Source organism: Bombus vosnesenskii, unplaced genomic scaffold (assembly GCF_011952255.1).
Source record: "Bombus vosnesenskii isolate JDL3184/JDL3185 unplaced genomic scaffold, Bvos_JDL3184-5_v1.1 scf7180000013285, whole genome shotgun sequence".
NCBI lineage: Eukaryota > Metazoa > Arthropoda > Insecta > Hymenoptera > Apidae > Bombus > Bombus vosnesenskii.
Genome location: NW_022882938.1, coordinates 2,402,446 through 2,632,275, shown reverse-complemented (window position 1 = coordinate 2,632,275; position 229,830 = coordinate 2,402,446). Strand labels below are relative to the sequence as shown.

Here is a 229,830-nt window from a genome sequence, read left to right as displayed (position 1 = left end):
TTGGCTTGTCTCGCAGATACTACCTTAGAATTCTTCCTCTACACGTATTATTACGCGTAGATACTCGTATTAATATATTTAATTAGATACTGAAATTTTGTTAAAAATGTAAGGTGTCCTAAGTCCTTTGAACTCTGTTGTAGCAAACATTTTGAAAAAAAAAACACTGCTAAAACCAATTGAAAAACGAATAAATCCAAAGATCCCAATATTATGAGTCAGAACATTCGAATAGATACTAAATTAGTCACTGGAATGTATGAAAATCTACAAACTATCGATCCGTTTAATTTTAAAACAAATGAAAGATTTATACACTTATGATGTGTGTAGATACTTCTGACAATTTTAGAGTTAAAAGTACCGAGGAGAATCATGAAGTCTTGAAACGACGTAAATCCAAGAGCGCACAGATTATTTCTGAGCTTTTCTCTGAACATCGTCGGGATGACATTCGAGATCCTGATCGCTGATTCTGTCGTATTTCCATTATGAACACATCCGACCGGCAGTGATGTCGATCTACGCGAAGATGAGGCCAACAAAGAGGCTAGGGAAGAACCTTAAGGGAGCTGTGAAAAAAAAACGATCTCGTGGAGAATTTTCTTCACGAACATCGAGGGGTTGTTGTATTACGGGCTGGGTTGAATCGACTACCCCTTCATGAGTCGTTTTAAAAGTCGTTCAGCGTATAGTCTTTCTACGAAATATTTACCTTACCATACGTACGCAAACAATTTCGAAGATATATCACGAAGAAGATATCTTCGATCGTTTTAAAGATCTGTATGTGGATGAATGGATATACTTCGTTTATTATACTATACGTATAATACACAGCGTTCTTAAAGAAATGTGTTTGAAATATGAATAAAAATGGTTATCACCATCGCTAATAGTACGAAAAATTCCTTTCGAAGCATTTTGAGTGATTTAATAAAGAAGTCTCGCAAACTTAGATTATACGTGAAATGAAATATTTGTCAGAGATAGAGGCTAACTGTATAGGTACAAAAGAAGACCGGTTCTGGGTAGTTTTTCTTTCGATCCTGCAAAATCCTTTTAAGAGCGAACTCACAGTATAAACGAGACTTTCTTCGCTGTTATTGATTTCTAGGCGGATAAAAACATAGCTTTCGCGACTCGATTAATTATTTCATCGTCGATGAAACGATTTTTATTTTTTCATACGAGAACACGCGTGAAACGCATTCGATACGCGGTAACGCTGTTTTCCCTTTCGCTTTATTTTTCAATTTATTCTGCGCTGATCCATAAATCATATTATCATTAAAACGGTTTTACGCGGTGAGGTTTTGATAAATTTCGTCCCGTAAATAAGAACCTATCGGTATAACAAATTTTTCAAGTGAAACCGTTGTTTCTCTCATTCTATCGGGCAACGCATATAATTATCACTTGTCCGATTATAGACAGGATATAACCATATATTATAAATTCTCCACTGATACTACACGAATCCAAGTAATGTTTCCATTAAGCTGTTTCGCGAACGATAAATGCATGTAGCGCAATCCTCTTATGAATCCTTCAATATTTATGATTCATTCACGCGTTGATTTCAGAAGTTTCGCAGTTCTACGCTGCGTGAATTTTTTCTCATTTGCTATATTTATTAATTTTTTTAATATTATATGATACAGAGATACACATTGAAATCAAATTGACCAATTCTATCGAAGTTTAGAAGAATTATTTTCTGACATTAACGTTGGCTAGTACTTAAAATTTTGATAATAAAATTAATCTCTTGGCATACGAATTAAGAAAACGAGATCCTAAGGATACAAACTTGAGATTCGTAGCACGATCGAATAGACGTTTACATAATTACGCAGACGATGTATTATGCTTATGGTGGAATATAAAAATCAGGGCACTGTTGCATAATAATTCACCGCAATATTGGTGAATTGAGAAGTTATAAGGTTGTAAACTCCCTTTCTAGAATTTTACAATTTTCAGTTAAATAGTTTTTATTATTTTCTGAAAAAATGGTTAGGAACTTTAAAGTGCAGAATAGCTAATGGCTTTAGCGTATAAAGTCAACTGATATTAGCCTATAATGACATACATATATTAGAGGCGTTAAGAAGCTTATATTTGTCTCTACGATGAACTTTAATACTCTCAAATTCGACGATTAATACAACAATTCCCATTATTGCCTTTCGGTAGTAACAGGAAAATATCGATTAACCATTGAGCAAGGACAAGCTGCCTTTTTTCTGCAGGAAAGGGATTAGCAAGTACTGAATAGCATTACAACATTCGTAAAGAACGAAAGAAAGCAAGAGAGAGACAGACAGACAGACAGAGGGAGAGAAAGAGAGAGAGAACGTACTGTATTTACTTTTGAAGTTGTAATATTCGATACGACCGATTTGGAACGGTGACCTACATTGATTTGCTGGAATATGACTACGGATCATAGCATGGATGGTCGTAGAAAGCGAAATTGTCAATGTAGGGATCCAATTCCTCCCAGTTGCTTTTGAGAGATCGGAGATGCCTGAGGGAGTTGAAATGATCGCAATCGAAATCACTATGGTTGGCAGAACGCGGACAACAGCAACAGGCGATTTCTGGCTTCGCAGAATGGATCCGTGCCTGCTTACGTATATACATGTATGCACATTGCTACCTGGAAAGCTGCACGATATGCGTCTGTGATGTATTGATTGGAAGCTGGGGCTACAGGTGGCTTTCTGGCGCTTGCGCCATGAGGGTATATGAATAAGCTCTCGTTTCCTTATTAAAATCCCCCATGAGCTTGCTGGAGTAATCATTACCCGAAGCCTGAGTTTGTATCTCTCGCCTCTACTCTCTCTCCCTTTTACTCTAGATTCCTCTACAGTTCTTGTCTATCGAATTCTATGGAGAATCGCTCAACGTTTTCAACATTTTCCATTTTTCTAAAGCAAAATTCGCAACCGTCAGCGAATTCTTCTAGCGAAGTTTATTTATTTCACTAGAGTGGTATATACATACATGAAACGACTCACGAAAGTATTTCAACACTCACTATAGGAAACTTCCCATCATTCATCGTTCGTGTATACTTTGTACGTATACTATGCATAGATCGTGAATTTTTATATATTTACGCGAAATTTAAAGGTAGAAAAATACACAGGTCATGGTATGCAAAAATATATAAAGTACAGAAAGCACTCGTACTCGTTATAATTTGTAACAGATGAAATAAATCTGTGTTTTAATTCTACTTTTACCTCCGTTCGTAGAAATATAAAGTTGCATAAATATTTTCAGTCCAGTCACTAGGAATTAGATTTTACTAAATCATCGACGAATTAATTTAAATATCCAATAGCTTAGCCTCGCCCAATGGTTTTGATTTCCTTTATTATTTCGATAAAAACTTCGTTAATCTCTGTTCATTGAAAGTTCACTATTAATGGAATACATATGTTCGTCTTTTGGCTTAATTCTTGTTACGAGATTGCTCCTTTTTCTCCGCTATTTCTCCTGTCTCTGTTTCAATGATTAAAAGCTTAGCGTCACCTGCGTTAAATTAGTTCGAGGTTACTCGTTACTTCGAGTTCTTCCGTTTTTATTATCCTCCATTCTAACTTACTTATCTCCTCCTCTTTTTCCTAACAACTATCAGCCAAGGATTTCGAATCACCAGCCACTTTTGTTTCATTTCTCCCGTATTTTTCTTTCCTCTGCACACTGCATTAGTATGATGAAATAATTTTGCTTTTCAGTCTCTCATTTTCTTTAGCTTAATCGTCACGAGAATTAAAAAAAAAAAGAAAAGAATATGTGTAACGAAGCTTCTTCGTAAAAGATTTTCGATATACGTACATTCTTGAAATTATTTAATGATTACTTGTGAAAGATACTTCCAGATATTAAAACAAACGATATTTCAATATTAATGAACTATTTCAATAATCTGAATAATCTGAAATATTGTAAACTCGAGCAAAATTAACAATAATTTTCACTGTGTCACGAAAGAAGTCAATAATCTGATGTATATATTGACGAATAACTCTTTCATTAAAATATTAACTCATAATATCCGTTTTGCCTTTATTCTTATCATTAAATGATGCAATTATAATTAATATTTATTCGTATTATTCGTATGTCCACTCCAAGTAATAATTTTATAATAGTATTCAAAATGTATCACCAGAAGCCAAACGAACTTTCTTATACAATTTAGTAATTTATCCAATGATGCAGTTTTTTCTGGATAAAATTATCTTTTGAAAATTATATCTTTGATAAGGATGTGTCTTATTTCGAGCAATATCGAATTAGACGGATCAATATGAAACGATCTTCTTTTTTTCTTTTCTCTTTTCGCGATTAAGCTCTTTATCCTTTTCCTTTTTTCACAATGGCAAGGTAAAGAAAAACATATTTTTGTTCATCTTGCTTCCTGTATTTTTCTCTTCTTATGTTACGTTACGTATATTTCGATGATCATCGGCAGCAGACACGCCGATTTTATCTTTAGCTAATGACAGACGCTCGTTCATTCTTCCTTTCTCTTCGCTCGCCCATTTTGTCTCCGTTTATTTTCTTTTTCTTCCTTTATTCTTTCATAGCAAGAAAAGCGTAGTTAGCGTTTTTGCTTCTTCGTACGTTCTGCTCCTATTGTAATGAGTATCGATTAGAATTATAATCGGTATTATGGTTCTTACGTCCGCTCATATTTCTTCTGTCAGTTGCCATTTAAAAAAGACAAAAGTTAACGTCGAATAAAAGCACGGTGTGCTCATAAAAATATGAATATCTATAAATATTCACGATATATATATATATATCGATTAAGAAATACAATAAAAGGAAAGTTAAGCCACCAAAAATTTGGCCTTTTTTATTACCTACGCGAAATTTCGAAATAAATCATAAACTCGAAAATGGATCAACCACCGAGAGATCAGACTGGCATAGTTGACATCGTCAGATGCAAAGCAGCAGTAACCATGACGTTTGGGTTGTCGAAAGGAGGAATCGTTTTGTGTTCCAAGCAGCCATCAATCTTCTTGGAGTGGCCGTTCACGAGGGAACAACCTTGTTTTTCCGTTGATATTCGCTTTTTTTGGGGGGCGCAGGTGGAACATCTGCTCTCGTAATGGAGCGTATCCTGTGACGCATGAAAGATTCAAGAGCGCCGCGAAGACGTTGCACCGGCTGTGTCCTGTACAACTTTTTAATTAGAGGACCGAATGGAGTGTTTATCAGGTCAGGACACTTTCTTACGCGTTTCCAAGACGATACGTTATAAACATTGCATGCAATTTGTCGAAGTTTCTTTATCACACTGTTTCAGGATATTGGGCGTCGATCTTTACGTTGTTTAATTATGTTTTTAAACATTTCAGGATTAAGTGTGTTCTTTTTTGCGGGTCTATGGAAAATGTCTCCCTTTGGCAATTATTAGTTCGTTGATCGATTTTTTATTAATTTATTATTAATCTGTTACCTGAGGCGTTTTTTAATTAAAAGTTTTCAGAACCAAGGGATTAAAAATTAATCGAGATAAATCGATTTCAAACAGATTGATCTGAATTTTTGCAAATGTAACATAATTATACTCCTAACAGGAAAAAAATACGTATAAAAAGTTATGCGATTCCTAACTAGAATAATCACTATCATCGAGAGATTCGGTATTTAACGACGAATAAACTTCTCTCTGCTGTTAAACGACAAAGTTAGACTACTATTATTTTTCATAAACCGGTGCTCTGAATATAATTCGAAATTACCATTTCTTGTTAATTAACTGTGAAATTAAATTGATGATGCTTTCAGCAGGTCGAAATCATGATTAACTAAATTCTCGCTACTATATCTCTCAATCCCGATATATGTGCCAGTATTTCTCCAGTTAGATTATAGTTATTCCCTAGAGAAGTTATAATTTAGATTATATATATAGAATATTATACATATAGAAGAGATTAATATTAACAACAATGGCTGTACGCATCAAATCCTTTAAACCTCAATTTCTTATCTTCGTTAAAACTTTCACCATTCTTTCATTTGTTACTCTGTTTTTATCCTCGAATTTTGAAGCGTCGAACACGTAGCCGTAATTTTTCAGCGAATCTTTGATGCTTTGTATCATATTCGTTTGCTATTCGACGATACGCGATTTTTCAGTGGCGACGCAGAGGGTAGAAGAAGGAGTTCATTTTATTCGTGTTTGAGACCGTACGAAATACATATCTAAGCGATATTGTTGCTGCGAGATATTTTACCTTTAACATTAAATATGATGAAGCAAGAAAGACAGTAGGAAATTTCGTGCACGACAACGTTTCTTAAGATATTTCAACCGAATACTTCAACGAAATACTACCCTTCGAAAATACGTTCGCGGGATAAAGAATACCGTACCTGCAGTTAAATTAAACTTGCATGAAGAAGTACTCGAGACTTGTTCTTTTCATCTTTGACATGTTGTACAACCCTTGGAAATATAAAGGAACAGATAAAAGCCCGAAAAAGAGTCTTCCTTTCCTCCGCAGGACTATTTATTTTTGAATCGAATTTTGTAGTTCTGTAACCATGTTGAAAACACTCAGATTTCTATTGGAGAAAGTATCTTTTGAGTAGAATAAAGCTAAAGAGAAAAGAAAGCGAGAAACGATGAGATCGATGATGTTTTCATGTTTTTAAATATTTCAGGTATTTAATCAGAGGAGATATATTATTACGTAAATAATAAAATTCGGATAAAATTATCTTCCAACATTGGATACTTCGATGTTTAAACAAACGTAAACATTTTTGCACTTAAGCATATTTTGTTGAGAAAACAATGTTGTTAATTTATAGTTAATTGAAATCCGTATTGTAAAGGTAATTTAAATATAATGTTAAGTAAGATAAAAAATTCGTATTTTCAAATAATTTAATATCGATTGACAATTCCTATTTTATCATAAATCATCTTGAAGTACGTCAGAAACAAAATGAAATAAAGGGATTATGTCATCAAATTAAAAAAATTAAAAAATCGTATCATTAAAAACGTACGATATATTTCTGTCGTACAAGTAAATCAGATATCTTCGCGAGGAATTATAGTTTCAGGGAAATTCTAGAAGCATGTACTTAGATTTTCCATAAACATTTCATTAGAAGTTGTACTCTTATCTTATCTTTCTGACGGATTTCCATCACGTACAAGGGTAGAAAGTTTCTTCGATTAAGGAAGTTATAGGTGGAATTTATAGGTAATAAGCCGACCGAATATCTAATGATATGCAGTTTTCATCGTTCCCAACCCATTGATCGATACGCATAGTACTATTATCCACGCCAGAATGTCTATTGTCTCCTTGTTCTTAAGTTTTATGAACATTCCCTCCACTTCTTTCTTGCTTTTCATTGTATCCAGCATTACATTTTCATTTTACATGTAACTTTCTTAAAAGTTATTTCAGTGAATCTGCAGTTTAAAAGAAGACACAAAAACCAAAAATTGAAAATTGAGATTCTGTCTTGAGCAGGCGAACAGTTTCTCGAGGATTCTTCATTTAATTATCAGAAAGGAAAAATAGATTAAGATCTGTATTCGGAGCAGAGAAATTTTGCCACAAAATATATATAACGTTACGATGTTATAATTATCTAGATGTATCTAGATGTAAAACTATAGAAAAATGGCTTCACTATTGAGTTCGTAGATCTTTGGATATGTTCTCGTCACAGACTGTGATATTTTTTCTATACAAAATAATACAATTATTGGCATCGTGGTTAAGTTTTTCGCCTTTATTCGTTGATGGCTCTATTACATACTAAAAATGGATTAGGTTCGGTTAGATTAGGTCATAATAGACTGACGATGATGTAGGAAGGCGTAAAATTTGTGCGTTACGTCTTACATTTTTATAATCATGCTTTCAAGTTGCATAAGAGTAATCGAAATAAAGAAGAATAAAATTTGTATGCTCATTGTGCAAAAGAATGAAAATCTGAAGATACACTAAGAACGAATAACAACATCACACTGAGATTATTAGAGTCCACACGCAGAAACAAAGGTTGGGAATAATAAATGTAAACACTGAATTATTGTCCAGAATAAGGTCAATATCGTATAAGAAAAACAACTTATATTAGACCAAATGTAACGTAACATATTTAATTTTCTTTCTCTCGTAACTTTTGATTATCACAGGCCTCGGACAAAGTGCATTTTACTCAGGACCCTTCTTATAACATACACAAAAATCAGCGAAATTAATGTAAAAGTCCTTTTTCTATAGTTTTATCGTATAAACGTTTATATGTAATTTTACATAATTGTATAATAGATGTATAATTATTATATCTATATATGCAATTATTACACGTAAATTATGTGTAATTAGAATAAAAATATTCTTTTTGTGTAGAAAGTAATTAATCTTTAACAAAAATTGTAATTATCAAGCAGGCTCTTAACTAATTTTCCTTGCTCATAGAGTGCTATTAATTTTCTCAAGTTATAGCAAATACAATGATATTTATGAAATAAACAATATACATTTTTAAAGAAAATTCTTCATTTAAAAAATGCAGATCTTTTTCTATATTCTATCCTGTTTCTAAATTGAACTGTATGTATTTGTCAGGTGAAAAAATAAATTTTGGGAAAAGCCAGTGTGTTAGGAGTCTTGAGTAGAGCGGTAAAATCGGACCGGGTACCCACGTAAAAGGGAAGACTTAGTGATGTTATTTCGGAGAAGAAGTAAGAATAAAAACATCCAGTAGTATCCCACGATCACGATGTTTCTTTTTATTGCAACCGGCTGAATAATTGACAGGTTCATTGATTTTTCTTCCCTTTACGAATCAACACATTCAACATGAAAGTTCTCGAACTCCTATAACTTTCCCCTTCGTTTACAGAAATAAAGGAAGTAGATTGTTACGTTTCATCAAGGTTTTATTACAAATCAAGCTTTTATTGACTACGTCTTTTAACCCCATGTATATTTAGTAAAAAGAATTATTTATTGTTGAAACATTTTTCAACCGAATTATCAGAAAGTATAGCAAAGCGCGAAACAAAAGAGAAGAACATCCCCAAGAAATATGCTTCTCTCTCACGAATCTTACTACGATCTTCCAATATTTTGTTTTGAAACTCTTCCGAAATCTTCATTCTCATAAAGATATTTATCAATTTTATTCTCATAGAAAAATAATTGTACAGTAGGAAACGATTTATTCTCAAAAGACACGCATATTTTTCACGAATCTTATTACGATCTTTCAATTGTTTTGACGCTGTCCCGAAAGAAATTTCGGGAAAAATGTAGCCAGGAAACTATAGATAGGAAACGTACGGTACTTTCAACGTATAAACCGTTTGCCATAAAAATCGACCAGATAATAAACGTTGCTTTCTTCGTGCGCGCAACGAAGTAACCCGAATTCTGCTTTATATTTTTCAGGAGTTCCCCGAAAGGATTCTTAAAGCGGAAACGCCCTTTAAAACCTGCGTTCCCATTCCTCACGGTCACTCGCCCAAATTTCACTACAATTCCCTTGAACATTGAGCAGCAAATCTGCGGAAATGTTCTTCCAACGCACGTATTTCTCTACGTCGCGTTGCCGCGCAAGATGTTACACGCCATCTTATACATGTAGTATGTCATGTTACCTTGTTTTGGGTATAGTATCTGGATTTATCAAATTCTAGCTTCGAGTAACTTTTTGGAATTCATTGGTTATCATAATTATTCAGAATTAAATAGAAGGGTGACAACAAGCCTTAAGAATTATCAATCTTGAAATATCTGTGGAAATTGACTTTAGAAATGAACTATTTCCTGGAATGAAATTGCCATTATTTTACCTAATAAGATTGTAATATTTAATAAAAATATTATGATTTAAAAACTGTCTTAATCCTTTCTCTAATAGTTAAGCGATATAAATTGAACAGTCTTTTATTAAAGATTCTTAAAAAATTAACTTTCTTTAATGTTCTACAATATATACTTTTAAAGTTATATTACTATTTCAATTATTAGATTTAACTATTCTATTTATATATTATATATATTCTGTACCCAATAATATGTAATGATATTATATATCTCACTGTATAAAGTGATGATTTCATTGGAAATATCATCTTGCAAATTTTTATTTGAAAATTTGAAGTATTCGTTTGTACGTAAATTCCAACAAATAATCTTTATTACATTCTGTATTAAAACACAAGTTCCACTCCAATGTTCAGAATGATTATTTTCATTTGAAAAATAAACTTGTAAACTGGGACATTTTTTGCCTTTCATCCTGCATTTAAAATAACTTCACGTTTGCAAAATTTATAACATAATATAATATATCCTTTGAATTATATTTACAAGAATATGAATTTCCATTCAACTCTAGTAAGTCAACAAAAAAAGAAAAAAAAAAAGATTCACCTATCCTCCACCATCGTTCAAACTAGGATCTATCCTTTTCACGAAACAACTTTCTCCTTAAATTCTACTTTATTTAGTTGTATTCATAAGTAAAAACTTAAAAAGTAAAACCATCCACCGTCGAGTCATAATATTAAACCCTAAACGAGTTAAAAAAGAAAATTGAGTATTCAAGCCGGCAGGTCTTTTGCGCTTTTTCTGCGCTCGAGAATATTTTGCGGAGTTGCACGTGTATGTTTGATCAAGTATATTCGCGATACGATCCCTTGACGTTCCTTCGGTTGTTCTGTCCCGCTATATCAGCCCCGAGAAAACCGCTGAGCGATCTTCCTTCTACTCGCCGCGTTTATCGTGTGTACACGTAAATGCAGAGGGGGTTGGAGAGGCACGTCTGCGCGATGCGCGTCGGGAGAGGAGAGAGCCTCATTCGCGACCGGTCCGACGTGCTTTTCCACCCTCGACGACAGTCCTGCCGCATCAACGAAACGTGCAACATAATCGTGAGTAAATCTCCTTCACCCTGGCTGATCACACATTCTCTCTCTGTCTTTCTGTGCCGTGTCCTTCGTCCACTCTTAAACCGGACTCACTGGGTACGTGATATTAACAGATTCATCCACGGTCTTTTTCCTCCACCTTTTTTTTTTCTTTCGTATTACGGGTAAGATAACAGTTGCAGATTATATAAAACGTAAAGTTATGTATTACACAATACGTGAATTTATATATTATTGATAAGTGAAAGATTCTTTGGACTAGATATGTATTTTCTTTGGTGTATAATAATGTAGAATTATATGTATACTTATCTATATACACGATAACTAAAGAGTTCATTAAAATATCGTGGGTCACAACAATTGTAAGATTTCTTTGACCCATATTTAAATTGCACATTCTTGTCAACTACAAGGTTCTTCGAACTGTAAATAAGTCTTCTTTGGAATATACATAATAACGTGAAATTATATAGTTGTTGGTAACCAAAGGATTCTTTAAGATTGTTTCGGTCATAACAAGTGCAAGATTTCTTTGATCCGTAATTAAATTCTTTTGGCTCAGCGATCTTGCTGTTATTGCTTTTGCAAAGATTGCCAGAGATAACAAAGAATTTTCTGAATCGAAATTAAATTGCACATTATTGATAAACATTCTTTGAACTTTTTATTAAATTACTGATAATATACTTTCGACTTCTTATACATTTCTTGATAATTATTTAAAGAAATTTCCAAATCTCTTGATTCATAATAACAATTGTAAGATTTCTGTAATTCATAACTATTACAAATTCTTTTAAGTCGCTAATATTACATATTACCACAGTTTTTGCTAAAGATAATCAGAGGACTTTGAGAATTTTTCGAGAAATCTTTAAGAAAATTCCAGTCGTGAGACATAGCAAATATTTGACGATGAATAAATTTCAAAAGTTCTTATCCTTGGAAGGATGCATGTGAAGCGTTCTTAAAATAGTTAATCGTCCGATTTCCTCGATTAAGGATCGAATTATTCACCGAGTGGTAGATCGGTTTAAGAGTTGATTCAGCGGCGCGGCTCTTCACACTTCGTCGTACGTTTTTCTGAATGTTTCCGCGGAGGATCTCGTGGAACGACGGGGGTGAAATCACGTTAAACCGCGTGGATAAACCATGGGCCACGGAATCAGGATTAATTCCTTCGCTATTCGACTATTCTTAGTCTTCTTTTTTTCTTGATATTGCTAAAACCTACATCGTGCAAAATTTCGAAGATCTCGAATGGATCTTATTTAAGATTTTTCGGATGTATCTTGAGAAACTAGCCAAAAATTGCATTTTAACCGCATGTCCTCTTTATTTTGAAGAATAGATGAAGCTTTATTTCCACTATATCGTCAGTTTGATAAAAGAGTGAACGCCTTTTAAAATTTCTGTATTTCTTTAATTAGATAAATTATAAAAATATAATTTATTTCAATTCAATTATGTAATAACTATACTGACTGACAATAATACGAGAAAATGCTATAGATATTAAACAAGAATGACGTAAAGTATATGGAGGAGATATGTATAAACAATACTTTATTGTAATGTATCTAAACAGAAAGTTTTACAAGAACATACAATTCAAAGAATATTAACTAGATTGTAAAATTATTTTCTATTTTAAATTAATCTCTTGAAGAATTTACTTTACGTAGTACCGTTACTCTTCTGGCAAATCAACCATATAATTTGATAAAAGATATTTTTATCTCTGAAAAAATATATATTTCGTTGGAGATTTAAACGATGTAATTTTTCTTATACATTACATAGTAGCATCGTAGTGAAACTTCTGTAGGTTCACGTTTTGATCGATTCCCTTCGTGCTATTATTAAATCATTTCGAGTAACCGGCTAATGATACGGAAGCACTTTCTCTTTTTATAAGCACCCGATAGCCGAGATTATAACTTTATATCGATCGTAATACATTTATTATCTCCCGGAACGAGAAAAGATCCATGATTTATTGAGATTTATACGAGAAATAAAATTAATCGAACTTTTAATATAATATAAACAACTGAACGTAATCACATAGAATGCAATACATTTTATAAGCTGTTGCTATTAATTTTGTAACAAATTAACTGACATTAATTGTTAATCAAAGAAAAGAGAGGAATACATTGAGAGAGTAAATGTCTCCATCGCTAAATCCATTTTTAACTTATATGTGTTTCTCATTGTCAATCTTAAATATTATCGCAACTTAATTACTTGACAATTTAAAATATTAAAAGTCCAAACACATGCACTATTTTTCTACTAAAAATTTGGGTCCCTTTATTATTAAAATTTCTCTTTGACAATCTAAATTCGCCTCTTGTAAGATAAATAATCCCAAATTTTTAATAACAGCGTATATCGTACAAACACAAAAATACAAAAATAAATAAAAAATATGTGCGCCATACCTGAAGACTTGTAAATTCAAAAAATCTTTGCCAGCCAAGCCGAATCCATCCATATGAAAAATTCTTCAATTTAACTTTTCTGTATTTCACCACTTTTTCACAATTTTTCAAAATTAATCCATACCGAGAACGTTTTCAGAGAGAAGTGCTTTCAAAGAGTTTTCGCGCGTGCGAAACGCGGAACGCGGAACGCGGCACGTTTAATCGAAAACGAATTTTTCAGCGAACGGAGGAGAATTTCCGCAATTATTCGAAATTAAGGTCCTCCAACATGGAACAGTTCTTTCGACGATATCGGGAAACGATGCTTTACCAACCATTCCCGTAGCTGTTTTTAAACGATCCGAGGAAACGCGGTTAGCAGAACGAGATTATAAACGACAGTGTCACCGTTTGATCCTTTGTTTGCTTTTGCACAATACAAAATGCAAACACTGCCTCGTGTGCCCAGCCCTCGTCTTCCACGAGATTTCTCGACCATGACATTCGCGGTTCGATTCAAGAACTGTTTGTATACAATTGTCTTCGAGGTTTCAAATTGCTTGAAACGTAGAATCCGCACAGGTGAAGATCACGTTCGTGTTATTTTTGTGTTGATTAAGATTGTGAGAAGTAACATGATATACCTAATATGTATGTAACTATTTACATGTAGCATGTCGTTTTTATGTGTTTGCGTTGAGATTTTGTTGCGTTAAATATTATTTTGTACGGTGAAATGCGTGTTTTGTACGACGAGGTTGTGGGATATTTCAATAAACAATTTAGAGACATTTGAGTTTATAGGTTATAACTATAGGTTCTAAATTAATTGAATATTATTGAAACACTTGCAAAATATTTCAATAAACAACTGAAACTTGGATTCGTAGATTATATAATAGAAGATTATTGAAACACTTAATGCCACGTGTTATTTGAGAGCGAAATTATGATAATATTTATAATGGCTGGAGCACTTCAGGTCAGGACTTGACACGACAGGACTAGTTATGATGTCATATTGGAGGAGAATAAGTGATCGCTGAGCCCTCTTGCGCGATAGATTACGAACTAACAATGTTAGTGAATTGGCAAGCGACAAGATGAAGGTTATATTTCTCTTTCATAATTTTGCAAATTTACGTCAAACCGGATAGTCGAATGAATGATTTACTTCGTTACTTCATTTTATATAATGGAGACTCTATTAATATTAATAATTCGTAACTTGTAACTTATAGACTTTTACTAATGATATATTTCAAGAGGGTTCCGCTCTTAGAGAAGTTGTAGCGGGTATCGTTCAATGATAAAAAATGTGAAAGTGTATCGTAGTGTGATTCAAGAATTTTTGTTTCAAAATACATAATTGGATCTGAGAAGAATGTTATTTAAATGTAAGTTTTTCAATAAGTTTATATTTTTTTAAATTGTTTTCCTTATATCGAAGTATTTTTCTAATTTTTGCTTTATTTTAACTTTCATCTTAAAAATTTTCTTTATTGAAACATCTCGACCGCACGGTAATTCAAAATATTATAAAACTAAATAAAATCGAACTTGAACGTCCTAGGAAAATTGTCGAAGCGCAATAATAAATCGATAAAGAAAATTTAGGGTGCAAAGCGTTTGCTTATACATGAAATTGCCATGTTGTTCGTTCATTCCTACTTCGTGCCTATTCATGCGTTGAAAAACTCTACTTCCCTAACCTTTCAGTTAACCTAAGTATAGTTTCATTACAACTTTTATTTAAATGATCGAATAAAAGCTGATTTTAATGTCATCAAATAGCTGTATCGTATTTCTAGTGAATTAACAAGTACTCGGAATAAAAATTTCAGAGAGATGACGATATAAACGAGTCAGTTTCATGAAATATTGTCGTCCAAAAATGTTGCTTTTTAGTGTAAATGTCACTCAAAAATATTGCTTTTTAATTTAACTATAATCTAAAAGTATTATTTACTAATATTATCCAAATTAATTTTGATTAAGTATAAAATTTAATTTTGCAATTTCAAATTTATCCAATTAGAATTAATCCGGAATAAAATAAATTATACACAAGAATCATAAACAAATTATCAGCTTCAAAAAAGAAATACATCGTCACTACATAGAGTTAATACTATAAAAAGTTACTTCTTACAATCTTATCATAAATTACCAATTTTTTAATATGAAAATTCTTATCTCAGAGTTATATGAAATTGTATTAATACTGGAAATTATTCTTTAGCGATATGAAATACAAATATTTTTTGAATTGAGCCTCGAAAAGTGTTTCCACACACACTTCTGTGCCTGGAAACTACTTTTTGCCAAGGTGTTGCGTACACGTGAATCGTGTGTTGTCCTGACAGCACTAACCGTCCCCTGCCCTTTTTTTTATGAATGTAAACCACAACAAACAACTGTGCACAAATACTACTTTATGTGTGTATATGTGTGACAATAACGTGCCCCGTAAAAGTTATAATCAATATATTCTATCCTTTTCAAGAGAAATCAAGGGAGTGAATTTCTCATTTAGGACATTTCAGGATCGTGTCGACGATCAGACATAACAGAGTTCTCAGTAAAAAATTCACGTTAGAAGCAATAGATCTCAATTAGATTCGTTTTTAGAAAGGAAGAAGATAGAGAAGAAATAAACATAGATAAAATAATAAGATCGTATAATTACACGCTAAATTTGATCGTCAATAGGCTTCACTAGCCTCTTCCATTTTCGTAACGTCGACAGAAATCGAACTGATGTAGCCTTCAATTAAAATTATTTCAATTAAAAAAAAATGAAAGTAGGTTAAATAGAAAAAGATCGTAGAATCACATCCTAAATTTTATTAATACAGCGAGTAGCAATAGGTTTCAGCAGCCTCTTCCACCTTTATAATGCCATCAGATATTTAATAGTCTTCAATTAAAATTATTTGAATTAATTTCTTAAAACGTAAATTTCTCCTCGATTTATTAATAGAAGCGATGAAAATAAATTTCCTTTACAGTAAAAGACAATCAACAATGCAAGTAGGTATAGTATAATATATTTTTTAGAAGGTACATAGATATTTTAGTTTGTAAAATATCGTAGCTAAAATCTATAAAGATCAATGGCTAAAATAATCAAATAAATCAGAAATAATTCATGTTCCCACATATCATAAACATGCGCATTAAGCGGATAAAAAAGGAATAAGAAATAGGTGAAATAAAAAGAATCTTATGCTCACATCACAGATTCTATCAACAACGCGTTTCGCCATTTCTTTCCACCTCTATAATGTAGTCAGAAATCAAACTAATAGCCTCCAGTTTTGCTCTTACTCTCAGGCCAGCCCACATAAACTCCGAATATAGGGTGCAGCGCTTTCTATCTGGTGGGACGAGCTAAATTCAACTTGTGAGAGCAAAGTTACGTCGTACGCAGGTATCGTAAACAGGTGCCCGTGCTCCATGAGTAGGTCTATTGTTCGCTGAAAAGCGGTCGAGAACACGCTTTGATTCTGAACATATTTCGCCACTGTTTTGTCGTTGCTTTCGTTTCTGTGACTTCGTTTCGTTCCTCCTCAGTGTTAAACAATGCAGGATTCCTAGTAGACGGTGGCAGGGTCGACGTTCAGGCCGACTTTTTCACTCATTGTTCCGGAGGGTGAAACACGTAACTGGGTCAAAGTTTTTCGATCGATCGGTCGAGTCCTTAAGTTCGACGCGTTGGCGGAGAAGAAGAAAGGTGGAGGAAAACCTGTTGGTTCCTTGTTCATTCAAGTATTCAAGGAATAATTTGCTAGATACTTGTCTTAGTTTCTTTGGTGAGACATTCCCTGTCACAGCGGATCAGTAAGATACAAAGGATGAACATTTTGGAATTTTTGCTTCATATTCATATTCGTGTGTCATACATTACACGAGTCTCTCAGAAGCTGAACTGGTCGATACCAATTTTTCTTAATTTCTTCATCTCATTACATGTTGTTTCGTCACATCAAATTTGATTTATCGTGTTTTGAAATACTATTATAATTGTTTCCTGATATGCGTGCATATGATTTCTTATCACAATTTCCCTACTTCAATTTAATGTCTGGAAGTGAATAGCTGCTTAATTCAATTGAGTTGACTTGCACCACGAATGTAATACACTGTCTCATTTGAGGCCACTTCATTGTTACAACTCTATCGTATCACAGGCCTAGGTTTTGTTGTTAGGAAACGACATTTATTTCATAAATTGAAAAATGTAGCCAATATTTGAATTTAGCATAGAGAAAGAGATGAAAAGTTGTACGAGGCAGTTCTCATTAAACGAGACTTTTCTTATTAAATCTTGATAATTTACTAATAGAGAAACGAATTATTGCATCGGAATAGAGAAATTCGTGCGAAGAATATCAAATACAAATGCTTACTATGAACATAAGGTTGACTTTAAGCGATTTGGCTCGTCTGAACAGGATTATTGAAACGAATACGTTCGCGAAAATTAGAATATGTCTGAGTCGTTGAAATTGTGCATGTCGGAAAAATTGTGGAGAGGATTCCGATCGAGCAATTTCGCGGGCAACCACGGAATGGAACTTTTTCCTTCCGGAGTAATCACGTAGCCTGTGATTGGAGACCTCGAATGCATATGGTAATTTGCCAGATCTCCTTTTGCCGCGGCTTCTTCCGTACGTCGATCGATCGCTTTTCGCCTCTTTTCCGCGAACGAAATCTGTTTTAAATCCGGCCCGATAAAAGCAACTCTGCGAGATGAAAACTAAGAGAGTCGTATGAATCCACGTCGACGACTTTATCTATCGTATAATTAGAGTAATTTTGACATGGAGTGTGATTAGTAGATTAATAGGTTTCTTCTTCTTCCCGATGATATAACGATTACTATACTGCGGATTTTTCTGTATTTAGTAGAAATTTAAACGCGTAAAAATGTATAGAATCTACATAATATGCAAGAATATATAAAATATTCAAAGTATAACACTTGGTAGAATACTTAGCAGGCGAAACAAATTTCTACTTAGGTTCTATCCCTTTTAATTATATTTATAAAAATCTGTTTCTTCGAATTGAGGGTATCAGACCATCTGTTTTTAGCGACAGTTTTTCTAAGAAGAATCGGAAGAATTTTTCGAAGCATTTACTACGGTCACGGTCACTTAAAGATACTGTGACCATTATTGCTTGATTCTGTCTGCTCCACTTATTTCACTGGAAAAAACCAAGACGATTCTTAATTCTTTGATAGTATAATAAAATAACGAAGAATTTAGAATGAAAGATTAAGAAAATAATTATTTCTTTATCAACGATTCACGTATTACCAATGATATCAATTATTATAATTTTACCTGAATTTCGATTTCTCGATAGAAAGAAAGGAGATGTTGCCTGGTGTTGTAACACTCGTCGTTAATTGGCTTCTTCAACGAACAATTGAAACAAATCGTGCAAGCATTAAAAGGTATATCGTTAATGATACACATCGTCGTTTGAGATTCAAAGTAGAGCTCGTTCTAATTAACGCGCCACTTGGTTACACCTTGTTCGATTCTACATGCACATAGAAATACTCTTACTCGCTTTAATAATAAAAATCGGATGGTGCTACCGTTTAAGATCGTTTTAATCGAGGAATTTAGTGGAAAACGGTGCTATAAGCGTAATTCTCACAAGGAAACGATATTCGAGGTTTGTATTTGTTTCGAAAATCTGCATACGAATTTCCAAATTCTCCTGAATATGTATACTGACGTATTTTGATATTTGGAAACATACAGATTTTTTTATCAAAATTTATCTTTATCCTTATCGGTTTTCAATTATCAATATCAAATTAAAGGTTTAATGATTTATATCATTATCTTGAATCTCTCATATAAGATTAAAGGTTTAATAATGTTTGCTGTTTACTATCAAATTTAATCTTTGGTAACAATAACAATTTAATAGCAAATGATCTAAGTAAGATTATTTTCCTTAAAATTCTTTTCTAAAATTATTACATTGTGTTCCTTTCGTGTTGGATCTCTAAATTTTCTATCCTCGTAGTATTGGATTCTTTCTGTTTTCAGCCGATTGCTACATCATCGTGTTTGAAAACTGCTGAAGCGACCAGAAATTAAGCAGAAACGCGATGAAATGCGATCGAAATGAGATTTCCTTCGTCCGAGATTCTTTCCCGTAGTCGATTTCATCGTCGACACGTCGTTAAGAATCATCTCCCACGTTCATTGGTCGATCGTTAATTTCTGTTGAGAACCCGATACTATCGTCGTTAAATCGCATTTCTGCCAGTAATTCACTTAACGATCTCCCATGGTACCGTTAATTAACGATGGTCAAAGTATCGAAAAAAAGGAGCAACCATGTTGAAATCGAATAACCAGCCAGATTGTATACCTCGTCTTTTTCACTTTCCAGCCGACTCGTGTTGTAACTTCGCAACTGTTAGCTATTAATCCCTTTATTGCTTTGCTTTTCCACTTAGTGCTTTAATGTGGAATATTCGTTTTATTTTTTGCTCAGCTTTCTCTTTCAATCTGTAGACTTCGTAGGAAATGATCGTGGCAATTTTTATACCAATGTTTACGGCTGTTGAACATATATTGGGTTGGTAACTAAATGATTGCGGATTTTGTCATTAGGTGGTATTGACAAAATCCGCAATCACTGAGTTGTCAACCCAATCGATGGATGTAAGTATCTTTCGCGATTAAAATACGAAAAATCCAATGTTATTTTTTGATAGGTTAGGAATAAGAGAATTCGTAAGGTCCACGTAATTTGTACACTTTGCCTTACGAGTTGTATTATTTTTGAAGTTGCAAATACAAAATAAACGCGTTACAATTGCGAAGATGAATTCATCGAGCATCTGAATGGATCCTTTTGATCGAGGCACAGATAATTCTTCCTTCACGTTAACATAATCTTGCCTCTTCAGACGCTCCTCTCGATATCTGCTTGCTCAATAACTTTATCATATTGTGATCGGTACAAAATTAAATAAGCACTTCTCTTCTACCAGACGATATTGAAGTTTTGTTTCGTTAAAAAATCGAATGAGATTTTAATTCTTGCTCCTCTCCCCCGTGGTATATAACGATTTTTCTCTTAATTCCTCTTGAAAGCCATTTCAATCATGGATGACCTCATTGGAAGAAATTATTTATTAACTCTGTTTCTTCTTTTTCATCTAGCTTACGATAGCAATGAAAGCAAATAAGAGCAGGAAATTTGTACGAAGATACGAATTTACATAGTCGATGGAAATTCGTGCTAAACGTTGAAGCGTGAAAGCTTTAATCTGCATCAAGATGAAGCATTTAATTATTATCGCTGGATCGAATAATCGACCTTGGTAACTCCTTTGAATATAAATCTGTTTGATGGTATTGCACATCTGTTTGATGGTATGGTACATCTTTAAGGCTAATTAGCTTGGGCGATTCGTGTGAGTGTATTTTGAAGTCGTGATTTGAATTTCTATTTAATGTTTTCGATTCTTTGTTATAAAGAAGATTGCCTTTTAAAAAAAATCTTAGGGACAATGTTTGTCTATAATTCTTAGATTTTATAGGTAATTAATCCAATTTTATGATGTCATACTCTTTTCATTCCAATTTTATGCTAATGTTATTCTTCTTTACGCTAATACCGTTCCTTTATATTGGAAAATAATATAATTATATCACCAACAAATCTATTCCAGGCTTCTACATATACAACAATTTGTTTATTCGATTTATCGAATCCAATTGATTGCGAACCGATCAAGCAATTTCATTTTCTAGTAGCAAAACATTCGTTCCACGTGACATGATTTAATTAATAACGCGACGCGGAATAACCTGTTCCAGTGGTCCTTAATTAGTCTTCGATGCTAATTCAACTAATTGGAGTTAATTGATATCTAGATCTGTTCGTCGATTAACTCTGATAATTTAGGGTCATCTGTTTCATTCGTAGAATATATGCATATAGGTGATAATTCTGTCCATCATCCTATTTTTGTCCCCTTAATATTCTATTATCTAATGTTTGCAAAAAGATGATATTAAAATGAGAACAAATTTTTCATGCATTTTCATAATTCTTTTTTCATCTCGAATTCATGCATTTGGACAATGTTTTCAATATTATATTAACGACTGATATATGTAGCAAATCAGTTATTTAAAAAAAATTACGTATACAAAATTATGTGCAAAAATAAGTATAAAAACCTTATATGTATATTTGTAAGATTTAAAAACATAAATTGTAAATTTTTAAACCATATAAATTCTTTTCACACATTCTCAAGTATAGTTTGAAGCAATCTGCGTTGCGTTTTATTTTGCAATAGTATCTGCAGTACGATAGACGTAAGAAGTTACGATAAATCTTCGTTCCACTTTCAGTTTACCTCTATTTCGTGTTCGAAACTTTCCAATTTTTTTTTTCTCTTTTGTTCGTCGTCGAAATTTGAGAATTCGGGAGCGTACACGTGGCGATGATTCGTGAGATGGGACAGACGCGTGTTTTATCGAGGAAAACGCGGCAGATTCAATTAGTTAGAGAGAACACGAGATGCTTTTACCGGCAAGAACGTTGATACCGCGGTTGGGAAACGCGATATCACTCGATCGATTAAATTCGAAACTAACAACACGATACAGTTTTGAAACGGTCTCCACTTTTGAAAGGTAGGAACTTTTTTCCCGAACTTTCCTCTTTTTCTCTTTTTCTCTTTCAATATAAACGCGACATTTTGTTAGAATGTGTAGATTCAATTTTGAATTTTGTATGAAAGGTTTAAAAATTTTGTAAATCTCATATTCTGTACATGAATATGAATTTTCACAGATGCGTGTTTCACGTAATATAAAGCAATAGGAATGTTGTGTTTTCTTATACGATTAATATTTTATCAGTGAATATTTAATAACGATTAAAGATTTCGTGAAATTCGTGATATATTAAATATAATACCAATTTCATACTTTCCATTGGCCGGAACTTTACAATTGGAACTTGAATAATGTATATAGCAGCACGTTTATTTTATTTGTTTTCAACTGCAGTATGTTCAATGAAATATACATTGTAACTAATTAATTTAAGCTTATTAAGTTACAGAAATATTTTCACAGTAGATAAATTCTTATTAAAATTCCAGGAAAATGCGATACAATTTGAAATTCAGTTTCTCTTATGTTACTTCTCATGGATATAGTAAAAATTCTCTTGAAATGAAAGAAACTTTCGTAATAGGCTATTTAACTTCGAACTTATGAAAAGAATGAATATCCTGAAAATAGGTTTTCATATTGCTTCTATTCTTCTACATATTTGTTAGTTCTAATCAAAGAGGAAATGCCATACATTTTAATCTTGCACATGCATTGTGTAACTCAACATTTGCACACGAGCTTTGTGAAAATTAAACTCTTTCTAGGTCTTGAATGTAAATTACATCTTTTCTACACTTTTGGTATTCATATTCTGTGATGAGTTTTTCTTGAGACTTTTTCATATTTCTTATAAAATATACAGAGTTGAATTTTTTAAAATTGTTAAAATCGTCCAATGTTATTTTCCATGAAACGATATTCCCAATTAATTGTTACACAAAATTTATAATACTTCCTAAACCATAAAAACGTAACATGAATCATAAATCATTTAAGTCTTGATTTACACCTCTATGATTTCTTTGCTCACTGGAATTTCTCGTTAGATTGTTAATAAAACGAAACTCCAGTCTTGCTTCAGCGATAAATGCTATATAGTTAAGGGTTAGCCTTTGTTCAGTTTTTGATTACTACAAATCCACCTTTGGATTTTTCCACTTTTATTTCTTCAGCGTTCGGTGTATTCCACGCACGAAGGCGATTAAAAACTGTGTGAGAAAAATACTTGTACTTCACAACCAAGATTTGTTTCATCTGGGTTAATTGCAACGAAAGTCGTGCGAAAGGGAAGGATTTTGTGTAATTATCCAGGCTTGGCTTTAACAAAGTGAATGAGGCAGCGTGTTTAATTTATAGTTAGTCGAAGTGTCTCGTTTAATTAAATTTTTAAGCAACCTACTTAATTGCACGCCAACTAACATCGAAATTACTTTGTCTCGATCGTTTCGTACTAATTACTATTCGATTAAATTTTTACACGCTGTTTGACGTGCGTTCTACTGTTGTTCTTCAATTTGAAAATTAATTGTAGCACGAGCAATTCAATTTTCTTTTTACTGGATGGAGAAGTCGTAAACAGAAACGTTATGTGCTACAAAATTGTTGGATTGTAAAGTGCTTACTATTGCATCCATTAAGGGCACTTAACTTGGTAAGGTGTGCCCTATAAAATTCAGGAAAATTGCGTAGAAGAGTTTAAGTTCGGGGGAAACTTTGCTGGAAGTTAAGAAAACACCGTTTTACACGAGAACCATATTTATGGGCACAAGCCATCGATTATGTGTTACTATTTTTATGTAGCCTCATATCTTTCACACGTTTCGATTCTAGCCGGGCGAAAATGGCACCCCCAATGCGAATTTTTACAAAAAAAAAAAAAAAAAAAAATGCCACTCGTTTGTCCACGATTTGATCACATTTGTTCAACCAAAATTTTTGTTCTTCCACCTTTCAAGAAAAGAGTGCTATCTTCATCCAGCTTTCAGTTCTTCGCTTCTTCTGCGATTGAGAGGAAACGATTCATGTATAGAATATTTCAAATTTTGAGGATTTATTTTTTTATTCTGCACGTTTTTTATAATCGTGGATTTTTACGAATTATTATCTTTTTTTTTTTTTTGAAAACTTTGCAACAAATCATTCTTACTATATTCGTTTATTAAATTAATTAGTGTTAGAATGAGAATTTAAAGGTGTATCAGCGATGCTTCGATTCTTATTTCTACGTCACTAAAATGTATGCTTGTTCAAATGACATGTTACTTGCTAATACTCGCATCTCTAATACTCCGTAGACATCTCAACGCAATTATTTCACGTAAAACGTCAATTAGCATATCCTCTCCACGACCTATTAATTCTCCATTTCTACTACCATACTTACTTATTTACTATTTCTGTAAACAAAATCCATTACCATCTCTCCCATCCAACTTCCACGAAAACTAACGTAATGCAAATAATTCAACGTAAATATTTACAAACGATGTTTCATTTCGTTATTTCCAATTTGGATTGAACGCAAGCTGAACCTAATCTAACTTAACCATAGATCAAATCCATCTCAGTTATGAACGCGATATTCTACGATCGTAGATGTAAAGATAACGATGCAGCACAGCGGTCACGATGCAAATCCGTTTCGCGATTCTCTAACGGTATCACTAGGTATATAATGAGCTTCGTCAGCGTTTTCGTTATCCGGTTTCGGAGGTGATTCAATCTTTGAATTTCTGATTAGCCGTTGCGATGCGACGAACGTTATCGGCCGCCGAAATTTCCAGCTCATTATAATTAAGATCAGACGTTTATTCATCGGGCTTATCACGCGTAGCAACGACACGTCTGGCTGGATGTGTAATCACATCCTCAGGGCTCGTTCCCTGCGTTTCAAACTGTTCCACTTCATTCCGCCTCCGTATTTATTGATTAAACTACTTGCATCTCACCGTTGTTTTCTTCAGGAGAAACGGAAACAGCTTCTGTTTAAACAGTCCGAAGATACATTTATCTCTGAGATTGTCCTTTCCTGACGTAGGTGGACGTAAGGTGGTTTTAACTGTTTGTAAATAGATTTCGACACGGAGTGCGCCAAGTGAAAATTTCATCCTCGAACTTCTTTTTCTTTTATCGTAAACGCGCGATCGATTATATGTCACGCACAAATAGATTCACGAAAATATTCGTAGACTCGTAGATACCTTTTATGAATATTCGTATCATGCGCGTTATACGAAACATTGTAACATTCCGTTGGCACTAATTGATGCGCAAGATACACAAAACCCTATTTCTGGTTGCCGATGAACAACAACGAATTAATTGATCTCTTGAATATTGATACCTCTACTTCGAGGTATCGGAGCGACGTACGCGTCATCCAAGTTAGGGAAAATCCAAAACAATACCCATCGCTTTCTCGCATCAGCTAAAGCCCGAGTTTTCACGAGCTCATAATGCGTCAGTTGCTTTTGAGGTGCAGGAGAAACTACGGATTCTTCGTTAATCCTAGAAAATCAGCTCTTCTGCCTACGAATAAATCTAAAACGAAATATAGTAAAAATGCGTATAAAAATCTAAAACTCAGAAATAGAGAAATCGCGTCCGCGTGACGAAGCCGGTTTAAAATTAACGCTTGGCAACGCCTTAACAATTTGAAAAATTTGAAATCAGAAAGAATTTCACTGTTTTTCCCTTTCTTCGTCAAAACGGAGTTTTTCTTTTTCTCTCTTTTCTTTTCCATTAATGAAGTTAAAGTTTCGCGAACGTTAAAAGTATATAATTCCTATATCTGATTCGTCCATCGTGATCAAACTTATCATCGGTTGATATATCGTCGCACTATCGATAAGCCATAGTTACTGTCTCAATCTCCGGGGAATCCTGACGTTGTTTCTGTTTCTTTCCAATCGACTACCACCTGTTGAGAGAGAGAAAACATGTCCACGGGGTTCTTTGCTCGAGCACTCGGTACGTAAGGTTATGGATGTGATGGTAAAATGATCCACCGAAGAAACGAGTATTTTCACTGATTTGTCAGAAGGATGGAATAAGACATATCTCTTATAAGATTATCTGTGACGTTGATTAAAGGTACGGGATAAATTGCATTGTAATTGGACACGCGATTTACATTTATTATGACATTGGAAGGAATATTATATTTGTAATTATTTAAAGTAGAATTTAATTATTCAAATTCATACGGCGTATGATTAAAGATTACATTTAGATTAGAGTTATCCAAACGTTACACGTTGCTATAACGAATTCAGATCTGCGCATCGTTGCAAAATTTTTTCATGAATAAAATTCGAATTGCCAACTCGGCACGTAATTTATTCACCTGGATGACTTTCGACTTGTAAAAATTATTCGTCTCTAAAATCTCCATTCTCCGTATAATCTGCATTTTTAATAATTAGCTTTCCAAATAATTCTACGAATAAAAATGTTCATTTCTGCAAATAATTGCTACAAATAATTAAATTCGTCAATTTTACGATTCCACGATTGCGATATTAATTTCGTCCTGGAAATTTATCGTGGAGCACAATATTATACGAGGCGGTTTGAATAAAAGATTTTCCCAACGAGCCCATTGAAAATATCCTGTCAAATGAAAAATTTGCCGACGTAAAAATGAATTAATTTTGCGAAGTATTATTTTTTCATAAGAAACAAGAGTCGTTCTATATGTTTTTTTAAATAGCGCATTATTCAGAATATGACAAGGAAAATATAATGTGCTATTTAAAAGATACAAAATGATATCCGCCTTCTACGAGAAGATAATACAAATTTTTAATATCAATTCTCTTTTATATCGGTAAATTCTTCGTTTGATACCAATGAGCTTTTGTTGGAAAAATTTCTTTGTTAAATTATCAGGACCAAAACCGCCTTGTACGTGAATGGATCGTCGTCAGTAAAGGCAATCAGCAGTTTGTTGCCATCGGTGGCTAATAAAATCTGCTAATAATATCCCCGAGGACCATCGAGATCGCGGACGTTGTTCGATCGTGCACGAGCTTCCTGTGAAAGAGGAAATCTCATCGATGAAACGGAAAAAGGCGATTGGAACCGATTTTTTACCGATACGCCAATCAACGAACACGCGAGAGCACTCTTTCTCGACAAAGACCAGGATTCACTGGAACTTCTACTCCGATATCGGAAGACTTACGCTTCTGTACAAGATTATGGCCCCGAGTAATGAATTTTCGCTGAATTCGTCCGTTCTTTGTAGCTTTTTCACTCCGGTCCTTTGATATTTACGATGAAATTTCATGACATTGCCATTTCTCCGGATTTTATGATACCAAAGAAGTTAACGAGAAATGTTTCCTCTGTGAAGTTGATATAACGAGTCTGATTTCTGTGAAATTATTTTTGTAACAATCTATTGCGAAGAGATAACGGAAGATATACGCGTTGTTGCAAATTTCCCCAATGAAATTGTCCATTTTGTGTGTTTTTGCGTCTATGTTCTTTATGGTTACGACCTTTTGAGATTAATTTTACACAGGACAGCAACTGTGAACTGTTTGATATTTGTTTCTTTGAGCGTTTATTTAATTTATCTTTAATTTTTTTTAGTGGGAAAGAGTGTGTTCTCTTGTTTGATATTAGTTTTCAACAATGAAGTTAAAATACGAAACAAATGAACTACGCATAAGTAATAAACGAAATTAAACGAGTAAGCGATTTGGTATCATTTTAGTCATTTTTTGACATTTTTTTTATGACGAAATCTAAGAATTTTTATATGAAGTTTATTTGAAATCAAGTCACTGAATCGATTTTATCTGTACGTTTAAATTTATATTTTGAATAAATTTTAGCCAGTTTTATTTTTCTTCAAATAAAAACCACTCCGATTAATTACTATTTAAATTTGTAACACAAATGTTTGCGCGCCAAGCTAATGCCTAACTGAGCGAAACACAATGTACACGACAGGAAATTAAAGGATGTAATCTGATAGATGTCCCATATTTGCAACTTGGCTGGTCAGAATGTATTTTTGAATATACTTTCGTGTAACACGCTTCGAGTTACATGTATTATATATTGTATTACTGATAAAACTTTCGCTGAATAATTATTGAAACAGGGTAGATTACTTTTCTAATTAACTTCTGAGCTTCGATTTCAGAGTTTTATCGAAACTTTCACATTAAATGCGTTGGATCAGATATTAACGTATCAGGTTGCCCGAAACTTTCTGTCGAGCGTTGTTTTTTTTATTTTTTTTTTTTTTTTGAAAGAAAAAAAATCAAATCGATTTAATCTAAATTTCTATTAATTAGTCTTTGATGCAGTATACATCGTTATTTATGATCATCTATCTAAAATTCTTCATTTATCCTACATTTTAATTATCTATGATTTATGGAAACCTCTAAATAAAATTATAAATACACGAGTAAAATTTGGTAACAGGACATTCTATAAATTTATATTATTAGAAGTAATGCATATTCACACCAGTGTTCTTCTCCAACTGATTCCAATTCAACGAAACAAAACTATGCACTTATATGGAAATGCACGCAAATCAGATACAGGTTAACAAGGGAATTGTTTCGATCTGCAATGAAGTGGTGCACGCGAGAAAAGGGTGTTCGCCTTTATTTACGATTAATGTCTTCTGAAAATTAGGATTAATAGCCTGTAGCGCTAATGCTTCCTATATAATTACTTCACACTCGCAACACTTTCTATTATTATTTTGCATTATTTCTGAACAAGTTTTGAAGAATAAAATATCAAATAAATATAAATCAATAAATATAATTTGCAATTGAGTTTGATTAAAAATCGAATGGAAAAAAATTGAATGATCTCACCGCTAATTTCATAATTACAACGATGTGTATCTGCAAATTAAAAATACCTCTTCTCTTAAACGCGAAATTGCATATCTTTTGTACATCGATTGATTCTTCCAAGTATTCTGCGTAAAATAGTGTTTGAATATTACATTATTGAAAGGATCAATATTTCGTGAGATATTTCAGATTTTTGATAAGTTGCGAGTTTACTGAAGATATTAGAATCCTTTTACCTTCGCATAGCAAGTATCTTGTAAACAATTTCTTTATATTTTTCGTAACAGTATTGATACGATAATTTATCTACTAATCATCAAAACATTACAATACACTATAATTTTGAAAATCGTCGAACATAATAATTCACTGTAGTGTACACGTTTTATAATATTCTTCTGAAGTGATTGCCAAATGACGAACGATTTTCTTTAATTGGTTGGAGATAAGCGTAATGTACATAATTTTACTCCGCTGTACAGTTTCTGTACTAGTTCCCCCTACTTTGGTAGCATCACATGTGTTAAAATCTTTCTCGCATTTTCGTACTGAAACTTGATTAAAATTGGAACAACATCGTTCTACAAATAATTGCTCTTCTCTGTACGAAAATGGAACGAAGAAATTCTATGGAAATAGATGTTGTCTATAAATTTCACGTAACGTAGTGGAGAGACGTCGTTGGCTTAGAGTAGATCGCATCGGCAAAGAATCCACAGCGTCGCCGCATAAAGAGAAGGAAATATCGGTTTTCGATAACGCGCCACGGAAATGAATTTGCGTTCTAATCGCTGTATCGAATTGGCTGGGACGCTTTGACAGCTTCCTCGCGAAAATTTTCCGCATGACTCCGTGGCTGGCCGCGAAACAGTTTGTCACGGGGCCAGCCACATTCGATTCAATCGAGTTTGTTATAGAGCGGAGCGAATGGTGGCCGCGTGGGAGCTAATTAACCGGTTGGACTTTACTTGGAAATTTGTTACGTTCTATATTTGCTTGATAGAACATAATTTATAATTGGAAATTTTGTGACACAGATCGTGAAATACAGAACTCATTTTATATATACGCGTTTTTACATTTTTGAATATATGTGTTACCATTTAGATAGCTTGGGCCAGGTAGAGTTTGATTTGTAAAATGTAAAATAAAACAATTGGTTAGGATCCAATCCTAAGTTCGTTTCAACGTTGCTTCAACATCGAAAGCCATTAGCAATGTTCCACTGTTCGTTTATATCTAAAACATTAATTAAAAAATTTAGCACAGTTTCCATTCTATCAAATTTAATTGAAGAGTTCTTGTTCCAAATTCTTTCTGATAAGCGTGTATATTTTACACAAGGTACAATGAATAAGATTTCTGTCGTAAGTAAGACATTAATTTCTTCTTTCTTCATCCACAAGCCTTTTATCGAAATTTCCACAAACTATTTCACAGAATTCTTCTGTTTCTAAATTCGATCGCAGCGTAGATCGCATATAGAGAGAGTCTTTTCCTTCGCAATGGGATTCTTGTAAATTATGACCGATGCCGGCTATTATAAGCCTGGAAAAATTGAACTTACTTACGGGAATACTATCCCCGTGAGATCTTGGTGACGATCGATCATACGATGCTACGATACCTTCTATTTATTTTTCAAAATCCTCCAACGAACATAAGTGAGGATGACACGTCGACTTTTTCATACGTATATTACAGGAACTCGAAGAAAGGGAGGTCACTGCTTGAACAGCCATCACGAAAACAGAGGCTTTAAGGAGTTTGATACAATTGATGTATTACGAAATATAAAATGTTTATATTAATAATCTCCTACATTCGTACCCTTATTTGCTTCTTTAAAGGGTTTCTTTTTTGTTTGAACGTGCGTTTGTTATTTTCAGAAAAGTCGTGTTGAATATTTCGTGTATTAGATTTGAAAACTCAAATGAAATTTCATGCTGAACTTCGCTTTTAATATTCAGAGGTAATGTACAATATGTAAATCTTGGGTTGCAAAGAGTTTTGTTTCACGGAATGTTAAATGAAATAATGAAATTATATTGAAGAATAACGATACAACTATTGTACTTCTATTCAATGCTGTTATTCCTAATTTTTGAGTCTCAGTTTTAATCCTGACTCTTGATTAATTTCCCAACTCAACTTTCGGCTTTCGGACAATTGAACTAATACTATCAACAAAGTTCTAAGCGTATAACAGGAACAAGTTTGATAATAAAATAAGAGCAGTTCTGCAAGTGGATTTACAAGTTTGTTGTTCTGTTTAACTTAAAATTGTGATATTATAGAGAAGTCGTTTTCGTACAACAATAGTTTATAATTTAGCATTTATTATTTGTCAATTCGCTAATATTATATCATTAATAAATGAAATAATCTCTGTTATTCCTGTCTATCCCTCCCTACACTATCTTCAAAAATATTTAAAAATTATTACTTGAATTATTTATTAACAGCTTTTAATTTCAAAGCTTCAAGTTTATTTTAACAATATTGGATTACTGTAATGTACAATTTCTACGTTACCATTGAAAAGAAGTTTCATTTGGGAGTTCTTCAGTCATCTCGAGGGAGGATTCCCGAATTCTCAGTTTTCTCAATAGGGTCAAGTACCACTACGTAAAATGTAATCGTCGAAACGGCACGGCAACGTTTCACATCGATGTCCATACGATCGGATTACTTTGCAAGCTTCGTGAAATGCGTATGTCGCACGACTTTTAGTATCGAGGGCATCGTTTGCGTCATACGTTAGTTGAAAAATGTTGTCGAATAGATTCGATTTACACAAATCGAAACCTGATCCACTCGCTATTTCATAATTTCTACTTGTGGGGAACATGTTCCTCATTTCTATAAAATTGTCGCTTCTACACGCATCTCGGAATTTATGCAAACTTGAGAAATCATTAGGAAATTATCGAAACGTTTAAGCATTATAATTTTATTTGGAACATTAGAGTACAAAAGATTCGGATTTTGGCTACCATTTTAGAGTTTTTACTTACTTTTACCAAAATAAGATATCTAATTATTTCGTATTAAGAATTGATAAGTTGCCAAGTAAATGGGGAAAGTTATATTTGGTAGGGAAAAGGATACGTTTCAGGTGAAATTATTTTGTAATACTTTTAAACGATAATTAAAGTTAGTGTGGAAATACAATGTTTACTTATAGTACAATCTAAAAGTTCGCGTAGATCGACACGTATCTAAGCATCATCCAAGGGTTATAGCGAATTTCTTTGCATGATAGTAACACTTATGGTCTTTCCTGAATTTTTCATTCCCTTCTTGCCTTCATTTTCTGTTTCCATGTAACAACGAAGGAGAACATTTGCTGTAATGGAGTTGCGCGTACAATAGTCGCATTGTGTAGGCTCTGCCAACTCTCCAACCTGTCGAGTCTTCCACTCCTTCGCTACTTCCGGTCTCTCATCCCCGTGTTCGAACACTTGGAGACTAGTCCGTTGTCTCGGCTAAATACAATATCGAACGACTTCAGCGAATCGACAGTCGCTGAATCGTGAATGTACTATGTCTATATGATGCAGGGAGTTGAAAGTTCGTTAAACCACAGATTTTCGCCTGTTTCAGTTGGATAGAAGGTCTCGTAACGTTGATCTTTTGTTATACAATTGTACATATATGTGAATAAAGGATATGCACTACTAGAAAAATTTATGCGAGTTAAAATTTATATAGATGTTAGCTTAGAATTTTTTGGTTGAAAACCTATCAAAATGGATGAAATTGCTACTGAGATTACTATGTGGATATAGAATATAAGGATTTAGAGAAATATGAGCTTAGATGAATTTAGAACTTGAAATCAGCTGGAACCAAACCTGTCGAATTTAAAAAATTTGAAACCAGTCTTAAAATATATGTAAAAGTTACAAGATACTTTTTGTAAATGCAGTGGATGATATAATGGATAAATAATAGATGAAATGATATATAATTGTTATACTTTTATATTTTCTTATACTTTTGTAATCTCCTGTGACATTACTATGTATATTTTAATATATTAAGTAAAATTACTATTGTATAATTGTACTAAATATTTTGTAAATTCTACATATATTGTTTCAAACTTTATCAATATAATCATAATAGTCGACTGCTAATAAAATTTCAAAACATTTTGTATAATACAAATAATACGTTCTCAAAAAGCGTCTGCAGGTAATTGAATACTTCGGTAAGCTTGTACATTAATACGTTTGAATCGCGCGCCCTTAGCGTTGTTCGTCCATCGATTTTAGGTTGGCACCACTGAGACGCCAGAAACTGCGCTGCGCAGTAACGCGTCCGAGGCTGAATTCGAACTTTGTTCCAAGCAAGCTTTTGTGCAATATTCTTTTCTTCTCAGTATATTTGCAGTGGAAATAATGAGTGAAGTACACATTACAGTGCCGCAACTGTCTGTGTGAAATTTCTTTCCTGTTCCATGTCGTCTTCTAAAAGTAAGTCATGCGAAATAACATTACCACCCTGGTTTCACTGGAAACCACTGGTTTCACGAACCAGAGATTTGTTTGACAAGATTAATTAGATGTAATATTACACTGTTCAGAAAGTTCATAGCGATATCTGTGAAAGATTTCAAAATAATGTGTTCTCATAGAATTCACAGTATATGAATAATTTACACGTATGTATTTTTGAATGACTATAATACAACCGCCTTTGAAAAGTTTTCGTTTTTTTTAGTAACGAATTATACTTCGAGTAGCTTTCATGAATCTCTAAAATATACAATATTTTACAATTGAATAAGATTTGTGAAGATCAGAATAAATATAGTACGATTATACTACATTCAGTGAATAAAATAGAATTTCCATTGGTGCCCCCATTATAAGTTTCTAACCAATTCTGAAATACTTCTTTTTAGTTGTCTTTATCATTTACATAATAATAAAATTGGTTCAAATATAGTAAGATCTAATACAGGGCATAGCAGTTATAAAAAATGCTCTAAACTTTCTGAACAAGCTAATATACATTACCAGTCATACATATATACATAATTTTTCTATCAGCAAATATGACATATATACATATATGTATTTTCTTTTTCTTATTATATTGGGTTATTTTCTGATAGAAAAATTTTAATGTTTTCCATTGTGTTTATTTTCTATTTATTTTATTTTGAATTTACTATTTTGTTTGTAAAATAAAATTTGATATATTTTTCCAATAAAGGTAACGAATATATATGTATCGCAATACTTATGACTGATAATATATTATAAAATAGATGACTATTACTAACATGATACAAAAATATGTAAAGATTACTGATATTCATATATGATACCGATATTATATCAATACTATACAAAGCTGGTATTATTCGAAACTTTGTTTTGTCCATCACTGTGCTTTATTCTATCAGAGCCTTTTCTTTAGCAACTTCTTAGAGAATTATTTTACCATAAATGCAGAAATCATGATGCACATAAATTGAAGATACGAAATCGTATCGTAAATCGAAAGCTTTTCACGATAAATAATAAATCGCAATTTGAAGTTCCATGCTTCGTTGTTCGCCTTACTTCCCTTTCATCAAGCATTTTACGGTCTTAATAAATTCCTCGCCGTTGAACGGAAAACTTTACCTATCAAATTATTTAAGATTCTGCACTTCTGTGCAAGCGTATTTACGGAGCAGTTTCAATTATTCATTTTGCGATTCGAAAGTTCGATGAAGAGCATTTCGATGTGCACTTACCAAATTATCCTGCGTTAAACATTTTGATTAATTTCTAACACCCACTTGGTATTTTCCAACGGGTCGAGCTTCGAAAAGAAGAATAAATAGAATTGTAAAGCAGACGACGAATAAATGAATAAGGAATTAAAATTACAAATATGAACATTTTACTTGATATTATAAGATTATTATTGCTATTAGCAGAACAAACTTTGACTTGTTATTTTTAATGCAAAAAAGGATTTATTCGAATAATACCCGATACTTTATACATGTTGTATATAAACTTATTCCCTGAAGATTAAAAGGACACCCTAGTATTTTCTCATTTCTACGACCTTTATTCCGCAACGCAACTTTTCCACCTCCCAGCCCCCAAATAATCCATCTTCAGATTTTTCCCCTCCTAACGATATTCACGCCAGAATTTTGCATATACGCCCCACATCTATTTTTACATTCAATGTCGCAAAGTTAGGGTGTATGTAGACATAAAACCCACTCGCAACGAAACACAGCCGGTGAATGCGTATCGATTTTGCAACTAACGCGCCTTCCAAGCTACTCGGCCCGTTCTCGATGAATTTTAAGGTTGACACCAACCTAACAGCGCACGAACGTCATCAGGTTAATATCGATATAGTTGCGTAGTTAGTATCGGCATTATTATATTAACTTTAAATGCATTAAACTGTAACATGTAAAATATTCGCTTAATTTTGTATCTGGCTCGTATCAAGAAGCGTATTACTTGATAATATGGTCATCATTATCGCGCATAATATGCAGAAATATATATACACGATATCTAAAGCAAAGTAATCGTAGCACGTACAAGGTGAAACAAATCTTTGTTAGATTCGATTCGTTTAAGTTTGTTCATAAAAATACAAATTTCGTTAATATCCGCCAACTACTAATCATCTTATAAGTTCTGCATGGACAATGAATTTCAATTTATAGAAATCGGTAATTCGATAATTAATTAATAATTCGATTTCTCCACCCGTTATCTACCATAGAATCGTAACTTTTCTCCTCATCTTTCATCCTTTCTTTCTTTCTCTTTCCTGGATGTCATTCGCTCGAGAGGGTGCATTGTTTCGATGATTATTCACGGCTGTTCACGTAACAGCGGCTGGAAGTTGAGAAAACATCGGTGATCCGTGCAGGAGCCGTTCGAGGCAAAAACGAACCGGTCGCGTTTTATTAGAACGATGAAAGGCCGTGACGCGTCCTTCACGCGTATTTTCATCGGCGGAGAATTAATCTTAAAATAGGCGTCGTGCTGCAACATCGACCAGCCTCTGGTCGGTTGATTAAATATGCACGATTATATAGGGTGATTTTTAAACGATTATCGGTACAGCAGGGGTGAACGTAGGGGAAGAAACGAGGGAACTGTGTTATGCTCTGTAATAAAATGAAACAAGTAAATTAGGTAGTTGTAAATTAGGTATATTGTAAATTGATTTCACAATTTAAGTTAATTCCTTTATCCAGATTTTAAGCAAATGGGTTAATAGGTTACTTTGAATTGAATCTTTGACCCGCAAATTATTGAAATGAATTGTTAAATTCATGAATTGCACAATTAGGTTACAATATATGGAACTTCGGATTTATACGAGGCGTACTTCAAACACACTTAAAAATATAATTTATATTTCATAAAGACTGTGCTTTAACGTTTTTAACCGATCAAAGCCCTCGCAGTTAAAGCTTAGTATAACTTTTAAACGTATGATCAGCGTTTGACTAATAAATCACGAGAAGCATATTAAACTGTAACTGTTTCCTGTGACGTTCCATGCCAAAGAATCTTGTTTAATAACAGAGAATGGAACCTCATACGGGAAAATGTCACCCCAGGGCAGAAATCAGTTGGTAAAAAGTCTGCGAATAGCGTTCCGTGGAAGATTTGTCTCTGGGAAAATCAACGTTGAGTAAACGATTCCGGTCGCTTTAGAACATTTTGATCATTAGAAAAGCAATAACTAGTGGTTAGGATAGTTAGAGAATATTATTTTGTACAATACTGTGGTAGTTACGCGAAGATTTACTAAGGAAAGTTGAGTACAAGTTGGTAAACTGGACTTCGATTAATTGAAATCTAAATTGTTCCTAATTTTAACCAACTGGGAGCTTGATTGCTTTTAGTCTTAATTAACTGGAAAATTCACTTTGACTTGGATTAACTGTAAATGTAAATGATTACATTTGATTGTTTCGCATTATTCACTAATTAGTAACTATAATTTTAAAAAATTGCCGTCGTTCCTGAAAATGCAGTTTCGGGAAAATTGCGTGAAGAGATTCTAACTGCAAAATGATGTATCCGTTTGATTTAATATGTTACACTTAATTTGTCAAGAAAAAAAAAAAGTGAAGCTGTAGCATGTTAAATGACTAAACTATATAACCTTTTGAAATAAATAATAATTCAGACTGTTGTATATAAGTATCTAAATTAATAGCAATTCATACCTAGCATAAAGTCTTTTTATAAAAAATTACAAATTTGTCATTTCGGGCACTCCATTAATTCACTTTCCACTGTGTTTCGAATAACCGATAATTTATTCAAAATTTCATTCCATCATTTCACTGAAGCTTCTCATAATACTCTCTTCAACATAAAATAAGCCGTCGATCAACCGAGATCGACGTGTGCGCAAGTGCAATGGATTTTCAGTGAGTAAGACGCACCCCCATAAGAGAACACCGCGCGTCTACCGGCGACCAAGCTTTATCATGGCGTTCTGAGTCGACCTACTTTCCTCCAGCCGCTGACCCAGTTTTAGCTTTACCCATCGTCGATCCGCTTTCGCCTGCTGCGTATGTATACTGTATATGTGTATATTGTATACGCGCGCAGCTATACAGGCATTCCCTGTTGCGCCCAGCTAGCCTGCCTATCGTCCGTAGTATACTGTATAGCATCGTACAATACAGAGAAGTGAAACGCGCCCTGCTACCCACTATGCACAGCCAGCCAACAGGTAGCTGCGCTGGTCCCCTGGCCCGTATAAATAGACACAGCCGGGATCATCCCTGGACAGACGCGGCTCCCATCCACTTTCCACCCTCTCTATGCTACTCTTCTCCGTGGTTTTCTCGTTCGTGTCTCTCTGCGGGAGATATATATGCTTTCTGTCTTTGTTTTTTCTTTTAGTTCGATTTTCCTTTGGTACTTGTTGAAAATATGGCAAGGTAGTGAAATGGCAGTTGGATATTGCTGATAGAACCCTATACAATAGTAACGATAAATAAATTGTGGATTTTTATGCAGTTTCATATTTTTATGAATATAACTGAAAAATAGGATCGAAAAAATGGGATTTGTTTCGTGTATTAAATATTACGATATTTATTTAATATAGATTGCGAACTTTTATGCATTTATAGAAAATTTGAAAGCGTAGATTTTTCTTTTCTTCTTCTTTTTGGACGTTTGTCAGTGTTCTTTTGTTCTTCGTTTCATTTTCGTTCAGTTGATGGTTTATTTTGTGGCTGCTTTAGAGATATTTGTATCTTTTCATAAAATTTATAGGACATCGGTTATCGATCGTAAAGAGATGCAGTGTTCGAGATAAAAGTAGTTTCGATTCCTTCGAAATAAAATGAAATTCTATGTGATCGGTTAAATGGTTGTAGTATTGTTATGGGATGATGAAATGGTAATTAAATAAATGTTGTTCTGACAATTATCTGTGATGAATTAATGCATTTGATTTGATCGTTGGAAACAAGAATTTTTTTTAGATTTCATTTATACAGCGAGTCAATGTCTCTCTGGTCAACCTGTGCTTGTACTTTATTTTAAATTAAACGTTAATTATATATTAAATTACACATTGAACATAAATTTACTGTTATATACCATTAAATTAAACTATATGAAATTTTTCTTGCGAAAGATTAATAATATTGTATTTTACAAATGTGTACGCATTGTGTTCCCAAAAGCTTTTCATTTTGAAAATATGATAAATTAGCTGCAACTAGCTGTAACTGTAATTGTAGCTGAAAACTGCTAACAGCCATTTCATGTCTAGAAGAAAAATTATATTTATATACGCAGAGGCAACTAGGCCAAACCATAATCTAAGAATAAAAGCCAGGAAGAAATTTCATTAGACAAAATGAGATGGAGTTGTATGGTTACGTGATACATACGTTTGCACTGGAGAGGTTTTAAGGATTTAAGTCCTCTTTTAGTTTTATAAATGAAATTATATGATTCATAATTTTGCAAAATTTAATGTATGGGAGACAAAGAACGCATAAATCTATTGTTTTATCCCTCTTCTTGTCTTTCATACAGATCTGTTAATTCATATCGATTTTCAAAAAATCAATTTAATCTTTTTATAATATTCTGTGCTAGTTATCATCAATTTACCATTAATTCATGTATTTTAATAAGTATATACATTTAAATTTATATTTTAAGTTCGACACTGCATTCCACTTCGTTCCATAAATATTAAAATTCCTAACTTTTTTTCATTCTAAAAGATCTGTCATCAGATTTCTTCCGAGTATCCTTTCCTTTTTCTTTTCTCTTTTACGTATCATTGCAACCGCGTCGTGTCTTCCCTTCATTTTTTCCACATCTTTTTCGATGGATTTCTCTTGGTCGTTCCTCAACTGATTGATGCATCGTTCGCGAGCAAAACCAGCGACTCTTCCGCTGCTGCTTCATTGCAGGTCACCCTAACGAATATCGACTCCAGTTTCTTCCCGTTTCCTTCTTTCATCCCTTCCTTCATTTTACATCCGCCTTCGCCTCGCTACCCATCGTTTACTCTATTTTTATCCGGTGCGTGTTTTCCTTCCGGAACCTCGACCCAGTAATGGCTTTAACCGGCTCGTAATGGGAATCGCTGACTGGTTGTCGTGCTACCGCTATGGTTGTCGACGTGATGTTTCATGTCATATTGTACAGTATCGATGGTTCGTCGATCCTGGATACGTTTTATGTCGAGCGATAAACGAATCTCTGCTAAATTACATGTATAGGGACTTGTATTATTATCCAGACAGTAAGGTTAGACATTATGTGAGTATCCTGAAAACCAAAGTGATCGACTCCACTGTTGGTAAATTTTTCAATTTCATTACGCAGATAACGTAATTGATGTTCAATGTTTAAGAAACAGATGATTTCTTTCACGAATCCAAAAAATGGCACGAATAACAGTGAATTCCAAAGTCAACGTAAAAAATAAAGTTGTAATATAACTTTCAATTCTCAATGGCTCATTCAGCTCACTGTTCGTTATTTAGAAAAGTATGTGTATCGAGTAAATAAAATGTTTCTACCAACTATAAAAAGATATTTGTTTCGATATATATGAAAAATTAAGGTTTGAACAAAATTATTTACTTATTTAAAATTGCGCAAATTAATCTAAGCATAGTTAAATAAAAAAAACATAGAAAATAATCTCGACCCAAATACTCGAAGTTCAGTATAACTAAAATCTCTGGTTTTCTTCAACATTTTCGTTCTTCGAAATTAATCACGCGAACGTCGAGATATGTCGTCCGATTCATCATGGTTACTATTGTTTCTCCGGTTTGATGAAAGGACGTGGAAAATTGCGGTGTTAGATCAATGCGAGTAACGCGTGAACACGCCATTTAATGAAACGGAGAACTGTTCGTGCAGGTTGAGGGGAGTTCTTTCTTATGGTAGGTACTGTGCTTGAGGATTAGCCCAATGACCTTGTCAAAGTTTTCTCTCTAAAACTGTTTACGACACGACAACGTGGCAAAACATTATCTGTAAAGCTCAGGACCTAATTCGCCGTCAGATAATGGTACATAAACGAAAGATCGAGCCATTTCTCGTGTATTTTGAACTGTGCGTGCGTTATGAAATTTTGTAGGACATTCTCAATTATACAAAGTTTCTAAAACTTTTACAATATCGTTAGTAGTTCTAGTTTCTAAATATACAACTTGGTGTATATTTTCTGAATTTTATATCGTATATATTTTGTAACTTTTAAATAAAATATCAAAATATGAGAAAGTGGTTTCAATTCTGTAAACGTCTTGCCATTAAATATTAGACATCTGTACACGATTCGAAGTTACTTCGATAAGAATTAAAACTCGAAGCAGTACATCAACGTATGACACATTGAAACGAAGAACGTTGCAAAACTTCTTAACAATCTGCACTTTTCTACCGTTTTAAATATAAGTCGGCAAAGACAATACGTCTCTCAAAAAGTCGAGGAAGGATTTACCGAGAAGTTAACTGTCGAATTAAAACTTTTGCATACGCCGTGTTCATGAATATTAAACTCTGTCTCCGGTGCCAAACTTCCATGGAATTCATGCGAAGTTTACATCGCTTCTTCAACATAGAAACTCCCCGCAGAGGAAGATTCAAAACCTTAAACTTTCACTAGTAAGACTAATTAATATAAACTCCCGATATCCTACCTTACTCGCTACCTTACCGCATTTTATTTTACTTTCTTTCTTTCTTCCCATACTTTGCCTTTCATCCATTTTATTGGCTCATTAAAAACTAAACGTACATAAAAGTTTTTATAAAATACACAGAATATAGAATATAGAGTATTATCGAGAAATGTAAGTAAAATATTTCAGATGTTGTTTTATCAATGTACAGATAATGCATCAAAATATATAAAATGATTTTTACGTAAGCTCGATAAAGAAAATCAGAGACGTAAAGAAAATTCTATGATTCAAGAAGAAAAATTCACCACACTACCATAAACGTTTCAATCTTTTCAAAAAGTTTTATTACTTGAATGTCACTTTATAAACTTCGGAATGTCTATATTTCAGTTTATCTCTTCGTTATTTTAATTTCTATTACACGAGAAAGTAATATATCGATACTACACCAAACATGTATAAATAGGTCTCGTGTATTTTAGCTTTTAACTTCATTTCCGGGAAAAATATTTTTAAAAGTGCAATAAAAGGCCCTGTAGTCTTTACCATTCGTGATCTGACGAAGGAAGATTGAACGATTAGCTGTAAGTGGTATGAGAACGTATGTAGTTAGGTGTGACAGCCGTTTGATAAAAATGTACTGCCCTTTAGACGAAGATTAATTACAGCTTCTGAGTTACGGATTAATGTCAGAAACAAGTAATATCGATTATTGATTAATTATGTAACAATTAGTTTAATGTAATCGTGTTGTATGACACCATATTGATCACTTAATCCTTTGAACTCGCGTGTTAATTCTACATCGATTTTCTTCACTATCGTCCCCATATCAAGCGTAGTATACGTGTGTTTTAGATAAGCATTCTTTTAATAAAAAAGAAAAAAAAAGAAAATAAGGGATGCAAAAGATTAATAAACTCCATTATGATGAATTTCTATAAACGTCTTCCCTTAGCCATTACAAGCACAAACGCCACGTTTCGAGGAATCTTAAACAAAATTTACTTGATTAAATTCTCCTTGGCACCCTTGCCGTTTCATTTGACGGATGAATTGTTCCTCAATGCCATTGTTCTTCTGCACCGTACTTTTTCAACCTCTCTCGTTTCTCCAGCGCTTCCATTTTGTACCCTTTATTGAACTTTGTTTCCCTGGCCAGTGGCTTTTCACATTTTGTCGTCGAGAAGCGAAATGTTTGTTCATTTCGCCTCACTATAGACGCGGCGAAAGTCGTTTCATTCATCGGTGGTTTTGCTTCGTTCGGTGACTGGCCAAGAATTTTATTGGTCAGTGTCGAAACCTTTGAAACAATATAATCATCGAATTGCGTGGAAAAAACAATCCCTTTGTAACGAATGAGCTTTCTTTGCCGACTAGCCATTTTGATGATTATCCACTTTGCTTTTGCTTTGTGATAGCGCAATAAGAGCTTTCAGCTGTGTTTGTAATAGCACTCGGATGGACTTGGTGACACGATTTCTTCTTCGTTTGGTGACTTTTCTTTTATGCTGACCAATCGTGTTTGATTCGTGTTTCTTGAGTTGGGTACTGACAATAGAAGGAGCGAAGAGTTTGTACATTTATAACGATTAAGAATACGTAGTTAAAGAGTTCCGGCGTTTCTGATTTAGCTTTCTAAATTGAGATTGCTTGAGAAAGAAGACGTAGATTTTATTATTATTAACATGAAAGATATAATTCGAGTAACAATTAACATTCATTTTATTAAAAGTATGTTAGACGTACAATATTTGGTAATTGTACAAAAGAAAAATCCGACATCAGTCATTTTTACACGATATAATTTGATAATTATAATTTTAATAAAAGTAGCAAATTCTATTACATTGGAAATAATACAAAAATGTTTAATTTTACGAACTCTATAATAATATTTTTTCAATAAAGTTTGTTATTTTCCTATGTGTTTGGATTATACTCTCGACTATAATCTTTTTTTTTTTTTTTGGATAAAATTTAAATTATCCTGCTACGTTTGACATCCTGAGTATCCTCTTTAATTCCTGACGATACTCAATTCTATTGAAAGACATTATTTAATGTTGCTTTACATAAACGAGTTTAAATACTTATATCTGGAAAGAGTGGAATACATAAGGTCTCTGAAAAAAAGCACTGTCATGAATAAAGAGAATATCCTTTGCCTTTTATTGCGATTCTTTTATTTCAACCTTTACCTCTACTTTCATCTCTCGCTGGAAAAAGGATTAGCATACGAGACACGTGGAAGATGGCAGAAATTTAAGAGACTTTTTACGCACGACGACATACAATATTCTAACGAGCTTTCAAGCATCCTTTTTGTTTCGTTTCGTTAAAACCTGCATGAAATGGTCTATTAAGTTCTCTGGTATTTCTCATCTTGATATTTACCTACTCAAACAAGGCAAAAAGAAGTGAGAAATCAAGAGTAGAATGAAAAGAGACAGGAGAGGTTTATTTTCTTTTGCGTAATACGTTAACCTGACTTACTATCGGGTCTGTTTGCACGTAGGACGTTTGAGAAACAGGTTGTATCGGTTTAGAATGGAATATTCCTTCTTCGAACTTCTCGTATTTATTTACGCCGCGAAACGAGCAGACGCGTGTTCAATAATTTCAGTTTACAGGAGAACTATTTCTCCGTGAAGGAGCAAGCGTTCACACCGCTTTCATTCCACTCGTTTAGCCAGCTTCTTTTTTTCGATTTTCATCGCGTTATTGCATCGCCAGCCAATTATTTTCATCTTCCATTGCCAAGTATTTTCATTTCTCTCCAGCGTTATCGACAATTTTTCCAAAAGTTATTCTCACTTTTCATTTTACTGTTCTCTGTTTTCGTTTTTATTCGGGTACTTTGTAATATGTAATATTTACGGATTGGCAGAAATATTAGTTTATCCGTCACTGGACTGCGGATTTTTATGCATTTACGGGCAAAGCACAAAAATACAAAATAAATAAGAAGAAATATATAAATATATCAACGATGTAATACTCGTTATAATAGTTAATAAATGAAACAGTTGTCAATCTAGTTTCATCTTTTTAATTTAATGATATTCATAGAAATATGAACTTGCATAAATATACGCAATCTACTCATCGTTATTATTCAGTGCGAGACAGAAACACGGTCGCTGAAAGCGCTTTCCAAGTCTGATCCTAGCGATCCACAACAAAGCGTTCTTCGCTTAATTATTCAACGATTCGTCTGCGGAGGAAACACTTAGTTTTAGTGGCATACTCAGAAACTGTTTTCCAACTGGTAGACCAGCGGCTACGCGTTTTCCTTTCTTTCAGATTGAGCCTTTTAATCCCTTTTTTAAAAAACCGGAACGTTTCAACCCCTGCGTAATGAGGTCTGTCGAAAGGAGGAGAACGAACGTTTGACGAGAGAAGGATAGAAGACGAGAGAAAGATCGTGGTGGTTTCTTCATGTTCAAAGGAAAACCACCGCTTGAAAGAGTTTCTTTTCCTCAAATTCCTTCGGCAGCTTACCAAGATATTTTTAATTGCCCTGTTCGTACCCCAGTAAATTGTTTGTAGCACAAGAATCGATCGATAGAGGAATATGCTATTTGCATTTTATAATAATTAATTGGTTTTTGATATCTTAATTACTTTTAGAGATATAGTTATCAGTAGATTGTGGTTTTCGATGGATTTATGGGAAGCTTATAGAAGGACATTTGTTATAATATTTAATAGGTAAAAGAAAGCTTTTACATTATATTTATAAAAGTACGAATTTGCATAAAAATCTGCGTTCTAGTTGTTAGTGTTACAATCAGTCGGTTGAAGTTTCGTTTGAGGACTGCATAATTTAGACCCTTTTATTTTCCTATTATGTTTTTTATTTTATTTTGTTACATTTTGTATCTCCATTTTACATTTTGCATCGAAAAGGTATTCTTCCAACGTTACTATGCTGACGTATAAAATATGCATCTAATAGGTAAAATATCAGTTACAAGTTCGCTAATAACCTTGGATCGTAGATTCTTTTCTTCTCTCTCTTTCTGTTTCGCCCCTTTATCAAAATTCATTTTATTCTTTAAAACAATTATCTTTTACTTCTATTTTTTAAATTAATCTCCCTTTTCCAATATTTAATCGTTTTTACTCGCTTACAAAAAGTTCTATCATACATCATACATACTATATTCTACAAAATGCCAACGTTGGATATTCTGTTCCGTACAACCTCACGTAGCTTGGTTTTTTTATAAAGAGCCTTGTAAAGCGTCAGGCATACGATTCCATTGTGATATTCCAGCGTGTACGTGCTTGCAGGGATTTGAACATTTAATCTACATGAAAAATAGGACGATTCATTCACGTGAATAGATCTTCAGAAGACATTCGAATCATTCGCGTATGTCTTTCTCATCGAGTGGAATTTAATCGAAATAGAACCAACATAGAACATGGAAATCGCTCGATAAATTATCATATCAAAGATTATATTATTACGAGTGTTGGTGTTCATGCACGTATATTTTTTTTTCACTTTGGAGACGATAAGATGAGAAACAAGGGCCATGCTGTCTCACCAGGGAAATACTGACATTTGTTTGCATATTTTTCGATACACCTGTTATGCTCGAGGCAAAATACAGCGAATTGTTATGTGAGCGTGAATTTATTTCCAGGAACATTATGAAACTTGTGGCTGATAAATTTGTTGGATAGTATCGTGCATGGTATTGTTTATTTGAGGATTGAAGGAATATTAAATATTATTGGATCGTTTAAAAGGTTTGTTTAAAACTCGGGAATAGTTTTACGATTTCTAACAGTAGATAAATTGATAGTAACTTAATATCGATCAGCAAAATCGCTTCCAATATTACCATTAGACTACAGATTTTTATTTCATATCCTTATTAACGTAACTAAGGAAATGTAACCTACATAAGGATCAATCTAACCATCGAATATTGTAAGAAATACTTCAATTTGAATACTCTTTATGATTTTGTATGTTACATGTATTTTGTATATATTTGCGAATTAAAATTTGTCATAAATGCATGAAAATCCACGGTCTAATTATCATTAATACCATTAATGAATATTATTATCATTAGATATTGAGTATTATTTAATTACCTATTCTTTATTTTATATATTAAAGGAACATAGAGAAAAGTATTAAATGAAATAAAAGTATTAATGAAAAAAGTCCCTCAGGTAATACATAATATTTTTGTAACAGAATATCGCATACTGCAGGTCGATCGAGTAATGGATAAACATTGTGGAAGCGACAAGCTCATCTGAAAATTGACTAGGCTTTCAGATAATTTAAATTGTAGATTTCAGTAGGAAAATGTTTAATATTTCATTATTATACATTCGAGTTCGTAGATATTTTACTTTTAAATTTTGACCCGGTTTGTTTGCATAATCGTAATGTTTCTTTTCTTTGATACCTTTCAATAATGCATTCTAAATATAAGAGTTTCACGCTGATATTTCTTTTGTAATACGATACATAAATTCGATATTTATAATACCTATATATCTATAGTGACAGACAAAGGTATTCGAATACCCGCAATAAAATTCTTACGTGAATATGTTTTTCTACTGCATCTTGTAACACGTATCAAAAACGTATGTTTATAATGTAAACAATATATGGGAAAATACAAAAATTTAAGAGAAGAAATTTTAAATTAACGATTGTGGTACACGTATCCTTCTTAACTGAAGACTTTGTAATTTACATAATTCCACGGAGACAAAAGTAGCTACCCTTGAAAAATTTCAGTTTTCTCCTCCCCGAAAGGAAGCTCCCTTAAGGTTTTCGAAGCTTCCCCTTTTCGTTACAAGGAATTGCCCTTCCAAATGACGTAACTACTCTTCTCCAGTTTTTAAAAAATTCCCTGATGGATACTCCAAGGTTTCCGTGTCCCTTAGGCGTATTCTACACTCCCCTTTTTTTATTAAAAAAGAGGAAAAAGAAGCGAAAGCAAGAAAGAAAAATAGAAACGAGTTGTTTTTAACATATTGGAAACTGCTGTTTCTTTCTTTAAGGCAAATCCTTTCAAAATTGAGTGGACTTTTTGTGTTCCTTTGGAAGGTTTGGAAGGTTTCCCCCTTCCCTTTTCAAGAGGAAATTCTCTTGGAGTATCGCGAGTTACGCAAACGGAGAATTTTCAAACAACTTGTGAATAACAATTTCGAAAGGAATTCGTTAATTTGACAACGTTTAAAACGAAGCTGTATATTATTATGCAATCTTTTGCTTTCAATCGAAGATCGCGGAGGAGGAACGTGGTAGGTTACATTTTTCATGTTTTACAGAGGAACAGTATTACAATTCAATATATTGCCAAGGAATTTTCTATTGTTAGTTTTTGCCTTTTATTTGGCTTTGATATTATCTAACATATGTATTTTTGCCACTTTCTTGAACATTTCAAAACACATTCAGAAAACATCGTGATATTTTATAGATTTATGAACTGTGTCTGAAAGGTTTGTATCTTCAGGTTTAAAATACTTTAAAAAGATCCTCCATGGATAAACATATTCTCATACGTTCCATGGATGAACTAGGTCGTTTATATCGATGTTCAATTTTTGTTATTCGCAAAAAGATGCGAAAAATGTCTAGGATACTTCTTGAAACTTTTACCATATACATTAATATGTAATATATGTCATGATATACATTATAAATTTCTATATAAAGGTTTGCAAGAAGTTTTTGGAAGAGAAATTCGTTTCACAGAGATTTATGAGCAAAATTTCGTTGTGCGTACAACGGCCGTCCATGAAAGTTTAACAATTCTTCCCCCCAACTATAAATATTAGGAATGTAGAAAGTTCTCTTCCACCCTTTGAATAGAATTGAAGCTAGAAAATCAACAAAAATGACCTTACTATATCTTCTTCCTGCAGTCTTCAATTTATACCAAGAAAATTAAAAAGAAGATTTTAACTAATTTTACTTTCAAAATTGAAAAAGGGGTATAGTAGAAGAAGGCGAGTGAAAATGCTTATTTTCGCTTTTTCCATCGTTTTAGATCACAACGCGTCGCATTGTTTTCTTTCAATTAGAAACAAGTTCGAACGTCGATTCGGGCAGTTTCGGGGAAAAAATTTCTACGCGAACGAACTTTCATTACAGCAATTAAATATTTGACGTCCAGTCTCTGTAATCGATATGTATTGTCGTTTTTGAGAATCGTTGACTCGGTCGAAAATGGCGCGTTTACTCGACTGAATTCGAAATTTTGCGTTCTGTGTTTCTGAATAATTTTCACGATACACGGCGCTTCATGTGGATTTTGTTGGGTTATAATTATGAAGAATAAATACGAGATGAAAACATTGTTCGTTAAAATTTTCCATGGTTCCGGTGCTTTTTCCTGTTGCTTCTTTTTTATCGAAACATTTTATACCTCTATAGAGAGATTACAGTACGTTCTATATATTAACAACAGGAAAAAGATTACAGAGTATACTATATTTGTTTACTTTTTACGTTATTCAAGTTTGATACGCTGCTGGTTTAAAGATTCATTAATTTTATTTTCATATGTTGGAATCGTGGGAGTTTTTAAAAATTCTATAAAGCACAGCGAGAGATATTTTGAAGCTATATAACCTTCGACAGAGAAAGATTTTTTAATGGAATTGGAAACTCCATGTTGCTATGAAACGTTCTCCCAAATTAATCAACTTTCAAAGTAATAATAAAGCGTTCACCACGGTGCAAAGACAAATTAATCGAGAAAATGTTACATGAAAGCTGAAGTAATTTGAAGTCAAATGCAACGCGCAAGGCAACGTTCAATTAAGAAAATGAATGGACCATATGTTGTTTATTTTCAAAGTCATTTCTGTAGTGTTATTCATAAAGCATATCTTGTAGTTCTTGCGTTAGTATACACCTTCGATTTCACGGTTCAAAAATCATTTTTGTCAGAGCGTGGGATTTAATTTTCGAAAATAAAATTTCTTCGTTTGTACATGGTGAAAGTTAAAGATACAAAAATCCCTGTTTCGAATTCGACGAGAAAGCTGTTGTCCGTATTTTGTTTTTTTTTTTCTATGAGCACAGAAATATGCTCTTGCATCTTCAAATGTTTTTTCACCCGTTTAATATGTTTCAACTTTCTTCAACAATATTTTTCAAATGTAAATCACAGGAAGAAAGCTTGAGGAATTTTGAAAGTAGTATCGTGACATAATATCAGTCGTTCGAAGACGACAACTGAAAGTGTACGAATATTTCTGTGACCCAACGTAGGATTAATTGACGCAGTTAAAGCTTCTGAACTGTAAAGCTTCGTACAAACTAATGTAACCGATCGTACTTTTCCTTTCATCCTTCAAACGTGTTGTGAAAGACATTTTATTGGAGAAAAACATTCTATTTGTCGGTGGCTGCGTTCTCGAGTAACCGCTTAAATCAACGAGAGAAAGAATCGAGCAACAAGTTGGAAGAATACCACGCCGTTTTCACTTACCATCGTGTATTTGGTACACCTTTTATTTGTGCAAAAGCCTGTTTCCAACGAGATATCGGTTGTTCGATGTCTGTTCGTGACAGGACGTCGATAACGCCGGAAATTATAGGGCTATCGACTAAGATCTTCGAAAAAAGGATGATGATTATCGTTAAATGAAGCAGAGGTAACAGTAATTGTCGGTGGGATAAAATAATATTTCATAGGTACTATAACATCGTATTCTAAGTTATTTTATTTGGTTATTTAGCTTAGTTTAGTTTATTATAGTTTTTAGCTTATTTAGTTATAGTCTTGTATAACGTGGATTTTAAGTTCGATGTATTATGTTATACATAAAAGATGTAGATATAGTTAGATTTCATTTGTTAGTACTGTGAAATTGGTTTGTTTGTCGACAAATGGAACTGTGTTGTATATTCAGCGAATAAGTGGAATTCTATTTATATTTATCGCTATCCTTTGAGATTTTAATGGAGTTTTGATTTTAACACTGAAAGGATTAAAAGTTTATATTCAGTTTTTAGAATTTAGAGGTACGTATATAGGTAGAAATCGTATTTGCATATATTCGATCGGTAGATAAAATTTTGTTACATGTATAGATCGCTACTTCTCAGATTCCGAAGAATTTGCCTTTGATTGCTTGATTATATTCAGCGAATATTGCAAACTAACATTTTTTTAAATGACTGTGTAATACCGTATTTCCATGGTTTGGTTGATTCTCAGGTTGAGTCTAGATATCTAGACTCGAGGGATGTTTAATCAGAAACCTTGGAAATCTAATCGAGATTTAAATTGAGTTTTAATAAAAAGAACCGTAGAAGGAAAAATGTAATTTTCTCTTCAGAGTCTAACCAATAACAAAGATAGCTGTAACCGAATCCTTTAGAAAATAAAAATTGAAGTAATAAAAATGAAACGTATAAAAATTTTACATTTTATGAATTTAATTATAAACTTAACAAAATCAGGAATGCTTTATTTTAATGGATAGATCCAAAAAAAAAAAAATTGGTCATTAATTGAATATCGAAATGACTGTGATTTTATTTAATTAAAACAAATTTAAATGCTAAAAAATGCCGTTGTCGCCTAAAATATATTACTTTAACAACGTCGTCGTTTCGAAAACAGATTCTTGATTGCGCTCGGCCAAGATTTACAACATTCTGAATAAATTACGAGTAAAATATACATTGGGAGAGTTGTTTGATAATAACAGTTGGAAAACGAAGAGAATGCTACATAATTTCTTGACGTGCTTCGAAAAATATTCGGAACGTTTATTTTTATTACCGTCGTTCATTATGATTACTTTTTTAAATAGTGAAATAATAAATTTCTTGCTTAATAAAATCATACTCGATATCAATAATATTTTACTGTTTGAAATAACCATTTGTATGCTCGTGTTATTCTAACTTAACATCTCACTCGGGTCCTCAAAGTTCATTGAAACAGACGTAAAAATGATTTAATTAATGGGTTTTAGATGTACTCTAATTACTTAGAAATATACTATATTTTTTACATTATTGCTCACAAGTATGTAAATATTTCCTTAAAATCGTGGTAACGCTGTATGAAATTTCCTGAATTTCTAGTTAATGACTAAGAGCAATGTTTACTACCTTTTTATGGCGTCAACAAATTATAAATTCCAATTCTGTAAAAGAAGTTAGTAATAAGACATATACTTTTTTATTTCTACATTCCTACAATTTGGTGTACTTTAAAATGACATATTGTTTTACAACGAATTTTGCATCGACTGTAATTTGATTAAAAACTCACTGGATTAATAACTTTATTATTATTATTTATTATTATTATTATTATTAACTTTTCACCTACGCACAAAGTTATTAAAAAAAAACGTTAAATGAATGTATTTTGCATCGTTTATTTTTTGTACAGCATTCAATCGTGTTCGTTTTTTTTAATTGAAATTCTTCGAAAACAGTTGCTCTTTTTTATCGTATTACATGAACCGAAATTCCAGATAAAATTTGCTCGTGCTTCAATAACGAATATTTAGTAGAAATCTAATAAATGCAGAATCAGCATCGCGCTGGATTCGTATCCGGTTAACGATATCAGGTGACTGTGTACTAATGAGAAGCATGTTCGTTAATTATCATACGGTTTCCATGGAAATCCTTTGTTCGCAGGATTTATTCGGAACTTTCTCGTTTCATGATGATGAGGTGCAATTCGATTCGATTTCTTGGTTTATAAGGTTGACCTATACTGATATATACCTAACTAATTGACAAAAAATCGTCCTTTATTTTTTTTTAGCATTTACATCTATCGTATGCCGTTCCAATTCAACTATTTCAGTTATTTTGTTTATTACAAGCAACTTGCTAAGTTCCATAAATTGCTCGCTGTTATAAATACAACATCAACAAAAAAGAAAGAAAACAAAGAGAAGGAAAAGATTTGTTGAGAAAAGAGAAAAAGAAACAAAGGTCGTTAACCGACAAAAAACAGATCCTTTTTTTTCTATTTATGTAGAGATTGACACTCTTACGTTGGAATGTTTTCGAAAGGGAGAAGAATAACGTGGCGATGCTTGTTTTGAATGTTGGTTAGTTGTCATGTGAAAGTAAAGAGAAATATTCGTAGGGGATGTTGGTTTTTAATTGAAAGTGATACTTTGATTCAACGTCGTCGGTAATTGAGAAAGAGCGAAATTGCAGTTGTGAAATAGAAATATAAAAAATTGTAATTGAATTACGTTGGATCTCTGAATATACAAAAAAATCTGTATTCTAAAAAAATTTCTGAGGTTTGCAAAGTTAAAGGTCTACCAAGCACTCGAATCTTTTTAGCGATATTAATAGTTATAGAATAATTCTTAATTTATCATGTTCCTCTTGTAACTTTCACGAATAATTTCTATAAATTCTCAAATCATTATCTTAAGTCGAACTTTGTAAAATTTTGATCGATTAATCGTTTCCTCGAAAAGTTAGGTCTTGTTAAAACCAGGATATATCGTAATACTTATGGACAAAAATATATTTTTAGCATTAAATGATCAAACTGTGGCAAATATGTTTAATTCTTGTATTTTTACCGAATAATCCTTCTATGTTTTCCTTTATCAAATGTAACCTTATCGTAAAGAAAGTTTGTACAAAATGAAGTTCCTTCAGAAGGATCCTTGAGCAAATGCAAAGACTGAGAGAGAAAGAGAGAGAGAGAGAGAAGAGGACGAGATAGACGGACATGCAATGTCGAACTCTCTCGAGGAAGTTTCAATTTCTTCGTACTCAACAGAGTCCTGTTGGGGCTTCTCAAATTTTCGAACCGTTCGCGTCTGGTCCCTCTGTTGCGGACAGCATCGTCACAGCGGTTGCGGTGCTCTCGTAAAGCCACTGGCTGGCCTCCTTTCCCTACCTCGTAACTTCTGAAGTTTCCAGTGAATTTACCCGTCGCATCGGTTGCTCCGATGTACCCTATTTAGGCGAGCTTCTCGGTAACGAACTGCGAAACGTGGTAACACTGATGATTTTCATAAATTCTGAACGTCGATCGAACGATATTTGGAACGATCCCTCCCTTGGTTTGATTAACCTCTGTTATGATCCTTGAACTTTCATGTCTCGATCGCATTTGTGGTTTAAAAGAGCGAAGATTTTTACGTTTTCAGAAAAACTTTAACGTAAAATTGAACAGAGAAATTACGAATAAAATTTTCAGAGAAAACTGATTCACAAGTTAATCATATATTATTATGTCAATTCTTACGATTAGTTATTATATAATTATAGTTACTTATATCAACTATACCTAATATGACAATTTCTCTAATTACGTCATCCGATAACGAAGATGTATATAATTCAACCAGTTCAAAGATCACTAATGAATTAAAAAAGCAATTAGAATAGTAAAACAATTAATTCGCAGCGCAAAACCTATTATTTCCACAGTTCTTCATCAAGTATCCTTAACTTGGTCAAGATATTTTCCAGCGAATAAAATTCCCTCTCCACTTGTCGTTACGGCAATTAAAATAAATCACCAAAATCCATCACGTTCCACTATAATTATCCAAAAGACCATTTCAATCTTCTTGTAGCTCGTTGAAATAAATCATCGTATCGGGTGATTCGAAATTCACCCGTTTTATGACCCAATTCGAGATATTCATTTATCCGAATTTTCGTAAACAGGAAACAGAGAAACGAAATGAGGTATAAGCGTAGGATGAAAGAAAGGTGAAAACGAACCGATCCGTTGAATTCAACTGCGTGTAAAAATGGGACCAGAAGGGATTGGAAGATCAGAGACGGATAATTGATTCAGTCACGGCTTGCCGATTTGCACCCTCCTTTTTGGCTGGGAATACAGCTACGGAAATTGCTGTTTTCCCTACCACTATCTCCGATTTTCAAATTAAACTGGCAACCAGGACCCATGATCCCTTTTCTCCTATCGATGGAAAGCTTCTTTTTCCAACCAATAGAATCGAGAGATATTGAACTGTGAAATTAATAAATCTTTTGTGTACACAAAGTATTTTGAGGTTTCCCATACAAATTTTACTCTGTTCAGTTTTATAGATAAAGGTAAGACTGAAATATTATGTTGCAAAATGTCTGCAAATAATTTATGAAGATTTTGACGACAAATGTATAAAACGTAACGTAAGCACTGTATCCAGTAATTTGAATACTTCACGTTTACTTAAAATATAAGTGTGTCATGTATAATTTTTCTTTCTCCATTATTTCAGAATAAAAGAAATATTTATCAGAAGCATACCTTGGCTTTGTTCCCTTTTCTCTATTGATATACATATGTATAATGTTACGTAAAATGTATTGCTTGTGAATATCTATAAATATGAAATTTATCATAGAATGAAACTTTTTCCACAGAAAAGAAGTGCATTTATATATGTAAGTATTCGAACGATAAAACCATCGAATATCGAACGCGTCAAATAGCTGGCTCCATGACGTAATAATTCATACGATCGCTAGTCCCTTGTTGCAACTTTGCGTACAATGTTTGTGTTAGCACGTAATATTTGTTTCTACCGAGATTTATTAGAACGTAGTAAATATAAAATGCACATGGTTGAACAAGTTTTGACAAATAACCGATGGAAAAGTAGGTCACAAAACTAGAATTGCGTACATCGGTTCGTGTTAGCTTTTCCAACTAAACTAAACTTTCGTTTAAACGTTCTTCGAATTTAAAAAATTCGATACGAATACGAAAGTTGCTTTCCTTTTTCTGAATGCAGCACGATCGATGTTTCATATCACCTTTCCGTGTTGAAAAGATGAACCGAGGCAAAGATACGATAAAATATTTTTTAATTAAATACGTAGGTGAACTACAATCGATGACAACAAAATATCGAGAAATCGATATTGGAGAGGGCGACGTAAAAGTATTAATGTAAATAAAAGTCTCGGTCATGGGTAAATATCGGATTAATGAAATTAGGACGAGGTTAGTTGAAGATGAATTTAATATCGACGTGATATCGAGAGAAATAAAAATAAATTGTCGACAGATATAAAAGTAATGTCGTTGGTTGAGGAGATCTCGGCTTCGATTAAATGCTGTTACATTACGTCGTGGATAAGTAACTAACTTTATTCTTCTTTGAGGCTCCACGTAAAATGATTGATTCGTAAATTCAATCAAATTTTTTATGATTTCAAAATAAAAAATCATTCATAAAATTAATTTTTACTTTTCTCTGAGATTTTTAAATAAGAACCGAACAAGATCTATATTTTTGCTCAAGATTGCGAAGTCAAGAAGAATTAATGAAACCAAGTGCATTTGTTTGTATTTAAAAATGCAAATCGAAAATAATTAATAAAATCAACGAAATCTCTTTCTCTTTAATGTTCATAAAATAAAAAATAACTCATAAATTTATAAAATCAATAAATTCTCGAAAACCATACCTCCAATAATAAAATTTTATATCATATCTTCGACTTTTTTTTTCGTGTAAAATCACCCGTGTAAAATCTGATTGTGCTCTTAATTATACCACGATATATATATATATATATATATATATATATATATATATATATATATATGCATTAAATCTAGCAGAAATACAATATTTTACGAACGATGAGGTATCGCGCTCTTATATAATACTTTTATTTATTCTTCGTTTCATTTATCGAGCGTCTTCGAGTATTGTTTGTCTTGGAAACGAGAACGTGCCCCCCTCGACACGTGGAAACCTAGATTCCACCAAGATTCCCTGCTGTTGTCAGTAAGGTTACGCTTCCGCTCTTTTTCGTAAGCCACGGCGAGTGGCGACTAATCGATAGAGCAAACTGTTGATTCTGACCCGGACGCGTCAGACACGATTCCAGATTTTGCGGGCCACGGGAACTATGCCGATCTTGGAAATCAGTTCTCGGTCAGCTCGCTGAAATTCGAGCATCAAACCGATCAATATGACGTTTGGCTGCAAGTTTCTTTCCAGATATTAAGTTATGACATATATAACTTGTCCCGATTTCGTTGTATCGATTATCTTAATCTCTTTCTTGCCGACAAATACTTTTATTCTTATAAACGTGCAATTGTGAACGTACACGAGTAAATAAGTGCAAGTGCAGATTTCTAGAAACACGTAAGAAATCTCGACGAGAAGGAAATAATTTTCTAAATCGTTCGTTTTCAATTCATCGTTATTTTATTACGTTGTCAAAGGATTAGATATAAAGCAATAGCATAATTATTTGAAATTATCCGTAATGTATCCTTTGAATCGTTTTTAATCGTATCTTTCTTCCTTCTGTGTGGTAATTCCTTCCTACATACTTCTTAGATATTTGTAAAAGAAACCTTAAAAGCTAAGCTTAAAACAGTAATTTAAATACAAGTAAAAGAGTAAATTAATCTTCAGATTTTTTAAATATGTGGAAAAATTTGTGATTTTCGGACGAGTAAAATATTATAAAATATTATCTTAATTCCGTCTACCCTTTTTTAAACTTTCGGCTGTTATTTTCACATTTTAGAGAAGCTACGAATGCTTGTTGCTGACGCAAAGCTCGTCTAAATCAATGTTTTACATGCTCGTGCCGCGCGTGCTGTAAACCTACAGCAGAATTCATAGATTACAGAGGGATTCATAGGAATTAGACAAAGCTTGTGTGTTCTCCAGCAACGTCTCTTGTTCATCGTTCGTGCAACTGCTTTCCCATCCACGTCACGGCATCTGTTATACATCTATCGTGGTCTCCGCAGTAGAGACAAGCATCTAGAATGTGAATGTGGCTATGAGAATCGTCTACAAAAGAATGTCTATGGATTACATGAATTAGGATTTGTATTTGAAAAAGAAATTTGGATTTTCAAATTTAATTTAAAATTCTATATTCCTTGTTATTTCTCTTGTCCATCTAACTTTATGTAATTTCTTATATCAACAAAATTGAGAAATTGATTAATCAGATAACGTAAGAATTTACATGAAGTTAAATGAACAAAAGAAATAGTAACGAACGTACCATGTTAATTGAATTTTGAAACCAGTCATTTGACCGGCTGTGGTAAGGTTCGTGTTAATAAAAGATTTTGATAAAAATGTGTACTATAAGATAAAGAAGAAAGGGAAAGACGTAACGTATTGGGTTCGATAAATCCATTTCCAAGATGAGACACCGAAGAAATCGCAGTAATATCAACACAGAGATTTCAAATATAAATCATTGATTCTTATGAAACTACGTATGAAGTAGTCTCCAAAGAATTATTGGAAACATATTTTGTAATCAATGTATTGATATTCTCATTGAAGAAATGACGATGGCCATTATAGCTGAGATGGAAAAATTGCAATTTGTAAAAAATACATTAAATTTCGATTGTAGAATCTTTGCACCATTGTGGTCCACGAATTTTACAAATAATCAAATATTTACATAATACCCAGGTTTGTTACATTATCGTGACAAAGCACACTGGTGGTCCTTCTGCAACTAAAATTCGACCAAACTATCCTAAAATCAGAGTTGGTCCGACAAGCCAGCTTGTCAAACGAGATCCGAAGTCACGTCACACTCTGTCCCCTTATTTTCCAATGAAATCCCGTGATACCATGATTTCGACGTGCGCTGCTCCTCCCTTTTCGTCGCGATTTCCCGTTTCATAACACCAATACGCCATTCCGGCCGCCTATTTATCTTTCCTCGCCTTCAATCTCGTCGCCCATGGCTTCCCTTTTATTCTTGGCCATACTTTCTCCTTTCTGTGTAAAATCCCGTTGAAAAAGCCACGCGTACTTCATGCCATGGGGCTAATATCGCGGGCCAACGCAACCCCCATGCGAAATCGATGGAGCTTAAGTCCCTGGACAACGAGGGGCTGACAGAGCGTTCCTTCGATCGTTAGCTGTCCCTTTTTCGGCTCTTTGTGTGACCTGTTTCGATTCGTTTCCGCGACTTGTGTATGTCTTGCAGATTATTTCCTTAGGCATAAGACAGGGGTCTATTGTCTGAATATATTTGGTTCTCACAATTGCGTTGATTGGAGGAGATGTTTGCGGAGATAGCGAAGGACCGGTTGGAATTTAATCATCGGAGTTTGGGTAATTGTGGAAGGTTTCAGGCTGTTTGGTTTCATTGGAAGATGATGAAGTGGATACATGGTTCTAAGGAAAGCTTAGTATATAATCCATTTGCTTAATTTTATATTTGAATATGTTATTTAAGTTCTGTTATATTTCTTGTTTATCGCTACATTAGCTGGTGAGGCATTAGTGATTACGTGTACTTAATATATATAAATGTTAAATAATATTTACATGCTTAGCTCTCTTGGCACAGCTATCTTAGTTATTTATTAAGTAATTATTTAATTATTTGTTAGCTAGCAAGTTGATACGGTTTGTATGCTTCTATAGACGGTGAAAAAAGTACATTTCTTCTAGAAACTTTGGAGCTTTTTTACATTATGTTCTATCAGTTAGAACTGATTGTATATTGTTGAGTATCTCTAAGTTACGTCTTTCCTCCTCGAATTTTAGTCCAGTAGCAATGTAGTTGTTCGATGGTGTTGTCGGTGTTGCAATATTTACCGGAGTACCAGGTTCTGTTTTTTTTTTTTTTGATAAGATGAGAATGTGTAATGTCGGAGCGATCTATCCTGAGTTTGACTTAGTCAAGTTTATTTAATTTTAAGGGTCGCTTTGATTTAAGAAAGATATGCGAGAAAGAAAGGACGAAGAAACGAAATTATATCGATACTATATACTTCGCCTAATTGTTGGGGATATTGGATTCAGGCAAATTATGAAATTGTTGAGGTCGTTTGATGTTTTGTTGTAAGATAGTAAGTTAAATACACGTTTATAAGGAAAATTTGATATGTGAATGAGTCGTGCAATTAGTTTTATTTCCAAGCTCTTTCTGTAAAGCGTCAAACTCTTATCAAAAGGAAAGGAGATTATTTAGATTGAATTTTCCTACATTGCAAATCCAACAGATCAATCCAATCATATCATTTTCTCTCACCCTATTCTTCATACTTCCATGAAACTAAACTTCCAAATCAATCAAATAAAACACGAATTTCAAAGTGTAAGACCCTTTCGAACTTTCTTCTCCTTTCTCTCTTATTATTTTTACCCCTGCAGAAAAGGGTAACTCCGCAATAATAATTCTATTACAAAGACTGGGAACCAAGTTCGATCCCTGTTCGACGTTTAAACGTCGTCGTTTCACGCTTTCGTCGCAAACTCGCTTTCGTAGTCTCTATGGAGCGAAGTTCGATTATTAGGTTACGTGCCGAAATTTCAGTGAAATTTCAAGCGAGGGAAAAATCATGGCCGGGACACGTCACGTTCCGTGGCGAATCTAGTTTTCGTCGACGTTTTCGTACGTCTCGAATCGGAGGTTCATCGATCGTAGACACGGAGACGACGAATGCAAAGCACGTGTCAAGGTAAAGTGGTAGTATCGGAGGGAAATCTTTTCTGAACGGCGTTCAAACGTGTGCCTTTTACCTTTGCCCGACTTTAAAGGGATCGTAGTTTTACTCACGATTTCATCTTGTTTCCTTTAATAGTGTAACTTTGTGGGATCGTGTAACTTTTGAAAAAGCCATTTTCTGCTATTCTCTGTGTCGAATCGTAGGTTCTCTGAATAGCGTAGTGACGTAGGAATTATAGAATATTAATAACGGGAAATGTAAAATATTGGAGTATTAATAAAAATATTTTTCAAATAGTAACATGAAGTATCGACGAAAGCATTAATACGCGAGAATGTAAAGTATAAATTTATAAAATTAATAAAAAAATTTTAATAGTTTCAATGTTTTGTGTATTAAAATTATTCTAATAGACAATTGACAATATTAAGAATTTTATGAAGAATTTCCGTAAGATGATAAAATTCAATATTTCGTTGGATGTTAAGTTATACATTAATACACTAAATTTTGTTTCGAGCTTGCGCGTTAAACTTTTCATTCAAATCACTAATGTCCCCATCACAATATTTAACAAATTTTTAAACATCCGTTATCGATCTCATATGCTACATTGATGTTTCTTGTTTCCGTTTTAACTGTTTTATTTGTGTGTGTACGAAAGAACTTTGGAAATAAACAGAAAATTATTTATATTCATTTTTCAGAGCTGCTTATGACGGACTTTGACACCATTTTTCTTCGACCGTCTTTTTTCTTCAAAACTAATTTAACATCTGGGTAACTTACCTTGTGAGTAAATTAATCGATAACTACATCGCGACTACTAATTATAGCCCTACGAAATCTTGATGTACTTCCTTTTCATGTCACTATATCGATATTACCATAAGCAAAACACCTTTCTTACACGTGTCTTAATAGCTGTTACAATTTCAGCTCCCTGAGTATAAACTGTACCCAACAGTAATTATACTCCTTTCGAGTACTAATTGAAACAGCTATGTTAGGATATAATCGTATAATGACTGTGTATATCTGCATCATGAAAATATGAAACTTTTGATGCACACCTTATTCTTTTAATTACTAAGTACGGCAACGACACTCGCTGGAAACATAACTGTTTTGCTTAATTATTAAATGTACAAGTTGATTCGGTGCCTTCATCACATGTAATTTGTAATTAGGCGGTTATTTACGCAATTAAACATATTATCAAAAGCAAAATAGCTTTCAATCTTCCAGATAGTCAGCGGTGTAGAATAACACAAAATATAATCAACAAAAGTATAATTTAAATACTTAAATAAAAGTATCAATTAAATAGAAACAGTTTAATAAATTCTATAATTGAATTCTTACAACGATAAGAGAAATTTTTAAATTTAGAACAGAGTTACGATGAATTGCATATAAAGGCATCCGATTGATTTGTACACTTAATAAAGCGTCCTGTTTATCAATTTTCATTTTCTAAGGTGTTACAAAATTTTTGGTGTTTTTATATATGTCCCACTTTATGCTTTATGTTACTTCATGTTACTAACTTTTTACGTGTGGAAAATTTTCGAAAAGGAACAGTGTCGATGATCGATTCACTGAAATAATATAATAAAATAAACGATATAAAATCGAAATGAACTTCGTTGACTAACGAATTTGATTTTCTACACTATTTTCAGTCTCGTATTTATTTATTGACAGGGATGGTGGACATTTTGAAATTGAGTATTCTATTCTTCTCTTGTACTACAGCCTGAAATCAATTACCATTCTTTTCATATTTCGTATCTTTCTTATAATTTTTTAATTAATCTTCAAACTATCTATAACATTTAATACCGTTTAATTTACAACATTTTTTCTAATTTACATATATACATAGAATATATCGAAGAAGTTTGTCTAGAAAAAATGATTGCTACTTGTTTAAATTTTTCTTACATTATAAAAGAGCTAGAAACTCGATAATTTCAAATTTTTCTTATTTTTATCACGTTCGATTATTTAATTTCTCCAGCAATTCATTATGGTAATATATCAAAAGCAGCTTCGATTATCCACGATAACAATATTCCTGTGTTGTCCCTTATTGTCCGAATAAAGATGCACGGAATGTAACCGTTAGCAGTAATGTTCCACTAATTTGGTTCGCGAATCACGTATAGGCCGCAGTTTACCATAATCGGGCGGAACTATTAATTGCACGGTATGCAGATGTTCCTGCCGACGAGCTTTGACGATCGACAAGATAACATCCGTGTAAATTATTGACGAGCTGCGGGAATACGCTAGAGGATTTACTTCTGCCGTGACTATTTGCATTCCTAATTAATAAATTTGAATTGTTTTGATAAAATGCCTCGTAGTGCCAGTGAAATAATTCATACGCGATGTTATTGTGTTTTCGTTAATTATTACAGAGCTAATTGAATACGAGAGCAGGAAAATTGGGAAAAATAATAGAGGATTGGAGTTGCAGATTGCGTTTCGAGAAGGTTGAGATAGCGTATATTAGGTTGAGTTTGATAATGTTCTACAATATCATTGAGGAAATGAAATGTAATGGTTCAATCGAACGTTACAATTAATATGAAATTTTAATGGAATCCTGCAATTAATTACAAACTTTAATAGACATTCATATTACATATTTTCTAATTAAATTAGTTTAGCAATTTCCTTCATTTCTATGCACCATCTTGTTGTATGAAAACAGTTTAGTAAGCGTATTTAAAAAAAGAGTATTTTCTTTCATAATTTCCTTCAACAAGATTATTGAGTATTTTGAAAAAAATACGCTACTTCTTTATTTATAATGACATTAAAGGACGTAAGTATTTGATATCAATGTATCAATTCAATGTGTAAAGGTATTATTTCAGACAAGAGATAGTGCGTCGATACTTTTAATTTTGTTCCTTTTAAAGAATAAGAAGGACGATATTTTTCCACCAATCTGATAATATTCAATATTTGCACATAGAAACATATTATTATTTGTATCGTATGTACGTGTGTGTAAACAAGAATGGTTGTGTAAATAGATTACTTTGTTAACGAAGATGGTGGGTATACGTATAAGAAGAAAGACAAGGTTTGTTCCAGTTTTCTCGTTAAATTGCTCTTCTTCCAACAATCAGTAGTATATGTTTGTCGCAGTATAGTCAAGTCGATGTTTATTGACTCTTAATAATCGATTGGCTATTATTGTGACGGAAAAGAAAAGGCGAATTGTATTAATCGAAGATTAAGAACATTTTTATGATACAATATTGTGTAACTATGAAATAATTTGATATAAATTAAAAATTACGTTATTGATGTTTTTAGTATAAAACATATGATATCGAATTGTTTACGCTTTGAGATACCGTAAAAGTAAATCGTAGGTGCAATTAATTAATCTAAGAGTTAGTTTACAAGTCCATTAAAACGGGGTTAAATACTTCTTAACATCGTAATGATCGAATCGTTTAATCAATCTGCTCTCGATTTTATCCTGTTTCTACGTAGTTGTACTGTGTTGTTATTAGAATTTATTAAAACAGTACAATCGCTGTAATTGCATGGGCCTGGTTTTGTCTTTTTTACGTTCATCTAGTTTTTAACGAAGATCTAACTGAGCGAGGTTCATAATAATGGAATAAAATCTCATTAAGCGTAGCAGTCAGAAGATGAGAGTTCTGTTAATTAACTGAAAAATTAGTTTAATTTAACCGATATTAACGAAGTCTAAAAAATGCACAAACTTTTTTCTATAGAACATTTTTCTATAGAACCATTTTTATATTTCATATTTTTAATTTTTCAAATATTATTCTCCTCTGTATCGTAGTATGAAACAGTATAATTGTAATTTTCCTGAAAATTTCCCTGGAATTTTTATAACTTATGATTGAAACTGTTAATGAATAATCGAATAATATTTTTCCGAAGATGTCTAGTCGATAGAGTTCCCGATAATGTAGAAGATAATAGCGAATAATATTTATTCAAACTTCGAACATATGTGTAACTGGTACAATATAATTTCCGATATTTGTTCGTAGTAATTGATAAAACATTTGTTCAACGATTTTATCTGAAAACTATAGACGTGGAAACCTCTTTCCTCCATTTCAAATTAGCGTTTTTATACAGACACTTTTCTTTAAATAATATTCATTTTCGACTTGATTTCATTTTAGCCATTTAAATCCTTTATCGAATATCGCGTTATCGTGTATTCATAATAAATTGACGTACATAGAAATTCATATTACCGTCTTATTTATTTATGAATTCGAGTAAATTGGGAGATCTTTTGATGAATTTATAATAACAGTTTCGAAGCTGAATCCATATAAAGCGATGTTGTAGTAAGGTGATTGCCTGTTTTAGCTATTCCAACACGAAACGTTGATTAATCTTACCATCTTCGAGTTCAATTCATTATTTCCAGATTATACCTCGTTTCTCATTTATTTTGTCGAATGTTCAGATTAGAGTGGATAAATACTTTTATTTTCCAGCTATGATAAATTGCCGTGACGTTAGGAAAGATCTCTCTTCTATATACTATTATTATCTACGATTCAACGAGAATTCAACCAGTCTCCGCACTTTCCAAGTTAAATCCACATAAATATTCATCCTCGTGACATTTTAATTACAAACGCGAATTATATTTATCGTTCGCGAATTTTTAATCAAATGATATTAGCTCGTTGCTGACTGTTTATTTCATGTACAAGTGTGTACATGTACGTGCCACTGATCTAATAATGAACAATAAAAAATTGAATATGTGTTAATATAGCTTTATTTATATACAGTTTAGTCTTCGATACGTATTTATATTTCATTCTAGATTTCGATTAAAGCTTCATTCATATATAATTTAACACATTCTCTCTGTTATCTGATACAATAAACACTATTACAATAACAATTTAGTTGCGAACGCTAGGAGATTTTCCAACAAATCGCATCATTTCGACGCGTCTGTTCGAAACATTATTCAACATAACACTCATCAATCTGCAAGCCCGTATCTTCACCTGTTCCTCCATTATTTTCCATGTTTTTGCTGCCGAGCAGCTTTCATAGAACACGACGACACTTTTTTCTCATCTGTTCGTCTCCTCGGAGACATTAATCAAAAAGCAAGAGGTTCGTTTGTTCACGTCGCTACGAAACAGCAAAACCTTCGATGAAGAAATGCCTCTCGTTTCACTTTTATTCCAACATTCTCGTCCCTCTTCGAATTTCTTACCTTCTCTTCTCTTCTCTGTTTGCTTCCACTCGGATTTACTGGCAAAACATCGCGACTAGGTTGACTGGAAGATACGGAACAAGGAATTCGCTGCAGCTCGCGAAAAACTGGATTTATCTCGATTGAAATTTTCCTTCGGAGGACCAAGAATTATTTTATTTCCGGTGTTCGTTGAACATTGCAAACACAGGTGGAAATCGTCAGTTTTGATCAAGCGTTGTCTTCTTATTATGTTTTCAAGTATGTTGGTCATGTTCTGATAAATTTCTGCGACATCTTAAAATTTCGATGACGTTTAAACGCAAACGAGTCAAGAGTTTTAAGTTCCAGGTGAATTTTTAGAATTGTACAAACTATAAAATTAGATCTCAATGGAAAATAACATTTCTTCATAACGATTTCTATCACGGTTTCATAGTCTTATTTTACATCTTCCTACGAGGTTATAAATTGATAAGAATGTTCCATTACTCGTTTGTTCGTTCCTAGTGTCTATTATAACTCCAAGAATTATCCATTTGAGAGGATTTTACCGTCAGATTGATTTTATTGTCAGTTCAGTTATTACCCTCTTTCGTATTACCGCCTGGCTCATTCTAATTGTAAGAACTTTATAGCATCTTCGTTTATGCAGAATTTACTGTTTCCAGCAATTCCACAGTTGTTCTTTTGCGTTACGATTCTTTTATGCGAAATAATTCCATTATGTAGTTTTCTCGCCGCCTATATTCTTCGAAATTGTCTTATTGTTACTTCCATCGATTAAATCCATTTTATCTTTCTCTCTACGGTGATTCTTTTGCTCGTTACCACGCGTAGAATATTTGTTGTTTACATCTTCTGCAATGTAAAAATATTCCTTTCGTTGTTTCTTTTTATGTTAGCGGAACTATTTTCAGACAAATGACGGTCGTAACTTGTTGCACGTACGACACGTAAAAATTGTCCTAAACTCTCCAGCAAGAACCGTCCCGATTGATGTATAAAGAAGTTCTCTCTCGGTTTGTTACTTTCTTCTCACAGGTTTTTTTTTCCATAGAACGATATATCTTTGTTAACATTGTGTGCGTTTTACACGACGCAGCTTCTTGCTTCTTGAATTGCATTTCAGTCGCGTGGAAAGTTACGTTGCTAGTGCTTGTGTGGATTGTATCGTTACTGCTCGTGTTAGTGAAAATCACGTACGAACATTGATGTTTTTTGCACGGTGGTGTGTCGACTATAAAAAATCCTTCTTAAAGGATCAACCTCTCGATGAGGTATACAAATGTTTTACTTTGTTCTACCTTAAACTATGCGAAAACTTATGAAACTTCCATTGTAGAAAAAAAAAAAAAAAACAAATTACATTAAGTAACCGGATCTAGACGTTTACGGTGAATTAATGACGGTTTTACCCTCTCGTATAAATCGTCTCATTCTCGAGCATCCACCAAGTTGGTTCAATGTTAGTGAGGAGTCGAGCTTCCACCGAGAAAGAATTCTGCTCACTAATAGGTACTAATAGGTACTCTGAGTTACGGATTTACGACATGTGACTAAATATTGAGGATACACAGCCCTAGTAATTTGTCTGGTCCGCAAACGTGTGGTTCCACGATCATAAACTAATTTCTAGATCTATTGTAATTTCTGACTCCCTGAGCAAAAGACTAAACCTAACAATAATATCTAGGTTTCAGATAGTTGTAAAAAAATGGATCATACGTAATAATATTTTACATATTATGTGCATTTCATGCATTTCTACATTTCCGATAAATTTTTCACAAATACATAAAAATCTGCAATCTGGTAATCACTTATTCACTTGCTTATTACAAACAAGACTTATTTAGCACAATTCGAACAACAGAGGAGTTAAATCTTGCAGTCTTCGATCGTTCCCATCTGAAACTCGCGTTGCAACTTCGTTCCTACCTCCAATTCCTTCTACGACCACATAACTCATCTACATCCCTACCATTTCTCATTTATAGTACTATCATTTATAAAATTCGGCACGATTTCGTCTACTCTATAGATATCCACGCTCCTGTCGTCTTTCATCTCGCCTGACAATTCTACCGTCAGTCTTTCTCAGCCATATAATCAATCCATTGTCTGAGCGAAGGCTTCAGAGGGTCGTGCTTGCTTCTTGCGTTCCAAAAACGTCGAGGTTCTACTCGATTCTCTTCTTCTGTTTAAAAGCTTGCTAGCTGTAAAAGCTTGGCGCGAAACGTGTTGGCTTATTCAACGACGAGGCGCGACACGCGTCAACGATTAACGAGATTTCACGTGCTGCTGAATCGACGTCTACGTTGCTAGCTGGCGAAGAGACAAAGGCACAGTATCGACGCGTACCTACATGTAATCGACAGACTGTTAAAATTTTCTTTGTGCCAGCTAAGCTGGGCGGTCTTTGTCGGCCACCCACACGTGACTGTTCGGTTGTTGCTCCGTTGCTAGGAAGCGTGTGTTCACGCGAGTGTACACTCTTCATGCCTCTCTTTCAACCCTAGAATGGCTTATCCGTGTTCCTTTTAGCTGGAACGCCTGTTGACCGACATTCTCGTTTTTATTGCGTCCCCTTATCGTTCGTTTTAGCTACTAGGTAAAAGTGTCGTATGAGCGAAGGTTCGAATAGCGTTGCGAGGAACATGTTTTCTTTTTTTTCCTTTTTTAATTGAAGCGCGATTTGATGCTGTGCATGTTCGTGTTCAGGTTGGAAATTGAAGCCGTCGTGGGATCCAAATTCTCGATATTGTAGTTCTGTTTGGGAATATTTTGAGATGTCGATATTCTATTTCGCGAGTTTCTTTCTGAAATTTAGATATCGATTTGATGGGATGCGATAGAAAATAATATTTGGAATGATAATCTAATCTAATCTAATCAATAATCTAATCGCGTTATATAAAAAACAATTTATTGATATCGATATCATATCATAGATATTAGTAAAAAGTAACTAAAAATTACACTGTTCTAAATTAGCTGGAGGTGTGTTGAAAGCGATTTGTCGCATGTACAGATTTCAGGGACATTTTTTGATTGCCAAATCGCGTGATGGATTAAGGTTCACGAAGTTTTAAAAGTTCTGGGTCTTGTGGAAAGTCTAATATTTAAATCTAGATCGTTGATATCGGCCAATTTTGAGTTAATTTATCAGAAAGTGTGCATGAATTTGACAAATATTTAAGAGATGTTGCTTCCTAGAAATTTATTTAATTAATCAAAAAATTAATTAAAAAGTATTATGAAGCATTAAGTATTAAAAGACTTCCTAAATTTCCAATTTTTTAATTAAACGTAATTTTTATTACCTAAAAATTAGTTTCATGGCGGAGAACGAATATAGCAAAAGATAAAATTTACTATGTCGAAGTCGTAATAGTCCTTTTTCGCGAAAGCCACGGAATTTTGACGTTCGTGTCGGTGAAATTCTTTAAGACGACACGTATGTGAAGTAAAAAGGGACGAATGGCATGGAAAATGGAAAACCCAAATAACACAGCCAGTGGTGAAAAAGATACGTAAAGCTCTTGATAAACTTAACAGGAGAGGATCATGAGTAAATCGAGCTGAAAATAACAGACAGTACTTCAAAGATGAATCTGAAGGGGATGTGTTGTCTCATAAATAGAATAAAACGTACGCATCAGGTTTTTTTTGTATTTTATTATAAATAGACAACTTTTATAAATCAGAACGAAAATAATTATTATTATATTGATAATTAAATCGTCGCATCATTTACAACAATGTTAGAAACTATACCATATCTTGGACAGCGATGCAAATATCTTCGAAAGATGAAAACCTTGTCTTGTCAAACGAATATTCGGATATCCATACGGGTATTCACCGTGACGTTTTTTTATGTATAATCGATACCTCACGCCGTCGAATTGCGAAAATCACAGACACGGATCTGTTTCTGGTTGTCGAAATCGAATCTTTTCAGTTATCGACAACTGTTCGGCAAGCGGCCAGCTTTTAATTGATAGCTTCCAATTCAGCGTTCTCTTTCTGTCTCTATTGTTCTTCCGTGACGGAGAAAAGAAAAAATGTCTGACAGGAAAGATCTCGAAAACATGCCAATTATGTTGCGTTGAAGAAAGAAGAAAGCGTTTTGTAAAAATTTCAATGATTTTATGGAATCTAAGAATATTAAAATAAATGTCAGCAGAATTTTATCGAAAGATATTAGAAAAGATATAGATATGTAAGATGTGCTCCCGTTAAAATTAAAAAAAAATAGTGACTACTTTAAGTAAATGAACATTTTATTCGCGATATTACCACTTTATGTTAATTGCAACCTTTTTCATCCAAAAACCGACTAATTTCAGTTAGCGAAAAGGTTTAGCGATTTTTTTGACGTTTTTCAAACGATTCTCATCTTAAAAAATCAAACAATTATTTATTTAAACAACGATAATCCACCATTCACTCGTAGGTGAATGAAATTTTCATGTTGAACTTTGTTTTCTGATCGCGGCTAAATCGCCCCACGAATTGAAGCAGACGTGGCTAATTAACGCAGAACCGCGGTTCATCGAAACACACGTCGACCTAATTCCTAACATCTTGTGTGCCTTACGCCCCGGATGCACGCATAAATTTCACAGCACGAATTACACGCATCTGAATAGTCTCAAAAGGAATTTCTGTTCTGTTCCTCGATCCTGTTCGTCGATTCGCGATACCAAAAGCGAAGATAACGAACGCGTGCGTACGTGTGCTGGATTATCACAAAGGTGATTGAAACGTAGTTTATGTACTTTGTACGATCCGCTAGGAAATTATTCAGATTCCACGAAACAAGCTCTCGTATCATCGTCGTCGCTTCGAGCAAACGTTGATACTTCCAGTTCCGAGTAATTTTCTAGCGTTAGGATTCTAAAGATTGAACATACATCGTGTGATGGAGTATACGCAGAATTATCTATAATTGAGTACACAATTCTTTTTTTCAATACGTACTATGTGTATATGTACACTATATGTAATATTTATTTTGAAAGTTTCATCTAAAAGTTTCTTTTTCAATAAATGTTTTGCAATGTAAATCGTGGGTTTTCGCGTCTCTCATGTGTAACGCTTAGAATATTCTGGTTTCTAAAATGTATACGCTGTATCATTCATATTACGTTTCGTTGGAGAGCTCACGTATTTCCGGATTGTAATTGAATTATACGCGCATCCACTCTTCGGTAAGTTCGCAATATGGTCGTGGGCGAAAACTCGCGGCGAACTATCCCATTTGTTGTAAAATTTACGAAGCCATAATAACCGTTTCCACCAAGTCGATATCGGATATCGGCGTCCGTACAACTAATTGAAATATTTGCCGATATTTGATCGAACGTTCAACGCGCGTCGCATCGAGTTTAAAAGTTTTGCGGTCGCGTCATCCGACCAGCGTTCCTTTATTGTACATGCGCCATATCGGCGACGTACTATTTGCTTGAAATATGAGTTGCTCAGAAGCCACGACGCTGATCAACTTGATAAATTAAAATGCACAGGGAAACGACGATAACGAGCATTATTTCATTAGAATTTTATTTGAAATTTACAATTATTCGCTGTCGTAAAACATTTTTCAAATGAAAAAATTGATAAAAGCGTATAAAAGATATATAATAATACATCTACTAATAAGTTTGTAAGTTATCAAGATAAAGTTTCTATCTTCTCGAGAGGTTAATAAAACTTTATCCAATTTTAAAGGAACGCTCGTTATTGTATTTATAGTTAAACTAATCGACTCCATCCAGATTAAAAAAAATTGATTTCTGAAAGATTAGTTAAAGAGACAATAGTCATATATATTCTGGTATACAGATCAAAAAACGTTTCCAGAACCGTAACTGATCAATTTGATTTCACGTACGAGTTCGTATATTATTATTTATTCTTAATTCCTTTCGTAATGGCTTCCGATATACATTCTATTTGCTTACGATATGTTTATGTATGCGAGTTCATATGTCTCAGTAATGTTATAATCCCTTGTCATACATTCTGCTCATAAATTGCATATTTATTACTTTGAAAAGTGGAGGATGAAAGAACAAGACACCTGATGCCGAAAAACGATAGGAACACGAAGTAAAATTAATTATCCTGAACGTAAAAACGGCTTAATACTGCCGTCTCTGACATTTATCCGATTCATCGTCGCCAGCAAACAGAGGAAATTAGGAAACAACAGAGGAAGCTTTAGAAAAAAACCCCGCATTCCAAGCGATTTTCAGCAACGAAACATCGCTCGTTTCGGATTTTATCCTCTTCCTTTATTCGATGAGAATTATCTTTTGCTCCATAATGCTCTAGCTTCTGGCGATGCTTTGAATCCTTTGAGCCTGCAGTCGTTCATTAAACGATCCGGTTTGATTAAAACTAAAACAACGAACCTGTGTCGCTCGTTCGCTGATTCGTTCCTTCCTCGAATTAAATTTGAAGAAACGAGAGAAACGCTTGAAACGGTGTACAACTTGAGATCTAAGCGATTGACTCGATTAGATTCGTCGATCTCGAAATCTCAATTATCTCGCTTCGCTGGATCAACAGGGTTAGAGACATTTGATACCGGGAATGAAACGAGGATTCTTGTAACTCGTTAAGTCAGGAATGGAGATAGCTTTATTGAGTAGGATTCGATAAGCTTTTCGTACGTAATAATTGAGAATGTTATTTGGCGAATCCTAGTCTCATTGGATTTAGACGTTGATACGTTAGGCGTAGGATGTATGTAAAGATTTGCATATTGGGGTTAGGTTGCGGTTATATAAATTATATTATTTCAAATAACAGGCCGAGTTTCTACAGTATTATTCCGATGGATTATGTGACAGATTATAAATATAAGTTTTAAGTAACAAATCAGTTACTTGAAAGTGGTTTAAAAAGTTCAGCCGATACTTCGTTGTCTGATTATTCATCGTTGTATATTTCATTTAAATTTACATGATTCCCTGCTGAATAATAATCATAATAGATACTTGGTGAAACAGGTTTTGTTATTACGTTCGCAAATCCCATTTCACTTGGTTTGTCCATTGAAGTAATCTCGTGTTTATAAAATATAAAAGGTCATATGCGACTGCGCTAGCATAAAGGATTACCAAGAACGTTCTAAAATATGCGACGTACGTGTTTCAAAAACTGAATCGCGAATATGGCACGGAACTTCCATACGAGACTTTTCCCTGTATAAATTTAATTTTCAAAATATATATAAGCTAATCGTACATAAGATCACGCAAACGCTTCAGAATTGTTTCAATGAAATGTTGAAGAGCACTATTGCTCAAATAATATATCACTTTATTTGGAGATATATCGTATTTTAAGAATAGATATGTAGATAATAAATATATGTAGCTGATAAGAATGCTTGGGTATTATTATCTCATTGAAGAATATTGGTTGAATTAGAACAATTAGGTAAAAGTTCTTTACTTGTTCGCGATATAAATAACGTCATTTTTTTTGCAAATGCGTAAGTTGATTTCAAAATAAATATAACAATTTAGATAAAACATGGTATACTTTTTATTCCAGGCTTTCATTTCGTACTTTTATTTCGAATGAAAATCGCAGTGGTGTGATACGAATATCAGCTTTGCCATTCGAAAAACATAATATTTCCTGGCATTTCTAAATGGCGGGAGTTAAAACGTAGACAAGAAAATTATTCTAAAAAATATTTCCACGTTAGTCCAATGGTATTTTCCTCTGGCATTTCTACATATAATTCACGAAATGGCGTATAACAGTGGCAACTCCCAATATAAAGATTAATGGCGTGAGGCAGGAAATCATGAATAGATGATTTTCAATAATCCTTTTATAGGACTTTCATGGGTGAAACGCGGTCGTGGAAGGATGTTCTTGAATATAGATGTTAGCAGGATCGATTCAGGCGCCTAATAGCTTCTACGAGTGTAAGCATCTCGAATTCTAAAGCTGATCCGACGGAATCGACTTCTTTGAGAGATTAGCAGAGTGACGAGAACTTTGTAATGAAGTTCAATGATACCCACGCGTGTTCTCCGTGAATTTGCCTCGAGTGATCTATAGAAAGTTTCGAGTATTCTGACAGAATGGACTTTGAAATGTTACAGAAGTCTGAGAACGATTATATTTATACATGTGCGTCGCGTGTGTACATCAGCTTCTAAACTATCAAAGATAATTCTGGTAATATCAACTTTTTATAAGAAGCATTTTATTATTATTACGTTATTGATATTAGTAATCATTATTATTTATTATTAGATTGCATATGATAAAATATATACATATATATATATAAAGTTACCAATGTAAATTTCTCATTATATATAGTAATTAGAGAGTGAAATAAATCAATACTCGACCCTCACTTGTATTCATGTTAGTTGTATCTATAAAAATACGATTTTGTATAAAGTGGAGTATTATAAATACATTATTGTTGGAATTCTTTCAACTACATACGATCCTAGTACACGTTCATTCGTTTTAAACTTTTAAGATATTATATTAATTGAAATTCCACTTCATTATGACAAATCCGGCACTTTAATTTAGAAATTTAAAACTGTTGCTTTAGATTTCGTGTTCCATTATTCTCTATCGAATACTTTTATGGCGAAGAGTTTAATGTTTCCTGTAGATATATGCAATAAAGAGAAATGACTTTCACTCGAGCTGCACTTTACTTTTAAGAGCTGTAAAAGGCAATTATCTTTAAAAGCCCATTATTTATTTATCCATACAAGAAAAGTAAGAAAAATTGCTTTACTGCTTTAATTAATTATTCATACAACTTTTAACACTGTATATTTACGTTAAATCTAATAAAACGGCAATAAAATGTTTTAGAGATTCTAATTGTATCTTGAAAATAATAAAACAACATGATCAATAAATATTGAAAAAAGAAAGAATGGAAACATTTTGGATCGTAGAACGAAGGCCTGGTAGTATTACTTTTTTACCATTATATTATCTTGTGCGATTTATAAACCATGTAATATTGGATAATATTAACGCAGTATAACGCGTGTAAAATACCAATAACCGCGTTCGGTTTGGTGATCCTCAGGAAGCGGTTTGGTGGTTTTAGAGTACGTGAAACCACTAATGAACGAGTTGTCGTTGATAATAATTTTTGCCTATCACGTCCTAAACCGTAACTCACTATAAAAAAAAAAAATATTAAAGATGAATATTCTCTCATCTACCTTCTTCTAAAGAATACATTTTATGAATAAAGTAATGAATTTTCAGTACAGTAGTATTAAGATACATTTACCTTACGATTCGCTTAATGTTTAGAAAGAAAAAATTAATTTACATAAATACATCTCTACTCACAAAGAAGTCTCGCTCATAAATCTATTCATGAATTGTACAACTTTTATACTAACAATATTTTCAATATTCAAAGACCACAGGAGAAGGACAAGGTAAACAACGTTCAAGTTTAATGATATTCGTAGAACTGCCCTCCTACTTGACTATGAAATTAGGTATCCATATATTCTTCCAGCCCAATAAAGACTTCAAAAATGACGATTGACTATTCACAAAATTTCACAGTAACATCGAAATTAAAATATCGACAAGAATAGACCTGTCCCGTGTTCCTTGCGTTCTCTTTAATTACTGTAACGCAAATTTACTTCGATATCTTTGCCACACGAAGTTAATCACCGATTCGATTCATGATCAAATCACTTTTCACGTGGCTTCGTTTTCACAATAAAGTTAGCACGATTCGTGATATACGAGCTAACTGTTGAACATTCGCTAGCCGAGCACTCGTTAACCCGGATCGAAAGGGAAGAGTGGGTCAGTTAATGCGGCCAGAAACTGGCCTTCGCGTGGCACGAACGTCTCCACGTGTTGGAAGTCAATTAGGAGCGGCCGGAAGTTGAGCTTGATCGTGGTACGAGGGATTTTCCGCAAGTCGACATGCCTTAGCCATAACTTGACTCACCCCCATCATGTTGTAAATTCAAAGGCAACTCGCCATGCCTTTGATGGTGTTCAGATATGGTGTTCAGAAACTAACTCACTAGCTTTTGTGCTTACGCGGATTGTTTGGCCGAATTGTTTGGTCGAATTGTTCGTCAAATTATGGAGATTCGGGCGATTGTGTTCTGTGCGAGAGAAAGGTGGATATTAGATTGTATTATTTCTGCCTGAGGACCTTTGACTGCAGATAATAATTGGTTGGTATAACCTGATTAATCGCATCGCTTTATATTATAATGGAAACAAGAAACGATGAAGGATATCAATTAGGCAAATGAGATTGGTTTTGATAAGGATATTTAATGTTAGAATGGTCGATCCTTAACGTGTTTCCAGTTATTTGAAAAGCGAATTAAAACGATGGGTAGACGACGAATTCTTATGCAGACTCATATTTTTAAAGACACTTTACAGAAGTTTGAGAATAATCATACATATAATGTAATATCAATTTCGAAGTAATTTAGTAATTAATAATATATATCAAAGAATCGAAAAATTACAAGTTATGGATTATGGGATTGTTTTTTATAATTTTACAATTTAATCAGCCGATTTGTAATTCGACAAATCCGTTTCATTATCGAACTTGTTGCTATTGTAGTAATATTCAATTGCATGCAAAAGCCCCAGGAAATTGAAAGCCCCTAAGAAATTTCTAGTTTGCAAATAATGAAATTCGTTGATACACGATATTTCTACGAATCAAATACCAATTACAAATTGTAATATCCATTACATACAATAATATAATACAATGAATTGCCGGGAAAATATTCTATATCGGCGGAAAGAATCCCGCGAACGGAAACACGAGCCCCTTTATACAGAAATTTCAAGTGAAGCATTAATATTTGTTCGAACACAATGAGAATCGCAATTTATTGTCATAAAATACACATAATGGGTAACATGGAAACAAACAAAGATAGACAGAGGGACAGATTACTCGTTTAATTTCAGTTATACTTTTCAGTATCTATGGTTAAAGAGCAGTTGAATCCAGAATATGAATAAAATATACCTGTGCATTGAAATGTTAACATGTACACGAGTTGTAATATTCAATTTTAAATGGTTCATCGATATAATCATCAATAAAGGACATCGACATGAAATCGATGAGACATCAGTTCATTGGAGCTAATATTGAACGGCTGAATGGCGAATTTAATTTCAATGGAACAGTTTTTAAATTTCTTTTTTGTCGTTTGTAAATAGAGGACAACGAAAGAATAAATCGATAAATGTTTCATTATCTTTGGTACTTCGGTTTTAAAATGTTTATTATGAAAATCAAGATACAATATACTTTACTATACGTATGATGTTATAGTAATGTTATTAGTAATGAAATACCTAAAATCAAAGAAATAATTTTTATCTTTTTAATTGTAACTTTTAAATACGTTTAAGCTATTTAAATGAATATTCTACGTAATAGATAGAGAAAATATTTTCCATCAATCTAAAATCTCACATCTAAAATTCATACTTTCCCCTTGTAGTTGTAAATATGTATCTTTTATGTATATATTTTACAAAACAAGGTTTCTATCATTTTTATGAGCTTGTATATGTATAATGTTTATGCGTAAACAGATTCAAATCGGATCTGGTTTCCACGAGTCATTAAAAAGATTTTGTTTATCTTCTCAAGATTCTTTTGTTTGTTGTCTTCTCAAGAAACAGTAATTTAATATAAATTTTGTCGACACATACCAAGGAAACGAAATAGCTGAGATAGAAACTTTTATATTCGTTCGTGTGAATATTCTGACGATATTTTTCCTCGGAAATTTTGTGCTCCACTTACTCGATATCGTCGAAACTTTCGTCGACAGCTAAATTATCTTCTACGTCCCGTATTTTATACGTCGTTCATTCCGAAATAAATCTTGGATCCTTACATCGACATTTGTTTATCGTTTAATATTTGATTTATCACTTTAAAATGAAATTCAGTTTCGGCTGATCCCGACTTTTCACTTGGTTACTTCATAAGTTCCAAACAGATTTAGAATTTCGTAATTAATTAATTAATTAACGAGCTGAATCAATATTAAATATCTCGCTAATTGTTCAGCTTCGAGACATCCTTACCAAGTTTTCAATATGGAATATTCAATTAGCAAAAGAAATAAATAAAGTTTGAATAATAATTGCGAGCACATGCATAACGTTTCATATTTAGAGAATATCAAATTGCATTAAATCGTAATTTAGCGTGTTGTGTCAAATTATCGTTATAACAATTAGACCGCAGATTTTTATACGTTTACGCGGAATTTAAAGATATCGGTGTGAACGCATAATTGATGATGATTAATGATATACAAAAATATATAAAACCCAACAACTAACTACGATACTTATTATAATTTTTAATGCATTAAACGAATATGTATGTTTAATTTCTATTTCTTTAATTATGTTCATAAAAATATAAATTTGCATAATAATAATCAGTCCAATAATAATGTTCTGGCTAGATATATTGAATTACGATTCTGAAATCGCAAACTTATCGCAACAACTTGGTTATACTGGCGATCAATGGAAATCATTGAGCCGTATAGGTAAGGAATCGAATCGCGTGGAACTGAAATTGACTGAGTTCGTAAATGGATTGGTTTGAATGTAAAAGCATTCATCCATTATATTCGATAAACAATGTCGTCTGGAAGTTCGATATTCACGGTGACGCTGGTAACAGCGTTCAAAGAATAGAATTGCGAGTATATAATTGTTTATGGTCTCCATGGCGGCCATCGATGCATTTAACTATGTCCGCAAAAACAGCCGATCAATTTCAACGCAGATCTAATTATGCCGTGACATAAGAGACTATTCGATGAAATTACCTTACTGATACGCGTGTACACGCGTGTTTATGGGCGTATAATGTGTTATATGGTGCATTGTCGAAGCGATCTAACGTAATTTATGGTCACGTACTCTATCATGTACTGTTAAGTGTTCTTATTTTGCTCTGAATTATAGTTGAAATTAAAAGAGAAAAAAGTTAGGGGTAAGCAAAGAACGAGAAGAATGTCCTTTTACAGTGAATTCTATTTGATGTTTGTTTCAAATCTGTAATATACACAAGTTATTAGTTTAATTTTTAGTTCTTAGATCAGTGTGTACAGGATAAAGATTTCATTTTTATATGTTGCTTGTTGCATTATAACTCTTATTTTTAACTCTTATTATTAACTATATTAACATTATAACTCTTATTATTAACTATATTAACATTATAACTCTTATTATTAACAGTGATTGGAGTTACACGATGTAATATAAATATAAGAATTTCTATAAAATGTACTTATCAGCATTAAATGTTTCAAAAAACTAAACAATGGAGATATTTAAAAAAAAAGGTTAACTTAATCAACAAATGCGATTTCAATCAGTTCTTCTTTGATATTCAGTGATTTGTTTTAGCCATAGATTCGATTGCTTAGCTTAATCATGTTCCTATTGTAGTTACACCAAGCCACGTTGTGTTATATTGGATATCAATGATGATAATTGGCAGGATTGATGACGAAGTACATAAAGTGTACAGAGTTGCCAGAGTAGGTACCTGTCGATCGATATAGTTTCCTGATGCTTTTATTCACTGTAGCAGTACCGTTCATATGTATGTTCGTATAAATTGTTCGACAGTACGTTCGTGTAATTAGTTCTATCTTTTTGGGGGATTTTCATGCATTTTAGGAAGCCAAGCTAAATGTAATACCGTTATGAAGTTTAAATTACCCTGATTCCAACATTGAGCCGCTTAATTTCTGAAATTCATTTTGTCTTATCGATTGTACTTTATAAAGAAAAATCAAATAGGAAGAGAATTTTACGTATTTTATAATTATTTTGTTACTGTACCTATGAACACCCGTATCCCATATTTTTCGACTACTTTATTGGGATACAAAATTAGAAGATATAGTTTGTTACAATAAAAAATTGAACAATAATAACGGTAGTAGTAATTTTGTGTAGAAATTTTCAAATTAATTTGAATTTATTAATTACTACGTCGTACTATAATATATTTATAGATAGGAACTGAATAAAAACAACCGTCTACATGTTCTATAGTTACTTTATACAAATTTTATACAAATTCTATAACTTACCTTAACACCTAATAATATTAAAAAATTACTATCTAACGAAAAAAAAATCGATAAAATTTCAATTATTTCATTTACAAATATACTAAACCATTGCAAAAATATTTATCAAACGACAATATTAATAACGAAACAAAATTACATCAGTACTTAACTAAAATTAACCTCATGTCGTTATTTCTGAAACGAAATCCTATCTATGAGAACTGAATCTCAGTGAATCAACATAATTGACCATCGTAACTCGCTCCATAATCCACGACTATGACTTCGTTTTCCGTATCAACACGAGTCGGCGCAAGCTAGGAAGTAAATCAATTTTCACGTGTGTGTTTCTCTGCTAGCGCGTCCACGGTTACCTCGGTAAACGAGTTGCCGGTCGTATAAACTTAATTGGCTCGTGGCGATCGCTTTGGTTGACGATATAATCGACAACGAACGTGGAAACGTGGAAAATATGGTTTCCTCGGACGAACCAGCGATACCAGGTCCGTTTAAGTATTCTTTGGCACTAGCAGGCGTTTATTGGGTTTTCTCGTTCAACGTAACTAGCATATTCTCAAATCGCGAGTATCCTGGAAAATCGCTCTAAAAAGTCTTAGCCGCAGAGAGTTACGCGTAAAGCCACATGAAGCGGATTTATTACACACTTGGTCGCTTGTGGTTGTGTCAACCAATGGGGACAAAGTGTAAAACGTTTTTGTAATATTATATGACGTTGTATCCTGTATATCGCCGTTAAAAAGCATCCGGATATTATTTTTGATGCGATGGCTTCGGAAGTTACAATAAGAATTTTTCGATGAAAAGACAGATCATAAATGATTTCGTTTCAGATTCGTACATCTCGTGTCTGGAACAGTTATTTGTTCGCGTTTATTCATATGCATTCGTGTTTTATAAAATCGTGAACATGTATTTATGAAACGATGAATTAATATAATATAGCGATCAGCAAATAATTAAAAATAATATTTTCATTTTCATAGTAATAAAAATGCGATGCCATTATCTATTTGTTATATATATAGCCTGCAATAAATACATAAATTTAGAATACGATTAATGGATCTTATATGAAGAAAATGTATAAATTACAATATTATGAATTGAAAATTATTTAATTACTTTGTAAGTCGTGTGCGTATATAAGTGGTATATATCTAATGTTAGAGGAGGTCAGCTTGATTATGGTTGATTAAGATATATGACACTGTACAATAGAGATGATGTTACATTTTTCACAAAACAATCACTAGCTTATCAAGGGTTAGGTTTCTCAATGCATCCATAAAATTCCACTTCTCGAAGCTCGATTTTGCCTGGTGGTAATGAACGATCGCTCAAAATTCTCGTTTCCGTAAAAACAACGATCAGATACGATAACCGAACAATAACCAGCCCTTATCACAATATTGATCATCTGTTATCAAACATCCCTATTCCTCAATGTATCTAATTCGCATGTACTTGCACGACATCTGCCACGCTACAAACTCGCGTAGAACGTAGAAACCCAAAGCAAACACGAAACTATAATTTCTCACAGCGACAACATCTCCAATTAAAATTTGTCATGCATACGGTGCAGAGTAACGCGAACAAAAGCGGTGAAAAACGAGATCCATTAACTCGTGACTTCGTGACTCGTTCTGGCGGGTAAAATCGCGAAAAGCACCGTCACAAATTACGAAACACGTTTCCAGGGTAAAAGTAATCTTTGTTCCGTGAATAAATAATATTCGTGTACGATAAAATCGGTTCTTTGTACGGGACAAATGGCCGGGTTGAAACAATGGAAAGTTGCCAGCGGTTTGAAACGCCGTGAAGCGGTTGGCAAGATGCGATGATTCCCGTTTCGAAAATGGAAATGGGACATCGAAATTGGGTACAGAGCTGCGTTAGCGTTCACCATGATCGGATTATGCGTGCGTGGGAACGACGTGAACACCAACGCAACGTGCACGAACGCGATGGACACTATGTAATTAACGCTTAATCGATTTGCATCGCTGGAATCACTCAACCGTGCATTTATTGGACGGTGTTGATTTTCTTCTTCTTTTTTAATCTTTTCTTGGATTTGCAATCTGTTCTTTTATTTTGAATTCTGTTATTCAAAATTCAATTATTATATTATTATATATTTTATTATATAATATAATTATTATAATTATATTATAAAATTTAAAAGAATTTTTATTGGTATGTATGATCTCTTGTTTAAATTTTAAGTTAATTACTATTAATAATTATTTTATATTATCAGTGTATAAGATATAATGTATATACCGAGTACACGCGTGAAGCATGGAATTATATTTTGTATTACATTTCAACACGTGGTAAAGGCCAACATTTTTCAGAAAAGATAACGTTTTCTTACCGTAGCTTTATTCTTTTATTAAGAAGAATTCCGAAAATTTCATGAAAAATCGTATTGCGTTATTTTAGCTTTATATTTGCGACAGAGTGGTAGAACGTGCTCGATGAAATTTTTAACGTTGCACATGTCACAGGTGGTTGGGTTCTGCTTGGCAATAATAAAGAAATGAGTCAGGTTTGTGTGGCTTGAAAAAATTGGTAGTTCTTTAATATTTAACTTTATCGTTGAGCCGTAAGTAACTTGACCAACGTTTTAACCAACGTCAGATTATTCTTGTACAATAATTTACCGAATAAAAGTGTTAGTAAATTTAGAAATTTTAAAATTGTCCGGAAAAAGGGACCTCGAGACAAAATGACGAATGGAATAAATTGCATTGGAAGTTTTAGTCGTAAGTTAAATAATTTTTAATATAGTTTTATAGTTTTAATAGATAGTTCCGCAATAAATTTTCGTGTTCTAATCTTTGAATACTACGTAGCCATGGAACGTTCGAATTGATTGTTACGATGGCTCTTACACAGTTTTTCATATAAATTCATAAATTTAATATATAGTTCCCCGATCAATTTTCGAGCAAATAAACGAGTAACTTACACACCGCGTCATTTCACTCGGCAAACACAAGCAAACGGCAAATAACAGGGCAGGTACATTTCGTCAAAATACAATTATTTACGCGCATTATGATAGCGGCCTGTTCGTAGAATTATCAATTGCGAGCTTCGTTAATGCAATATCTAATTGCAAATATTATTTCTGATGTAACGCAACACGTTTCCACGGATCATTTCCTCCCCTTCTATTTATTAATTGCACATCGTCTAGCAAAATTTCAAATACAACTGGCATCCATAACGCGAATTATTGTTCGCCTCTCTGTCATATATTGCTATCTGATATCAAACGATCGATTCATGCCAGCGTTGATTAACCGTTGGATGAATTTCGAATATTCGCGGTATGTTTCTATGCAGGTTTGAAACGCGAACTCAAAGGAAACACGGTTATACAAGTTGAAATTACATTTTAAAGATAGAACGTTGGAAACTTTTGTAGCTTTGATCATTGCCGTGGTAACGACTTAATAAGCTACGATTGTGAAGTTAGAATCTTGCTCAGTACAAGGTTTCCTTCTGGATAATTATTAATTAAATGTTTGTGCAAAAATTCATATTTTTATAATTATAGTTAAGGTAATTAGACTTTGGCAAACATTTGCTTTCTTTATTAAATATTATAACGAGCACTACGCTCTGGTATAATGTGCAAATATGTATAATATGCGTTATACACATTTTTGCATCTTCCAATTTCTCACAAATTTATAAAAAATTCGCAGTTTAGTTAAACGGATAGAATTAGGATAGATATGAAAAAAAAGATAGATATTCTAGTAGTTCTTTTATTTTTAGTTTCGATTCTCATTGTTTTTGTTAGTTTGTTCCTTTGATTTCTATTATCCTTTTATAAAAAATAGCCCACATCTTTTCCAATCGAAAGATTCTTAAAAGTAGAAATCTTTGAAGAAATATTCAACGAATGAAGCAACTGAGAATACTTAATGATCTTAGAGACGATAATAACCACATTAATAAACGACATTGTTCTACCTGATTTCACCATGAATTACTTTTCAAAATCCTTAAAATATATTTAACACGTAGAGAAATACTCACAAAGCTTCACTGCTCGGTATCCACTCCATAAATTTCCCGAGCATTCTGCCAAACGCTGGTCGCGCGTTCGTGCGCGTAACCGCTAAAAGTTTACATGCTCGTCGAGCTTCCTGGATCTCGTTCGAGTTCGCAGAGAGCAGCTCGTGTCTTCGAGCTAACGGACGTTGAAAAAGATCGTCGGTAAAAGCTCTCAGCTTCGTGGTCGCGAGCAAGCAGAACAAGCTGACGTTTACAGCTCGTGCTTCTCCCGCAGAAATCTTTTCTCATGTCGCCTGCAGCTGTAGCTTTTGCGGTTCTGTTTTTGGAAACGAAACGAACGTTTCAGAGGACGATCGATTTCACGGGAAAGCTGCAGTATTTAACAGAAACCGAACGGTGCAAGGTGTTTCTCTGTATTCTTTGTGACTTTTGAAAGTATCGTTGAAATTGAAAGAAACTTATTCGAAGGATACGGATCAGCTGGTTTCTCGATAAGAGTATGCAGAATTTGGAAAATATCAATAATTTCGTATAAAATGTCTGATTTCTAATCGAGAACGAACGTTCGTATCGCCTCTGGTATCGTTTTAAAAATATTCTAAATTGCGATACAAATTGTTATCATACGATTTGTGCTTTTTGAACGAACGATGCAAGGTGTTTCATGGATAGCGTTGTTTCTATTGTATAACATATTTGTGCGTACGTTGTATTTTTTATAGCGTTGTTTTTAAGGAAATACTTGAAATTGGACTAAGAATTGAAGTATATTCGAAAGGAATTGATCTATGAAGTAAAAGAAGAAATTACAGTCATGAAATTTTACGTAGACATCTCAGATAGAATTTTTCTTTATTTTCCTATATATGTATATAAATAATTTTAATGAAAAATCACCTTGTAAAGTACCTCAGTATCATTAAAATCGTCTAAAACGACGAATTGATTTCTATTTCAATTAAACGCCAAAATATTAATAGTCTTAATGAATATCATTTATTGAAGTTCGGACGAAAATGAAAAAGGACAAATGTTAAAACTTCGTAAACAATATAAACATTGCATTGACCTTTATCCGAGGTACAATATTTTCTACTGCCCGAATGTGTCAAAACTTGCGATTGAAAACACTGAAAACACAATTCGTCACGTCCTACGTTCTTTTTCCCATATTTTCACATTGACTTTCCGATGCGACGATTTTGTCATCGGTGACGTCCATTTTTGTCATCGGCGTTTTCAATAAAACGAATCTGTACGCTGTAATACGCGATCGTCAAGCTTGATCACGTATTTTTTTCCAAAACGAGACGCTTCTCGTCATCGACCGTGGCCACGTGTTGCGCTTTGCTTGCATACCGGACAAAGAGATTTGTGAGTTCGTGCATGTTCAACAAGCGCATGAAATTACCATTTATGAAATCTCGATCACCAATTGACAGACTAAATGGAATATATTAGGAAAGAAAGAGGACTTTTGGCTTTTGGCGAGACATTACGGTATCCGAACTATCATAAAAATGAGTTGATTAATCATCGTGATTTGTGGAGAATAAAGGAAATACGAATAGCGATAACAGAATGATCAAAGTAGAAGCATTATTTTTCTTCTTAATATTTTCATTTTTTGCTTGAAAATTTATCGAGAAATTATATCTTAGATTGTCCGAAAAATTTCTTTCGTTTTATAAGGAAATAATAAACGCACAATGTTTTTTGTTTTATATTAGTTTATTGAATTATGCACGAACATGATAATAGAAATATAACGAAATAGATCATGCCCGACTCAATAAAATAATGTAAAACAGAAATTGTTGTTCATCTATTATCATCTTATGAAACAAAAGAAACTTTTCGGACAACCTAATAATAGAAATTATATTTTAATGTCGCGATACAAAATTGTTGTGTACGTATATAATTACAATGTTACAAAATATGTTATCGTATATACATATTATATCCTATATAAAAATTGTATACAACGTGAAAAGTAATATAATGAATACTTTGTAATAATACATTTTGTATCAAACAACATTTTACATTACAATATTATGCAATACACATTATCAAATTATATTGTATTACACCTGCATAGTATACAAGCTTGTGAATATGATAAGGACATAAAAATTCTCCATGCTAATCGTTCAGATACTTTGTTACATACTATTTACTTCGTTACTTAAATACTTTGTTACTTGTTTTCGCTTTGTACGAAAGGAACGAACGAGTGTGACATATTAGAAAATTCTTGAAGAGTCAAAGGAAACTGCGGTGAGGACCGCAATGTCGTTGAATGTTAATCAAAGGGGACACAGAAACGACTCCTTCGTTCTCGTGCGTTTCGTATCCCTTCGGAGAGCAAACGAGGCTTGCAATAAACATCCGGTACGAACGATCGTCGAAGCGGAAACACACTTTGTGCTTTTATACGCGTTACGGTCATGGCCAACGAGCTCTTCGAACGGTATCGCGGCGTGTAATCGAGCTGGTGAATTATTCGAGCCTCGTGTCGTTGGCAGTAATCAAGGAAAGTGGCTTGGAAAATGCGAACGTTCGGTTTGAGCGGTCGTCCAGCCTAATTGAGTGTGAGCATCGATAGAAATTGACTGTCGGAAGAGTTCTTTGTTCTTTTGTTTATTCTACGTATGTATGGTATATATAGTTGCTTATAAATCTGTCTTATAGCTCCCTATATAACTTTTTTTATATCCTTAGAACACGAGAATACTCGATAATTTTCAGTCACTTTTCTTTCTTTTATTATCCAACTGTATGTGTTAATAATTAATATCTTCTTGAGAATTATATGTAAATACATTTAAATACATTTAAACGTTTAATATATAGTAAATTTGTGCGTTGTTTAAAAATTTTGCGGCATCAGGATGGTTAAAAATATCCTTGCAATATTGTATAAATTATGAATTTGAATATCCTAATTTCCATGATTATATTCATGAGTTTGATACACATCGATTAAATACGAACATAAGATAAGAAATGTAAAATGTTTCTTTTATTTATTTATATTTGAAGGAAGAAGGAAGAACGAGATAAGCCACGTGAGGTCAATGTTTCGCCTTGAACGAAACGTATGTCGGTTTCTGATATTATGCTATTCACTAGGGAAACGTCCTGAGTGTAGACATACCTTAAAACCATTAGGGGAAGCTGGGTCAAACGCGAGTATCATTTTAAGGGATAGAAATTGATGGAACGCATAAAATCACCGAGTTTAAATAGAGCTGTCTAAACAGACATATCCACATGTTTCGTTAAAGTATATCAACTGAACAGTATTTTTTTTTTTTTTTGTATAATTCAAGCGATATCGAATACACGTATTTCTGTAAAGGATATAGAATGAAATTAAAATTGGATGTAGAATACACGTGTTTCCGTAAAGGATAGAATTATTAAACAGGTGTCAAGACTGCCCTTCGACTTTCAGTTTATGTCTTTCGGCTATTCATGAAATTTCCAGAGTATAACATCGACCTCGAAGTTACTTTCCAGATTTTTAATTAACACTGATAATCAGGGAAGTGAGCTCGACATTCGAGTTATCTGGGTTTTAGACGTATTATTTTATTCATAGAATCTCACAGGATCTTTAGTACGTGGTTATATTTATACTATATATTTTTATGTCCATATTTACAAGAAATAAAATGTATCAATTTGTTTTTTGTAATCGGATATAATTCAAATCGAACCGATGTGATTTATTTTCGATAATTATCTGTTTTTAATTTAGAAAATAGTTCCATCGTATGCATGTAAATGACAAGTTGTTAGCTCGTTAAAGAACCTTCTTCTGCGAGCGCCCCGTTTAAAACGAAAATCAATTTTAGAGAACAAATGAAAGCGGAGGTAGAAAAATGTATGTTTTCAACGGATTTTGCTCCGGAGCAATGAAATAAATTGAGTATGGTCAGTGGAAAATAAGAGAACTTGAGTCGATCTTCTTTCAGTTGCATTCAATAATTACAAAAAACTTTTTCAATTGCGTTACGATTGAATAGAATCTCGATTGTCAGACGGGATTACGTTTCGTGGAAGAATTCACGGCATTGGTAATGATTTCTTTGACCAAAGAATTACAAGTTGAGACTATTTAAATGGGACTAAGGGGATTTTCTGGACTAACGAAAACAAAGTTCTTCTTCTGGAAGATTGTTATGTTCCTTCTCGCAAAGAGAGCTATTTTGTGCGTTAAACAAAATGTCTAAAAATGCTCTAGCATAAAGAAATAAAAATAGACACGAGAAAAGTTGGTAAAATTACATTTGCTATCATTTTATTTTAAAAGATTTTCTGAATCTTTACATTGGTTAATTACTATTTTAGTATCTAACATAAATACCGCCGGTCTATTTCTATTTTTTGAATAAATGAAAAATCAGTTCGTTGTTATTTAATATTTTATTGCAACTGAGTCACACGTATAATATTTTTCTTTAGTTTTTTTTATACGATATGAGCATATTCTCTTGTGGAAAAAAACTGTGACGTCTAGTACCTTGCTTAAAGCTACAATTCTTCTAATCATCAATTATTCAGTAGAAAGCAACTAGCTACTTCAAGCTATGATCTCGATTTCAAATAGTAAATGATCCCTTTTATCGTGATCTTTCTTCTAGTCTTGCCTCGATTCTTAAGATCGTTTTTCTCCCAACTACAGCAACATTACGTTATTACATGGAATACATGGGAATTACATTACATGGGATACTGCATTAGAGCTACAGATAGTCGACATGGAATTAACGAAACCTTCGTGAATTTCTCTGTCCAGAATTATTTCTTGATGTTAAAGCATGATATCTATTATATAATAGATAATGAATCTTGTAAATATCTAGCATTTTATTTAGTAAGAAGAAAAGCGAAGTAAATATTTAAGAATTTCAGGTTTTACAATCGTCCGAAGCTTTCGAGCTTTATCTGCTGGGAATTCTATCATAACGTTTCGTGACCACTGAAGCCCTGGCCTCATCAATATGTCATGTGAGGTGACATTGATAATGACGTGTGTCTGGTAGTTGGGAGTACATGTACTATACCTACTCATATCGCTTCATCATTTATCAGTAATCAGATATCTTAATAGTAGAGTAGAAAATAACACAAATTGTTTATTTTCTACTACAAAGATTATTTGCAGAACTATTATTAAATCTTTCGTAATAATGGTTCGTAGATATTAGGATATAAAAAATGGTGTGGTTGGCATTGTAATGATAGTAACAATTAGATCGTGGGAAATTTAATCCTTTCTATTCTTGATCTACGCAGATTGGATGATAAAAAGACAATTCCACTAAAAAATTTTATCATTTTTAACCGATTAAGCAAATGTTTAATTAAAGAGCATGATCATCAACAAGTACAATCAAAATGTATTTCTATATAAAACAAATAACTATTTAAACATAAAATTACACGAACATCTATCTAGCATTAATTATTCTTGCGGAGAACGTCGAATTTCCAGTAATAGCAGACCAAATAGACCATTCACGATACCGATTATCTTTATCGCGGTTGCCGCGTGGATAGTTCGCGACGAAATAATTAACAGCCGACGTCTGACGTTGGGTCGTCGGAAACACGAGGCGCATACACGCGGAACTGTGGTTCAGTTGATTTCTGCTACGTGTCTCTGGATCAATCTTCATGTTCTAGTGGCAATGTACGTAGCCGGAAGTTCACGAGGTACGCTATGGCCACCGTATTATCTTCATTGTCTCGATTGATGTGCTATCGGTTGATCAATGGGCGAAGCGCGTATAATAATATGATCTGCGTTATTGGTACACAATATACCAGTACAAGTGTGTACATAATGCAACCCGCGTATTAGTAGTACGCGGTACGGTAAGGCCACCGTATTTACCTCCATTGACACTCGCATTAGTTGGTCGTGCTCTCTTTACCATCGCTCCGATAACGAACTTCCGGGTAAATTTACACGGCCACGCTGATGCTGCGCAAGAGACCACGAGGTTGTTCCTCTCCATTGATTTATTGTCAGATGAATTACCTTTTTGGATAATTTTGGTCGGTTGGTTATGGTAATAGTTCCGCTTATGGTGATTTAACGTTGTTCAATATTGTAATATTTAACGTTATAATGTAATTATGCATTGTTTGAGATACAATGAATATTTAATATTTTGATATAAACGAAACGGCCGGTGAGTCACATTTTTTATTATCTTACAGGAAGACAGTCTCAAAGTTCAATAAAAATAGACTCCAATCAATCACATGTTATGTTGATTTTCCAGCTAGACATGTGTTTTTTTATCTTCTTAAAAATTCGAAATATTGCTCGTCATAATATCAAGCGATCGAGGATATTACGAACGATTTGACTGTATTGGGTTGTCTCATTAAAGGTGCGCGAGGATCACCAAATAAATCTCTCATGTATTTCTTTTCCTTGCTTTCATGTCCTTTTATCGCAACAGCTTGAAATAATCCTACGATACTGTTGTTATATTAGCCAGAAAAACTAATTATAGCGGAGCATGACAAATATAATACAGAAACTCCCTAATACACGTACAAAAAAATGCAATAATAATAAAAAACTCATTAAATTATTTTTAAACCTTCATGAAATCAATCGTTTCCTCTTATTTCAAGTAGTACAGCTCAATAATTTCATTTCCAATCCTCCTTCGTCCGGCATAAAATTCCTTTCTAATTCATTTCAAATCTGTATTTCTATTTCTTTGTCAAATTATGTACATGGATTCATAGACGAACCAATTCTTAGAGTTTTGCACACACACACGCACACATCCTGCAGATCTTCCGTTTCGTACGGATGAAAAATTAATCCACGCGTCTTTGCCAAGTTTCTACGTGCATTTGGAAATTTCGAGATGTCGCTACGCGAACAATCTCCTTTGATCACAGCAGAGTTCCTAAACGCATTCTAGGTCAACGGTACGCCATTACGCCACGGTAAATTAATATGAAATAGCACTCGCATTAATCACAAGAGGACAGTGCTAGCACGGAATCTGAGAATCTCTATCCAAGATCCAACCAATCTTCTGGCTTTACGTCAACCGCTCTTCCCGAGGAAGCTCGAGTTTCAATTAATTTCTGCTTTATTCACAACTTTATTCCCAGATAGATTTCGAGTTTAACACTTAAATCTGCTTGTGACGCGATGGGGGTCACCCGTGACAGGCGATATTAGAATTAATTGAAGTATTTAAATGAAAGAAACAGACATATTTGTTGTGTTTTTAATATATACTATCTACGTATAAAGTGTAGAATAAGTGTAGAAATATTTATATTTACACTTTGAATATTTATGCGATTATGGAAGATCAAAAGATATAAACACGTACAAACCGCGTTATACATTATATAACATATAAAATATCGAAATCAAAGTATATTTGTAATATTTGGCGACTGAAAAATCTTTGTTTAATTATTGGCAGACTGCGGATGTTTATTTAAATTTATATTTCTGCGAATTCGATCAAAGAAATGAAATCTAAACGGATATTTGTTTCACTTAACGTTGACTTTATCCCTTCACTACTTAGTTCTCGTTTTATTGAACGAAAACAAGGAACGTACGACGATATATTTTCCATTTTTACTCGAAAAGCTTTTATGAATAATTCATTTCCCTTTGAATAACTCGCGCGGGAAAGTTTTAAAAGGATGCTCGTTATCAGTTTGATCGATGAGAGGATTTCAATTAAACGTATTTCGTTTGTCGCGTTTATTGCATTGCGAGTTGATGATTTCTGACGAAATATTTATCGGATTATCATGTGGCCTAAGTTCGAAATATTTATATCGAGGCACCAGTATGTTTCTCAATGTCTTACCCATAATTTGATGGTAAATTTATGAGTTTATGTAACTTCAATAAAACTGAAAACTTACGGCCATTAGTACACATCAGATTATTCGGAAAGTTCAGAGTAAAATGTAAAAAATGTTTTTTTTTATTTTGTCGAAGTAATTGCTTCAAGAAAAACTCTACACCTTTGCTTCTATATATCCGTGACCTGGAGACAATTGTTACGAAGATAATAAAATTTAATGAAAAAATTCAAAATAAGGAGAGGTCCATATTATTGTGGTCTTGAATATAAATTTTGTTTTGGATTACAAGATCTAGAAACAAAAAAGTTATTATAAGTAGATTTCTATTGCTGTTTCTTGTAGTCTTTAGCTAGAGCTACACACCAAGGTTAACTGTTTGGTAATGTCTTTTGCTATAAATATATGAACGTGCTCCCTATCATACCTTCTTCTATTGTATTGTAACACTGTAAGCGTGAGGATTTGGATTAGCATGTACTATACCTGTACTTATACCTATACTTATTTCAATATATTTTTCCATTACAAATTCATCCACTCGTTCCTCTATCATTCAACCTCAACATATTTTATGTTTAACGTAAATGATATTTTTATATAAACGTGATATGTCTATAGAATTAGCATTTTATTGTATAATGTATGTAGTATCGTGGACGAAAGGCCTAAGAAATGTCGGGCGAACTATGAACAATGTCGCGAGAGCCGAGGCGCCGTCGGGCCCATCAATGTGTCATCGGTCTTTTCAAGTGCATAGTTTCGTGGAAAAGACCTACGTGACCCTGGCCACGAGCGCCTGCAGAACACGTGTGCGGTGGGCCTAGGAAAAAGACAACGGAATGCGGCAACGGCCAGAGCGAGTCGAAAAGCAGAGTGCGAGTCGAAAAGCAGAGTGCGAGTCGAGGAGCCGAGTGCGAGTCGAGCGGAGACAGAGGTTGCGAGTGGCGTTGCCGAGAGAGTGTGGATTGCGCTGTTTTCTGTGCGTTTGGCGTGAATAGTTCAGGTTGAACAACAATCGTCTTTTTCTGTCTGATTAACATCTCTATTGTCCACTCTTTGTAAACACATTATATCACGATATTACATGTATGTAATGTATGGTGATTCGTTGCCACTTATCGAGCAGACTTTTCAACTTTTCTAACAACGAATTTCTGAAATTAAATTTTATTATACCTAAATTGAAAAATATTGTACGAAGAGATCGAAGTTTCAAAGAAGATTCGAAGATTCCAGGGCAAATTCTAGAAATCAAACGATTGCTTTAATATGTTCTTTCTTAATTACTTCAATTAAATTAACGTCGTGATACAGGGCAGCGGAACGTTCGTAATCGAGATAGGAATTAATGCAGCGGAATACTCGATCCAGCAAGTTTAACATAGCCAACAACTTGCTAACGAGTGCTCCTCGATACAGTTTCATTTAATCGTGGAGTCGAAGGCTTGTACGCGAAGTTCATAGACTTCGTTGCTTATTACATCCTTTGTAAAATTTAATAGACCATTAAGTGCTAACGTTGTATTAACGCAACAGTTTTATTTATAAATTCGTTTCAATCCATTCGCGTTATTGAATTTTGTTTTTCAACATCCTGATGGCACAGAACGTCAAGAACTTTTTTAACACATTTTTTCATTACTTTTTCTTCCACCTACCACCAGATCTTACGATATTACAAGTTTTGAAGAAACTAAAGTATTTATATTATTATAATCAACCATTCTTCTTCATGTCGTTTTACTTTTTATTCATTTCGCGAGAAAAAATAAATCAAAAGTGAAAGATAAAATCGTCGTCCTCAAAATAAATAATCAATTCACATATAATGAAAAAATTTCAGATTCGATTTTGTCGAATTAGAATTAAAACGAAGCACCGTATAAAAAGATCTTGTTCTATACTTTCGGTTCATCTTTTCACGTAAAATCGCCCCTTGCTAATTGTTCCATTATCGCTGGAACAGCCTGTATTTCTTTAGCCATGTTTTACGCGGAATGTAAGTTTTTATTTACGTCTTCCGCGGAGAAAACGGGGCCTGAAACGCGAGGTCGAAAGAAATTTGCACGTAAATTGGAAAAAAACTGACGCGTAGCACTCGTTGAAAAAACATTTAGCGCCATTAAAAATATCTCGTGAACTAGAACTTTTTGAGCATTGGCGAAGGGGAGAGTCATTATAACTTAGTTAGTTGCACGATTTGGAACGAGGTTCTACGTAAACGAGTTTTTGATTTTGCGTTAACAAACGATCCATGAACTCGATGCTTTCCAACACGAAGTTTGACGATGATCGTGCAACAAGCATAAATATAAAATTCTAATTCCTTTCTCGTGAAAAATCTCGATATCAAAACATAATGCTTAGTGCTTTGACTGCTGCCATCGTCAATTAGCAATTCTAACTACCACGTTCTTTCCAGAAACACCACTTCAAAGTTTCTAAATAGGTATGTAAATGTATAGACGTCGTATGAATGTGTTCAGGTTCTCTTTAGCATTTTATTCCGCTCCGCTAGCCTTTGAAAAATGTCTACAGGAAATCATGCTTGTGCGCGTTAATCTTACTTGCTGTGAAATGGGAAAGATAAACGTAGGATTTCTTTATATTATTCGATAGCTAATTTGAAATCTATTTTTCTCATAAATTAAACAGAAAAGTCAATCAGTTGGGTCCAAAAAAAAAAAAAAAAAAAAAAAAAAAACTAAAATTGATAACAACTATTTTTTCACATTTAAAGGCTTAATCTTCCTTTAAACGTCCGCAATTCCCGCATAACAATACAATACGCATAACGAGAGTAAAACTCGGTCACGCGAACTCCCACATGGTATCACGTAATATTTCCATAATCTCGTTTTTCACTAGTCCCAGAAGAAACAACTTAATGGATGGAAATAGCCAGGATTTGAGCGGACCGTGTACGGTAATTTCTTAAATTAACGCGAGTCTAAGGTGCACGAGGCAATGACAGTTTGTCCTGGTTTGAAAGGTGACCACTGGGAACTAGGACTTACCATCCACGATCTCTTCTTCCTTATTGTATTCGTTCATTCCTACTGCAACATGCTCCGCCTCTTTTCCTTCTTCATCGGCCATTTACTGAAACCACTTTCATTTCGTGGCCTGATTAAGGACGAACGTATTCGATGCGCGTTTCCAACCGAGAATCGTGTTCCTTCTTTGCTTTCCTTTTCCCTGTTTCCTAGACGAGGACGTTCGAAAGTCTCGTGTGTCTGGCTTTCGTATGAATTGAAGGATGCCTGGAAGATGTGTGCATTATACGGGGTGTACCAGTAATCGCGGTACAATCGAGAGAATAAGGGTGATGTCTAAGCGTGGAAAAATATATCGACAACGCAGAATGAAATTTTGTCATACGACGCTCCGTTTCCGGGAAAATAGAGTTTTAACATTTGATTAATACTTGATTTGATTAATATTTGTACGTGAATTTGATTATCCAGCGGGCTACGAGTAGGAGAAAATAATTACTAGAAGGTTATTCTACGTACGAAAGTAAGTGAAAATGATAGACTAAAATAACGGTGAATATAAAGTAAATATATCGTAATTAAGTAATATATCGTAATTTAAGGCTTCAGATTTAGGAAAATAGAGTTTAAATATGTTTAGTTGAGAATTAATCTGGTACACGTGTGCTTGATGAAGGTTCTAATTTAACATTCCTATGAAACGAAGCATTTTATGAAAAAGTTTATTATTTTGTCGATTGTACCGCGATCACTGGACACCCTGTATAGTGAGATGAAATGTAGGAAGCTACTCCAGCGAGAGTGCAAAACGTATGTTTTCTTAGTGATGTGTCAGTGTTGCTTGATGCTTTGTAGGAGAAATAAAGGAAAGATTTAGAGTCTGGTTGGAATTCTAGGAGAGAATTTCCGGAGAATTCTGTTGTGTTCACGAATCGAATTTATTTGTAAAATCACTTCTTCGATTCTCAAAAATTCGAAATGAAATTGATACAGGATTTTTATAATGAGTTCAAATAGTAATTTCTCTTCATTATCGTGGAACTTTTGTTTAAAAGTTTAACGATAAGCATATTTTCTTAAAATTTACTTGAATCTCGAACTGGGTTCTTCAAATTAAACTAAATAAAAAATATCGAACGGTCTTAAAATTTTCTACATGTACTAAAAAATTGTATCGTAATAGTAATTTACAGGAATTTCTTTTTAAAGAAACTATAATTCTTGAATGAAAAATGACTCCTCGAATTTTAACACTTTTTTATTTTTTTATTTAAAGGATTTTATTTAAAGGATTGAAGAATTTTTAATGAACGAGCTTTTACGTTTCAAATATTCAAGTTAGCTGAATTGTCTTGCAAACATAACAAAAACCATATTTAATATAACCACAACAACCGCATAACAAAAATAGAAATTTACACAAAAATACATGATTTCTTTCACAATTTTCCTTTCAGTCAGTATTTTCTTTAACCAGTTACTATTTCACGATTCACTCGCAGCACTATCCTGCACACAAAGTTGAAATTGATCTTACGAACTTCTTTAACAAACTCATTCTCCAAACATTCAGTTTCCTCTGTTATATTTATACTTCTTTTATCTGTGGTTTTCACTCCGCAGAGAATCCAAGCTTTATTACGCAGCATTATTACCTTTCATAAAGATACAATTTAGCAGCGTGTTAATAGAATTTTATATCTGGTCCGTGTCTGATCTTCGATGAAGCCAGTTGAAAGAACTTTATTCTTTCTTTATCTTTTTCGCGCAGTTTCATAAGTCAGTTTATTCTGTCGTTGAACCGAAAGACAGTAGCTCTTGTACAAATTGTCCTTTCGACGTGATGACGCGATAAACCGGCAGAATTGGATTTAATAGTTACTCGAGCTTTTATAGCGTTCCTCCGATGGTACTTCTTTATGATCACTTTCCGAAAGTAGCTCGGTATTCCAGGTGGTCGAAGCTTTTGTGGAAAAAAGGACAGACAAGATCAGCGAGACTTGGACAAAGAATATTCTGAATACTTAGAGAAGTTGTTTAATGAAACGATTATGTCAGTGAAACTGTTCTTGCGTATAAATTGCTTTTTTAAATTAATAGAAATACTTTTCTTTTCTTCGTAAAAATGACTAAAGTAATCAACTTCAGAGAAATTTTATAGATTTTCTTTTCATAGGAATTTTATAGATTTACATGTAATGATGCATTTTTGCCGATTTAAATGATTTATTATAAAATACATTTTTTAGAATTCTTAATCGTCTATGTGCCTATTTTCTTACTTCATAATATTTTTTGATAAATTACTTGTAAAATGTCTGAATAAAAAATTCACGTTAAGTAAATTAAGATTTTCTCGAGAACTGAATATTTCCTGTAATATTTATTCCTTCTTTATTTTTATATTTAACACTTTGAGAACGTAGGTTATCAATAATTTCTATAATGCGTATACACGTACACGAGCGTAAAACAATTCTGCAAATTAATTTCGTTTCAGTTATTTCATCGAACCTTGATATTTTAATTCGACGTAATAAATTACGATCCATACTAATTTGGAGTGATTTTCTAATAAATTATTAGTTATTGATTCTTGTATGTATAATATAATGAAACGCAGTAATAATATTATATTCATGACCACGTATTGTAATTTAATTTTCAAATAATTCATTGTTTATTAACGATACGTTTTAACGTTTCGTACATACCGTAAATTTGAAGTTGTTTAAATTTCATATTTCGCAGATGTATATATTTTTCAAATAAAATCGTCCATTGTTAATTTTCAGATATCCAACAACTTCTTTTTTTTTTTAAGTAATTTTATTGTTTCAAATTTTTTTTACAAATTACAATTTATCATTCAAAGTCGCTACATTTTTGCGACATTTATGTTGCATGATAAATGTATTATACTTAGTATTTTCTAGTTCATAGAGTATCTCTGGGCACGTTTTAACAGTTAATATCATAAGTTTTCCCTTTGGTACCATTGCACAGAAAACTCTAGGTAACTTTAGACTAAAGTAACAAACGAAATATGGTAGTCAGATAACATGTAGAATGTTTGGATAATGCAGTATTCTACTCTACGTTAAAAAATTTAGTAAAATTAGAAAAATAAAATCTAATATATTCTATGTCTCGTTATAAAATTTATTACGATGGAATTGATAAAATGCGCATAAAATTTTACTTAGAACAATCAATCTCAGATTATTAATAATAATCTCATGTTTTATTATTATCTTTTTTACTTACACAATCCATCATATTTTTTTTTTTTTGCGTGTGATACAGTTTAAAGCAGGTTTTAGCTAACCCTCGTTAGTCATTTCTGTCAACTTTATACGTCACGATAAACATAAAAAATTATATATTCTTACCTTCTTCATTTTTTAAAAATTCAATAGAGCTTCAAGAACCAAACGAATTTTCGGTCCAGTTCTTTTTTTCTGTTTTTCATGAAATTCTCTCTCGAAAAAAATGTGCACAGGAAAACTACTCGAGTACTTTCCTCGAGCCAGCAGATTTCAACGTAGTAACGCTGTTTGTATTCGTTTTCGATGCGCTTTTCTCTCGCAAATAATAGCCGGGGACTCGCAACACGAACGTCAATGGAAGTGATATCGAGGTATAAAATGATTCGATCATTGTACGTCACATTTCTCCGTTTCACGGTGAACATTGTGTCTTACCGTATTTGTCCTCAATTTTTGTAATATATTCGCGTGTTGATTGAAAATGAATGCCCGAAAGTTGATTAACTCTAAGAATTATCGAACTGATTATTATAAAACGATTGATTCATAATATTTTTATAGATATATCAAAAATATAGTTTGTATCGTATTCTTTTGTAAATTTTGTGCACTTTGTACACATTTGCAGTGTTGTATTTTTCAATTTTCCCGCTTTATCAACATTTTTCTAATTGTTAAGTTAAAAATGCCGAACGCTTGATTTTCGATTATTGTCCTTTCGCCAATTTCAACAAAGTTTGCTCTACAAAGATTCTTTCGAGCAATAGACAAAGCTTGATTTTTAATAACGTTTCTATTGCTCATACATATCAATATCTACGACGTATTGACGTAACATAAATTTTCTTCCATTCAACCAAACACAAATGAAATTGAATTTTCCCAATTTAATTCGGAGCTTTAAATTCTCACAAAGGATACTTTTTCCCACGAATCGCACAGAATTTTTCCACTCGGAAGTCTATAGATTTACGATTCCAGATCGATTTCATATTAAGAACCAACAAGAGAAACAATATTTTACGCTCGAAAGGAACGACAGAATGATCGATGTGAACAAATCTAACGATTAAATCGTAATTCGTTTTCCCGTCAGAGAATGTTCCGCCTACGCTGCAGGCTGATTGTAAAAATCAAATTCTTCGATTCGAAAAATAACTATATTTTGCAGAAAGCTGTTCCGTAAACACGATCATCTGCCGACGTTGGCTACGATGAGAAAAAAACCAGATGAAAGTTTCTCGAAACGCGCGATGCCAATGGAAAAAAAAAATGAAAAACTATTGTGACAGTATTTGTTGAATCATGGTTTTATGTTGTCCTCTCGTCGCATATCCGTTTCACGAAACGACAATTGAAGTATTTATCGGTAAATCGTTCTTCCATATTACTTCTCGTCGTATTATTGATCTGCGGATTATTATGCATCGATGGGAAATTCGAAGGTGCAAAAATAAATGTAATTTATTAATTTTTACGGTCTTAGTAATTTTGTCAGATTCGATGATCGTTTGAGAGTAAAGTGGAACGAAAGAATCGGAAAATACGAGACATTTCGATTTATCGGAACAACTGGCAGGCTTTTTTGCTCGAGTATGGCAACGTAAAACGCGGAAAAATTTTTTCACGATCGAAAACCAGCTACAGTGTTTTATGGGCTTTTTTTCGGAGAGCGTGGAAATGGATGGAATCTGATGAACGTGAAATGAAAATTCTTTCGTGGGAGTATATTGGGAATCGAATTATAGCGTTTCCGAGCTTTGATAGCAACATGTTAACTTTCGTATATATAAACAGCTTTGATTTTATATAAACTTCAAAATATCTGTGAAATATAATTAGATTATAAATTATAACAGAATATAATTGGGCTTCTGTCAATTAAAATTCTGTAAAACATTTCCAATCGTTTTCATCCATATTCCTTCATTTCCTTCTTTATACGTAGTTTATCTTAATGAGTTTCTCCGTGAGCACAACAGGAATAATAGGCGGAACCTATAAATCACCGATAATTCAAAAACACTTGTGGAGAACGTTTATACGTGAAAAAGGTATCGAAAAACTACATTCACATTCCCTTCGAAATCCACGAAAAGCTTCTGGGTCATCAGATATAAAAATCCATTAAACTTTCGTCGCAATATTGATTTAGTAAAAAAAACCTAAATCCCTTGTAAATGTTGCGGATAAAATTGCAAAGTCTCCTATTTGCATATGACAATACGTATTATATGCAGCTTTCAACAAATAAATGACTAGTCAATTTTTAATCTCGAGCAGCCAACTCGAGCATTGTCTTACCTAAATCCAATATTTCTCATATCTGAGGACTAGACAACAAAAGGATTGTTTAATTAGTAAAAGTTTTTATTGACAAGACCTGTCAACACTTAGAGCATTACCAAAGAAACTTGTCAAAAATTCTACCGGGTTAAATGAATATTATATATTGATGGAATAATGTATTAGGATCATCATGTTAGAATCATTATGTTTGAATCATACTAGAAAATAGAAATCTACGATAGAATTTATTTAAAAATGTAAAAAATCACCAACATAGATATTTTAGTTTAGATGTTTGCAATTTTTTTCTTCCACTAGCTTCGCTTACTCCCTTTTCTCATTATTACACTTACATTGGTTGTGGTTAGGAACAATAATGACACTGCTCATGACAAATAGTCATTAGTATATCCAGGTTAATTTAACGTAAAAGAAATTACTATCTAAATTCGTGACATATTTATTTATAAATGCATCTTTTTTGTAAGAAGGAAATGCTTGTACATGTATAAAGTAGAGTATATATATATATCGATATATTTACTCTTTTAATGAGTAACAATTTTTGGTTTCGTTTACGGATTCTTTACTCGTCTCCAATTTTCAGATATCCTGCCAAAACAAACTGACAAAAAGCTATCCGGATGGAGGGCGCGTTAAGTGACTCTGTTCAAAGTTCCGCTGGCGCAGCACGTGCGGAAGTTAGTCACATCACCTTTGGAATCGAATCCTTGTACTTATTTTTCCCTGTTCCCGTTTTTGCTCTCTTTTTTCCACGATTCCCTTCCACGTGACACAATTTCGAGAGAAGCTTTTTCATTCCTGACAGTTTCAACTGCTTTCCCGCTCTTTTCTCTTTTCTTTCATTTTGCCCCCTCTGAACTAGATACACGAAAGCTCCGATGATGAAATTTGATTTACGCTTAGATCGTTTGATAACTGCCTCTTCGTTTCGCGTCGAATATTAGCTCCATCTGGGATTCAAGCCTCGATTGATTTTTGGCAAACAAATCCACTTATTTTAATCAGGTAAATTTATATAATTATATACTTTGAATTAAAATTATAGCTGCAAAAGTGCAACATAATTTGTCAGGATATCTAAATTAAAGAAAAACTAAATAAAATTATTATAACTGACTACATAAAAAATATTATATAATAATATAACATATTATATTATTATACAAATTATGTTCACTACGGTATTCAATAAGCGAAAGACACTATCGAATAGGTAAATTTGCATAATGAATTTGTAAATAAAATTTCGCATAAACATTTTCAATTTAATCATCAGAATACTCACCAACTTAATTAGAGACCACATATACCAAAATTACCATATTTCTCTTTGATCTCTTTCATAATAGCCAATCGAATATTCCAACCCATGTTATATTATCATTATTTATTTTCGAATATCGATCCATTCCATCATTCCATTATCATCCAATTTTTGCCCGGTGCGTACACTTTAATAAACAAATTCCACGAAACCACCAAATTTTTATTGTTTACCTTGAAGACTGACTTATCAGTCTCTCTTTCCTCTTTTTCTTTTCTCTTTTCCAAACGAGAAACATTTCATGCATAGTTTATCCGCCAAAGGATATTACATTGGTTTTAATTAAATAGTCACAAAGGGAAAACGATTTCGGCCGATTCTTTATACGAGTGAAAGCTCGACCGGCCTCGCACGTTATCATTTAACAGAGGTTGCTTTCATCGCCATTCACCTGCTGCCAAATTTGACTTTCAAATTCGAACCGGAAACCTCGTTCATCGGGCTGTTCTTCCTTTATCCGATTGATGGAAATTCCTCTTTACAGTCTTACTATGGTACTCGTTGACGCGTAACGTACGATCCTCGAAAACTTGCCACGGCTTGTTCATGAAAACGAAAATTTCTGTTCCGAACAACGAGCAGAAACGAATAACGTTCGAAAATACAGAATGTTCCGACATTTTCCAGTTAAACTTTGTCAGGATGTTTTATGGGTATAAATAAGAAAAAATTTTTATTCAAACATAGGCCATTGGAATTTTTGTTAAAGTAATTTATAATAAAGATTACAAAAAGTTGGTCACAACTGGACTGCGGATTTTTATGCATGTATGGGAAATTTAAAGTTGCAAGAATGTACGTAATATACAAAAATATAGAAATTATTCGAAGTGAAGTATCCGGCTGTTAAAACACGTAATGGGAGAAATAAATCTTCGTGTTAGTTCTGCTCCTGGTTAGTTACGTTAATAAAAGTATGAAATTGCATACAAATTCGCAGTTTAGTTGTGGCCAAAATAAGCAAAAATATGTAAAGAAGACAATACATATTTATTTATTCAGATTCACGTCATTATGTAAATATCTGGTCAATTGTTTGTATAAAAAAAGAAAAGAATTTTAATCTCAATTTGCTCGAAACACACTCATTTTGGTATCTGAATTTAATTGAAATATCTCGAAGCACATATAAAACGAACTTTCAACCGAATTTTGTTTCATTTCAACAAGAATTGCAGCATCGTAATGACGAAGCGTAAATTCATACTTAAAAGTAGCCATACATCTATATCAGTGTTGAAATGTTCTACCATTTGAATATTAATTACGAATTTCGTGTACGTCTGACAACAAAATCGTATATTGTTCGTTTAATTCTGCATGGAGAGATTTGATTTTCCAGAAATTCTTGCTTACGATTTGTCACACCATACAAAAAGTGATTTATGTAACTGGAACAACTCGTATCTCTTTTCTGATTGCAATTAGAAAAAAAAAAAAGAAATAGCAGAGGTGGAAAATGAATGGTTCAAGGAAGAGTACATTTCCATAACCATATTTCTTCACAAGTGCTATATGAGGATGTATATGCGTTGCAAAGAAATTATGCGCATTTTTTCGGCAACACCGGGAAATAAATATAGTGGAATATTTCATCGTCAGTTCGTGTATTTCTATAATAAATCAAGTTTGCGCAATTTCACTCGAACAAACGAGATTCCATACGCTACGGTCAAGTATTGTACATGCAAGTATACAAGCATTTAAATTGTCAGACGACGAAAAGAGTAGCCAAAAATAAATCCTTAATCTGCCTTAAATAGCTTCTCCCCTGTTTATTCACTTGCGCAGAACGATCTTTGATCACAGCACAACGTGCTCAACCCTTGCATAAGAACCTCTTGTATATTTTCAATTTCCTCTGCCCCCATTCCTTCCACCAATTCCTCTCCATTTCGTCTCACACCGCATCCAATAATACCTTCATTCTGTACTCGCGAACCTCGCCAGGCTACCAATGTCTTTGAGCACTTTATACGTTTCGCGGGATAATAATAAAGCCTGAATTCCGTTGATATTCAACATCCTATTTGCACCGTAAACGCAATGATAGAGCCAAGATTCCAACAGGCATTAGTGCCATTTTTCTATCTATGGCGATCTTCGTCAGCCACAGATCTCGTCGATAAATTATTCTCGAAGCGTATTCCGCGAACGTTCGGCGACTAACAATGGGATCACGTTCAGTATAGGTACCATTGAATTCCAGTTAAATTTCAATACGATAGTTTCAATTCGTGACATTTTAACGATTAAACTCAAAATATTTATACGCATCGATATATAAATGCTATTCGCTGCTCTTATTCTTTAGCTTTTTCATTATGTATCAGTCGTTTCATTCGCAACATAGTATATGTGCTTTTTAATATGAAACATTAAACGAGGTAAAATTTTGTTAGGAGTTTTCTAAATAGTGTAAACCTCTCTCTCTAAAAAAAAAAAAAAAAAAAAAAAAAAAAAAAAAAAAAAAAAAAAAAAAAAAAAACAGTACGTGTTCTAATACTTCATGGCCATGGTGTATCTTCGAATATAAAGTTCGTGCTTAGCAAATTCACAAAATGGATAATAAAGGATTTCTAAAGAATCCGTTTATAGAAAAGGATCCTATTTGTAGAAAAAAAATGTATGAAATACATATTTATATCGATACCTCTCATAGTAAAAAATAGCTAAAGGTTTTTAAAGTATTTACGAGTAATTAAAAATTTGATAGATAAATTCAAACTTAGTTGCAACATACTCGATCCCACTGTTACCCATGGCACTTTCGTTTAACCCGCTCGTTCTACTCCATTTCTTTCTTTACCTTCCTTTTTCTTTCTTGTTTTTTTCCCTGTTTTTCTTCCCCCTTTTTGCTGTGATCCATAGACATAAATTCACCGGTAGGAAGAAGGAAAACGATATTAGCGTTCCTTCCGCTCTAGGGAATTCCGAGAAACCCTCGTTTTCTTCCTTTCTCTTTCCGTCACTCTAGACTTCAGCTGCCAGTTTCCAGCCTCCCTTCTGTTTCCTCGGCCTATAACACAACGCACAACCCTCGTTGCTATGGGAATACCCTGTTCTTCGCTATTGTTCGGCTTTAGACCAACGATGCGTGTGATTCTCCCTTTTTACATTATTCTTCATTTTCTTCTTCTACGTTTTGTTTCTTTCTAGTTTTCACATTACATCAAAGTTTCTGGATATGTTGTTTTTTGCTTGCTCGTGGATTATTTAAAGGGAAGGGATTGATTCTTCGTTTTAGCCTGACCTATAGGTCGGTCGGTTTTGTATGTAATTGATAGATGATTATTGATTTTTGGTTGCTATTAACTGTGTAAAATAATCAAACATCATTAAATTTGTGGATCGTGCAATACAAGTTTGACTGTGTTATATTATATTTGTCTATATTATGTGAAATTACGTAATATATTTTATCAACTAACTCTTGTTATTAGAGATAGAAGTATTTAAATTAAAGTTAGTTATTAGAAACTGATAGATTCGAACGAATTTCGAATTAATTTAGTTCGCTTAATATGTTTGTTCATCATATAGGTAAATTTATAGACGGATTATGGTTGATTATGTACAATACACTGATTATATATGCTATGCGGTCGTATTGGATATTTTATGATAGTAGCTATAAGATTTTAAAGTCAAAATGGGAGAAAGGAAGGAAATAAGAAATGGAAATTATGTTTTTAAGAGACTAAAACCAATAAAAATTATTTTCATTGAGGTAGTCAAAGTAAGTAGTAAAAAATATTTACTGTTATGAAACAAGTATATTTCAACATCTACCAAATCATTAATCGGGGCGTGACCTAAAATATTTCCACGATATCGTGGCTTCCACTTTTATTTATCGACATATTCAACATCTCGTAATAAATTTTATTGTCCATTCAATTAAAAATTAATTTACCAATATTGTAGGAAATGTCGTACAATTAAATGTCATAACCAGTGTATGTATGTTATTTGGAATGAAAATTCCAATACCTAAAATTTTTATCTATTTTTGTTTCGTCCAATTTTATTTATTGACAACGTTCCGTTATTTCACAAAGGATTTAAATATAATCAAAAATTGATTCACAAATTCCGTGAATAATACGATATAACTACGTTATATAATATATATAACAATAGCTAGTACGTTTAATGAAAATTTGAATAATTAAATAACGAGCTTGCAAGGAACAGCATATTCATCTTTCACTTGTTACCTTATTTGCAAATTAATGTGTTTTATATTTATTTCAAACAATGAAAGGATAAAAAGTATAAAGATAAATCAAGCTTAAAGGGAACAACGTGACAAAGGCCAGCGTCTAATCCGATACGGTCTTAATCTACTTAGAGTGCAGGTATCCTCAGAAAGGTGGATAGATTGTTTTGTTTCGCTAGAAAATTTGCAAATCCTTAATCTTAAAGAAAATCAATCACTTTAACTTATTAAACAAGAAATTCTTATTTTATTACATAGAAATTTATTTTACTGTTAAAATATGAGGCCAATAAGGGAATAGGACATTTTTTTCTAAAAACATCTTAACATTAACGTCAATTAACTTACATTGAAAATGAACTATTTCATATTTCTCCTTTATTAAAATCGCATCAGAGAATTTTGTATATCGTATTTTTCATTGTACTCGTTTCGAACAATGGAAACGTCAATAACGCATCGAAACGAGAGGCTGGAAAGCATTTATCGCTTATTATTATGCTTTTTACATGTTTGAATTTTCTGGTGGTACTGTGACTTGGAAACAAGGCTACTCAAAGTAACTCATCACGATACTGATACATAAAGATATCCTTTAGTACTATATAGCGTGGCTGGATGTTGATATAGCGACGTATTACAGAGAAACGAGCGGATTTTCGTGGATTTTCAGTAGATTTTCGATAGAGTGAGCAGTAGTGCACACACGTAAATGAAAATTTATTGAGTGTACTGGAAGTGGAACACTGCCAGATGATTGGTTAATCCGCTTCGTGTCAATTGACGTCACGGCGAATGGAATCACCTGAATATTCGCCGCCCGCTAAAATTTTTGGACAAATGTACCAGAGACAATAACATCCTATCGCAGCATTTTACTTTGGAAGCTTGTTAATATCCTAACAAAAGAAACAATAATTTTTTCATATAAGAACATACTCACAGGAGACAATTTTTTTTTATTAAATAATTACATTTCCTTCTATACAAATGTTATTATATAGTTATTAATTCGGAAAAAGTTCATTTTATTCTTTGTGGAAATTAATTTCCATTGTGTTTACTATAACATAATCACAACTAATTTTGTATCATGTATAATAAACAATTTGTAACAATACCAATCTGTAAATATTATAAAATGTATTAATTTACTTTCTATTTACATCTAACATATATATGTAATAACTAGACTGCGGATTTTTATGTATTTAAGAGAAATTTGAAGATGGCAATGTTTAATAGGTAAAATAATATTCTACTTAAGTTCCATTTTTGAATTATATTCATATAAATATGAATTAGTGACGATTTAATAATAAAATAAATTTGCAAATTGTATAAGCAGATATTATACAAGTATGTTCATTAACTTTCATTTTAAATTATTTGTCTATATTCGCACCAACTTGTCAAGCTTAATTATCTTACGAGCAAGTCGACGAAATAATTCCGACATTAATAGAGATTTTGCGACAGAGTTGGCGTTCGTCGTCCATCAGAATTCCTTCGAATCCATGGATTTCATTGTTCTTCGCCTACACCTGCGAACGCTTATGCAATTGCGGCAAATTCATCTGGTCTTATTTCGTAACTATCTGAAACCTCACAGCACACGCGTCTAGCTAGTAAACAATTTAACGTACTTTGCTGGAATGTGCGGTAGAATGAAATTATACAACAACATGCTCCACGATTCTCGAAGGAGTTCCATTGAGAGTAACCGCGCGGACAGATTCATTTTCACGGTCATTTAGATCTCCTCTTAGAATACAATCAATCTTCTCTGAATAGTACTGTCACATACTAGTATACAAAATACTTTATGTAAGATGATACACTTAAATGAAAAGGTATTCTACATCGAGCGGAAATTTCAATAAAATAGATAAGAATGTCCTATGGAAAAGTGTTTTCGAGAAAAGAGTGTGAAATTCGAGTTCGTTGACTACATGAATCGAATAGGTGAATTTATTATTAGAGAATATTCGATAAAACACAGCGTGGTTATTGAGAAAAGATATCCTCAAAGGATTAATTCGGGAGGAAGTTTGATAATTCGAAGACAGAAGTCTGCTGGAATTACCTTGCTACTTTTTATGGTAATGACTCGATGAATAAAATGGTCGGCTGCTTGTGTCCTTATTTGTCGAAAATGATGGCCGGTCGTAAAAATAAAGTAGGCCGTAAAATAATTTCGAAAATGTTTTATTAGCTTTGTCCCTCGGATTTATGAGCCACTTGTGGCTCACCAGCTTTGTCCACATCGACTATTGTTTCGATAGATATGATCAAAAATTCATAAAATGTTACGCAAAAGAAACGAAAACACTTGAACAAGAAATTTTCTAACAACGTTGATGAATTGACAAGTTTGGCATCTCTAAAGCTTCATTTCTTAGATGATAAAATGCATGGAAATAATTCCAAAAATACAAAGATTCATAATGTCTCGTTGATAAACTTTTGTGGAGAGATTTACAAATATTCTTAAATTTCGAAATTGGGAGAAAACTTTGACGAAGGTAATTATCATGGCAGGAAAAATTTCAAATGACATTGCAACGTTCATATAAAATATTAGAACATAATTAATAATAAATAAATGTAAATGATTAATAAAATAGCACGATTCATAATTTTCCATTGAGGAAGCACCGAGGAAGTTTAATCTAATCTTTTTTTAAGAACAAACGAATCTGTACGAAACTCTTTTCTTCAAAGTTGCACGTTCAAGATACACTTTTTCCCGTAAAATAAAGCTCACTCACTCGGATGTTTTACTGTACGTTACCCAGTTTCTTGCGCGCGAAGGGGTTAATTTCATCTATTCGATCGTCAGACTGACCTCGAAAAAAACTCGCGAGGATCCTTCTGAAAATACCAGAAACTGCGTGCTGTTCTCGTTCTCTCTTGATCTATCTATCTCTGTAGATGAGTTTTTTCGAACGATGTTAGACGAGACACTTTCCAGATTACTTTCGAGGATGGATTTTATTAAGCCGTGGAGCTAGTCAGCGGAGATGCAAACAAGTCTTGCAATTTAGCAGAGAGAAAATATCCTGCTGTAACGGTTCCGCGGAAATATCGTTTATTTCTACAAAAATGCAATCAAGTAGTGTCCGTCGCGTCGGGAAACAAATTTTCACTACCTCGAAGAAATAGATTCTCGTTTTCTGAGGTCACTTTTAGAAGCTTCCATGTTTAACATTTTTTGATCGTTAACCATACCAATCGTATAATTATAAGAAAAATCAAAGCTTCAAAGGTATGTCTTATTCTAACAGAAAAAGAATTAAGCACATAATTCTTGTAAAAAATACACACAGATATTCGACGTAAGAAAACATAGAGAAAACTTTTCTCTCGTTAATTCTGATAAAAGAAAAGTATAGTAATTCTAAAGTATTCTAAGTATAAAATCTGATCGAAAACTAATTGACACCTCTCAGACTAGACAATATAATCAATGTTGGATGACGATAATACAATCAGTGTAGGATGACAGAATCATGACAAATTAGGCAATCGCTCGAGTTCATCACTTGTCGTTTATTTGTCAATTGAAAGAGATACGTGGTTTAAAAAATTGTAGCTCGACCGTAGCGATCGATCGTTCGATACCAAACAACGCGTTTGTGTAATGTTCAACGAATGGACGAACATCAGCAGCAGAATTAATGTCGTGCCGTGAAATGTCGAATATATTCATCGTCTGACACGTGGACGTTCCACCAGCTGTTAATGCAAACCGCTATACGATGTCATATCACGGCCAAATTATTGCAATCCGTGTCGTGTTTATTAAAAAGCTGTTTACAGCTTCCTGCCTACCAGTTCGTATAATTCGAGCAAAATTTCGCAAGTTGCGAATTAAAAATTTTTTAGTTGAATTATTGTATATAGACTAATGGATTTTTACACGATTATATAATTTTGGAAATATAATTAAAGAAGTGGAATTTCTATAAAAATTCTTTTGTGTATTAAATATCGTATGACAGTAAGTACCTTATTTTGCATATTTTTGTATATCTTCTTGTATCTTTATATTATCTGTATTTAGTAGAATTTTAGTGTTCGAAAGTTGTAATACATACGCTATGTAAGTCGCGGCTTTAACATTATCCTTAAAATAGGTGGACAGATCGTTTTCATTATTACCTTTGTTTAATATTGTGTGTATTTACATCTTAATATTCATTTGCCAACATTTATTTATTTTATTAAATCTTCGAAAGGTTGACGTAATTCGGTACTTTTAAAAAGCCCCTACAAAGCTATGCAAAAGCTATTTAAAAAAACTTTCAAATCTGTGTCCGATCAGCCCACATCCTATAATCCCACGTCTGACTTAAATATCATCGGCGTAAACATAGAAAATGAACGACGATATTGAACGATGCGAAATTTCGAGGTTCGTGCGCACGCTCGAGCGCATTCTTCCAACGAGATTGATTTTTAACTGATTTCAGACTAACTGAATTACGTTCACGCGTTAATTGCGTTTACCAAGGCCGGCGTAGGTTGGAATATGAAACGATGATCCGTAAAGGGAGCCGACCACGCGGATTCTCTTAAGGGAGAATCGTGAGTAGGGCAATTTTAAATCCGGTCGTATGCTAATTCGACCGGTCATCAACAAAAGGGGTGGGAAAAGGAAGCAGAATCTGAGGGGTAGATTAAAGCAGTTTCCTGAGTATAATTTGATAATTGGTTCTCGGGAATTTCAAATAAATTTTCGCAGTAGCGACTAACGCTTCTGGAAATTTCCAAACTCTGCAGGGTATAATGCAATAAATATTGTAAAACTGCGAGAATTATTTACATAGCACGGATTTCTGCAATCTGTTACTTGTCAAGAAATTATCACTACCTGTCATTAAATTATTATGTAGGAAAATTCGGATAACTTGTAAGATAAATTTTGCAAATTAAACGTTACTGGAAAACTTTGCCCTGAAACATTGGTTTGAATAAGAAAGTTTGTAAAGGTGTTACACGGTCGGTTTACAAAATGTTGAATACTCTTAGTGGGATCTTGGATGGAATTGTTGCAAGTTGTTGGCTGTATTATGATGTGAATTGGAAGTTTGGGATTACATTAGTGTTTCGTTCCATCTGTTGTTACTATTTAGTTTGCATTTCCTGTGTCTAAGATAATTTTTAACGACTACTAGCTTCTGAAACAAGTCGTTGTTTCAATGTAAAAGTTGATATCTCTTGTAAATGGGATCGTAGCTTAAATATATTCACAGGAATAAAAATTAAGCGGCAAGGATCCAAGTTTGAATTACTGAAGGTTGTGAATTATTTTAATTATAATCTTCTTTATAGACGAGAAGATGATCGTACGTATTAATTAATTTTACTTTTGAAATAATAAAGCTGCGGTACAGCTTTAAGAAAGGATAACAATTAATAATAATTTGTATACAGTTTATAGAACAGTTTATAGAATATTTGAATGTCCTAATAATATCTAGAATACTTTATTAAATAAATCACATTGTTCTTATTCATATTGTTCCTGTTGAAGTTCATATTATTTCAAACAATAAACTATAAGATAAGTAAAATGAGAGATGAAGCATTAGACAAATGCTATTACTAAAAAATGCTTAACCTTTATGTTGCCACGTAGAATAAATACATATAACATAATGAATTGCAGTATAATTTTGTATAATTAAAAAAAAATGTTTTCTATGTTTTATTAATTTGTATTTTTAACAATTTGAAGAATATGTTTGAAATTCGTACGAAAATTAAATCTAACTGTCTTCTGATTTATTTTACGAACTACTCTTTGTAAGAACAAACTAACATCAAATTATTTTTATACTGTGTTTTACATATTTAATGTCTTGCCTGCCTGATACACTTTGAAAAGCAAAGTACTACAAACCCCTATATTACAAGCAAAACATCGCCTTTTGTCTTGTCTCGAGGACTATTTTTAACTGTGGCTCGAGAGCCAGTGATTTATAGCCAGCTTGGTAGGGTGCATCTTGTCTAGAAGTTATTCTACCTTCCTGCTCCAAAGCCTTTCCAGTACAACAGCCTCCGATGATGCTTTTTTTTTTATGCTGGAACGAATAAATCAATTTTTTCAATTGCTATCAGCATTCACATTTCGCAAAGACGGGATAAACAGATTCTAATTTCAGTCTGTTTGAGTTTAACAAGTATGTTAGCAATTATCGTGGAACTTGTTTCAATCACAGAAACAACGAATCTTGCTTTATAATTATGATAATTAACCTTATTTCGTTAAAAGCTCGTTGCAGATATTACGCAATACTCTTTTAAAATAGGATGGGTTCCTTGGGTAAATTGTAGAGCACGTTGCAATATCAAACATAAAATTAGGAAATACAAAAGTATCTTACTTTTATTATTGATTCTTCGGACTATTTTTCATCGAATCCTATTCTTTATCGTCAGGAAATTTCTCAAGTTCCAGGGAAATGTAAAAAGGACAAAGGAAGATTTTTCAAAAATATTAAAGCCCTTTCTACCGCGTGAAACCAAAGCAAAATCTATGTATCGAATATTTTTGTCATCGACAACACATAGATTATTTTTAACAAAATTTTATCGTATTATTACAATTGTTAATAATAATTCAATTATTATACTATGTGTTCTTCATCAAATACATACATGAGAAAGATTATAATACAGGAATTCGTATTGCAAATCCTTCAAACAAAAGGATCTCTCTGAAAAAAGTATTATTCTTAATAAAATATTTCCAACACTCTTATCCTAACGCAAATTTGAAACTCATGAATTTTTTATGGAACACTTTACACACCAAACAGATTGTGGCATTAATATGGAAAACCAGTGGCTGGCTAAAAAACTGAGAAAAGGATTGATGGAAGGATAACGCAAAGCAACGAATAACTTCGAGTTAGAAACTTTGACGTGGTTGAGAAATTCACATGGCACGGTGTCCGCTATATTTTCATAAATCCTTAAAGTTTTTTGGTTTGCAGTGGCGAGGGTAGACGAGACTAAGCATGCAGTGGAATTCGTATTCATTTCAAAGTTCCGTTGACCTTGGGTAGAAAGTCCCACGACGAAACCCCAAGGTTACATAAATCGTCCTTTCTCTTCACTCCATGAGAATATTACACGACACCCTTGCGTCACTGCTTGCTGAATTATGAACGTTCTGAGTAAATTATAAATTCGAAAGATTAATAGAGGGTTTGGCCTAAGGAGATTTACACTGCCGTGTCAGCCAGTTGTTATGAATCACTTGCTTTAATCCTTTCGAGGTCTTTGTTTAACAATATGATATTAAATTCTGTAATAGGTTGGTCTGCTTCTAAGTGTTACATTTTCAAGGATATTAAAGAAACGTTACTTACAGTGGTTAAAATACTCGAACATTTACCATAAGAAACTTTTATGTCTACCTATATCGTATACCTACACTACATAAAATATCTTGAAATTATCAAGAACACGACTATCGTGATAAAATTGGCCTTTCAAGCCAATCTCAGAATGTGTATGGAAGTTGCAAGATACTTAGCATAAGCATATAACGATAGTAGTAGTAGATTGCGTTTTATAATTTTGGGAGAAAGTTTGTCTTTGTATTATTTGATAAAAAACGATGGAGGGGAATGCACATTATGAGTCGTTTATTGTGTTAGAATTAGGATCATCGATTATTTCTATTAGATTATCCTCAAACAAAATAGATAATATTCTTAACAATTGCGAAAATAAGAAGCTTTACATAAATCTGTAACAAAGAGAGTTTGATAGAAATGTATGCAATTGAAGTACCATAACTGTATTATACAAAGGTAGCAATTTCTTAGCATTTTATTTACTAATACAAATACCATGTTATTCGTCCATTATCTGTAGCTGTTCCATCGATGGTAATGGAACAGGTTTTCGAAACAAACAGGCTATTTATTTTAGAAAGTAGGTTTTCCAAATAAACAGGCTATTTATCGATGCTAGTGACGTGGTTTACGTGGGACACGAGGTGTCGCGGAGACTCATTACTTCTGTTCAACCATATTTCCATTGTAGGTTTCGAAGGACTTCGTGGAAAGAGGAGAAGAAAAACTATTTTTGTGTGTATGTATCTTTTGCAGGTCGGCCAGATCCTTGCCATGCGATGTCGTTGCAGAACCCCAGACTTCGACATTACAGGTCGAATCGTCAGACCAGATACAGAATTTAATACAGATTTGTTCTCGTTTTTGAGAATCGTTTTCTGACAGTTTTATTAATACGCTGATCGATACGAGGGCAGACACGCGCCTGTATTTTATATATTTCGCTCTTTCTCTATCTTTCTCTATCTTTCTCTTTCATTTCCTTTTCTTCTGTATAGTATTTTAATAATCGTGCACAGGATGCGGTGCAGATAGAATGATTTTTTCCAGGTACAATTAAGGGGAAAATCTGTAAACTGTATTTTAGACGAAAGTTGTGTCTAACGTCGTAGACTTGCATCGCATAAAAATATTATTCGATCTGACCTATGTTGTTATTTTCACTTAAAAAATTCATTTCAAAGATTATTCTTTCGTGAATGGTTCTGAGTAAAATGCACTTTGTCCGAGGCATGAAATTTTACAAATCGAAGGTTCTTAGCATTGAAAAATTCTCTTCCATATCAATGACAGTTTCGGCAATGAAATAAACGAAATTTTATAAATTATAGATCGTTTGATTTTTTTCTTCGACAAAGAAATTGTAAAATCGTAGGAAAGAAGTTGTGACTTGTCAATTTATTAATATTATTACTGGTATCGCTAGTTGTTTAATATTATTTTATATAATTGTTCAAAAAAAGGAAAACTCGATAAAATATCGGTAGAATATTCTTGGGAATTGTATAAAATGCTTGAGAGAATATCCCGTTTGCATGGAGATCGTGCAACATTTTCTAAATCCGATAACGTACTTACTTTAGCGGGCTTATAGAATGCTCACAGAATGGTTATGGCAAGCTTTGGTGCAAGTTAAAAGAGAACAATAGCAAAATGTGCTCAACTCCAGAATTCTATAAAACAGAAAACTTTGACGTAAAAGCAGTGTTTTCTTTGCTGTCCAAAGATTCTTTCAATTCCATTAAACTAAGAGCGCAAATAGAAAAATTCAATCTCCGTCTCGAAATAGTTCAATATCCACTTGAACGTATTCATACGATAACAAACGTTCAAAATTGCTAGAGTTCTTTTGTATAATTTTCCGATTAACGATATCAGTGACAATTCATGGATTATACATCTTTTTGTAACTCCATCAAAATTACCAGAAAATCAGATTACTTTCAACTATAATAACTTACTTGAAAAGCTACATTTGCTTTATTAGAAATCTTGTTGCTGTTACACGAAGAGATTTATTAATACTAATCATTTGTAATCCGTGATTATTAAAATTTCATCAATAATATTAGTTCAATTGTATCTGCAAGAGGATCTAGAGAATAAAACAAATCTATGAAGGTATAAATTTCCATGTTACGAATTTCCTCTGCAAACGTCACATTAAATTAGAAGGATTACGATATCTCCAATGACTAAAATACTTTCTACCAGTAATAACGAACTCCTCTTTTTATTTTCGATCATTTTGGTAACTTTTTAAGCCTTCAAATCTTCTTCTTACGATCACTGTAAACTTTCATAAATTAACTACAATATATAAAAATAAGATAAAATAGATCATTGTAATACGATTTTTGAAATGAATATATCTTTTTTTCTTAGTTAGAACTGCAAATTGAATCATACTCAGTAACCATTAGCTACTGTCTATTCTCGCCATTTTCAACACGATTTTCCTCAAAAACATATTACATATTTTCAACTTATTGTACCATTATGAATTGTTCTTTATCTGCTTAAAAATTTGTTCCTGTGCACGGACTAGATACAAGAGTACACATGTGCATAAAACGTCTACGATATATCTGGTTTCCGCTGCATCCACGCTTTTGGTATGACGCTGGCTGCGTGAACGCCAGCTCTGTAGTTACACATTTGCGTCATTGTACCTCCATATTGTTGGAGCGTTGCTCCATTTAGCGACCGTTTTCGTGGCACATCCGTAAACCGGGAGTATTTTTCAAAAGAAACGAGCAGGAGCGTGTCCCGCTGATTAAATCTGCTTTCAGACGCGCTCCTACTCGGATTTTTCGCTTTATGTTTATAACGTTGCTGTAAGTTACCACGTGACAAGTATCGTAGAAGTATTATTTGTTGATCAGTAAGTAAGAGTCGGTCGAGCAGGAAGTTGATGGAGATTAAAGATGAATATTCTAATTTTAGGAATTTTCAGAATTGTAAATTTTCTGCGAAACGAATGATTATGTTTGTAGTTTATTTTAATTTGTTCGTTGCAATAATGTTTTTATGTTTCTAAAATGAAAGACGGAAAAATTGCTTCAATTCCGTAGATCCATTTGAGTCTGTAAAGTTTAAAAAAGAAAAACGGATCTTCAGTTTTCCTATCCGTTTTCTGATATAACTTCTTTGAAAAACTTCGATGCAGGGATGTGAAAGTAAAAACTTCGCCTCTTGAAACGACCTCGTGTGTGTGCTGTTTCAAGAGCTTTTTTTCACGAAGCTACAACAGTTGAAAGATCGATAATTTTTCGGACAAAATTTAACGGTCCCCCGATTTTGCGGTGTATCGTATTTTATTTAAAATGTTTGAAATTTAATTTACATAAAATCCGAATAATATTCTATCTTAAGATCGTAGTATTCAACCCAAACAACTAATTACATTCAAAATGTAAAAAACGCAGACTGTTTCGTCAAATGCAGAAATTGAAATATACAAATGAAACATTAAACACGTTATCAACATTCTAAATTTCTACCGTTCGAATCATTAGTCTAAAAATCAATGAAAAAAAATTCCAATATCAAGGAAAAAACAAAAGAAACCCTTATCGATGTAAATTCCATCAACCTTCTGCGAGAACTTTCAGTAGTATCGTGAACGCAGTAGCTTGCTCGAAAAGTGAACTCGATTACGCTTCATCTTCGTTTCGTTCTCCTTTTCTGGTCGATAGAGACAGCGTCTCGCGACTTTTCAAGCATGAAAATGATCCTAGAAAGATCCACGTAGAGGGTAGCGAAGAAAACCACGATCTCGATCGAGTGTCACTTCACAAACGCTCTGTTGGCATGGCCTGGATTCACGTAAAACTCTATCGTTGAAACGTTGCACCCTTTCACATTCAGTTAATTCCGCCTACTCCCGACGAAATATCAGCGCTTATACGTGACATTTCGATTTCAGGACCATGACAGCGATCTGTTTCGTGTGTAACCTACCGATCCTGAGCCATCAGGTTGGTCTGGTATGGCAAGGAGGAAACGGCTGGGACGATCTAGTGCGGGAACAGGTGGAGGAATCTACTTTGCGGCAACGTCTTGGTGGGTATTCGTCCCGCTGTCACAAGTCATCTTAAGTTAATGTTTTCTTAAGTAACGTATTACGTTTGTTATTTTCGAAGATGGATTTATGGATTTTTTTTTTTTTTTTTTTTTTGAAAAGTAATTTCATTCCTTAAAATAAAAATGTGAGAAATCTATAACATTAAAACCCGCCGTTTGCGTCGTTAGATCCAAAAAATTCTCTATAGCAAACTTTGCATCACAATTCTTTCTTTCCCTAAAAAAAAAAAGGAGAACATACATTCATCATCGTACTTTCAAAAAAAAAAAAAAAAAAAAATAAACATAAAATACAAATACCTTATATATTTATTTGTCATCGTTCAGGAACCGGGAGACGCGACTCAGCGACACAGATCACGTCCATATCGCCGCCGAATGAGCCACAGGAATCCTCCACGACGAATCAGCGTCGTCGAAGATCCAGCTTGGCGCAGTTGACGGACATTTTGCGGGAATGGAGCGGCGGTGGCGCTTCCGCAAAGAGCGAACGTGGAAATAAATTGTATCGTCGCGAAACATTGGCCGATATCGCGAAATCTTTACCGTGGTCCAGGCAGACGACCACGGATGCAAGCCATTTGGAAAGACTGCGCAAGAGACGCGAAAGCTCAGTCGATAGCGGGATTAGAAGCCAGGCGTCGACGAAATCGAGGAAAGATTCGACGATCAGCGAACTTAAGAACGATATTGCCAGGCTGTGGGGGAAGAAAGAGACTCCACAGGCGCAACCACCTCCTACGGTTATTTCGCCTACTTATCGAGGTTAGTTGGACGAATGTTCCGTAATATTCACTTTACCATACCGACCAAGTCTCGAGTCCTTATATTTCGAGTCCTATTATTAGATTGTAGATTGTTAAACGTTTATAGAAAATTTGGAGATGTAAAATTTACAATGCATATAATACGCAGAAATATATCAAATATTTCAAATGGAATACTTATTATAACGTTTAGCGGATAAGACAAATGTTTACCTAGTTTCCATGTAATTATATTCAGAAAAATTTGAATGTTCATGAATATCCGCAATGTAGTAACTACGAAAACCACGGATTTTTCGTGAAATTAATTTTGTTCGTTCCTTTGTTTATTTTTATCGTGTAACTTTAATTCTGATCGAGCGATATTTCTGAATTTCGTATTCTATTGAATTCGAAAGAGCGAGATCCCAATCTGTTTTATAACGCCATATAGGTTCGACAGAACGAATGTATTATATGAATTTACAATTTTACTTCGATTAGGATGTAAGAATGTATACAAGTAAGGTAAAATTGATTTATGAAATTCCGTTTGTTTTATCGTCAGTCTTCTACTTTTGTATATAAGAATTTATCAGTTCTAGCGACTTGTACAATCTCACTAACTCGTAACATCGAATCAATTGTACAAAGGATGTTGAACAGATAGAGGAGATGTTGACAATTTGAAAAGAGAATATTATTATAAATAAATAGACATTAAGGTGATAGTTATACATTATACACGATATAGAATTAGGTTGCCGTTATATAAATTGATTATGTAACGTTGAAAGTTGATGCGTCTAAAATCGTACGTTATCAATATTATGAATAACCCAATTTCGCGGATCATGTTGTGTGCATTAATAGAATAACCAAATACTGATCCCAAAGTATTGGTTATTGCTCAATCACGCGATTATTTGATACGCGCGTACTATTTCCATAATGATATATAATATCAATTTAATATTATGAAATCAATTATAATCTCTATCGCTACAAAAAGGGAAAAAGTATTAGCTTGATGCAATTAATTACTGATGTACGATTCTTTACCAAATAATTTGCTAAGATAATACATTACTGAATTGACTTATCGTTTAATTTGTTGGTTCCACTGATCAAATAGAGATGTCGAACTTTTAATTTGTATAAGTTATTCGTGAAACTTTATTCGTTTTGCTGATCCTATTATACAAGAGAATTTATTAGTACTAATAATTTGTGAATTTTTATTCCCAACATTTCACTGATAATATTAATTCGAATACCAGATGTGTGCAATTGCGCTGGTATAAATAAATGATGTATAATAAAATAATAGTTTTTCAATTCATTAATAAATGAAAACAATAGAGTTCTTATAATATTAAAATCTTTATAGCAGATTGTTTCAAAACATAAAATTTTACCCAATATAAAATCCACGATAAAGCTATTTAATTTTAAAAACTCTTTTAATAGTCGAATAATTCAAATATTTTTCAGGCTCCAGTGATCCGAGAGGTTCTCGACGCGGTTCCGGTGAGAGTGGAAGAACCAAAAGCCAAGGAGAGCGAAAGCATACTTGCAGTCGTCACAGACGCAGGCAGTCGCAGCAATCACAGCAATCGGTGGACAGTAGTAGTGGCATGATGCCCACGAAATATTATAGAAGCGATCAAAGACCGAGCGCTTCCAGCACTGACAGCGCAGCCAGCAATGCTGTCAGGTACATGACGTCCACCTAACATTCGCATTCGACTCTCTGGTTTCGATTGTGACGCGTATACGCGAACTTGTCTCTGATGGGGGCAATTCTGGAGGAGGGAATTTAATTACCTTGTTGCTGATTCCGAATAATCTCCTGTAGAGTAAAGGAAACGGTTAGCTTTGAATGCTACTGACATGTTATGTACTTGAGTCAGGTTGATTTTAGATATATATTATTCTGAAAATAATTATTATATAACTGTAGTTTGCCTGAGGAACTGAAAGTTCATTATTAACAAGAAAATTGCAAGACAAATTCTTAGAGTATTTTTTTATCTTATAATACAAAGATATATTCTATTATACTATCGCATGTAATTGTAATGTATTCTAGTCTTTTTATAATATGCAGTATTTATATGAATCGAGTGAACTTGGACTGAAGTATTTATTCATAAATTCAAATAAATTCAATTTAATTTAAATAGCGCGATTAGTCTGAACGACTAGGTATCCACTTTCCATTTTGGTATCCATTAAAAGTCAAATTATTTACAAGAAATTTCGAGTGAAGTAATTTACACGAATATTTTTATGGATTGAAGAATTATTGTTGATGAATCTAAATTATTTCAATTCCAATAATTTGACTAATCTAAATGAAACTTAAACACACAAATTTCATAAATCTAATAAAGTAACGTTTTATAATCAGGGAACACTTGGAAGCGCGCAATTCCATGGATAAAAGCGACCGATCGAGCAGCATCGAAGGCAAGACACCCGTGACATCTAGTACCGAGTCGAAAACGTCGACCACTACCACAACAGTCTCGTCAACGATCGCTACAATAACGACCACGTCGGTTGCGTTAACCACGTCAACCTTAGATCCAAAGAACGCCACAGAGAGCAGAAATCTAACTCTCGATTCATCAATCACACCCCCCACTATCGTGATGTCATCAGTGACACCGCCAAGCGTTTCACCGACAGTTGGTAGTAACCTTCCGCTTCCCGGAACTTCCACTTCCGGTAGCTCCAGCCCTGTCGGTTCGCCAAATGTTAACACGCCAACGCATCCTTTGCTTAGCACTAGAAGAGACTCCACTACTCAGGTGAGGTATAGAAAAGTTTCGTTAACACGTAGGAAGGAAGTTTAAGAAAAATTTCTGAAATTTAGAATATTTTTATTAAGTCGTAACACAGAAATCAAATATCCGTTTTTGTTGTGCCATATTTTTAACTCTGTCTCCTTTTAATAAATATATTTATCTTTAGATATGTATCTTTATGTATTATTTTAGGTCTGATAATTTTGTCTTTAATAATTTAGAATTGTATCTTTTAACATTATTATGTATAAATATATCTTCTCTATAGTTCAGTAAAATTTTTGGATGTTTAAAAATTGGATATTACGTACATTACAACTTAATATCCTTGGTTTGTTTACTATTTATTTAATTATTTAGTAATCCAATCTTCTATATGAAATAATGACGTGTCAAATATGGATAATACTGTTAGAAATTGCAAACTAAAAATAAAATTCCATAGAATTCACAGATCGTTCAAAGTCGAACATTTCATATGTTACTACCTAATAATAGAGTATGCATTTATTAATCCTGTCGCATGCACAACATAATAACGTATGAAATATGTTCAATGCTGTCAGAAACCTCAAAACAAAATTATGTTTCAATCTTCCTTCTCTGACAGACGTATCCGTATTAAATGATACGTCACGTTAAATGAAATAATAGCAGACACGTCTAGTTAGACGCAAAGTAGAAATAGAAACTAGATATTGAAACATTCTATTATTAAATTATCGATCTGTTACAGTGCTATCAGAAGGGGAAGGAGCTTTCCCCAAACAAGGCGTCAAGATTAATACGACAATCGGCTGCTATAGACGAGTCGATGCCACCCGCACGGCATCGTCGCGGAAGTCAGCCAACTCTGTCACCGGATACTGACGAAGGAGGTACAATCATTAACATCAACCATTATCGACCACTTTCATCCTTCGCAAATGAAACTATCAATGTAACTTTAAATATAAATACACGTATCTATGTCCTAATTACAGTCTTTTAACACTACCTGTATCTCTCTCTTTGTGCACGATGTATCATTTAACCCTGCTGCATTCTTCCAATAATTCTCGACCTAACTGTACTTTTACAAAATATCTCAAGTTTCAAATAAGTATGAACAAATTCTTCTGTATATGCATGATTTCTCGTTTCAATTTTCTGTTCAACATTTTCCTAAAACATAACAAATCCTTTCTCAAATCTGTTTAATTAGGTTTCAAGATCGCACGTACAGTGATTCGCATTAATATTCGACCACCACAATGTGTTGTACTATACATTTCTTTGCAATGAATTATGTTAGGTAACGAGATTGCTACTCCTTGGTATATTAAGATAGATACTGTAGTTGATTAGTTTTTAATATATTAACATAAATATCGTAGTTGACAGAGAAATATATTTTACGTGTTTAACGTTCATATTTCTAAATAAAAAAGAAAAGGTAAATAATGCTTAAAATGTAATATTCGAATATTAATGTCGAAGGCCGAAAATATTATGAAGATTGAATTCTGTTATGTGTATTTATATTTTATATTTGTAAATATAGTGTTTGTTAAAATGAGAGCAAAATTGAAACATAAAACTTCACATCAGGGTTGTAAAAATCATATCGTCTTTCCTCCACTTCCTGCTGTCGATAACTTCCATGTTTATCTTGTTCCTATCGTATTATTCGAAAAATCTCGATCTTCTTCATCTTTCTTCCTTCCATTATTTCTTCAATTTATTCTTTCCTCTAACATAGTGTAAAATACAATATAATGTAAAATTGTATGAGGATTAATAATAGGAAAGAATTTTGTGGGGAATGTTTGAAGGTCGGAGAGCTCGTAAAGATTCGTTAAGTCCGGATTCTGCTTCATATCCTCGGCGTCGGGACTCGAGGAGCCATCTGAGTCCAGACCGGGCTGTCGATAAAAGGGATATCAGTCCTATCAGAGAGAGATCTCAGTTGACAAGGCAGTCAATGTCTATGGCTGGTCGGTCGCCGCCCAGGTACCTGCATTTTATCGATTCTCGGTGGCTGCTAGTAATGCGACTCTATCGATAGAGAACAGATTAGGAATTACAATTAGCAACGGAATTTAAAACGCGTCATTGGAAACTTTGCTACATTTTTGTGAAGATAAAATACTACACTGCTTTTTTTTTTGTTTTCAGTTTGATATGATACTTTGAATACCAGACTTAATTTAATGTATATAAATGTATTTTTGTCTTCTTAATTTATCTCTTTTTCCAAGTTAGAATAATACAATTGAATAGAAAAAATTTCTTTTATATTTTTCAATTGTTCCATGTCTTATTTTTCCCTGTGGTTTTTCTTATGCAATTAAGTCGAATATTTACATCTTATATCTTCAAATCGTTTTGTGATTTGTCTATGTTTTTAATATAAATTTAGTACGAATAAAAATTTTGCGTTGTAGGTCGCCAGATAGCTCCTCTTGTTCTTCGAGAGATCCGAGTCCTTGTGCTCGTGCACCGGGAGGTATACCACATGCTCCAATAGCTAGAAGGCAGTCGACAACAGACGAGATATTTATTGCTCGTGGCTTTCGACGACAGAGTACCACAGAAGAAACAATAAGATGTCGAAATTTTAGAAGACAGAGCTCTCAGAGCGAAAAAATGGTTAGTTTTTTATTAATTAATTAGCAAAATACTAAAGTTTCTTTTTTGTTTGGAAATTGAAGAATTGCTTTGCTTTAATTATTGTTGGATAATAATTCTTGTCTGCTAATACATATTCTTGATTTTTATTAGGTTCAAAGATATCAAGGACGAAGAGACAGTTCGACTCAAATCACTGACGGAACATTCGCTACGATGTCTGTCGAGACATCGAACACCTTTTTCGATAGCAGTACCCAGACTGGTGAGTCATAAATTTCATAATTGGGTAAATTGCAACACGTGAGAAGGTAACTTGAAACTTGTATCCTGAAATACGAAAAATATTTCTCTATATAAATCATATATAATAGAGTGATAATAAATGGTTTCTGTTGGCCAATATTATTTCAAATCTCCCGCTCCGCGTTAAGTAGTATCGTTTGTACATTGTCAGACGCAAACGTCCTTTAAAAGGTACCACTTATTACAAACGAAAATGTACAATTATTTTATCATAATATTTGTTGTTTCTAATGAAATCGTTACTTTATTTATATATCACAAATTCTTTATTTTCATATTTATTTCTCTCGATCAAGCGTATTTATTTAGGACTTAAATTAAATAATTTGAAGATTTTGCTAAACCTTTAATTATGTACGACATCAGTTTAATTAAAAATATATTAATTATCCTACTTTCTACGTCAATTTCATTGCAATATCAAAATATATCCATATTAGCGATAAAAGATTTCCAAAATAATTTATCAATTCGACTTAAATACTATTATTCTTATATTAATTACGCAATCTCGAAACTTCTGCTTTAGTATTGCTCGGTGAAATGACTAATCACACATATATTAAGAATCCTCTCAAATCTCAATCGATCGGCAAATTCACAAAGGTGCTATCAAAATTTAAATCTAAATCTCCTTTCTCATCTCCACATCTGGAGCTTCAACGTCCATCAGTTTTCCTCGCAACTCTATCCCAATGTTCGGAACCCATAGCGCTTATAAGGTTCACGAAAGATCCGCAGAAGATTCACGAAATCATCCACTAGCGCCAAAAAATCCGCTCGAATTTCGCGCCTTCGATATATCTCTGTAAAGCGGAATCGAGCGGCAGCATGCGCCTTAGCAACGGCGCGGCGTTCGCCGTGTCCAGCCGGCGTCGCGACGCCGTGCAGCGTCTCCGTGGACGCAAGCGTGGTGCCAGCTACTCTAGTTCCAATGGAGTGACACTGGGTGCATGACAGTCGACAACCAGCCGAAGAGGAAACCAGCCTCGATGAGCTGCTGCTTGTCGAGCGTGTGCGTGTACTTCTCGCGTCGAGACGTGTTTCCTGGTTTCATCCTAGTGTCCTGGACGCTCAAACACCATCGTTGTATCAACGGCATGCAAAAAGCTCTGTGACCCTTGTAACCATGCAATCCAACCGGACATAGTGATCGTGGATCGGCTTGTTGTCCAGATCGACGATCGAATAATTCAACATCCTTATACGCCTTCGAAGGATCAACATCTTCTGTGCCATCAAACTAACATCAAGGAAAAGGATGGATCAAGAATGATCGAGATTTTGCTGAATTATCTAGACACGAAGCTGTGTTTTCACTAAAAAGCATCGTGTGTTGACAAGCTCCTCTCAAGGGATCACCTGTTCATCTATACGCTGTGTTTACTTTAACGACGAGTCTATTCCGACGTGAATAAAATTGCATTCCTATTAGAAAAGATCTAATTTTGTCGGAGGATCCAGCTGTTCTATTGACCGGACGAGAGCTTCGATTTTCCATTAGAAGGATGGGTGGTGCCCTTCAAACGATGATCGAGGAATCTTTCGAGGGATCGATCGACTGATCAGATCCCTTAGAAGCGTGTCCAATCGCAGGACTTGCCCTGGATACCGTTGTCCTTGGCAAAGCTAATTTCAACTGACCCAGTACCTGACTAGTGACAGGACGCAACCACTTGTGGCGGTGTGTGGCGGATATCGCGTATCACGAACACTTAAAAGCCGGCTAGCGTACTTACATATGGCATTTGGTTCCTTTAAATACGTTTTTGGGGGGGATAGAAATAATTTCGAAGGACTGTTCGATGGTTAAAAGCAGATTCTCTGGTCAGTGGTGCGCGCGTTCGATGTTTGCTTGCGTTCGCGGTGTACTCGTGTGACATGTGACGCGAAGACAAGGTGTGCAACGAGTGTGATGGGAAAAAGGACTCGTCATAGTGAAAGAGGATTCCGTTTGGCCAGCGACGGGATGAGGTTGCCGCTTTTCGTCGAGTTGACGCTCCGTCGGAGGTAGGATCACTCGTCGTGTCATTGGACACGATGTATATATCATATTATTTACTATATCTTCGCTGTTCTTTAACTTTTATGCTGCGTAGTTCATTCGTTAAAGTATTTTTTGAAAGAATTGATTCTGGAGGATAGGAAAAAATTGATTGATTCCCAAGATATTTTTGCTTTTTTCCTATTTGCATCGGTGTATATACTAATGCTTATAAGTATTTGGACAAATTGGAAGAAAACGTGTCTTAACTGTCTCTTTAAGAAATCTATCACAAACAGTAGTACAATTAAACGCACGACTCAACGATGTACTCACCTGTTTTAGGTATCACAGTTTGATCTAATCACCATGGAATTTCAATTATATATTCTGTCGATACAAAAAAAACTATATATAACAATGATAATGTTATGATAATGTTGGGAACCTAAAGAAGAACCTATTTTTAATCTTATTTATTGTTTATAAACTAAGGATTTAAAAATGAGGGAGTTGTCCATGACCAACAAGGAAATTCGACAAAGTTTAATAATCATGACAAACTATATGTAATATTCTATTACGTATAACTGTAATGATCATGTATAATAAAATTAGTATAGACACGTTTTATCCGGACATTTTTTAGAGTAGATTTTTGTCAAATTCCATGTTAAAGAATAATAAATTTCAGCGATACTAGAACTATAGCCGAATTCTGCAGCGCAAAGGTTAAATTAATCACATCCATTTCTCGTGCACTAATTCTCCTAATTTAGTCAATTTGTACTAACAGTACATGAATGTTACTAACCTATATAAATTAAGGAGAAACTAATGGCTAAAAGCAATACTTACCATCTTCCTATAAGATTATCAAATAATAAATTTTAATTACTAATAATTACTCGCTCGTATATAAGCAATTCATCAATGTATTTACACGTTCTCATAAAAATCTTTAAATATTGGTAACTTAGTATGCAAGAGAAGTCCAATCTATATCTTAGGAACTAGATACTTTTCTAAGAGTATTCTATTATTTTAATTGAAAAATTTTATCGTTACTTGCTAATTTCATCTTTGTCCTATCTTTTGTAAATTCTATCACTATTGCAAACACCAATATTTCATTGAATATTTAGTCCTTCTAAAATCAGATTTGTCACGTTACAGTGATAAGTAATAATATAAAATGTATTCGTTATTTGTCAACACAAAATTCATAATTGTGTCGCTGTAACTAAATTACTGTATAAAATAGTGGTTACTATCAAAACTATACCTACGTTGAATAAGTGTGTGTTTATATGTCGATTCGACAAGAAGGTATTATAATATTGCTTTTGACCACTAATTTGGAATGGAAATTAATATTCATACATTTCAATAACATTCATATATTATTGACGTACAGTTAAAAAAAAAAGTACAGTGGCTGTAAAAGGTATTTTTACACATTATATATTACGTGGACCTTATTAATTACCTAATTAATTAGTACCTAAATGCCTCAACAAATACAACGGTGTACAAATGCTTTTCGTAGCCATTGTAAATCGTCTGAAGTGTTATAGACTAATGACTATAACATATATTTTTATTCCAATCTTAGTCTTTCGTTTCTTTTTCCTTTGTCAAGTAGTTTACATAGAAATGTCGATCGAATATTTATATCGGTGGTAAAACGTGCGGGGGAAATGCGTTTCGCGCGGCCGTTAAAAGAGCGGCGAGTATTTTCGTAGCACGGTTTTACGAGTCCCGTGATTAGCGGAGCGGAGAAACGCCGCTCGTTAGAATGCTTTCATTGTTGGAGCCACGTCAGAGGCTTCCTCCCGCGTGTTGAAAACACAACGCGTGCGTCCGTATGCATTATGAGTGGCGTGGAACAGCTTTCGCAACGCGACTTTTATGGAAATTTTGTGATCAGCGTTGACAGGACGTTTCCATGAATCTCGCGATGTTTCGTTCACGCTCAGCTTTGATTAAATTCGAGGGAATTTCTAATTGCGATGCCGGACTCGTTTCTCGTCAGGTTTTTAATCTTCGTCTGCGAGAAATGCATTTAACCAGAGATTCTGATAAAACTTCCAGTAAAATTGCATATTCAAGGAAATATCCTTGCTTAAGGATTTATGAGAAATAAACACGATTTCTAATTTTCAATTTCCAATTTTATATTAATCTTGGGATTTAACAACATTTTGAAACGTATCGGAGAAAGGAAGCTTCAACAGCTACATTCTTCTTAATGGGTTTCAAAAGATATTCAAACACTTGACTTCTATTTCTTAACGGAACTTCATATAGGTATAAATAATTCTATTTTATAAAATTATAGAAGTAAATAAATTCTATTTTACGTAGAATCATGGCAATAAATTGATTCTATTACATATAAAATTTACACATGTAAATTCTATGTTATTTGTACAAAAATTTCGATTAATCTCTATGCGAATTCTCATTATTAACAGAATTTCTATACAAAATTATAATTACCTACCTAAAGGAATTTCATTATACCATCCTTTACGCGATTCTTTCAAACATTTGTGCGATTTTTCATGTCATTGAATTGCAAAGAAACAGTCACCATTCCACATTATTAAATCTCTACACGAATGCTAATTTTTATCTTAACTTCTACATAAATTGTCTTCCTTTCATTGCACACTCATCTCCATCGTTCAATCCTTTCACAAAGAAAATTCCTTTACCCAATTTCTCCTTTTAAATGCCCACTCTACCATCCCTAAACTACTTATCGATTAACCACCAATCTGTAAAATATTCCAGCGATCTTTCGTTTCATTAAATCGTCACGAGTTGTTGTTACAATAACCGTTCGTATTTATCATCGCCCCTTTATTCATAGCAATGACAAAAGAAACTTCTGTTCGTTAACGAGAACGAGAAGACGTTTCACGCGAAATTTGCAACGAAAATGTAAGTTTCATGCGATTCGCGTCGTCGCCAGCCAGAAGGCCGTTCATTACGTGAAAAGAAGAAGAAGAAGTCGGAATAACTCCGGGCCGGAAGTCGTTACAACGCTTCTTCTGGCGCTCCCTGTTGCGCCAACCTCGAGTTTTCATTCCGTTTCGTGAATACGGCTCCCCTGTGATTATCGTCGAACAAGAAATTCTTGCTACGAAACGCTTTCGACGAAAGTTCGTCGGCTACCGCTTCGTTGTATTCCTTTCTATAGGGCTTTGACAATGAGTTTCTACCTTCGTGAATTTAATTACCGCGCTGGATCTCGCTGGGAACGTTGGACAATTGTCAGAGACGTAGAATCTCTCACTTTGTAACAAATGGAAATATTTGTCTGCTGGTTTGCTAACTTCAAGGACGGTCCACTTTGGTTGATGGCTCGTTTCGAAGATCGTCGATCGTATTTCTTTTTTATGTTTGAGAAATTTTGAGGATAACTTCAAATGCAATTAGAGATTTTAGCGGCGTCTAAAATTAGTATTAAAAAGAGTTTAAGATTTCAAGGATTCATATTCATCTAAAAAAAGGAAAAATACTGAATTAAATATAATCTTGATAATCTTATTAACATCTTATTAACAATATCGTGAAGTTATAAATCATATATAAACCTGCCGATGTAAATCAAAATGCTTGTTCACGCTTGTACATTTTATTTTCATACAAATCACAGATTGACGTACAATTTGAACCATTTTGCCTTGAACCTTGTATTGTACGATATGAATTTTTTAAATTATAATTTGCGAGATTCATAGTAAATTTCCAAATGATATTTTTCTCTTTTTTCTCCTTAATTAAGGTCAAAGGGAATAAATTGTGTTGCATTTGAATAATATACGAGTTAATATACGTGTTAAAAGGATTTATTTTACGAGCTAACGTTTTTGTACCATATTATTTTATGTTTAACGGGTATATGTAGATTTATGTGGACATTATATATTTAATATGTGTAGATTTATCTCGTTAATCCACGAAAAGTCAATTTCCGAAAATCCATCAATCGGATCCACACAAAGAATTCAGCCTTCACGCTACCTTTTAACGTTTTCTTATCGAATAAACACGGGCTGACTCTCCACGTGGCGCATCCAGCGCACTTCCATTATCACAGCGGTTCATCGTTATTCCTCGTGACACTCTTGTCTCGAAGCCAACCTCTCCTCCTGGTCCATCGTCGATCTTCCATTCCATTCCACGCACCAAATAGAAAGAACACGAGAAAGAAGGAAAGGAAGAGGAAAAAAAAGGAATTGGCCTTAATTCACGAGCCGCAGACTAATGCAATCCTCCGGTAGTTCGCGGCTCCATTTCGAAATTGCGTTAGGGTTTGCTTCCGCATTCTCGTGTTGAAGCTCAGAATAATAAGGTGAAACATACTCTCATCCGCCGTTCTCACTCTTCAGCCAATCCCATCGTTCCTCTTCCTTTCACGCGATAGACAATTTCTTTCTTTTGTATTATACTTCTCCTCGGTTTTATTTTTCTGGCCCTCGATGGAAGAATAGGGGAAAGAAAGTGTTGTGTTTTAACAAGTGACGGCCATAAGGCCGAAAAATTGTAGATATCATTTCTTTATATACATATATTCATGAAAATATGTTTTGCAGAAAATTGCACTGTTATTTTCCAACTGTGACCTTTCACGTGTGAATTATAAAGGTGCTGTCATACAGCGACGTATTTGTATTGAAAAGTTGAACGAAATTATTTTTGTATGTACTGCGACTACGAAAGGTATTTTCACGTGCCCTTGTTTTCCAGTGAAGCGTTTTCTCTACCAGGTTATATATTTTATTTTCATAATATCGAATTCTTGCGATCATATGACAACGCTAAATGACACGAAATTTAATATGCTTGGACCTAGTTTGTTAACCTATGTTGATCTATGGAAAAACACACAGGGTATGCTGGTGGTATAATCGGGCACGGGATGATTCTACGTTAGAGAAGTCGAAGACATAGAATAACATTTTTTCGTATAACGCTTCATTTCCGAGAGAATCGATTCTGAGAATTTGTCAAGTATATTTAAACTTGGCTATGTACCGACTATGAGTGAACAATCAACAGGAGGTTGCGCTACATGCGAAAAAATGTGAAATAAAGTTTTCCCATTTAAGGCCTCATTTTCAAGCAAATAAAGTTTGAATATGTTTAGTTTAAGAACTGGTCTACAGCACACACGTGATACATTTTGAAATTTATTTTTCTCGAAAACAAAACATCTTGAGAAAGATATTTATCCTACATTTTCGACTTATTTTCACCTGCAGTTTAACCTTCTGACGATTATTTGTTTCTATTCAGTTAATTGGCAAAGTTTAAGTATACTTTGCAATTTTTCAGTCTCGATTTTCTCGGAAACGATGCGTCACATAAACAAAATTTATTTTACATCTTCAATTTCTTCTTTTACGTAGAATTATTTCCCATCTGGTTGTATCGCTGGTTACTAGAAATCCTATTGTATTGTAAAATGTATTGTAAAATTTAGAGAGCAAAACAAATCCATATTTAAATTCCATTTCTTCATATGTCTTCATAAAAACATGAATTTGCATAAACATCCAAATCTAATTGCAATCGTAATCGTAACATAAGTTTTAAATTGTCAGACAAGCTTACGATATGTCACTTATCAACATTTAACGATGAAACAGGGGAAAGATACAAATCGAAAGAGGTAGAAGAACAAGAATATGATATCGAGGAAAAAAGTTAGAGGATAAAATGGGAAAAAGAAAGAAAAAGTCGTAGAGCTAGCAGGTCGATCGGTCGGTTCGTTTCCTTCTCTGGACCATTTGTAGTAGACTGGCGGAGTACAATGGCAGCATTAGATGGAAGACGATGGACCGCGATGGACGAAGGAAGAGAAATTGCGCCCGACGAATGGAAATTCAATCGAACGGCCTGATCGTATTATTCCCTAATCTAACCTCTTCCTCCTGCTGCTTGTCACGCCAGCTTGATGGGCTTTTAATCGAAAAATGTTAATCGACCGAAGGGTGGATGGACTTGCGAGTTTCTTCGTGTGTGTACTTTGACACGTTTGTTTAAGATTTAGATTAATTTCGAAGGTAGATTGGAAGATGTTTTGCGATTAGGCGATTTTATAGAGTTGGAAAGTTCAATGTTATTGTACGATTTGCTCTGATTAAAGTAAGAATTCAACAAGTAGAAGAAAAATATAAAATACGAAGCACTAAATGTCGTGTGATTGTTAGTTTTAAATAATATCTCGTGTATTTGTTAGAAATGATTCAATATCGTTATTCTTTTTTTTTTAACCAATAATCTAATTAAAAAATTCGAGATCAAACTACAGCTCTATTGAAGTCTTTTCGTAACTACTGTATTTATCTTTTATAATATAATCTGAATAATCCTGGAATTCTTGGAAACTAATACTCCTAATGGATGATTGCATATGATGGAAAATTTCCTTTTTAATTGAATTAATCATAATCCTTCGAATAATGATAAATGGCAAGATGCATAGGTCGACGACTAAAATATTGAGTCCTACTACTTGCCGACGTTGACTTTTACTACTTCGGTGGCGGTTCATCTTTATAGAATTTACGAATGGAAGTTATCACAAATACATGATATATTGATTACTCGGAATATACGTGATCAAAGTATAGTGGTTATGTACGATATTGATGTTTATTGTAATTTAAACGGAAGTTTCCTGAGGGAATGGTGAGAATAAAATGGTCGCGTAATGTATCGAGTTTTACTACTGAAAGACATGAAGTTTTACCTCTGTTCACATAAGTTGATCGATACCATGATTATGGGAATATTTATACAGAGTGTTTCTGTAATCGTGATACAACCGGAAAGAAGGAAATTTCTCATATAAAAGTAAGTAAAAAATATAGAATAAAACTTTTTCATGCAGAGCTCCGTTTTCTAGAAAATTGAGTTAGAATCCTTGATAAGTAGGTGTGCAACTAACCGCAGTCTTGCTTGGCGAATCCTATCCCATCTTCCATATCCTATATCTTACATCCCACATCTTATATCATGTATCCCACAATTAATCGTCTTCATATACTCTTTACATTCTGTACTCCACATTTCGTATCTCTAGCCCTTTCTAGTGTCTTTCATTCTAATTTCAACAGCGTGTATGTCCATTTCATATTTTATATTTCATATTTCCATATCCTTATCCTACAGCACATTTTCCATATGCCTTTTCCCACATCTTGTGCCCAATATTTATTGGACCATATCCTACACCCCGTGTATCCTACTCTATATTCCATATCCTACACCTTATTTCCTTTTTCGTTAAACCTATTTCCTATATCCTGTATCCTAAAACATTGTAAATTAGAAATAAGCAAAAACGAAACAACATATTTTTAAGCAGAAAAATAATTTTTTATCCGCGAAACGTAATATGCCTCCAAATTGCACAAAAAATTGTGCAGAAACTCCTATGAATGAAGACAAATGAAATTCGTTATCCCATAAAATGAGGCTCGTTATCCACGTTCAGAATAAAAGGGACATATGGATATCACTTTGTGAAATCGATATGTTCAAAAATGAATTTCTCTTTCATTTTTCGAACATGCAATATCTTGATACAGTATCTTTCGAAAAGAAGTAATTGTATAACATTGAAAGGGGTGTGAAAATCGGCTTGTAGAGAACTTTTGCAACTTATGAAATTACAAGATGAAAAGTGTAGCTAGGCTTTATTGAATAAAAGTATAGCATCGATATGAAACACGAAAATGAAACTTCTTGATCGAGCAAGAAGTTTTCGAAATAGAGTAACTAAAGTGAAGTTGATCGGTATCGATACTGAGTTATTACAAACTGTCAATTATTAAATTTTCATCCGGTTATCGATGAATCTTGCATCCGAAAATTTTATATTTAACATGTTTTTATTTTTACCGGTAAGTTTAATTTCGCCTATAAAATTCAAAGTCATTTCATATGTTGTCATGGAAAATCAATTTAAATTAAAATTCGAAATATTTCTTCAATTAAACTTTCATTCCTTTTACTCGTCATTTAAAAATTTGTATTTGCGCCATAAGAGTAATATAACGATTATTACAAAATTCAAAGAGAATTTGTAAAACTTTGAAGAAAGAATTAAAAGATATGAATTGTGAAGCAAAATCTCTATGAACAGACGAATATCGTTTCCATCGATTCGATGATTGGCAATAAGTGACTTCGTGGTGCTACGATTTCTTCTTTTTTCCCTTTTCTTCTTTCGTTCGCGAGAATCGTCAAGGAATTCTAGCCGTAATAACTGCCTGAGAAATAATTATCATTTTAACAGGACGTGACCGTAATCGCCAGCGTCCCGCGATTCCAGGAATTTCATTAGTTTCGATAAATTCAGTCCGTCTAGCCTCGATTGTCTTTCGTCATTAATTCCCGACAACGCAGCCGCATTCATTACTAATTCCTATCTAACACGCCAACTCAATTCGCCCACGATCGATCGATCGTCTGATCATCATTAGAAACGTTTTAATTGCCAAGCTCTTTGTTCCCCTTCTTTATTTTTCTTTAAGATTGCTACAAATTTCATGCATTTTTTCTTCATCTAGAAAATAAAATGGAAGACAATTTACTAACTCTAACGAAGATCATTTCTACTGTTGCATTATGTTGTAATGAAAGTTAAGTTTCACGTTATGAATTATTTTGTAACGATAAATGATTTGTGCCTGAAATACCGAATTTTTTAAGTGTCCACAAAATTAAATAATTCAGAATGGGCTGTGTATTTATATTAATTTTATGCATATTCGTGCGTTGGTGCATTTTAAATGCGAAATTGTATCTTCTCTTTGAACTGCACTACGAAGAAATATTAAGATGCTTATGTCTTAAAACTATTAATTTTAGGTCATTCTGAATACTTTGCATAGTCAATGCAAAAATGTAATTAATATAATGTAACAGTCTTATTTCACTTAATTAATACAGTAGAATATAATTACATAGTTATTATATAGTATAATATATTTTAATTAATATGTGTATAATACAGTTAATAAATCATTAAGATTACACAATTCTAATTTTCTTGAGTCACTGAATCGAATTGTACGGCGTATAATTCCATATGATCGAAGAATCGCGAAAATTAATTTTTAGGGTCTTTGTTAACTTTCGATCTTCCCAAGTTAATTCTTCTAAAGCCTAAATATTTCAACGACGTTGACCATTCTAGTTTTCTTTCTGTTCTGATGGAAAAATTCGAAACCTGTTGCGGTACGACCCCAAGAACTCTATTCTCCGCTGGCTTGCGCTCTTAACACGTTTTCCCTAGAGCAGAAAGTAATAGGGTTTCCTTATTCTTCGAGACGCAATTTGCGCCTTGGTAGAGCTCTATAAAGGCTTGTTTCTCGAGATTCATGGCCTTGACAAGTGTCCATCGTCCTTTCGAAACCATAATGAAATCGTAATGTATCTAGATATTCCAGGCTTTCATCGTTTCATTGTTATTATTAAATTACGTCTATAGACACTCGTATTTTCAATTCTTTAATTTTTTAATCTTTGATTATTCTTCGGCAATGAAGAAAACACAGATAAAGGAATGACCTACATTTTAATCATTGTATATATGTCATTGTGTACGTGTAAAAGAACCGTTAGCTACCGTGAATCAGATTTATAATTTCAATTATACTCACCTAACATAGTAATCTTCGACCTTTCCTATTTTTAATCAGCATCGTTAATCAGCAGACTGTAGATTTTTACGCGTCTACGAGAAACTTGATAGTGCAAAATTATAGCGCTGAATGCACGTAATACGGAAAGACATAAAATACCCAAATTATAGTACTTTTTGTAATACTTGCTATAATGGAATATGAATTTGCATAAAATTCTACGCTCTATTAATCGATAATTCAGTATGGTTCCTACGTGATATTTGAAGAATAAAGCTGGAGGAAGTGCGTGCGTTCGTTCGACGAGTTAGATGGGTTACTTAAAACTGTATGTGTACGTCGGTGTGCGAGGGAGTGACCGTACTTAAGGAACGAAATAGCGAGGGATGGTATGGTTTAGAAGATAGAGGAGAGAGGGTCTTCGAAGTTGAGTTGAGAAAAGAGAATCGAGCAGTGGAATCGTAGAGGCATGCTCGAAGTAGAGGAATTTAGTAGTCTTAGGGGGAGGAATTTAAAAAAAAAAAAAAAAGGAAGAAGAGACCGAGCCGAGGAGAATTTTTTGGAGGAAAGTTTCAAACGAAATTCGAGGAACAGCTTACGAGATAGGAAGTTCGAAAGGTCGTGGGAAGATAGAAGAAACGAAGATCAGAAGGAAAAATGATGGAAGGAGTTTCGGCGAATTTGAAGAAAAATTCCTGACATTTGTTAGGACTAAATTTACAGAGTGTTCGGCGAGAATTACATACTTGAAGCAATCGATAAGGAATATTTATAGCAGAGGCCTATAAAAATTCTTAACTTGCTATATTTATGAAGTTGATAACATCTAATTAAGTTTATTTTATAGGGGCAGTTTCTTTGGAAGTTGTAGTTATAGTTTCGGAGAAAATTCATATCAATTTATCAGAATTATCAGAGGCGTGCATCTTCTGTCGAAATGTTATTTGAACCGCAGATAAGCGAAATTGTTCTAATAGCAAAATTAAAAATGTTCAGCAAATAGGGTTAATAAAGTTTCTGCTGATGATTAACCAAATAGTTTACAATTATAAGTCACATGATATGGTTTGTTGAAAATGACCGTAATATACATATAGTTGACATAGAGACGTAATATGACAGGATGTATTAAATATTAACAATTGCATTTCGATGTTACAAATTGAATTCTCTTGGTTGATTTGTCACGTGCATTCTACGTATAGAAATAATGCTATTGCATGATGATAACCTAGTGGAAATAGAGAGAAGTTAAAAATCGACACAGTAAGTGTTTGGATGGTGAACGAAATTTAGTAGAAAGTGAGATTTTGAAGAGTTCTGTAAACTAGAGGAACGTAGGCAAAATTCAGGAAACGCGAGAAGAATGTGCGGATAAATTAAAGATTACTGATAACTAGTTTGATAGGCTGTTAAAAAATTTTAATTACTTCATTATCTTAATTATGTGCTGTTTAAGTTATTTATGGAAATTATTAATTTATGAGACTTTTAGAAATTTTTCATTATCTTGTTATATAAGTTATTTATTCTTTAAGTTACTTATAGGAATAATTTGGATACATAGAAGTTTGATAAGTTTCTTTGGTCATTTTAAATTATTTCATTACGTATTATTTTTTTCATAAGTTCGAATGATTAATTCCCTATTGTTGTAAACTTTAAGTTTCAATTACGTAATGGTTTTATAACGATCATTTGCTTGCCTCGGTTGTGTAACCAAACAAGCATTACATAAATGAAATATTTATGGAATGGTTATTTAAATAATATATCATTTTATTACAGTAAATTCATTTTGCAATAACCATGAGCTATTTATTTGAATATACAGATCATTTAATTACACAATTATCAAAGTAATAATTTGTTATTTTATATATGAATAAATATTTCCCAATCTCTCAAATAATTTTTGATCTTATCATATCAATATCATCAACTGAGTCAGAAATACAGGCATTTTTACAGTTTAGATGTCACCATCGTGCAATATTCAGGGACGATAGACAACCCTATCAGATAAAAATTAACCTACAACTGGAAAAGAAGAATTAGCTCTCAGTTGACGTATATGCACTTTTGACAAAGCGTAAGCAGTTTATCTTGTCAGATTTCTGTTTCTATTCTATTTCTACTTCTATTTCTATTATATTTTGATATTAAAAACTCGTATACTATCGAGCCTGGCTAATCGTACGACTATATCTTTTTAATATTTTTATTACTGACTATATTTTTCCCATCAAGAGTACGCTGTACAAATCATGCGAATTCGCGCGTAATCACCTTCCACGAATATTCTAATTGTCCCTTGCTTTCAGCCGAATTTCACCAATACGAGGGAAAATCTAGCCGTTTCCCTTTTCACGCCGATCGCGATCCCTCGATACTTCTTCCCTTTTTACTTTCTTTTCTTTACGAGCCACGACAGAGATCCCGCTTTTAGACGACCGAGCCAGATAAGCCGGATGCTTGTTGGCTCGCACGAGGAGAGAAGCGGAGGTTAAAGCGCCGATAAACCGGGCTTACCGCGGTGACGCGCGTGCTTTTGCCTCGTAACTTCTTTTTCTCCATTTTCTCGTTTGCCATTCTGCACGAAGAATCGCGACCAAGCCTTGTCCACGTCGCAATTTCTCTGTAACTTGTAGCTCGCTGTTAACAGATTTTTGTAGAACATTTTCTAGAACAAGAGGCTTCGGTACCGTGGTAATTGAAAAGAAATTTATTGCATAGGTCTGTCGTCTACAGACATGAATAAAAGAATCCTTAAAATTGTCACTTGTGAATGCATGAATATTATTTGATTATAACATACGAAACGCTCATTTGAATGCTTTAGTTTTTACGATACAATGTACATAACAACAAGTATATCATTTGCCTGCACTATATTTGCACTGTATTATTTAAGAAAATTGAACAAAAATATTTTTATCATTTTCCACGTGTACTTACATTTACCATAAATAAATTTTTACACAAAGCATTCTTTCACAATACTACCGGAATCAGCTCAAATATTATGGTGACTGTATGTTCACTATAATCCTAAAAATGAAACGTATATGTTCCTATAACGTTCCACTTATATTAATCTTTCTCTTACATTTACTTCACCTTCTTCCCTCTATTCCGGCAAACTAATAAACGCGGCAAACTAATAAATACCGCAACGCGTTGCCCTGAGATCCATAAACGAAAGGACGCGAATAATTTTGCAACAGCAATATTAAAATTGTCCTGGCTCGTCTCCCCACGGATCTTTCGTTGAATTACGCTTTATTATCCCTGGCGGGAATCATAATTAATCGGGCTTTATCGCGCGCCTTTTACAAGTTCCGAACTTTATCTCGTTTATCGCGTCGCGAATCAGCACGTGAAGTTCACTTCCTGTTTAGGAGAGCGTTAACCCTTCAACCAGCTACAGTGTTGATAATGTAGTGGTGTGTGACGTGTATTTCGTGTTTCTACGAAGATACGAGATTGTAGGCGTACGAAGAGACGAAGAGACAAGCTCGTGGGATACTTCATTTTGTTCTAATAGTCGTATCGATTAAACTTGGAGATTAGACTCGAGCTTCTCGGGAGCTCTGCATCAACAATTTCCTGTCCCAGCTAGCGCACTTCTTCCAGTTCGGGGCAAACGTTTCCCGTTTCGCGCGATTTCTTCTCGTCGATGATATAATTGGATTATTGGGAAATTGATCGTGATATCACGTTGAACAGATACCGTAATTTGCATAATTTGTGTATGTTTTCTTATGAAATGTATGCTGATACTTTGTGCGATATAATTGTTTTTATGGACGAGCGGTACGATCCGTTTTAATGAAATTTTTCATTTCATTTGACGTTTGTTATATTATATGTAAGTACCATTTGTGAGTATTTTTATACGCTGTTATGTAAGTACTGCCAATTAAAATGATAGATCTGTTCCATTTAATCTATGCTCCTTCTGCGTCCAATTAAAAATGATCATATCATATCTTATAAAGCGTATCTTTTTGTTTCAACGATAAGAAGGAAATGCTCTTATTATATCATTATAATCGGTTAAAATTGAGTTTCTGCTTGTTATGCCACGTTTTATAATACTTTGCGTTTTATTCATACCTTTAAATTGTTAATAGTTGATTAATTAACAATGATATTATTTAATAACGTGATAAACTAATTTCGCTTTCTCTTTACCTATAGATCTATATACGTACAAGTATTTTCCAAAAAATTGTTGTATATTCTAATTGTAGAATTTTTATATGTCTTATATTACAAATATTTATAATCTTCGTATTTCTAATTACTTTCTATCTGCTTGTTTATTACTCTATAGTTCGTGAAAACTTCTCGTAATCTGCCCAACTACTCACATTTCTAAGAAAGCTGAAAACGAGCTTCCTTAATTCATCCAAGCTTCTTATCTCTTACGCTGTTCCAAATTACGGTATAATGTAATAAAAATGTAAAACTTTGCCTCATTAGAAATCCATCATCCTTATCGCGTCGTACACGTATACAAAGACTGCGATCTAAAAAGAAAAGAATTTGTTTCGCACGAATGCAAAACTCTCGAAACTACCCTTTCGTCTAAATTTCTTACATTTGGCGCAATTATTCGAATTTCCAAGAGTGAGGAAATAAAATAGTATTAAACCGATTCCAATTAATCCACTTCTCGCGTCTAATCCATCCCACTAAGTACCTCGCATTTCCGTTACTCAGCGGCGAAAAGCTCTTTCAAAAGCTTAGCGAATCCCTTTGTCGTCTAAATCACATCCAGCTACTTATCAGTCGCGCAGCATTCGAAATTACCAAAGTGGCATAATAAAAATGTAAATTTCCGGTCATTGGCCTGTCAAAGATTCGCACTGAGAAGTATGAAACGTCTGAATTTACTCGCGTGATAACCTGCACGCGTGCGTGCGTGCAATTAGACTTCAGAGAGTCGGTCACGACAAACGCGTCTCGACGCCGGCGCCGCGGCGCCTTCCTTCTACCCGGCGATATCAACATTCCACGCTTGGCACGCGCTGGAATTCTTTATGGTCCCCACGGCAGCGGCACGAAAGAAAGAGAGGCCACACCCTTGGCGAGTGGTCGTTAAGTATAAAACACGAGGAAAAAGAGAAGAAAGAAGGCGATTTAGGGCATGAAAAAAAAAAGAACTTCCAAGATATCTTGCGACTACTAAGTTTTACGCTAAAGCTTCAGATTTATGTAATTTTTGTTTCGTTAAAGTAATTTCAACTTTTGTGATAACTAGACTGAGGATGTTCATGCGCTTTTGGGAAATTTAAAATTGCAACAATTCGCAGAATGCGTAATATTTAATATAAATATTTGAGATGGACAAAGTAGGATACTTTTTGTAATGTTTGGTACGTGAGAGAAAAGTTTTTATGTAGGTTCCGTTTCATAAAATATATTGGGAAACATTGAAAATATCGTATAAACATCCGCGGTACAGTGATTAGATTAATTCACAGTCGATTGTATGTTATACAATATCGAGTAAATTGGAGTTATAAATTCGATATAATTACAATTATAATATGTTATTTTATTATAAGCGTATATAGACTAATGAGAGACGAACAAACTGAACAGTCACAATTTTTTAAAAAATATAATCTTTAAAATCATATTTAAAGATGTATGCAAGTATCAGTGTGTATAGTAGGTTCAGAGTGTGAAATACTAAATAATTGCCGTTTTTCTTCGTAATATAATATTATTTTATCATGTACAATATTTTGAATAAAACGCGTGAATTATTTCTGCCTTTGAAAATTCTATCTGAAGTGATTGATTATTCAGCTTTCACCATGGCTTTATTGAAAAATAATTCATGATAAATGTAATAAACCAAAAAAAGCAATTGAATATGACTGAACAAAACAATATCTAACAGTAATTGTTTGTTAAAATAAGTGCAAGAAACTAGAAAAGAATTGTATGTAGATAGGACATACATATGTAAAATCGGTAAAGTCGGGGGATGAAATATTGGGCTATACTACTTGCTAATGTCGGCTTTTACTGCTATCGCTACAATGGAGATAAAAACTATAATACTTATGCAGAATATTCCAGTTTCTTTCCATGAAAGGATGTGAACGTCTCACGAGTAAAATTAAGAAATTGTACAAAAATATTAGATAAAATGTAAACATATTATATAAACATTGAACAAACATAAATTCCTAGGCGTCTTCTTAAAAAGTTAGAACAAAAATCTTATATCAATACCATTTATATTATATCCATCTTTTATAGCACTAATACTGTTTATGTTACTCTTTTGAATGCCACGTAATTTAATTTTAAAAAATTCGATCGAACATTTGAAATGTCTAAAAAGTATTGATTTTCCAAGCTGTTTCATTTTTAATAAATGATCCGTAATACTTTGAGAATATTATTTTATGGAAATAGCATTACACTTTACTGTATATAAAATATTATACTTTGTAGAAACATTTTCGAAATCAAAGTATTATTGTTTTTGTATTATAATAACAATAAAAAAAAATAGAACGAAATAGTAAATTTCCTTCCTCATAAGTGAACTATAGGACAATTTTGTTGAGAAAATTTGAATAAATTATAAATTATAAAAATCTAACGAATTCCAGAAAGTCGTGAGCGAAATTTAACTACTCTAACAGTTCTAAAAAATTGTAAACGGTGGTGGTTCTATTGATTTTGGACTAATCATTGGAAATTCGTTTCGCGGAAGGTTTCATTAATTTTATAAACTTTTTTCTTTCAGTGGAATAATTTCTTAGGGAGTTACGTTATCGACGAAGGAAGTTTTAGCTGAAAAGACTTAAATCAAAATGATTGGAGATATTTGGTGAATTTTAAACAGCAGGTCGCTCTACTTAATTTCTTTTCATCTCAATTCACGTTATTAACTTTCTCTCTTCCTGAATCTCCGGCGAGAAACTTCTTTCTCTAGTCTTAGTATTTATAAGAAAATTCACTTGCAAGTCCTATCTTTTCCTGGTGCTTTTGTCTAGGTATACTAAATTGTTTAATTTCTCTATTTAATCAGAATAATTTTATTCCATTTAATCAGTTCACATAATTGTAATTAGTAAAATCGTATCAACTTTAAACAATTGATCTCTTTGTTATCTCATTGTTTTCTACATGTTAAAACTAAATTGATCTAATAAATATAAATTCTTCTGTCATATCTATTAAATCAATCTAATATCATGATAAATAAAAGATCATATATACTAAATACAATAGAGTGTAAAATTGTCTATAAAATAATTGCCGAAGGGTTAAATCAACTAAGTATTGTTTTTATTGTTTCAAGAACCGTCGCCGCTGTACGACAACAATCACTACCATGAGGAATGCCTAAAATGTAATAGCTGTGGCCTGAATCTCACGGGACCCAACCAGAAACGGGCTAGGCGGTGAGTAGAAAATGTTAATACACGAAGAAAATTATAAAAATGTAGACGAACATATAATTAACACTTCCATGTTGCTTATCACGTCAATGCAGAAATTAAGCTATGAATTTATTATCCATCTCTTCCTTTTTTACATTGTTATTCCTTTTAAAGTTTCTACACAATTGTCGAATAAAATTATGAAAGTTGTTTAGTAGTTTAAAAATTGTAAATTAAAATTGTATCGCAACAATTGCCTGAGAATCCTAAAATTGTAAAAATCGTCGTTGTACGTAGTATACCATTATATAGATCGCGATTGTTATTTTAAGTTTATATGGAAAGGTAATTTTTATTTTGCAGGTGTTTCGTATATCAATTTTTCTAATAAAAACACTTGGATTCAGGTTGTCTATTTTCTAGCGGTTGGTCTAGGTTTAAAAGACCTCGGGATCGCTTCACTGCGGATTTTTCATCGTAAAACGCATTTCCACATGACGTGGAAAAACGTCATATCGTTGGAAATACGATTCGGTCGATCGGAATTGGAACGATCGTGATTCTCGAAATGCATCGCCGCATTTCTGGTGAACTGGATCGGGGAATCGATCCATAGAACGAAAATCGTATCGTATACGTTTTTATTGCATATAGGATAGAATAATTGAAGATATTCTACCACCTGAAAGAAATAAGAAATATGTAGTAATAATATAAAGAAATAAATCTATATGATAATAAATTTTTATCATATCTTTTTATCGCTTAATTGTAATAAATATAATGTATGTATTAGTATTAAAATATTCGGAATGGTTTAATACGACAACAGAGAACGTTTATGAATTGTGAATATTATATCGTTGAACGTGAAGTAATATCAAAGTATATAGCTGCAGAAGCTATTAAATTTATAGAATGAAAAGATGTATAGTGTTCGTTTTACCATACGTCCCGAGGGAAGAACAGTTATTTTTATTACACATCGACCTATAAATATATACAATTTAGTTGAGATACTGAAACAAATAGTTTACCAGCCGATATATCGTCAATATAGTAACGCAACATATAGTAATAAAAAATGTAGTATAAGATTGAGACGAAAAATAACAAGTATTAATAATAATTTTTTCATACTTTTGATACGTCATGAGAAATTGTTTAATTGTACAATAACAGGATAAGTTTCAATAGTTTTCCGCTATTTAATCAGCGCAGGAATAAAAAGTTATGACTCCATATAGAGACAAAAATATCAAACAATATGAGAATGAAATAGCAAGTGACACGTTTCTACATTTGATATGAAAATTCGAAAATTTACAGCTTTTTCTTCGAAACGTTCGACCCAGCAATCAATAAAAAATGTCAAAGCTTCAAAAATGTAGGAAACGTATACATAACCAGGATAAAATATTTCTGTCGAGGTTTCGACTTTTAAATCATATTTATAAAAATTCGCCGACTGTTAGCCAGCGTGAATATCTGTAGTCTACATATAAATCATAAAAACCCAAAGATCCTTAGCAAAATTGCAAAAGAAAACAGAATTTGTTCATTTGAAAATCATTGAGTAACGAACGACTTTCAATCTCCAAACAAGATTTCGTTAAAAATCTGCTTGAACAAATATTATATGCATAAACAGGTAAAGCGAAAGATGATATTGGAAATGAGGAAAAGATGTTCCATCAGCTCGTTATGCAGCATGTTCGACGTTCATTAATCAAAAACTGTGTTCTGTGTGGTATACACTTACCCAAACGACGCGAAGGATCATCAATTTCTTCTGTTCCGTAGGTTCAAGAACCAAATACTTTGCGATCTTCACTTCGCTGACGTGGCGCTGATGGAGTGCTCGGACTTCATGCAGCAGTTGCGCAGCTTCAAACCACAAAGTTTAGGCTGCGCAGTTGCCCGAAGAAAATCATCGACAACCTTAATCTTCCCCTTACCACCGCAAGCTTGCTCAGGTACGGTTCATTAATTTATGAATCTTCTACATACAATGTTCCACGGTATAAGGTGTTAAGCAAGAAATAAGGTGTTAAGCATCTCGTTTTAATTCGAGACGGTCGATTTCGATATCTAACAGCGAACGAAGCCACCAGCTTGTATGCAAAAGCGCATAATCCAAGACAAGGGAAACCACCTGTAGCATCGACTCATACATATGCACGCTGGTACAAGTTGGCGATCTCTTTCCTTCCTCTCCACTTATTTTCGTCGACTTTCTTACGATGTTAACTAGAAAAGACAAATTAATTCGTCAGCTTTGGCGAATACCATATTTTGGACTGTAAATATTTATTTCTATAAGCCTTTTTAATTAAGGACTTGTCACAAATCGCGTTTCCTTGATTGAACTGATTTTTAAATTTAATAAAATCTCAATAACATTGTAAGAGATAGACGAAAGATAATAAATATTCATGAATCGACTGTAATGTAACAAGAATTGAAGAAAGAGAAGGAATTATGGTTAGATATCGGTGCAGTTACAGTGTCTTGTTATTTTATAGAACTTTGGTTGAGTAAACATTCGGATTCGATTTATAAAAAGTTTACTTTAGACTGTAGTGTTAAAAAATATGTTAAAAATTGAAGTTTCTTACGATGGATAGATCATGGAATCATCGAGAAAGATATTTCATAAATTTAATATGTTTCGTAGCTGTTTTAATGAAGAGAGGTTGATTGCGAAAAGAAAAATTTTCTATCAAAGAGATTAATTTATAAAAGGCACAAAAATCATATTAAAACCTTATCACAGTAGTAAACATATTTCCATTTAATGGTACTGGAATATATCTCGACATATTTGAAGGAACGTGGAACGAATATACATGTTTTGCATCCTCGAATCATTTAAACAAATAAACATGTTTTGCAATATTGAGCCTCTTAATTCAACGAACGTGTTTCACATATTCAAGTTATTTGTTATTTCAAGGGACATGTTTGTCGTCGTGAGTGAAACAATCGTGTTATTTACTAATTCACAAAAGTAGAGATATTGTTCAGCTTTAGTTCGGTAGAAAATATTTGATAATGGTAAATATAATTCCACTTGAAGTTGCTTAAAAAGTTATTGTTTACGTATAATTTAATTATACACGATCTAAAAATTTTCAAATTTAATTTCAAACCTGCTAGCATTTACTAAAATATGTAATTCCAAAGTTTATTTCAAATAAAATTTATCGCAATCTAAATATACAATCAATACATTTCACATGGTACCAGTATATATTATATTTGTTATTAGATTTACACAATAATTGGTAAGGAATTTAAAAAAGAAATTTTTACTCAATTCCTGAAAATCTTCAATCTTTCAGCAATTTCAATCAACGCTTACAAAGAACGAGAATGGAATTTCGTTTCAAAAAATTTGCAATTTCAATATATTTCATGCATAAAAATACCCATTGTAACATGACAATAGTGTATAATTTGCATCTTTCAACGGTTGAATAACAATGTTTGATATATTCCATAACATATCGCCCAATGTAATTAAGTGTACAACAAAATGTAACGAAAATGGCGAATCCGTTTCATCAACGATTGTCTTTCGCTTTTGGGAAGCTTAATAAAAGGGATACTACTATAATTTGACAAAATTATGAATAATTTAATATTCTATACGTTTACACAACACAGTAAATATTTTACAAATTTATTTTCGTATATATAACTCAATCGTTATTTAATTTGATACACTGAAAGAAAATGACAACCGCAGCACCGTTCATGCACAAAATTAATAAAGTTCACTTAAATCCATGCAGATGCTACGTTAAAAATATTCCCTTGCAGTAACAAACATTCATTTTGCACGAATCATTCGACGAATCATATCGAATGCAAAAGGTCAAATAAATGTTTATACGGAATTTCTATTAACAACAACGTAACAACAGTTCTACTATTATAGAATTTACTAAAAAGCCAAAAAAATCGATGTAACATTAATGATGTAATTAAAACATGTATGAGACAGTATAGGTAAATTTGTCTAGTTTTATTAAAAATAATATTCACACGAGGTATAAAAGCATTGGAGTTTTCGCTTCGTCTCATTTTCAACATTGCTATTTTCGGTAGATGTAGATTTTAAAGGGCACCCAAGTAAAATGAAAATATTACGAGTAATTTAACACGAGATATAAAAAGATTTGGAGTTTCGTTGCATCTCGTTTTCAACGTTACTGTTTTCGATAAAAAAAAGGAAGATTCTGAAGGATAAGTAAAATAATATAATAATAAAAGTAAAATATAAGAAATATTATGAAATAAGATTCAACCGAGACATATTTCTACAAAGAGTTTCCAATTTCTATCTCATCTTATTCGTAACATTACTATTTCTGATGCAAGTAATAAGATTTTCAAACGTACTGCACTAAGGTATAAATATTCTATATAATTTCATAAGTATCAGGAGTGTTTCTATATCTCAATTTCACTCTGTCCTCTGCAATTGCTAAAACACCTACAAATACAACAAACATATAAGATACACATAAACCCGGAGATTGTAAGATTAAAAAGAAGAACGCGGCAAATACAAAGTTACAAACAAGAGAAAATTTTCAATCGATATTTGCCGCCAGAAAAAGCTTCCTCACATACAAACAGCCTCGATCCATCAAAAATTTCATTCGACATCGTGATAACACTACCTTCATTCTCCAAAAAACCAGCGAAAGAAGCTCGCCGAACCTTTCCGCCTAAACTCATCTTCGATCGAAAGAAACCGAGAGTTTTCGCAGGAATCAACCCTCGATCGTTATTTTATCACTTCGAAGGGGATCTCGCGATCCTGTAACCGTTAGAAACGAACGAAGAAGAAGCGGCAAGAGGAGCAGCATCGGAAGGAGTGAAAAACTGGAACGTGCTATCCCCCCGTCCCCTCTCAAGTATCGACGATCGAATTTACGAAGCACTACAGACCATTAGTTCCTGCTGAGAGAAAGCTGAGATTAAAGGAGTGGTAAGACGACCAGAAGACGGGGATGCACCGGGGCCGGTTCACTTTAAGTTCGAATACCAAGCCTGTCTATAAACAGTTTGGTGTTCTACCTTACAGTGAGTCGACTGCGGTATCGTCGACGTTCTATAGGAAAAAATAAGAGAGAAAGATAAAAAGAGAGAGAGAGAGAGAATGGGAAGGAAAAAGGGCGAATCGAAGAACGAGAAGCTGGCTGTTACGAAGGGGAAAACGCGTTATCGATGATACGTGTCTAAGTGGACGGATAGTCGACGTTGCACGTGGAAGGAGAAATCCCTGAAACAGGTCAGCCCCAGTAGCGAAGGTTCGATATAGGTCGGATTCGACTGTAAGAAGGACGGATCGGATTGCTTCCTTTAATGATTTCCTGGCCTCCATTTTCCTACTCGCGTTTCCACGTGGTTTGGAAAAATGTTCTGAAAGAGGGGGAGATCGTTTAGATCGATGAAGCTGTTGCTTCGTGATGGATGGAAAAGTTTCTATAGGCTTAATACGAATCGACGTTTTATTTGTGTGATACTTTAATAAAGATTTATTTGCGTACTATCATTGAAAAGAATATGGATATATCAGTCGGAAAAGGGATACTGTCTTCTAATTTTAGATTTTTCTTAGATTTTTGAACTAAATTGTCTACTTGTTTTGAGTAGTGTACGAATAAGTATGAAGTGTTTAGAAGGGAGTTAGGGTGTTCAGGTTAGAAAAGTTAGCGATATTTATAAGCTGTGTATAAAATACTTGAAGCATATTTTTCAGTTATAAACAATTTACCTTTATAATAGAAACGCTCTATTAACTATATTGTTAGAGTGAGAAACAGGAAGCATGAATGAAATAGAGGCGAATTTTCGTGAAATTAAATTGTAACTGGAAAAGTAAGCCTCAAACGACATTTCTTATTCCATAAATTACCACGGGATTATTATTCATTTCTTTACGTGCAACTCAAAAAATATCTGCAACTGAGACTCGAAACGTCCACTTCAAACTGTCGAAAGTTTGAACCCTATTTGATGTCAATGCTAAAAACTCCATTAAGGTTGAGCTTTAAAGCTTCGAGCATTCAAATTTTATACATCACTATAGATAGATAGTATAGATCACAGTAAGCAGATCGACTGTAAAAAGAGGTTGGATTCACTGAAACTTCTGCCGCGTTTCGAGTGTTGTCTCAAAAAAGGAGGGCAACAGACTGAACTGATAATAATATTGAGAAATGAAATTTGCGGAGAAAATGGATTTCGAAGCGTGTGAAGTATCATACTTGCGTGTTGCTGGAATGGTTTTCGGTTTACTTGAGATCTTGAGGAAAGTTACGCTGACGACGTTGAGATTGATTGAAATTTTTGTTATTAAAGAGAAATTTACTTTGGATTAATTTTCTACGACGTGAAATGATACTTTAATCTAAGAAATTATTGCAAAAATTGTTATGAATATTATTATATCATTCTAGATATTATCAATATTTTGTCATTCCTAAAATTAACATTACAATTTACCAAGATCCATATAATATTATTCATAAAATTAATATATACGTTTCTAAAAATGATTATCCCTCCCACAGTATTTAGTTTACTCGTCATGTAATAAAAAGGCAATTAAGTTAATCCCAATTTAATCCTAAAAATCCCCAAACGGATTCAACCACTTTACAAACCCCTTCGGCTCAAACTAAATCACATCATTAAGTAGAATATTAAATATTTCCATAGATGAGTTCTGCAACGAGTTTCCTCACAATCTGGTACCTACACCTGGCTACTGGATCGAGTGCTCTAGACAGCAAATCACTTCTGACACGATCTGGGACGAGAGCGAGAGCGGAGAAGCGACTGACACTGAATTGGCTGAGGTTCAACAAGAGTCGGATACCGACGAAGTGCCCAGGAAGAAGACCACGATCGAGGAACAATGGGAAAAGAATCAAGGATTCGAGCTGACCTCTGTCGAACAAGAGACCTATGAAAAATATTTCTACGGAACTGAACATTGGAATTATTTTGCCAACGACGAAGATCTTGGCCCGGTGATACTAAGTATCAAGCAGGAAACATTGAATAGCCGGGATCAATTCAGAATTCTCGTCAGAGCCATCAGTTACACTGTACACGGGCTAATTCCTGCGAGCTGTGTATTTGCTGACAGGTATTTGGCGATATTTTGTATTTTTTGGAAGCATTTGCGAATAGTTTGCGTAGTTTTAGATTTTTAATTTTTGGCGATATTTACATGACATATTTGTAGTTTTTCGGGTTTCGAAATTCCTGTTTTTAAAAGTCATTCGAAGCACTGGTTTCAGGTTTATCCTGAAAAAATGAGCTAGAAGGGCCGTGATAAGTTGAAACAAAGCGCAATATGTTATTACAAATACGATAAAAATTGCAAATATGTCATATTTTGTAATTGTTAACAGATGCAGTGTTGGATAAAACACTGAAAATATATAAAATAAAATGGAGAGTTTAAAAAGTAAATTATATGGAGAAACGGTAACCACAGTAATATAATGACATGGATTATAAATTATTAAAATTTGAAAAAAAGATAAGTTAAATATCATTGTTAAAATGGAATATGTAAGTGGTTTGATTTATCGTAGACTAGTGTAACCGAATAGATCATTGATATAAGAAAGATTATAAGGATCTAGAAGTCTTTTTAAATAATATCTTGAAAAGTAACTGGATAGGACAATCTGAAACATCATAAATATCGATTAAATATTTCACAAAAAATTGTCAATGTAACTGTAGAATTAATTGGAACCTCTTGAAAATCCCAACTGCAAAAGGAATATTAAATGAAGTAGAAATGAGACAGTTTGGAAAGTTCTATAACGGGAATTAGGCATCAAACAAGTAGTACAAGTCAAACATTTTGCTTACAAGCGTAATATAGACGTATCCAGTGGCACAGTTTAGAGACTAAACAGTGTAAGTAAGCAATAGTAATATCCTAACTCTCACAGGAGCCTTTAATACCGCCTAATTAGGTTAAACTACATGGTAGAATCAAGGTGAAATTAATTCTACTCTTCGAGCTACGTAGAAATAACAAACTAATAGAATACACAAGCTTCGACTTCGACAAATCCTTCTTTTATCAAAATTTATCGTAACTACGCTATTTGATTGATCAGAAACATAATCCCATTCTTTCACTAAAATTATAAACAATTGAATAATATTAACAAATTTTAATTGTTTTCGCTTCTTCCATTTTTCTTTTATTTTCTCTTCACATCATATCTGACGTGATTATAATAATATAAAAAAATAATTATAAAGTTATAAAAAATATTTTTGTCACGATGTTTTTGAAAACATTTCAGATTTATTTAAATATTTTCATATTTATAAAATATATGCATACAGGGTAAGATCGAAAGTATTATATATGTGGGTGAAAGGTGATTCCTGAAAATAGATTGAAAGTGTAAAATAAAATTTGATCATGCAAGGTTTAATTTTCATGAAAATAGATTTTTAGGTAGCCGGATAAAATAAAGTACGCTTGATAAAATTCTCCTTTATGCTTCTTCAGTTTAATAACTCATAAAAGTCGCGTAAGTGTTATATATAGAAACAATAAGCATTATAATGTCCTTCGACAAATCCTATTTTCACAAATATATTTTCTCGCAAAATCAAACTCGAGCAAAAAAATATTATTCTACGCTTTTAATTCAATTGCGCATACATGAATTACATATAACACTATACTCTTGAAGATATTTAAGATATATTACATTTGACCCAGCGCGAAAACCGCGAAATGTTGTTTGTAGTGTAAATAGCACTTAACTCTATCTCTACGAAGAGTACATGTACACTTTTAAAAATCATTTGCTAAAAGCGATATACATTCTGTGTAAACTGAAGTCATTTTTATTCATGATATAAAATACAAAAATAAACTTCTTTTCCCTTAAAATATTATAGAAAAGTAGAACAGCTTTGAAACTTTAATTTCGAATAATAATTGCAAGTAAAACGGACTAAAAGTAGTCACACTAAATTAAATTTGGTATAAGAAGAACATTCCCTGTATTTATTATGCTTGTCACCGTTTAGAATCTCTAAATTTTAGTAAAGCAACTTCCCGTCTATATTCCAAAAACCGCTTTCGACTCTTAACTTCACGTAACGAAAGAGTTAAATGTCGGTAGAATTCAATTAAAGACCATTCTTCTCGTAAAACGAACATTCACGAGTTTCTCATTTCTCACAGGTACAATCGCGAGGAAGTGGTCCGCAGCTTAGGCAAAGAGGTGAACGTGAATCCGCCATTAACGTTAGGTCAATTACCTGACACTCAGGATGAGCTGCTGAAGCTGGATCAGGTGTTCATAAAATCGGAGTTGAAAGTCGGCGTACTGTACGTTCAAGAGGACCAGCGTACCGAGGAGGAGATATTGGACAACCACCAGAATTCGCCGCTTTTCGACGAATTCCTACAAATTCTCGGTGATAAAATTCGTCTGAAGGGTTTCGATAAGTACAAGGGCGGCTTGGATACGATTCACGACCTGACTGGATTGTACTCTGTGTACACGAATTGGCGAGGCATCGAGATCATGTACCACGTGTCCACATTCCTACCTAATGAGAAGCACGACGTGCAAAGGGTAAAATAAATTTTTTGTCGTTGTTGACACGTTTACCACCGACAGCGTTTTAATCAATCTTTTCTTATCTTGCCTGAATTAAATAGCTAAATTGAAGGCTAATACATTAAACGGAATGTCTTGGCTCTAAATTTTATTATACATTATTTTACTATTTATTAGTTATTATTGGACTGCTTAGTTATTATTATTCGGAAGATTTGAAAATGTAAAATCGCATAAAATGTAATAATATGAGAAAACATATAAACTATGCAAAATATAATGACTTTTATAGTATTTGGTAAGTAAAACAATTTTCAATTCTTTCAACTTTTAGACAATTTTTTAACCGCGTATAAGATTGTAAGAAAACTACAAGAATACTCTGATGATAGAGTTCGCAAATATTACTGTGGCGTAATAACTAATTTTCCATATAGATGGAGGACAATCATAAGTAACAATAGATATTAGGTACATTGAAGACTAATTAAACCCGGCTTTGTAACACATATCGCGTTACACGCATAGCAAGGATTATAATTCCAATTCAATAAAGGCAGATAGCATTCAGAATTTTGGTTGAATGAAATTCTCAGTTTCAAGTCCTCAAATTGAGAATTATTCATTGTTTAATTATTGACTTATTTATTTATTTATTATTTATTTATTAATTATTTATTAATTATTTATTAATTATTTATTTATCTATTTATTATTGACTTATTGACGTAATTATCAATTTAGAACTATGTATAATATGTGATTCATGATGTATATGATACAATTTCTGTATATAACATTACGTATATATCAATATTATATTATTTGACATGATATTAAACTATGTGCAGTTAATACTTATTACTATGAAAGCAATCATAAACAACAGAAATATTCAAAATTCAACTTCAAAAGTAAATAGGAATTTTTAATTTTTCAGAAATAAAATAACATATTATTGTTAGAAAAAAGAGTTAATTGAAAGTTAATTAAAAAGAATTAGTTCAAACAATGCTGTTTTCATGAACTTTGATTGTATGAATAATAATAATTACAGGCTAATAGTTACTCTTATTATAATTATATTAAAAGAGATTGTATTGTTTAGGTACAAAAAAAACGACACATCGGTAACGACATAGTGTGTGTCGTGTTCTTGGAAGCAGACAAGACTCCGTTTAATCCAGCCTGTATGAAGTCCCATTTTCTCTACACGTTCATTCTAGTTCGAGTTAGTCCACGAATAAAAAGGAAAGTCACCAGATATGAAGTATCGGTTGCCACTAGGGACGAGGTTGGAGCATACAAACCCTATCTTTGGGAACAAAATGTTTTTAAAAAGGGTAATAATACATAATATATGAATCTTTAAATATTCTAATTGGACACACTGTGAGCTTAAATTCAACATTTGTTTGTTATATAACTTGTAATCAGAGTCTAAAAAATGAAAGACTTTTTATTATTCAACTAGAAAATTGATTAAAATTCTGTTATTAATTTGAAAATATATTCAAAGTTTATTAGAGAACATTTGTATTGTTGTGAAAAATGCAAGAATTATTTTAAAAGGAAAGAAGAGAATCGGGAAAAGATTAGAAAAGGAATAGTTTGATTTCAAAATGAACCATCTAAAACGCAAGGTAGTAACTTGGAAATAAAACTAGCTCTTACTACTTTGAAGAAAGTTATCGGTGAGATGTAAAAGCAAATTTAACGATCTCTCGATGCAACAGGTCCCATGTTCCGCGAGTGGTTATTGACGAAAATTGTGAACGGAGAGCGAGCAAGTTATTCTGCACCAAAATTCGCTAAGATGCAAGAAAGAACGAGAACTCAGATGTTGGAAGATATCGTGGCCAACTTGGCTAATCATGCAGAAACCGGGCAGATTCCGAAACCATACAGGTGAACGAACATGAACGACAACGACCACAAAGAAATTAATTATATTTTAATTAAAATATTTTATTGTATTTAAAAAGAATAAACGAATCAATGAGAACGAAATTTAATACTTTAGACGCGGTTCATGGAGACCAATTGGCCATATGAGACCATCTTCCCCACTTTTGGATTCTGTCAGAGATCAATTCGAAGATCACGATCAACTTGCCAAAGACTTCACTAAAGTATTTTTGAACAATGAAGAGAATACCACGTTAAATACGAACCTGTTTGATGTTTGTTTCCTGGTACATGGACCACAGAAGCAGAAAGTCCGATTCTTTGGCGTCAGAGCGATTTTGGCAGTTAGGAGCAGGTGATTAGTCAAAAAATTGATTTACGTTTTCGGGTAATTCAGAAAATAAAGAATAAAGAATGCAATCGTACTTCAATCTTGATGGAAGTGAACGTTAATTTTGTTAAAAATATCTTTAATATAGTATTATAATAATTATTAATTTCGTTAAAAATACTAGCAACAAAAAATTGAACTATGAACAAATTGACATTGGTAAGAAGTAAAAATTACTAACTTATTTGATTTCTTTAGAGTATTCCAAGAGATGTTGTATGGTATTCAAGCGGGTTTCGGAAGTCCACAAGTGCCGGTTGCTGAATTACTTGCCAGACCGGTACCAACCTTGTTGAGCCCACAGAAGCCACGAAGTTCTAACTTCCTTCAAGTTCCTGATGTCGAAAGTCCAAGGTTCGTATCTTGTGAATTATTTCTGTTAATCAGGATTATGCATTTTTTATCTTCAAGAGTCCAGTTTATATTCAATACGTGAATCAAAAAACATAAATAAAATCTATCATTGTTTGAGTGATTTCATGATATAATCCACGCAATATATGATGTATTAACCCATTCTTCGATAATGATAAAACGATTGTAATAGTTTATTTTTGTGTGATTGTAATAGTAACTTTTTTCATTTTATTATTAATATTTTTTATTTTATTATTCTTAATATTAATACGATGTTTCGTTTATAATCGTCTATATTGTATTTTGTGAATCAAAATAATGGCTTATTTTATTGTTCGTCAGTATTTTATTCGCAACTTCCTTTCCGTGTTAAAAATATTTAAAATATTATCTTCTCCCGTATCTCTTTAATTAGAATCCTTCTTGTAGCTGTAGTAATTAAAAATCTGAAATGAAGATTGCAGGAGAAGAACATGATGTAAGTATGATTCACATTTTTGTGTCTTGCTTAAAGGCGAATTTTTAAAGCAGAACTCGCACATTTAAAATAAAGCAAATCTTGTGAATTCATCGACCATCTTTATATTAAGTTCCTTTCTGAATGAATCACAAAAATCTAAAAAAAAGAAAGAAAAATGGATTTATAAAGTTTATTTCCTGGAATCTTCGAATATCAACCTAAAGAACTTGTCTTTTCAGTTAAAAAGCACTTATTACTTGCACGAGAACAAATGTGTGCCAATCTAAATGTAATCGTTCCTAGTTTCAAAAAATTTCATTTTTCAGTCCAATTAATTGCATAATTAGTCCGTAAAATGGGTTAATACAAATGAAGCGAAACAAGATGCATAAACGATATAACTGGATTTATTTAGCGATTAAAAAAGCCGGGAGATTAACGGTGAGAGATTGAACTTGCCTTTGGTGTCGTTGTCGAATGATAGTATATATACATATCTATATATTATATATTATATATCGTACATATTTAATCGTAATTATGTGTATTTTTTACGGCACTTCCATGTCTCCTATCCTCACACACACACACACATGAACACGTACACCTACAGAACATACACACAGCACCGCATGTTGATTATGAGTATTATTCACTTTCTTATTCGCTATATCTTTCTATTGTATTTGAATGATTAACTGTGTAGTATGTTTTACTATTCCGAAACCAATCGATAAAAGAATAAAGAACAAAAAAAAAAAAAAAAAAACAAAAGCACTGCAAGAGTAACTCGAAGTATCACACCAGTCACGCTAATTATTATTATATCTATCTTATTAGCTTCGGTCGAGATCGACGTATCGATTTTTCCCTTATTTTTTCCTTTATTTTATATCTTCCTGTGTTCTTGCGGCTGCTCTGTATGTCTTCTATCGAATTCTCGGTTCCTTTTTTTTCCAATCTAAACACTGACACTTTGTTTCCGAATTCTATTCGATTTGGTAATTTGGCTATCGGCATGCAGTGAACTTAAGTCGTCGTGTCTCGTGAACAATTTTTCTCCTCGAGTAACTGTAACAGCAAGCTCTGATTATCTCGCCTTTACTTCGGTATTTCTATATTCGCATTCACGTTTCCAATTTTTCCGATTTTGCGAACGAAGGAGACGAGCTTTCGTCGTTGTCTCGTATTGTTCGTTTTTTTCCTTATTGCTATTATTCGATGCATTCAGGAACTGTAAGATCTACTTGAAAAATCCGTCATCACCGATTTCCTTTTTATCGATTTCAATCTTCCTTTCTACTTTCCCTGCTGTCCTCTCTCCTTGATCAAAGATTCTTCTTCGAGAAGAATTTCCTCTCCGTACCCTGAGGTGCCGCTCTGCGGTTTCTGTGAGATACTGGCTCTGACTTGTTTAGACCTAAAAGCGTGCCCTCGTCACCGATGATGAAGCGAGCGTTCTCGAGGCTGGGCACGATCACGGCAGGCTGGGGACGGAGCATTAAGAAACACGGAAGCGGAAACACGCTGCAAAGCGAGGATCGGAAACGTTGGGCTAGTTCGCAGGATTGCAGCAGTACGTATATTATTGACTCTGTTAGACGACTAAATATCGTGCTTCGTTTATGGTTTTATACGTTTGGAAAGACTAACTGTAAGAAATATACTGTTAACGGTAAACGTAATTGGCGAAGTTGTAAAAGTTATTATCAGGTACTAAATTTTATGCATATTTCGAGAGACTAAACAACGATTTCAGACATGTAGGTGAAGAAAGATACGGAAGTCGATTTAGCCTATTCAGGATGATGTGATGTCAACGAAGAATTATTTTGATATATGCTTTTGTTGTATATTTAAAAAGTTTGTGTATAGGATAGCGCGTTTGAGAAATATTTATTATGATTCTAATATTTGAATGTCTGTATAGATATTAAATATTATAAATACCTAATTTAAGTAAATTTTATATTAATTAATTATATTGGCTCAAAGACTTGTTTAATCTAAGATACAAGGTAATACATGTTTCTATAAGACAGGTAGAGTTTTAATTGTTTAATTATGTCGTTACATTTCTTCCATCAATAATATACACGGTAAAATTAATTGTTAATAGATATAGAAGTATTAGATATGTATATCGGATGCGTAGAAATATTGGATTTGAATACGTGTATGTAAGAATTTTTGTTTCTGTGATTCATTGTAAATTTTCAATTCAAAATTTTAGATAAAGAGGCGAAGGAAAAGGAGAAGGCAGCTCAACAGTTGGCGGTACCCAGACTCAGCGTATGTGCGGATGCGCAGAAAGTTGATAGAGCAAAATTGGCACAAACGGAGGTAAATTTAATTAATTCGCAGTAACAATATTATTATTAATGATGTTCTATTACTGATATATTTAAACACTGACAAATACACTATTCGCGGTTATAACACAGTATGCTTATTTTTATTCCTGGCAAATGTTAATTTATTATATTTTCAATAACATTTCCTATTTTATCGTAAAACTTCTGTATCTAACTTTATTATACCATTCTCCTCTTGTTTCTTCAAGTTAATGATTTATTTACACATTATATTTGATACAGAATTTCTTCAACAGGTAAAGAAACCAACCACACGTTACACCAATGTCAATTGTTATCATTATATTCCAATCGTCCAATTTATTTTCAATTTATTTTTTCTTCCTCCGTATATTTTATTTATTCAATATTAATAATAAGATGCTCATCCTCTTACACTCTATATATCAGTATCAACATTCACCAATTAATATTTACAAGACTGTCTTTTCACACCTACCACACATGCAACACACATTCCATACAACACTCAAGAGAAACAAATAGAAAAGAAGTTACATACTTAAAATGTACTTTAACGTTAAAAAATTAAAAACGAAAAGAAGAAAAAAGCTACAAGATTTTTAAATGAAATCACTCTAAAGACAGAGAAAGATACGCCCTATAATCCACAATTTGTTTTAATTCGATGTCTCAATCCGTTTATGAGGTGCGAGGCTTCAAAGTATTGCGTATAGAACGTGCAGAAAGCTGAATGGCGATTGAAATTCTTAGAAACGTCGTGACCCACTTTTTTCCAAGAATTACGTATGTCGCGAGTAGTAGTAATAGTAGTAGTAGTAGTAGTAGTGGCGTAAAAAAAGCTGTGACTCAGCGTCCGTCACTGACCATTCGCACGTGCCACATGTGCGGTAGGTCAGCGAAGGCGTGCGAGTGAAAGAACCGAGTATGCGAATAAGATAGCAATAGCGAAATACTGGAAATTACGCTTTACTCTGAACGAGCATATCTTCGAAACGAGAAATCGTATCGAAATGAGACAAAAATCATTTTAAAGGATAAGATTTTAAGCTTCTAATAGTGTTAATTATAACAGTTTACTTCTGGTATGTACAGATATATTATATAATGAGGTTTGGAAGGAACTTTTCTTTATTAATTTGATATTAATGTTATCGGTATTCTTTGATATTACAAGTACATGTTTAACAATGATATGATAAGGCTGTGATTGGTGCTTCTATTGTGAAAATTATTGTGAAAATATTGTGAAAATTAAATGGAAGAAGAAATTGGAATTTTTTTAGAAGATGAATTCATCAAACTTAATAGAGAAGAGTAGGTATAATAATAGGATGAGTTGATAGAGGAGGAGAAATTAGCTTAATAGTGCAAAAAAGATTAGAATCTATATTTTCATTCACTGTAAAGTAACAAGAGATAGAAGTAAACAATACATTCCATATTTCTCAAGATATTTGTCTCTGGAGATTAGAATGGAACATCTTGCACAAATAACTTTTTTAAACTACATGATAGACTAAACGATAAAAGTTGCTCCAAATAAAAGGCAAACATCTCCATATATCGCTAATTTTTTTTTTTTTATCATATAGTTCAATATCATCGAATTCGACCCGAAGACGTTCAAGATTCTGCTCAACTACCTACAGACAGGTTCTTGTCCACTGACATGCAGCAACATACCAGGCCTGATCTGTGCAGCGGAGCACTATGATCTGCCAGAGCTTCTACAGGCGTGTTTCCATCACGCGAAACAATTTTTACGAATTGAAATTGTCTGCGTGATGCTGTGCGCGTTGGAAAACTACTGCTGGCGTTACACGTCTGCCTCGGAGCTAGTTAATATGATCCTCGCGTTCATCGAGACCAGAGCGTACCAGTTGTTCCAGAATCCTGATTTTCTCACATTAAGTGAGTCGATGGTTCAAATGATCATGTGCAGAGGTCTGGAAGTTGGCGAAATTAAGAAATTCGAGGCGATGCTCGAGTGGGCGAAGAATAGGATTAAAGACAAGAAATCGACCAAAGTAGACCCGAAAGTTGAGTTCAAGTGTATTATGGAGAGGCTCAGTAGAGACTTGAAGTTGTATAGAATAACGCCTCAAGAACTTATTAGGGTAAGTTTCATAGAAAATGTTTTTAACTCTTTCACAATGTAATACGAGAGAATCTTGAGCAAGCTATCGAACATGGTACTATAAGAAAAAATTCAAACTAACAACTATTTTTAAGTCTCTCTTTATAAGTAATTTAACAAATTCACATTAATAAAATATAATAATAAAACTAATTTCTTCAACGGATCTTTCAGATTGTCTTGCCATCCAAAGCAATCAGAAACGAGAGAATCCTGGAAACTCTGATGTACCAAGCAAACTCTGGCATCTACAGGAACGTCGACAGCTATTTGGAAGCTTACCAGAAAAAGGTGCAAAATCAGGAGAGTTTCGACTGTGGCATGTAAAAGACTATTGCACATTGTGTACCAATTCCAAGCATCCCTTAACCTTCACCCTTATAAAAATGGAAATAACAACTCGTACCTGAGGAGAGTAAACTCTAAATAGTAGTTCGCCAATAAATGAGGGTGATCTTTCCAAGATTTTAGTCAAGAATTGTGTCGATCATGAACTTTGCTAGTTACTCGTAGAACTGTTTCTTAATTAAAAGCGAGAAAAAATTCAATGATTAACATGCGTTAAAAACAACAATAAATTATCTGCGACATGTAATTATTTTTCTGGGAGATTCTCGAAATTGTTTCATCGAATAGTCAACTATTAACATGATCAAAATCACGCATAGAAAGTGTAGATGTTAATCGATGGAAATAATTTCACAAATTGGAAAAATTGAATAATGTGAAAAGTAGCGAATCTAAGTTGTGACAGATTTACGATCGCTTTTCTATTACAAAATCTTGTTTTAGAAAGAAACATCTTGTTCTAGGAAGAAGATTGAAATGCACGATCTATACAATAGGAAGGGAAGTAATTATTTTCCTGGAAAAATCGTCAGGAAAGTAATAGACTTCGATACTACGCAAAGGAAGCTTAAGATGAGAGAAAAAGGGATGAGAAAATGGATTGTGAAAGTTCGTTGATTAAACGAGAAGATGGACTCCTAGTTTCAGTCATTATCAATCAACGGGAAGCAAGGGAAAATGCACAAATTTCATATTGTATAAGAATAGGGCAAAGTGAAGGACGTTGAAAGTAACTTGGTGACGACATTGTTTCAAATGAAAAAGAAGACAGAATAAAATAGAAAGAAGGAAGATTCTTCAAAAAGAAGGGAAAGCGCCAGAGGTTGAAAGAAAGACGGCAATACCATGCCGATTATGACAATCTGTATCATAAAAAGAAAAATACAAACCAAAAAGAAAACTCGAAGACAGAGAAACGCTATTGATAATACGATATACATTATATAAACGTAACGATTAATTATTTGGTAAGCTTGAGTGAATTTAATTGTATGTATACATGCATAAACATGTGTGTGTATATATGTACGTATTAAGAGTGACATTAATGATAACAATAATACTAATAAATAATTATAAGAGAAATAATAATAGTAATAACAACAAGAAAAAGATAAATACATAAATAAATATGACGTTGATGTTGAGTGTGAAATATAAATGGAAATGAAGAATAAGGAGCAAACTGAAACAGCAAAAGTATTCGAAGTCTGTTCTGTTTTCTATCGTAGTTTTTGTATCTTCAATACTCTAAGGCAGATATTCTAAAATTCACAGGAACAGGCTAGGAAGGAAAGAAATATAAAAATAAACGATTGTCTTGACAAAGATTTCTCTTTTCTTTTTTTCTTTATTCTAAATATCGATGTAAAAGCAAAATTTCTTTTAGTATATACAAACCAAGGAATAAAATTTGGTGTGTCCATTAATTTATAGCTCTCGCACAGTATGTGATAATAAAAGATCCCATCATCAGTCATTTTTTCGTAAACAAAAATCGTTCGATAATTTAGCCTGGCCTGGTTCCCAAATTCCATTGACTGCATTTTCACGAGAAAAATCGAAAAGAGGAAAAAAAAAGAGAAAAAAGGAGAGTACACATACACACATGAACACGAAGAAAAAGAAGAAACAAACGCGTGGTTTTATAATACACGCGGAAGAGGCTGATTTTCGTCCCCCTGACTCTGTCCCCGTTTCGCTTTCGCTCTCGCTTCTCGATTGTCCTCGACGCAACTTCTCTCGTAGGTTCCAAGAAGAAGAGATATTTTTTACACACTCGTCGACGATTTAATGCCGTTTTCGATCCCTCCCTCGTGTGTATTCTGTTTGTTATACGCAAATGTAACGTCGAGACACAATTGTTTAAGAGACGGAGAAAAAGAACAAAAGAAAACTAACAAAAAAAAAAAGGAAAAATAAAAAGGGAAAAAGGTGCAAAAAAAAACATTCATCGATTCCCAGATATGGGGATCGTCCAACTGTTAAGTGTCTTATTGTTCAGGCAAGCGGCTGGACGAAAGTAGATCTTTTCTTCGCGTCGTCTCGCAGGTGAAACGAGACTATCGCTTGTAGAATACAAATCGACGCACCCTCGACACTGTAATCACATAAAATATGGTACACTTAAAATGACATAATGAAATGTGGATATGGATTCGATATGGATTTGAATTATTCGATCTAACACGTGGTAGAAAGATGGCCCTTTGTAATATTTTTACAGAATACTAGAGAAAACAAGAAGGTACAAATACCATATGTGACGTGCAGTGTACGAGCAGAGTCGTGAGACAGACTGTGTGTATGTGTGTGCGTATGTGTGTGTGTATGTATGTATATGTGAAAGAGAGTGTTAATAATTAAAATAAACTAACTAAATATGCAAACCGTACGTATAGCTGTAAAACAAGCTAAATAAAGAAAAGAATGAAAAAACGAGAAAAAAAAAGATACATATATGTACGTAAAGAAACACGTCTCGTAAACGTGAACGTTTTTAAAGAAAATCGTATGGATGATCCGTGGACGATCCCTGGACGATGATCTGTCGCGATTCGCGCGTTTACATTTGATCGCGGCAATTAGATTTCGCGATCTTGGCCGTAAAAATTAACGTGCTATCTATTGGACGTCATTAAATTCTTTCCGACAGTTACGAAAACAAAAATGTTATATGGAAATATAAAAATGCAAAGGAAGTTTGAAACTGATGAATCCTTTCTTTTCGATCAGTCGCTGAAAAACAGGTAGAAAAAATTAATTACGTAACATAAGGTGTAAGAAGAACGAAAATGATATGTGATCTTATTAAACTGAACTGTTCAGATAATTTTACGTTATTTATATTTTCTTACTAATTATAAATGAAACAAATCATCGCTTTCTACTAAATTTAAATAACAATTAAAACCGCAGACTTCTTTTGCGAAGTTATAGATTTGTCAATTCGCGGCAACATAACAAATTAATCAGACAAAATACGTTATTCATCGAAAATACGGATTATTGTGAGTTTAGCGATGATCTGGAATAACGTAGCGTCACGTAAGCGCTCCGTTTGCCAAATAAATGTAATACTACTATAAATGTCGCTATAAATGAATAATACCTATGTACCGTAATTTAGCATAAATCTCGGGCAGCTGTGTGATACTGCTTGATCCGTGATTTATCACTGATAGTCGTAAACGTTCTACTACGTGATATACAATTAATCGCTGGTCGATATACGTGAAACGTTATACATATATGTATATAATACGAGACTTGCAGTGCGTCGCTGGTCGATACAATTGGAACGCTGCATGTTAAGCCATACTCGACGTTCAAGAAAAGTGCAACAATTTGTGATTCATAGTTCTTTGTTCATTACGTGGAATAACGCGATTCACAGATCATTGTTAATGAAACGAACGTTAAAGAAAACATTCCATAGATAGCGTGTTAGTAATGTATATGATAGCGTATAGTAATGTGTCACATATTTCGAGATTTCGTGTAAATTATGACAAGATCATCGTCTAAACTTCTAAACGTCACTGTGCTCTCACGTTGTCGTTCATCTTCGTAAGTGCGAACTATGGCGGACTTTCTGCGACACGTTATGTCCACGAAAAATATAGAAATTTGAGAAATTTCATTTAACGTATTGAGTTGGATTATATAGATAAGAAATATAAGAAATTGTTGTTGAAGAGAATATTTGCAGAAACATTTGTGAAAGAACCGTGGACTGCGTGTCGTTGGAGATTCTGTGGCATATGTGTGTGTAAGCGTAGATGTTTAATGTGTGATCGGAGCGTAATTGATCGCAGCAATGATTCATTAATTGCTTCTGGTGGTTTGAGAAACACCAGAGGGCTCATTTGTCACGATGTGATGGAAACCTCGGGGCGTAATTGACGCAGACTCGCGAAAAAGCGGTCTAAACGTTCACGATATTTTATATGGAACACTTTTACGCTTACAATTTAATATATTCCTTTTCCAGTTCTTCTTATCGAATTTAAAGTAAAGAACGAAACTTTTTAAAACTAGAAATTTTCTCATTTTAGCCAGATACAAATTTACCTTGAAATCCACTATTATTTATATCATATTCTTACGACAAATAAACTTATAAAATTAAGTAGTTTATTGTTTAAAAAATTGGACACTATCTATCTAGGTAAGGAAAATTACAGCGAGTCAGCGGTAAGATTACGCTTCCGTATGCCCACAATTTCTGCGATCCGATATGCGTGCACTGATGTACAAAGCGAATAGTTTACCCGCGCTCGATGACAGTCCAGTTGCGTTGTTCCGATGCAAACCGCGAGATAAAGGCAGAAAAGAGAGGCGAGACCAGAAAATTAGGAAGACCAGAAACGGCAACAAAAATGGGAACGAAACAGGATACCTCGTAACAGGCTCGATAGACGAAGAGGAACTGATTAGCAAAAACAAAAGTATTTTCATCGAAAGCGATTCTGTCCAGCCATTGCCAACTACTGTTCAACTGTAGATGTATTCATACAAAAAAAAAAAAAAAAAAAATACAAAAAGAGAGAAGCAAAAGGGAAGAGAGGATTATCTTGGACAAAAGAGAAAAAAATACAAAGTATGAATGAAGGAAAAACTATATATATATATTCGTATATAAATATATATAATATATATACATATATGGCGTACACACACGCGCACACGTAACACATACACACACATGCACGATTAATGCAACACAGAAAGACGAGAATTATCGTGTGACAAAGATACCAAGAACCGCTACGTGGCCAGATCGCGGCGAGTATCGAATATGTCGCACTTTCAATTTGAATTTCAAGTATCTTGAAGAATTCTCGATTACGAGGCGCGTAATCGACAACGAAGATGGTTGTTGTTTGTAATGATACAACGCTTATCGAGTATCCTTACGCGAGAATATATCGTAACAAGGACTGCATGCCGCGACGCGGTGATATTTTATCCCTTTTGCACTTGAACAAGACTTCGCATCAAGATGGAATGGAAATCACAGATTTCCAGATGTAAGACTGTGTTTTTATATTATACATATCAATTTTATGACATTTTTTAAGACTCGAAAGGAAATTCTGTTGCAATTGCATACAGTTCCGCCAGTTTCACTAGCAGTGATATATTTTGTTTCTCATTTGAATTTATTTTGCGGGAGGTGAGAATGTTGTATCAGCTTCTACTCGAAGTTATCTATCCTAAGTTATAGAAAATGTTGTTTCGAGATAAATATCTTTAAGAATAACTTGTTTTCAAATTAACTATAATTTAATATAAGAAAGTAAAAAAGCCAACCGATTTAATAGATTTTTGAAGCCACATTAAGTTGTAGAATTTATATCTACGAATTTTGAATCGTATTGTATATTCTGCGAGAAGAACTTTTATATCGAAGATATCTTCTCTTGGAAATTCTTGTTACTCGTGGATTATATTTAATCACTACCAGAAATTCAAGAAAAATTAAAAGTCTTTTACGACAATGAGATGTATCAAGAACAAGGTTGAGAAGTATACAATTTGATACTATAAAATACAATCATATCGAAACGTTACATACCCCGTTTCTATTTTGTTGAATTTTGAATTTTGTTAAATGTTATTTAGAAAAAAGAAACATATAGAACATACGTAAATATCACTAGATAATTAAATAATGGATTACACAGGGTTAATTAAATTTTAATGCTTTCGTTTAATCTATCTTTTCCCGTACATACGTATAAACAAAGAATTTCAATATTTACAATACACGAAAGTGCAAAAGGGTTAAGTATTTCCCGACCACTATCAATGTTCTCATTGTCATCGTTCTAACGCTAATCACTGTTAAAAGATATTCACTGTCCATTTTTATCGACGACTCTCGTCGACATCGGACTCTCATTGTCATTGTTGTTGTTGTTATTGTTGTTATAAATCTATCCGCCAATTTCTACATCTATATACGATCACTGGTCCTGAACACTGAGTCGAACGAAGATTAACCGAGTGCTCGAGTACACGAAAATATCCTCAAAAGAATAATTTAAATACCTATCCGTCTGTTTAGAGATCTTTACTTTCCAAAAGAGTCACTAAATATCAAATATTAAATATCCCAACATTTTAAAATTATAATCATCCTAACAAATATTCAAATTACATGACTTCGATCTCGAAGTAACTATTTAATCCTTTCGCTACTGTAATTTCAAAATTGAAATCACTTTTAGTATAAAAGTCAAAGAATTAAAATGGCTTATTCCTGAAAGAAACTCTATTAAAAGAATTTTCATTTATGAGTGCATAGAGTAATGTGCTTTACAGATTTCTCTATCTATAATAATCATATAATCATAATATTTTCAAACGAAAAATTTATCTTCATTTACAATTTAATAACTGGTGGTATACGTACATAAAGCATTTGTAGCGAAAGGATTACACTAATCAATTGATCGATCAAACCAAGAAACACCGACAACCAATTCATAGTTTCTCATTTCTTTATTTCAATATTCCAATCGTGTTACATATTCGTCGAGTAGGTATTATTCAAACTCATATTTTCTTCCTCTCTTTTTTAAATTGTAATACTCACAATTTTACAGGTCCAGTAAAAATAGCGTTCTCGGGGTATCCGAGTCCTCGCCTAATGTTCATCAAGTGTTTCTCAAGTACCCGGATACTCTCGTTGTGTCTGCGGAACACGAATACAATCAACAGACACTGATAATGATTCGGTATGCGTGTTTTATGTATGCGTGTAATTATATATATATATATTATTATATATGTGTGTGTTTCATGAATGTGAAGAAGAAACAATGAAAAAAAAAAAAAGAGTTTCGTCATGCGTTTATGATCGGTATTATGCGTTTATCGTTCAGATAAGATATAATATATCTATAGAAAGTCGAGTCGGTATTTTAATATATCGTAAGAGGCTCAGATCGCTTCGACGCAAATTCGTCATTTTATTCGTTTCTAACAATCACCGGGAACGGTTTTCGTTTGTTCGCTAGGCTCGAATATTATAATACTGCTTCGTGGGCGAGTCAGCAATATCATTCGGATTCCTGTCCTCTGCATACCCGCAATTCGTCGTATCCAGACGTATCGCTGTGTTCGCGTTTATTTGCGGATATACTTCGTATTCTCGTGTGGAAGAGAAAAAAGGAAATCAATCATGTATCTTTTCGAGAATATATGAAAAATACATACACACACGAGCGCGCGTGCGCGCGTACACACACACACACATACACACACACGAGGATCCGAATAATATTTGCGGTCCTAAGTTCGTACTGTTCGCCTAGTTATATGCGTGTTGTAATACGTAGACATACATCGTGCACATTAACGTTCACAAGATCCCTCTCCTTTTTTTTCCATCCTATTGCTGACAATGCGCGAAAAACCTATTAGCAAATTTTTGTAAATTGGCGAATGTTCGGGACTCGCTGTGTGTCACGTTGTCGCGTGGTGTTACGAATACAAAGGCAACTGAAATTATGATAAAAAAGTTTATTGTATATGAAGCTACTGTGATGTTACTGTTGAATATAAAAAAAATATATATATACATAAAAAAGATGCTGTATTTAAAAATTGTACCTGGTGTGTGTTTTCTTATTTACACCTTCTTGCGATTCTGTGTATCTGTGTTAATTGTGGAATAATTATAGAAAGATGAGAAGGTGGAAACGAAAGAGATTGTAAAGTGAAAAAATTGGAACATACTTCCTTTTTCTACTTTTCTTTCGTTTCACCTGCTCTAACTAATGGCATCGATCGACGCTATCAAAAATACACACTTTCAGAGAAAAATACTTTTTATTTCGCAGTTCATAGGTAACTCTTCGTTTTGGTAGAATAATCTCGAATCGGATTCAGACGGATAATTTACGCTCGAGCGTTTTCAACTTGATCAAACACAGCCGTTTATAATACAATGAGGAATGAAAACTCGTGTGTTTTTGTTCAATGCGATGTGATTATGAATGAATCCGATTTCTTTAAATGGATCTCTATTTTTCTCCCACCTTTCCTATTATTTTTCATTTATTTATTTATTTGTTTTCTTAACGACAGATTATCGATTACCATCCGTCCGTAATACGAGCACACGCAAATTTGAATATCGCCTAATACTTGTTTTAAAGGTGTGTGCACAATTGTGCGAATATTCGTATGCATACAACTTTTGCATTGTACCAATCAGTTTCACTGAGTTTCAATATGGTCACATACGCGAGCTTCGTCGCTTTACTTGAAGCTTCGAAATACTATAATTACATATATATATTCTTTTGTTTTAAAACTAGATATCGCTTTCGTATTTTAGCAGTGAATGAGGTGCACATTATAAAAACAGATTTATTTACAATTCTACAAGAGCGATTTATATCCCTGTACAAGTCGTTGATTCGCAAATATGTATGCAAATGTTTTAAAAAATCCTAGTCACCATATTAAAACATTGCTTCTGACTCTAGATGTAAGCCAGTACATTATTTAACAGATACTTTTTTCTTATCACGTAAAATATTCGGTAAACATGGTTGTTCGGTATACTGCGTAACCGTGATACGCATGCAAACGTAAAAATTATTATTACTTCTGTGTTCTTTTTCGTTTTCATTTTGTCATTTTTAATCATTGCAGTCACGTGCAAAGCTTGACAGTCTTACTAAAAAACACAGACCATTATGGTCGGGTATATTATATACAGTTTTTGTATCTACACTGAATAAATGATACAATGGTCACGCTTTCAGGGGATTCTGAAAATCACTTAGAGATGAATTAACACAACATTATTGTTGATTTTGAATGTCACTTCACCATTTTGCCCTAACACTCCAGTCTTTTGGTGTCCAATGAAGACACTTAGGATCTATCCTGATTTGCCTCTTTTCCATTGCAGCTGCGTGTTGCTCGATAATCTCCCTGTGAATAAACATGTTTTGTCAGTGACATATTGGAAGAAATCCTCTGTATTTGCAAAGAAGCGAAATATCTATACAAACGGTCTGCACGACCCGTTTTTTTTTTTTCCTAACGACGCATTGACTATTTAGCCAATTACCTATTCAATGTAACAATATATTGTCCTTTGTAGTAATTAATGAGATTCAAGTTCTGAAGCGTCGATATCACATCTTCTTTCTTAATCGAGGTCAGCTCACATATTTCACTTATCGTAATCTGAGGCTTCTCATTTTCTACTAATGGCTTTATATTCAACAGAATATCCAATATGGTGTGTGCCCAGTAACTTCTATAAGACAGCAATCCCAAATCTGACAAAGGTTTTTCAGGTGAACCTGTTTTACCTTCGAATTTGGATAGCTCGTATGAGAATTCTATCAGTAATTTTCCATAGCCCCTTCTTTGATAGGGTGGTAGTGTAAGAATGCAAGCTACGTTATGATCCTCAGTCGATTCTTTCTCTTTTGAGAAATAACCAACTATATGGAATCCTCTACTGTCAAAATCTGTCATTACATAAAACAAGAAAGGATCCGTATCATAGTAAAGCGTTTTATGATCCAAAAATAATTTCGCTAGTAGACAAAGATTTTGTGCATAATTTTTGTTCTTTCGGCCGTCAATCTCAAAAAATGATATTGAGCCTTTTCTATATATCTCATTACCAGGCGGATGTCTCAAATTACATTTTGCTAAATGTCGCTCCAGACATTTTCGACTTTTTCTATACTTCAGGCAGAATTCACAGATATATATACACGGTAGGTTTACCATTTCTTGTGGATAAGGGCTAAAATACCAGGGTCTTATTCTGTGACGACCTAGTTCTATTAGTTCTACATTTTTCATTCTAGTAACTATATCATCGTGGTGATGCGCAACCAATGATCCAGTTGGCCTTGGACCAGGTGTCTGTGGTGGGCCATCCTGAGAATCCTCATTTTCTATAAATGTTGCCTTTCTCTTTCTAGACATTTTTTTTTGTAATGCGGCTTGTAAAACTGCAGAACCATTAACTGGTTCGTTACTAAGGCTGCTAGGACTAGGAGGTCTACTGGGTGCTTGTTTTTTGGGGGTTGCTGCACCAGTTCCTGGTGTGGTTCCATCTCGACGAGGGTATTGGACCTTCCGGGTGTCCAAACAATCTTCCGTAACCCATTCATCTAATCGTTTATTGACTAAAATATTGCACATTTAGTTAAATGGTTGTCTACGTACATACATACAACAGCTCTCTTCTTAATTCCCGTTATACTTACAATCTACATAGTGAACATAATAACACTTGACACCATGTACGTCTTTAACACTGATGATTTCAGCAAGAGCTGTGGATGACAAAAGGACAGTTTTGATAAACTCTCATTATTACACCTAAATAAATGGAGACATAATGCACTCCTGAAGAAACAATAAAAGACCGAATGTACACAATCTGTTACTCTCTGAGATACCTAAACATAACCTAAAAGTTGAAATAAACATAATGTATGGTAAATGAACGCCAATATTTTATTAAATACATTTCTTATATTCGGGATATGATTTTAACGACATTAATCAATAGAAATATCCATGTGTCTATGAAATGGTTCAATAATGCGAACCAATGACACGCTTTCTAAATGATCTTTATTGTATAAAACGTCATACATGATTTAGAGAAAAAGATCACGATTTTCTCAAAACAGATCATCATATGACTAAAGAACAAGAATGCAAATAGATATTTTACTCACGCCAATCATCCGTCCCGTGCATTCTGACTGGTAAACGACAGCCTTCCACCAATGAATTCTGAAAGTAAGGTTAAGACCTTATAACATTCAAATATTCGTAATTACCGACTTCACACTAAGAAAATATTAACGTTATCGTGTTTAGTAGATCGTAATATTTACCACTGAGTCGCATATTGTTTCGCGCTCGTCGTGTTCTTCAATCATTTTAATCACAATTGAAGAAACTTTCTACCGAATACGATTTTGTTTTGAAGTACTCACGACACTAGCGCGAGCGCTCCTCCATCGGCTTCGCACATAAGAAGAACTAAGTTCAAATTATTTCCCGCACTATCGAAACATTTCAATCGAAATATCTCCGTCGAATATCGAAATATTTATGATGCCCGCGAAATTCGTTCTAAACTCAAAGCACTACAAAATTAGTCGCTCTATTTATTTCATTACTTTTCATTAAAATAGTAACATGATATAATAGTGTATACAATAATAAAGAAATTATTATATAATTATTATGCACGTATCACTATGTAAAATTATAGTAGATATTAATATAAATTATAATATAAATTATTAATTTTTCAGAAAAACACTTCTAATAATACCATAATGTAGCACAGACAGCAATGTAGAATATATTAGCGTAGTCTGTTTTGACAAAAATTTAACTCTTATACTCTTTTGCTATCCCAACAAAGATGTCATATTAAATTTATATCCAAAATGTAAATACCTCAAGTTTTGACAAATTCAAAATTAGATACGAAAACTAAGGGGTGTAAAGTATAATTTATTAATATCTGAGAGGGAGGTAAAAGGGAAGTATAATGGAAACTCGTACTCGTGAGTGACATCAAATAAAATCCCCTTTAATAATATGATGGGTCGTCGAGGTGCATATGCGACGTAATTAAGTAAGAATAATTCAAAGGAAGATACGGAGGTGAGTAGCGGGGTTATAACGATACATCATGAAAGATGCTCGCACTTGCACGCAATTAATTTTGAAATGCATATCATTTGGAAACAGGTGAATTTAGAGTAACGCTGCACCGTTTCGCGCGTGTATTTCATACGAGTCTCTTTCGGCTGGCGTCTTCGTCGTTGCTTTTAAGGTTTGTAACGTAAAGCTATTTTAGTCACTCGAGACAATTTGAGGTGACATCTTATTCTACTCCGTCCGCTGTAAAATAGTAATATCTATACGTAGACACGGTAAGTTCCTTCCCACGTTCTCTGTCTATCCCTCTGAGGCATAAATTTCGTATAAAATATTCCCAGCATGAAAATATTCTCTTCCCTGGTGAAGTGACATCTTATTCTATTCAATTCAGCGCACAAAACAATCCAGCGCCCGCGAGATTACGTAAATACCCTTTCCGTGTATCCGGCCACTAATGCGAAGTCATACTTGAAACATCGTTGAAATTTCCGATGTTACTTACCAAGCCACCACCTTTATTTCGATGACGTTATTTATACCGACTAATTACGGGCAATAAAGTCGACGTCTGTGAGGCTAATCGGGTTTCAAATAGACTCTCACTCGTTGTTCCAATATGTAGTGTTAAGGAATTACAGAATTTTTATATTATAACCATTTTATTGCCTTCTTTTTTAAAAGAAAATTCTTAATACATAAAAATGGTCGGTGATTATATTCTTTTTTCATATGTCAAAAATGATAAATTAATATACCTTAATTATTAAAAAATTCATAATCCAAATTTTTCTTCAAATTCCTTGAAACATCCTGGATACTTAAATTATAACTTCTAATTCAACAACGTCCTTATATGTATACATTTTTCCAAAACCGAGTATCAGCATCTTATCTATAATCAATTTATATTTAAATTTCCATCCAATCACATCTCGTTGAAACATACTGTATACCTAAAATAGAAACTCTAAGGTATATTATTTAAAGCACAAACTACACAGGTACATTACCATTCGCAATTCTCAAGACACTCAGTAGATCAGTTTCAAAATTGAGCGAAAAAAGAAAATTAAGCACACAACAAAAACATCAAGAAATAATATTTTTTTGATAAAAAGAAAACGTATATATTACTGACATACTGACATATACATAACGACGTCATAATATAATAATAATTTTATTCAAACGTGCGTGTAATTTAAAATCAAATATTAAAATTTTATTAAAAGTAAAAAATGTCCTGAGACTTTGGAGCGGAGGTATATATATATATCTAAGCGATACGTATATACCAAAATTTTTATCTAATCTTTGTGAAATATTCTATACATCAAAAATATAACTTCTAATTTAACTTCACCCTTTATATCTATATACTCCTCTTGTTTCAAGTATCGACAAAAAGTATTAGAACCTTCGATTCCAGTTATCCCACTCCCACGTCTCTCGAGTCCCGTGAGAGTTTCGCGAAAAGAATAGCGAGTGTCGTTGAGTCGTTCATTTTTAGATAACAGTTTCATACTAAAATTACGACTGGTTCGATCGACCGTGTCGTATCGAGTGTTCACCGTCGGCTGCCTCCCGCAGCAGTCCTGCGAGAGCCCCACCCCAGGGGTGTACACACGTTCCTACGCCTATGTACTTCACCCTGGATACATATATGTACGCGCGAAATCTGCACCGGTTACATATATGTACCCCGTACACATAAGTGTACTCACATCGGGCATACATAAGGGTTGATAGTGCTCCGGCGAGCAAGCCACCCTTATATGCAGGGCGTGGCCAGAGTCCACCAATCAGAGGGCGGGGAATCCCCGAAAGACCAAATCGAACGAAGTAAAAATTTCAGCGGTCGCGTCAAACGCCGACGCCAAAGGGGATGAGCGCGGTTCATCCGGGCTTTACATTTTCGTTACTTATCCTTGCGTTCGCGATCTTCCAGTATCCGTGTATCTTTCCTCTTGGTTCGCTTTCTTACAAGTTTCATAGCCTATTCTAATGTGTATTAATTATTGTTAACAATTGATCGATGGTCGATTAAGAGCATAATGAAGCTTGAAACATGGGACGATTGAGAAAATAAGGTACATAAATTGGAATTAATTGCACTGTATAGAGTAATTACGATAGTTATAGGCAACGGTAATTATTATTAGAGCTATGATTTCTGATAACAGCGTTTATTATACTGTCAGTATTATTTACATTTTATTATCGATATCGCTAGTAACTGATAGTTATAACATATGATTTTACGGCTACTGTGTTTGTTAATTATTCCTAGAAATTCTTAGATATATTTGGAGAGAACATGATAAGTGGAAAATACGTGTCAAAATTACAACGTGGTTATGATGTGACAAAACTTCTTTTCGATGATTAACAAAATCGCAAGAGTGTTCGAACTATAATATAAATTATCGAAGTAACATCTGCAATTTATTGTCATTCCTTGTTCATTAAATACTCATAACCCGTTCCATTTTTCTACCACGACCTCAAAAACCAAAGGTGCCACACGATACCTCATCATCCATCAAAACACTCTACCATCTGTACGGATAAATGACATATTCCATTGCATTCCAATGCACGCCACGGAACTGAAAAACTACCCTCGATATACACGACGTAGGTAACTTGAAAGAGAAAGAAGGATATATCGTTAGCGGTAAGAAAGAAGAAAGAGAGAGAGAGAGTGAGTGAGAGAGAGGGAAAGAGAGAGAGAAGAGGTAGAGTAGCAGGGTCTGCGTTTAATAGCCGTAGTGTTACCTCGGAGGCCTTTTGCCATTAAGAATCCCGCAAGACCGTCCTCGCGGGCCTTCTCCGCCTTCCAGGCCGCGTTACCCCTTTCCGCAATTCCGACATATTACACGGTGCCCCGGCGGAGCGGATGTAATACGTGTTCGTAGCCGACTATAACTATACATTGCCTGTAGGTAGACCTCGGTACCACTAAAATCATTAGAAACACGTGCGCCATGCAGCGCGCAGAATCCTCGTCCCTTGCCATTAGAATGCTTAGACGGTGTTGTATCCGGAGATCAATATCAAAACAACGCCGCATGACCGCCCACTCTCACGGAAAATCCACCGGGGAGAGAGTCGACATGCTTCCTCGGAAACTCGTCTCCCGCACGATATCCGATATTTTGTGTTTCGTGTTGCGATACGATGCATCATTTCCTGGGAGACTGACTTTTTTTCTTTGATTGGAAAAGTTTTATTTTTATATATTTTTATTAAATCAAGGATAGTTATTGGACTAGGAAATTCAATTATTGGGTTTTTTGTGAGAATAGTTTCGTAGAAGTGGAGTTCGAGGATTGTTCATTCCGTATTTATTTTTGGTATGTTCGAATGATTGCGATGTCTATGGAAAAGCTATATTTTAGTGGAATTTAATTCTGAGTATTTATATATTTATTTGTTTTAACTTTAAAGAAAGAAAGAAAGAATTGATCTCCATGTAACTAAATTCTTCGACATTTTTGAGAAAGGTTCGTCGACCCCGTGAAAACTATATCGAGCATTGCTAAAACGAGAAGCAGTGTCTCGCTCAAAGACGTCGAAATGCTGTCATAAATGAGGAACGACATCCACCATCTTTAGCCTACGCGAACTCTTGGTTCGCGGTGGCGACCCGCGTAACGACTGACCTCTTCGCGGGAAACTTTTTCGCATACGCATGGTTTCACCCTCCTAGAGCAAACCGCGCGTTTACCTCAAAGGGGACAGAGTTCTCTGCTTCTCTAGTCTCGTTAATCGTGTCTGCACGCAGTCTGTATACGCGTAGTTCGCCAGAAACTAGCTGTTGTCCCGCTCGAAGATTAAACGAAGATAAAACCGACACGTACTTATCGTATCTAATAAATTAGTTTTTAATAAATCTAATAAACTAGTTTTTCTAATAGTTACCTTTGATCGTTTTCGTCAAAATTAAGAAAATATGATTTTCTTTATGGCTGTAGAAACATTGCATAGTATCTTCAATGTTTCTTTTTAAACTTATATATACTTTATTATAGATCAGATATTTTCTATTGGTTTTGCGTCAAGGAATTAGGATGAATAATCTAATATTGTAACACATGTTGTTTTTAGACTTCTATTCGGTATAGACATAGCTTCAATATCTAGAATCGCCTTTTTCTTGCAAAATCCATTCTTTCCCAAAGTAGATGAAACTATTGTTTCATGAATATTAGACATAGTTTTTGATAGAGTTCAAAGGTTTTCGAAATGTCTAACCTTGCATTGGAATTATCCAGCTTTGGCATAAGCGCAAACATTAGAATGTTATTTAAATTATTTAACCATATACTTCGAAACAAAGGCAAATATTAAATTTACATTGAATTTCTCTAACTTTCCACTTTTATTAAATATTTCACACCTCTCCGAATCACTAGTTTTTCATATACGTATCTTTACAGCTTACTTATCTGCCTTTACTCGTTCTCATTAAATTATTGAAAACCACGACAAAGGGAGAGGAGGGAGATGACGAAGAAGTTGAATGAGAACATGAAACGATGTCGAAAGAGGAGGCAGAGATAGGAGGAAGAAGGTCAGATAAGAAGAAGAAGAAGAAGGTCGACGTACTTTCCTCGTCGCGCTGCTTAAAATTCATAAGGCGCTCTGTTTACTTACTAAAGATACGCGACCCACCGCCTCCTTTCCACAGTCGTGCCACCCTGGAACGTCGCCGCGATGAGAGCCCGTGCTTTATCGCGGAAAATAAAATTATTGGTTGCACTTTTCTCGCGCTGACGGCTCGGCTCTTTTTATCCTCGACACGTGGCTTGACGGCAACGACGAATCGACACGACACGGCACGACACGACACGACACGGGTGTGCACACACTCGAAACCAGCCCGAGAGTTTTCTGCGGGCCGCGCGTTTTAAAAAGCGCCCCGCGGCTGTCGCCGACACGCTCGCCCGCCGAGAGCCTGCTCAAAGAGGCCGTTTGATATGCTGATATCGCGCAGTTTACCTTCGCAATCTCCATAACGTGCCGTTTCTTAGCCGCGGTTAGAAATGTAAATTCGAGAACGATCTCTCTCTCTCTCTTAGACCAGCCGGGCCTATTGCCCGTGAGTCGCTTGTTTTTAAATTCCCTCGATCACGAACTGCCAATGATTAACTCGTTTACGGAATGCTATACGCGACGCCGACTTTTCGATTAGCTTCGTGGAAGTTTTTTCTAGAGAAACTTCACTTTCGTTTCTTCTTATTTTTCTAATGTTTATATCTTATATTTCACCTTTTCGTATTCTTCTTTTTTTCGCTTAGCTATTTTTTATCTTTTTTGGACACAGTACAGGATAGATGTGTTTATTTATTAGTGTTTGCGTACCGGCTACATTCAATTATCTTAAATTAGGTAGCGGCAAATTTTATTTGAGATAAAGAAACATGATAGTAGTTTGATATAACGAATTATTGAAATTAGGTATATTATTATTTTCATTTTAGGAATAACGTAGGGAAAACGACTGTATCTCGTTAAGATCAAATGGTATTGAAGTAATAACAAATAGCTTGGATTTTAATGTTAATTTGAATTTTCTAAATGTTCGTAAAATCTTGGTTTATCAAATGATAGTGACATAACAAGTTTGGAGATATTTTTAGTGATTTTTAAAATAAATATTGTACAAGTGCTAATTATGTACTTGTATGAATACAGATAATGTGCATCTATGTGTGTGTGTGTGTGTGTGTGTATACAAATACATATATAACATATGTATACAAATGTATTCATGTAGAAATTTCCATTGAAATTTTAAATGTCCAATAAAAAGAAAATGCGAACAATATTAATAAAAAAGAAATATGAAGCACGAAAAACATCTCGAATAACCAGCATCCAATCAACATACATGTAGAACCAATCGACCAGAATCCAACCTACAACTTTAATCGCGACATGCGCCGGGATCTTTGTTAAATCATTCCCATTTCCCAATAAAACACGTTCGTCGTCGATTCGATAATAGGTAATCCTCGCCGGGTATCTGAGCTCCCTTACCACGATTTTAATATCAACCCCTGCCTCTCTGGAAACGAATTTCCCGACAACGGAGATAAAATTCAGCGACGGTGGAACGGGGGTCAATTAACGTGGCGGCAAAAAGGTGACCGACACCGGGTTGACGAAAGTGAAAACTCGCTGACACGATTTTCTCCGATTATCCGTGGCTCTACTTACATTTCTTAACAATGTATCTATACCTTTCACCTATGTGTTCATGGACACTAACATATTCAACATATATATACACATGTACACTGTATACACGCTTAAAACATTGAAAGCAAACTGTACGTGTATTTCACAACCGCCCCCGCGTTATAATCTCGTTGCTCGGGGCGACGTTGAATAAAGTACCCGCGGTGTGACGGTATAACGTGAGGCACCAACTATTAACTCATTAGTCGAAGTTCTTCGTATTATCGCATTCTCTTTGAGGCCGGCTCGGTATTCTCGCATTCGCGGATGGCTGGGGGCCGAACGCGGGCCGAACATCGTGGCCGAGGGGTGGAAACAGCGGGATGGAAATAGGACGCGACGCTAACAGAGAAACGAGAAGAGAAAGGAAGACACAGAGGGAGGGAGCAAGGGTACGGCAGGAAGGAACGAAGATGACGATGACGAGGGACACGAAAGCGATGTGGATAGGAGGGGAGGATCGGGAGGACCCGGAGAACGTTGGCAGAAATGGTGACGATGTCGACGCAGGGGTGGGTGGTTGGTTGGGCGAGAGAAAAGAGGTGGATGTGGGTGGTAAGGGTTGAGGCGAGAGAGCACGCAAGGGATGATAGGGCAAGGAGGAAAAGGACAGGGGCCAGGAGGCGGGTGTGGAACGATGGTAGAGGTAAGAGGCAGAGAGACCCGCTGGTAGTGTAGTGCTCGCAGAAAGGGTGGCTGGTAGCAGCTCGGGGGTGGTTGCACGCCCGGCATTGTTTCGAACAGGCGTGTACACGTACATACATCTATTTGGCACATAGATAAAGCATCTTAGAGACCGCCGTAGAAGGGAACCTAGTACGATGGGAAGAGAGAAGCCTGAGGACGAGGCACACAGGAGGAGGTTGAGGTGAACTGGAGAAGAAACTGGAGTACGGGCTGCTGCCTAGTACGATGGAAGAGAGGGTGGGAGAGGGTTAGAGAGCGAGACAGAAGAAGAGAACGGCAGAGAGAAGCAGCAGCAGCAGCACCACCAGTACCAGCCAGCCATCTTGCCACAAACTTGACTCGACCAATCAGCGTCGAGGCTGTGGTCACCGTTGTACCCTAGCTCCCTTCCTCCCTCGTATCTCTCTGTTCCTATGTTCTCTATGGTTCCTCAGCTCTGCTTCTCTCACCCTCTCGTCGCATGAGTCGACCTCTCTCTCTTATGGTCCGTAGTAACCCGGCAGCAGCACCTGCCAGCCAACCCTTTAATTCTAATCAATTTACTCTTGCGCGAGCCTCAACCCCTCGTGTATCCTCCTGAGCACGACTGAACCTCAACCGCGCGCTACCTCTCTTCCCGTATCACCCCCGCGACGTCCCACGTCGAGCTTCCATCCTCCCTTGTAGTTTCCACCTCATCCTCCTGCACCGACTTATTCGCGATCCCTCTCGAACGAACCCCTACTACATCTGATAACGGAAGTACGTTCGGCCGCACGGAACTCCTGCTAACCGGCTAAATAATTAGCGCGGGGAGATTAATTGCCGGGAGTTAAGTCGCGAGGCTGCCACGGTAACGACCCTCTTGTGACCGTGCTTGACGGTCGGTTGCTGATAATCCGCTGTAGATCCGAACCGGTGGATTGACCACGGTATGGAAATTGGGATCAAAGGATCAAGCGGAAAAATTGCTTTCTGCGATGAGTAAAAGCTGGATTGCTCGTATTTTATTCGATGGAACGGTTGTTAATTCTATGAAAGGATCATTTTAGAGTGTTTGAATGTTAGCAGGTTTTGGGAACGTGAAAGATTAAAAAAGAATATAATATCTACGTGATGTTAAGAACTACATAACCTTCGTAACGGTTTTAACCTTTTTTTATATGTTTCACAACCTGTTGCCTTATTCACGTGACACGAATAATAATTCAGATCTAACATGACGAGCGTAATAAATTACGGTGAACATATAACATAATTAATATTATACACAAAACGCTTTATTCGTAATCGGTACAATTAATATTACAACGTAAACAAAATTCTCTTAAATCGTCATACACTTCAACAAATCCAATGTTTCCCAACCCCTAAACCATCTACCACAAACTACCAAATCACACTGCTACCTATCAAGATCTATATCAAGATCTGAAATATAGCTTAAGATCATCAAGCAACAAGTTAACATTTCATATCTATCTCTCCGCAACAAACTCTCGTAACGAGAAACAATTCCATCGTGTCTCTTTCTTATTCGTTGCGATCTTGTTCGATCGAATCGAGTACCACTAGACACACTTCCCCCGGAAAGTCGAAAGCGCGGTAATATAAGTTTGAAAGAGTGTTCCTAGTGGTGGGAGGAGGATTAAGGAGATGAAAAACAATTTGATCGGCCTCGATTCAACGACGACGGTCAAAGTTTACGCTTGCACCGGTCCAAGGACTCCGGAGGCAGGACTTGCATAATTTACTTAATGGCTCGTAGACTAACGATGGAAGCTGCTGTTTAAGTGTTCATCGTGAACGTTCGCCTCTGCAACTTGCCAGTTTCTCCTTCCTACAGTGAAACCGCCATTGGACAAAAATTTATCTTAGTTACTTCGGCCCCGGTTTCTTTCGATGAATTATCGCTGCTGCGCGCGAAGTCGGTTCTAAAGACGCTTTCGTTTTCACTTAAGACGCTCTATACTCTTTTTTTCTTGCGAACCGTTCAACCCTAAAGAGCAACTTGTGGCCACCGCGAAATTAGAAGAATTAATGTGAGGATTTAACTACTTAATGATCACAGCAACGTTCATTTCATGATGTTTATAGTTATGTAAATGTTAAAAATGAAATGTTATTACGGAATCATTTTTAGTTTCATTTTAGTTTCATAAATTTGAAAGTGAAACATAGACATTATCGTTTTAAATTTATTTAAAGCTATATCGAATCACGTAGAAATTAGGACATTTATCATTATTTAATTCAAGTATAATTAAAAAATGGTAAAAGGTATAAGTGTATAGAAAATCTGAATATCATTTTCTTCGAGCATTTTAAAATACTTTCTGCGACTGAATTAGAAATGAGAAGTATGTAATTCTCTTCTTCTGACTTTGATAAATACTTGCCTCAAGTGGTTAATTATACGATGCCTTGAATCGAGTGTCTCATTTAATATTTATAAATATATCTTGCGTAAATACAACTAACAATGTGAAATAAGAAATAATTATCTTTTCCTACTTTCGATAAATTCGTCTCTGAATAATTTAAATACAAATATGATACATTTAAAGAAGCAATTATTAAATATAAATCCAATTTCATATACCCCAACAAAATAATTTCTATATGCCTAAAATCATCGTTAAAGTTCCAAGATTCGATCCTCAATGGTTAATAACGGTTGAGCATATTGCGTGACGTTGTATCAGCGATAAAATCGTCTGAAATAAATCGCGAACGTCGTTCTGATTACAGATCGTCCGTGGGATTGGCAGAGAGTAAGCGTGGCTTAACGACAGATCCGATCTACACGAGTGGAACAATCGGTCCTCTCCTCGATCGGTTCTTCTTCTCCTTTTTATGCGGACGTATTTCGATGTCTGATCGAGTACAGGGATTCTGGGCCGACGCGATGGGGAGAGAAATAGACGGGGAGGTCGATTTATTTATGTCGGTGATTGCGAGCCAGGGAGGCAAGGGCTTCCTTTGCATTAATACTAAGAGCCAACTGGAGGGTGGCTTCTGTGCCTGTCGTCCTGATAGGACGATATGTCGTGATCGACGGTAAAAATTGTTCTTTGTACAAATTCTCCTGTCAGCCTTTACCTTAAATCGAACCGGAGCGAGGGTTTCCTTTGACGAACATTACGTTTCCGCGTAATTATTTGACATATAAGTAGGTGGAACGTTCGATTACTATGCATTTGTTTCGTTTGATAATTTTTTCTTACGAAGAGTAAATTAATTTTATCAAGGAAACTTAAATAAATGGTATATTAAAGTTATTTTAATTTAAAAAAAGCTTGAGAGACGAAATTAGAGACATCTTGTTACCTTCCAATTGAGTTAAAATGAAAATTCCACGCGCAACAAGTTTCTCATTTTCCATATCGTGTGATTCTAAATTACTTCTTTATGCAACAAGTATTGACGCTGGTATTACCGACGACTAAAGTATATGACATTTCTATCAAAGAAATCAAAATAGAAGACACATCAAAGAGGATATAGTACAAAAGGTGAGTCAAATATATTTTGGAGAAAATCATTCAAATCTTTGAAAATATACATTTATAATGTACATTTATAAAGCTACAAAATGGCTATTTTAAGATGGTAATCGTAATGTCAGAAAAGGTGAAATTTGAATGAAAAATATTGTATAAAACTTGATATTAATTATATAATTATTTATAACTTTAATATAATAATTTCATTATATAATATAAAGAGAATTTAATTGCAACTGAAATATATAAATATATTATGAAATTATATACATATATAATTTTAATATATTAATTAATATATTATGGAACGGATAATTACTATATTAAAAACTAAGACTACTACTATAATATATAAATAATACTAGTATTCTTCTTGTTCGTGAGTTATTACAGAATTAAATATATCTCATTTTTCTTTAAGAACAAGTGGTTATCAGTCTTTTCTAACACGTTTTCAGACAAATACTTTAGTGACGATGAAAGAATATGGTACTTCCCGCGCACGCGTTTCCACGATTCATTATAATGAACAGCGCGTGTACACGAAACAAGTTTATTGCGCTGTAAGAGTTTCTAAGCACCAGTAGAACCGGAAAGGGGTTGTTCGAAGTCTTAAGTTCTTAATACCGTCACCTGTCGGCAAAAGTATTTCAATTTCACCTAAGTTGAAGTCGGCACGCGCGTTAAAAATTATATGGGTCAGGTTCAAAGGTGCTGATTTTTCATGGAAAACGAGTTCTGCCGCCATACAAGAAGAAAGTATAGTATTAAACCAGAAAGGAACAGAACTTCTTTATGTCACCTAACATAACGTATTAATGATGTAGTATTCGATATATCTTTTTCCTATTCGATATAACAGATTATTACAAATTTCATTATTTGTTGCTGTAACATTTAATAACACTTGAATAAATATTTTGTATCATTTAGTGAATATAATATTTATTGAATTTATATATTGAATTTATACTATCGATTATATTATCGATTGAAATTATTTTCATCATATCAGTTTATCTTTGATTAGATATAAAGAATGAAACAAAACAGCTAAGAAAGAAAAACACCTCAAAAATTAATTAAATCTACATCTGTAAACATATAATGTATAATCTACGAAATCTGTATCAAGAAAAAAGTGTTCTACCAAAGACTTATACATATTCACTTCTATAAAGCTAGCGTCTTAAAACAACCTAACAAAAAGCCACCCTAACCCATTCAAGCAGTGATCAATAACGTCAAAACAAGAGAGTCGTGCATTACCCGGAGACCGGGTGTTCGAAGGCAAAGAAGCCGCCGTAAATGAGGTTGGTCATTCGCAACTCTTAAAACGCAGGGCTCACCGTGTCCCGGGAAAAGTGGCTGGCCCGGCGGGAACTTTTTCAAGGTTTTTCGTCGGCACTTCTTGCCAGAAACAAACGAACGGAACGAGTCCACGAGAACGGAACAATGGAGAGGGCGAACTACGACAAAGCGACACGCTTTTAATTCCTGCAAAACTACTTAATAAGGCAAATGAACGCGTGCTTCTTTTCACCGTTCGACGATCCACGGCGAAGGGGGTGGCTGTGAAGGGCGAAGGGACGCTCATGGTAGGGTGCAACGAAGATTAAAAAAAGAGAGGAAAACGAGTGTCTACTTGGAAAGACGAAGTTGGATGATTTTTTTTCCAACCCTGTTTGGAAGGCGAGTCTCGCCGACTAACAGCGGCACAACGATCACCAACGACGACCACGGCGACGCCAACGACGACGTTGACGACGACGACGACGACGACGAGTCGAGTGGTTTTCAAGCTAATAAAAAAATTACCGCCGTCGCATGAAACCCGACGACGTATAAAACGTCGGTGAGCGCGACGATTCAACCCCTAGCATCGCGCCCACCCCCTGCTCACCGAATGGGGGAAGAAAAGCCACCGGGAATCGTCACCCTTTTGTTTTCTTTTTTTTTTTTTTTTACCTGACAGAGAGGGTAGAAGCTGGGAGAAAGAAAGAGGAGACGGACACGCAATTTGCTCTCGTTGATACTCGTGATTCGATTCTGAATAACGTGTCGATCTCTGTTCGCCAGGCTTTGCTAATGTGGCGGAGTTTCACATTTACCTGTACGTAAAGTTAACTGGGGGAAATTTGAGTTTTTTTGTTGGGAGGGTGGGTGTTGTGTAGGGAAGTTGTAGGAGTTGGGGATTGGAGGTGATTCTGAAAGGATGGTGATGATCTACTATGATGATTTATGATGTAATATATGGAAACTGATTTGACTAAATGGAATAGGTAATGGATTTTAGTTAACAATAATGTAGTTTTCGTTATATTTCATTTATGTACACTACGGTTTAGAAATGTTCACTCCTTGACGCGATACATTTTTATGATTCAAAAAATATAATAAATTTTTTATGACAATAATCACAGAACGCTATTTTATGAAAAATGGCAATCGACTGACTACTATTATTCTCAGTATTCTAGTTAAGAGAAAGTTTTATGAGAGTGATATGAACAGGTAAAAGGGTATACTATTGTCCAAAAGTATCTGATCACTTGCTTATTTATTTTCAAAATTGATCTTAAATTTAATCGTAATATATATTCTCTAGAAAAAATACATATGAAAAATGCATTTTGGATCATTAATAACTAGATCGTGGATATTTAAAATTCATATTTTTATGAATATAATTAAAAAGGTAAAGATAAAGGCTTAGTAGGAAACATTTTTCTTATTGAATGTTATAGAAAGTATTTCACTTTTTCATTGAAATTCGAACACAAAAGTCTGCTCAGCCTAGCAACTGCCAAAAATTGTATATCCTCGACGTAGTTTTCCCGATCCTCGTGACATAACACCGCGAATTAACGTTTATCAAAACCGCTGTCGTCTCTCTTGGCTAGAAAGAACCGAGAATTTCGCTGCCGGATTAACCCTCTTGACCGAGCGCGAGAACATGGCCAAAGAAACGTAGCGGGGAGTATTTTGCGGATTTAGCGAGGGGGTAGCCAAGAGGAAAGGAAACCGAACGGAGTTCTGGGGACAGGTAAATTCTAAGCCCGGAGGATTCTCTCTCCCTCTCTTCCTCTCTCTCTCTCTCTCTTTCTTTCTACATCCGTGGCTGCGCGCGCGCTGTGCCGTGAGTGCAGCCCGGTGCTAATTAAAATCAGACCACGTGTCTTTCCGAGCCATGGTCACGAAAAATAAACGGAAAAAGATCTTTTCAACGGTGCCTGGAACCCGTCGTTTCGCCCTCTCTTCACTTCTCCTCTGCACCCTCCGCTGCACCCTTCCTCTGTCTTCTTTCGATCTGAGTTTCCATCCTCGTTGCACCAGCGTTTCTTTCGCCCCTTATCACCAGGCTGCAGCGTGCCCCCATGCCGGCTTAATTATCGTCCAAGTGTTCTTTAAAGAGCGAATTACACGCTCGATGTTTACCGCAAGCTTGAAGCTTTTCATTCGTCCCGTTCCCTTTTCCCATCTTTTTCCAACCATTTCTGTTTCTCTCTGACTCTCTTCCTTCTTTCATCTTTCTCGATCACTCGTCTACTTATACCGTTCTCCGTCCCGTTTATTCGGAATACGACGAAGAAATAAAAACGAGGTCCTCCCGTTTCTTTTATGCTTCGAAGACTTCGCTCCTCTTCGTTCCTCTTCGATAATTTCTCATGCTTCCTCTCTCTCTCTCTCTTTCTCTGGATCACCAGAGATCACCGATTACGATTCTTCTCTTGCTACGGTTCTTTCTCTACACTCTACGTTTTCTCCTCTTTTTCTTTTTTCTTCTTCGTTCACTTAGAATTTCCCGGAGATTTGGCGTGGTCGAAAACACTCGAGCTATAAGGGAAGGGATGAAAACGAGCTTCTCGAGGACCTCAGTGGAAGGTGGGTGGAACGATCGGCAGGTGAAAAAGCCGGCGATTCCGTTCCACGAGATTTCGTCCCCGCTCGTTTTTCTTCCCCTTTATCGGGGAAATTTCTTGCCGCGTTCTCGCACCGCTTTGAGATACGCGATTTCCTCGGCCCGTTTTCCATCCCGACGTCGATTAACGAGTCGGCCATTGTCACGCCCTTCCAGACCGCTATTCTCTTGATTCTCTTTTACTTTATTTTCATCTTGTCTTCTACTTTTTTCATTTACTTTCTGGATTTGATTTCTTTTAGGAATTCCACCTCTCTGCTCCGTGCCGCGGAAAAACGCAGCGAAACGCGGTTAAAGTACACGCCAAGGGGAAGGAATTTGAAGCTCATTACCGCTCCTCTTTGCTGGATACGTCGCGAGGGGCGACTGGATGCGAGCTGAAATCTTTATAAGCGTGTTCGTTTCTTTCCCTATCTTCGTTTTAACTTGTTCCTCTAGCCTATTTCTCCTCCCTCTGCTTTCTTTGCCTTCATCTTTATCGTTTTCGAGGTTGGTCCTTCGTGATACCGACCGCGCGATAAATTCCTCGTGAATTTATCATAATGCCTTTTAACCGACCGCGACACTTAGCCCGCTTTTGGTACGCCTGGATTTACGACGTACTTGTACGTGACGATTATTCTGCCCGCTGGAAATCGCGCGGTTTCGAACGTTTACGCCGAATATTTGGGTTTCGATATGTCCCTTTGATTAACGTTTGCAGCATCGTGTCCTTATTGTGCATCTATACGAATTTGATGGTAGCCATATTTTTAATGATTCAGGGGGGTGGATACGCTAAGTCGAAGGTTTTGTTATATCAATTTTTAAAGTCTCTTTTTTTAATAAATAGTTTTATCTTCGTCAATGTATTAGTGTATCATGAGATTTCCCTTTTTCACATATTTATAAATGATAAATATCTTCATTCCTTTTAGGATCTAGTGAAATATGAATCATTCAGAATTGGGCATTTTATATGTTATAACCTAACAGATCTGTTTCAGATTCAATAAGAAATTTCTGTTTTCAACGTTATTTGTAAGATTTTTACATTTAAGAAATTATATTTAAGAAATTTGCGTTCTCTGGAAATATTTAGATTACTCATTTAATAATTCAACAATATCTAAAGTAAAATATATATTATAATACATATTGCATGAAATAAATATCTATATAGGTTTCTTTAATTACATTCATAAAAATATGAAATTCCATGAGTATCCCTAATCTAGCAATAACCATCCATACATTTGCATGTTATATATAAAAGGGTTAATTGTCAATTTCCTAGTTCACGTAACTAATTCCTCCTAAAGCAATCATAAAGCTCCTTTCAACCATATTCCATCATTCCCTACTACCGCCATTTCCACGAACCTCCGAAACAAAACGCATCGTCGATCGCATTTCCCTTCATCGAGGAGATAGAGGAGAGCCCTTTCGGAACGTTTACACGAATCCATCAACAAGCATCGGCGGCTACCGGTTTCGACGACTTCCGGCTGGCATATTTCCATCGGCCCCTGATATCAGCGCGGCAAAGGTAAAGAGAGAAAGACCGGCTGAACGAAAAGCCTTCAATCCCTGGAAGCAACGAATTGTCGTCGTCCCCCAACCCCGCCTTCTCGTACTTTCCACCCTTCAACCATTCGATTTTCCACTATTTCCCGATCGTCCGTTCTTCCCCCTCGTCTCGTCCATTTCCATCACTCTCCTCTGACGTTTATACTTTCGTGAACGGACCCGAGGGCTCCACCGGGACGAGTTAAGAGAAGAGGAGGGGGGGGGATGGTCTTGATCGAGGGTGAGCAAAGGCAGAAAAGGCGATACGCGGACGTGAAACGAGGAAAGAGAAAGGAAAAAGGAAGGATAAGACGGGTCGGAAGATGAAGAAGAGAGAGAAGAGGAAAGGACCAGCGAAGCGGGTGGTAACGGCCATCATCGGGGGTGAAGCAACCCTCCACAAGGATCTCTCTTCCTCTCGCTCCCTCTAGCTCTGATATATTGCCTCACCCGCAACCCTCACGCGCCCTAAACCATCCCTTATAGCCGCCATCTTGAAGGACTCCCAGCCACCCCCTTCCACAGTGCCCTTACCATCGCGTTCAACCCCCGCACACCTTCCTCCCCTACATACAGCCACCACCGAACCGCGGCCTGCACTCACCCTGCCCGCCCACGATCGAAAATCCCGTTAGACTTATACGGGCTTAGCCCGTCCATTTTGACGAGGGGGTACGTGCCAACTCTGCGAGCCAGCCACCCTATTTCCTCGCGCCTCTTGCGGAATTCCACGGGGTTTTTTTCCGTCTTGATACACCGAAGCTTTTCCAAATGCCGGTGGACGTGCCTGCTGGCCTTTAGAAGTTTTTACTTTCTCAGGAGCAGGTTGATCTTTTTTTTCTTATTGGGGATGGATAGGTTAACGACTAAGATATGGTGTCAATTAAGATTTTAGATTGTATATTTTTATATATGCATATTGTGATTCGCTTTTATGAAATATAAAATTCTTCCTTAAATTAATTTTCCTCAAATTGAACATTACTTTTTCAGAAACGAAGATCTGAGTACTAAAATTACACAATTCTAAGTTAAAGCTTCCGTTTCAAATTTTTGGATACTATAAAATACGTAATTATTTCAAAATGGCAATATATTTCAACAGTATGTTTCAAATTCAAAATTTGGTAGCTACAACTATTTTGCATGGTACACCAATTTCAAAGGAAATATAAAGCATAAAATTCACCGACATACCCCATCGCACAACTTACAAGACACCTAACATCACTCTTCGTTAAACCCAGACTTAGTTCCTCAACTTCGCCATGCTTCCTCCACCATCAGTTTCTGTAACAAAATCAAGCCTTTAAACTCTCCAAAAATTTCTCTCTAAAGATTGTAGGAATTTTTATTATATTTTATATAGTATATATTTTATTGTATCGTACGTGCGTTAAATAGCAAAATTAATTCATAGACACCAATTCTCTTATTGAATACTAACTTTTAAAAATACAAAAATAAATTTTACCACAATATCCTTACAATTCCCTGATATTCTCAAGTTCTAATAAAATATAAAATCATTCTGAATCTTCCTGTCGATAATTCTATAACCAAATCAAATACCACCCCAAATTAAACCAAGTATTTACGTGCTTATGAACCCTAATGATACACTAGAGATATCAAACCCCCAAGATTCGATCATTTGCAACAAACAATTACCCAAAAATAGCCATTTGCAATAAAAGATCATCGAAACTTAATCACCTGCATATATATAATGAACAATGTTCCAAAAAGGCGCCAAAGGCGAAAAAAAATCTACCAGTCGACTCTTCGCGTTCGATCAGCCACCAACGAAGACTCACCATTCTTTCCACGTCAGCCCTGCGGAACAAGAATTCGTGGTGTCTCTGTCGCAAAACGAGTAGATGTTTCCGGGTTACTCCGGGAATTCTGCAAGGGCTGGATGTCTGGTAAGGGGTGCTACGGCCTTATGACCGAACCGAAAGGCAACGAAGGCTGCGAAGGGAACACGAGGCTGCATTTTTCGAAGTACTCGCGTGCCCGCGGGATTCTCAGCCCCTTTTTCGGCGCACCAGTGACGACGGGGTACTTCGCATTCTGCTACATCATCGCAGGATTTGATTATGCAAAGCGGCGGCCCCCTTAGGCCGTTTGCACTTTCCTTCTTCTCTCTTTTTCTTCGTTCTCCTGGCCTCCTACCGCTGAGTCCTGGATCTAAGGTTCTTTTCTCTCCCCGGACACGTAGGCGGCGCATCAAGTCACACTGACTTTCACCGAACCGTCCCGTGGAACTTCACCTGCACAGGATTTTTATCGGGATTATTCCGGCCGTTTATGAAAATTGAAAATGCTCGTTGCCGCGGGATACTCGCCGCGATTATGTACCATCGTGTTTGCACGTCTCTTTTCGTAATTTTTTTGATTTATCTTCTTGTATCTTTCTGTTCTCTTTTTTTTTTTTTTGAGAAAGTTATGTAGGAAGTACAGCGTTTATAATATGAAGGTGAAAGGAAGGCGGTTTATTTTTGTTCTTTCATTTACTTTAACAGTGGATAAACATTCAATATTAAGCAGTAGATAATTGAGATGGGTCTACATAAAATTGTGAGGTAAATATTAGACCGTATAAGTAATATAATGTTTATAATATAAGTGTGAAATAAAAATGTATTATTTATTTTACTTGTGCGTTTTGTGTATATAAAATAGAATTTTTTATCATGTGGTGTTTACGTATTACATGCATATTATCATATCATACCTCAGGTATTTTACACTGTAAAATGCGTCGTACATAGTTCTATTGTGTTTATATTATCATTTATTATGCAGACATAACATCTTGGAGCGTGTTATGATAATTTCACAAAAACAGATAATTTATTTCATTATTATCAATTTACTATGCAGTTGAAAACCTGTTCAACAACGTACATGAATATTTTATTGATACTTTAGTGAATAATTGAGAATATTGATGGCATATATCAAGTTCAGATAATATATTTTACTCTGTATCCACATGAGACGTTGATTTATTCAAACATTGAAGAATCGTTCACTGTATATGCTTTATCAAAAAATTATTAAATTTTCTTTCTACATTTTCCAATTAATAACCCAGTGAATAATATCTTTCTCAAACTGTGCATTTAATACTTTGAATTAAATACGACTACTTGAGCTATTTAAGTTTTTCTCCAATATAAATACAGGATAATTTTCAAATACAAGATCAAATAATGAAAGAGAATTATCAATCGATAAGAATCGAGAGAAGTAGATACAATCAATCTGTCAAAGAACGTTATATTTATGAATGAAAACGGTTCCCTTTCACTTGCCTAACTTTCGCTGCAAAATCCGGAATAACGAGACGATAAGCGTTCGCCATGAGCACAGCACACGGAAACACTTTATCGGGGCAAATTTTCTTCAGCGGTATAAATCTTCTCGTCCGCTTGAGTTGCAACGAGCCACTGAACAATGTGTTGCCACGCCATCATTTCATTTAGCTGTAACGAGCGACTTTTCAAGGCAACCAAACGTGGATCTTCGATCAACATTCACGTCGCTTTATTTTTAGTACGTGAAAAATTTAAACAATATTGTGAAATTACGAATTATGAAAATTTTCATATTCTTTTATTCGAAACTGATTTATTCTGATAAATTTTGTGATCGATGTATGTATTTGCGTCGTATTTGACACGTTTTCATGGAAGTATTAAACGCTGTGAACGATGTACTAGAAATTTTACGGATTTTCACGAAGCAAATATCAGATTCGCGTTTCAATCGAACGGAAATTTAAAGATCCATTTTCAAAAATAAAGTTTTCTAATCTAAACCTAAGTTTTATAGCATACTCCAAGAAGTCTATTCAAGATCCGAATGTATATTGTAAAATCGTCTGTAGCGTGTACGAAGAGAAACCAAATAGCAAGAAATACGGTTATAATGTAGACATGTATTGGAATTGATGAAAATGGCAACCACGAAACACGTAACCGATGTACATAGATAGAGAAGAAGAGAATTATTATTATGATATTGAACTTGTGATTTATAGCCTAAAGTTTCAGACGAAATAATCATTCTTAAGCGTTTCGCTAATTTCCCAGTCTTTCAGGCTTACTTAAATTTTCATAAGTGTCCTGTTACTTCTGAACGTGGGTGTATATCCTGGCGATAATCGGCAAGTATCGGACCAGGCGTGTTCCCTCTTTTCCCGTTCCGTCTTTCCGCAACATAAAATCGATCGGATCCGCGGAAGGCAGCCGGTAAGCCTGGGGGCTTAGGTAGCTAGCTACCGTCGCCTTCGGATTTGAATACTGTCGATTCTCAATTGTTGCGGATCACGCGCGGCGGCGCAAGCGAGAAAAACGCTCTGAACACCGCCGCGTGCAACATGAGCGACAAAGGTGAGTATACCGAAACGAAAATAAAAAAAAAAGGAAAGAAAATATAAGAGAAACGTTCTTTCGGGAGGGAACCTAAAAAGGGAAAGAGAAAGGAGGAAAAAAGATGTATATAATTTGGGTCCCCGGGATGGCAGCTGCGTGGGTCCCGATATGCAAAAAAGGGGTTGCCGCACGGAATTAGAATATCCTCGCGGTCTCATTTGAATTTCAATCTCGCTACGCGGACAGTTTTCCTCTCGTTGCTTTTTACCCCCGGGGGCCGTTACCTATGTATCTGCCTGCACCACGGATTCTCAGGTAACCATCGGTCGAAGGGGTTGCTGTCGAACGCCACTGGAACACGGACGAGGAGAGGGAGAGGGAGAAAAAAAGGAGAGCACGCCGCGGTGCCCCATTAAAAATCCGCTGTGCCTACCTGGCGAAAGGAACGACGAACAACTTGGGGAGAAAAGGATCGTGAACGCGGCGCACCTCATTAGAGCCGCGTTCAACGTTAAATCCGATGCGCCGGGGATAGTTTTCTCTCTGTCTATCGCCACCCTTCACGGCTATAGCGCCCAGGATGGAGAAAAGGTGTCACCGCGCTGAGAATAATGCGATGGTGTCGATGCTGAATTACGAATAGGCTTATCGCGCTACGTGTGACGGTTGAACGATGGAATTTTGTTTAACGAGGTAGAGGGTAAGGGAGGAATCGTAATTTTTATGGTTTAGAGGAAAGAGAGATTTAGGAGTACTGATTGTTCTAGAACGCATTATTGTCGATTAGAATTGTTTAGTAGAAGCTGAAAATGCGTAATTCTGTTTTATTACAATTTGAAGTTCTTCGTGGAGAGTGTACCATGTTTCAAAATGAAATTCTACAGTATATTCTGCAGTATATCGTTGGAAATATGCCTTTGATCATCGGTGTGGGAGATGAAATTTCTCTTGCTATTCTGCACCAAGAACTCGTCAACTATTTGCTATAATATTTTATAATGAGTTTGGTTATTAATTGGCAGAGTTAAATTCGTATGATTTAGCCAGATTTATCTTTACCTAAACCCAACCATTAAACTGAATTTTATCATTAATGCTTGCATAGCAATTCTGTATTACATATTCTTCATAATACATAACTTTTAACGAAATTTTTATTTTTATTACAACATCAATGTTTTATTTATCCCAAACATAAACCCATAATCTATGATTACATAATTACAAGTCATGACACAAATTTCTTCAGCCCCAAATATCTGCAATTCGCTTTTCCCCAATCTTCCATATTCTAACCATCCAATTTCATTCCTACAATCAAACGAACTACGAACTTACATCAAAGGAAATCCAAATATCAAACTAACGCGCCTATAAATCGTTTCACCCCATTTTCCATAAACCTCCCCTTCCAGCCAACCTCGTCGAAACTTCGCCTCTTTCCACCATAGAATGCACAACTTGCATCATCGATACATTCCATTATCCGTATCGCGTGGCGTGCACGCGCAAACACGCGAAGATAGACGGACGAACATCGTCGAAGCATGGGAACGATGTAGACACGAGGAGAGGGTGGTTGAAGGCAGAAGAAGGGGGTCGAAAGAGGGATAAGATGGAAGGCCATAGCCGGAGGCCTTTTCTTCTGTATGGAGGCCGCTCTGTATGCTCTGTGGAGGGTACAGTCCGCGCAAAATCGACGGCCACCCCCTTCAAAAACCACCCCTATTTTCAGCGATAAAGCCACCGGAACGCAGGGGCAGTTCCGTCTGCCCGAAGAACACCCTCGGTTTTCCCGATAAAGCGGCAGACTTCGATTGGTCCTGGGGATGGGGCAGGTTGGCCAACTCGGGTAAAATAGATGTGGGCATGTGCGCTTTAGAGAGAGGATGGCAGGAGAAGATTTTATCGCGACTTTACATGCCTGCGTACCTCGAAACTTTCTTACGATCGTTGAGCTACGAGCTTTTTGGATGCAATTGAAAAAATAACTGACAAAATATGTTATATACAGAAAAATTAGAGACAGCAGTTTCAAAATTGAAAAAATCGTATAGGATATTTGTAGAGAAATAGTGGTTATTTTGATTACGGAACGTTTAAAAATATACATATACGTATGTACGTATATAGTCTCAATGCTTAATTATAGTTGTTTATATATAGTATAGTATGTTTAAATACACAGTATTGGTTTATTTGATATATTTAAATATACAGGTGTTTGTTGTACTAGGTAGTCTTATCAGTCTCACGTGGGAATATTTGGAAGTCGATGTCGTGACCTATTAATGTAGAATCGTCATGTGTGGATGTTCAATACGAAAGGTTAAGTTGAAGAAATAATATTAGATGTGTAAATTATAATAGAGTATCCAAGATTATCGGGTTGACAATATTCACGTATAATATTTTACCCAGTTGATATACACTATTTTACATGAATGTGTGTAACACAAGTACTTTCTCATTATGATTCAAAATTTCGTCTTATACAAATATTCAATTTCAAATAATAAGCCTCGGAAAATAATTTAAAACAAAAATATGTACCATGAAACCGAACCAACCCAATAAAAATTACTCAGCCCTTCGATCCAACAATAATAACTCAAATATACTAAAAACGACCTTTTTACCGCAAACAGAGCGTCACGCGTCGTTAGTCAAAAACAAATCCAATTGCAGGTTTTCACCGCGTCGTACCTCGCTTCCCACCCCTTGGAATCTCTTTCCTTGGGCAAATAAAATTCTCGATATCGTAGGATCGCGTGGTGGTGGTCGGCGTCGTCGTCGTCGTTTCTCAGCCCTTCGAATTCCTTGCTCTCGAGCCGGGAAATTCACCAGGCTCCGGATTCTTGGCGGTAACTGTACGACGTCAGAAACGTCGAGTCCGTCAAGTAACTCGCTCGCTCGCTCGTCCCTCCCCTCTTCTCCTTCTGCTGCCTCCGCGTACCTCGTGTGTGGACTGCGAGTTTACCGTCGGCGAAACGATGAGAGGACGAGGACGACGGGAGGCACACGTCGACGAAGCGGGAAACTTTAGACCCGTCCGGATGCTCCGTGTGCGGTTCACGCGGCTCCACGCCTGGAAACTTTTGCCCTGCACCGCCCACCCTTAGCCCCGGGGATTTTGGTTAGAATATTGAATCTTGCAGAGTGGAGGCGCTGTAACGAGCACACTGAGCAGAGCCGGCGAACGTCGTACCCCAAGAAGACGACGACGACGCTCAACCCCCGGGACAGGTCGCGTTCGCGAACCAAATAATCGCGACGCACGAAGCCACCAGGTGAAAGACGGGGAACGTGAGACCCGCAAGAGTTAGGTTGGGTTGGCTTTGCTGTTGGGATTTTCAGTTTTTCTTGTTAGAGAGGTTTCGAAGTTACAGGAAATTGATTGGAAGTTAGTTTGCTGGATGAGTGGAAGCAGAATAGTTTTCTATGGATATGATGGGTTTTGGGGTTTTTGAGAAAGCGATAGTACAAGGGAATAGTATTGGTATTAGAATTTTGATGTATAATTAATATTAGTAATATAAATACGTATATTAATACATTCTCAATATATCACGTTAGGAAGTTTAAGTTTGTGATTTTAGTTAGGTAAATATGGCGCGTAGGTATATCGAGTAAATATTGGTTGAATAAATATAAGTTAATTGCATGCGAGGTAGGTATATCCTGATCTTGCGATATTCTTTGAGAGCGAAATGTGATCTATAGCAAGTATATATTTTTGAATATAGATTGCTTCGATATTATTATTAATATCGTAAAACATTTAATATCTTGATTTCTAAATGATTTATAATGAACTTTATTGTTGTTATAAAATGTTTCTTATACGAAATAGCATGAATTAATATCATTGTTGCTTAGAATGAAAAGTATAAACGTTGTCAAATATACTAAATACATAATATATAAATGCTTTGAGTTGATTTCATCAAGCTAATTTAATATTTCCCTCCCGTTTGAGGGTGAATATCAAGTACAATCGTGACTACGGTTCAAACAGATTTAGCACGGAGAGAGTTATTCTGATTATACGTATATGACTAATTTGTTAGCAAATTGTACGTAAATATAACATTCTATGCAGCATTTCTCTAAGAATATTTTATGAATCAAAGATTGTTTAATCTATGTGATAATAGTTATATACTCTGGCACATTTCTTCAGAATATAACTTGATTATTTACAATTACAACAAAAAGTTTTTACGAATAAAATAGAAGAATATATATATATATATATAACCATATCAATATTATATGACCATACAATAATCACTTATATCGTAAAAAAAATTCCATTTTCATCGCCGATTTCAATAAACCTACTCAAAATAATTAAAAAGTATCTATATTCTGAATCACAGAATTTTGTTATTAAATATCAAGTAACTAAAATCAACTTATAAACCAAATAGAAAGAAAGAGAGAAAATAAGGAAGGTATAGTCGTTTGAATTTCAGTATGAGCAATACGGTATAAAAACATTTCTCGCCAACGTCCAAAAAATAACCGCAAACGGGACCGTTTACCAGAATCAAATTTTTTTTCGGTTCTTACCTCTAAAGAACGTTCGTAGAGGCCATGAATTATGCAGCTTGATCTCGAATTACCTTGGATTTCACTCAAGACAAAGTGGAGCTGGCGCGATAAGTAGCTCGACCGAAGTTAGGTCAACGTCGTGTCGGTTCGCGAATAAAAATTCCTCCGGTTTTTCGGGTATTGCACGACGTGGAAACGGCGAGAAAAAGAGAGAAGGGAAAGAACAACGCTGAAGCACGCGTGTATGTATGTCGACGCCGTTATACGAGCACGGTCGGAATTTTCTACTGCGGTTTTATGCCTCGTCAATGCGGCCGAATGCGAAACGCACTTTCCACTCGGTGAGTATAACATCGATTACTTTGTACGATACCGTGGAAGCATATAAAACCTCCACCGCGAAATGTTTTTTGTCGATTTCCGGATGAAAATGCGCCGAATAGTAAAAAGAATGCGCCGAACTAACCCGCTGCCACGATATTAGTTTCATTGGAAATAATAGAAAGGAGGAGAGAGTATTAGAGGAATTGATATTTGTTATAGTCTTTGTTCTACAGGTACGATGTTTCTTTTGAATGTGTTGGGATGATCATGGTTGAGATAGTATATGCGTTTTAATGTATTTTTATTATTATCCGTATTTTTAGTTCATGTAGCATAAGACGCACGGTATTTTATATCTATCACATATTATTTATATTTAATACATATTACCATTACCTTCAACATTACTACTATACTGTATTAATATTATTTTTAATAACGTGTTTATATTAACTTTCCTATTATTTATTATCTACTAATCACATTATTAATAATTACATGAACAAAATTACAATAAAATAGATAAAATGAGGATCAAATTTCAAATAAGAAATATAACATCGTAACTATAAATATAAAATTAACTTCTTATCTATCAGCATCAATTTCTCAAACACAAATAGATCCAAGAAGTTTGTCATCCAGAAGAACCCATCTTACCACATTTTCCACAAATCCCCAAATCTAATTCCACATAACACCATTCTGACCTGCGGTATCTCAAATATTAATATCCTCAAACACACCACCCCCAATTTATTAGAAAAAATCACCCCACCTTTGCTTTTACCTCCTGTGTCCACCAATAGACAAGCAAGTCCAACACAGACGCGACTCATCCCGCAATAAATAATTCACGCCTTAATCGTGTCCCGTGATATTTCATCCCTTCCTCGATGCCCGCCGAACCCAGCCACCCTTCCCCATCCAATAATTCGCGCGAGCGAGTCTGGTCCACGAGACGAAACGAATTTACTTTTAATTGGCGGACGCGTGACCGTGGTGGCGCGTCCAGTACGCGTGGTCAGCAGAACCAGAACGGTGATATACGAGGGTCAGGCCATGTTTCCGCCTGTTTTGACCGCCGTGGGGGGTTAGGGCTGGGCAGCACGCCCAGGGTCAAGGGATGACCCTTTCAGACCATGCTGGTCGCGCCCCGAGACCTTGAGAGGGGCACCCATAGCACGCGCCCATAAGTCCTTTGCCCTGGTCGGAGGAAAAGGGTCCTTCGAGGCCATAGGGTCGCACTATATACCGGTCAGAAAAGTCCAAATTATCAAAGTGTCTGCTATATATGGTGGCTCAGGTATGAGGATGAAATGGTGGCTGAAATATATGGGTCGCGGTCGAAAGTACGTTTCAACGATCTTGTAGGCCTGCTATTTTGTATCGCGGTATTGTCGTACGCCATCACCTGCCCACGGTTTCGAGTCGAAACTGGATCTACGATTTTCAGGATCGGACAGCTTTCGAAGATTGGTGTCGTTTGTCCGCGAAGCGCTTCTGTCGCATGACCTACTTTCGATATATATACATATATATTTGTCCTTTGGCTTTTTGGGGTATATCGAGGTTTTTCTTGAGATTTATGGATTATGTACATTATTAGGGTTTTATTTTGGAAACTGAAATGTATATTATATAATAGCGATGAAATTAGGGGATAATAAAATGTGCATGTTTTTATAATTGTTTTTTGATGAAATTGTAAATAGTAGCAAGAAAATACAAATTCGAAAAAGAAAATTGTATAGTTTATGTCATTGAAAATTTCTCATATATGAAGTATGAATATAGAAATTCTACAAGCTCTTTGATATCTTTGTTCAACTTTGTACTACGTTTCAATAAAATTCTTTATATGCAGCTAGGAATGCAACGTTAATCTTCTTCTTTCTTCGTTTTACATAAAAACAATTAAAAGTATTTTGCGAACAATTTGAGGGAATAATGGTTCCAGGTACTTGAAACAAATATTTGAAAAATAACAATCGTATCTTTTCATCGATATTCTCAAACTGCGTTTCGTACTTGATTTTTCTATATTTGTTGCATAATAAATGTTTTAAAGCAGAGAATGCCGAGAGACTTTATTAACCATGAAATCCGCTAACCATCGTCGAGGATTATAGATGGTATAATTCAACTATTCCATCTGCGGAAATAATTTTAGAGCGAGTAGGGCGAGTCGGCGTTTGATCCAACTGGCACCGATTCTGAAGTGGCAAGCGTCAAAATGTCGTTTCCCTCTCAATCGCTACTTTCTTCGTTACGTTCTTCACTGATGGAAACAGATGCTTTAATATATGTGCAGAGCCGGAACAGGAAAATTGAATTAAATGACGGATCCAGTTCAACAAAGGGCCGATGTAATCTCACCGGTAAGTACGCACGCCACTTTACAGGCTTGTAATGGAACTCTCGGACGAATAAAAGTGGATGGCCTTATTGAAGCGAAGGGCATCGTTCTTCTTTTCCTTTGATTCTTGTTTTCATGTTGGTAAATCATCGTGAAAAGCCACTGCTCTTCTCGCAGAAAGAGAGACGCCGGAGCATCCATGACTTTATCGTTAATTGCATGTACTTACTTTCTTTTGTATAGCGCCATACTAAGAATGGTTTGTCACACAATTATGGTTATTATTGCTTTTATTGGGAGCATTCAAGTATATATTTCTCATTTCTATGTGTTTTGAAATATGAAATTTTTTCTAATCAAGTTTGATAATAATATCTATTGAATATCTGATAAATGATAACAATATCTATTTATTGATTAGAAAGAACTTCAACATTTTTTCAAATTCTAATAGACATTTCGAAAACTTTGGAACTCTTGGAAAAGGCAATTACAGTGAATTGTACGGTATATTACATATGTGTTAGTGAATCACATTATTATATCTTATTTCTTATTTTTATTTTGAGTTCATAAATCTCGTTTGAAATATTCTGATACATATAGAAAATTTTGGCATAAGCTATATAAATGAAAAAATTAATTGAAATTAAAGCATAGAAACTTCCTCTTTGAACTTTCTCTCTCAGTATGGGTCCCGCTATTTGAAACTAGTTACGACTCTCGCGCTGGTTATATTAATTACGTGGCGATCAGTGATAATTGATAATATTACGTTCCATTATGCGAAAAATTCCCTTGATTATGCTCGTATTATCGAACTTCGAATTGAGATCAGCGTTTTATCGTCCCTATTTTTCACCATCTAACTGTTTCGAACTCGCCACTTTTATAATTATGGTATCAGTCAAATGTCAGTTACCCACGAATACCATGCTATTCTGAGAGTCTGAAAGCAGAAATTTTAATTCATGAATGTCTCAATCTCAACTCTATTTAGGACAGAAATGAAATTATAACACTGGTTGAAATTATGTGTTCTGAATCTGTTCAACATTTTGAAATCATATAAATATTTGTGCCGGCAATTATAAAAGTGGCCAAAGTAAAGAATCTAAAAAAAAAAGAAAAGTGAGTTTATCGTTTATTTTGCATTGCGTCCATTTACACTACAATAATCTGAAACCATTTTTGCAGAATAGTAGAAATTGAATCTTTGCGTCGTTAAACAGAATTCAGTTTATGTATCAAACGAAAAACTTTAAATATCTCGAAATGAAGTATATATGACTTAGTCAACTCATTATCACTGACACGTTTGAGAACTTAGAATTTTGCAAATATTTTATGCATTGAGTGGTCGTTATACGTGTTCATTTTAAAATATATTTCAATTGATAAACTCACTTACACGAGTTAATCAGTAAACAATTATTTATCAAATCGATCTCTTATTTTCTATCGTAACATATAAATGTTTTCTCAATGCAAAGACAGCGAACACGATAAAGAATGATCAAAGAAACTATTCATCGCATTGTTCCTTTCGTTTACTTGGCTTGGTTTTTCTTTATCTCGTCTTTGAAATTACATGGACCTCCCTACTTTGAATTTATTCCCATGTCGCCATTAAGAAATGCAATTCAAAAGCAGCAACAAGTACGAAATGAGCTTTTCAAGTTGCAAAGAAAGCTGATCAAAGACTGAATAGCACAGATCTCAAAGCGAAGGATTCTTTAGACCCTCTTTAACCATCGAACGAGTCGAAAACCATTGAACAGGAAAAGACACAGACATCCTTTGTTTCCGTTTTCTCCACATTTTCCTGTTGTCAACCATTCTATCGATGAACGTCAACGAAGTATTCGTTGCCCAAGAGTCTAATCCATTCTAATTATCGAATAAGAAATACAAATACCTTACTTCTCGTAAAACATAGTGCAAAATTTTAATAGGATACAATAAATTTTATTTAAGGAAGACAAATTTTTTCATGTACTTATAAAGTCTAAATTTATTGAAAATAATAGTATCAATATAATCTACGTATCTTATTTATCTATGCAGGAAATGATTGATATTAAAGAACTTGTCGCATAATAATTATAGATACAACAGGGTAATATAAATATTTATGTGTCTACGACGCTATAATTATATGTGACAAGACAGGATAGCAATTATTTAATAACTAATCATAAATGCAGAGAAATAGTAAAAATAGTAAATAGTAACAAGCCTATATAAAATTCCCGAAAAATGGAAGAATTTTCATTTCATTCCTTCAGTTTGAGCTCCGATCTCCATACAGAGATTTAACTGTAACACGAAAATACTCTATCCTAAGGTTTATAAATTCTCAATCAATTAACCATGAAACACCTAAACCTAAGCAAAACTCCACCGTAATTAAAAGCAACCAGCTATCGATCTCGTCCTCTGGAAGAAGTAACGGCTAACGATAATGCAACAACTTCCGCGGAGTTCCTCGTGCATATACCCGGTCGCCGTTTACTCACACGCGAACATAAACACAAACACAAATCCACAGATACGCGTGCTGTACAGTAGCCGTGTAAATATACATACACACATACACGTGCATACGCAGCGGCTATATCGACGGCAAAATAAGGGATCGCCGTGGGAGGGTGGCTACATGAGGGATGCTTCGTGAAGCCATAGACGTTCGACTGCTCTCCATCCATCCGCCCTCGTCCGTCGCCCGACCAACCCCCTCGGCCGCCACCCTTCGATATTAAAAATTTCAATATCCTAGCCCCAGGGGTGGAAAACACATAATGTATTCAGGTGACGTCCCGGCCATTCTATCGGCGAGAAAAACGTACAGTTTTTCGAGGAATCGAATCCACCTCCTCCACCCCCTTTAGTCACCCTTTCACCCGCTCCTATTTTCCCCCCTGACGGGCCGAAGCCCGGCCACCACCCACGTTTTCGACCAAACCCTCACCAGTCCCCTCGATACCACCCTGTCAGACCATCCCCCCTCCTAACCCCACTTAGGTTTACGTGCCACCCTCCGAGGACGATGACGACGGAAGGTTCTTTGTTTCTTTTTGCCTTGCGTGCCACGTGAAATGTTCTTTTCTTTTTTTCTTCTTTTTTTTTTATTGGTTCGATGGATTGGTTTCAAAGATTTAAGGATAAAAATTGATAAGGAGGTTTGATTCAAGGTGAGACTGCGGGTGACTGGGAGTCCGAAGCAAATGGACATGAGTTAGAAGTTGACGGTAAAAATGGGATTGTGCGTTATTGCTGGTGATGTTGTTTTCAGAAAATTTTTACTGCTACGAGTCGATTGTTTTAAAAGCTGTATAGAAAACCAAATGACTTGTAGGATTTTTTTAAGTTGCAATTCCCTGCGATCAGAATTTTTACGCGGAATTTAAAGACGCAAAAATACACAGAATATTTTGAAAATCGTCAAACTTTACATTTAATCGTATAAATAACACCAGACTCTGTTTCTTCCCGATAATAACCATCTCCATCTTCCTCCTATTTCAAAATTACTAAATTTTGACTTTAATCATGAGGGCAGAAATACTCCTCTTTTTCCTTTCTCACAAATAATATCCAAAAACCTCTACCATTTTCATCTTCTTCCCTCGTAAAACCACCAAACATCAATCTTCTTCAACAAACCCTAAATATCCACCTATATAAACCTAACCGAGACCTCCACACACCTGAACCCTGTCATACACGTTCTCCGCTGCTCCATCAAAGAAACTCCGTACCAATTCTCCGATCGCTAGATCACTGCGGTGTTTGAATGGCGTTCGCAGAGATACGATTTCCCTGTCGTTGCAGTCACGCGCCCCGTATCCGGTGCCGAGAAATTGGTAGAAAGTGAATGCTGGAAATCAAGAACCCCCGGTTCAGGGCCGTCAAGGGACGTGGCCACGTGGAGAATGGGGATGGTATTCCATGGATAGTGGAATGGTTCACGGGGCCGCGATTCTAAACAACTTAACGATAAAATTTATAGTTCCACAGCACGCCTACCCTCGCGGGGCTTTGGTCGTAAAGGAGATCAGAAGAAGAGAGGGAGAAGAGAACGAAGAAACGAAAAGGGAGGCTGGAAGAGACCTCAGCCGTACATAGGAGGTCTCTTGTACAGGACTTTTACCCTGCAGAGTTGCGTCGTAATTTATGGATGCCGTTCCCTTATCCGCAGGATACGAACTCCACTCTCCCCACACGTTTGCTGTCCTTCTATCGATCCTATATACCGCGACGAAACGGGTGTCCAGAAAGTTCGCGTGTCCTCACGATCCTACAGATCCTTAAGCACTTTTCTGCGAGGTTAAGGAAAGCGAAAGTTAATTCAGCAGCGGAAGCGAGACGGGAGATTTGTAATTCAGATTTTTCAGATCGCTTTCTCCTTTGCCCCTACTTTCACGTAACTCTCTCTCTCTCTCTCTCTCTCTCTCTCTCCCTCTCTCTCTTTCTGTCTTATTCTTGTCCTTATTCTTACGCTTCTTCGTTTTCTACCGAGGCTTCGCTGCTCCTTTTTCTTTCCTGAATTTATGGAGAGAGTTTCATCGACGCGGGAACTTTTCATCCACAACTTGCCGCGTATCTCGGCAACCGGTGAAAGTCGCACGCCACGCTGCATAATTGGTCAACTCTTACGTCTTATAGATCAATCCGAAAAGTATCCAACTAACGAACTTATTCTCGTCCTCTTTCAAATTCGTTTATCCATTTATTCTTACACTCTTTTTGTTTCTCAACTAGAAGATTTCATTTCTCACACGCGTTTATTTCTTAATGGTAAGTGAATTCTCAAGAATTCTTCCTGCATTGTAGAGCCACCCGTTACATGTCGAAACACACCCTGTACAGAAATGCTTGGTTTGCCAGAGCGTGCGCTCGCGTTCCTCGCTACGTGTTTGCACGTGCACGTATGTATGTTTCTGCTCGCGCGTGTGTGTGTTAGTCCACCCTCGAGGGAACGGTGGTGTGGCAGAGTGGATGAGGGATGGAGGGCAGGGGGAGGGGTGAGGGCGGCCGGTGAAACCCAGATAGAGAGCGGGACAGAGACGAGACCGAGGGGTCCCCTCGGTTCGACGAACGAGGAACGCAGTTGAAGTTCGAGGAGGGTGCGAAAAGGACGGGTGTACAGCTGGGGAGACAAACATAAGGGAGACTGGGAGGGTATGAGCGAGAGGGCAGGAATACGTGGAGGCCCGTCTTATATTGATTTCTGTCCACGCCACCCCCGCCGTGCCTCCGCAGCCCCTGCGAGCCACCCTACGCAGTCGAGCCAGGAGGCAGCGCCAAGCGGAGCAGGTGTGGGGGTTGGACACAGGAGAGACAGTGTGCGAGAGATAGGAACGGAAGGGAAGGAACAGAATGCCGTGCAGAATAGAGAGCAAAGGACAGAATGTGGAAGAGAGATAACTAGAGAGACACGGAGAGACAGAGAGAAGACTCTGCTCGCCGCACTTTCAACGGGAGAGGCCCTCGGGGGTGGCACTCTGTCACATTCAACCCCCGACCACCGTCGCCAGTCCGCCACCCCTCTTCGCCTCTCTCTTCGCTCTCTCCCCATTCAAATAACAGGCACCGTTGCTTTCGAGGGTAGAGGAGAGAGGTAGATGGTGGTGTGGTGGCGATGGTGGCGGTGGTGCCGATGGTAACGGTGGTACGAGGCAAGCTAGATCGGAGGGCGGGCTGACAGAGGGTGAGTTTCGTCCGGCCGAAGCACACCTCGATCGATTGGGCTTGTCCAAGGGTGGAAGAGGTATCCCGTCTCTCCTCCTCCTCCTACTCCTCCTCCTACTCTTCTTCTTCGCTTCCCCCGCGCCGTTCACTCAACCTCACCTTCGCCACCACACCACACCGCCACCCTCCTCTAACCGGCCCAGCCTCCCCTGGTTTCGCCTCTCACCCTCTCCCTCCCCTGTAGTCATCCCCCTCGGCCTGGCGAAGCCCGAGAGTTGAGCGTCACGCGTACACGTATACGGTGTGCCTTTACGTACACGTACGTGTATGGCGAGGGGTTACCATGGCAACCCACCCTCACCACGGGGGTGAAACGCCATTGGCCGGCGCAGGGTCTCGACCGATCGTGGCCCACCCCTGTGTCTGTCTTTGTATCGGCGTCTACGTATGCCGTGTAGACCTCTTCTCGTAGAGAAAAGGGTGAACCAGCACTCACTTTCTCTAGCCAGTGTCCATCGATGGAGCTTTCTAGTTTTCTCTTCTTTCTTTTTCTTGTTTGCCCTTCACGTTCAGACAATAGGGATGAGATTGTTCTTTGGCGGAGACTTTAATGGTTGTTGTTAAGCTGGATGAATTTACGTAGATGTAGATTCGCTTGAGAAGTTCGTTGATTATTCGCGATTTTTGTGGTGTTTTGTTTGACTTTTGAAAAGAGGGATTAGGGTTAATAGCTGTTTGATGGTTCTCTTAATGGAAAATGTGAACTAGCGTTCACTTTCTCTAGCCAGCGTGCGTTGACGCAACTCTGTATTCTTTGTTATTCTTCACATTGTTGAAACAACGAGGATAAAACTATTCTATCGTAAATTTGAAAGAGAAGGTTAAGCATAATTTTCAAAGCAGAGTATAACATGGTATATATCTGTAATATAATATAAAAACGAATAATACCAGAAAACTTACGACGATCTAACAGTTTTTCTATAATTTACTTTTACCTTGAAAGGATTAATGAATATTCTAATAATAATAAAAAAAAACACGATCTGGTTTAAAACGACCGAAAGAACGCTTAAACTGAACGAATTTTCGTAAATAGGAGAGAAATAAAAACTTTATTGATTGATTCCGGTTTTTCTAGATTTCTAGTTAGATGGAGAGATGGGGTCGATAATTCTTCCTCGACAATCTCCTCTTGGCCAATGTCTTGTTTTATTCTCGTCCCCGATGCGTTCGCCCGTCTGCATCCGGAGACGCGACTTACAGGTGGCTTGTTTATCACCGGCGACGCGTCGAGAAAGAATAATTACTTGCCGGAAGTAGGAGTACCGCGATTTCAGGGTTCCAGCAGGTTTCCATGGTTCTGTTCTTTGACCGTAAATTTTATTTCCGTCAAGATTGTCGTCGGTCGAAGCTACGGAAGAATGTCTTGATATATTTTGGCAACGGTTGCAGGAAAGCACTATCTTTTTATGTTTTGTCGAAATAAATCGATAATTAAAATGTTCTAGATTCTGCTTATTTTGTAATATTGAATTCGCGTGATAATCATTGAAAATATCATAACAATAACTGGATTGTTAAATTGCATCAGTATAGGAATATACAATATTGGAATAGTACACATATAATTCACATTAATTCACATTTTTAAAATTTTTCACTAATTTTACATTTTATTAAATACGTAATTCTGAGCGAAATATAAGAAAGGAATCATAATCAAATTTTATGTAAAATTTTATGCAAAAGGTTTTATTTTGACTTCAGTTTGTTTTTCACTTCATATTTTACTAAATAGGCAGCTATGACAAATGTAAACGTCCAGAACAATTAATAGAAATTTAAGTTATTAATTTAAATGCGATGATAACGTGTAACTATGTTAAATCAAAAAATATTGCCAGATTTAAAAGAATTTTTTGTTTGATCTAATATTTTACTAAATAAACAATTGTGAAAGAAGCTTAAATGTGCTGGAAACGTAGAGATTCAGGAAAATTGAGAAGAAAGAGGTTGTTCCAGTGCGAAACGTTGAATTTAAGGTAGAGACGTCCGTGTAAAATTGTTTGGAAACGAACAACGTTGAGAGTGAAAAGTAAGAGCTGCGGTGTAAAGTAATAATCGCGTCCGTTAAACTCTGGAAAGATGTCGAAGGTCGGAGAGTACTTTTCGAACCATGATTTTGTTTGCTCGCGCCAGTTTCCTCGTTTTTGCTCGAGTAAATGGCGAAACTTTATAAAGTTTGCAACATCGGGTAAGTTTCTCGGAGGCGGAAATACCAGAAGCTCTCCTTCGACGATCGTCCCGTTTAGAACGGAAACGAGGGATCTTCGCGTTACGCTTCCAATTAAAATACATATAAAATTGATGTGTTTTTCAGGTTTTTTAAAGAGAGTAAGTAATTCAAATATTTTGATGCTATTTATTTGTGCTATAATGTTATTATATAGGCTGATGCAATATTAGTAGAATTGTATTCAACAATATGACAATATTGATATTACTAAGAATTAATAGGTAAATAATTAGTGAAATTTTAAGAAAGTAATTAATTTGGATGTTTTGCTGTGTTATTTGTGTTCATGCGATGTTAGTAAAGTTTTATTAAAAGTAACTAACATTTGATTTTTGTACAGACTTCTGAATTTCTACTGTACATAATAGAAATTTCTTTTAAAATTTATGAGGTGATCTATTACATCCTTTTGCCTTATACATTTTGAAGTAAAGTCATTTTTTATATAGTTTGGAACCTGAATTTTTACATTCATCGTATTTTTAGATACTTATCGTTAGATGACAACAAAATTCTTAAAATTTCGATAAAGTCTTCTAAGAATCAGAAAAGTCAAATACATATCTGGCGAATCTCATCTCTTTTCATTCACAGAGCGAACAAGTCACAAATAATCTCAAAGGAAAAATAAAATCTGCTAAGAGAATTGTACCTCTTAAAAATTCCTGAGACATTCTCACACGTCTCGCGTTAACATCATCCAGCATCCACAAAATCTCCCCTAAAGAACCAACGGAGAGAACTACACAATTGTTTGAGAGCGACGATAAAATGCTGGGTTGAATGAAATTAACGAGCGGGCCGTTATCGAAGGCGGTTGTGGAAAATGAAATGATCAGCTGACGGTAAGAGTGTCGAGGTCGAGAGGTTCGGGTCAGGGCACGGAAGACGTGGAAACTTTCTGTACAGTTGGCGAAGAGTCGAGCGAGAAAGGGTGCTAGGAAAGCGTAAGAAAAGACGTGGCTGATACTTCCAGTTGCATAGAGAAGTCTGGAAAGAAAAGGGTGGCTGAAGTCGTTCGCTGAAGAAAGAGCGGGACCAAAGTTGAAGGAAAAGGCGTAGATGGTTGAAGGAGAAAACGAGACAAAGAGAGAATTACGCTTTTCACGATGCCGCGAACGCGCCGGAGAGGCGCGCTGGATTAGATTCAGGGGTGCCTCGCAGTACCCCCCTCCCTCCCATCCGAAGAGAGAAAAGGAGCATAAAGGAGACGGAGAAGGGCGGAAGTCATAAAATAATTTAACCCACTTTAAGAAGAAAATTAACAGAATGGCGAAAGTCTTTAAGATTCCCCGCAACTCGGTTTCCCCGTTCCAGCTTCCGGCGCGCGCCTCCACTCACCCCGTTCCATCCCCAACTTCCTTCAGCTTCTGTCGTTTTTCCTCGTTCCACCATCGTCTTCGCCACCATTCTTCCTCTCTTACCCTCTTATTCATTGAGCACCCCCACTACCAGTAACGGTGGCTCGCCACTTTCTTCATTGACTCTTTCTTTCTACTACGAGAGAGCGTACTACGAGAGTTGGTTCTCCTTCTTCGTTCAACCTTTGTCTCTCTCCCTTGTTTCACCGTCTTATTTCGAGGCGTGCCTTCCCTTTTGCACGCCTGCCACCTCTGTTTTTTCTCTAATTATGAATGAAAACGCCGCCGCTCCGCTGAACATCTCTTCAACCATCTTGGCCCTCCTTCGAGCAAGCTCTTGCTCTTTCCACGATGCTTTAAGTTCACGGAACGACTTCCTCCGCGACCGCCTTTTTCCTACCTTCCTTGGGACGGCTTCTCCACGGCCAACTCTTCAGCCTCGCTGGCCCCGTTACCAGATGCTAAATTGCATTGTTTTCTGGGTCGTCTTGGAACGTTTTTGCTAGAGTGCCTTTTACTGGATTGACTTGTTCTCCTGTGTTAGGCGCTTTGTTTAATAGTTGCTGTTGTTTTTGGATTGCTCGTGCGATGGTTTTGAAGTGATTGCTTCTTTGGAACTGTGTGTTTTGGACGCTTTGAGGGATAAGTGGATGAAACAGTCGGTTTTCAAGCGGCAAAAGATGTGTCGGAGTTCCTTCTTCGTGAGATGTCATGTTATTTGCTTGCAGCGTTTTATCATTTTCTTGCGTTACAAATGGATCAAATGGTTTCGGCAATACGAAGTTATTCATAATATTAATTATCTATTGGGACGTAATTGCAGTCAGTATCAGGCTAAAGACTGTGATCTACTTAATAACAGAGTAGTAAATTAACGATTACTTTGCATTGATGGTGCACATTTAACACATTGAAGGAAGAAAAGGAACGATAGGGGTGGGGAAAAGGGTGCAGAAGAGCAACGTAAAATTGGCAAAGGAAGGAAGAGAGCAAAGAACGAAGATAAAAAGCTACGAAAGGAAAGAAACTACTATAAACATTAATTAATCTTACAGATGTGACGGGGTTGATTTTCCCGCAATTAAATCGACGATAAACCCAAAGGAAATAATCAGAAAACGAAATCTTAATAAAATAAACGAAAGCAAAATAGAAGAGATCTTAATAAAATAATACGAAACATATAAAGAAATGGGTAAAAATTACGAATAATATTCGTGGAAGGAAAGAAAAAATAATAAGAAATACGAATGAAATGGGTGCTTAATCGTAACAGGGGAAGTTGAGCGAACGATTTCGCGGATGGCTTTGTTTTCTTATCGTCGCTACAAGTGGTGGTTCCGTTGTCGCGCGCCAGCTGACCCACTTTTACCCCTTTTTTCCCTCTAATTATGAATGAAAACTTCGGCAAGTGTCGCGCAGAGGGGTTGGAGGAGTAAAAAAGGGGGAGGGGGTGAGTGGAAGAAGTGGAGAGGGAAACACGCGAACTCTTCTTTCGTCGCGCCGACTCGGCTAGTGGGTACTTTTAGTTTTCCTCCCTAACCTTTCCACCCGCCCCTTCTCCTCTTTCTCCTCCTCTCACGTCCGGAAAACTCGCTTTCCACGGGAAAACCGCATTATCGTAAAGTTTGACGTTCCCTGTCGCGCGCCGTTTTGCCGCTGACAGTTTGTACTCGTTTTATTCCGCAGGATAAAGCGCCCACGGACCTAAAACAAAAGCGTACACGCCGCGAAAAATATCTCATAGCAAATTTATTCATCCGATTCTGGTAGGATGATTCTTGCAAGAAATTGGGACTCGAAGAAGTTTAAGTTTGGCATTCCTTCATTTTTTACACATTTGTTTTATTTTATTCTAGTAAGAATGTTAATCGCATGAAATATATTGATAAATACATATGTTTACGTGTATAATAAATACTGACAACTTCAAAATGTTTTAGTATACGTATGAGAAGCGTGTATTGATCGATATGCATTTATATTCTGGTAATAGTATGATTATGGTACAGTCTTCTTATATCTTTTTCGGATCGGATCAAATATTTTTTGAGCTATATGTGAACTAGAGAACAGGAGAATTTACAATGATATCAATCACATTTACGTACGAGGTACATCACATTTAATCATATTTTCTCTCAGCTGTTTTATCACAACAATCTAATAATTCTCTTCTACTAATCTCATTGTTAGATAACTAATACATCAATTAAATTACGGCATCCAACATCCGCAATCTTAAAAAATCGAACAAGCAGTAATACTCGTTTCTTCTTTAAGCAAACGAGAAAATAGAAACTACCAAATTCTAAATCTTTTTTCTTGTTCGAAACACATTCTTCGTCCGAGAAAGGCTCCAATTAATAGATTATTCTTCAAGAGAAATATTGAAGCAAGTTACAAGACACGAATCAAACGCAAGCTCGTAAGCGGCTTATTAGAAGCAAGCGCATCGCTTCAGTTTCAACGTGATTCTATCAATTAATATGTTTCATGGGACATGACACACACATTGTATATTCACGGGAATAGTGCGTTTAATTATGAAACGGCTATCATTGCCGCAAGTACCCGCGATAATCGAGAATCGCCAGGGCCCCATTTTCCATTAAAAGGCATAAGCCAAGGCATGCCTATGGGGTTTGTTTTCATCTCATCCGTTAACCTGCTAACTAGGGAAGACGAGGCCAAGACGTTTAATCAAAGTGGAACAAATATTCGTCCAAAGAAGTAGTACAAGTAGAAAAGAAATAGATCGATATACATATATGTGTGTGTGTGATTGTGAATAAAAACAAAGAAAAAAGAGTAATTTCACAACCAAGCCATCAACGAATCCCCGATAAAAATACTTTGATGAATATTTGAAGATATCATACAGATAAAAGAAGAAATTAATAGGAAACAGAGAAGAAAGATGAGCATGCGAGACGGATACATAAATAAAAAAATTAATTTTACTACCTGATATCTCAACCAGTCCTCGATCAAAACGTTCAATGACGATACAGACAACAATCACTTAAGAAAATTACATGTATGAAGAAGAACTTAATAAAAAGAAACAGAAAAATAAAAGAACAGAGTTTGAATAGGTCAATACGTAAATAAAAAATAAAAAAAATTCAATTTCATAGTACAATCCAATTAACGAATCTTCGATCAAAATATTCGATCAGAATACAACGAATATTCGACAAAACGGCTAGCGTTCGAGGGGGTAAAGAAGCGATCGGCGTCGGGACGCCGCGACGGATGAACAATTTATCCGCCGCGCCGGATGAACGATTTATCCGCCGCATTCGCGTCGACATCGCCCCGCGACTTGCCTTAATTACTACGCCGTGTTTAAGTGGCACCTCATCGACTAATTAGCGAAGCTATCGGTGCCATTTTAATAGAACACGGACAACCGTTCGCGGCAGACCGTGATCCCTGGGCTGTTATTGCGGCGTGAGCCGCGTCGCGTCGCGCTGAAATCTCGCGCGACGTCCATGGGGCTTGAATATTTTACGAGCGTCGGCCGCTGGAACAAGGGGGAGAACGAATCGGAGACAGAATTGGGCGGAAACAACGGATGAAACTTTCAGCCGTCTTGTTGCTCAGCAACTCGGTACCTGCGGATTTAATCGGGCCGTTTCTGTTTCCTTTCGCGAGAAGAAACATAGAATTTTCAAAATTTCAGCAGGGTAGTAGAACTCTTGGTGTCCTCGTAATGGTATTTTGAGGTGGTTGAACGTCGAGGATCGACGAGATGGAAGTATTTTGGGGATTAATTGACGGAGGGGTTGTAGCAGATGGAGGAACACGCGACACTGGGGTGAATTAATTGGGAATTTTCTCTGATTTTGTTATGTTATTCGGATTTAAAGAATCAGTAAGTGTAGAGAATATAGGAATTAGCGAGTTTGATGATAAATCGTAATTTATAATTGTTTATAAAATCAAAGCGTGATTGTGATGTTTTATCTAAAACGTTCTTTACAGTTTCAAGATTTAAAAATGTTAAGGTTGAGGAATGAGTTTCATTTGAGTTTTGCTGGATGTGTGTTAATTTTGATAATAAATAGTTATTTCTAATTATGTATGAAATGAAAACGTTGTGACATCTTGTGTAAATATATGTGGAACATTTTCTGGCATTTCAAAATTGAGGAAAGTTGAGATTTTCGAATGAGTTGGATTATTTTCTATATGTTTTTGAAGGGAAGAATTATTACATCAAATTATTTAAACGTTTAACTTTCATGTTGTTTTAAATTTTTTATTTCTGTACGTGTCGATGTAGCTAAGACGAATACAAAGTCTGTCTTAAGAAACTGTTCCATCGATTAAAATTCATTTAAAATGATCATTCGATGAATCTGACTTTTAAAGGTATTTTTCGTATCCGTCAAACACGCAATTTCCGATTTCTTTTCGAATCTACGCAGACGAGGGGTCGAGAAGAGAATTAGTCAGAGGTGATTCCCGTTTATCGACGATCGTCAGAAGGGTCGGATAACGTCGTTAGCCATTCTCGTCCCGCTTGCGTTTCCAGATCTATACGGCTAATTAAATCCATTGGTGTGTCGTGCACACTTGATGAACCTCGATCGATCGATCGATCGATGAAATCGTTTTATCGAATGTTGATTGGTGTAATGAGACTTCGCTTCTTTAATTTCGCGGTTACACCATGGGAAATGATATTCAATTTTCTCGACTTCTCCAAAGCGAGAGAACGACTTATCTCATGTTTAAACGATTTCATGAAATAATTTTATCCATTACTGCACGACTTCCATTATTGTACGATTCGATTGAAAGGTGAGTACGTAACTTTAGAGTTAATTTTTTTTATTTAAATATTTCGTTGTCGTTTTCAAATTTGTGCTGTATATGATAATTTGTTATAGAAGATTCTAAGTTTCAATGAGTGTCTCATCCCATAATTTTTAAAACTTGGGTCTTATGTATCGTACTTATCATTATGTATTGTGTCGTGTGTATTATACTTGTAGCTATCACTTATATATATTTCGCGACTAACATTCTTATATATGGATATTGTTTCCTAGCGGTTTCATAAGCTGTATGATAAAAGGAATCTTTATATATCGCATAGCGTATGCACAAGATAAATATAATCCAAAAAGATAGATAAAATATAGATACCCATTCTTTTTACACAATAATTTACCATCTAATGATATTAAAGTTACAAGTGTAAAAGTTACAATTTGAAAAATATAATTATCTCGTTCACAATTTGACAATAAGTAGAACGGTTAAATAACTTGTGATTTATAAAACTGGCTTTTAAACTTTCATTTGTTCTTTCAGTATTATTTAAAAGAATTTTACATAGGAGACACAAAAAATCACGACAAGTAAAACTTCAAAACGCACCCACAAATCTCTACAAACTTTCTCCTCATTATCACGTATACATATAAAGTTATCCATCATTCCGTAACCTGTTCTCCCGTGCACCCCTCGACTCGATCATGACGCCCGAGTCAGCGCGAATGTAAATCAGACGAGAAAGCTGCCACGATGAAACAAGCTTGGCCGCTCGCGAAACCAGTATTTCATACTATCCATTGGTCTCTCGTTCACCTGTTATCCTCTAAAAACCTGTTCCCTACTACTCTCCAAAATTTCAACCATTCTACCTACACTTCAGTATCCGTTTAATCAGATTACACCGCTATAGACTCAAAAAGGGGAAGCGCGGGGGGAGGGTAGTTTCCCGGAAAATTCGTCGATAACTAGAAAGAGAAAAGGAAAGGACAAGCCAAGCCGGTTTTCAATTTTCGATGATTCCACCGAATTCGGTAACAGTGTTAGCGGGGTAGAGAGTGTTGGCATCGTGCATCCAGCCACCCCCAGCGTCCCTCTGCTTTTGCGGTGGCTGTTCACCAAGGTATATAGGGTGGCTGCCGCTTCGTCGAGGCTTTAAGACAGCGTGTGTGGGAGTGGGCGTGGCCATGGGGTGGCCGTTGGCCAATCAGCAGCCGGCAGTTGCTGGCCACCCCCGACCCACGTGGTCCACATCCCCCAACATACATATTGATCTCGTGGTCCTTGCCGACCGCCGCGCCGCGCCAACCCGCTCTGCCACCCTTCGCATCACCCATTCCTGTTCTACCTCCCAGTCTATCTCTTTTTATCCAATGTTCGTTCAACTGAGAGTGTCCTTTTCTATGTACCGCGTCCCTACCCCCGAACGTGTCCCTTCAACCCTCGTCGACGATCCCTCGACGACCGAGAGAGAGAAGGTCGTGTGCCTGACCAGCGTGCAAGGAAATTTCGAAAGTAAGCGGCGGCGTCTGGTTTTTCACGGACCTCGTTTCACCAACGGGGGTGGGTTGGCGAGAGGCGGTAGAACGAGGAGCACAGAGACGTCTCGTTTCCGACGGCGTTACCGCGTTGAGTCGCGCGGAATAGAGATTGTTCGAGCGATGGAACGACTCCGGTCGAGACACAAGGTAGCTGTTTGGCGAGGATGAGAAAAGAGGAATGGGGCTGATTAATTGTTTGATGTACGCTATCAGTGAAAAATAGAGTTGCTTAAAAAAGTATTCGAATACCAGTAGAAATTTTTTATGAAGATAATCTATTAATGAAACATTTTGGAATTTCACGAGCACCGTAGTGATTATGTAAGTAAAGTTTAAGACAATTCTGTAAATGTACATAGAAGCTATAAAATATTTGGTGCAAGTATATATTCCGCAGCGATCATAAAAGTAATCAAACAGTCGATTATTTATTATATTAGTAGGCCTCGATATTCTGTCTTTGCGTCTTCGTTATTTCGATAAACTGTTTATCCGCAAATTGGATGATATAGTACTCCAAAATTTAGAATGAACACATAGGTAATCAATAGGTAATCCTAAATCATTATCGTCAATGTCATTTCAATATCATTTTCAATGATATTCTAGTCGAATGAATTATCTGTGTATGAAAATACGAGGTTATTCTATGATATGGTGTAGTAATAAATTAAATTAGTTAAATAATGGCTATACACACTCGAACGCCTATGGTTTGTAGAGCCAAAGACAATTTGCTATTTGTCTGACAACGTATGACACATTCCACTAGCAATTATAGAAGCGAAATTTCTAATGATCAAATATTCTTTACATTCTCTACATATTAAATATGCTGGCTCTATATTTATAAAACAAGAGTATACTATGTCCCTACTGCTTTTTTTCTGCAATGAATATATATTGTTTAGAGAAACACATTGTTCCTTAATAATATGCCATGCCAGATGAACTATTATACATAGAAATCTATAAATTTTGGGTATTTTTATAGATATGATGTATAGTTATTATTTTATAGTGATGTATAATTATTTGATTGATGTATAATGTGTTTTTTGTGGGATGGGGAGAGGGAAGGATATATGGTAATTGAGATTTTAGTTGGCGGCTTAATAGTGCTATGAACATTCAATTATTGCTCTATTTGAGCCTCCCTCGATTAATTCAAAGGTTCTTGGATCAAGTAACCAGCTCGTTCCGCATTCTTCGCTCCTGCTGTCTATTATGTCGCGCTCGCCTTGGTAAATAAGGAGTGAGATTTTCTGGGAGATTAATCGATGTAATTTCACTGGAAAGCTGCTTTCTCTTCTTCAGAATTCTTGTCGAACAGGGAACGAGTTGCTGTCGATATTTTTGAAGTTTAAAGTGAATTAGGGAATCTCCTTCGGACGAAACTTTAAAGCTGTTTTAATGATCGTTCTTGTTAAATTATTATGTGACTTGGGCGAGAGTAATTTTACCCGAAAATTAAAAAAAAAAAAAAAGAAAGAGAAATAGCTTCAAAACTTTGATGACTCCCTTGTGCATTGTAACGACGTACTGGACCTATTATGTCAGTTATTTTCGATATAAGAAGCATGAAATTTATAACAATTGTTAACAAGTTTTATGATTTCTTCATAATCTTCTCATATATTTCACAAATTCCCAACCTCTTCGTAAATTTCACATTACTCTCCAATAAATTTGAGAAATTTCATAAATCGCTGACTCCTTAATAACTTATGACTACCCACAAATTTGACAAATTTGTGACCTTTTTAAAACTGTCCATAAATTTCACAAACTAATGACTCCTTTATAACGTCTAACAAATTTTACGTGGCTATCTGAGGATCTTTGGACGATCGAAAATTAATCTTCGTCTCGATAAAGGTCTTCGTCCTGGCGGTGGCCGAAAATGACATTTCTCCCCTGTCGAAAATCCCGAGAATTTTCCCGATTCTTCCGGTCCAAAGGTTCGTCGATTCTCGTGAATCTTTAAACGACGTCACGTTCGTTGTCAGTTTACCACTATGAGGTGGGTCGTTTGCGCGTGCAAATTTCGTGCACAGTAAGATGTTTCCTTTCCATCCCTTTCGTTTCGACGTTCCACGTTCTGTTCCAGTAAAAGATTCATGCTTGCAACCTAAGGGCATAGAGGACGACAGTCCGTCGAGTAATCGAGTCATTTAATCGACTCGAAATAACCGTCCAGCTATCGTTTTCGCGGACGATCGTTCAGCATCCTCGAAGTAGTCGAGAATCCATGCAAAATTCATTCGGTTTCGATCGTCTCGATTTACGTGGAATTTTAGTTGGCCTACTTGCGACTTGATCGAGAGGATGAGCATATTGTGTGTACATTGAGGAATTTCTCGTAGTAGTTTGAAATATATGACGGGATTCGCAGAGATTGAATATAACAGAAATGAAAAGAGTCGTGGGTTTTAAATCAGTTTTCAAACGTATGGTAAACTGTAAGGGAAGTAGAGAAATTCGTATGTGAAAATTTATTCTTTCAAGTAAGAATATATTTTAGGTGTGTAGTAAATTATAAGGGAGAATGAGAGGTCTGTAATAGATCTCGGTAATTTAGAGATACATTATACTTAAATTATGTATTAGTATAATATATCATATGCACGCTCAATAAATGGTACCACTACTTTTGCAAGACTACTTGATGCTACATTATAAGACTAAATAATTGTATTAAATAATTTTTTAGTTGCCTAATTTATCATTCATCGCATCATTACACTTGCTCTTTGACGTGAAACTAACAGGGACAAAAATTGTATCATTTTATATGATAAAAGGCCTATATGTCTCTAAAGTGCACATGTTCGATAAAATTAAAATCAAATCTTTTATATTCCCGTCGGTATTAATACCAAGAACCGATATAGAAATATTTCCACTATAGAAATAACAAGATCTTCTACAAAGGTTATGTGAAACCAGCATGCAGCATACGTGACACAAATTCAATGTGTAGTAAACGTAATAAACCAATAGGTAACAACCCATCATGATTCGTACAAAAGCAAAGAAGACATCGAACAGAACGGGCTTGCAGCGGTTCCAAAAAACGGTCTCATTGGACTAACGAGAAGCGATCGCAATTGCAGCGAATAATAGCGAAACGTTTCACGGAGAGCAGCCGGTACGACCTCCCGAGGTCCATGAACGAGCGATCGAACTCCGCCGCTGCTGTCAGTTGCCACGACGCACGACGCGCGTTTCAAGAATACAAAAGGGTGAAGAAAAAGGGAGAAACATGAGAAAAGAAAGAAGGGAAAGGAAAAACAGCGGCACGGGTCAGCCGGTGAAACAAGAGGAAGAAAGAGAGGAGAGGCTCGCGAACAGAGAAAAAAGCTGGAGGAATAACAAAGCTACCCGTAGTTCCCACAAAGGCAAAGCCTGACCTTCCACCCCCCCAATGCAACCCCTTTGGCTTTCTGTCGCTCCGCTGAAACAATGCCGACGACGGTAAAACAAAGAAATAAACATGAAAAGACAAAAGACGGCCGTTTGAATCCATAATTTGCCCCCGCGTTGCCTTTTGTTTTTAGGGACCCCGTGCTGTCCCTCTCCTCTCCACCGGGCCTTTTCTCGGCCGTTACCTTTCCCTTCGACTAACATAACCAGACACGAATCCTCTCCCCCCCTATGAACCGTGAATTTTACGGTTACGCCGACGTCGTCGAGCTCTAAACCCTTTCCTCCCTTTCGAGCGAGTTCTTGAGGTAGGTCTTGGCGAATACTCTGCTTCTCGTGTTTGATGTAGTGTCGCGTAAGAAAGAGAGAAGTTCGGTGTTGATTTAGTTGAAGTGAAATAGTTTGGCGATGATAAGTAGATCGCGAATTTTTATGCAGTTTTATATTTTTGTAGACGACACATGACTAAGAAAATGAAGCATAGAAATTTATTGTAAGTATTAAATATTATTGGCATTTAATGTCAAGTATTTTGGTTTAGATGATTCATATATAGATTATCTGTAAGTGTTTATTACCAGACTGAGGCTATTCATGGAAATTGGTGTTTTTATGAATACAACGAAAGCAGTGGAATCTTTTTACTATTTTTAATTTCTTTTAATTTATTATTTAATTTATTTCGCTATTATGTACTTTATCGTTTATACAACATTGTATGAATAAATTTCTACTAACTAGAATACATATACCAACTAGAATAGAATTAAAAAAACAATCGATCGAGTCACGTTATTATAAACGAATGTATAAAGCAATAATAATCTCTTGAACAGTGGTAGTCGAATCTTAAGGTTCACTGTGCGTATCAAATTATACGGTGAAGAAAATTAAAACGTTTTTTATCGTGTTTCAAAGGTACAAATTACTTGTGCGACGTCGATGAGAATCGATTCGAGATAGGTAACGAGGGAACGTCTTTAAAGGCCTTCGAGGGGGCGGCAGTTCAATTAAGAGACGGCTTCCTGCGAAGAGTTTTCAAGGGCGTGCACGGCGATCAAAGAAAAGCAGGCCGCGTAAAATTCCTCGAGAAAACTTTTCAACGGCGAACTCTTTCCTCATTTCGCGCGCACTTGAATTATTCACAAGCTTCTTCTTCCCGCCTTTGTTTCTGGGCCAGGGTCGTCGTCGTCGTCGTCGTCGTCGTTGTCGTCGTCGCAACGATCCCCGGTCGACGAACTTTCTCTCTTAAGTAAGACATTTTTCTAACTACTTCGCGCTATTCACCGGGATCCAGCGCGCCACGACGCGTTATTTAAGCGGACCCGTTCGTTCGTTCAGCGACTCTTAGCACGTGGTTACTCCTTCCAAACCCCTCCTACCCCATTTCGCTCTTTTACTTTTACTGCGACAACTTTCTCCGTGAATTTATTACGTGCACTGAATTTCACGCGAGACGTGATTCTCCTTTTCCCCTATTTCCATCTTGCGGCTGTCTTTAAATTCTTGGTGGGAAGGGAGTGTTTATCGTATACTTCGTGCAAATGATAGGTAAGCATCGCTGTTATCGAGATGTTTGTATATGTAGATGTTGTTTAGAGATGATTGTATCTAATGCTGCGATATATTAGCGGTGGATCATGAAATATTTTGAGTAAAATAGAGAATGAAGAGAAAACCTGATTTCAATTATTTTAGATACATTTTATGCCAGAAAATAATTTCTAAACTTAATACTTTTTCGTTTACAAGAAACTTTGTATCAATTGTAAGTATGTTAAACGATTTTAAGATTTCATTCAGAGACGCTGAATGATATCAGACCATATAAAGTACATACTATATGGATTATTAATTTACATAAAAATTTATGTACCTCGGTATGCATTTGGCACTGTCTTGCTGTATCTTTTTCTAGACGATGGTAGAAGCTAGTAAATTCAATTTATTTATACAATCTTACACTTGAGTAGAATAATTTCAAAGTACGAGTGATTTTTTTTGTAAAGTAATTCTTCTATAAATCATATAACTACATATAACTATAAAATTTTGATACTGTGAAAATGAAATGTAGAATATGATGAAAAGTGTTTTATTGCGAAAGAGGAGTATGTGTACATACTTTTTCTAGCCACTGTATATTCATCATAGCTATTTACACCCAAAATGTGACCATAATAAATTAATCAAATAACTCAAATCATTATAAGATAATTCACTCAACTCTGCTCAACTCAATCTCTGAAATTAATATCCTTCTTCACAAAGGAACAGATCATGTTGAAATTACTTACATTCGAATTCATTAACCAGCATCTTCACCCCAAGCGATTTTTTCTTGCATCGCGAACTCCCCTGGCGTTTCGCATTCGTCGGTACCGTTCTTCTTCACGTTGCGATCCTTTAAAAGACAGCATACCTCTGTGAGAAAGGAGAGAAAAAAATATCAGGATACACCGCTGTACCGTATGAAACACCGCTAATAACGAACGATATCTCAAGCGAGGAATCCTCCCGTGAAAGGTTTGCGCGGGGATGAAAAGGGCCGAGGTAGCTAAGGGGTGAAGGAACGTCGAGCGTTGCGAGAGACAGGAAGGTAGGACTTTAGAAATTCGAGATAAGACCCCCTTTGTCGTCGAGACGAGGAGTTTTCATGTAACCCTTTCGCTACGACAGCCGTCGGAAAGCCGTGAGAGCTGCGACACCCTTCAACCACGGATCCTCTGGCCCTTTTCCTATTTCGAGATTCGTTACGTGACGTTACCAGTCTGGAAATCAGGATGGTTCTTCTTGAGAACAAGCTTCTGAAATTCCTTAATACAGCTTTCGAAGGTATATTAAATATTTGTGTAATATCGAACCCGCCGCGGTTCCTCAACGAAACTTCAATTATTACCATTCGAAATAAATTTCTTTTCGAGTGGAAGAATACGATCAATCGGTGCGATTGATTTCGTGAATTATTGAATTGAAGAGGCATTGGAGAAGATTGAAACCTTTTTAGATGGTTTGCTGTTCTGTGTATTAGAATATGTATTGTGAAATGATTCTTGAATTGTCTGTGTCAGGTTAAATGTAATCTACGATGAGTTTCTTTACATGAAGCGGAAATTATAATTTATAAAGCTTGCAGATTATAATTTAAATTGTATTTCTTCACTCTTATCGATAAATAACAAACGTGCAATTTGAGTATAAATTATCGTGATTTCGTCATGTCAGATCTTTTCTCAAGAAACAAATACTGTGATATGTAATTGAGTAACTTGTGGATGTAGCAAGGCTGACGAGTGCTTGGGCGCAAAGTGGAAAAGATGGAATATCTGTGTGAGAATATCGGCTGCAAGAGAGGAGGGTTTCTAAGAATGCACGTGAAGACTGAAATGCGTGGTGACACGTGGCAGGATTGTGTGTTGTCCATGTGAAATCTTTAAACGTATGATTGGAAGGAGCTAGTGGTTGAATAAGTCGGATGTGTAGAATAAATCGAACTGCACATTTTACTTGTCTTATCCAATATACATTCTATGATTTTATACCTACGTATAATTACTATTATACTAAATACAATACATAGTATTATACATTTACACTATATGTATGCCATTGTATGATATTACAATCATATTTTATAATATCTAAACTATCTTTTACCCTATTTTTTTTTAATTACGTTTGCTTTCGAATCCTTAATTATTCCATTAATCTTCAAGAATTAAACCGACTCATCCCAAAAAGTTTCAAAACATATATCAGTAAAAGATGCAACTGAAAAAGAAAAAGTACCACGAAATCGTAATACAAAGTTCCGAAATTAAAATCCTCTCAAAAATATACAAATTACACAATACCTACTAATTACTTGAGCAACGAAAATATCAGTCGCATTGCGAAGTTCTCTACCGCGACACGAAAATCGTTCTATCTCGATCCCGTCGCAAATCCTCTCTATCCAGAGCGACTATCATGAAAATTAGCCCACGTAGTGGAGTAGAGTAGCGGCACAAAGTGCATCCGGGGCGCAGAATCTCGCGTTGGAACGGTTAGGTGCGGCTGTTTCCGCTTATGTGTGTCAGGAGGGTACTATGAAGCACTCAGGATCCTTAGCTACGAGACGAGTATCAGTTATTGATGGAGTAGCATCCGCGCGGAGAGACAGCGACCCACGAAGTATCGAGATGAGACGAAGGACAGGCTTCCGAGTTGGGATTACATCCACGTAAGTTCCCTGTCTATAGGGACAAATCAGGCCAAATCGGATCTAGTGACGTCGAGTCGACGTGTAGAATTATGCACGCGGTTAATTTCGAAGCGCGTTTCTGCGTTCCGTTTCCCGATCATGCGAAACCCACCTCCGTTTACGCCCCCGTCGGGTCGCCTCCCTTTGGCGCGAACCAGCTCCCCGAATGTTGCACCACTAACCATCGAATCATCAACGATGAAGCTACTACATGCAAACTAAGGAGAAAATTGTACCCTTCAGGTGAATTATTTATTAATTAGTATAAATTGCAGCTGGAGAATCGTTAAGGAGAAGCGCTTTTGAATTTTTCGAATTGACAGCGAGAGGATTAAGGATCTTTTTTCTTTGTAACAGGGGCTAGTAAAGGAGTTTCCTGTATTAAATAGGATTTATAGATTACGATAGAGTCGGAAATCAAGAATCTGTTAGGTCGACAAATGCGAGCTTTTCCAGAACACCTGAGAAAATGAGGGAGTTTTTGGTTTTAAAAATGAAAGCTACAGTCAAGTCATCAACAAGTCACCGTAATCGAAAACGGGCTAATCCAAATCCTCTAACTGCACGTTCTCTCGTATCGGTTTTATTCGCTCTCCCAGCAAACCAAAGCAGCGCATCGAACCCTCGCATTTCCCATTCACGTATTTCAAGGACCATATACACACATTTTGCGAATCCACGCAGCGTCACGATCGATCAACAGATGGGACAAAGGCTTGTAAAAGGCAAAACAGAGTGAATGAACGTTGAACCTAGTTCACGTACAGAATCACGTTAGGGGGGTGAAGAAGACACGCGTTGGATCGCGGAACGCAAATCACCCGAAGCGAAACGCCAGCTCGCGTTTAAGGGGTGGGGGACATGAATTTATAATTTCCGTGGCAGTGCACCCTTCGGTGATTCGAAGCTGTCGTTCGTGTCATATAAATCAAAATCAGAAGCATTGTCGAAGAATCGGCCCGTACGTGGGGACCACGTTTATTGGAGGTTGTGTGTAGGGGAGGAAGGTAGAAAGAAAGGAGCAGAGAAAGCAGAGACGAGAAACTCGGTCAAGCTACGACACAAAACCCCCCGTCGGGTTAGCCAGGTAGAAACTGCGATACGCGTGCGAGGGAATCGACGTGGAAGAACGAATGAAACAGACTGAGATGAAACTAGGGGTACCTAGGAATATACAGGGTGTCCCAACAATCATCATGTAATCGGCAAAGAAGCAATTCTGTAATACTTTCTCTGTAAAAGGCAAGTCGAAAATTTACATGAAGTATAACTATTTTTATATAACGTTACATTTCCGAGGAAATCGAGGTGAAAGTTCTTCAAGTATACTTGAAATCTAAATCTATTTTCTTTCCTTCTGAAGAAATATTATAATTTTACATGCGAAAATAAGTGAAAAATGTAGGGAAAAATTTGTTCGCTTGAGGACTGGCTTTTAAGAAAATAGAGTTTCAACGTGCCTAACACATTCTCTGCAATTATATTTAATTATAATAGTTGTCCATTTCGCCAATTACGTCTCGCAGCGAATGCGTTAATTAAGAATTAAAGAACTTAAAAAATCCGCGCATGATAAATTTTCAAATTATTTTATTACTATTATTTTATATTTATTATATTTATTATTTTATTTTCAAATCATTTTCGCGTAAACAAAATGTCCTATGAAAAAAATGTATTCCACATTGCCGACTCATTTTCGCGCGTACAGTAACGTCCAATTAATTATTCACTCTTCTCGAGTCTGGAATTCGACAAAAGTTCAAATATACTTAACAGATGTTCAAACTCGATTTCTTCGAAAGCCATGCGTCGTATGGCAAAATTTTGTTCTATATTTTCAACTTATTACGTATATTCTGTACAATAATTTCCGGGGCACCCTGTGAAGGGGAGAGAGGGTGAATCAGAAGAACCGAAAGTATCGGTCGGATATACATATGTATGTCGGCCGGGGGTACAATGTATTCAAATTGCGAGAAAAAGGGTTGGCTCCGTATCTATGTATATATATATGCGTATAGGTGATGGATAAAAAATGCGACAGACTGGTTAACGAAGCGAGATGGTCCATTGAATGGGGCTGAATGGGATGCTGGGACCTTCCTCGCATCCTTTTCCACGCGAAGTTTGTATATGCGTCTCCGTAACACCGTGTGTGCGCTAACTAGGCGGATATAGCTAGCGAGGCAACCATATGTCATCCGATGAGAAAGGTCAGGTTGCCTGCTGCTGTCTTCCAAGCTTCCTATTTTGGAGCGTGAAAGATACCTTTTGGAAGACTTGAATGCTTAGGCATTGTAAAATCAAAGTTCTAGGATAGGTAGGGTAGTCCGTAAATTTTGATACATTCGTGAATGAAATTTGAGAAGAGATAGTATATTAGAGGTTTGGTCTATTGGCAGGGGAAGAGGATGGGGATATTGAGGAGTTAGAAGAATTACGGATTTCATGCAAATAACGACTCACGAATGCCATATGTAAGTAATATCAAAGAAGAAAGAATTTCAATTGTCTAATGAACGAATGAACGAGCAAAGGATAACAATTTATTCAAACAAAATTTTATTAAATAGTTAAAGAAATGTATCGAATCCTCTATACGTACATATTTTGTATACATCGTAATTTAAGATTATATAATCTCTTTATATTTTTTTATTTTACAAGAATCAGCTTCTTTAACCGCACTGCGATCTATTATCCACCATACTATCCCATTTGACGTTTCTCCAATTGAACATTTACAATCAATCATCCACTCTTAGTTCCACCGCTGTACACCATCGTTTCGAACGAAACTAACAAACCACCCCTCGAATCTCAACGACCGCAACACTCCAAACTAGCAATATCAACAACGAATTATCCTTACCAGCTGCAAAGCACCAATTACCCAAATCCACCAAATGGAAAATTCAATGGAAATCCAGAAAACTTCCGTCAACCCCTCGTTCACATCCTATCTAACTAACCATCTTGCGAAGGCGACAGAACAACTCGTAACGTGTCTCTGCCTCGCAATTTCATCTCACGGACAGATTTCGCGAACGTGGTGGTTGGAGACAGTTCCAACCCCCTTAAAGAGGAACTTCGTCGGTGCTTTGCCTTTTTAAAACGAACAAAAGAACGCCGACACGTCTTAAATGAACGCGCTACTTGTTGCACGGAGAAAAGGGGTGGAGGTTGCAGTCGGAGGAGAGGAAGTTGTAGGAGTAGGAGTTAGAGAAGAGGTGGAGCGGGTGCTGGCGGATACGGAAGAGAGAAAAGAGGGGGGTGGTTGGAAGTTGGCCCCCGTTGGTAACGCTGCCTCTGGAGGGGGTTAACGGGGCGAAAGGAATAAGGGGGTGGGCTGGTGGTTGGCGGCGCGGCACCGCCGACAGAAAACTGTTTCTCCTTTGTTTTTATCGTCTGGAGGAACAGCAGGGCGAAGAGCGCGAGGAAGTCGCAATTAAAAATGTAGTTCAAGGCCGACGCCCCGGGGGAGGTTTACCTTGAGCCCTCTTTCTCTTCGTTCTCACTTTTCTCGCGCCCTCTCGCTTCCTCTCTTTCTACGTCTATCGTCTGTTTGCTTTCACATCACCCCGCGTCACCTCCTCTTCCATCTCGGCGTCGTCGTCGTCGCGCGTTTCGTGCCGCGTCGGCGTGCACAATTTCACGTGCCACTCTTTCGTTCTCACTGTTTCTTTCTCTTTCTCGCTTTTAGACGTTTCTTGCGTTTTCTTCCACGGCCGTCGACTTCCTTTCCGACCACGTCTCGCGGGAGAGTCGTGAGATTTTAATGAGTTTAGTGGGACGCGGATTAAGATTGCACTGGATTTAATCTTGTCAGTGTTTGCAAGTTTGGTTGTTGAAAGAGGGTGATCATATGGATGAAGTCTTTAACTGATTGTGTCATTCATAGAATTTAAAGGATTGTTCGAAGAATGCATCTTCTTTATTCGTAAATTATTTGGATAGTATATTTTGAAGTAAGAAAAAAAACATAATGAATTTAAAAATTTAATTTTGTATAGTTCGTATACCTATACAAAATTTGTACGAATTTCTGTCAGATAAGTAAAACTCACCCCTAGCAATTCATAAAATAATTTTAATCAACTTTTATAATTTATCAAATTCCTTCAAATAATCTTTTTTATTTTTTAATTTGGAAAATTAACCAATCCACCACATTTGACAACAGCCATTGTCTCACAATTAAACACATATTTCCAACCTCCAACCTATCGACCCTCGGAAACTGCAAACATTTTCAACTTTCCACCTCCCCAACCCCAAGTCCAATTTCCCTGAATACAAAAACAGTTCCTGAAACACGCTATAACCACTTGTGAACACCCAATGAGAAAGTCGCCGTCAGCGACAGAACCTGACTTCGCTGCTCGTCAACGCAGCAAGAGCATCCCTTTATCTGTACCCAGTCTCGTTCTCGTCGGCACCCTCCACTCGAAAAATTGGCTTCCGCACTTTCGACCTGCTCTTCAGCATCTCCCTCTCTCTCTCTCTTTCTCTTTTCTCAATACACATCGAATTTGGCAAGGCGAACTCATTCGATTGCCACGAAAAAATCGGGGGTTGTTTAGGATCCAACGTTGCGTTAACACAACATTCTACTTGCAATTTTTTCAATCAACTTATATTATCAAATTCTGTTTTTTAACATCGTATCTATGAAAGAAAATTCCAAAGAAGATTTAACATTTTTCGTATATTTCTAGAAAAGCAATGTTTTATGAGAGATATTTTCTCGTTCATTGGATATTATATTAAAAACTAATTGATATCTCGTATAATACGCAACAAATTTAATTATTCCGTAAAATTCAAGATCGAATTTTGAGACGTTGAAGTTTAAGACTTAAAACAAGTAACTTTACTATATCAGCAAATCTACTTTATCTGCGAAACCACCATCAATCACGAAAAGGGTAGTTTTCTACCTGGCACGATTTTTCCCTGCTACCTTACGTTCCACGGGGAGTCGTCGATATTTTTTTTCCCAGTGAAAAGCAGCGGCATCACCTGTGCCGTTTTCAGGATTACTTTTGTCGGTTTCACCTTTGGGAACACCCCTGTGAAGAGTCGCGAAGGGGGTAAAATCGTAAATATATCGAGGCTAGCGGGGTGAGATCTCACAATGGGGAAACAGCGTTATTGGCTTTTCAAAACGGTATTTACCGAAAATAACCAATTTGAGAGGATAATACCGGCGAACCGGTGACGTCCGGGACAAACGTTCCGTGTCACCCTTTGTTCCACCCTTCTCGTTGCTCCTACCCTCCGGTGCATCGACTCTCTCTCTTTCTCTTCCTCTGCCATCGTGTTACATCGTGCACGCTCGACTCTGCTAATTATTTCACAATTAATTGGAATTGAAAGGGTTCGATTCGATACGTAATCCGATTCTACCTATCGACCACGAACCTGTTCTTCCCCCGACCCTTTTTCACACTCGACGACGACGGTGACCACGACTTCGTTGACTTCGGATCTCAGTTTCTAGCGTGACACGCACGTATAGTAAGGATACGATATAGTATGGTTGTAAATAACAATTTTAATCACTAATTGTTCTTACAATATCATACATAAGATGTTAGAAAATTTATTACCATTTTCTTTCGCGTAATAATTACAATTATAACTGTAGTATAATTTAAATAATTACCGGATAACAATTAAAATTATCTCTACTGTCAAACAAATTCTTCTCGATACACAAAACTGAAATAACATTTTATATAGTAGAAATAGAAGTGTCATGTCATTTCCAGTTTCTCAGAATCTGTTTCGAACCACCCTTAATATCTTTAGCCTTCATTAATCATCGCTAATTACAACGTCAAAAGGCAACTTGCTACACCGTGATGTAACACTCCTTCCTAACATTCCTTCCCTTCCCATATACAATTTAATAAAACCAGTGTTTTGTGATACAGGCAACGATAAAAAAAAGTTTCTCAATATGCTTTACGAGCGTACCACCCCCGCTGTTTCTATTCAATCTTCCCAGCAATATAAGCTCGACGAAGGATTAAGATTAGTCTTGACTAAGCCCCATACATCCACAAAACTTCAATTCTTCAATTCTCCTTTATGTTCCTTTATATGTGAAGAAAATCGACAATTCGTAGAATGAAATCGTGCAAATTTCGAACATATTTGGAATACTAAATCTTTGTCGAGAAAGAGAAACCATTTAGAAAATGTAACGAATTCATGTAGAGGAATCATATCAGGACCATAACCTACAATTTTTTAACTTAATTTACACTTCACTTTTAGATAATGAGGTGAAATTAAAAGTATCCAAAAATGATTCCATTTGTGTTAAAGAATTTAACAATTTCTTTACAAGTACTATATAATAATGTTTCCTTAAAATATTTTCATTTGTCAACTTTTTACTCTTACGTATCTTTTGCTCGTGTATCTTCCCCACTTTTAATAAACGTTAACATCAATATGTATCGGATAATTAAAATTTGCTCGTAGCAATTTGTATAACCATCTTAAGCAACGTCTATAATTTATCCAAGATAAATTCATCGTAAAATATCTTTCCCCTTAAACTTCATCTGCAGAACGAGATTCGCAACCTCCTCCACATCCCTCCCGTCTTAAAAGTCTTGGGGCTTATTTATTAACGTGAGAACCTTACTTGTATAGAAAAAACATACGCTACGAATATAAAAATAATTTCGTTAAACAATGCATACAATTTAAAATTCATAAGGAAGAGTGGAAATTTATAAGGAAAGTGTCTTAAAGCTTTTGAAAAATAGAGGGGTAGAAACATTAGAGGCGGCTGGTTCTAAGAGCAACGAGCTTCGACGAAAAGGGAAAAAGATTTAAGCAAAAGTTTCGACCCATGGAAACCAGAGAAACCTTTCCATAGCGACAGCCATTTCCGTGGCCCGGGGCTCGCTGATTCGAATTTCGACCACGCGCCCTTTCGTTACGTATTCCCCGGCGAACCGGAATGGAAGTCCGCCGGAAGGAAAGTGGGAAAAGCCGAGCGGCAAAGAGAATGCCGGGAATCATAAAAAGAAGCCGTGAGAATCGAGGCGTGTTGCGAGCACCGAATTGAATCTCTCGTCGCGGGGATGAACAACCTGGCTATCGAAGGGGTGGCTTCTATCAAAGAAACTGGAACGTTGTATCTATGAACCACCCTCGTCTTCTATGGTTCGACTTAGCTTTGGAAAGTTCTTGGTTTTATAGGACACTGTACCGTATTTATCGAGGGGGTCTGTTCATGCATGAAGACGAACCTCCCTTTTTCTTAACGTTTTTTCCATATAGATTTCCTTGGGATTGTAGGTTTCCCGGTCTAATTTATTGGAATGTGTTGAGATGGGATATGGCTATCAAAAGCTGATGCTGATGAGAGTTTAATTGTGATTGTCATGTGGAAAATAAGTCAAGGATATGTACGAATAATATAGAATTTGTTTGTTATTCTATAATTAGATTCAGATGGGAGCAGTATCCTTATAATTCTTCATTCTTCTAACCCTAAATTTGTAACCGCGTGGCTGTCACGCGTAGTATTACACGTAGAGAAAATCATCAGATTTTGTGAAACATTTTATAATTCTAAAATCGTGATCTAAAATTGAGAAACTTCGGACTTCTCGTATTTGAAATTACTAAAGACAAATAAAGAATACAGGTGTTCTTTGCAAGATGTTTTTGGTTCATGT

General features: G+C 35.0%; 2 protein-coding genes across 12 annotated transcripts; one reads left to right on the top strand and one right to left on the bottom strand.

The window, feature by feature from the left end:
- Nucleotides 1-10,739: 10,739 nt before the first annotated feature.
- LOC117232235 lies at nt 10,740-167,194 on the top strand. 11 transcript variants are annotated; one of them, XM_033491481.1, is made up of 24 exons: nt 10,840-10,951; nt 60,226-60,310; nt 113,119-113,176; nt 116,291-116,427; nt 116,776-117,213; nt 118,689-118,911; nt 119,608-120,010; nt 120,744-120,885; nt 121,822-121,999; nt 122,434-122,638; nt 122,771-122,882; nt 141,915-142,017; nt 143,800-143,972; nt 148,735-149,167; nt 151,253-151,649; nt 152,743-152,977; nt 153,371-153,542; nt 153,658-153,897; nt 154,132-154,287; nt 156,169-156,326; nt 156,984-157,093; nt 158,682-159,206; nt 159,401-159,517; nt 166,189-167,194. In XM_033491481.1, the coding sequence occupies exons 3-24, from the start codon at nt 113,142-113,144 to the stop codon at nt 166,195-166,197; spliced, it is 4,701 nt and encodes a 1,566-aa protein (XP_033347372.1). In that variant the 5' UTR covers nt 10,840-10,951; nt 60,226-60,310; nt 113,119-113,141; the 3' UTR covers nt 166,198-167,194. The 11 variants fall into 11 exon arrangements, with proteins under 11 accessions (XP_033347368.1, XP_033347372.1, XP_033347371.1 ...); XM_033491480.1 differs by lacking the exon at nt 166,189-167,194 and adding an exon at nt 160,039-160,845; XM_033491479.1 differs by lacking the exon at nt 166,189-167,194 and having other exon boundaries at nt 156,178-156,326; nt 159,401-160,845.
- A 239-nt stretch (nt 167,195-167,433) lies between these two features.
- LOC117232237 (histone acetyltransferase Tip60) lies at nt 167,434-170,595 on the bottom strand. The gene is made up of 5 exons (XM_033491490.1): nt 170,476-170,595; nt 170,314-170,371; nt 169,834-169,902; nt 168,672-169,752; nt 167,434-168,532 (listed from the first exon to the last, which is right to left on the bottom strand). Exons 1-5 carry the CDS (start codon nt 170,518-170,520, stop codon nt 168,424-168,426), a joined length of 1,362 nt encoding a protein of 453 aa, XP_033347381.1. The 5' UTR covers nt 170,521-170,595; the 3' UTR covers nt 167,434-168,423.
- Nucleotides 170,596-229,830: the final 59,235 nt, after the last annotated feature.

What these genes read in the sequence shown, in the direction of transcription:
- LOC117232235 (XM_033491478.1), top strand. Translation starts at nt 113,142, where the DNA reads ATGTCGTTGCAGAACCCCAGACTTCGACATTACAG. An exon ending in AACCAGAAACGGGCTAGGCG is followed by an intron (nt 142,018 to 143,799) that starts GTGAGTAGAAAA and finishes TCTGTTCCGTAG; the next exon opens with GTTCAAGAACCAAATACTTT. An exon ending in ACAAAATGTTTTTAAAAAGG is followed by an intron (nt 152,978 to 153,370) that starts GTAATAATACAT and finishes TCGATGCAACAG; the next exon opens with GTCCCATGTTCCGCGAGTGG.
- LOC117232237 (XM_033491490.1), bottom strand. Translation starts at nt 170,520, where the DNA reads ATGATTGAAGAACACGACGAGCGCGAAACAATATGCGACTCAGTG. An exon ending in AAACAATATGCGACTCAGTG is followed by an intron (nt 170,372 to 170,475) that starts GTAAATATTACG and finishes CCTTACTTTCAG; the next exon opens with AATTCATTGGTGGAAGGCTG. An exon ending in GCACGGGACGGATGATTGGC is followed by an intron (nt 169,903 to 170,313) that starts GTGAGTAAAATA and finishes TGTCATCCACAG; the next exon opens with CTCTTGCTGAAATCATCAGT.